This window comes from Microtus oregoni, unplaced genomic scaffold, assembly GCF_018167655.1.
Source record: "Microtus oregoni isolate MIOR12 unplaced genomic scaffold, Mior012 000007F_ref0000211, whole genome shotgun sequence".
NCBI classification, from domain to species: domain Eukaryota; kingdom Metazoa; phylum Chordata; class Mammalia; order Rodentia; family Cricetidae; genus Microtus; species Microtus oregoni.
In genome coordinates this window covers 20,836,900-21,125,257 of record NW_024543066.1, presented here as the reverse complement: position 1 = coordinate 21,125,257, position 288,358 = coordinate 20,836,900, and the positions used below count along the sequence as shown (strand labels likewise).

Genomic DNA, 288,358 nt, shown 5'->3' with positions numbered 1-288,358 from the left:
AGCTTTCACCAGTGTGTGAACTTGATACTATACCCTCCACTATATGAAAATGCTTCCCTATTAAAACTCAGCCATCAAATATGCAGCCATCAACACAAAGCAAGAACCATGAAAAACCATAAAAACTTGACACAATCCCCAAAAAACATAAATCTAGAAGGTGTATGACCAAAAATTTAAAATAAATGATAAGACATTAAACTAAGTTATAAGAGAACATAGACATGTTAATAAAATCAGGAAAACAATATACAAATAAAAATTTCTAAGATAGATTAAAATTATTAAAAGAAACCCAAAAGAAATTCTGGGCTTAAAAACAGAAATAATCAAGATTAAAAATGGAATAGCACTAGCAACAAATGTGACAGGCAGAAGAAACTCCCTGTGAGGCATTACCATCCCTGACTTCAAACTCTACTACAGAGCTACAGTATTGAAAACAGCTTGGTATTGGCATAAAAACAGAGAAGTCGACCAATGGAATCGAATAGAAGACCCTGACATTAACCCACAAACCTATGAACACCTGATTTTCGATAAAGGAGCTAAAAGTATACAATGGAAAAAAGAGAGCATCTTCAACAAATTGTGCTGGCAAAACTGGATGTCAACCTGTAGAAGAATGAAAATAGATCCATATCTATCACCATGCACAAAACTCAAGTCCAAATGGATTAAAGACCTCAATATCAGTCCGAACACACTGAACCTGATAGAAGAGAAAGTGGGAAATACCCTACAACAGATGGGCACAGGAGACCACTTCTTACATATAACCCCAGCAGCACAGACATTAAGGACCTCATTGAATAAATGGGACCTCCTGAGACTGAGAAGCTTCTGTAAAGCAAAGGACACTGTCGCTAAGACACAAAGGCAACCCACTAACTGGGAGAAGATCTTCACCAACCCCGCAACTGACAAAGGTCTGATCTCCAAAATATATAAAGATCTCAAGAAACTAGACTGTAAAAGGCTAACCAACCCAATTATAAAATGGGGCATTGATCTGAACAGAAAATTCTCAACAGAAGAACTTCAAATGGCCAAAAGACACTTAAGGTCATGCTCAACTTCCTTAGCGATCAGGGAAATGCAAATCAAGACAACTTTAAGATACCATCTTACACCTGTCAGAATGGCTAAAATAAAAAACACCAATGATAGCCTTTGTTGGAGAGGTTGTGGAGAAAGGGGTACACTCATCCATTGCTGGTGGGAATGCAAACTTGTGCAACCACTTTGGAAAGCAGTATGGCGGTTTCTCAGGAAATTCGGGATCAACTTATCCCTGGACCCAGCAATACCACTCTTGGGAATATACCCAAGAGAGGCCTTATCATACAACAAAAGTATATGCTCTACGATGTTCATAGCAGCATTGTTTGTGATAGCCAGAACCTGGAAACAACCTAGATGCCCTTCAATGGAAGAATGGATGAAGAAAGTATGGAATATATACATATTAGAGTACTACTCAGCAATAAAAAACAAGGACTTCTTGAATTTTGCATGCAAATGGATGGAAATAGAAAACACTATCCTGAGTGAGGTAAGCCAGACCCAAAAAGAGGAACATGGGATGTACTCACTCATATTTGGTTTCTAGCCATAAACCAAGGACATTGAGCCTATAATTAGTGATCCTAGAGAAGCTAAATAAGGAGAACCCAAAGAAAAACATATAGGCATCCTCCTGAATATTAACCTTCAGCAAGCGATGAAAGGAGACAGAGACAGAGACCCACATTGGAGCACAGGACTGAAATCTCAAGGTCCAAATCAGGAGCAGAAGGAGAGAGAGCACGAGCAAGGAACTCAGGACCGTGAGGGGTGCACCCACACACTGAGACAATGGGGATGTTCTATCGGGAACTCACCAAGGCCAGCTGGCCTAGGTCTGATAAAGCATGGGATAAAACCGGACTCTCTGAACATAGCGGACAATGAGGACTACTGAGAACCCAAGAACAATGGCAATGTGTTTCTGATCCTACTGCACGCACTGGCTTTGTGGGAGCCTAGGCAGTTTGGATGCTCAACTTACTAGACCTGGATGGAGGTGGGAGTTCCTTGGACTTCCCACAGGACAGGGAACCCTGATTGCTTTTCGGGATGAGGGGGTGGGGGGACTCAATTGGGGGAGGGGGGGGAAATGGGAGGCGGTGGCAGGGAAGAGACAGAAATCTTTAATAAATAAATAAATTTAAAAAAAAAGAAACTCCCTGTGAACTCCAAGACATGACGTTTAGAAATACTGCTAGAGAAGAAAAAAAGTGAGGAGGGACGGAGGACTACAGAGCCCTCAGCAGAGCTAATCTCACTCTGCAGGGGTAAAGAGAAGAGGCAAACACTTGAAGAAACACTGACTAAAACTCCCCACTTTCAGGGAAAATATAAACATCTAGATATGAACTTCAAAAGTCTTTTATCAAAACCAGGCATGATGTTACACATCAAAACTGCAATACCATCTCGCTTCTATAAGAATAGCTACCATTTTATTTATGTATTTTTTGTGTTTTTTTATTTCATGTTTTTAAACCCTTCCCTCCCAGTTCCTCCCCACCTTCATCCCTATTCACATCTACTCTCTTTCTGTCTCTCATTAAAAAAGAACAGACTTTAAGAGGTAGTATTAAAAATATGACCAAATTAAATAATGTGTGATAAAACAAAAACTGTCACATCAAAGCTGGTCAAGACAAACCAACAGAAGGAAAAGAGCCCCCCCAAAAGGCACAAAAATCATTTGCATTCAAGAATGCCATAAAAACACTAAACTGGAAGTCATAATATACACACAAAAGACAGCCCCATATTCAGGTGTGCCCAGACCTGCAGAGGTCCTGGCTCAGGCCTTCTCCCTCAGAGGAAATCCTAAAATTTGCAGGCAAACGGATGGAACTAGAAACATCATATTAAGTGAGATAACCCAGACCCAAAAAGAAAATTATCTTATGTACTCACTCATAAGTGGTTTTTAAACATAAAGCAATGAAAAAATAGCCTACAAATCATAATCCCAGAGAACCTAGACAACAATGAGGACCCTAAGAGAGACATATGTGGATCTAATCTACATGGGAAGTAGAAAGGGACAAGATCCCCTGAGTAAATTGGGAGCATGGGGACCATGGGAGAGAGATGAAAGGGAGGGGAGAGTCTCAGAAGAAGGAAACAGAGAAAAATGTTTAGCTCCATAAAATCAATTAAAAAAAAAAAAGACAGTCTCTGTTGCATTCACATGAGTTTTGCTTATGTTGATTTAGAGGGCCATGTTTTCTTGGTGTCCTCCATCCCCTCTGACTCTTATATTCTCTCCACCTCCTCTCCTTCATGGTTCCCTGAACTCTGAGGGGAGGGATTGATGGAGACATCCCATTTAGGGATGAGTGTTCCAAGGTCTCACTCTCTGCACAATGTCTGGCTGTGGGTTTCTATATTTGTACCCATCTGCTGCAGGGGGAAGTTTCGCTGAAGATGACTAAGCAAGGCATTGATCTATGAGTATAGTTTGTTAAAAGTGTTTCAAACACTGAAAGATACAGCTACCAAAATGATCTAGCAAAGCCACCATTGCGCAAATGCGCCTGAAGTATATTTATCTTTAACAGATATCTGCACTTCCATGTGAATGATACTATCAGTTGAAAAGACTGCCAAAACTATAAAATGCAGTAGTAAACCTCACGATAACCACAAAGAACCAACGTACAAAAGATAATGGGACTGAAGCCTCAGTATAGAAAATCAATGGCTCACAAAGACAAGAAAGAAACAGATAGCCATAAAAGAATCACCAAAGTGTCAACATAAAGTACTTACCTACTCACCATCAGCCAAGTATCATTTCACAATGTCTATGTATCAAAATATTACACTGTATTCTTTAAATATAATTTTAGCCAACAATTATTCTACAATAAAGCTTAAAAAGCCTTTGTAAAAATTTAAAACAGAACCACACAACAAAATAATAGCTGGTGTTAAAAATGAACTGCATATCAAATGTCAGTGAGGTATGTAACTACTGAAAAACTCAGCACTGCTGGAGTAAATGCACAGTACTACAGCCACACTGAAAAAGACTTCAGTGGTTTCCCTGAAAGGAAAATGTATCATATGGCTCAGCCATTTATTCCTAGATATTGATCCGAGAAATAAAAACATATATCCACACAAAGATTTATATAGGGAAGAGCTTAGTGGCTTTATTTATTATGGCCCCAAACTGGAAACAGTGCAACTGTCAATGTGTACACCCACACGATAGAATACAGCTCAGCAGTCAGAGTATAAATTACACACGACATGTGTAATACATAAAGAACAAACCTCAGAATAACTACACTGAGGGAAAGGAGCCTGATTAAACAACATATACAATACAATTTCATTGGTTTAAATTTTTAGAAAGTCCAAATACCTATATGCCTGAAATAAAATCAATTCATATAATCAGCAGAGTGTATGAAAATTACAGAAGGGCAAGAGGGAACTTAGAGTGCATAATAAGGGCAGAATCTTGATTGTAGTGATGGTTTTAAAGGTCAAATTTTTCAACCTTAACATATAAAATTTTAGTATATATGTTTCAGTTACACATCAATAAAAGTTCCCAAATAAGCATACATCCAAAAAAAAAAAATCCCCTAAAACTGCTAGGCAGGGTGCACACGCTGCCCTGCTGCCCTCTAGAAGCAGAGCAGAGCAAGATCCTGCACCACAGGAACAAAACACACCCACTATACCCCAGATTAACACACATCTCTCCATTAGAATACTACAAGACATAAAATGTTACCTAAGACAAATATTTTCTAGCAACACGGAAATCCTAGGTGATGAAATTAAAAAGGCCAGATGTAAACGGCCACAGGCTAGGCTCAGCTGCACAGGACACTTAAGTGCTACATACACACGGGCTGCTTTCTGGCTGGAAGCAGTTCTACACTAATCTTTTTCCATGGGTCATGGAGTTATAGATGATTTTTAACCTTTTTGTTACTGGTTTTTATTTTCTCAGGGTTTTTTTTTTATTGTTTTCTTGTTTTGGTATTATTTTCATGTAAGCTTAACAATAGTCTTAGAAGAAAGAAAAAGGTTTCCAAGGAAAAGGGAGTTTGAGTAAATGTCTGACTGACAAGTGGTTCCTACTCTGCACCACTGGCCCTGGGAAGATCAAGGAAAGACTCTGGGAACTCATATGTGGCCCAATTATTATCTGTTACTGGATAATATATTTCACAGTCACATCAATTAACATTTTTCATGTCTACAGAAAAAGAGAAATTCAACTCTACTGAAACTTGAGTAGCTTTGTTTCACATCAACAAATAGTAACGTAGAACCTCAAATGTAGAGGTGACTTCCTGCCTACACACTGCTTTAGTGGCCTCTGCCACTAGACCCGTGTGACGAAAGAGCTAATCAACTTCGTCCTGTGTTAGAACCATCCTTTCCCTAAGCTTTCCAGTCTGGGCTTTCATGAATTGTTCAGACCTGGGAACAGAATTTAAAGTTATATACCTGAAGTTAAATATCTCAGTTCTCAGAGGGCGATGGTGGCGCACGCCTTTAATCCCAGCACTCGGGAGGCAGAGGCAGGCGGATCTCTGTGAGTTCGAGACCAGCCTGGTCTACAGAGCTAGTTCCAGGACAGGCTCCAAAGCCAAAGAGAAATCCTGTCTCAAAAAACAAAAACAAACAAACAAAAAAAAATGTCTCAGTTCTCAGAAGGCTATATAAAAACTGCTTTATTAAACTTGATACATGTTGCAAATATAAGATTAAAATGAGTGTATGCGTGTTTCCTGGTTGAGTGATTTGGGGGACACTCATTACATTGCTGAGGTTTCTACAACTGCATCCTATCAGTCTTTTCATAAACTAGAAGTAACAGATAATTAAATTTCATTACGAAATGTGCTATAAAGCAGAGCAATTAAGTACAGCAAACTGTCAGTTGTTTAACACCAATGTAGCTTTTACCTCAAGGAATTATTCTCTGCTTTTTGTCTGCCAAGTTCACTTTCGGTATCCATTGCCTTTCTTGCTAATGATTTCATTTCTTTTTCCACAGTGGTTATGGTCTCCTTCATCAAAGTCATATTTGACATCTGTTCCATACGTTCATCATCAAGCTACACAAGTAGAATGACAAAGTTAACTCCTACCACTCCGTAGCTTTGTTGGTCTTAGCAGAGGAGACCCTCCTACAAACTGCAGTTTGTGAAAAAATTATTTACACAACGAGATGATCAACTGGAGCAGACCTGACACTGTAGAAGGTTTTATAAGGTGTTATATAATAGGATAAAAACAAGCCACTATATAGCTTTCTATAATGCCTACCTGTCTCAGTATTATCAGTCTACCTTTCTCAATCTGGTTCAATTTGACTATATACATACTGAATTTGTAAAAAACATTTATTTGTTATTCAAAATTAATACATTACATATACAGCAGGATTATAAAAATAAAATTCTTTTTCTCTTGTTTGTTTTTTACTTATTATAAGAAAATACCTCAAATGAATTTATCCATACATTCAGACCTTCACTGTTTATGTACCTGGAACACTGCTAACGTGTATCTGGCCAATGCTTGATATACTCATATTTGGCAATATTATCTTTAACAGAACACGGAGATGAGAAAAATTGAAATTTTAGATAAAGTGTAGTGGTACTATAATGCCAACACTCAGGAGGTGAAGCAGCAGAACCATGGGTTCAAAGCCGACCTGGGCTATATAGTAAGTCCTTGTAGTCCACTCCCTCCAAAAAAATAGTCTAATAATTTAAAATCCTGAGGCTACATCTTAACAATAAAAACAAAACTTCTTTTCAAACAAACAAACAAAAATAAAAAGCTGCACTCGTGTTTCCAGAGGAAATAATGAAGTGCAAAGGTAACATAGGATTATGAATAACACATCATATACACCACCTTAAGTATTTTAGGACTACAAACACAATCTTAGAAAAATAAAAGAATTCTTCCTAAGACAGAAAGAAGAGAAAAGGAGAAACTATGGGTAGAGCCAACGAGGTTTTGTTTTACGTTATGAACTGTACACTCCAGCTCCTCTATCCTTTGTTCCAAGTGAGCCTTCTCATTAAAAGCTGTCTCTTGAGCAATCTGTTCAAAACACAAAACACAACAAAGGACTTTCAGTGTCACCACACTTGTGTTATACCTATGGACAGACAAAACAACTGCACACCTTTAGCCTTTCTCTCAGACTGTCTCGCTCTGTGGTCATTCTCCGCAAATCAGTGAAGGCTACATCTCTTTCCGTCTCTACCCGACGAAGAATAGCATGTGCTGTGGTTGACTTAGGAGACTTACAGCTTTTCATCATTTCTCTTCGAAGTCGAGCAATTTCTTCCTGTGCCTATGATAAAAATACATAAAACTTAAAAAAGAAAACTTTAAATTATACATAAAGTGTCTTATAACCACTCAACTAAAATTGAAACCTGAAATAATATGCAAGCAGCAAGAAAATAAGGAAATGGATGAATTTTTATTTTTAAGAGTTTATAAATAAGTGCAAGCAAATATATAAGTATATATTTGTGGGGGTGTAGCTAAGAAAAAAGACTTTGTATATTCTATTTGAATTCGGCACAACTCAGGTGAAATACTTGTCTAATGAAAATTTCACAGTGCTTATCTTTATATTTGCTATATCTTTATATATGCTATTGTCTAGGGTATTTTTACCCTGACACAAAGTTCCACCAGTCCTTACAGCCCAACATGGTCTCTGAACACTTGTTAACCAGTCCTGAGGCCTCAGATCTGTTGCATATCTATAAATGATTTCATATCCACTTTGCTTCCTGACTCTAAGTTTTGATCATTATCTACACAGCTGGTCCCCAGTTTCAGAAAAAGATATAGTTTCTCAATATCTACAGATTAGCCTTCACCACATTTCTTAAAGAGTTTTCTAAAATCTTCCTAATTAATGATAATTATATCCTCTCACCTTGAGCAGTGCCTCTTCCTCTGGCTCTTCCCACCCTGGTTCCCAGCAAGCCCCCATCACCTTCATCATGTATTAGCTTGACAACCTATCATCTAATCCTACTGCCCCATCTACCATGCTGTGTCTTTTCTTACTTTGTAGGCTCTTCGTTTTTGTTTTTAGGCAGTCTCAGCCACCACCACTACAAAACCTGAGCTAAGAAGCCTGCCAACTGTGATGGATTTTTCGTAGTTCCCATTCCCCTTAATTTTCTGACAGCAACCATACTGGTTCAGGACCTTTCTTCCTAGACCCCCATTCTCCCTTTGTGGCTTTGGTTTCTTTATCTTTCAAATGTTCTTCCCTGCCTCTTGAAGATTCCATCTTGATTTTTCTGTTCTATTTAGTGCCTTCTCATTTATATAACTCATTCATTCTGAAGGCTCAAATAACATTTAAGATGATCTTTAAAGCTGCATAATCAGTGCCTGCCTCTCTTCCTAATTCGGTTCTAAATGTTCTAGGTAGCAGTTACTATCTGAATGTCTACCATCTTACTCCACCTTCCTAAACCAAATCCATAACTTTCCCTCAAACCATCAATGGCTTATTTCTCCTCTTTTTATTCCCCAATTCTCTGTCATTTAAGATAAAATTTCAAATGTTTCCATTTGTTTCTTCTCCCCCAAATCAAATCTTCTCAAATCTTTCTTAGTTTATCTGGCATCTGTTCCTATATTTATTTCCACTGATATCACCTTTGCTTCATGCACGGACCATGATAACATTTTTCTAAGGAATCCACAGTTTCTTCTTCCTCTAATTCTCTTGAAGGAAAAATTATTATGCTAATATAGAAGATCTATGAGATTTGCCGCAAGATAAAAATTGTTTTTCAAGAAAGACTACTTTGGTTATAATTTCCTGCCTTCAATAAATAATAAATTGTCCACTGCTTAAAAATCAAACGTGTAAATCCTAGTCAGGTTCACTGAGCCATCTGTAGTAGTTTGAAAGACAATGACCCCCAAAGGGAGTGGCCTTATTAGGAGTTGTGGCTTTGCTGGTGTGTGTGTGTGGCCTTGTTGAAGGAAGTGTGTCCCAGTGGTGGCAGGTTTTGAGGTCTCCTTTGGTCAAGTCACACTCACTACGGTACCCAGTTCACTTCCTGTTATCTGTAGATCAGGATGTAGAACCCTCAGCTCCTTCTCCAGCACCATGCCTCTGCACACCACCATGCTTCCCACCATGATGATAATGGACTAAACCTCTGAAATTTAAGCCAGTCCAATTAAATGTTTTCCTTTGGGTATACTGTGTGACTCACTGGGCCACTCTATAGCTTCCACACTGAAATTTTGTTTTGTTTTGTTGGTTTGTTTGTTTGTTTGTTTTGGTTTTGGGTTTTACTTTTAAATTTTGTATTGAGGGGGAGGTTGCAAGGTCACAGGGTGGAAGCGAGGGAATGGGGAGATGAATAGGATTGGAATGTATGATGTGAAATGCACAAAGAATCAATAAAAAGCTTTAAAATGTTTTACTTTATAAGAGTTGCCATGATCATGATGTCTCTTAACAGCAATAGAAACCCTAAGACACTATCCAAGGTCAAAAGTTAACTAACTATATAGCACTCATTCACAGGTTAAAACCAACCTCCTTTCTTGTTTTGTAGATCTATAAGCTAAGAATATTTTTCATATTTTTAAACGATCAGAGATAAAATCAGGACAATTTTTCATAATGATAAACAATATAACATTCAAATTTCAGAGTCCATGAAGTTTACTGTAATACACTCTATATGCATTGCCAGTGGCTGAGACAGAACTGAATAGCTGCCAAAGACCCCACAGTCTTCAAAGCTGAAGAAGCAAGAAGAACATTTATGGAATAGGGTGCAAACTCCTGCCTCAGTCCAATCTACTTTCCAAGCCTTCACTGCCCCTTGCTCCACTGACACATTCAGCCTACCCCAACCTAAAGTAGTCTATCTACCTCTGCTATTTCCTGCCTTCTTCCTTTGCCACACACTACTTCTTCAGGATAATCTTCCTTGTCCCTTTCAGAATAATAAAAGTCCCTATCGTAATTCAGGACTCAAATACCACATATTCTGGCAAAATTTCCTTGATCACCAGAATTAAAAAAAAAAGTGTTCTTCTTTTTATTTCTTACAATACACTCTAAAGGAGAAAGCTTATAGTCACAAAAACAGAGCTAGAGAAACGGCTCAATCATTAAAGGCAAAGTTCACAACCAAAATCACATCTACAAAAACTAAGACAATAAAAGACACTATTCTTTTCTCCTGAACTATACTATATACTAATGGAAACAGGGCCTGCTTTAATTCTTTTTTATCCCATAGAGAGTGTGAGAATGATTTCTTTTCACTTGAGAAAATTTGACATGCATCTAGGTATGTGAAATAAGTGCACCAATCAGATACTTCCTGATTATAAACCAGAAGTAAATGTATTCCAAAATAATTCTTTGGCATACATATAATTTATTAAATGGAAGCAAATTTGCATAGCAATGAAATGGGGGTCCTTGTTTATTTCTATATAAATAGTTAAACCTTTATACTTTAGGACACAGAACATCTTCAGTATTTAGCAGAGTTGGTTTGATTTATCAGTTATCATTATCAGTGCTTGGAATGATGCTTTTCATATATCATATATATGATAAAACTATATTTAGAGTGGCCTCAATCCCAAACTAAAACTAATATTTTTGGTGAAACTTAAGTCAACAACTCAAACAGAAATTTTTACTTTCTTTTTTTTTTTTTTTTATTTATTGAGACAGAGTTTCATTACCTGAAACTCATTCAGGCTGGTCTAGAACTAACTATGTAGACCAGGCTAGCCTCAAACTCACAGAGACCCATCTGCCTCTGACTCCCAAGTGCTGGGATTAAAGGCCTGTGTCACCACACACAGCTTCAAATAAAAGTTTTTAAAATCATTCTTATATAACACAATCCAAAAATATACAAATTTGATACCACATGCTAAGGAATGACAGTAGGAAAATATTGAAAGCATTTGTTTTCCAATCAAACCATTACATTTTTATAGAAGCAGAAAATTTGTGTGCAGTTAAAACACTGCAACTCACAACAGACAAATGTCAAATCTGAGCTGCAGTTTCAGGAAGCATCATCAGTGTTGCATTATATGATGGTATGTGGAGATCAAAGTGTGCATGCTGTGTGTTAGGAAGCAAGGCTGCAATGAAGTCGTACAATATAATATAGGTCCACGCCTCATATCTATAATGTGTTTGGCTTTGAGTTAATTTTTTGGCTGTATATTCAGACACTTTTCACTGTTGCAAAACCTTCATGCTCCCATAATCTGTGATGCATACGGGGTTGTGACCTATACAGTGTCTTAAAGTAGCAACTCTAGATATAGTAAGTATTTCTTCTTAAAATTGTAGTTGTTTATCAAAGAAATTACATTATGATAAATAGGATTTAATTCTTGTTGATTAAATATTTTATTAATAAAAGCTATACAGTTTTAAATAGAAAGTAAAGTTAAATTACAAAGTTATTTTAACCTCTAAATTTAAACAAGTTATGTGGCAGTTCCCAAAGTGATGTGATAGAACTTTTTAACCTTTCCCCCACCAAATTCTAAAGGTTTTACCTTGAACATATGACATCCTATCATTTGAGACTCTCATTTCTCTTTGTGTTTTTTCTCGCCGCTTTGTTTTGTTTTTATTGTTCTGTGATGTGTTAAGGATCAAAGCCTAGGGTCTATGCAAGCACTCCATCAGTGAGCCACAACTTCAGCCCTGTCTCCATTTTTCATTCCAAAAATCAAACATTTTATGCATGTATATAATCTCTTATGAGATATAAGAGTGACATAGATGTGTTCACACTTCTTATATTGGAAATATGATACCTTCATTAAGATTATCTTGACAACAGGGCTGTAGATGTAGCTTAGTTGTAGAGTACTTGCCTAGAATGCACAAAGTCCTGGGTTTGATCCCAGAACCAAAGAAAGAAAAGGAAAAAGGAATGTCTTAGGGAAAAACGTAATTTCCAAGTAGTAGAGTAATTTGACTGGCATGTTAAATTATGGTCATAAAACCTACGGAAAAACTGCAACCCTCTAGAAATGACTGCTATTACTAATACAATCTGTGTGCTTACATGCTTACCTGCTCATAAAGAAGGAAGGTCTTGTCTCTCTCAGATGTAAGAACCTTGACATTGCCCTGGATTTCTGCCAAATGACGTTCATATTTTTCCAGCATGCATTTCAGTTCTTCACGGTCTCTTGTTGTTGACTTCAAAAGTTCTACATCACAGTTTGCACCCTAAAATTATTATTTAAGATATCTGAAGTTCTTCCTCTTTTCTTTTCCTCTTTTTTTTTTTTTTGAGACAGCGTCTTATGTGGTCCAAGCTGGCCTTAAACTCACTATGAAGCGCCAGGGCCAGCCTTTAATTCCTGATCCTCCTGCCTCTGTCTCCCAAGTGCCAAAAATACAGGTGTGCACTAATGAAACACTACTGCGGGTGGCAGTGCACAATCTCTACTTAAGTGAACATGACCTCAGAATGAAAGAAAATAGTGAACAACAACAAAATTACTTCTTTCACAACTTTATCTCAAACTGCACTAAACTGGCCTCATTATCTCCCACCCACAACTTATCCTGGGAATAAAGAACTAACTTCGTTGTTCACTGTACCATCAAAGAGATCTATCTCCCAACCTCTTTGATACTATAATTTATATAAAACCAAATTATTTCCAAATAAGATAAATCAAAGAATAAAATTGAGTACTTAAGAAACAAACTAAAAGATTAAAAGATTTCCTCAAAACCTACCCGGGAAGTTGGAGATGGGCGTCTTGGACTTTTAGATCTATTTCTGATCATTTTTCTCAAATTCTGTGTTTCAGTCTTATAATAATCTCTGTCTGCTTCTAAAGTCTTGACAAAAGAATCAAGTCTAGAAGGACATTTATTTTGTGCTTTTTCAGTCTCTAAAATGATCTTTCAAGGAGGAAAAAAAATTAAGCAATTATTTCAAGCTAAATTATAGCATACTTTTCTAAATAAAAACACAAAGGAGTCTTCAAAATATGAAATTTGGCATTTTTAAAAATAGAACATCTAAAAATTTATTCATTAATTATTTTTAAAAAGTAATACACTATTTTAAGAGCAATTTTCACCATTTTGGTGTGTTTTATTTGAATAAAATACTATCTTTAGTTAAACATTTTGAGAAGAAAAGAGATGTGTGTATATGCGTGTGTATTTCAGAAACATCCATACCTGAAGCAAATCTTAGAAACAGACTGACTGACTTTGGAAATCTTTACATGCAACTTTAAAGGTAGTTCCAATGTCTACCTTTGTTCAATATTCGCTCAATGAATGGATATGCTAATGAGTTCTGACAGTCGACATATTCAGGTGCTTCCCATGAACTCCCATTCACATGGATATATTTAGAAACACTTCTCTTAAAATGTGTTTTTATACTTGTTTTATAAATACTGAGAAAAAGTAGACATGTCTCAGATGGTGTTTTAAGTATTTTAAATGAAATATTAAAATGTTTAAACAGAAAACTTTTCATTTCATATTATTAGAGAAACAAAACATCAACTGGTGCTAGTTACCAATTTATAACTTAAAAATATTCTGAAAGGCAGAAAATTTAAAATATAAAAAAATGTACCTCATATACTGAAAATTAAAAATGCGGGAGTCATCATTTTAAAACCTAGTAACAGCTAAAAACTCTTTGCTAAAATCAACCAAAAGTTATTCTCAACTCTAGGTCAGCAGTTCTCAACCTGTGGGTTACAATTTCTTTGGGGGCTGAATGACTCTCACAGGGGCCGCCTAAGACCATCAGAAAGCACAGATATTTACATTACAAGTCATAAGAGCAGCAAGATGACAGTTATGAAGTAGCAACGAGAACAATGTTACGGCTGGGGGTCAGCACAACATGAGGACTGTACTAAAGGTCCCTGCAGTAGGAAGGCGAAGCTGTGCTCTAGGACAAAGCACTGACAACAGGGAAGCAGGAAGGCATCCTCCTAAGGTGAGGGCACCCACAAACCTCTTAGTGGGTGTGAACTTTAGGAAAAAAATGCATTCATTGTTCTCAAAGGCATGAGTTAAAGGATATATTAAATTCTTTTAGTAGATTACTAAGTAAAAATGACTGCTTACCATGTATTTGTGAAAAATGTACTTACAGATTTAAGCCTTTTAATTGTATCTTCCAATACTGTTATATTATTTTGCTGGGAAATGAGTTCAATCTGAAAAATTAGAAATTCTATTATTTATACTAAAGATGGTTAAACTGATTTAATTGGAAAAAGTATTAAAAGGAAGTCAGTTAAAAATCAAATCATACAGACAATATTTCAAGCAGAGGGTAACCCGTCCTCATGCTTACCTACCTTCAATGGTAAAAGAACCCAGATGAAAAAAGTGGTTCCTTTACCCAATATTTTATAAAATATTAACTTACTGTATTGTACCAAATTATTCTCCATTAACTGGATCAAATGTTGAGATGAATTATAATTCTGAAAATTTTAACAGGAAAGCAATACAAAGACTGGAATAAAGTGTTATCAAACTGCCCATTCAGGCTTCTTTCTCTTCTGAACTATTTTACTGCCTTCATTCCACCTAAGCCACAAAATACTGTTCGCATCAATTTATAACACTGAACATATACTCAGTTTTACAGTACAGCTGTCATCTATAGCTATTTATGTGACACATCTACGTCATATGTTTAAAAACAGTGACTGTTTTTATGACAGATAAAGCTCTTTGCTAAAAAGTCAGCAAATAAGTTCAATGCATACATTTATAATTCATTAGCATTCTCTCATGATTCTGAGTTAAGATACATGTGCTATATTTTACATTTGAATTTCCTTTGCTAGGAACCAAGTCCAGGGTCTCATAAACACTAGTTAAGAGTAAAATTCAATACAACCCCTGTCCCATTTTTCTTAATTATCCTTCTAAGATTCTTTTAGAAGTCACAGTGAAGTTTAGAAAATATTGAGGGATTCTAATGTTTTTTTTTATTTTTTTTAAATATTTATTTATTTATTTATTATGTATACAATATTCTGTCTGTGTGTATGCCTGCAGGCCAGAAGAGGGCACCAGACCCCATACAGATGGTTGTGAGCCACCATGTGGTTGCTGGGAATTGAACTCAGGACCTTTGGAAGAGCAGGCAGTGCTCTTAACCTCTGAGCCATCTCTCCAGCCCCGATTCTAATGTTTTTAACATAACTTATAGTTGCATGAACTTATGTACAACTCTGAATCATTAATTTTCATTATCTTATTTTATGCTATTGTGATGGCTATTCTTGGTTATCAACTTGACTACATCTGGAATTAACTAAAACCCAAGCAGATGGACAACCCTGTGAGGGATTTTTCTTAATTAAATCATTCGAAGTGGGAAGACCTGCCCATCCAGATCCTTTGAGATGAGGAGATACAGCTTTAATCTGGTCACACCTTCAGATGGCAGCCTATATAAAGGACATGGAAGAGCAAGTGTTTGTTCTATAACTGCTTGGAAAGTTCATTCCTACTTCTTCAGGATTCTGGCATATACTGAAGACCAGCAGAGGCATCCAGCATCATGGACTGAAGAGCTACTGGATTCTTGGACTTTGCATTGAAAGATAGCCATTGATGGACTAACTGGACCAGAGCCCATAAACCACTCTAATAAACCCCCTTTCTCTATATAGATATATTCTATTGAGTCTTTTCCTCTAGAGAATCATGACTAATACAGCTACTATGCAGATACTAAAATGATACAAGCCTAGAATGAAAATGTGTAAAGATTTTTGTTCTTGAGTAAAAACAATATCCAGTGTGATACATCCTCCAAAAAAATGGATATACATACATATCCTAGATACAGATGAAACATTATCAATAGCTTATAAACTGAAGAAGAGTAAGTGAGCCTAGATACAAGTATAACAGTGGTGGATATTATTTCCTTCACTATAGTTTTCTAGGTGAACTGAAATCTTGTTTGTCGAAGAGGTAGGGGTGTTAGAGATTGAGCCTTTCTACACAAGCACTCTACCATTGAGCTATACCCATAAACTTAATTTTTTTAGAATATATATATATTCACACACACAACATTTATGGTGATAAAAGTGATAATCCTGCCCTGAAAAATAAGTGTAATTGTCCCAAAGGAACAAGTTTTAATCCAGTGCTTTTCACCTTCCTAACAACTGGTTAACTGATGCTTTATTGTGTGTCTGACAATGTGGTAAATATTCATTCTGGAAAACAAAGTGCATACGACAAAACACAATGCATATGATAAAACACAAATTTCTGCCCCAGAGAGTTTAAATCTAGTCAAAAAAAGAAAGAAAAGATAATCGTCAAAATATATATCAAATATGGCACTCAAAAATACACAATAACCACTTAAATTCTAAGACACTGATTTTTTTTTCCTTTAAGTGAACAAAATAGGTAAAGATTTCTGTCTTTAGGGACATAACATTCCAGCTAGGAGAGATGATTGTGGTGGCCTAAGAAGGAATAGCTTCTATAGGCTCATATATTTGAATGCTTAGTCACCAGGGAGTGGAACTGTTTGAAAACATTAGGAGACGTGGTTTTTTTGAAGCAAGTGTGTCACTGGAGGTGAGCTTTGAGGTTGCAAAAGCTCATATCATACCCAGTCAGTCTCCCTTCTCTCCTTCTGCACATAAAATGTAGCTCTCAACCACTTTTCCAGTACTATGCCTGCATCATGCTCCTCACCATGATAATGGACAGGACTAAGCCACTGAACTGTAAACAAGCTCCCAATTAAATGTTTTGTTCTTTAAGAGTTGACTTAGTCATGGTGTCTTTACACAGCAATAGAATAAGACAGACAAAAGTGACTAAGACAGATGCTTTTTTTTTTTCCGAGACAGGGTTTCTCCGTAGCTTTTAGGTTCCTGTCCTGGAACTAGCTCTTGTAGACCAGGCTGGCCTCGAACTCACAGAGATCCGCCTGCCTCTGCCTCCCGAGTGCTGGGATTAAAGGCGTGTGCCACCACTGCCCGGCGACAGATGCTTTTTTTAAAGTTAAAATTAGTTAAATAACAAGATGTATACCATACTGGCAAAGAAAAGCAGAGTTGCGGGTACTGCACTTATGAAAAACAAGACTGAAATTTGAAACAGAGCTATCAGGGAATCTCCATGGAAAGATTCTTTGAGCAAGGTTTAAAGAAGAGGACCCAAGGAAATCTGGGTGAATATTCTAGGAAAAAAAAACACCTCTTTCTGCAGATATCCAAGAGGCAAAAAAATGTCTACCTAGTTCCAAGGAATAGTAAAGTGGCCAATGTTGCTGAGGCAGAATGGAAGAGAAAGGACAGTGTAAAAAGACCCACCCTAAAAAATAAAGCAGAGGGCTGGAGAGATAGCTCAGCATGTAAAAGCATGTTTTGCTCTTATAGGACCTGGATTTAATTTCCTGCACCCACATGATGATTCATAACTATCTGTAACTCCAGTTCCAGGGGATCTGATGCCTTCGTCTAGCTTCCATGTGCATAAGGAACACACATTATACATAGACATACATTCATACAATTTATATACACATAAAATAAAATAATTTCAAAATATATATATTTTTTGAAAGCAGGCAAGGCAAGATCAAAAACACTGATGACAACTTATACTTGAGAGTTTGTGGGGAAAAGAGAACACTCCTGCATTGCTGGTGGGAGTGCAAGCTGGTACAGCCCCTTTGGAAATCAGTGTAGCGATTTCTCAGAAAATTAGAAAACAACCTTCCTCAAGACCCAGTAATACCACTTTTGGGTATATATCCAAAGGATGCTCAATTGTGCCACAAGGACATGTGCTCAGCTACGTTCACGGCAGCATTATTTTTCATGGCCAGAACCTGGAAATAACCTAAATGCCCCTCGACTGAAGAATGGATAAGGAAAATGTGGTACATTTACACAATGGAGTACTTCACAGCAGGAAAAAATAATGACAGCTTGAATTTTACATGAAAATGGATGGAGCTAGAAAACATCATTTTGAATGAGGTAACCCAAACCCAGAAAGGCAATTATCACATGTACTCACTCATGGGTGGTTTTAAACATAAAGCAAAGAAAACCAGCCCACAAATCACAATCCCAGAGAACTTAGACAACAATGAAGACACTAAGAGAGACTTATATAGATCTAATCCACATAGGAAGTAGAAAGTAGAAAAAGACAAGATCTCCTGAGTAAATTGGGAGCATGGGGACCTTGGGAGAGAGTTGAAGGGGAGGGGAAAAACAGGGAGGAGAGCAGAGAAAAATGTAGAGAGATCAATAAAAATCAATAAAATTAGAAAAAAAAGCAGGTTAGAAAGGGTATGCATATGGTGTGGGAGGTCCTTCTGTGTGTTGCTTTTATTGGTTAATGAATGAAGAACTGCTTTTAGTCTATGGCAGGGAAGAACAGAACTAGGCAGAGAAAGCTAGGCTGAATGCTGGGAGAAAGAAGGGTGGAGTCAGAGACGTCATGGAGCCACCAGAACTTTAGCTGGTAAGCCACAGCCACGTGGAGATACACAGATTAATAGAAATGAGTTAAATTAATATATAAGAGTTAGCCAATAAGAAGCTAGAGCTAATGGACCAAGCAGTGATTTAATTAATACAATTTCTGTGTGATTATTTCAGGTCTAAATGAGCTGGGTGGCCAGGAACCAACAAGCAGTCCTCCTTCTTACATGCATACCTACAAAAGGATTTTCCAAGCGTAATATTAAGTTTTACACAATGCTTTCTATATAGTGGATTCATCTATCTTGGCTGATTGAATCATATACAAAGGTAACAATACTTTAATCCCAGCACTCGGGAGGCAGAGGCAGGCGGATCTCTATGAGTTCGAGGCCAGCCTGGTCTACAAGAGCTAGTTCCTGGGCAGGCTCCAAAGCTATGGAGAAACCCTGTCTTGAAAAACCAAAAGAAAAAAAAAGAATATCTCGTATAGACTATATTAAATTTTAAACATGCTGGTGCCATCTTAGAAAATGTCTTTTAATTAAAGTCATAATTTGGTTGTGTTCAGTTTAATTGCAGATATCACTGAGCATAATAGCTAGATTTTTCAGTGAGTTATGGTTTACATTACTTTTCCTTAACATTACTATTGCTGGGTTTCAAAAAGATACACATAAATATAAAATAACATATATGATATAAAAAACTAACAATAGTGAAATTCCAATTCTGCTTTCACATTACAGAAAATCATGTTCAACTGCCTGGAAAATGCTGTATTGAAGTATAAATAGTAGCTTAAGACATGAAGACAAACAAAGGCAAAATTTGCAAATTTAATATGTGCTCAAATTATAATACTTCCTGCTTTAGAAGATACAGACCTCCCCTAAAATGTGGGTTCTTTGATTTTTCTCAAGACAGCCTTTCTATGCAATCCTGTCCTGCTCACAATCTTCTTATCTTAGCCTCTCCAGTGCTAAGATGATAGGTATATGCCACCATACCTGACTTAGTGAATCATTTTAAAAAGCAGAGACGCAACCGGTTCCCATTTCCCTCCCCCTCCCCCGGTCAAGTCCCCCTCCCTCATCTGCTCGAAGAGCAATCAGGGTTCCCTGACCTGTGGGAAGCCCAAGGACCGCCCCCCTCTATCCAGGTCTCCTAAGGTGAGCATCCAAACTCCTAGGCTCTCCCAAAGCCAGTACGTGCAGTAGGATCAAAAACCCACTGCGATTGTTCTTGAGTTCTCAGTATTCCTCATTGTCCGCTATGCTCAGCTAGTCCGGATTTATCCCATGCTTTTTCAGACCTAGGCCAGCTGGCCTTGGTGAGTTCCCGATAGAACATCCCCATTGTCTCAGTGTGTGGGTGCACCCCTCGTGGTCCTGAGTTCCTTGCTCGTGCCAGTTGCAGGGAGGAGGCAGAAATCCTTAATAAATAAATAAATTAAAAAATAAAAAATAAAAATAAAAATAAAAAAAATTCTATACAACAAAGTAATCAATAAATGAATATAACAGCAAAAAATTTAAAAAATAAAAATAAATAAAAAGCAGAGACGGTGGAAATGCTGGGATATAACTTACATTGGCTCATAATATACATTGCAGGGTTCTAGTTTATTATCACTCTTGGATCCCTGGCTCAGAGAGCAGAGGGCAACAGTCATTCATCTAGAATGTAGACAACCGGGCCTTGTACAGAAGGCTTGCTGACAGCCAAATCCATCTGCTGGAAGCCATCTTAAAAGCCAGTGTTCTAGTATCAGTTAGGGTATGGCTGCAATCTGACCATCACCTTTTTAACACTTTCCTGAGAAACTGAACCAGAACCACTCCCTAACCTGAAATATAAGTCAGTTTGCTGCTTGAAATCACTCAGTTTCAGGAGTAACTTATTAGATAACAGTAAAAAACACAATAGTAAATACTCAAAAACAGTTTCACAGACGAGGTTACTTTAGGAATATTTAAAAATATTGGGGCTGTAGATATGGCTCAGCGGTAAGCACTGACTGCCCTTCCAGAAGACCCGGGTTCAATTCCCAGCACCCACATGGCAGCCTACAACTGTCTGAAAATCCAGTCTAGCAGATCTGACACCTTCACACCAACGCACATAAAATAAAGTTAAATAAACCATAAGAAATATTTAAAAATATGACTAACCAAAAGTAAATCCTTCTCAGTAAATTTAATCCTATCAGACTCCACTTTTATATATTTAGAATATGTCAAAACACTGTAAGAACACAAGAATTCTTTTTCAGCAATCAAATAGATTTCTAGTTCTACCCCAAAACATAGACAAGAAATGTATCATTGGTAATTATAAGCCTACAGTGCCCACCTAATGCAAAGATTTTGACAACATGTCTTGGTGTCCACACCCCAAATTGGTCTTGCACCTCTCTGCCCTACAACATAACTAACACTGTTGCTTTCCTCATTTCAAGGCACTGATCCTAAGCAACCATTCCTCCTTTATTCTTGATTTACTAAGGTCTCCAGGTCTCCTCTCCCAACAGCAGCCAACCTCGTCCTCAGAAGCTCAGACAGCTTTCTAATTCTCCGTGTAACAGACATTCCACATCATATATGAATATCACTTTTTCTAGAAATATGTTTTTCTGAAAATTTCAATCTATGAAATTAGTACTTCTGGTTTTAGGCAAAACCTAGCTTATATAATTCAGATACTTTCCATTCCTGGAGTTCTTCCTTTTTTTTTTTCCTTTTTATCATTTTTCGAGGCAGGGTTTCTCAGTAGCTATGGAGCCAATCTTGGATCTCGCTCGGTAGACCAGGCTTGATGGACGAAGGTCATTGGCTAATAAAGGAACTGCCCTGGCCCATTTTATTGGTTAGAGGATAGGTGGGAGGAGAAAACAGGACAGAACACTGGGAGGAAGAGGAAGTGAGGTCAGAGACTCCACAGCTCTGCTCTCTCGGGAGCAGACGCCTCAGCAGAGACGCCATGCCCCGCTCCCTGCATGAAGCTCCGACCCAGGATGGACTAGGCTAGAATCTTCCCGGTAAGACCGGTTCTCACAGATTATTAGAGATGGGTTGATCGGGATGTGAGAATTAGCCTGTAAGTGCTAGAGCTAAAGGGCCAAGCAGTGCTTAAAAGAATACAGTGTCTGTGTAATTATTTTGGGGCATAAGCTAGCCATGTGGGCGGCCGGGTGTGGGGGACGCAGCCCTGCCGCCCCATATTACTACATATGGCGCCCCACGTGATGGACTAAATCCACTTAAAAAACCTGACAAGGCTTAAAAATAAGGGAGAGAGAGTTTAACACAGATTTTTGCTGTTTGTTGGTGGAGTGCTGTAGAGAGATTTCCTGATTCGGCAACAGTAGCAGAAAAAACGCTGTGTCATTTTAAAGCGCGACTTCCTGGGGCTGTGCCGCCATTGCGATCTCTGTCTGGCTCCTGCGGGAGACAGAGCTTTTAAATAGAGCATTTGGAGTAAAGTGCTACGATTTGTTTGATGGCAACTAGACTCGCTGTGTTCTCGGGTCTGCTCTGCTTGTTAGAGGCAAGCATGCACTTTCTTCTAAGAGAAGCTTCCTGACTCAGCTTTAGCTGCAAAGCCTGCAGCTCATTAAGAGGTCCTGCCACGAAACACTTAAATGGTGTTGACGAAAAGCTGAACGCATGCCTTTCGGTTTTCAGCCGTAGCAGGAAAAAAGCTGCGCTGTTTAAAAATGCCGGCTTTCTGGGCTGTCCTGCCAGGACAAACTCTGACTCTTTTACACAGGCGGTTTGCGCGGTTTGCAAGCAAAGGCTGCTGAAGCTCGCTTGCTGGCTACAGCCAGTACCTCAGTCATGAGGCTGGAAAGCTAAGGAATGGACTGGATCTAGCTGGCAAAGCCACGCCTTTAGTCCTACTGAGATTGCTTGGTAAATTAAAGATTCATGTGGTCAGAAAAAAAGAGATATACAGTAAAGAGAGATTCAAAGACAAAGAAAATTTTTAAATGGTTTAAAGTGTGTTAAAAATATATGTAGACTAAAAGTTGAAGTTCTTAAAGTAAAAAACATAAAAAAAAAGGAAGAGAGTTGTTGTGTGTGGTAACACACGCCTTTAATCCCAGTGCCTAGAAGGCAGAGACAAACAGATCTCTGTGAGTTCAAGGTGTAGTAGTGTACACCTTTAATCCCAAATGCCTGAGAGGCAGAGACAGGCGGATCTTTGAGAGTTCAAAGACAGCCTGGTCTACAGAGTTACTTCAGGTCAAAGATACAGAGAACCTGTCTCAAAAAGCAAAGAGTTAAAAGTAAAAATAAACAAAATAGAGGTTAAAACAAAGCTGCACAAAGATGGAAAATACACAGAGAATTTTGATACTGTATGCTATTATGCTCTCTTTGAATTATTTGAATGCTGAGAAAGGAGCAACAGCTGCTAAAAGATATTTATTTATAAATGCTGCTGAACTAATCCAACATAGATATTTTGAAAATGCCTTGACTTTGAAATTTGGATCTAAGGACATGATGCTTTGGAAAGGAGTTTTTTATTTTGTTTTCACAGAGGATGAGACACTGTTCATTTCTTCTATTCCGATTTGGTATGATGGACCACGTCCTCCTGAATGGTTCCTGTGCACGCCTTCAAAAAATTGCTTCGCTCAACTGCCAACTGAGATGAAACTAGCACACAGGTTATACCATGAAAGACCTAGTTAACGACGCCCCCATTCAGCAGGAAGCAGTTTGGAGAGAAAAAACTGCGCCCATGTTCCCAAATATGGTTTATAAACGTTCTTTTACTTTTAAAGGGGGGATATATGATATAGGTATGAATAATTTGCATTAGTGTAGATTTTGCTTTATTGATAGAGATTTAAGGTCAATTTTGTTATATATATATATAAGTGTTTCTGATTTTGATTAAGGTATTGTGATTGTGTAGTTCATTTAAATATGTACTGTATAATTAAGAAATATAGGTTGTTAATGGATAATCATCGATAATAGTAAAGCTTGTAGTTATGTTAGTTAGATTTTCTAGATATATAGAGATGTATTTCAGTTAGATAGACATTCTTCATGTCTTTCAAAGATTACAGAATAGGACATTTAATGTTTTAATAACTGAGGACTTTTCATGACAATGAGACACTCTGCTCCTGGCAGCACCAATCTACTTCAAGAGGAAGATGGGCATCGAAGAGGCTCGTTATGGAGTTTGATAGCCATTTGGGCAAGAAACTGCTCTTGCCTGGACTATTGCATAAACTGGACACAGAGAACCCGCAGAGAGAGGACTACTGAACTTGCCTAAAGGTGAGATGATCTTTCGGGGTTCCTGATTCATTTTGAAAGAGTCTGCGAGACATTCTGCAGGACACAACAGATAGAGACTGAACTGACTTTGAATTTTCCTGCTTTATGGAAATGTCTGCTGGATACCATGGGCCTGAAGGCTGAAGATGGATGCCCCAACGGTACAAAAGAACTTTGGGTGACTGTCCAGGCAGCGAGATGTCTCTGTCATTTCTAGAGTTTTAAAAGTTGCTTTTTTCTTGTTTGCTTAGGTAGTAGTGTATCTTTCTGGAGTCTTTGATGGAGTTAAGAATAGTTAGTTATAGTTATAGTTTTCCTTAGTTATGATAAAGATTATTGTAACTTTTACTTGATAACTGTTTTGTTATATGTAATTTTGCTATGTTAAAGTTAAAGCCTTTTTTTTTTTGTTTAAACCGAAAAAGGGGAAATGATGGACGAAGGTCATTGGCTAATAAAGGAACTGCCCTGGCCCATTTTATTGGTTAGAGGATAGGTGGGAGGAGAAAACAGGACAGAACACTGGGAGGAAGAGGAAGTGAGGTCAGAGACTCCACAGCTCTGCTCTCTCGGGAGCAGACGCCTCAGCAGAGACGCCATGCCCCGCTCCCGGCATGAAGCTCCGACCCAGGATGGACTAGGCTAGAATCTTCCCGGTAAGACCGGTTCTCACAGATTATTAGAGATGGGTTGATCGGGATGTGAGAATTAGCCTGTAAGTGCTAGAGCTAAAGGGCCAAGCGGTGTTTAAAAGAATACAGTGTCTGTGTAATTATTTCGGGGCATAAGCTAGCTGAGCAGGCGGCTGGGGTGCTGGGAACGCAGCCCCGCCGCCCCTTATTACCACACAGGCTGGCCTCAAAATCACAGAGATCCGCCTGCCTCTGCCTGCCTCTACTTCCCAAATGTTGGGATTAAAGGCATGTGCCACCACCGCCCAGCTGGAGTGCTTCCTTTTAATACCAGAGAATTCACCCTGACACCTACCTCCTCCCTGCTGCAATATGGTCAATAGGCCCTAAACAACTCCTTAAAATAGATGCTGTCTACCAAGGGCACACTCAGAGATGGAATTCAGCCAATCGTTTTTCCTCTTCAGTCTGGGAAGGAGATAGTTAATTTTTAATATGAAGAAAGAAGGACAGTAAAACTCTTCAATTTGACAATTTTCAGTCAAGATGAAGACTGTATGCAATTAACCACTAAAACCATGCATGAAAGGTTAGAGTAAACTGACAAGGTTATTGAGAAATACTAAAAACATAAGACCACTTTGAAGTGCCATTTAAATACTTCTGTAGCAACCATATGAAAGTAAGTTATTACAAGCTAAAAACGAGCCACTCTATCTACTTTCACTGGTAGTCCTAAGAACCTTTTCCAGGAAAGTACTTACAGATAAGTGTCCTCAAAGAAGTATTAAAAAATATAAAAGTAAATTTTAGAAGATATGTTTATGGCTCTTGATATGAGAACATCTTCCTAAACAAGAACCAAAACTCTTAAGTCAACAAAGATAACAAATTTAACAAGATAAAAAGTTTCTCATTTTGGTTCAAAATAGAAAATAAACCATTGTTTGTAATAAATAAATAAATAAATAAAAATTGAGGCAGGCATGGCACTTGTAATCCTGTCCTCAGAACACTGAGCAAGAAAAACCGCAATTCAAAATAAGCCTGGATCAGAGGACAAGACCCTTTCTAAAAAGGGGTAGGGAGTTTGTAGATATATGCAAAGAATAAAGGGAGTAGCAGAGCAATACTAAATTTACAGATTATTCTTGCTACTTTGAAATTTTCATAATAGGCTCATAAAATTTAGGAGAAAATATAAACAAAAAATTGTAAAGAAATAAAGTGAGAAAAAATACAATTTAATCCTTATAATAGACTTAAAATATACCAAATGAAAAAGCTTCCAAATGATATGAAAATTTCACTTTTCCAACTTAATTTTGTAATCACAATACAATTAAAATACTGTCAGTGATAAATTTAGTACCTTTGCTTCTTCAAGTTCCTTGTCAGCAGTGTCCACCACAAAATTTTTCTCTTTTTCTAATTGCTCTGCTAGTTGGTCGATTTTAATCAGTTCTTTACAAAGATGCTCATTGTGGTTGGTTAAATCGTCTACTTGACTGCTTACCACCTCCTTACTATCCAAGAGTTTCCTAACATATTCTTCCAAGTCATGATTTGTCTGTTTGAGATCTTCAATCTGTTATAATCAGAAAAGAAATAATCACATTAAAAGGGTCCCTTAGTTCGTAAGTAAATATTACCTGTAAAGGAGAACCATGCTACTACCCACAGACCCAGAGAAACTGATGCCCAGCCCAACTGTCATCAGAGAGGCTTCATCCAGCAACTGATGGAAACAGATGCAGACCACAGGCAAACATTAGGTGTATCTAGGAGAATCCTACAGAAGTGTGGGAGGTAGGATTGTAGGAACCAGTGGGGTCAAGGATACATAAGAAAACCTACAGAATCAACTAATCTGGGTTTACAAGAGCTCCCAGTGGAGGGAGAGAAAGAGTGGAGGAGAAATGGATGGGGGAGGGCTGGGAAGAAGGGAAAGAAAGGAAACTTTGATTGAGGTATAAAACATAAATAAATAGATAGACAGACAGATAAGGGTCCCTTAGCTCTCTTCTAAATTCTCTGCTCTCAAAGAATTTTGTTCCCTTGAAGAAGTTAATATGTTAAGCGCAATAATAGGGATACTTGTGAGTTAAACATATTTAACTAATTATCTATAGAGTACATTCAAGATATTATGCTGGTCCACGTCAGAAGATTAAGTCACCTTTATATAAAAAATACAATCAATCCTTACCACCCCAAAAAAACAGCCAGTCTAAGCCTCTAAAAAGTAGCTAAAATTACTAAATACCTGGTCTTAATTCTTAGTTAGTTAAGTCTTACCCTTGGTCAAGTAACTATACAGATAACTTCTCTCAAAATTGACAGTTATTTTAAAAACATAACGTGTCCTTTTATAAAAAATATCCTATAAGTCATGAGTTGGGGTTTTTGTTTTTGTTTTTTTTTTTTTTTGGTGTTGGTGTTGTTGTTTTGTGCAAACAACAAATGTGTTGTTTGTTTTTTTTTTTGTTTTTTTTTTGTTTTTTTGAGACATGATCTAACTGCATAGCCTTGGCTAGCCTGGAACTCCCTAGACCAAGCTGGCCTCAAACTCAGAGATCATCTGTCCTGTCTCTTGAATGCTGGGATTAAAGGTATGCATCACCGTACTCAACAATGAATTTTTTTGAGACAGGGTTTCTCTGTGTAGCTGTGGCTATCCTGGAACTTGCTCTGTAGACCAGGTTGGCACCAAACTCACATAGGTCTGCCTATCTCTGCCTTCTAAGTGCTGGGATTAAAGGTGTGCACCACTATTTCCCAGCTAACAATGAATTATTTTAACTAAATATGCTACAGTGCCATTTATTATTCTGAATAAATCATTTTAAGGAGAAAAAGAAGTCCTTATGGCAATTCGACCTTTGCTCTGGCACCTTGTAAGCATACTAACATGTAAGATATAAAATCTGAAATATCAAAATCAGGAAACAAAAAACAATGAATTTTTTTAAACAAAAGGAAGGGGGTCTATAAAGGTACAAAATATCTCCGTAGTTCAATCTTTTATCATAACTGGTCTGAATTTCTTAAGTATCTCCTATTCTTCCCTTTTGCCTACTACCATACACCAATTAAAGAAAGTTCTCTGAGCATCTATGAGTGCACATATAAAATTAGAATATATATAAAGTTGCTTTAAATTCGTGCTTATAAGCCAGGTGGTGGTGGTACAGGCCTTTAATCCCAGAACTTGGGAAGCAGAGGCAGGCGGATCTTTGTGAGTTCAAGGCCAGCCTGTTCTACAAAAGCTAGTTCCAGGACAGCCAAAGATACACAAAGAAATTGTGTCTCAAAAAACAAACAAAACAAAACAAAAAAAAAAACTACAACGAATAGTGCTTATAGCTATAAAAATCGAGTTATTTTAATTTCAAAAGAAATTCTTTGAAAATGTCACTGAGAATGTGATGTCAAGATGCCATTTGTGACCCTAACCCTTCTTGACTGTCCAGCCTGGTTTCCACGTCACTAGTGCATGCACTTAAGCTGCAGGCATAGTAGACTTGTCCCACACTGCTTCTAGAACATTTTAGGGAGTTGTTGCAGTGTTATAGTCTATGTGTCACAAAATCCTCCTTGGGAGACGTCTTGGGAAAACTCCTTAGGCCTCGACTATAAGAAAATGCACTTCTCCTTTGGTAAGCTGCTTTGCTCTTGGCCAACTAGCTAAAGAGTATTTCATCTTTTCTTTCTGCGTCCTTTGAAATAAATGTGCAGCCCACCTGCAGCAGCGTGAATAGAAGCCTTGTGCTAAACTATCTGTTCATCACTCTCATACCAGGCTTTCTGGTCATTGGCAAAAACCTGAGAGACACAACTGAAGGGTAAGAACATTATTTGAGACTACAACTTCTGAAGGTCTATGAAGAATGTGGCATTAAGGCCATCCCAAGAAGCAGAGCACTCAGATGGGTTTAGCCTTCAAGGCCAGCCCCCAGTCACTCGCTTTCAAAACTCAACCCCATCTCCCAAAGTTTCACAACTTCCCAAACAGGATCACAGTCAGGGACCAGATGCCTAAACACTCTCAGCCTGTGGAGGACATTTCATATCCACACTGTGATGCCAAATTTTTTTATTTTTCATACCCTTCTTATCTCCACTATATCAACAGTATGCCGTTTTTAAATAAATTGCAGGATTTAAATGATTCCAATTCATCTTTCTTCATAGTTGTGCTGTGTGGGTTTTCTGGTGTGTGTGGGGGGGGTTCACATGTATAGACTGACAGGGGTGGAAAGGTAAGTGTGCACATGAGTATGTGTGCCTGTAAAGGACAGGACAGACATTGATGGAGAGATAGAGTGTATTCTTTGATTGCCCTCCACCTACCTATTGAGGCAGGGTCCCTCAATTGAACTCAGTGCTCCCATATCTGCCTCATCTAGCTGGCCAACTGACTCTTGAGATCCTCTCTGTATTGCCTGAGTACCACAGCTACTGGAAGGCTGCCAGCCTACCCAGCATTTCATTTCTCACATTGGCATAGCAAACCCTCTACCTACTGAGCTATCCCCTCAGCAACTCTCCTTCATGCTTTGAATGTGTGGTATAAATGTGTTTTCATGTGTGTGCAGGCCAAAGACAACCTTAAGTGTCATTTCTTAGGCACTATACACTTTGGATTTGGGGGGGGGTCTTTAGTTTTTTGGGGACAGGGTTTCTCTGTGTAGCCCTGGGCATCTTGAACTCGCTCTGTAGACCAGGCTGGCCTCAAACTCACAGAGATTTGCCTGCCTCTGCCTCCTGAGTGCTGGGATTGAAGGCATGTGGCACCACCCAGAACCACTTTAGCTTTTTAAAGACAGGGTCTCTCAATGGCCAGCAAACCCCAGGATATGCTTGTGCCTACCTCCCCAGAGCTGAAATTAAAAGCAAAACCTATCATGTCTAGCTTCTTTTATACAGATTCTGTGGTTTAAACTCAGTTCTTTGTATAAACACTCTATTGACTGAGTTAACTTCTCTATAGTGATATTTTATTTGTGTTTTAATAAATAAAGCTTGACTGAAGATCAGAATGCAAAGCTAGCCACACTTTTAATCGGTCATACAAGCCAGGCAGTGGTGGCACACACTTTTAATCCCAGCAGCCACACTAGTTGGTCAGAGAGGCTAGATGGTGTGGTGCACACCTTTAATTCTAGCACTAGAGAGGAATATAAAACGAGAGAGACAGGAGCACAAGTCTGAGGTTTGGCGGAGAGCATTGCAGTCTGCAGTCACACTGAGGATAGGGGTAAGAACTCTAATGTTTTGGCTGCTTTGCTTTTCTGATCTTCAGCTTGAACCCCAGTATTGTCTCTGGGTTTTACTACTCGTTCTATAATTCTCAGACCTATCTTAGTATTTTATAAAATGCCTAAAAATCATTTACCTGTCCTTTCCATTGACTTCTGAGAGACATAAAAAAGTACTTTATGCATCATGAATTATGTGTTCTTTATATAATGATCAGCTGTTATGTGGGTATGTAAAACAAATGGATCATCAATAAATACATGAATACCCTCCTTGCCCGATAGGAAACCCTGCTTTTACTCAATTCATGATATAAGTACTTAAGAAGAAGCAGGTTAGAGTCTTTCATCCCTAGAATCTGGTATATGCATAACACGCTATAAGCTCCAATGGGCTTAGGCGGCTCTGACCTATGCCCTGATGCCTATAGTACACAAGCACTCTTTTTGTGCAAAATCGACGACGCTGCAGCTTTCCTCAGCAGAATCTCATGTTCTTCACATCTCCAACATCTTGGGTTCTCTACCACACTTGTATTTCACCCTGAAAGCTTCATGCAAAGTCCACTCCCTGCAGAGAATCTGATCCTGCTATACACTGCCTGGCTTCCCAGGCTTTTGTCAAAAATATTGGTGCAATTCTCCAAGATAACTAGAACTCCTTCATTCTGCAGGCATGCAAAATTAGTATTATGTAGATGATGCCATGTTCTGTTGCAAGCTCAAGAATTAGGATCAATGGACCACAGCTTGAGTAGCCTTTGAATATCTATGCACTGAAAATCCTTCCCTAGGTAGCCTTGTTTAAAAGGACACCCCTGAGACTCTGTTAAAGAAAATTCTCTCAAATAAGTTTCCAGTTTTACACCCTGAAGACTTTCATGAGTTGAATCTCACCCTCAAGGCACCTTTCCTTGTAGTGGTATTCTGTTTGTGTTTTAACAAATAAAGCTTGTCTGAAGACCTGAGTGCAGAGCTAAACCACTAGAGGTCAGGTGGTGGTTGCTCATACCTTTAATCCCAATACTTGGGAGTCCTACAGTTTTAATCCCAGCACTAGGGGAGGTGGAGATAAGAGTGATATGGCCGGATATAAGGTGGGAAGAGACAGGAGCTCAATGCAGTCTGAAGCAGTCAGTCAGAGGATGCAGTGTGAGGAGGCAGTCTGAGGACAGGATCACCCTTCTGGTCTGGGGATTCAGTAGAGGTAAAATGTCTCTCTAGTGGCTGGCTGCACTGCTCCTCTGATCTCTCAGCTTTCATCTCCACTAATATCTGACTCCGGGTTCTATTTACTAAGATCAATTAGAATTCATGCTACATTTCCTGTTGTTCCCATGCAAAGTAAATGGTTCTCTTCAAGCATACCCCTCTCTTTTATAGCCACTTGGTTCACACTTGCTTTTGCTGCAGTTTTAAACACACTGCATGCTCCCAAAATGCATGTTTCCTACATCTTTCTATTCTACTTCCTGTTCCTCTCTATAAAGCTGCCTGAATGCAGCTGGATGGTGGTGCCTTTAATCCGAACTCATTAGAGACAGAGGCAGGCAGATCTCTGTGAGTTGAGGCTAGCTGGTCTACAGAGAGAATTCCAGGGCAGTCAGGACCGTTACACAGAGAACAGAGAAACCCTGTCTCTAAAAACTAAAAGAAAAAAGAAAAAAAAAAGCTGTCGTCTGAAGACAGTAAGCAATAATCATGTCATAGCTTGCACATTATGCAGTCTTGAAATTTCCTCTTCCAACATCTGGAGCTATAGCTCAATGACTAGAGAGCTTGCCTAAAATGTACAAGGCCCTGGTTTGATTCCCACCACCACAAAAACAAGAACATTTGAAATTTCCTCCACTCAATAAATTAGTTCATTCCTTTTTAATTCAGCCTTACTCCAATGTTCTTGACACAGGCAGAATGGGCTGGTTCACATATTGGTGGACCAGGAAGCAGGTGCAAACTGGAACCATGGGTTGTTACAACCTTCAAAGACTAATCCCTAGTGAGATACTTTCACCAGCCAAGTCCCACCACCTAAAGGTTCCACCTCCTAAAACAGTACCACAAGCTGAAGACTCAAAAAGAGAGCCTGTGGGGGAACAATCTATTTTTAAATCATAAGAGAGGCCTTGTTAGGACATGTGAAGTCCTGACTCTGCTCTGACACCTCCCTAACAATTAGGTGCCTCTTTCTGTAGGGTAAGGGCAGTTGTCTGGGCACCCATTGTGGTCTCTCCTGACATCAGAAGACTGCGTACCTCCCTACTACCTGATAGGGATTAAAGTCTTGGTTCCCTACTCAGTTTTCTTTGATGCCACTCTTGCTAGGGGCAGAGGCAGGGAAATGAAATCGAGAAGAGGCACAGCTGAGGCTCCTTGACGCAGCCTGGCAAGGTTTATAGTCTAGACTCTATTTGGCCTATGCTGGCAGGGAAAGTCTGTAGTTTTCTTTTAATCTTCTTGTTTGGGAGCAGGCAGCTATTATCTTAAAGTCATCTGTCTTGTGCTTTTCTGGGATTTTTTTTTTTTTTTTTGGTTTTTCGAGACAGGGTTTCTCTGTGGTTTTGGAGCCTGTCCTGGAACTAGCTCTTGTAGACCAGGCTGGTCTTGAACTCACAGAGATCCGCCTGCCTCTGCCTCCCAAGTGCTGGGATTAAAGGCATGCGCCACCACCGCCCGGCTCTGGGATCTTTTTTTGCATGTTCTTATTGTCACTTCAAGTTGCTAGCCTACAAGTCTTCCTGGAATATACTGAGGAAAATAAAATAAAAGAACTATAACATGCTGTTCTTTCTGTGTTGAGGCTCCCTAACTAGTCTTTATTCTTATGTCCACATTTTACATATTTTCTTATATCTAGATATTAGCCATTGAACAAATAATAACTAAGCTATAATCCATAGACTCAGAGAGGACAGGCATAGAAGGGACTAGACAGGACACATGGATCCCCCTGGGAAGAAGAAATAGATTTTATGGAATGGAGCCAAGAAGAGGGATATGGGGGGAGTGTATGACACCAGGAGTATCAGGTAGGGAGGTAGAGGAGAGATGATATTAACGAAGGGAGAGAGGGAAGGAAGGAAGAGAGAGACAACTAGAATTTAAGGACATTTGAAGGGTGGTATGGAAACCTAGTGCAATGGTAAGTAACAATAAAATGGCTTCTAATGATATTCTGCTATACTCATAGATCGGTGCCTTATTTGGCCGTCATCAGAGAACAAATACAGAGACCCACAACCAGACATTACATAGAGAAACAGAGATCTTGGAACACACAACTCTAAACCAGATGTCTCTATCAAATCCCTCCCCTCAGAACTCAGGGAACCCAGAGGAAGAAGAATAAGAGAATGAGTAGGGAAGACAAAGGGAAAGAACTCACAGAGACTGAAGCAGCAATCACAGAGCCTACACTGGTCTGCACCAGCTTCCCTGCACATATGCTACAGCCTTTAGTTTAGTCCTTATGGGACTCCTGAATGTGTGAATGAGTGGGGCTCTGATTCTTGTGCCTGCTCTCAGGGCTCTTTTATTTTTCTGTTGGTTTGTCTTATCCAACAAGACAAAGATGGTATTTGTTTTATCTTACCATATTGCATTTTGTTATGTATTGTTGTTGCCTCTTAGAATCCTGTTCTTTTCTAATGAGACAGAAAGGGAATAAATCTGGATGGGAGAGGAGGTGTGGAGGCAATAAGAGGAGTAAAGAGAGGGGAAACTATATTTCAATTACATTGTATGAGAAAAGGATCTATGTTTAATAAAAGGAAAAAGTGGGGCGGCTGGATAGATGGCTCAGAGGATAAGAGCACTGGCTGCTCTTCCAGAGGTCCTGAGTTCAATTCCCAGCAACTACATGGTGGCTCACAGCCATCTATAATGAGATCTGGTGCCTTCTTCTGGCCCACAAGGATACATGCAGGCAGAATATTATATATATAATAAATCTTTTAAGAAGAAGGAAAAAGTGTTATGCTGTTTTATATATAATGTTCACAATCTGAAACTGTATTTAACAGAAGACAGGAAAGGCAATGGTAAGTCTTCTTTATCTTCCCCAAAGTCCCTGCTTCCTCCCCCGCCCCAGACAGATTCTTTTTTTTTTCCTTTTTTTTTTCTTTTTTCTTCTCCTTTTTACCTCTCCTCTATTCATCTTCTTTCCTTTTATCCCCTCTCCTTTCCTTTTCTGTCTTTTCCTTTTCTTTCTTTTTTTTTTTTTGGTTTTATTTGCTTTATTATTTTCAATGTTTTTCTTTTTTTTTTAATTTATTTATTTATTAAGGATTTCTGCCTCGTCCCCACAACCGCTTCCCATTTCCCTCCCCCTCCCCCGATCAAGTCCCCCCCCTCATCTGCTCGAAGAGCAATCAGGGTTCCCTGACCTGTGGGAAGCCCCAGGATTCTTATGTAGTCCTGGCTGGCCTCAAACTCACTGGGAAGCCTGAGGATTACCTTGAACATCTGATCCTCCTCTGTCTCTACCTCCTGTGAGATAGGATTACAAACATGTTCTACTATGCCCAGTTTACCTGATGCTAGGGGTCAAACCCAGGGCTCTGTGCATGCTAGGAAATACTCTCCCAATTGGGCTATATCTCCAGCCCCTAGAAGGTCTGTTTTAAGAACCTTTATTTTACGACGTGCCAGGTACCATCAGAACAGATGATTCCAAACCTGTAGTACAGAGCACTATTTTCAAATCCCTATTAACTTGAAAGTTCAGAGAACTCCTATTGGTCATTTGCTAGCTAGATGCCAAAATTATTTAACCACTGTTATTTTAGCAGCAATCTATATCAATGGAAATGACCACTATTTTACATGGTTGAAAATAGATAAGTAAGATGCTGCATTAAAAAACAGCTGATCTGCCTGGCATGGCCTCATTCCTGTAACCCCAGAATTTATGGGGTTGATACAAAGGGATTACTAAATTGGAAGCCAATCTGGTCTCCATAGCAAGATCCTGCCTTAAAACAAACAAAAAAATGATATCACATAGTTTTCTCAGTAACTCTGAACCTACCACATCAAAGTGGTTACAAAAACTGAATTTTAGAATCCTTAGATTTAAACAAGCTCTGAATTAATTATTTGTCCTTCATTTTCTTATTTTAAAATACATTTTAAACTACATTAATTTTAAAATTAAGAAAAGTATGTATTAATACATAAACTAAGACTAACCTGTAATTTCAGTGTCGAGATGAATCTATCTTGGGTTCTCACTTCTTGTTCTAGTTGGAGAGTATTCTGGTTTTTTCCAGCTTCAGAAACTGGAGCCCCGAGACCAAACTGATGTTCTTTGGTGGTAACCTAATAGAAAGAATAAAAGATAATGGAGAGGCATTCCATTTAAAACAGAGCTTTGACTTTTTACAGCAGTAAGTTTTGAAATTTATTAGCATTCTATTTAATTTATATTTTCTATTGTTTTACCTTTCCTATCAGTAGAGCATAGTTTACCAAGTATGCATTGTTAAGAATTTATAATATAAAACCTGGGACAAGTAAGATAGTTCAGTAGTCAAGAGTGCTTAATCAGAGGACTGAAACTCAGATCCCAGCAATCACATGGGGAGAGGAGAAGCTCACAAGGGACCTGATGTCTCCTTCTGCTGCTCTGTACCCATGCACACTTGTACTCATGCTCGAACTGACACACACACACACACACACACACACACACACGATGAGGGATTCCCCTTTGTGTGCTGCAAATACCATTGGTTAGAGAAACTGCCCTGGGCCTACGATACAGTAGAGTAGAGCTAGGTGGAGAAAACTAAACTGGATTATGGAAGAAAGGAGGCGGAGTCAGGGAGAAGTAATGGAGCCTCCTCCAGAGACAGACACACTGGAACCTTGCCAGTAGGCTATGAGCCTCATGGTAAAATGAAAAATAATGGAAATGGGTTAAATTGAGATATAAAAGCTAGCCAATAAGAAGTTAGAACTAATAGGTGAAGCAGTGATTTAATTAATGCAGTTTCTGTGTGGTTATTTCGGGAGTCTGGGCAGCCAGGAAACGAACAAGCATCTTCCTACAACACACACAAATCTTTAAAAACAAAACAAAGACCCATTCAACAAGAGAGATACCATGACTGGTACTGAAAACCTAGATAACTAATCAATGCAAGTGAAATCATGATTACTAGAGGAGAATCTACTAATTCTATTCATCTACTACTAACTTACTAAACCAACATAATCCCTAAAAACAATCTATAAATATCTGTCCTTACAGCTACAGATAAGTGTAATCCTTACCCCCACATCAAGGAAACTTCTCTTTACATCAGATGGAGACCACTACAGAAAACCACAACCAAGCAATGCAGAGTTGTGGAGCCCAGTACCGATGGATACAACTACAAAACACTCCCACACATTGCAGACAAGGGGGCAGAAAGATTATAAGAGCCAGATAATCAGGGAGTTTGCTGTGAGATGGTGTCTCCTAGTAAACATCCGAAGTCACACCCACAAAGTCTCACCAATGTGACCACCTAAGTGTGAGTTGAACAAGGACGACACTAACAAACATGCCAAATTGGACAGAGAAAAGCCAGTGAGGTGTCAACACGACACAGAACTACAGGCAACTGAGTAAAGTTGGGAGCAAGAGAGTGGTATTCCCTAGAGAACAGCCAACAATTGGTTGTCTGGTGCCAAACTGTCAGTGCTGAACACACATATACACAAGTAACATTATATGGACTCAACAGGTTACAATTTGAATATATATATATATATGTGTGTGTGTGTGTGTGTGTATGTACATATATTTATATTATGATTCATAACAGTAGCAAAATTACGTTATGAAGTAGCATATATATGTACATACACACACGTAATGGAAATTGATAATAAAAAGAAACTATGAATTTAAAGGAGAGCTGGGCAGGAAATATGGGAGACTTTGGAGGGAGGAAAGGGAAAGGGGAACTATTATAATTAAAATACAATCCCCAAAATTAAAAAAGGCAAAAAAATTAGCTGTTTTCCACATAAAACTATGATACTGAGTATGCTTTTTAAAAGACACATGCTCTAGCCTATCACTTTCCTAAAGAAACATGAGTTGGTAGCAAACAAAGAGTGTTACCTCCAAACCTCTGTCTGTCAAGTATGTTAGCCATTAGTTCCATGTTAGCTTTTGCCAGCCATCCATAAGTGGATACTTTATCTAAAACATTTACAATTTCTATAAATAAAAGGGCAAAAGAAATATCCTAGCAGAAAAATTGAAAAAAGAATATGAATATTTACATAAACATTCAACAATACCTTTAAGAACAGTGATTTTTCAACCTGTGGATCATGACCCCTTTAAGGGCCACATATCAGACATCCTGCATATCATATATTTACATTAGGATTCATAACAGTAGCAAAATTATGGTTATGAAGTAGCAACAAAATAGTTTTGTGGTTAGGGTCAATACAACATGAGGAACTGTACTAAAGGGTCGCAGCATTAGGAAGGTTGAGAATTACTGCTTTAGTAAGATGTGATATGAATTAAAATAATTCTGAAGACACCTTTTAGCCATCACCTTGACATGCTCGGGATTCAAACTCAAGTCCTCAGGATTACACAGCAAGCACTCTTATCCAATGAGCCATCTCCCCAGACTCAAATGTTAGAATATCTAACTTATCATACCTATAAATCATTTGTGGTAATATAAAATAATAGTTTGTGGAAATCAATTATGCAAATCTATTAACACTAGAAGTATACATATAGCTTCCATTCAAATAATTTCATCATTAGAAACTTACTGTACAGATGCACATCTACTGTACAAGTGTATACTAATTAGTGTACATCTAACTTAGAACAAATGCTCTAAGTTTTCCAGGTTAGCATAGTAGCCCCACTATGCCATAGCGTTTTACTTATCAGTATCTAAGAAATTACATCATTTAGAATAGTAATATTCTCTTTCTGGATCAAGTCATTCATTGTATTAAACTGAGAATTTTGGGGCTGAAGAAATGGCTCAGTGGTTAAGAGCACTGGCTGCTCTTCCAGAGGCCTTGAGTTCAATTCCCAGCAACCACGTGGTGGCTCACAAGCATCTGTAATGGATTTGATGCCCTCTTCTATCATTCAGGAATACATGCAAATAGGGCATTCATATACATAAAATACATATATAAATTTTTTTAAAAAGTGAGAATTGGGGCTGGAAAGATAGCTCAATGGTTAAGGCTCTAAATGCTCTTCCAGAGGACCAGGGTCCAATTCCCAGCACCCACATGGCAGCACACAGCTGTCTGTAACTCCAGTTCTACTTTCACACAGACATACACGCAGGCAAAACACCAATGCACATAAAATAAAAATAAGTAAAATTTTAAAAAAGTGAGAATTTTCTAAGAACATCTGAGACCTTTCCTTCAACACAACTGCCACATCACTCTTTGGAAATTATAAAATCAGCATATCCCCTCTGACTAGCTTGAGTAAACCCTGCGCAGTCTGGCACCCAAGCAGGTTGGCAGCTCTATTTCTTTCTTCTTCCCTAGATAAGATAGAAAATGCATTTCTATTCATCTCTAGCTACTGCCCACCTGGAACATCAGCATAAATCTCATAGACTACTTAAAGTTATGTCATTTAGTGAAGGAGCAGAACAAACTCCATTTTGAGAAAAAAAAAATTTTAGACAGGACCTAACTGGGGGGGGGGGGGGGGGTGAATGCAGCCCAGCAGAGTCATGAACATTCCCAAGAAACTGTGCCAGCCCTGATCAAAGTGACCCACCAGGGTGTCCAAACAACATCTGCTTGCTTCAAACGTCCTTGTAGGTATCTGATTAACCACTGTTTTGAAATTCTAGTCTGCTGACAGTCACTGTTTTAAAATTTCCCTATACTCAACCATCAAATTCAGAAGTTGTATACCTTTACCCAATCCCGAAATGCCAAGGTTTGTGGCACCCTGCTTGTAGTTTTCCCTTTAAAATTCCCTTACCCTGAAGCATCAAGGCCATTTTCCCCCACCCACTGTGTCGGTGTGTTGGATTACAGCCAAGTTAGCTAACTTGTAATCAATAAATCCCAGTGTGTTTGCATCGGATACCAGCTCTATGGTGGTTCTGTTTGGGGGTCTGTGACATGGGCACAACATTAGAACTTTATGAGCTATATAAAAATCCTACCATTTCTCACATAGTTTCTGTTGAAAAGTGTGCTCTTAGTTACAAACACTTGGCTCAGGAAACAGAATAAATAACTTCTCACTTTGGCAATTAATTTTTAAATTTTGATGAACATTATGAATCAACAGAAATATTATTTACATGCAGAATCTCATTCACAGTACACCTCAGATTCTACAATTGGAAAAGCTTCCCTTTATTGGCTTTCCACTACACTTTGAATTGCCAAGAGCTATTTTTATCCAACATGCAAAGTTCTTCATAATTTGTTTCCTTCAACTTTGAAAACTTTATCACCTGATTAACACCTCCAAGAACTATTCTCAATATTCTTAATACATACATATAGAAACACTCTTCTTCACTAACATTTTAAGGCTCAGTTTGAACTTTCAACACTTTTTTTGTTTTTATGCTATAAGATAATGATGATGTCATCAACAATATATATAATGATATAGATATATACATATACTGATGATAGAACAATTTAGGTGAATATTCATGTTTTCTACTTATGTCTTCCTTACACATTTACTTGAATCTTAAAAACAAGCAATGTTGCTGGGTGGTGGTAGCACACACCTTTAATCCCAGCACTCAGGAGGCAGAAGCAGGCAGATCTGAGTGAGTTAAAGGCCAGCCTAGTCTACAAAGTGATTTCCAGCACAGCCAGGACTATTAGACAGGAAAACCCTGTCTTGAAAAACACACACACACAAAGTCTAAAAATTGTTTCCCCCACCCCATATCCCGCCCCCTCTGTAGGACAGGGTCTATAGTCTGTTGCTGCACGTGACAGACTAACTGGCCTACAAGCTTCCAGGGTTTCTCTCCTGTCTCCACCTCCTATCTTCGCACAGAGGCCTTGAGTTCAATTCCCAGCAACCACGTGGTGGCTCACAAGCATCTGTAATGGATTTGATGCCCTCTTCTATCATTCAGGAATACATGCAAATAGGGCATTCATATACATAAAATACATATATAAATTTTTTTAAAAAGTGAGAATTGGGGCTGGAAAGATAGCTCAATGGTTAAGGCTCTAAATGCTCTTCCAGAGGACCAGGGTCCAATTCCCAGCACCCACATGGCAGCACACAGCTGTCTGTAACTCCAGTTCTACTTTCACACAGACATACACGCAGGCAAAACACCAATGCACATAAAATAAAAATAAGTAAAATTTTAAAAAAGTGAGAATTTTCTAAGAACATTCAAGACCTTTCCCACACCTGCAAGTTTCCTACTGGTCCTCCTGCTCCATAAAACTTATTCTTCACCCTAAAATCAAGTTAATCCTTTAGAATGTTGACAGGCTGATCAAAAAATACTCCAATGGCTTTCTATTGCAACTGGGATGAAATCCACACTTCTAAAGACCCTGTATGAGTTGGTCCCTGCCTTCTCTTTAAAGATCTAATACTTTCTCCTTCATTTATCAATCAGATTTACTGTTTATCTTTCTGTTCCTTTAATGTGTTGCTCTGATCTGAAAAACTGTAAGTCCCTCAAGTTCATATGATAAAATCCTAGCTCCCAGAACACATGCTTAGCATTCTTAAAGCCCTGGGTTTAATTCCTAGAACCAAAATAAACAAACGAGGCCATGATTAATTACCCTGATAGAAAAGGCTTCAGTCTTCTCTCCCACTTTGCGCCATGAGGAAACAGTAAGGAATCTATGAACCAGGAAACCGGCCCCCATCAGATAGGAAATCTTTTGCTGCCATGATCTTAAGAATTCCCAGGCTGCAGAACTGCTAGGATTAAATATCTGCTGTTTACAATCCACCCAGCATACAGTGTGTTGCTACAGCAGTGCAAAATGAACTAGAATGTGCTCCACTCCCATTGACTTCATGCTCTCTTCCCATTTTTCCCTACAGTCCCACAGAGAACGGTCTCTCCTTAGCCTTTTCCTGGCTGACATCTCAACCTCAGCTCGTTAGTTCAAATGTTAAAAAGTCTCTTCTTCCTTGACTTCCTAAAGTAGGTTCTCTCTTGACCACTCTCTACTTAGGCTATTTGCACTCGTCACTCTTGAAATCACACTATTTATTTGTTCACCTGTTTACTGTCTATTTCTTTCTATAAATTCCAAGATGTCACGGAGCGGTGGTGGCACACACCTTTTTTTTTTTTAACTTTTTTTTTATTGAGAAAAGGAGAAAAAAAAACAAATTTCCTCCTCCTCCCAGCCTCCCATTTCCCTCCCCCTCCTCCCACCCTTCTCCCCCTCCTCCCACCCTTCTCCTCCTCCCCCCCACTCCTCTCCCCCTCCCTCTCCAGCCCAAAGAGCAGTCAGGGTTCCCTGCCCTGTGGTAAGTCCTAGGTCCTCCCCCCTCCGTCCATTTCTAGGAAGGTGAACATCCAAACTGGCTAGGCTCCCACAAAGCCAGCACATTACATAGGTTCAAAACCCTGTGCCATTGTCCTTGGGTTCTCATCAGCCCATCAGCCCTCATTGTTCGCTGGCACACACCTTTAATCCCAGCACTTGGGAAGCAGAGGCAGGCAGATCTCTGTGAGTTTGAGGCCAGCCTCGTCTACAAAAGTGAGTTTCAAAGCTACAGAGAAACTCTGTCTCGAAAAAAACAAAAAAAAACAAATTCCAAGATGTCTAGGCTATTGTCTGGCTGCTATGTTTAAAAAATGTCCACCACAAAGTTGCTCTATGAAACATTTGTCTTTGCCAAATAAAATATTTAGAGTTAATAAAACATTTTCAAAATAATGAATTTTGATTAAACAAAGCCATTTCTGTTGTGAGGTGAAACCTGAAGACTAATAAATCAAAATATAAAATGTAAGCTTTTAATCAGCACAATCGCAAGAACCAAACAGACAGAATAAAAGTCAGAGGAAGACTAAGGTTGTGGTCGGTACACTGCCAAAAGAAGAAAAGCATGCTTCACTCTTTTCAAGAGACCCCTTTCAGAATCAAACACTGGGTCTCTTAAGAAAATGCAAATAATAGCTGAGCATCCTTAATCTGAAGTCAAAACTGAAATGCTTCCAATTCTAACTTACTGAGAAACATGATGCTACAAATGAAAAATTCCATACCTGACCTCATTAGAGTGGCCAAAGTCAAAAATATGGTGCATCAAAAGTGTTACATAAAGTTACCTACAGATGAATTTGTTGTTTAGATTTGGCCTCCATCCCTGGGAAGTATCACATCATAATATATCCTAAAGTCCCCAAACTCTTCTAATCTTAAGCCTCTCTCTCTCTCTCTCTCTCTCTCTCTCTCTCTCTCTCTCTCTCTCTTCAAAACAGGATTTTCTGTGTAGCTTTGGATCCTGTCCTGAAACTTGCTCTGTAGACCAGGCTGGCCTCGAACTCACAAAGATCTGCCGGTCTCTGATGGGATTAAAGGGGATTAAAGGCATGTGCCACCACCACTCAGCCAATCTTAAGCATTTCTGACAAGTGATATCTAACCTAATATACATAACCACTTCAATACTTGCCTAAAGCTAGGGCCAGTGAGATGACTTAATGGGTAAAGGCACTTGTGCCTGAGTTTGATCTCCAGGACCCATATAATGAAAGGATAGAACCAACTCTCACAAGCTGCCCTCTGACTTCCACATGTGCCCTGTTCCATGTGCATACTGTGGCAAGCAAGCAGCCAGGCATATACACACATACACAAACACACATATGACCTTTTTTTAAGAAAAGGAATTCCCTAAAGTCTATGCAAGTGGTGAAGACCTACAGCATAGAAACAAGACATAAATTACTGTTGAGTAGTAGAGGGGAAAGGGGATGAAGAAATGAGGAAATCCAGGTAAACAATGTGTTCTATACTGTGACACAGCATAAGAAGAACAGATAAGTTAATTTTAAACAAGGGGTAAAGTATCTGAGGACTTCCTATCTAGTGGGACTTTGAAGTTAAGATTTTATGTTTAAAAATATCAAAAGGGCCAGGTGGTGGTGGCACACGCGTTTAATCCTAGCACTCAGGAGACCGAGGAGGGTGGATCTCTGTGAGTTCAAGACCAGCCTGGTCTACAAGAGCTAGTTCCAGGACAGGCTCCAAAGCTACAGAGGAACCCTGTCTTGATTGGGGGGGGGGGGGGGGTTGGAAAGGTTGAGAAGGATAAGGAGGCATATAGGATCAAGATACAATGTATATGTATGAAATGCCATCATGAAACAGACTATTTGTATGTAACTTTTATAAATTCGTTAAAAATATATCACGTAAAAAGACTAAGCACAGCAATGGAATGTGCACCTGTAATCCTAGTACTGGAGAAGCAAGGGACTAGAGGACCACTGGGACTTGTTATGCAGCCAGAGTAGCTAAACTAAACAGCTCCAGGCTCAGTGAGAGACACTACCTCAAAAATCAGGTAGAGAGGGACTGAGGAAAAAAAGAAACTGGTATCAACTTGTGGCCTCCACATACATACATATATACGCGTGCATATAACACAAACACAAGCACACACATAACACATAAACAAACTGAAATACATATTATATATTTGGCAAATATCTATTATATTGATAGAATAATTGAAAATACTGGAATGTTTTCTATTCAATTCTGAAATCTGGTTCTGCAAAAGCTAAACTAGGTTAAGTTTTTGTTTTCTTTTAATTATGATTCTCTCCAAAAGTTTACGGTTTAAGAAAGAAAGAAAATCAAAACAACAAAACTTTCTAATGATTCCGATCCAAACTCCAAGCTCTTCTCCTTTCTATAATGCAGTCTCTACAGTAAAGAATCAACTTATCTCCTCAACGCAGCATGAAACAAAGACCTTTGGAGAGGTAGTGTGAATCAAGACCTCTCAGAAACACAAGAAAGGAGTTAGTTGTTTTCCTAAGGCCTTTCTGGATGAAAGGGATTTAGTAATTTAAGACTAAGACTAACAGTGGTAACTAAAAACAAAAAGAACCACCTTTCAAACTGCCTTCCTTCAAAACACGAGGTGGATATATTTTAATATACATAACCCTAGCAAAGAGTATCGCCAAAAACAATTTTAAAGTCCTAATATCCACAAACAGTAAATCATGGAATACTTTTACAATTGAACACCAACCAGCAAACTAACTAGAAGCAATCAGGATAATTTTTTTCCCTTTTTTTTTTTTTTTTTTTTTTTTTTTTTTAGTTTTTCGAGATAGGGTTTCACTGTTTAGCCCTGGCTGTCCTGGAACTCGCTTTGTAGACCAGGCTGGCCTCAAACTAACAGAGATCTACCTGCCTCTGCCTCCCAAGTGCTGGGATTAAAGGCATGCACCACCACCACCGCCCGACAAGGATAAATTCTTTAAGAGTTGAGTTAAAGTAGCTGTAGAATACCTGTTCCAACTCTTTAAAGTTCTGTAACAAGGCAGACTATAAGGTGTGTATTCACATAAAATGATGATCAAACTATTAAGGCAAGCAAGAAAATGGCTAACACTGCCAATCTGGGGAGTAAAGGGTTGTGACCCGTGAGGGAATTAATAACAACTGTTCTAGTGGCCTCCACTTGTGGAGGACTTTAAAATCGGATTGTTTTCTTTCTTTTTTTTTTCTTTTTTTTTTTTTTTTTTTTTTTGATTTTTCGAGACAGGGTTTCTCCGTAGCTTTTGGTTCCTGTCCTGGAACTAGCTCTGTAGACCAGGCTGGCCTCGAACTCACAGAGATCCGCCTGCCTCTGCCTCCCGAGTGCTGGGATTAAAGGCGTGCGCCACCACCGCCCGACTAAATTATTTTCAAACAAACTAGGCAGAAGGCAGATAACAGAACCCAGAGACTTTCTGTGCCTGTTTATATTCTGGGCTACAACCGTGATTCTTCTTTTGGAAAATAAGTAAAACATGTTTTTGAAAGTGTTATTAAATAATATCAAGGTTTAGAGTTTGAAAGAAATATTGATGTAGTATTTATCTTCTTATCTCTTTCTCAATAATTAAGATCGAAGGATTTAGTGCACTGCTCAATTAAAAAACTGTGCTTTGTTCTTGAAGCAGAGTCAAATGTGGTAACTGCCCTTTATAATAACAAATAACTTATTCTACTTTGAAATTACTGTGGCTTAATTTCCTGAAGTGGACAAAATGTACTCGAAATCCTGAAACCAGTAGAATAAGTTTAAATCAACGAATATCATGGGACACGCAAATCTGCAGGGAGGGGCGCGATAAGAAAACACAGAACACCGCCACTTGTGCAAACTTTCTTAAAGTCTAAATCCTCGACTGAAGGTTATATACAAACACATATATAATTATGTACATGTACTTCGGCATTTTTAGGTAATCAAGTGCACGACAGCCACCTGTTTGAGACGTAAATAACTTTTCCAATAAAAGCCAGTCTATCCTGCCTTTTCTCTATGCAAAACTCTAAGAGAAATTATGAGATTTTCATGCAAAATCTCAATCTCCGCCTTCACCTGTCTCCCAGTATATAAAGAAGAGACTGAGGGGACAAGGGGTCGGGAAAAGACAGGTTGAGCTTCCAAGAGCCTCAGCTTGACTCCACTGTCTCTAAGCAAAACGGTGTCTCCCAACACCCAGCTGAGGCAGGAAGCGAAGCGGTCACCATAGGAACTGGGCTCGATCCTTAACTCCCCAGAAAGGTTTGCTCCTGGAAGCCGTCGCCACCCCGCCCCCCACGGCCCACCCCGGGCCACCATCAGACCCCAACACTTCTCCCCACCCTCTTGCAGCCGCCCCGGAGGGGCTCTCCACTAGGCCGGTGCACCTCCTCGGCTTCTACCTGGAGCTCTGGAGCCCTCCCCCGGCCTCCCGAGCCATCGTGCTCCTCGGAGCTCATCCCGGCTACTGAAGGGCCTCCCGCCCTGCGGGAGATCTAAGCCAGCCCCTGACTCCTCCTTCCCACGCCATGGACCCCGCCCCGGCGGAGGCGGAGGCCCGGAGAGGCGCTGAAGGAAGAGGGCGGGAGCGGTTAGCTCCCGGCTGACCGACGCCCCGCCCTCACGCTCTGTACCTGAGGGGGGCTCTCCTTCCACCTCCCCGGCGCCTTCGCTCCGCTTCCGTCCGGCGCGCCCCCAGCCCCCGTGCGCACGCGTACCTGGCTCGACACGCCCTCTCGCGGGGACTACAAATCGTGCGTGCGCACCGGAGCACGTAGCGACGTGTACAGCCGCCGGCCCGCCTTTCTAGGGCTCCGACCAGAGGCCTTGTCCTGGCCCATCAGCGCCGCGCAGGCGCACGCCCACGCAGCGCCTAGATGGCCGACCCGTGCGTCCCGTCTCCTAGTAACCATCCTCTAGCCCGCGCCTTTGCGGAAGCTGCCGGAGCGCGCATGCGCGGTGGTCGTGGGCCCCTTGGCGCTAGCGTCGCTGGAGCCCGAGCGTTCCCGGCTGAGCAGAACGGTTACTCCCTAGAGCTGCTCCGCTGCGCAGCTCCTGACACCGTCAGGAAACTGTTTTGTGGGAGCCTGCAGGTGGGGTGCCCTTTTGCCTCCTCCCAGAGGGAGCTGGTCTGTCCTGGTGAGCTTGACAGCTGAGGGCCACCCCTCGGCCTGGGTCAGGTCTGCCCATCCAGGCACGATGGAACTGGGAAGTGCCAGACCCCGCAATAAACGCTCACTTTCCAAACTGGCATTTCTTCTCCACGTGCCAGCCCTCCTCCAAGTTCCCTCTCTAGGAAGACTGGCGATGGAAAAACAAGAAAAGATATAAAACCTCGCGAGATGTTAAATTCTGTATCCAGGTTTTTACCTTAAGTTTGGCTTCTAACAGGGAGCCGACTCCTGCCTTCTTTTAGCTTAACTGGTGTGGTAATTTTAACTATCCAGCTGCGTTAAAATTACATCTTGAAATGAAAAAGTGGAAAGAAATGAGCGCTGGTCTATGCTGCCGATTTTTAAAGTTTAGCTTGAAAAGATATTTTCCCTCAGTGCTTCTGGGCCCTTCACCTGTTCTATCCAGCTTACTCAGAAGCTTACTTTATTCCGTTTTTACTTATTTTTATTAGAATGCAAAGTAAATGGGTTGCATTGCGGCATTTGCAGTCATAATTTGTTTCTGTTGATCCTTCTGCCCTTTTTCTCATCTCCCTGCTTTTGTCTTTCTACTCCTCCCCCATCTGTTTCCACACTTTTTTGTCCCTCACCATGATCTATACCCACACTCACATCCTTCAATACCCCCTACTTATATAATTTTTTAAGATTTATTTATTTATTATGTATAGTGTCCTGCCTGCATGTGTGCCTGCAAGCCAGAAGAGGGCACCAGGTCTCAATATGGACGGTTGTGAGTCACCGTAAGTGGTTGGTGGGAATTCAACTCACAACCTCTAGAAGTCAGTGCTCTTAATGGCTGAGCCATCTTGCAAGCCCCCTACTTATATATTTAAAGATAGACTCTGCATGCGAGAAAGAACATGTAGTATTTGACTTAGTGAGTCTGGGTTATCTCACTTAAAATAATTTCCAAATCCGTCTGTTTTCCTGCAGATTTCATGACTTCGTTTTTCCTTATAGCGCAGTGAAATGACATTGCATGTGTGTAGTGTTTATTATTGATTCACCTCTTTGGGACATCCAGGCTGGATCCATTTCCTGGCTATTGTGCATAGAGCAGCAGTAAACATGGATGTGCTGGTGTCCCTGTGGGAGGATATGGAGATCTTTGGGCATGTGCTGGAAGCCGCATAGCTGAGTCCTAAGGTTCTATTTTTAGTTGAGACATCGTCACACTAATTTCCAAGGTGTTCATAACAGTTTGTACTCCCACCAACACTGTTCAAGGCTCCCCTTCTCCAGACCCTTTCAGCATTTCTTAATTGTTTTTCTTGATAATGACTATTCTGATTGGGGTGAGATAGAATGTCAAAGTAGTTTTAATTTCCATTCATCTGATGCTGGCGAATACTTTTTAAAACATTTGTTGGTCACGTATGTTTCTTCTTTTGAAAATATCCCATTTCATTAGCCCCTTTATTGGTTCACATTTTTATCTTTGGGGGGGGTAATTTTTTCAGGTCTTTGTAAAGTTTAGCTTTAATTTTTTTAAATTATTTTATGTGTACTGGTGATTTGTCTGCATGTATGCCTGTGTACCACGTGCGTGCCTGTCGCCCACAGAAGCCAGAAGAGGGAATTGGATTCCCTGGAACTGGAGTTACAGGTTGTTGCGAACCACCATGTGGGTGCTGGGAATTGAATAAAGAGTTCTCTGGAAGAGCAGCTACTGCTCCTTACCAATGAGCCATCTCTCCAGGCTTTAATTTTAGCTTTTAGCCTCCTGTCTGAAGTACAGCTAGCAAAGATCTCTCTCTCTCTCTCTCTCTCTCTCTCTCTCTCTCTCTCTCTCACACACACACACACACACACACACACATACATTGTGTGAACAAGCCTGTGTTCACTAGGCTGTTAATTTCCTTTCTTTACTGTTCAGAGGCTTTTTAAACTCACATACTGAATAAACTGTGATCACGTCTTCCTGGCTTTTTCTACAAGATTTTTTCAGCTGTCTTCTGATGCTACAGTTTAAACTGTGCATTCAGAAAGCAAGATCGTGTTTGAGGAGGCATAAGAATTCTTGTTTCTCCTGCATGAGTACTCACGTTTCTATAAGATATCACAAGCAAGAAGATGTGCTAATTTATAACTATCTTGTTCTTCAGGATCGTATTTTTTCATAAGGTATTTTTATCTTTATACCCTTTATTTTCATAAATTATATTCTTTGTAAGCATAACTAGATGTTATTATAATGGATTAAGTAAAATGCAGCAGACAGCGGGCCTTGAGACCAGGCTGCAGGTCCCCGAGCAGGGGCAGGGAGAGGGCAGCAGGTCCCAAGAGCAGCCAGTTCCAAGCAGGGAGAGCACAGTTCCCCAAGTAGCTGCAGTGGGCCACAAGTCCCATGAGGAGAGACAGATGGGCACGCCATGAGACCACACCACAGGTCTCTGAAGGCGGCTGTCGCCAGGCAGGGAGCCACGCGGTGGGTGAAAGACAGATAGGTACGCCATGCAGAGTGAGGTTAGATATTTATTTAGTGGGTTATGGAAGGGAAGAAGAAGGGAAAAGAGCAGAGAGAGACACACAGAGAGAAACAGAAGGGGGAAGGGGAGAAGTGGGGAGAGACAGAAGCTACCTCTTCAAGAGGGAGATGGAAAGGGAAAAGACTCAGGCTGGAAGCTGATGATCAGTTTGCCTTGGTGAACAGGGAGGAAGTGGGCGTGGCTTGTCTCTTAAAAGAACAGAACAGACCATTACAGTTAGCAAATTAATTTTAATGTCCAAATGCTTTTAGATAAAACAGACAGAAGACCCAGGGAGCGTGTTTCTTCTGAAATAATAGTAATTGATTAAAAAAAAGTAATAAAGAAGTATGGGCTCTTAAAGAATCCTGAAAAGTTGGGGGGAATAATATGTAATCTGTAAATTGAACTCAGGAATCTGGAGTAGGATTATTGAAAAAAATAAGAAAGAATGTACCAATTTCAAAACTTACCCATTGGGCTGGGAGTGCAGCTAGTGATAGAACACCCTCTTGGGGAAAACCTGCTTTGATCCTCCCATGAAAGCCACTCTTGGCTGGAGTTGAAGGAGCATAATCCCCACCATGTCCTAGTTTGCATTCTGTTGCTTTGATAAACACCATGGCCAAAATCAACTTGGGGAAGAAGGGGCTTATTTGTCTTAGACATCCTGATCACAGTCGATCATTAGGGGAAGTCAAGGCAGGAACCTTGACCACCTACGGGCTCAGCCATCTGCTTCCTTTATGTGCATTGGTGTGTTGCCTGTTTATATGTCTGTGTGAGGATGCCAGATCCCCTGGAACTGGAGTTACAGGCAGTTATAAACTGTCATGTGGGTTCTGGGAATTGAACCCTGGTCTTCTGGAAGAACAGTCAGTGCTCTTAACTGCTGAGCCATCTCTCCAGTCCCCCATCTGCTTTCTTTTTTTTTTTTTTTTGTTTTTTTTCGAGACAGGGTTTCTCTGTGGCTTTGGAGCCTGTAGACCAGGCTGGCCTCGAACTCACAGAGATCCGCCTGCCTCTGCCTCCCGAGTGCTGGGATTAAAGGTGTGCGCCACCACCGCCCGGCAAATAGCTCAAAACTGTCTGCCCAGAGGCAGCACTGAGCACAGCAGTCTGGCCCCTCCTACGTTCTTCTTTAATCAAGGAATTGTCCCACAGGCTCGCCTACAGGCCAGTCTGTTAGAGGCAATTCCACAATGAAGATGCCTTCTCCTCCCTTCCAGATGTGTTTAGCTTGTGTCAAGGTTACAAAAATTTAACCAACCCCTTAGAAAAAGAATTTTAAAACAGTTAAGCCCTTTGTGTCTATGTCCCCTAGGTGTTACTACAGATTCTTTAGAAAGAATGCAAGGAAAAGATCCCTCTTAAGGCCAAGAGTTTGTGAAGATTTTCTTTTGTTTTCCTATCAATGACTACTAGCTTTCTTCCCTAAACCAAGGAAGAGAATATCCTAGAAACCCAAAGAGTGGTGAGTGTTCCTCCCTGCCACACCTTAACCCTAGCCCTCCTCACTCTTCTGAGGTTTGCCTGAATCTAGGCTCAGTTTCCCTATCTTTCTCCATTTTAACAGTTTCATTGAAAAATCTTCTCTTTTGCCTTTTCTGTATCTCTCTCAAAAAAAAAAATGGGCCTCTTAGTGAACATATGTTAAGCTACTTGATACTGTCTGTCCCCACAACTTACTTTGCTGTTTTCTTTAAATTTGATATTTTCCATGGCTATGTTATATACATATGTATGTATGTATGCATGCATGCATGCAGATAGATACACGTGTGTGTGAGAGACAGTGTATGTTTGTGGAGAGAGAGGGAGGGAGAGGCAGAGACAGAAGGCAATTGGGCCTAAGACCTCCTGTGTGCCAGGCAAACCCTCTGCTAGCATTTTCCCCATTTCTGCAGAGTTTCCACTCTTTCCATTGGTCATGCTAACCTCAGCCACAGCTCTATGCAACTGAAAACTGTTTCTGGACTCAGGATTTGTATACATGTTTGTAATCTTAGCATTGAGGAGGTAGAAGCAGATGGATCAGGAATGAAAGCCAGTATCCCCTCCAGTGAGCTCAGGGCTAGCCTGGGTTATGTAATACCTACTTTCAAAAAAGGGTATGGAACTGGAAAGGATAGCCCAGTGGTTAAGAACACTGGCTGCTCTCCTAGAAGACCCAGGTTCAATTCTCACCATCCTCAAGGTGATTCATAACCATCTGAACTCTAGTTCAAAAGGATTTGATGCCTTCTTCTGGCCTCCACAGGTACGACATGCATATGGTACACACATAAATTCAGGCAGAACACCTAAATAACACATAAAATAAAAATAAATCTCTACAATAAAAATTAAAATTATATTTTTATTGCTGAAAGTTTGATTTTTTTAAAAGAAATCTTCCATTATAAAACACACCCTGTCTAAGCCAGACACTAGTGATGTATGCCTTTAATCCCAGTACTCAGGAAGCAGAGGCAGACAGATCTTCAAGTTCAAGGCCAGCCTGGTCTACAGAGTAAGTTCCAAGACATCCAGGGCTACATAGGAAACCCTCCCTCAAAAACTAAAAGTAAAGAGCTAGTTGTGAAGGCACATGCCTTTAATTCCAGCACTAGGGAGAAAGAGGCAGGCAGTTCTCTGTGAGTTCAAGGCCAGCCTGGCCTACAAAGGAGTTCCAGGACAACCAGGACTGTTACACAGAGAAACCCTGTCTCAAAAAAACAAACAGCAGCAACAAAATATCCGGTGCATGCTCTGCTTTACCTTTATCTTGGGAATACATAAAATAGTTTCAATAACTGTGTTAACGTACTCATGTGCTAAATTCTGTAATTCGTGACATTCCTAGATGTGTTCCTATCAGCTTCTCTGGTCTCTTGGTTACAGGTTATATAGTTTTTCCTGCTTGTTTCATGCTTGTTTTCAATTTTTAGATTAGTTAGAATGCAAAATAATGGGCTTATATAAAATTTGCATACATACATAGATAAAATTGCAAAGTCCCATTTTGCACTTCTCCTCACATTTGCCCCCACATGACACCCCACTTTTCCTTTCCTCCCTCCCCAGTACTCTCCCTTCTACTTTCATTGTTTTTTATTTTTTGCATGTATGTGTGGTTTACGTGTGCTTGTGTTTACATGTATATGGGAACACATTCACATATGTGTGTGTGCGTGGGTGTCCTGAAGTTGATGGTTGGTGCCCTCCTTGATAACGCTCTACTTTATTTATTGAGGCAGGATCTCTCCCAGGTCCTAGAGCCGTCTAATTCTAGCTAGTCTAACTAGCCAACCTGCCTGCAGGCTGCACTGTCTCTCAGGTACTGGGATGACCAGCAGCTGTCATGCCTGCCCGGTTTCTCTGTGGATGTAAACTCTAATCCTCATGCTTGATGGCACATGCTTTATACTCTGAGCCAGCTCCCTGGTCATATGTATATTCTTCAAAAGTCCACATTAGACATGTGAAAGAAGTGGTGTATTCGTCTATCTAAGCCTGGCTTATTTTGCTTATAATGTTCTATAGTTCCATCCGTTTTTCTGCATGAAGAAAACTCAGCTGTGGATGTGTGCCACTTTCCCGTTGTTGGGCATCCAAGCTGGGTCTGCATCTCAGCTGTTAATGAGTAGTGGAGAGATGTGCGAGTATCTCCCTGGAGTGACTTAGATCCCTCTGGGAACACACACAAGTGATACAGCTGGATCCTGTGGTGTTTCTATTTAGTTTCCTGAGGACCCTTCCTACTGATTTCCCTAATGGCTGCACCAGTTTCCATTCCAACCAGCAGTGAATAAGGATTCTTCCTTTCCTCTCCTCTTCAACCTCGTTTGTTGCTCTTTGACTCCTTGGCAGTAGACTGGGGCAAGATAGATCACAATGAAGTTTTAATTTGAATTTTCCTGGTAGCTAAGGATGTTTCGTGATTATTTATATAACACATTAATGAATTAAAAGTTTTTATTATTAAGAATGATAGATATGACAGAGAAATTGATTAGTTACATTATTTTTTTGGAAAGGAATAGATATAAAATCAAGAAAATCTCCCTCTTAATAACTTTCAGGGATTGGACTCAGCAGTTGAGAGCACTTGTTGCTCTTTTAGAGTACCTGGCTTTGGTTTTTAGCACCAACATGGTGGCTTACAAACATCTGTAGCTCCAGTTCCAGTTCCCTCTTCTGGCCTCCATGCACACTAGGTATGCACATGGTATACATATATACATGCAGGCAAAACATCACATACACACCAAAGAAAACAAATTGATTAATTTAAAATAATACTTTCAAGAAAGTTGACGAGATGGACAGTAGGTACAGGCACTTGTCACCTCGCCTGGTAACCTGAGTTCAGTCCCAGGACCCACATATTCGAGAGTGAGAATTGACTCTCACAAGTTTTCTAAGTTTTTCTTTGGCTTACACACACGGACGCACCCACAAAAATAAATAAATATAATTTTTAGAAGACCTTAAAAGAAGTCGATAGGCCCTACATAACTTCTCTAAAAGAAAATGTGAACAGGTGTAAATGGCGGCTGAAGAGATGAGTCAAGATGCACGAGAGTACTGCTCCCGCAGAGGATCCACATTCTCAGCATCCACACGGCTTACAATCTGTAACTAGCTTTAGGGACTTCAGCACACTGTTCTGGTCCAGAAACCTTCGGGGCGGGGGCCCAGAGGTCTTCAGGATCCCGGATGAGCCCACAAATGTTGTGCCTGAGTCCTAGGACCTCCAAGAAGACCACCACGGAGTCACACTTCCTAATGCAAAAGCAAGGTTTCATTTATTAAGTATGGATTAGCACTCCCTGGGCACTGCACCTACATGCATAAACCCACACATAGACACATTAATTAAAAATGAAATTAAAATATTTTCCTAAAAAAGAAAATGTAGGTTCTGGAAGGTAGAAGGTGGCTTTGTGTTTTCAGTCCCAGTAGAGCATTCCACTTAAAGAAACATTGCCGTGAAGTTGTCAATATTCCTATTGCATTTACTAATTATCTGGTTTTCTTTTCAGTAACCAAACTGAAAAAGCAGTTCCACTACTTAAAAGGGGCCCTCACGCTCACGCTCCCTTAATGGTTGACCAGCCGTCCCAATGGGATTTTTGCTGAGCAAAGCTGCCACTCAGACATCTGCTGTGCTTGTGGATTCGGAAGTGAATGATCACTTAGTGCAGGGAGCTGAGAAGAGTGGATTGGAACCAGTGACTCGGTTATTTCAGAACACCAACAAAATCAAGTTAGAAGATGCAAGCCAAGAAAACTGCATGAGAGGGGAAGGGACTGACACCGGGTGGAATTCCATGGGCTACGTGAAGGAAAACGATGGCCTGGTGGTGACAGATTTAGAATGAAGTCACCTGGACATGTTACCAAAGAAATTTGCTTTTGATTAGAGGATAAGTTCAATGTAGCTGAAGTCCATTAGGAAGCCTAACAAAATGGAGGAAGAGAGAAAGGCCCTACCAAATCCAAGGTAGATTTCTGCAGAATATACCATCCCTGTCAAACACCACAGCTATTTTTACTATCAGTGTTTGTATTAACACACTTTACTGTAATAATAATAATAAACATTTTTAGCAAGTAATATATAAGGGGATCTAAGCAAAGCACGACGATTTCACCTTTTCTGGCAAAGTACTTTCAAATGCTACACTTCCAGTTCAGGAGTTTGCTTTGGTGTCCTTTACCCTTCTGCGTGTTCAGGAAGTCTTTCTCTTCTGTGATAGAGCCCTGTGATTGGCTCCTTAGAAAAGAACAGTGAACCTCTCTCTTCAGAAGCAGTTCACACTCTTACATCTTTTTCGGCCATGCTACTTTCATTTCAGAGTGAGGGCAGCAGAGTTCTTTCCAAGTTGATTGTCTGTCTTGTAGTAACTACCATTTTATAACAATATCTCATATAATAAAAGCAAAAACTTATTTTGTATCTGTTGTTAATATATTTGTAGTGTGAAACAAAAGTACTGTCACAAACAGTGGCAGATGGAATGAAAACCCTTTTGTATCTAGATATATGGTGAATTGTAATGGTTTATATAATACATGGGTTTTTCTTGTTTGCTTGGTTGGTTTATTATTGTTTGGTTCTGGTTTGATGCTGGGGATTTAATCCAAGGTGTTGAACATGCTAGCATGCTACTGAGTTCCACCCCATGTTCCTGTAGGTTAATATTTACTGACTGTATCTATTGTCTAATTACATTATCTTCTTAATATTAGTTAAAAGATAGAGAAAAGGCATGTTGGTTTGGGAGAGGAACAATATTTTATGAGGCAGGCCAATTTTAAAGAAATGAATCTTGAACCTAACGTTAAAAACATAGTTAAATGGAATATACTTCTTTTTGTCCTTCACAAAACGTAATTAATTCTCCTTTTTCTTCTTTCTTTATTTTTAATTTTATTATATATGTAGATGTTTTGCCTGCATTTATACCTTTGGCTTATGTGGGTGCCTGATGCCCATTGAGGCCAGAAGAGGGCATCAGATCCTCTCAGACTGGAGTTACAGTTGTGGACTGCCATGTGGGTGCTGGGAATGGAACCTGGGTTCTCTGGAAGAGGTGCTCTTAACCACTAATCCACCTCTCAAGCACCCAGAATATAATTCTTCAGAGAAAAAACTTGCAGAAGTCATCTGTTGTTCACTGTGACAGCTAATATTGATAGGTCCCTTGGCAGGCTCAGCTTGATAGAATCACCAAGGAGACAATCCTGGGTGTGTCTCTAAGGGAGTTTCTAGGGAGGGTTAGTTGAAATGAGGTGGGAAGACCCCTTCTGAATGTGGGTGGCGTCATTCCGTGTGCTGGGATCCCAGACTGGATAAAGACTGTAAGAGGACTGCTAGCATTCATACCTTTGGTGGCACTGCTTTCTGCCTCCTGGCTGCTAGTACAGTGTGACCAGCTGCCTCACACTGTCATGCCTTATACCCTCAAACCATAAACCCCAGCAAACGGTTCCTTCTGAATTACGTTGCTTTTGCCAGATATTTTGTCGAAGCGACAAGTAAAGTAATGAATTCACCTACGTAGGCTCATTCTTGGTGCTGGGGCTATAGCAAAGTGGCCACTGCCTTCCTAGTATAGTGGTATGTTGGAGCATGCTCCAACAAAGTCAGTTGGGGTACCTGGAAGCGGGCACGAGGTTGAGGAATGGCAGATTGAAATTGAAACAGAAAACACAAGATAGATCTGGGAGGTCTGTTTGTGAATATCACCCAGCCCCGAGTTTATTTCAGAACATGCTTTTATACAGATTAAAGGCAGAAGGCAGAACAAAGAGCAGTACTATCAGCTGACCACCTCCCTGCACGGTCCTTGGAAGGAAGCACAAGCAGGTTCATTATTTCTCACATGAACCCTGCAAGCAGCAAGTAGTTTCTATTTCTATCTCAATGTTCCCAGGGTTTGGCATCAGCAGTATTCTTTCTACTAGATAGGGTGTTCTTTTCTCATGGGCAAAATGCTCTTTCCCATGGGCTTAATCAGAACTTTCTCACAGCCCTCAGAGCTGCAGGCACAGCCGGTGAGCTTGAACTCAAATGACTTTTAAGTCATAATTGACTCCAAATGGAAACCGAGTCACATGCGGGCTCCCACAGAGGTGCCAAGAGGGAAGCCACAACATTATACAGCAATTAAATACAAAATGTGCTGTGCCATGAAAAAGGCAAAGCATCAGAAAGCCACCACAGCTAGAACATAAAGCCGATTGCAGCAACTAGGAGGACTTCTCTGAGAGTGGCATAACTTATAGTTACATGGTTATCCAGATAGATGATGGCAGTGGTAACCCAGATGAAGTGTAGCAGGATATAGTGATGGGATGAAGTGAGATGTGACCAAGACAAAAGGTGGGAGCAGACGCAATGAGGCTTCATGGAGGAATAAGGGCTGTAGATTGGGGACAGATCAACTTTTCAAAGTGTGGAACTATGAGATGGAGCTATTTTATTTTTAATTTGGATGCTCTTGTGTCCTGCCCTGCATTTACATAATGCATTATACCGTATCATGTAAAACTGTGTTGTTGGGTTTTTTTCCCAAGACTGATTTGTCCTAAGAGACTCCATTTTACAAGCAGCTTTGACTTGTTTTTGAAGATGAAGGGTGACTCTGCTCTTGAGTGAATATATATTATATATATATTCACATATGTATGTATATATATATATAATTATCACCATCTGCCTCACACCCTCAAGTAGCACAGAATAATAAATGACTTATTCATGGGCATAGACAGGGACCCATCCCATAAATTTATGAAGGTGAATTAGTACTATAAGAGCATATTATTATCCATATTAAAGTTCTATCAGGACTGTCAGGTTGGCTCAGCAGATAAGACACATGCCACCAGAGCTGGGCCGTGGTGGCGCACACCTTTAATCCCAGCACTTGGGAGGCAGAGGCAGGCAGATCTCTGTGAGTTCGAGGCCAGCCTGGTCTACAAGAGCTAGTTCCAGGACAGGCACCAAAGCTACAGAGAAACCCTGTCTCGAAAAACCAAAAAAAAAAAAAAAAAAAAGACACATGCCACCAAGCCTGACAACTTGTGTTTGATTCCCAGAACCCATTTGGTGGAAGAAAGCATGTTGCCTTCATCATGTCCTCTGACCTCCATAGCATACACACATGCAGAATAAAACACAGGAAAGCTGTGCCCTAGAACTACTTAGCTCACAAGCCATGGAAACACAGCAACTCTCTCACTTGGACCTCACAAAGAGCAGAGACCTATAACTGTGATGGTGAAGGCCCTACTCACCTGTCATCTGACCTTCCAGTGTGTGTCTGTGTCAAAAGCCTGACCACTCCCAGCTCTCCCAGGGGCTTCAGCTCTGCTTTGTCCCAGATGTTGACAAAGGCTGCTCAAATTGCCCTCTGCCTGCCTGTCTGCTTGTCTGGACATGTTGTCTGTCTGTGCACCCATTTGCTCTACAGACCAGTTCCTGCCCTTTCACCACTGCCTGTTGGACCCCACTCCACAGCTCAACTCTGACCCCGACTCTGTAACAGCAGCCACACCCCTTTCCAAAGCTTTCATTGGTTTGGTGTCTGACAGCCGTAGACTCCTTTGCATTTCTGTCAGTTTCCGATTTGGCCCCTCAGGCCTCATTAAAATTACTTAAAACTCCGTATTTCTTTAACCCTTTGTAGTCATTCTGTAACCTACATATAGATTGATTGATTTGCTGTGTAATGTATGTAATCTCAGAGTTAATATAGAACATATTTAAATGAAAGAACCTGGGTTGAGCACTATGGCTAATGCCTTTAATCTCAGCGCTTGGGAGGCAGAGGGAGGAAGATCTCTGTGAGGCCATCCTGGTCTATGTAGTTAGTTCCAGGCAAGCCTGGTTTACAGGGTGAGACCCTATCTCACCAACAAAAAGAAGTTTTAAGAAGAACAGGCCGGGCAGTGGTAGCTCATGCTTTTAATCCCAGCATTTGGGGGGCAGAGACAGGCAGATCTCTATGAATTCAAGGCCAAAATGGTCTACAGAGAGAGTTCCAGGACAGGCTCCAAGCCAAAGAAATCCTGCCTCGAAAAACCAAAACCAAAAGAGAGAGAGAGAGAGAGAGAGAGAGAGAAGAAGAAGAAGAAGAAGAAGAAGAAAAGGAAGAAAGGAAGAAGGAAAGAAAGAAAAGAAAGAAGAAAGGAAGGGAAGAAGAAAGGAAGGAAGGAAGGAAGGAAGGGAGAGAGAGAGAGAAAGGAAGGAAGGAAGGAAGGAAGGAAGGAAAAGAATGCTCCTCTCTTCTCTTCACCCTTGACAGCCCTCATCTCTGCTGTCATTCAGAGGAACCCCATCTGTATTATATCTTTTGGTAGTTATTCGAAAGTGGCCTACGCCCTTTCCACAAAGATAGTTTTAAATTCGTTGACCTGCTGAGAAACACATTTTCTTAGCTGGCTGGGCTAGGAAATAAATATGAGCTCCGCCTTCAGGCTTGGCCACGCCCCTTCTAAGTCGGGGGGGGGGGGGTTATATGTAGGAGGCGGGTCTTCCCGGGGGCGGGACTGTGGGGCGTGTCCTCCTAGGAGTTGTCCCACGCAAAGGCAGGCGTCCATGGGCGTGGCTGGAGGGGAAGAATTGGAGCCTGCTAAGTGCTCCGGGTCCCTGGTGTGTTGATTGAGCTTTAGTTTGCAAAAACAAAAGCTGCGGGAGAGACCGGAAGTTGCAGGTGGGTGAAGCCGGAAGCAGATCTAGTGGATTTGTTGCTAGCTGTGGCGGCACGCACTGAGCGGGAGTGAGTGCTGCGTTTACCACGTGTCCCTTACTTGGGCCCCTCTGGCTAGTGCTCAAAGCTTTGCAGGTTACCCCGAACGTTGTAATTTTACTATTATGAACAGTTGATTTCTATTAGGGTGGAGGGTAAACTAAGCAAGGCACTGAATGCTAGTCGCGTGCCCCCTCAGGAAGAGTACAAATTGCTTTACGTCTGTAGTGAGATTCTGGGCTTGGATCGCATTGTCAGGGAGGTAGCAAATTAATAATTTTGTTAAGGCCTTGTGAGGAAGGTGGGCCGGTGGTTTGGTTTTACCTTGCTCTCTGTTCATGGAGAAAAGCATGTTTGGCAGTGCAAAGTATCTTCCAGAACATGGAAGTGCCTTCTGAAAAAAAATTATGACATAAATAATGAAGATGAAAACAGAGCTGGGGGTTGCTCGGCAGTATAACTCAGACCTACCTACATAGAGCAAGTTCCTGCGTTCAGTCCCTTGCACAGCTAAAGCGTTTAATTATACGAATGTAGATGAGTATACTAACCACACTCCAGTACAGGCCCCATGGCCAGGGGTAGCTGTCCAACACAAGATGAACTCCGAGGGCTTTTTCTGTGGACTTTTTGTTCCTTTTTTTCTGTCATTTTTTTTTGTCTTATTGGTCTTTGATTTATTTTTATTTTAGTTTTCGTGGGTTTATTTATTTATTTTAAAGAAAACGAGAACATAAAAAGTTGGGTGGGTAGGGAGGTGATGAGGTCTGGGGAAAGGAGGAGGGAAAAGAACATGATCAAAACACATGAAAAAATAATGACTAAAAAAGAGTATAGAGAGACAGAGTGACAGGATTCTGGAGTCTTTTACTTCTTTGTGCTAATCTATTTTTCTCAATGAGATCTATTGTAAATTCAAAGATAATTTATTTGGCATTGTACATTACTTAATATATTTACTCCTTACTATATGAAAATTGTCCACGTATTTCACTTTAGTTGACATTTTCTAAAGCTTATCTTCACTGATTTCCTTTGAACACTCTACTATGGAGCTGTTCAAGGCTAAGGGTAAAGCTGAAAGGCAAGAAAAGCAACTGGTCTGGACCCTAAAATGAGTTTAGAATAATTCACAAATAACTAAAGAACAGAATTTAGTTGTTTTCTCATTGAATTAATTTTTCTTCTTTTGTCTCTGAAGCATGCTAACCCCATTTCTGGTGAAGAATTGCTTCCGGTTACTCTGCCACCACAGGGTCCCAGCAGCTGGCTTTAGGACCCCAGCAACACATGGGCTCATTTTACAGTCAATCTCCAACGATGTGTATCAAAATCTGGCTGTAGAAGACTGGATCCATGACCACATCCATCTAGAAGGCAAGCCAATTCTTTTCCTTTGGAGAAATTCTCCCTGTGTTGTCATCGGCAGGCACCAGAATCCATGGCAGGAATGTAACCTCCATCTGATGAGACAGGGAGGTATCAAACTGGCTCGGAGAAGGAGCGGAGGAGGAACAGTGTACCATGATATGGGTAATATCAATCTGACCTTCTTTACCACCAAGACCAAGTATGATAGAATGGAAAATCTGAAGATAATCGTGAGAGCTCTGAATGCTGTCCAACCCTGCCTGGACGTGCAGCCTACCAAAAAATTCGACCTGTTACTCGATGGACAGTTTAAAATCTCAGGAACGGCATCAAAGATTGGCCGAGTGGCCGCATATCACCATTGCACCCTGTTATGCAGTACCGACAGGACAGCGTTGTCGTCTTTGCTGAAGAGCCCATACCAAGGGATAAAGAGCAATGCCACACCTAGCATCCCTTCCGTAGTCAAAAACCTTCTGGAAAAAGATTCCGCGCTGACCTGTGAAGTTCTGATGAATGCGATTGCTGCGGAGTACGCTGCTCATCATCAAATAGATAATCACATTAACCTAATAAACCCGGCAGATGAGACCCAGTTTCCTGGAATAAGCAGCAAAGCTAAAGAGCTGCAAAGCTGGGAGTGGATATACGGCTGGACTCCGAAGTTTAGTGTGAATACCACGTTTCATGTGCCCCACGAACAGGCACATTTGCCAATTCAGGTGTCCATAGATGTAAAGAAGGGACGAATTGAAACCTGTGATATAAAAGCACCTGACCATTGGTTGCCACTGGAAATCAGTAACAAATTAAACTCAAGTTTTATTGGCAGCAAATTCTGCCCCATTGAAGCCACCCTGCTAACAGATATATTACTGAGGACATGTCCCGATGACCAGCACTTACACAGCAAATGGAATATCCTGTGTGAAAAAATCAGGGGAATAATGTGACCCTGAGTAACTTCCTTTATACTGATGGTTTCAGTGATATTTGGAATGTGGTATTTGAACCAGGCTGGCCTCAAACTCAGAGATCTGCCTGCTTCTGACCCCTGAGTTCTAGGATTAAAGATGTATACCCCCATGACCAGTTGTATCTGGGCTTGTTGTTGTTGTTGCTATTTTGTTTTTGACACAGGGTTTCTCTGTGTGACAGTCCTGGCTGACCTGGACTTCGCTTTGTAGACCAGGCTGGCCTCGAACTCACTGAGATCTGCTTGCCTCTGCCTCCCAAGTGCTGGGACTGAAGGCGTGTGCCACCACCGCCTGGCCACTGGCTGCTTCTTAACTCTACAACTATCTCATCGCCACACTTTTGCTCCCATAGTACTGTGTATTTATCAGGTGCCCACTATATACCAAGCACTGTGTTAGCTGTTGTTCACAGTATGTGAAATACACGTCCTCTGACCTCAGGAACAGACACGGTTAGTAACGAGGTGTTTGAACATATCAGATTAAAATTAAAGAATAGTTTTTCCATGGCGCACACATCCATTTAGCTTTTATGCCGCAATGCTTTACAGAAAACGTCCACAGCTCAATCTGCAGCTCTCACGGTAGTCTGCTGCCTCCCTGTAATAAATCGCCTGAAGTTTGCTCACCTCAAGTAATAGCAGTTTTTGATGCTCTTTCCTGAGAATTCCTCCTGTGTAATCACTTCGGAAAAGAACACAGATTGACGTTTAGAACAGTAAGCGCTACGTTTGGATTTGTCCTGAGGCCTGACCTGGACTCCCACACATGCTAGGTTCATACGTTACTCACCTGCACCCCTGGGCTGCACTCAACTCTTGTATTTAAAAGGAAAGATGGAGATGTGGGCTTGAGGAAAACTGAATTTCAGGACAGGAGTGGCCAACTGGGTCCAACGTTTCTGAAACACCAAATAGTACAAAGCTCCCAAAGTGCCCCTTAGAAGAGGACAGGGATTAAGGATGAGAAAAGAGCAGAGAAGTGGGTATAATCTTGTGATACACGATATGAAAATGTCACAGTGAAACCCATTCTGTTGTATAACTAATAGATGCTGGTAACTTAAGCATAACTATTAAAGTGCCCATTAGGAGTTAGAATTGATAGCACATGAGTCTCAGCACTCAGGGGCCGGAGCAGGAAAGCCATCATTCTGAGGGCAACTTTTGCTACAGAGTGAAAAGCCAGTCCTAAGAAGGGAGGTGCCCATGCAGTAAGGTGGTGTCAAGGTCGCTCCTGACCTTAGTGACTGCACTGCAGTGCTCTGGACAGCAGCCAAGAGTGAATGAAGTGAGTGGAACAGCCGGTGAGGAAATGCACACACAACTCCTCCAAGAAATTTTGTTCAAGAAAAAAAAAATAGGATGTGTGTGTCACTGGCTCCTCACTGTCTAGGCTCCAGTCTGGTGGAGATGGGTGGGGTGGTGTTGACTGAGTTGTCAGAACTGTGTAAAGATTTATTCCTAGGTAACAAATTCCTTCTCTGGCTGGAACCACACCTCAAGTCTTACCTTCTCCCAGAATTAGATTCCTGAGGAAATGCCGATTTATTGGGGACCATTATTTCAGCAGTCTGATAGTCACAGGGAGGGGTACAGCAGTCTCTCTTTAGAGCATCTCTGAGCCCTGCCAGGACGGTTCCATGAAAATCACCAAACAGGTCAGGTTGACTGTACAAAGCTCTGCAATGCTGGACATCTGGGCGCCAGAGAACGTCTACCACAGGCTATCAGTTATTTCTTTGTGTTTGGAGGCAGAGTATCACGTAGTCCTGGTTGGCCGCAAGCTCTCTGTAGAGCCTAGAATGACCCTGAATTCTAGATCCACCAGCCTCCACCTCCCAGGTTCTGGATTACAGCCGTGCCCCATAAAGCCTGGCTGACAACCATCTTAACTGCTGGAAACGGAAGCCAGGAGTGGCCCACACTAGGTCTGTACTGTGCTCTAGGCTCCATCTTCAGCCACATGTACTTTGGTTCTCATTCCTAGGCCCTCAGCCCATCTGTCTCGTATGTGCACTATAACCTGTGGTTTTCGTTTTGGAACTCTGAACTCCTAGGAGCAGGATTAACATCCAGTTGTTCCTCACAGCAGCTGTGCGGTATCTGCTGACCTGGTCGCCAACCACCAGCCGGAAGCTGGTAAAATCTTTCTGTTAACTCTGTGACTTAGAAAGAAACTCTGCCCATCTACTGAACAACATATTTACAGATCCAGAAATTTGTAGAAATGTAAACATTTACTGTTAAATTTATACATTATAAAAATACATTCAAAGTTTAAAAAAAAGGAAAAAGGAAGCTCAGTATTTGATCGCTGTGGTTTGAATGTGTCCCCCAAAGTTCGTGAGTTCAGTCTTGGTCCTTAGTATAGCAGTGTTGAGAGGGAGACCTCAGGGATGGCTGGCTCTGCCTCACAAGCTTTGTCATCTTGTTGCATTATTCTATGTGGGATGCAGAGAGAAGATCCTCCTCAGATGCCAAAGCCTAAACCTCTATTCTTTATACGTTATCCAGTGTATGGTATTTGGTCATAGCAACGGAAAACAGGCCGAAAAAAACCTAATGCAGAAACCTACAGTTAGGTTAGTACATGTCATAGTTTTTTTGTGTGCTTGTTATGGAAAATGTCCACTGTTGTTTCATGACATGGTCTCAGATCCAAATCACAATATCCAAGGGAAAAACGACCCTATGAAGAAAAGAAGAATACTGTTAAAAATGACACACACAAAAAGCCACGCGTGATGTTCTGTCTATAGTGCCAGCCACTCTGGAGGCTAAGATCCCAGGAGTTTAGCAAAACAAACAAGAAAACAGTGCTCACAGTTAATCATAAAATCATATCCTTGAAGGGTAGGGAGGAAGAGTGTATCTGGGGGAAAGGAGATGTAGGAGGAGGGATTGGGAGGAGAGGAGGGAAGGGAAACTTCAGTCTGGATGTAATATATAAGAAGAAAAATAAATAAATAAAGGAAATCATATCCTACCTGTGGTCTCTTAAAATAATCAAGTCCCCTTCCAATTTTAAACATCCATCCACTGTTGAACCTATTGAAATTAGTGTAAAGTATTATATTCAAGACATATGAGTTCATTTTTAAAGCCAGAGGTGGTTAAGAATCATCATGATTTCCCCTATGTTTGACTCAGCTAATAAGCTCATTCTATAAGGAAAACAAAAGGAGCATTAAACACCATCAGCTAATCCGATTGGCTGAGAAAGAACTTAACCATTAAAGGGAAAGATACTTTTGAATTTAGCTTGCTTAAGCTCTTCTCTGTTAACATGTGGTTTGCAAAGGACGTTCAGGAAGAATGTGGTGACATTTCAAAGGTGCCTATGATGGCTATTCCAGTTTTCAACTTGACTATATCTGGAATTAACTAAAATCCCAATGGCTGTGTACATCTCTGAGAGATTTTTTTTCTTTAAGTAAAATATTTGAAGAGGGAGGAGCTGGGCATGGTGGTACATGACTTTAATACCAACACTCAGGAGGCAGAGGCAGGCATATCACTGTGAGTTCTAGGACAGCCAGGGATATTACATAGAGAAACCCTGACCCGAACAAACAAACAAACAAAAAGAAAAAACAAAAAAGAACTAGTGAAACAACAACATTAAAACTATTTGAAGTGAGAAGATCCAGATCTTTTGATGTGGGAAGGTCCTCCTTTAATCTGGGTCACACCTTCTTTGGGCAACCTTTATGAAGGTCATGGAAGGAAGCTTGCTTTCTTTGCCTGCTTGCTCTCATTGGCACGTCCATTCCTTCACTGGCATTAGAGCCTACTTCTTCAGGATTCTGGTGTACACTGAAGACCAGCTGAGACTTCCAGCCTCAGAGACTGAACAACTACTGGGTTCTCAGACCTTCCATTGGTAGACAGCCATTGTTGGACTAGCTAAACCACAGCCTGTGAACTGTTCTAAAAAATTCCCTTTGTGTGTGTGTGTGTGTGTGTGTGTGTATTCATTCTTTAATTTCTGTTCCACGAAGAACACTGCATAACACAGAGCCACTATGCAGAGATGGAGATGGCCAGCCCCTGACCTCTGCTTCAACAACAGCAGCACTGCCATCTATTTTGCATATTTAGCATCTGATTAACTCTGCATTAAAAACAAGAGCCTTTTTGCTGTATCATATGAAAGCCACTATGCTAAAGGAAAGGAAGGGTTCTTTTTTTTTTTTTTTTTTTTTTTTTTTTTTTTGGTTTTTCTAGACAGGGTTTCTCTGTGGCTTTGGAGCCTGTCCTGGAACTAGCTCTGTAGACCAGGCTGGTCTCGAACTCACAGAGATCCGCCTGCCTCTGCCTGGAAGGAAGGGTTCTTAGTGTGATCCCTAAGAAGCTGTATGTCCATTTCTTGATTAATACCACACTACTAGAACATTCCACTGAAGCCACACAAGGTAAATAGTAATTTCAGTAGGAAATGGATTATCTCCCTACCATAACACTGGCTATGATCTGCACAAAAGAGCTCCTTCCCACATGACACAGAACCATACATGTTATTTGATTAGGAATGAACTAAACTCACTATAGAGTGAGGTAAGCCAAGATTTCTTGTCCAAAGTGCAAAGTTACTTAAGTTTGAGCTTGATTTGAAGCTTTAATATTTAAATATGTGTATATAATTATATTACACTGGAATTCTTAAAATGTGTCCCAACTATGAAAAAATAAAATAGACACCTGATTTCTCGGTCGTGTATAGATGAAGAATAGTTTACTTCCAAGAGCACGCCATGACTCCTGAGGGATTGCTTTATTTCTTCCAGGCCACTACTTTGCTGCGCATTCCCAAACCCCTATTGAATGCATAAAACAGAATTTACTTCCTCGGTTATTAATAACTTAAATTATCCATGAGCTACACAATCAATACCATAGAGAGATTAAACTGAAAAGATTCTATATTGATTTCAACATTACCGTCTCAGGGAAGCAACCAAAGAATGGGTAATTCTTTTCTTTTTTACGTATTGTTTTTATACAAACAATTGCTTTCCTCATGTGAATACCATACGACTCCTTCCTGCGTCAGTCTCCCTGCTGATAGATGCACGGGCATGTGGCACCTGCCCAGCATCCTTTAATGTATTTTAGTGATGATAATTCAGTCATCCATGTGAGACTGCCTACTTCTTAGACTAATCTTAGAAATTAGAATTACTTGGATGCCCTTGTACTTAAAACACAGTCAAAAGAGACACAGCGACAATCCAACCCCAGATACATACAGCAAGGGGCAGAACTGTCACTAGTACAGACTGCATCATCACTGATGCCCGAGACTAAACTGACAAACTACTCAAACCCAACCAAATGGCCGAATACAATGTCAACACTCTCAAATCAATAGCCTTTTTGGGAAGATATGCTATGCTTGGTATTACAAGGTGAGTTATTGCCAAGGAACTATATCTAGCTAAAGTACTGGACCAGGTCACTTATGATTGAACGCGGTAAGTCAAGAAAAGATGAGGTTTCTCAGATACCTACTTCATCCGTAGCGGTGAGAAGGTGAATAGTTCTTACTTTGCATGGCTTCTTAATCAGCATCTCACAAAACCGAAGAAAGTTATACAGCTGAAAGACATCAGGATGGGTTAGTACTAGCTCACACAGTTTTTCCTCAGCAAGATCCTGTCCACAGATGCTTCCATCCATCAATGTATTTAGTTTTAAAAATGTATTTATTTATTATGTATATGGTGTTCAGCCTGCATGTATGCCTGCAGGCCAGAAGAGGGCACTAGATCTCATTACAGGTGGTTGTGAGCCACTATGTGGGTGCTGGCAATTGAACTTAGGGCCTCTGAAGAGCAGCCAATGCGGTTAACCTCTTAGTCATCTCTCCAGCCTCCCCATCCATTGTTTTAAATGATGCTCTATCAGCCCAGAACCTACACACACCATCCTGAGAACTTTAAATCATTTCTAAACTACCTATGCTACCCAACACAATGTAAACAATAAACGTCACCGTTACACTGTCATGCTTGTGTATGTTCGGTACAGATGGGAATTTTTAACAGTATTTTTTATCCTCCATCGAATCCATGGATAGGAAACCCATAAACACAGACAGCTAACTGCACATTTAAAGCTGCATTTCATTCTGTTTTCGTACATTCCACTTACCTGATGAGTCTGTCTAATATAAGGGTCTTCTATCCAGACTTCTGTAACTGTCTCATGAAGGTATTCTTTGAAAAGTGACTCATAACTGAAACCGGTGGCATTCTCTTCTATTTTAATTTGCTTATGATATTTTCCATCTACAAAACATAAGCTACTGTAATGTGACGAGTGACCACTTTCTGAAAATTACACCTTTATTCTTTTGTGTATTCATGGCATGTGCAAGGGGAAGAGCACAACTCATGGGAGTGGCTCTTCCCTTCTACCACGTGGGATTGAACTCAGGTCCGTGGGTTTGCTGGCAGGTGGCTTTACCCACTGAACCGCCTCACTGTGAACACTTTGGCTATACACAGCCGCTATGGTGCACACAGTGATTAATCGGGATAAGTTACAATCTTTTCAACTGATTTGCTCAGTAGCTATCACATGCTTTCTCTGTATTACGCAACTACAAATGTTTCCTACACATAGGGAAAGAAGACAAAACACTATTCCAGAGGCAGATTCCTGTCTTCACAGAGGGTAGGCAAAGGGGGCATCCAGATGTTTCCTTTTTAAAATTAAAAAAATAAATTATGTGTACTAATGTCTTGCCTGCCTGTATGCATTTGCGCCACATACATGCAGTGTCCTTTGAGGTCAGAACAGGGCCTTAGCGTCCCTAGAAGTAGAGTTAAAAATGGTTGTGAGCTGCTGTGTGGGTGCTGGGAACTGAACCTGGGGGTCCTGTGCAAGAGCAGCCCGGGCTCTGCCACGCCATCTCTCCAGCCCACAAGAGGTTACTTGAAAAGTGTTCCTTCGCTGTCTCTGAGGGACTGGGAAAGATTTATGAGACAGGACTGACTGCACACAGGTGTCACTAAGCCCTTGTCACCGTGGGCAGAACACAGGATGTACTTGGTTGTATCCTCTTTCTTTTCAGACTTGTCATTTCATATCTTGCAATCACATTGTAAAGTGAGTGCTGAAACATGTAACTGTACAGTTTTGGAGTCATGCTTAGCACTTTCTTTGAGTGTTTCTTTGAGGCTCTGTTTTCAGACAGGATCAAATGTATCCCAGCCTGGGCACAAACTCCTTACATAGCTAAGAGTGACCCTGAATTCCTTATCATTTTGCCTCTACCTCCCAAATGCTGGGACTATAAGTGTGTTACCACCACAGCCCGGCTGCATTTTTTTCTTCTTGTTTTAAGGGGTTTTGTTAGTTCATTTGTTTGTCTGCCTGCTTTTGGTACTGTGGATTGAATATAGGGTCTTGTGTATGCTAAGCATGCTACGATATATTTTAAGCAGACCTTTAATAGTTCATGCTATGAGGACTGACATTCTTATGAGACTGTAAAATGGAAAATGAAATGCATTTTCCTGCATTCTGGAGAGAGATGGAGGTGGATCTCTATGAGTTCAAGGCCAGCCTGGTCTACAAAGAGAGTTCCAGCCTGCCAGAGCTACACAGAAAGACCCCATCTGAAAAACAAACAAAGAAAAAAAATACAGCAACAACAAAAACCCAAACCAAAACAACTAAAAACCAAAAGAACAAAAAACGTGGCGGCTTTTTGAGCAGTCAAAAAAAAAAAAAAAGTCTGGACTATAGCCATAGTTTAGCAGTAGAATACTCACCGACAAGCATAAAACACTGAGTTTAATCCCCAGGACCACCAAAAACAAAACAAAACAAAAGCCCAAACATTTGCATAGAGATAACACGCAAACCATGCATCTAAGCCAAACTAGTCATATAGGCTAATCTAACTGTTCACTCAACCACCATAAACTGGGTGTAATTAGTATGAAACCCTAGGAAGAGGTGGGGAGAAGGCTGTAGTAAGGACAGCTAGGAAGAAGTGCTGAGGCCTGGGGATACCAGCATCTCTGGCTGTAAAAACACCAGTGTGCTTCAGGTGAGATGGCCACAGCGACTCACACAGAGGCTCATGAGCTGGGAACTCATAATAGATCCAGAGGCATACCTACCTCACCTCTTAATCTTCAGGAATATATAACTCATGAAATGCTTTGATTCACAGCAATGTTTGAGAGGCCCTTGGAGTTTCTTTAGCTATTCTAATGATTTTTCATCTTTTCATAAAAGAAAATACAAACACAGGATCCACATTCGGTATTCTTCTGCAGTATTCTTAAACTGAGGTCCACCCATATGCTTCGTAGCGATCTGCAAATGTCTTAAAAATGGCCAAGCTTTTGTCAGGTATTCAAAGGATGTCTGAATCCCCAGGGCCCAAACTGAAAACCAGACACTGTTAAGAATAACTTCTGGGGCTGGAGAGATGGCTCAGTGGTTAAGAGCACTTACTGCTCTTCCAGAGGACCCAGGTTCAATTCCTAGAACTGCATGGCAACTCACAGCTGCCTGGAAACAAACATCTGTAATTCCAGTTCCAGGGGACCCAGCACCCATGGCAAAACAACAATGCACATAAAATAAAAAATAAAAAAAGAACATTGAAACTCATTCTGAATTCTCTTTAAAAAGGAAGGAAGGAAGGAAGGAAGGAAGGAAGGAAGGAGGGAAGATCCCTGTATGGGGAGGAATAAAACAGAAAATTTGTTAAGGTCCCAGGCACAAGTGGCCCAGACCACACCACACTCCACAAGCAGGAGCTCTGAACCTAGGGCCTCAAGCTGCATCCTGCCTCTGAGCCCCAACCCCAGACATGTTCTCAAAAATAACCTTTTACCTTCTTTTTCTTGATCTAAGTATTTCTTTATGTTTTCTGCTCTATCCATGTAGTCAGAGATTTTCCGTCTGAAAGCACATCTCTTACTGGCATCTTTGGTGCCTACAAATTGAGAAAAAGAACAGGGGTTTTTGTCAAGTTTCCCACAAATTCCCTGCCATTTATCACTGTGCTCCAATCCAGTATGCTCAAGTGTCCTTCTGTAGTTCTGAACAGATACACATCTATCTCTTGGATATGACTGAAGTGTACCTCCTCCCTCCAAGGTTCAAGAATGGGAAGCTCAGTCCTGTGTAACAATGTTAAGTAGTGGAGTCTCCAAGTAGAAGAGCCTAGTAGGGGTGCTGCCCTTGCAAAGCATTAATGAGTTCCTTATGATGCCAGTTATTGCCCATAAAGAGTAGTTACATAAGACTGGGCAAGCAAGCAAGATGTTTCAGCAGGTAAATGTACTTGCCACTAAGTCTGAAATTCTAAATTCCATCCCTGGGACCCGAATGGTGAGAAATGAATGCCAATTGTTCTCTTACCTCCAGATGTACTTTGTGGCATTATCAAGCAGATGTTCTCTCTCTGTGTCTGTGTCTCTCTGTCTCTCAGTCTCTCTCTCTCTCTCTCTCTCTCTCTCTCTCTCACACACACACACACACACACACACACACACTCATAAATGTAAAAAAGACCGAGACAAGCCCTTCCCCACTCTGGCTTCTGGACTTGCAGGGTGACAGTGAGTGCTCTCACATGCCTCTTACCATTTTTATGTCCCTGTCCCCAGCCTGCTAGGCTGCTGTTAGCTCCCAAGACCTACAGAGCAGCTCACTGTTGGGACACACACAGACGTGAGCCTGTCCCACCTTGACTGAAGGCCAGAGAGTTTGAGTTTAACAAGTGTGGCTACACACCCTGACCTAGGGTGTAGTTACTTGTGTTTCGGACATTAAGGTGGCCATAGAGGTGGGTCCGCTCCACCCTGACCAAAGGTCAGAGAATTCGAGCCTACTTGTGCCCCTTCTTTTAAAATATGAGGTTTGACATAGGGAGTGGCTACCTACAGGATACTTGGTGCAGGGTGTGTTCACTGCATATTCCTGCCCCAAACATCGCGTACTTTACCCAGGAAATAATGGCTTGATGTCCCAAGTATTGAAGCAAGTAACTGTTCTGATTGTCCTTTGTGTCATGTTAAAGCAGTCTCTTGCCTTCTTCCCACCCCCCCACTGCCCCCCCCTTTTGTATTGGGGTATAAAAGCATATGAAAATTAAACACAGGCAAATTCAGTATTTAGTATCCACTCAAAGTCCCTTCCGATGCTGTTCTGTGTTTCTCTCTCTTAGTTCTCTCGTATCTCTGTTCCTTTTTCTCAATAATTCTAATCCTCACTCTCCTACCCTGGAACATATGAGTTTTGTTGAAACTGGTCTTCAACAGCTCACCAAGCATTGAACACTCAATAGCTTTTCTTGCATAAGGTTTCAAAGTCCTTCCACAACCCTCCCCAAAAAACATGGTCATGTCTGTCACCCACTATCCTGGTACCAACTTGTGGTTAGGGTTTCTACTGCTTCAACAAAACACCATGACCAAAAAGCAAGTAGGGGAGGAAAGGGTTTATTTGGCTTATACTTTGTGTGTATGTCTTTGTAGGCTGTCCTGGAACTCACTCAGTAGACCAGGCTGGTCTCAAGCTCATAGAGATTCGCCTGCTTCTGCCTCCCAAGTACTGGGATTAAAGGTGTGCACCACCACTGTGTCAGGCTTGGTTTACACTTCTTATGGTACTATGCATCAATGAGGGAAATCATGACAGGAACTCAAACAGGGCAAGAACCTTAGGTAACAGCTGATGCATAGGCCATGGAGGAGTACTCTTAGTGGCTTGCTCTTCCTGGCTTGCTCAGCCTGATTTCTTATAGAACCCAGGATCACCAGCCCAGGGATGTGATCATTCAAATGGGCTAGGTTCTACTTCATCAATCACTAATTAAGAAAATGCCCTACAGAGAAATCTTAAGGGAGCATTTTCTTAATTGAGGTTCCCTTCTTTCAGATAAATTTAGCTGTGTCAAGTTGACACAAAACCAGCCATAACACCTGGAGAGAGGACTTGGAGGACAGGGTTTGCCCAAATAACAATGTTGATATTTGCTATGTGTGCTGGATAGGTTTCTGTCAACCTGACACAAGCTAACGTCATTTGATAGGAGGGAAAGTCAATTAAGAAAATGCTTCCCTAGGCAGGATGGCCCACGCCTTTAATCCCAGTACTTGGGAGGCAAAGGCGGACAAACCTTTGAGTTTGAGGCCACCCTGGCCTGCAAAGGGAGTTCTAGGGCAGCCAGGGCTACACAGAGAAAGCCTGTCTGGGAGGTGGGGGTGAAGAGAAAATGCCTCCATAAATTTGGGCTCTAGGGCATTTTCTTTATTAGTGATTAGTGTGGAAGGCCCAGCCCACGGTGGGTGGTGCCATGCCTGGGCTGGTGGTCCAGCACGCAGAGCAAGCTGTGAGGAGGAAGCCTGGAAGCAGGAACCCTCCATGGCCTCTGCATTAGCTCCTTCCTTCAGGTCCCTGTTTTGCTTGAGTTCCTATCCTGACTTCCTTCAGTGATGGAGTGCAACAACATGGAAGTGTAAGCCAAATAAACCCTTTCCTCCCCAACTTGATTTTGGTCATAGTGTTTCATCACAGCAATAGTAACCCTAAATAGGACAGTCAACCAATCAAAAAAATTAATAAATAAATAAAGGTTTTAAAAGTTGTATCTCTACTGTTTATCTAGTGGATAGATAAAGCTGCTCCCAGAAACATGAGTCACTAACAGTAAATCCCAATGCTGGGAGTGGGCTACCTCCCAAGGTCTTGGTCAAGGAGGCCTGTGAGATCCCCAAAACAATATAGGAATTGCCACTGCTCTTGGATGCCCACCAAAACTAGCTGGTAAGACTCTTGCTGAACACACCACATGCCTTGGTCACAGGACAGAGAGACAATCAAGCTGGAACTGGGTTCGAAGCTTCCTCATTGGCTAGTTCTCATAGTGGTAGGTGCTACACAAAGCACAAAGGTGGTGGCGCACGCCTTTAATCCCAGCACTTGGGAGGCAGAGGCAGGCGGATCTCTGTGAGTTCGAGGCCAGCCTTGTGTACAAGAGCTAGTTCCAGGACAGGAACCAAAAGCTACAGAGAAACCCTACCTCGAAAATCAAAAAAAAAAAAAAAAAAAAAAAAAAAGGTGCTACACAAGCCGCTGGGGGAAGATTGTCTTATTCAGTCATACATTGTGTTAGAACCAACCAGCAGGGCCAAATAAGCCCATTGGTGCAATAGTGGCATGGTGTTATATGTTATGGAACATATGGCAAATGTTCTAGGGTACCAAACTGCTTTCTGACTGGATCTGATGCCTGCCTGACAGGAGAGAATTCACATCGGATTGAAAGTACAAAACCCTGGAGGTCATAGGTCCTGGGGGGGGGGGGGAGCTCTTCCTGTGGTTTTATTACCTTCATCCCCAGGCTAGGGGAACATCCAGAAGAAAGAGCAGAAGGAATAAGAGCCAGAGGAGGACTCAAGACTTTCTAGCATGTTGCTCTCTAACTCACAGCAGCTCTAATTACCTGTACAAGATCACCACAAACTTGGGCCTGTTAGCATTGTTATGAAAGAGGTAGAGGTTCAAGTCCGCCCCCCACCCCGCATCTTTATATATGTATATGTGTGTATTTGTTTATAAATTGTTGATGGGGAGAGACAGTCTATTCAGTGATGTAGTCACTGATAAGGTGCACATATTCCTGTAAACAAATTTCCACCCTAATGAAACCCACTGGGTAATAGTGGGGGTGGAAAGGAGAGACAGCGAGAGTAAGGGGGAGAAAAATCCAGTCGCAAACTGGCAACAACAAAATAAGATTCATTCAAACGCAAGACCTAACAAGGCTTATGTCTTCTATTTATGTCTCTTATGTTTCAGAATAAGCTCCTTCGTGATAACATCAGTCTATTATAAAGGCCACCACCTCCGTTGTCCAGCAGAATATCAGACTATAGCTCCTAAATTTGAATGCTTCCTAGTAGTTTGAAAGTTTCGTTTTCTTAAGTTTCACACTGTCCCAAATAGAGCGGAAACTGAAACTAGCTCACCTTTTAGAACCTGCAGGAGCATATCAATCCCCTCCTGGTAACACACCAGAGCCTGCTGGTACCGGGATTCCGCATCCAGCTCCACTGCCCGCTTTAGCACCGCCACCGCAGCGCTGCTGTCGGGATCCTGCCCCAGGCTGGACTTGGCCATCACAGAGAGAATTCCTGGGCTTCGCCAGGTCTTCCCAGGGAGAGTTCCCTACCCGAGGAAGCACACACGTGACACCGCTGCGCCTGCGCAGTCTTCTGTGGCGCTTTGTGAATGGGAGTCACTGGGCCAGAACGAAAAATAACCATTGCCGGAACCAAAGATCTGTGCGCCCCTTGACAGCAACGGCGCGGTGTGAGTGTTGCACTGAGTCCGCTTACCTCCGTTCCGCTTCTTCCGGCTGCACCGAGAGGTTGCGGGCGAGTCGAGTTGCAGGAGTTGTTGGCGTTGTGTGTTTTCACGTAGGCTTTCTCTGCAGGTGTTGACTTCCTTTTCCGATCCCAGCTGGAGGTCCCGGCGACGTTACTAGGTCTGTGTCCAGGACCGGTTTCTTGGGCGGTCGGATTGTCACTTTATTCGCGGGTTGCTTGGTCGCGCGTCTCTTTGAGAGTCTCATTCTTGTAGCTCTCGGTCCGAGACATCCAAGCCTGTCTGTTCGGGAATGTCGGTAGCTTTTCCAGTGTTCGTCTGGTTTAAACTAACTCTAGGATGCTCATTGAGCATCAGTGGGAAAAAATTCTAAAGGCAAAACTTAATTTTCAGTTACTGCGACTCCGAATACAGCTTTTTTGCTTGTTTGTTTTGTTTACAGTTGCTGTTTACTAAAGACAATGATTTTGCAAGCTGCTTTGATTGTCAACTCTCTAGCTCCTTCTCTTTTGGCCAAGAGGCAGTTAGGACGGCTGCCTACTATTTTTAGGCGCTGAAAATTCAACGAAGAGAGATAATTGTTAATTTCAGAGCCCTCGGTTGATTGGATGGGGATTTCTATGCTCTACATTTTCAGGAATGTTCACACCCCATTATAGATGTATACCTTGTTTCTTTAGAAAGAAAAAAAAAACCCTAACAACTTAAGAGCTGGTGTAGTTTGGGGTTAAAGAACTGTTTACCTTCAAAGTCATTGTAAAAAGCAACACAAGCAAACAGGAAAAACAACAAAACAAAAACTAAGAACAAAACTGAGACACTGGGGGTGAGGGAGAAGAAAAATGGTTTGGACAACCTTCAGATTTTTCTGTTTATACACATACATCCATATGTATAGAAATAGTTTATAGACCTCATGTGCTCCATGGTTTTTCCAGTTTGTTTTTATGTGTATGGGTGTTTTACTTGTTATGTCTGTGCACCACGTGCATACAGTGTCCAAGGAGACCAGAAGATTGTCAGAGGCCCTGAAACTAGAGTTACAAACACCTGTGAGCTGCCATGTGGGTGCTGGGAATCAAATCTTGGTCCTCTGGAAGAGCAGCCAGTGATCTTAACTGCTGCGCCATCATCTCTGCAGCCGTACGGAGGAAAGCTGATGTACGGCAGATGGCAGTATAGTTGCTCCAAGGTTCCAAAGTTACATGCCTAATAAGAGTAACCTGTCCTGAGAAGTTGGAGAGTACTTGTTTTCTATGTGCGAGGCTCTAGGTTTGGTCCTCAGTACCCACCCCACTCCCACCCCAGAAACAACAACAACAAAAGCAGTTAGTTTTGATGGTGACGCTGCTTATATCTGTAAGTTAAACTTCAGCAGAAAATCTTGAGTGCAGATGCTGCTCTGAGAGGCGCAAGTATTCCTTAAGGCAAGGGATTGAGAGTGCTAGCCGCAGTGTGGCTGAAGATATTAACCGGTTTAGTAGAGGTAGACCTTACTCCAGAGAAGTCATTTGCTGTAGTTCGTTGAAGTGATGAAGTTTTCTCTGCTTCCCCGGAGGGAAAGGAATCCATAAGAAACAGAATTCTTCTACAGGAAGCGTTATTTCTCTTTCCAGTTAATTTACCCATGTATATTTGTGTGAACGTTCCCACATTTGTTTTTTTGCTCCAATTATAAGCTGATGCTTGTCGCTCCAGTTGGGCCACTGGGAGTTCTTTCAGTGTGTCTGTCCCTTTAATACATCCCCATGGATTTGCCTTTCTGAGTACCTCCTTTCTGATGCTGCGGGGTGCAGCAGACCATCAGCTGCTTCTTGAAGCCCAGCTGAAAAGTTAAGCAGCACTGGATGAGTTGGATTTGCAGATAATGCTTAACTTGGAAGAAGTGTGAGAAAATAGCTTGGGATCAGTTCAGGTGCTGAGCAGTTTTTCCAGGGTCCAGCTCTTCTCAAGTGACATCTTAGACTTCCAGCTGTTACTTCGTTCACATCACAGAAGGTTATAGACCTCGTGAGCTAGAATCTGGTTGGGAAGTAGTACAGCACTTACCCTGTTTGGGGTACAGAGCTACTATTTCTAATGTTATATAAAATAGATAATTTGTAAGCTAGGTACTGTTTTCTTTAGAGGGGAAAACTATACACCAAGTATCTGTTCAAGTCATACATATAATTCATGAATCTCATCTTTCTGCTTTCGATTTGCATTAGGCTACACCTCTTTTATGCCTGTCTGAATAAATACAACTTTTTGAGGTTACAGAAACAATGCAGGGGGCTGGAGAGATAGTTCAGAGGTTAAGAGCATTGACTGCTCTTCCAGAGGTCCTGAGTTCAATTCCTAGCAACCACATAGTGGCTCACAACCATCTGTAATGAGATCTGGTGCCCTCTTCTGGTATGCAGGAAGAACACTGTATACATAATAAATAAATTCTTAACATCAAAAACAAGCAATGCAAAAGAATCATTTTTAAAAATACTAAATAGGCAAAAAGTGACCTGTTTTTGTGTGTATGCATTGTGTGCACATGTGTGTGAAGGTTAGAAATGTATACCTTAGACATTTGCCACCTTATTTTTGAGATGGGGTCTCACAACCTGGAGCTTTCCAGTTTCAGTAGGCTGGCTGGCCAGCACATTCCAGCTCCTCCAGCACTGGGGAGATAGATTCAGGCCACCATATCTAGCTTTTCCACAGCTGCTGGTTATTTGAATTCAAGTCCTCAGACTTGCACAAAAAAGTAACTTAAAAACTGGGCCGTCTTTTCAACCCCAAATTCCCATTTTTTTTTTTTTTGTAACAGAAAAGTGTAAGTGATCTAGTGAAAATATATTGAACTGCTAGCTAGAACTGGGTTGAGTACATTGCTTTTTTTTTCCTGTTTTGTTTGTTTGAGACTAGATCTTGCTGTGTAATCCAGGATGACCTGAAACTCAGGATCTTCCTGCCCCTGGCTCCCCAGGTGTCGGGTTATAGGCATGTGTCCCAGTGTCCATCTGTACATGCTCTCTTAATGGCTAGCTACCCTCGGGTAAATGCTAGCTTTCTGGAAGTGTTTTTTCTCGTATGTATAGTAAGAGGGTACTTGATTCTGACTTTAAGAGGTGGAATTTCTTCAGTCCTGTCTAGTTTCGTATATTCTGTGATTTCTCCAACCAAGAAAAAGGACCAAATATTCTTTATGTGTGCTGTGAAGAGTTTCAGGTGATAGAAACTCCCATTTCCCAGTTCCAGTGGGCATAGACTCTAAACTCACTAGATGGAAATAGGATTGCTTAGTGTATGATTACCTGTGGTTTTACCGCTACAGAAGGGTTGTAAATCTGTCCATTTGTAATGTGTTTGACTGGTAGTCTGTTTCCTGCTTTTCAGCCTCTGCAGGGAAGAATTACTACACTTATGGCTGGTATTTTGTGTTCAGTATTTCAGAGGCCTCCAGGCAGACTGCTGGTAAGTCTTCTCTGTGTTTCTCATTTAACTCAGGCAGACCTCAAACTCACTGTACAGCTGAGGATAACCTTGAACTTCTGCCTCCAGCATTGCAGTGCTGGAGATTCAACTCAAGAGCTTGTGCGTGGTAGGCGAGCACTCTGCCTATTGAGCTACATCCTTAGCCTAAGAGTTTGTTTGTTTTTTTCTCTCTTTTTGATTATAAAACACACAAGTGGCTTGGTGCTGCTGCCTCACGCCTTTACTCCCAGCACCTGGGAGGCAGAGGCAGGCAGATCTCTGTAAATTCAAGACCAGCCTGGTCTTAAAACAGCTAGTTCCAAAACAGCTAGGGTTGTTACAGAGAGAAAACCTGTCTCAAAAATCAAAAAAACAAAAACAGAAAACCACACAAGCAAGTTGTTCTTTTTAAAAGCTCTTTTTGATATAAATTAATTGGATTTAGTTTGTTCTATTTATCTAATGGTGACAAAGATGAAGCTGAGGGCCTTGTGAACACTGGGCAAATGCTATGGCTGAGACCAGGCTCACTCTGGCTGAGCTGTGCTCTGGCCCTTATTTATTTCTGTTTTATGTGCTATTCTCTATTTCCCTAAATATTTTCAGCCACAAAACATCTTTTCGTGTAGGTCAAAGCAGATAAAAAGTCTACTGCTGATTCCCCTTAATCTCTTTTAATCTTCAAGTTTTAAGAGAAACCCTTCAATTATGAAAAGTATACATTTTCAATCACAGAAAGTCAGATATACTTAGAAAAAGCAGAAGATAATCTCCCAAATGTTAGGAATGCATTAGCATTTCATTAGTATTTCCTTCCAGTATTTAGAGAGTGGGGTGGAATGGCTAGTGTCCACATGGAGACCAGACTGGGCGCAGACCACTACCAGTATTTAGAGAGTGGGGTGGAATGGCTAGTGCCCACATGGAGACCAGACTGGGCACAGACTGCTCCTGACAATAGGGAAGGAAGTGTTGGCTACTTCAGGTTAGCTTATGAATTCAGAGGATTTCCTTTCTGATACTTTCGAAACTGATCCCCTAGGAGGATGTGTGTTTTGAATCTTGAAGTTGTAAGCTGCAGAAGTAGAATTAGAAGCCTGGTATTTCTGGTATACAAAGGCCAGGTGTCCCCTTTCTTACCCCGTCTGGACTTACTCGCTGGTTGTTGGTGTCAGCTCTGAGGTTCAGGGGAGGCTAGAGGAGAGTGACTGTGTGAAAGGCTGCCGTGGATCTTGTTTCCAACTGCAAGAGTAAACTAGGATTGAGTAGTGCAGACGAGGCAGGGGTGGGCCTGGTGGAGGTGTTAGGGAAGGATTTGAATGTTGTTTTGAGACAATGTCTTAACCTATAGGCCGACCCCTAACTCAGCCTGCCACTATCCCTACCTCATCATTTATTTTTTTTAAATTTTAAAACAATCTTTTGTTTTGTTTTACATACCAATCCCCCATTCCCTCTCCCTCACCTCCTCCCGCCCCCACTTCCCCAACCCCACCCTCCATCCCCTCCTCAGAGAGGGTGAGGCCTCCCATGGGGAGTCAGCGAAGTCTGTCACATCACTCGAGGCAGGACCAGGGCCTCCTTCATGTATCCCTCCATAGGGAATGGACTCCAAAAAGCCAGTTCATGCACTAGGGATAAATCCTGGTTCCATAGCCGGCAACCCCACAAGCTGCCCAAGCCACACAACTGTCACCTACATTCAGAGGGCCCAGCTTGGTCCTATGCAGGTTCCCTAGCTGTCAGACCAGCGTCAGTGAACTTGGATTTCTTTTTCATGATTTTGTTGAAGGTAAATTATTACTTAGCGCCCAGCCTGAGAGTGGGTAAACTGGGGTTGCAAATTTAGCTCAGTGGTAGAGCACTTCCCAGCAAGCACAAGGCTCAGTCCTCAGCTCCAGAAAAAACAAAAACAAAAAGACCTCCTTCTCCACAAAAATAAGGTAACTAGCACACACACTTTAACTGGTTGTGGTGGTGCACACCTTTAATTATAGCATTTGGGAGGCAGAAACAGGAGGATCTCAGTGTTCAGGGGCAGCCTGGTCTACAGAGGAGTGAGTTCTAGGACAGTTAAGGCTACACAGAGAAATCCTGTCTCCAAACAAATGAACAACAAAGAGTTGGTGAATCGTGATCTCCAGAGCAAATTTGATGATCATCACTTATCTTAGAAAAATTATTTTGAAGCAGCTACTCCCATTTGTAGGAGGAGGCCGCTAGTTAGTTCCTGGCCACTTAGCCCCAAAATAATCACACAGAAACTATATTAATTAAATTACTGCTTGGCCCATTAGCTCTAGCTTCTTATTGGTTAACTTACATATTAATTTAACCCATCTCCATTAATCTTTGTATCACCACATGACTGGCTTACTGGCAAAGTTTCAGCACATCTGTCTCTGGCGGAGGCTCCATGGCTTCTCCTTGACTCCGCCTCCCTTCTCCCAGCATTCTGTTTAGTTTTCCTCGCCTAACTTTGTTCCCCTATAGCTCTGCTATAGGCCTAAAGCAGTTCCTTTATTAATCAATGATATTCACAGCATACAGAGGGGAATCCCACATCACCCATTTGTTTGCATAGCACCTGTTACTGCATTCAGTATTGAATACCAGTTACTGTATTGGTGGAGGCAGGTCTTGGCAGTAGAGACTGGGTAGGTAGCTCCAGAGATGGAAGTATTTGCCTCCACTCTTTGAGAGAAGGAAGTTACCAACTCGTGAACTGGAAGTTGATATATGTGTGCTTTTTGCTTTATCATCCCTTAGTGCTTAAATGACATGTATCCATGCATTTAACCATTAGCTAGTATAGATTACAATACATCAGACATTTGTTACCTAACACTGATAGGTATGGATTTTCACACTACACGGAGTTGTGAATAACAAGTATTTTCTGCTGCAGACTGTGAAGAAAGGTGTGGGATCTCTCATTGGTACAGATTGGATTCGGCACAAGTTTACCAGATCAAGGATTCCAGATAAAGTAAGACCTGTGTCTTTTAAAGAATATTTTCTTTTTTTTTTAAATATTTATTATGTATACAATATTCTGTCTGTGTGTATGTCTGCAGGCCGGAAGAGGGCACCAGACCCCATTACAGATGGTTGTGAGCCACCATGTGGTTGCTGGGAATTGAACTCAGGACCTTTGGAAGAGCAGGCAATGCTCTTAACCACTGAGCCATCTCTCCAGCCCTAAAGAATATTGAGTTCGAGGCCAGCCTGGTCTACAAGAGCTAGTTCCAGGACAGGCTCCAAAAACCACAGAGAAACCCTGTCTCGAAAAACCAAAAAAAAAAAAAAAAGAATATTTTCAAGAGTACCTATTTTATAAAATTTCACATTTAAAAAATTATTACATTGTGTGTGTTGTGTCTACGTTTTCTTCTGCACACGTGTGTGCGCACGCTCTGACTGTGTACTGTGTGGAGGTATAGAGAGGGTTCTGTGGAGTCAGTTCTCTCCTGCCATCATCTGGCTACTGGGGAGCGGAGCTCAGGCATGGCCCCCAGCGCATTCACCCTGGGCACAGCTCGCAGCCCGCTGGGGCTCGTTTGCTTTTGAGTTACTTGTACATTGAGATGTAGTAGTGTTTGGAGCACTGTAGGATGGTGACTGTTCTGCCCTGATGCCGCTGGTTTTCATAGGAACGGGCTCTTAATATTTCCCAGTCTGTGTGTTCCTGATCATGGTTTTCCCTTTGTATATTGTGGTTTTTATCACCACTGTCCTGAGAAAGCAGTGAGTCCCATTGAGACTATCATGTGTGACTTCCTATGTGAACTACTGCCGATTGACTCCGATCTTTCTTTTTTTTAAGTTTAGATAACACTGACTAAGCCCTCATTAATTTTTATTTTGTCTTGTTTTCATTTTGTTTGGGTTTTACTTGCTTTCTTGCTCTTTGATTAACTAAACTTTGTTTTGTAAGGTAGTTTAATTATATAGAAGAAAATGATCAGAAAATCACAAGGCTTCCTCTATGCTTCCTCTTTCCAACATATATTTTCCCCAATACTTAACATTTTATGTTGATATAGAGCAATTATTAAAATAGATGAAGTATGAAGGCCATCATTTATATTAGGGGTCACTCTTTATGCTGTGTATCCTGTGGATTTTGATAAGTATATAGTATCATGTATTCAGTATCCAAGTGTCACATAGAAACCATGCATTGTGCCACCTGTTAACTTCCACCCATGACTTCTAAACCCTAGCAACCCGTGATCTTTTTTTACCCATTTTGTGGTTTTTACCTTGCCCTGAATCTCACATTCTTAGGATTGTATAGCCTGTGCATAAGGTTTTGCCGGACCTTCTCATGGCTTAGTCATTTATTTCATCTTATGGCTGGATAGCAGTCCATGCCAAGGGTTTATAGTCTGCTTGTGTTCTCTCCTACGGAAGGACATCCTGCTTGCTTCCAGTAGGGCAAAAATGCAGCCGTGTGAGCACTTGTGTGCAGCTCTTGGGCTGGTTCTTAGTTTTTGGTGTTCAAATATGTTTTGTCTGCATATTTGAAGGCACAGTGGCATAATAAAGACCAGTTAGCCATAGCTTTATGTTTTCCCCTCTACTGGATATTTCTTTTTAGGTTTTTAAATTGTGTTTTATGTGTATAAGTGCTCTGGCTGCCTGTATGTGTGTGTACCATGTGAGTGCCTGGTGCCTGGGAAGGTCAGAAGACCTCAGCAGACTCTGGAACTAGAGTTAGTATGGCTGTGAGTGTCATATGGATGCTGGGAACTGAACCCGGTCCTCTGCAAAGGCAACAGTGCTCCTGACTGCTGAGCCACCTCTCCAGCACCGCCCCTTACTTTTTTTTTTATATGATAAAGTATAAAGGACAGAATTTATCACTTGCCCTCAGTTTCTGGTTGTGAGTTTTTTAGCTCTTGGGAGATTTGTTCACACTGGCTGCCCTGATTGGGCACTGGAGCCTGCACTGTTCTTCAGGTTCTTGCTGTCTAAATCCTTTCACATTATCTAGGGCTCTTGCTTCGTTCAGAGTTAAAAACCAAACCGAAACCTTTACCTGTGTGGTATTTTTCTTTTCTCCATCCCTCCTCTCCAGAAAGGGTTTCTCTGTGTAGCCTTGGCTTTACTGGAGCTCACTCTGTAGACTAGAGATCCACCTACCTCTGCCTCCCAAGTACTGGGATTAAAGGTGTGGGCCACCACCGCCCAGCTGCTATTTTTCTTGAAGTATGTGATTCTTAAACTTCATCTGAACTCTTCAGTTTGAGGTTGAATATTACATAAAGATTAGGGATGAGATCCTTATTCAGTTTTGTTCGTATGTTGGTGTGTGTTCATTTCTGAGAGAAGGAATAGGAAATGTATAAAAATTGTACTTCTCCCTTCCTAGGTGTTTCAGCCTAAACCTGAAGATCATGAAAAATATGGTGGGGACCCCCAGCACCCTCATAAACTACACATTGTTACAAGAATAAAAAGTACAAAAAGGCGTCCGTACTGGGAAAAGGATACAATCAAGATGCTTGGACTGCAGAAGGTATGAGCAGTCCTTACCGTCATGACAGTCTCAGTGTGCACAGTCTCATGGTGCTAAACCCACACTGCGTGTAATTGTTATTTCTTATGTTTAATGTGCTACTTAGTGTGACCTACTTATACGTTACCTTAGGAAGGATATGCCTTCAGTTTAATGTTTCACTGAAGTGGTACCACTGCCTGTTAAATTGATCTGTGCTATTGTTCCTCTTGTTCATAGGCACACACCCCTCAAATTCACAAGAACATCCCTTCAGTGAACGCAAAGTTGAAAGTAGTTAAACACTTGATACGTATCCAGCCCCTGAAGCTGCCACAAGGACTTCCCACAGAAGAGACCATGTCTAGCACGTGCCTCAAGAGCACTGGGGAATTGGTGGTACAGTGGCATCTGAAGCCTGTGGAGCAGGAAGCAAAGTCTTGATGTCACACGGCTGCAGATTACAAACTGCAGTTAGGAGGAAATGTTTCTCATTAAAGTGTATTTCAGTCTAGCCGTTTCCATGACGGAAGCTGTCGTGATTCTTCCTCAACATACAGACTTTAGGAGTTCTGATGTTACTTGGTTAAATTCTCTCCGTTTGTCCCCTAAAAATTTTACTCCATGGTGGGCAAGAATGGCATTGTTTGAACATCTAACTTTAGGCCCCTAACGCTTTAACTATCGTTATCTTTTTGTAGAAACTGCTTTCTTCCTTGATTGCTTTCTCGTTGAATCTACAGATGTTGGAGTCAGTCCTGTGTCGCTGTAACAAAGTCCCCAAGCTGGGTAGCCTGTCAAGCAAGGGGGTTTACTTTGGTCCTAAGCCCTGAAATATTCGAGCCAGGGCAGCATATCTCATGAGGAACTTCTGCAGGGTTCTAGTATGGTAGGTGACATCGCACAGTTGTTTTTTTTTTTAAATTCTATTATTCATTTTCATATAAATTAACATTCTAAAACATTGAAATAGAAACACTAAAATACAGTATTATACATAGCGATCTTTGTTAAATGCCCTGTTACTTCATTGAAGAGTGGTAATATACACATGGGAAGGACTGAGGGATAGGAGAATTGCAAAAGAACAACAGAAGAAAATAAAACACTACTGCTCCTCTGCATAAATACAAAGTAAAAGGAAAGAGGTCGTACTTTACATAAATACAAGTATAGCTGTTATTTAGAACATTATTTATCTCTTTAAGTTGCTGTTCACAATTGGTTTGCAGTAGCAATAAATTTTTCCCCCTTTCTACATCTATAACTTTCAACCAATATTATTAGCAGCAATTGAAAAGAATGACTATCACTGTTATTCAAAACCCTCTTAAAGTGTTATGAGTTTACTTCAAAATATGCTCGGAAAGAATGGGAAACTCACCTGTTTTCCCTGACAGCAGAGTGAGTAGAACCCTTCCCTGGAACCCTTTGGATGCAGGATGAATGCACCTTACCTCCCAGCTGTAAATCACCGGCTGTAACACACGGTCACAGCAATCATGCCAAAATACTCAGGCAGGCATTGCACTTCACAAGGTCCAGATAGATCTGATTCATCTATTTTTTATGATAGTTATCAAAAAATAAGTTTTACAATTTCATGAGTTTCACTTATTCAAATTTCTTGTGTGTGTGTGTGTGTGTGTGTGTGTGTGTGTGTGTATGTAGTATCATAATGTAAGATACAAAGGAATGTCTTTTGATTTCATTTACCTTTGCTCCAGACCAGTTTTTCAGGGGGTCTCAAGGGACATATTATAGAGAGCACTTCAGAGTGGGGACAGCATGACACACAGACACTACTTACTTCTCAATAGAAACTGTGTGAGAAGTGAAGTAGAGACAAAGACTTCAGCAGGAATAACATTCACCCACAAGTCCAGTCACAGCAATGTGGAGTTCTGGTTGTTAGTAGAAGGGAAGATGCTGTGACAAGGGAGAGAATCTCACCAAAGGAAACCATAAGTTAAGGTGTAGTGCGTTCAGAATTAGTGCTGCTGAGATGCAACTCACAGTTTTTATGTCAGTGGTAGAAGAGATCACAAGCAAGTTCGGAAGCAAGAGCCAGACGGGGTGCACACACCCTTAATCCTGGCACTTAGAAGGGAGCCAAATGGACCTCTTAGGAGTTCAAGGCAGCCTGGTCTATACACTGAGTTCTATGCCAACCGAGACTATGTAGTGGGACCCGTCTCAAAATAAAAGACTGAATGAGCAAAAGAGGAAGCAAGAGTGAAGGGAGGAGGCACACTCACGTTGTGACAGCCTGCTCTCTATGCTGGACGTTAATCACTTCTGCCTGTGATGGTTCCAAGATCCAGTCACCTTCCACTAAATCAACCCCATAAACATCCTACTACATGGCACACAGACAACACCGTGACAGGTTCTTCAAGTGAATTCCAAAGAACAAAGATCCCAGCAGAGGCAAGAAATGGGGCGTGGCTAGAGCAGCACTCTGTGCCTCTGTGCCTGGGACATGAACATAGATGGGTTCATCTCTAAAGTACAGAAGTTGATATGGGATGTCCTCTATATGTGTTGCTTTTATTTGTTCTGGAATTGCAGGTCTAATTTAGCTGGAACTGTATTATTGCACTCTGCCAAGATAAACCTTCACTTCTGTGTAAATTTTTCCTGTTGGAACAAGGGTATGTATGAAGTAAAGGTGGTTTAGCAGTTATTCACCAGGCCGTTCTGTTTTGTGTATTAAAATGGGTGGTGTTCGTACTTGTAAAAATCCTCTGTCAGTAATTCAGATTGCTTTTTAAAGAAAGAGAAGAGAGGAAAAAAAAAATAGCTCAGTAAAGTCTTATCCTGGGACCTGGGTATGCTCCAGAAAAATCCTGGTTAAAAAATAAATAAATAAAATGAAAACAAAACTAATCATACCAGGGCTTGCTCGTTAATCCCAGTGCTGAGAAGGGACAATCCATAGCTTAGCCTGCTAACCAAGTCCCAGGCCAGTGAGAGACCTGGGTGCTTGAGAAATGGCAAATAAGGTTGTTCTCTGGTCTTCATGAGCATATGCACCAGTAGACACGTACACATAAAGAATAGGAAGAGATGACTCGGCTTAAGAACACTGGCTGCTCTTCCAAAGGACCCAGGTTCAATTCCCAGCACCCACATGGCTATTCACAACTGCCTGTAACTCTAGTTCCAGAGGATCTGGCATCCTCACATAGACATACATGCAGGCAAAACCCCAACATATATGTACACACATACATAATAAATTAGAATAGGAAGAAATCTCAGTTTTTTAAATTTATTTATTATGTACACAATACTCATCCTGCCTGTATCCCTGCAGGCCAGAAGAGGGCACCAAATCTCATTACAGATGGCTGTGAGCCACCATGTGGTTGCTGGGAATTGAACTCAGGACCTTTGGAAGAACTGGCAATGCTCTTAACTGTTGAGCCATCTCTCCAGCCCAAGAAATCTCAGATTTTTTAAAAGATTTTTTAATTTATGTGTATGCAATGTTTATTTGGCCTCTTGTGTCTACCCTAGCCCACTGTGCCCTCATCTTAAATTCCTACATATGCAAAGACCCTATTTTTAAGAAACATTTAGTAACGTGTATGTGTGTGGGGATATGTACGTGAGTGTAGGTGTGTAAGGAGACCAGAGATGGCGTTGGACGCTCTGGGTCTGGGGTTACAGGTGCCTGGGAGCCACCTGTTGGGGGCGCTGAGCACCAAGTGTGTGACCTCTGGAGAACAGCATGAACTCTGAATTGCTGAGCTATCTCTCCAGCCCAGGAGAATCCTCTCGTTTTCTTGCTCAGATACCTGGAGAAGTAGGAAGTGCTAAGAATTCTAGGGGAGATTCAGTGAGAAGCCTGTAACAACTCGTTAGTGGAAAACCAGCACTCCAGTGGCCATGTATTTTCCTTTGCCCCTGTAGGGTTCAGCTCGGTACACCAGCGTATGCATGTTCATTTGTTAGTGTCCAGTCACAGATCTTAATGCTAAATACTGCATCAAGGCCAAAGTGTCACTTGGACAACAGGCACGAAACTGGATTTTATTTATGAATAAGCCCAAAGGCAATTGCAATTTTAATTCTACGATTATTGAATGACTGGTATGTATATGTCCTGGAGCCCAAAGACCACTTTAAAATGTCTAGTTGGAGGCCTGCCTGAATACCACAAGAAAACGTGTTCCTGCCTACAGTGGGTTTGAGAGCATCTGTATACATAGGAACCACTTTGTGTCCTCCCCCTGGTGTTAATGTTAATATGGAGATCAAGAGAAGCCACATTGATGTTTGGGGATTTGGGGTTTTTTTTGTTTGTTTGTTTGTTTGTTTGTTTTTGTTTAAAAAGTCACAGTTGGAGTAATAAATATTAAAATTAAATTCAACATCCTACAACTGGAAGGTTGTTGAGTTGAATATTTAGAAGTGAGAAGAAACAGTCCAGGGCATAGGAAGTGGGGCTCTGTTGTTGCACAAGTAAAGCTGCTTTTTTTTTTTTTTTTGTGAAGCTGCTTTTTAAGGCACTTGCTTTCTCTGAGTCAGAAGTGCGGTGATAGCAAAGCTGGGTAGACTGCTCAGAGCCGTGCTTCTCAGCCTTCCTAGTGCTGCAACCCTTAAACGCAGTTCCTCATGTCATGGCGACCCCCCAACCATAAAATTATTTTCGTTGCTACTTTCTAACTCTAATTTTGCTACTGTTATGAATTGCAATATAAAATCTGTGTTTTCTGATAGTCTTAGGCGACCCCTGTGAAAGCGTCTTTCCACCCTCAAAGGGGTCATGACCCACAGGTCCAGAACCACTGGCTTAGAGTCTCACAAAGCTGCAGTAAATAGTTCCTACTGATGTCGGGTTCTCAGCATTAAGATTGAGCAAGGCCCTGCTTCCAGTCTCTGAGATTACTGGCAGAATTCACTTCTGTGTGATTGTAGAACTGATGGAAAGCCACCTCTTCAAAACCAGCACTGGGGGGACTAGCAAAATGGATATTATTAAGTACATAAAGCATCTTGATCATGTTCTACTGGCCATAATCAAACCACAGGTCTTGTCCTGTCTCAAGGAAGAGAGGGGTTACATGTGTAACTTGCAGGAGTCTACCAGTTGAAACAGTCCATCTGTTGAGCACTGGCTGGCGTGTTCCTGTGTCAATTCCAAGTGTCCGTGCTTTGATATATGGCAAGGGGCAGTATACCCCAAGAGTTGATATATGGCAAGGGGCAGTATACCCCAAGAGTTGATATATGGCAAGGGGCAGTATACCCCAAGAGTTGATATATGGCGAGGGGCAGTATACCCCAAGAGTTAATATATGGCAAGGGGCAGTACACCCCAAGAGTTGTGTGGGTGGCAAGCTCTTCAGATTGAGGTTCCTCTGCTTCACGTGGTCGGTCTCAAGACCTTGTAAGGACTGGTTCCTTAGTCCTGACTTCATGTCTCTAAGGATTGCTTCATTTGGATTTATCTGCTTTGGTCTACATTTGTCTGGCCAGAGGTTTGGTCTGGCCTCTAGACCAAAATGGTCTGACCATTTCCAAAAATGAGTCAGATATAAAGTCGGGTGGTTGTGGTGCACGCCTTTAATCCCGGCATATGGGAGGAAGAGGCAGGCAGATCTCTGTGAGTTCAAGGGCAGCCTGGTCTGCAGATCTAGTGCCAAGACAGCCAGGGCTACACAAAGAAAGAAATCCTATCTTGAAAAACAAAACAGAGTCAGATATAAAACGCTGGTCCCTAAATAAAAAAGGTTACCCTTAAAATGGCATCTAGCAAACTGAGATCTGATCTGTGCGTTATTTCTGTCTACTTTTACTTTTGTCTACTTTTGTTTTGGTTTTCTTTGAAATTATTAAAATATGGAACAAGTAGTCTTAGGCACTAAGTAATTCTTCATATTCTCATTGCTAGCTTCCTTGTATGAAAAAATTGTTAGTCAGTAGAGGTAATTATACCAAGTGCAGTAATTACAGAGAAATGCAGGTGAGTATGTTTCTGTGTTCATATGATAGATATGACCAGGTATTATAGTGCATACCTGTAATCCTAATGTTGGTGAGATTGAGGCAAAAGATTTATGAGTCTGAGGCCAGCCTGGGCTACACAGCAAAGCCATTTCTCAGAAGCACTTATTATATCAGATGGTGCATCAAAGAAAATTCAAACAAACTTTATCAAAACAACACTGATGTGGGAGTGATTTCTTATTAATAAAGAAACTGCCTAGACCCATTTGATAGGCCAACCCTTAGGTAGGCAGAGTAAACAGAACAGAATACTGGGAGAAAGAAGCTGAGTCAGGGAGTCGCCATGGTTCTCCCACTCCAGACAGACGCAGGTTAAGATCATTCCTGGTAAGCCAGCTCGTGGGCTACATAGATTGATAGAAATGGGTTAGATCAATATGTAAAAGCTAGCCAATAAGAAACTGAAACTAATGGGTCAGGCAGTGTTTAAAAGAATACAGTTTCTGTGTAATTATTTCGGGTAAAGCTAGCCGGGTGGCAGGACACAGCCCGCTGCTCCGTATTTCAACAAAACACACGGTAGGGGATGTAGGAGGGAGAGCTGCTGAGCTCATAGCAGTTGAGAATGAATGGAAGGAAAAAGAGGGGCTGGGGCTTGATATCAGCTCCCAGGGTGTGTCCTCTGTGGCTAGAAGACCGCTTGAAAATGCTACCTCCTCCTGTTGATGCCAGGTTGGGGCCAAGCCTTTAACATGTGGGCTTTGGGGGGGGGGGCACTCTAGATCCAAATGATAGCAACTCCATTCACCCTCATTTGGAGAAAATTTTTAAAGTGAAAGTTCAACTTTCCAATGGAAAACCTGACCCATGATCATTATCTCCAAGAGGAGCACAGGCAGCAAAGCTGAAGAGGACTGAGGTGGGTGGAGACACAAGAAAATTTAATGGTGCCGTAGTGGGGGATTAACATCTTAAATTTCCGAGAATTCGCTATTGTGCTACAGATGGTGGCTGAGATAGTTCGATTGTGTCTCATCAGCCGTTCTAGGAGATTCTGCAGCAGCCTGGCACGGAAACCAGGAGGCATTATAGACTTGTGTTTTTCAGTCAGAGATGCAAACAGGAAGCCCTGGAAGGATGTTCCCTGCCTTGTGGAGCAGAGGCTGTCAGTACCTCTGTGTCCCCGAGCCTCTCAATGGAATTCTCGCTTGATCTGCCTGCTTGTGCCTGAAACTCTTGGTCTTGGAAGTTTGGACCAGTGCCCTCTATCTGTGCTTGTATAGAAGCCACACCCTCCCCAGACAGGAAGACACCGCCACCCAGTGGCTTTCAGAGACTCCAGTCCTGTGCATACAGTTAGTTAATTCTGAGGTGAATGTCCCGCACACTTCCACGTGGCTTTCCTGCAAGGTTGAGTCCCACTGCGCACTAGGGTGGTTGGTTTGGTGGCACCTTTCACTATTTTCTCTCTCTCTCCCTCTCTCTCTCTCTCTCTCTCTCTTTTTTTTTGGTTTTTTGAGACAGGGTTTCTCTGTAGCTTTGGAGCCTGTCCTGGAACTCCCTTTGTAGACCAGGCTGGCCTCGAACTCACAGAGATCCTCCTGCCTCTGCCTCCCAAGTGCTGGGATTAAAGGCGTGCGCCACCACCGCCCAGCCTTTCACTATTTTCTCATCCCTTATCACTGAACCACTTTAGAACTGTTTTCTGTGTCCCCTCCCCCACATAAACTATTTGCACCCACATTTTTGTCACAGGTCTGGTCCTGAGGGAACCAAACCAAGACGCCTTTAATATCTGGCCCTCTATAGGACTTCGAGGGACAGGCAGAAAATGTCCAAAAAGAACAAAAAACTGTCAGACAGTGGTGGCGCACGCCTTTAATCACAACACTCGGGAGGCAGAGACAGGCAGATCTCTGTGAGTTCGAGGCCAGCCTGGTCTACAGAGGGAGTTCCAGGACAGTCTCCAAGGCTACAGAGAGAAACCTGTCTCAAAGAGAGAGGGGGGGGGGGGGGTAAAAGAAAGGAAGGAAGGAAGAAAGAAAGAAAAAAGAAAGAAAGAAAAAAAAACAAAAGACCTAGGAGTCACTTGGCAGGGGTACCAAAGCTTCACAAGCCAACACATTATTGTGTCTTCTCTCGAAGGGGCAACCAAAATCCACAGCCAGCAGCCTTCATCTCCTCTCCATCTATTGCCCTCTGAGACAGACACATCTCATGAGCAGAGCCCTAGCAATTGGGACAAAAACAGAAACAGACAAAGGCTCACTTCTTATTAGTAATTCTGCTAGGCACAGTAGAGGTTCAAATCATGGTCTAAAATGAAGCCTGGCCAGAACAGGCACTTGCCATGTGCCATGATGTTCATATTGACAGCAATGAAATTGTACATATGTCTATGACTATTTCTTAGGAACCATATGTGGACTTAGGGTCTTTTCTTTCTTCTTTGTGATAAAGATGGAACCTGGAGCCTAGCACACGCTAGACAAGAGCTCAACAACTAAACTATATCCCCACCTCTCTTCCTTCTTTCCTTCCTTTCTTTTGCTTGCTTTTATTGAAAAGTTTAGCAATGAACTTCCTTTCATAATTCTAACTATCTCTTTGTTCCTATTGAGTGCAATGGGCTAATATTAAACTTTGAAAGAGGGGCCAGTTGAGTTCCACGTCAATGCGCCTCTGCCTAGAAGCCATGTCTTTTATAGAATTTGGCTCGGGCAATAAGATCATCAACTAAATCAACTTCTATGTCTTCAGGAGTAACAACGGTTTCCAGTCCTGACTTAAAAGCAGCCAGACCACCTGAAATGAAACACACAGGTTTAGATTCCAATATTAGCTGTCAGTAGACATAAAACATGAGCTCCCAGGATATTAACTCCCCACCCTCCACGCAAATATTCCAGAGTAACGAGGTTTCTGTCTCTCTTTACATAGCACAGATCTGATAGAACTAATACAAGATTGTAACATTTTCTCATTTAGTCAACAATTCACTTCTTCACTCATTCATGTTTGCTTTTTCATTATTATTATCTGTACAGTGTTCTGCCTGCGTGTATGCCTGCAAGTCAGAAGAGGGCACCAGATCTCATTACAGATGGTTGTGAGCTAACATGTAGTTGTTGGGAATTGAACCCAGGTCGTCCAAAAGAGCAGCCAGTGCTTTTAACCACTGAGCCATTTTTCCAGGTCCCTCATTTATAGGTTTTAAAGCACCCATTGAGTACCAGAAAAGGCTCCTCACTGAGTGCAAGATACCCACGATGTATTCATTCCTCGTGGGGGCCTCTGTACATGCATGCACTCTTTTACCCTAGAAGTTCGTTTTCAATCATCATTAGTATATTTAAAAGAATTGTACTTTATGCTCATATGCTCCTTCCTACCTTCAAGGACCTTGAGATAGAAAATTCTTTGCTCAGAGTTCAGACTGTTAAAGTGTGGAAAGAGAAAATAATGTGAATATACAAATCATGATCCTGTAAGAGAAACTGAGGAATTGGTGTGGCTGGATGGATAGAAAGAAAAAAACAAATGAGTCCCAGAAGAAAAATCATCATTTTTTTTCTGGCTGTGATGACTGGCTATAGCAGTGTCTCCAAATAAATAAATAAATAAAATGAAAGCAAAAGGAACATATGATGGCAGGGCTAGTGAGTCAATTACATCCGGGAGCTGCTGAACTTGAGGGGCTCTGAATTTAGCCAAACAGAAATTTTCACTTAGACTTCTTGGGGTAACTGAAGCTCTAACATTTCAGAGTAAAAGTTTATTCAAGCAATTTGGAGAATAGTTAATAGTGTTGGATCAGGGGGAAAAACTATGAGAAGGTAAACACTTTTTAAGTATTGTATTAATGCTTAAGGTGTCATTCAGTGGCTTACTAGTTGGCTAGAAGGACAATAAGAAACCCAACATCTTGTAGGAAGGGTAAGGATGTGAAGACATGCATGGCTCAGAGGATGCTAAGGCATTCTTTAAGATGGGCTTCCTCCTAGTCAACCCAGTGGGGATGCTTCTAGGGCACATTTGCTGTTAGGAGTCTCATTCACTGCTCATTTAGATAAAGCTCTAGACATAGAGCCTACCTTTGAGGTGCTGAGCTGAATTCCATGTGGGAAATTTTCTCTGGATTGCCTTAATCTTCTCTGCTAGGATCCCAACAGACTGCAGAAGGTGTTCTTTGCTGTCCCAAGAGCCAATAGGATGGTGCATTTTATCAAGCTGGAAAATCCAAACAGTTGTATTGGTATCTGGGCAAGGTGGCACAGTTTCCGTTGTTCCTAGGTCTCTCTCTTTGGATTTAAGTTCAAACACTGGGTTCAGCATCTTTGATTCCCCCCCCACCCCTTTGTATTCAAATTTAAATGCTGGCTTCAGCATCTTTCCTTTGATCCACAAAAGGCTATATACTCTAATGTATTGTCTTTCACAGGCGAGAGTCAAAGAAATACCAGTTTGGGAGAAGCTCACTTGGGGCTTTCTGATAAGCAAAAGAAGGAAGGAGGAGGAGGGTGAGAAGGAAAATATGTTTCAAAACGAATAGTAACTACTATCCAACCCCTAGACATTCACAATGAAAATAATTATGTAACCAAGTCAAATAAAACATTGTTTCTGCTAGGCTTGGAGATATAGGTAACTAAAGAGGAGGAGGCAGGAGGGCTACCACAAGCTCCAGGCCAGCGTGGGCTACTAAGCAAGTTTCAGTTTGGCCAGAGTTACAGAATGAGTTGTTGCTTGCCTCAAAACCAACAAACAAAAGACCTGGAAAGAAATATCTAGATAATAAGGCTCCCCTTCCTCCAGTTAATCTAAAGGAACAAAGGTAGCCGAAGAGGGGCTCAATTACAGGATTTCAATTCACGTTCATGAGTTTTACTTCTTCAGGAGCCCCGAGAAGACATTATTGTTATTGTTATTATTATTATTATTATTATTACTTAAGGGTTAATAAACTTATAAACTTTTCCCAATTGAAGTATAGTTCATGTGGTTTATAATATCTATAGATATAGGTATAGTTGATACATTGTAGTTATGAGGCACAGGAAACATTTTAAAGACATTCTAGTCCTTGAGTGAAACACCACAGATATGTCACAGAGCAAAGTGTACCGCATTCCCTAAGCCAGGCACTCGAGTGTTCATGTCCTGAAATGGACTTTGAGTTTGGGCTGAACTTCTGCAAGCAGAGACAGAGTCGGGCTGATAGAAAGTCTCTGGCTATCTACCTGCATCAAACCAAATTTCTGTCCCCTATGGTCCCAGCCATTTTGCAGGACAACTCCACCATGGCTTTCTCTGGAGATGATGGCGGCGATGATAGCTGGGTCGATGCAGTATCTCTGTCCCACTTCTTTGATGAGGATACGGTAAGGCTTGATGGCTTTCAAGTCCATCTCGGCAAACATTTCGGAACCGTGGACCCCTATGTCAAAAGAAAAGAAACCATTTCCTCTACTCCAGAAAAGGACGGGTTCTCAGAGTTTACTAATTCAGCCTCAGCTTCTGACCACACCCACAGCTCAGGATGATGATTCTAAGACCATTCTTAGGTCGGTCGGACCTCTAATTGCAGAAACCTAGGCAGGTCCACCAACTCCTGTTGGAGTCGCTGCGCTCGTCTCTCTGCTTCCTGCCATTACTAGAAGTCAGTGGAGCCACGTTTTACTCCGTCAGGCTCTGAGACCTGCCAGTTCTGTGCCAGAGGATGTGACTCCTTGCTGAGCCTCTGGTCCGTGCGTTGAAAACATGGGTTTAAACGTGGCCTTGCGTGGAGGAGATTTTGGAATGGAATTGCAAAGGAGGGATATGTCAAGAGCAAGAGACTCTGCTTGCCTTTAGAATACTGATGCTGCAGCACGGACTAAACGAAGTCAGAACTGAGCCTTTTATTTGAGGAACGGTTTTGCTATATCAAAATTCACACACCTTGACATTTGGGAAAAATCAGGAAGAAAACAAAAAGTGGTTAGGTTGGCTAGGGCGCTTTTGTTTTATTTTGTTTTGTTTGTTTGTTTTTGTTTTTAGACAGGGTTTTCCTGGTTGGCCTAGCACTCAAAATATAGAGTATAGCCTCAGATCCATTTCTTTCTGCCATGGGAGAGTTAAGTTTAAAGGTGTGCACCACCATATCCAGCGTACTTTTTTAACTTTTAATTTTGATTCATGATTGTTATTGTAATGTCGGCCCCTTTTCAAAACCAATTACCTCCTAAGGAAAACTCTGTAAATGATAGTGGGAATGATGGACAGGACCCTGTTCTCTTTGTACTTACCACAACTCATCAGATTATTAATGTCACAGGGGGCCCCAAAAGTCTCCATGGTCATGATGTCTCCATAGCAGCCATGGTAAAGTCGGGCATGCAGTTGAGGGTTCATGGAATGAGTGAGGGGATATGAGCCCCTGGAAGTGCCTGGAAGGCAGAATGATGATCTATGTAAATCCTGTGAGAAAACACTGCTGGACTTGGCTGACTACACACACACACACACACACACACACACACACACAGTTATGCAACAGTAGAGACCATAATTTATTCCTGCTCAACTCCTTTTTCTACCAATAATTCATCAGTCAGTCAAGGCAAAAATTTGATTCCAAACTTTGTTTTAACTTCTAGGCGTTATTCCAGAGCACAATGGAAATACATGTGAAAATCAGTGCATATAGGTTTTATAATGTCATGTATGTTTATATATATCAAGAAATATAGAATAGGTACTGTTTACATAGTATTCACTGTTGTAGAATATGTTTCCCCTGTGAAGTCGTGTCTTTGTTGAGGTGTCTTCTGATTGGTTTAATAAAGAGCTATATGGTCAATAGCTAGACAGGAAGAGGTTAGGCAGGACTTCCAGAGACGGAGAGGATTCTGGGAAGAAGAAAGGTAGAGACGCCAAGAGATACAGAGCAAGCAGGATGCACAGGAGGAAAGGTCACAGCCACAGTATGTACCAGAATGTAGGTTAACATAAATGGGTTATTTTAAGTTATAAGAGCTAGTTAGGAACAAGCCTAAGCTATAGGCCAAGTTTTCATAATTAAGTCTCCGTGTCATTATTTGGGAATTGCTGGGACATAGAAAGACTTCTATTCACATTGCATTAAATATTAAAAATCATATAAAGGGGCTGGAGAAATTGCTCAGCAGTTAAAAGCACTGGGTGCTCTTCCAGAGGTCCTGAGTTCAATTCCCAGCATCCACATGGTGGCCCACAACCATCTCTAGTGGGATCTGATACCCTCTTCTGTCATAAAGGCACACATGCAGATATATAAAATAAATCTTAAAAATTTAAATATCTTCTAAAGTTGATTTAAAATACAAGAGATGTGTGGGTTACTATGCAAATCATATTCCATTTTATTAGGATGGACCATTTAAAGGGATGAACCATTCTCAGATTTTCGTATTCACAGGAGTCATAAAACCACCACACTGATACTTAGGAACAACTGTACACCAGAGCAAAGGAATAATGGACTCCACACTACAGATGCACATAAAATCTAAGGTACCTGGTTTGGGAATGAGGCTACAGAATAAAGACATCTATGCAGAAGCTGACCCCTTCTTCCTGCTCCGCGACCACTATGGTCGAAACTGGAGCTACAGACAGTTGCGAGCCATCATGAGATACTGGGAATCAGGCCTGGGTCCTCTTGAAAAGCAGCCACTGCTCCTAACAGCTGAACCATCTCTCCAGCCCCAGACAAATGAGTTTGTTGTTATAAATTTGCTCTAAAAGACTCCAACCAAACATATGCATGTCACATACAGATATGTATGTGCATGAACACACATGCACGCGTGCATACACACACACACCAAACTTCAAAGCCAAGCAAAGTAGGCGGGGGGGGGGGGGGGGGGGGAGGGGGGGGGTGGAGGGCTTGATAAGAGAGGCAAAGGGTTGAAGCTGTAAAAGCTTGTTATGGGTTCGGGAAAGCTTACTATACAATTCTCTGTTTTGTAGGTTTGAAATTTTCTACAGCTAAAATAATTTAATCTATTTTATTTTAGCTAAAAGAATTTTTAGAGCTGGGCGGTGGTAGTGCAAGTGAGGGGGCGTGGTCTGCGTGAGAGGCGGGGCATGCGTGAGGGGCGTGGTCTGCGTGAGGGGGAGTGGTCTGCGTGAGGGGGCGGGGCCATATATCCCCGAAGTTTCGGCCTGCCGGCCGGCTGCTCTATAATACTACATCTCCCATGATTCCCCGGGGCGGCCATCTTGCCGGAAGCCAGGCACCAAGCACTGAGCATCAAGCACCAAGCACTGAGCACCAAGCACCAAGCACTGAGCACTGAGCACCGAGGACCGAGCACCGAGCACTGAGCACTGAGCACCGAGCACCGAGCACCGAGCACCGAGCACCGAGCACCGAGCACTGAGCACTGAGCACCAAGCTCTGTGCACCGAGCACCGAGCACTGAGCACTGAGCACCAAGCTCTGAGCATCGAGCACCGAGCACTGAGCACCAAGCCCCTCGGGAGGCAGAGGCAAGTGGATCTCTGCGAGTTTGAGACCAGCTTGGTTTACAAGAGCTAGTTCCAGGACAGCTAGGACTGTTACACAGAGAAACCCTGTCTCAAAAAACAAAACAAACAAAATTTAGGCCAGGTGGTGTGGCTCAGTACATACCAAGTAGAGCGCTGGCCTAACTTGTGTCAAGCTCTGCGTTTTATTGCCAACAAGACATGGAGGAGCAAACCCACAATCCCAACACGCAATAACACTAGGGGACCAGGAGTTAAAGGCCATCCTAGCCTACAAGGTGGTATTCAAAGCCGTAGCTACTGTGACACTACCTTTAAAAATGTTTTTAGAATATTCTTTCAAAAGTTACTTTATCAAAGGGAATGGGACTTATTGTAGGGATCGAATGTGTGTTCAGCATGAACAAAGTTTCAATCCTCAGTACCCCCAAAGTTGCTTTATCAGAGAGCTTTTTTTGTTCACCTATATTAAAAAGGTGAACAAAATCATCCTTACACTTCATTCTTGGCCCCCAATTCCTTACATTACTATAAATATATCAACAGGCTCACTATCTATTAACAGAGAGGAAGCCTTTGTCATGTTTACTGTGTATCCCGCATCCCACAGACATCAAAGCAACCTGGGATACTTATTAAAAATGTTTGCCCTGGGGCTCCTCAATACTATGCATATTGACTCAGAAATGTTGACCCCCCCAAGGCCAAGTAGCATTCTTAGTTAATATTTTATTTATTTGTTTGTTTGTTTGTTTGTTTGTTTTCAAGACAGGGTTTCTCTGTGTAGCTTTGGAGCCTGTACTAGCACTTGCTTTGCAGACCAGGCTGGCCTCGAACTCACAGAGATCCACCTGCCTCTGCCTCCCAAGTGCTGGGATTAAAGGCGTGCGCCACCACTACCCCTCAGGTGACTTTCATACATGCTTAAGAATCATTGCTTTATGCATACATTGGGGACTTAACAACACACCTGAAAGCTCTAGAAAAAAAAGAAGCAGACGCGCCCAGGAGAAGTAGAAGACTGGAAATAATAAAACTGAGGGCTGAAATCAACAAAATAGAAACAAAGAAAACAGTCCAAAGAATCAATGAAACAAAAAGCTGGTTCTTGGAGAAAATCAACAGGATCGACAAACCCCTATCCAAACTAATTAAACGACAGAGAGAGAACACGCAAATAAATAAGATCAGAAATGAAAAGGGGGACATAACCACAGACACAGAGGAAATTCAGAGAATCATTAGATCTTACTACAAAAGCCTGTATGCCACAAAACTGGAAAATATAAAAGAAATGGACATTTTTTTAAATAAGTATCATATACCAAAGCTAAACCAAGACCAGGTGAATGATCTAAATAGACCGGTTACTCGCGAAGAATTAGAAATGGTTATCAAAAATCTCCCTTCGAAAAAAAGCCCAGGACCAGATGGTTTCAATGCAGAATTCTACCAGAACTTCCAAGAAGAACTAATACCTATACTCCTTAATGTATTTCACAATATAGAAACAGAAGAGTCATTGCCAAATTCCTTTTATGAAGCTACAGTTACCCTGATACCAAAACCACAAAAAGACCCAACCAAGAAAGAGAATTACAGACCGATCTCACTCATGAACATCGACGCAAAAATTCTCAATAAAATACTGGCAAACCGAATCCAAGAACACATAAGAAAAATTATCCATTATGATCAAGTAGGCTTCATCCCAGAGATGCAGGGCTGGTTCAACATACGAAAATCTATCAATGTAATCCACCATATAAATAAACTGAAAGAAAAAAACCATATGATCATTTCATTAGATGTTGAAAAAGCATTCGACAAAATTCAACACCCCTTTATGATAAAGGTCTTGGAGAGAATAGGGATACAAGGGTCCTACCTAAATATAATAAAAGCTATTTACAGCAAGCCAACAGCTAACATTAAATTAAACGGAGAAAAACTCAAAGCCATCCCACTAAAATCAGGAACACGACAAGGATGTCCACTCTCTCCATACCTCTTCAACATAGTGCTTGAAATTCTAGCAATAGCAATAAGACAACATAAGGAGATCAAGGGGATTCGTATTGGAAAGGAAGAAGTTAAGCTTTCGTTATTTGCAGATGATATGATAGTGTACATAAGCGACGCCAAAAATTCTACCAAAGAACTCCTACAGCTGATAAACACCTTTAGTAATGTGGCAGGATACAAGATCAACTCCAAAAAATCAGTTGCCTTCCTAAACACTAAGGATAAGGAAGCAGAGAGGGAAATCAGAGAAGCATCACCTTTCACGATAGCCACAAACAGCATAAAATATCTTGGTGTAACTCTGACCAAGGAAGTGAAAGATCTACTTGACAAGAACTATAAGTCTTTGAAGAAAGAAATTGAAGAAGACACCAGAAAATGGAAAGACCTCCCTTGCTCTTGGATTGGGAGGATCAACATAGTAAAAATGGCAATTCTACCAAAAGCAATCTATAGATTCAATGCAATCTCCATCAAAATCCCAACAAAATTCTTCACAGATCTGGAGAAGACAATAATCAACTTTATATGGAAAAACAAAAAACCCAGGATAGCCAAAACAATCTTATACAATAAAGGATTGTCTGGAGGCATTACCATCCCTGACTTCAAACTCTATTACAGAGCTACAGTATTGAAAACAGCTTGGTATTGGCATAAAAACAGAGAAGTCGACCAATGGAATCGAATAGAAGACCCTGACATTAACCCACAAACCTATGAACACCTGATTTTCGATAAAGGAGCTAAAAGTATACAATGGAAAAAAGAGAGCATCTTCAACAAATTGTGCTGGCAAAACTGGATGTCAATCTGTAGAAGAATGAAAATAGATCCATATCTATCACCATGCACAAAACTCAAGTCCAAATGGATTAAAGACCTCAATATCAGTCCGAACACACTGAACCTGATAGAAGAGAAAGTGGGAAGTACTCTACAGCACATGGGCACAGGAGACCACTTCCTATGTATAACCCCAGCAGCACAGACACTAAGGGCATCATTGAATAAATGGGACTTCCTGAGGCTGAGAAGCTTCTGTAAAGCAAAGGACACTGTCACTAAGACAAAAAGGCAACCCACTAACTGGGAGAAGATCTTCACCAACCCCGCAACTGACAAAGGTTTGATCTCCAAAATATATAAAGAACTCAAGAAACTAGACCGCAAAAGGCTAATCAACCCAATTATAAAATGGGGCACTGATCTGAACAGAGAATTCTCAACAGAAGAACTTCAAATGGCCAAAAGACACTTAAGGTCATGCTCAACTTCCTTAGCGATCAGGGAAATGCAAATCAAGACAACTTTAAGATACCATCTTACACCTGTCAGAATGGCTAAAATAAAAAACACCATGATAGCCTTTGCTGGAGAGGTTGTGGAGAAAGGGGTACACTCACCCATTGCTGGTGGGAATGCAAACTTGTGCAACCACTCTGGAAAGCAGTGTGGCGGTTTCTCAGGAAATTCGGGATCAACCTACCCCTGGATCCAGCAATACCACTCTTGGGAATATACCCAAGAGAGGCCCTATCATACAACAAAAGTATATGCTCAACTATGTTCATGGCAGCATTGTTTGTAATAGCCAGAACCTGGAAACAACCTAGATGCCCTTCAACGGAAGAATGGATGAAGAAAGTATGGAATATATACATATTAGAGTATTACTCAGCAGTAAAAAACAAGGACTTCTTGAATTTTGCATACAAATGGATGGAAATAGAAAACACTATCCTGAGTGAGGTAAGCCAGACCCAAAAAGAGGAACATGGGATGTACTCACTCATATTTGGTTTCTAGCCATAAATAAAGGACATTGAGCTTATAATTCATGTTCCTAGAGAAGCTAAATAAGAAGGTGAATCCAAAGACAAACACATAGGCATCCTCATGAATATTAACCTTCATCAGGCGATGAAAGGAGACAGAGACAGAGACCAACATGGGAGCACCGGACAGAAATCTCAAGGTCCAAATCAGGAGCAGAAGGAGACGGAGCACAAGCAAGGAACTCAGGACCACGAGGGGTGCACCCACACACTAAGACAATGGGGATGTTCTATTGGGATCTCACCAAGGCCAGCTGGCCTAGGTCTGAAAAAGTATGGGATAAATCCGGACTAGCTGAACATAGCGGACAATGAGGAATACTGAGAATTCAAGAACAATTGCAGTGGGTTTTTGATCCTACTGCACGTACTGGCTTTGTGGGAGCCTAGGCAGTTTGGATGCTCACCTTATTAGACCTGGATAGAGGTGGGCAGTCCTTGGGCTTCCCACAGGTCAGGGAACCCTGATTGCTCTGCGAGCAGATGAGGGAGGGGGACTTGATCGGGGGAGGGGGAGGGAAATGGGAAGCGGTTGCGGGGACGAGGCAGAAATCCTTAATAAATAAATAAATTTAAATAAAAAAATAAAAAAATAAAAAAAAAAGAATCATTGCTTTAAGAGACCTGCAATATGATCGGGAGCTTGTGCTAACATCAACACACAGGTCTTTTTAAGATTGGTCATCCTTCACTTGTATACAGATCGTACGGTGGCTCATAATTAATTCACTGGCTATACAACTCTGCAATTAAAAATGAGTAAAAACTTTAAAAACATGTTGCTTTGCTTTTGACCAAAAGTAACTGCAAATTATTGCTCTTGGGTTGGGCTCTCGTTTCCAAATATAGAAGAAAAAACTTTCAAAGAACTTTCTTCTCAGTCAATCATAACAACGAAACACTGCATACAATTGGTCTTCATTTTTCTTAAACTACTGTTTTCATGTTTTCTTTCCTTATATCTGTCTGTCTGTCTATCCATCTATCTTTTGTTGAGACAAATTCTCACTCTATAGCCAAGGCTAGCCTATGGAGCCTGGGCTAATTTCAAACGTGTGGCACTTCTTTGGCATTAGCCTCCTGAGTGCTAGGGTTACAGGTATGAGACACCACACCTGGTTCATCTCTTCTTGTCCAAGGTCCCTTTCTGTCCCACTAACCTTCTTCAGGACCAGGATTCAAGTCCCAGCACCCACATAGTGGTTCATAGCTATCTACAATTACAGTTTTGGGGTATCCAATGCCCTCTTCTGTCCTACATAGGCATGAACATGGTGCACAGACATATACAGGCAGGCAAATCATTTATATATATGTATATATATTAAAATATATATAGCATAATAATATTTATATATAGTAAAATAATTGCAAAAGTTTGAATAAATCTTCTGTTCTGGCCTTACCCACTGGTTCACTTTATCACAAATACTTCATCTCGACACAGGGCATTTACTAAGTCATTGCTTCCATCCAGCAGCCTCTTCCCTTCTCATAGGGATCACCATGCATTCCTCACTCTTTCCATGGCCTCCCCCAAGGCTTTCAGGTCTGAACATCCTCGATCGATGTGAACTTTTCATTCTCAACTTCCACACTAACGAATTTTCCCTCTCCATATGCTCATCTAATAACTCATCGAGAATTTTCTCTTCATGTGCCATACTCCTCTTCATAAGAAACCCAGCCAAGTAGGTGCATTGCCAGAGAATACATAGAACAATTAGTATTTAATTATTTTAAATCCCCACTAATATCTCCTTTGTGCGCTTAGCAAACAGAAAACACTCCTAAGAATAAGCAGTTGGCCTAGGCTAGGGAGGTAGCTCAGTTGCTGTGTTTATTGGGCTATCTTGACAGCCAGCCTAGCCAAATCATAAACTCCAGGTTCTGTGAGAGGCCCGACCTGATCTCAAAAAAAAAAAAAAAAAAAGGTGGAGAATAATTGAGGAAAACACTTGATGTCGATTTTAACCTCTACTTCTGTGTGTGAGCATGTATGTGTATGCACGCACACACATGCGCACACACACACACCTGTACACATATTTATATGCATATATGAGTGGACACACACACAAAGAAAAGCAAAGACAAGAAATTAAGCAGTTGGTTAATGGCCAAGCAGGTCCAGGAGAGCCCATTCTTCTATTGCACGTAATCATTGTTCTTTCTGACTATGTTAGAAAACAGACACCCTGGAATAGGGAAAAATGCCGATCAGTTACTTACCAATGAGGGCAACCAGTCCCCAGAACACCGCCGAGGGTAGCATGGTGGCGACTCTTATCCTTTGGGGTCTGTTCTGCTTTGAAACAGAAACAGATTACTCTGAAAACATGAAGGTTTCTTAACAGAAAGTTCCTCTGATTTAAAAAGTAAATAAAAAAAAAAGCTTGGCATCGTTTCCAGTTCAATGCCCATTTTCCAGTTCTATGACAGCATTCCTGCAGCCGCAAGCCTGTACGTCGTTAGAGCATTCCCAGTTCATTTCAATCCAGTGCCATGCAGATATCACTTCTTACGTACGTCACCCCACATACACTTAGCAGAGGTTTGCTGCATTCTGTCTCCTCCCAAACAGGTTCTTCCCTTGGTTCCGTTTATAAAGCATCTTCTATGTTTCACAAGATACAAGAAAACTAGCGCTTACCTCTTTTGCAGCTTCCCAGAGAAAACTCTCCTGCCTTTGAAGAAGCCTTTAGTGGCAGCACCCTGCAGGTTAAGGTTTCACAGAGTGGTGGCCTTTACTGTACTATGTCCTATAACACAGCTATAACAGTTGGAGAACCCATCAGGCAGTGGCTCGCTGCCCCTCTGGCTTCATTCAGCTGAGCAGAGCTCAGTGTGATTCCACCACCAAGAAGGAAGCTTTTAAGCACAGGCACTTAGACTCACCTGCCTCGTCTGCTTTTGTCCTGTACCAATGATTGGCAGAGGAGTTTTATATATGATTTCAAGGCCTCCCTTTAAACCATCGGCCTCATTAGACCTTATTATAGTTGTACTTTGGATTTAAGTGGCTCCTTCCACAAAAGGACTTCAAAGTGTTTATTGACCACGATGACTTGATGAATCTAATGAACCCCCGGGTTGTACTGGAGGCCTCTATTTGGTGGACCATTTCTGGATACCTGGGATGACATTAGGCAGGCGTCTTCTAAATTTGAGAATAAGATGCCGATAATTGGCCTAGAAAGAAGAAATAAACAGGAAATGCTAGCTCGTTTCTGAATGGATAATTCACCTGAAATGCTGATTTCCACATTCTGGTGTCACAGGATTCCCGCACGAAGATGTCACACATCTTGTACCATTGTGTCCCTCGACTGTGACAGATGAACTTGGCTTCTCCAAACTCACCTCTAACAGGGTAGCTACCTGCCGTAGAAGAGCAACATAAAGGCAGGGAGTATCAATCTGGGTGCTCATTTGTCCCCACTGTTTTCTCTGTGTGCGCATGCATGTGTGTGTAGGGGTCACAGGTCAATATCAGATATCTTCCTCTTTCGATCTCCACATTTTTTTTGAGACAGGGTCTCTCACTGACCTGTCACTAATTAGGCAAGAATAGCTGGCCAGCTATTATTATATACTCTTATATTCTTATACTTATATTCTTATAAATACTTTTAAGTATATATACTTACACTTATATTCTTATACTCTTATACTCTTATATTCTTATAAACTCTTGTCTCTGTTTCCCAAACACTAGGAGCACCGTGCCCAGAACCTTGCATGGGTGGCAAGAATCTGAACTCAGGGATTCTTGTTTGCATGCTCAGCACTTGCTGACTGAGCCCCCTCTTTAGCTCTATAACTCCCAAACTTTCTAGTGAAGTAGGAGTATTTGCTGGTGGTAAATATATCTTCAAAGAGACAGTATCATTTTTTTCATGCTTATAAGAGATGAAAACACACACAGGAAATGGAAAGAACCTTCTTATACAAGGCAAAGCACATTTCCCAGACTTGAGGAGGAAGTCCAGCCTGGATCCCTCTGTACATCAGAGATGTTTCAAAGACTACCCACAATCCTTCCATCCACCAGAAGATGGAAGACAAAGGCGCTGAGCTAAACAACTCTTCAGTTTCCTAGGAAGACGGCAGAGCCTAGGAGAAGTTGCCTATATGGAACTGATCCGTATGTCTCAGGACACCCACTTCCGTCATGTGTGCTTTCCTGCAAAGCAGGGGCATTCAGGATGGCGAGGCTGGGATGTCTGAGCTGATGGGTGATCCCTGATCCCTGTCATGAGTCTCAGGGAAATGACTCAGAGAGGGCCTCCTCTATCTCCGCTGTCAACCCCGCAGTCAGGGCTGTTCGTTCACTAATAAGGAGTTTTGCACAAGACTAGTTGCCTTAAGGCAGCTTTTAGAAACATGGAAGTTATTACTGGCAACAATGCCATCTTTCAGGTCACACCAAGGCATTGTGTTTGTTGCCTGCCCAACTGCTGGCCAGGGATGATTTGGGCTATGGATAGGAGGCTTCCAGGATAAACACAAGAAAGCTCAGGAAAGGAGTAAGAAGGGATGGAGAAAGAATTTAAAGGTAAAACCAGGTGGAGGCTCCTGTTGTCCCTAGATGCTCCTAGAAAGAACCAGCAATCACAGAATACTGTTGATCGTGAGCATGCCCACTTCCTCCCCCCACTTTCAGAAGTGAGGCTGGGCGTCTTTCTAGGCAGAGAATCAGAATGTCCACACCCTCTGCAACTGGCGGCATTATTCTGCTTTGTTCGAGGGCGGGTGGTGGAAGAAAACTTATCTGACAGTCTTCAAATGCCAGACTCCTTTGTACTTTGTACACCAACCCCAAAGACTTGCACCATTATCTCTGTGGTGGTGCCGTGACTTCTAATGCATAGATTAATGTGAATGGACCGAATCCACAGTGTCCCATTGCCCCTGTAATGACTCAGTTAAAATGTATTGAACTTGAGCAGTAGGCTTGATGGAATGCTTGCAAAGGCATTGCAGAGGTGGCTGTACTCATAGAGACTTTAATGCCTATAACCTACTGACCCAGCAGATGGCTAAATTTGAACACATGAGGATTTTGTTGTTGTTTGAGATAGGGTTTCTTTGTGTGATAGCTCTGGCTGTCCTGGAACTCACTCTGTAGATCAGGCTGGCCTTTAACTCACAGGGATCCACCTGCCCCTGTCCTCCCTCTACACCAGTGCTGGGATTAAAGGACGTGCTATGCCCTCCTGGCCTGAGGATCTTGACAATATCTTGACATTTAAAAAGAAACCCACCAAATGGTTCTTCATCACTTTCCAAAGACAGGAAGGGCGACTATTTCCAGAAGGGTCTTGAGGGGACCTTGGCACCTGACACAATCTCCACCAGCCCCAAATAGGAATGGAAAATACACAAACAACATCCTTGCTCTGCAAACAAAACAGTCTGTGCCTAAGACCCTTTGGTGGAGCAATCTCTAGTAGCCTCTGCTGAATCTTGATATATTTGCATGCTGGCCTTAGGAGTGGGGATTCCAGTAGCCCCAGCATCTAACTACCTGCAGACATAGACTGAGGAACACACATGAAGTTTCCACAAAACTGTCTCATCAGAAGCAGGGATACAGCAAGAAGAGCCTGGTCCAGGCATCTCAGCTATGTTACACAGTAGCTACTGGTCCAGGCATAGTTTTCTTCTGTGTCTGGAGAGAAAAGGCTGGACAAGAGCAGATGCCCAATGAGCAAAACTCTGCCGGTCAAACCCACTCTGCCTACCAAAGAGGGATTCCAAACAAGAGCTATCTAGCAAGGGATACAGACTAGGTCTATGATTCAGCTTTTGTCATTGTTCGTGGAAACACGGGCTACTTTTTAGTTCTCACCCAAACCGTACGGACAGTTAAGTCACAGTGTGTTTTGAGGTGGCTTTCAAAGTGAATTTCCTCCTCTTTCTTGCAATTGATCAATAGTGGAGTCTTTTATAACATGGAAGCCCAGGATTTAAATGGAAGACCCCCACTTTTTTCTATTTTCATATGGAGAAGGATGTTATAGAGCAGTGGTTCTCAATCTGTGGGCCACGGCCCCCTTGGGGGGCTCGAATGACCCTTTTACAGAGGGTCAGTCATGTAAGGCCATTTGAAATATCAATATATTTACATTATAATTTATAACAGTATCAAAATTACAGTTATGAAGTAACAACAAAATAATTCTATGGTTGGGGGGTCTCCACAACATGAGGAACTGTATTGAAGGGTCACAGCATTAGTAAGGAATAGGGAGGGGGCTATTTGATGACTTGATTGCATCTCTGTCAGCTTTGCCTTGAGGCTCAGCTCCTAGTGCCCCCAGAGTGGCTCTTACAGGAGAGCTGCAATGGAAAAGCTTAGAGTCTATGGTCAGACCACTCTGAACATGTCCAATATCATCTGATCTCAGAACAAAGTACGTTCAGGTTTATTTAGTGCTGGTACTAGCCTGGTTAATATGAGATTAAGAAGTACAGCTACTCCAGGCTAGTGAACTCAGGGATCTTGAAGAAGAACTTACAACCACCACTTTACCAAGCCTACATAATCTCTAATTACTCTATAAATATTTGCCTCACTCCCCATCAAGGAAACTTCTCTTTGCGATACACAAAGGCCATTACAGAAAACCACAGCCAATGCAGAGCTGTGGAGCCCGGTCCCGATAGGTAGATAACACTCCCACACCTAAGGCTCAGGGAACATTGTGGAAGAGGGGGTGGAAAGATTACAAGAGCCAGAAGATGATGGAATTTACTGGGAGATTGTCTCCTAGTAACGTCAGAAGCTATGCCCATAAAGTCTTCACACATGACTTCATAAACACAAGCTGAACAAGGACAACAACAATAGACATACAAAAGTCGATGAGGGAAAGACTGGGGCCTCAGCCCTTAACAAAAAACCACAGGCAACAAAGGAACGCTGAGTGTAGGGGAAATGATGTTCTCCAGGGAAGAAAACACCAATTGGTTTTCCGATAACAAATGGTCAACCCTGAAAAAATACATACAAGTAACATTATTCAGACTGAGTAGATTATATTTAGGATTATACATGTATATACATCATATATGCATGTGACAATAATAACAACAAAAGGCCATGAATTTGGAAGAGAGTATGGAGGGATGTATGGGAGGGTTTAGAAGCTCAGGTAGTCTTGCACCCCTCCATGGTGGCACATGCCAGTAACTCTGAAATCTAACAAGTCAATGTAGAAGGATCAGAAATTCAAGAACATCTTTGGCTACAAAGAAAGTCTGAGGCCAAGCTGGGCTACATTAGACCTGAAAACAAACAAATCAAACAAAAAAGCATTGCCCTAACTAGACGCTTATAAGCAATGATGGAAGCAGGGTCACAATTCATGCTCCAGGGAGCATATTGGGAGAGCTTCCTTTGTGTCCTGGGCTGGCCTAGGTCAGTACTTTTCAGAGGTGTATGGAGTTCAGCATCTACATCTCCCATCATCCACTATCCTTCATCCCCGCCCAGGAGTCTACATCACTGTTTGTGTCATGTTGAATCCCAGCCACAGGCCTCCTTTCTCGGAAAGAACAGCCACCGATGATGACCACAAGTGCCTCCCCAAACCTGCCTGAGCCTTAATTTTCTTCCTCTGTAAAATGCGGATGATAATGATGCCTCCGGACTTTGTTTTGAAGATAAAAAAAAATTATACACACAGAAACATGTTATAAACCACAGGGCCTCCTACACATGCCAGTTATTATGATGAGTTGTTCTCAGGCTTAGCTTCTTGTTGATTTATTCATTTGTTTGTTGATTTATCCATGGACTCAGGAAAAAGAATTAAGGGCTGATTCACGAGGCAGGCAAAACCTCCCTTTAGAATCAAGGGAAACAGAGCAGGACACATTGTTGGGACTCTGCAGCCCGCCTGGTGGGACTGGAGGAAGGACAGTAGCAGAAACTGTCATCTGGGCAACGACAGCCAAGGCACCTGTTGCTCTGCTTAGACCCTGATGGGAGCGTGCTGTCCGAGACATATGACAGAAGGCAAGGTGAAAGGGGAACTCATCCATGAAAATCTCACCAGGAAATTCCATCCAAACCCTGGAAATGCCCGTTTCAAACTGCTGATTGCTTTTGAAACATGATTTGTCTCCAACAAGATTTTACATGAAAGGTGAGGTACTGTATCATCTAAAGAAGCGGGTTTACATCGTGGTTTTACTCATTTGTCAATCAAATACCAAACCAACATTTCAGGAAGAAAATACACAAAGATTTAAAAAAGCTGTAGGAAAAGTTTTATATATATATATATATGTGTGTGTGTGTGTGTGTGTGTGTGTACAGATATGAGCACATAAATACATACACACACATATGCCACACAAACAGGGAAATAAAAATTTAGTTATCTCCCACATTGGTAAAAATGTAGAGAACTCTCACAAACTATTGGGTAAAATGTATAAACATCTGGCTGCTTTGGAGAACTCTTTAGATGTTTCTAATAAAGGTAAAAATGCCAATGCCAGACACAGCTTTTTCCTGAGAGAGGGGGCTGCTTATTCTGAGTCAAATATAAGAGACTATGACCCAGGAACATGGATTCAGAATCCCCAGAGTGACATGCCCCACTGAAGAAGTGATTCTGTGTCTTCTCTGGTCACAGAACAAAAGACAATCATCAATCACTGAATTTCTCAAATACATTCTTGGGGCAGGCCAGCAGACGGCAGGCAGGCAGGGAAATTGCTACTGGTCCTACACGCCATGACAATCTTAACTTTGGGATTTGTGGAAGCCAGTGGTCTTCTAAATTAGAACACTTTCAAAGTTTATCTAGAAACTGAAAGGATACTAGGTCAGATGTAGATGGTAGGCAGTAATGGCTATGTAAGGGACTAAATCAATCCAAGATAATTTTGGCTCTCAGCAAAATTTCAATGTCCCACAATTATAAAAATTCTAATCAGGTCCGTTTTGGAGGAGTCTTTAAAACCAGTGAAGAATATTTTCCCCAGAACTTACATGAACAAACTGTTCCTGCCAGTAAGGTAAACCGTTCATGCAAAACACAGCTCTCATCTCAAAAGGTATATGATTTTGTTCTGGAACAAGTATGAATATCCATGGCTCAAGAACACAGATCTTAGATGCCCTGAGTAACATATTTTACCACGGAAGTGGTGACATGAACTTTTGCAGTCATAGAACAAAAGGCAGTATAAATCAACGCATCTCCCAAGTATATTCATGGGGCAGAGGACCGGCAGCTTATAGCAAAGCAAGGGAGACTCTACTGTAGTTTCCAGATGTCATCTGAGGACATTTGTAGCTTTGGGGTTAGAGGAAGCTAGTGCTCTGCCAAATGAATACATTGCAAAGGCTTTCCTGGTAATTGAAAGGATGCTAAACTGGATGCAGAAGGTGGACAGTAAGGGGATGTTAAAGGGACTGAAGGTATCTCAAGATAATTTGCGCTTTGGATCTACAATGCTCTTGCTCTCCACAACTGCACAATTCTAGTAAATAAGTCAACCTTTGCTCTGTACAGGCCGAGGAATGATCTACAATAGCCATACTTTTAATTTTAAATGAGCAAGTTTATTAAACATATAGGAAGTAAAAAATGCATAGCAAAATAAGTAGGTAAATAGAGCAGCTAACCAAACACCATCAAATCGGGAGTTCAAACATTCAGTTCTAACGACTGCAGTGATCCATTTGAAAGAGCAAACAGAAGGTAACATTGGGGTTTATAAACATCCAGCAGAAACAGATTGGGAAGCCTCATTGAGGTGGTCAGCTGGATTTCCCAACTGAGAGAGTTTTGGGGAGAGCAGAGTGTCCCACCAAATAAAAGAACAAATAACAGCAGAAAAATAGATACCACCATTACATTGGGTGCTGATGCTCATCCAGCAAGAACTGAGTGGGATTGCTGGAACTGCTGATTGGTCCATCCTGGGCAGTGGATCCTCTCCCTCCTCCCCATGCATGAGCCTCCCAAGGCTGACATGGCTTCCCCTTGCCTTTTTATACCACGGGACAAAGAATCATAATGCCTATTGGAAAGAGTTTGCTTTCCAGATGCTTCTAGGAGCACCATGTTTTTCATTCCCTAAGCTTCTTTGTTGTTCTTCCTTTACCTGTTACAGAGCACAGGTGGGGTGAGGATGGGGATGAGGGCACAGTCTGATCCAGGAAAGGATATTTTGGAGCCCACCTGACATTAATACGTTTGGGTCTGCCTAGGCAATAGTGGAGAGGGCGCCTTAACTGGCATTGCCCTGTATTCAGACTAATGATTATCTTAAATATCACCATAGAACCTTCATCCAGCAACAGATGGAAACAGAGCAGACTCCAACATTAGAGCTCTGGATTGAGCTCCCAAGGTCCAATTGAAGAGTGGAAGGAGTGAGAATATGAGCAAAGAGGTCAAGATCATGTGGGGTTCATCCACTGAAGCAGTTTGCCTGAGCTAATGGGAGCTCACCAACTCCAGCGGGACTGGGAAGGAACAAGCATTGAACCAAGATAGTTCCTCTGAATGTGGTTGACAGTTGTATGGCTGGGGCAGACTGAGGGATCACTGCCAGTGTCACTGGGATTTGTCTCTGCTGCATGTACTGGCTTTTTGGGATCCTATTCTCTTTGTATGTATACCTTGCTTAGCCTGGATGTAGCTGGGAGGGCCTTGGACCTTCCACAGGGCAGGGTACCTTGCTCTCTCTTAGGAGGAAGGGGTGGGGTAGGAGGGTGTGTGGAGGGCATGGGAGGAGGTGAGGGAGTGAGAATTTGGATTGGTATTTTTTAAAAAAATCGAATAAAAAATGTTTGGGTCTGAAGTGGAAAACAACTTTCTTCCAAAGTTAACTCCTTAGCAAATTCAAACAGCATGTAACAGCTTAATAATATAATATAATATAAATCACAACCTTGTAGAATGTTTAACATTAAGTGTTACTTTTTCTTGGAATTTTAGTTCACACCTGTAATGCAGGAATTCCACTCTTAGCCATTTATCCAAGAGGAATGAAAAGAAAGGTCTTCCAAAAGGCTGACAAAAGATTGTTTATGCCATGGTGTAGGAGGTTCTTCTGGTTATGTGTTGCTTTCATTGACTAATGAATAAAGTAACTGCTTTGGGCCTGATAGGTCAGAACTTAGGTAGGCGGAGAAGACAGAACTGAATCCACAAATGCAGTGAGGACTAGACTTTTTCTATATGAAAATAAGAAAGAAACACACACTTTATAATGGTAATCTTCTCTTTTACTTCATCTTTAAAAAAATCTCTCTTTCTTGACAATCTCTCTCCACAGCTACCTCTTCTTACACACAGTTATGTAACACTTCTCTCTCTATCTCTCATACTTCTCTTCCTCCAGTAAAGCCTCTGGACAAATATGAATCACAGTTTCAGGGTCACACAGCACTTCCTGTGTGATAACAACAGAGACATACTGATCACACAGTTTCTCTGAGGCTAGGGACGTCACATTGATTGGCCAGTGAGCAACACTTGGCCATGCACGTAGCTCTAAGTGGTCAGGGTTTCCAGACATTCAGATTTTTTTTTTTTACTTTGGATTCTTTATATAGGATGTTTCCAGTGACAATATTTTCAGAATGGTCTATTATTCTTTTATTCAAACAATTTATATCACAATGCTTAAAGTCTTCAAGATAAAGTACATCAGTTTAGATATGGTTCATGATTGAGTTTCATATTATCCATGGAAATTCAGGATTTAAACAATAAACAGTTAGCTGACTGAACCTTGAGGTCACGAATACATGCAGTACATTACTGCAAGGGGTTATGGCTACTGAAGTTGCTTCATGCCTGAGCTTAATTCAGCAATAAACACCTAGGAACGTGTTCTTGTATATTCATCTCCAGGGGCAACCAATTTCCTTTGAATTTGTTCTGAATTATAAAATTAACTGTTTTTGTCCTAGTATCTCTCTCTTGGTCTCCTTTCTGAATTTAGACTATACCCATTCTTCCACAATTCATTTCCAAATTTGCTTCCATCTAACAAAAGTTAAAACTAAAATCCATCATTTCTTCCTCAAGTCTGGTAAAGCTGTCCTTCTGGGTGTTCAACAACGAAACATTGAAAGACTAAACAATGACAAAAGGAGCAAAAAGGACAGCCAGTATTTAGCCTATGCCCTCCCTGGTTAGCCAGAGCCCAAGGAACAACATAACCCCTCAAAAAAGCCCCTACATTAGAGAGGCCATGGAGACGCCAGGGTTTGAACTCTAACAAGTTCACATTTTTCAGCGAAGAGGTGTGTGTGAGTGGTGTGTGTGTGTGTGTTGTGTGTGTGTGTGTGTGTGTGTGTGTGTGTGTTGTCTCCTATACTTCCAAAAAAACCTACATGGTCAGAATTCTGGGCCATTCTGGCTGACAGAACAATTAGCAGAGAAAAAAGATTAAATGAGCAAAGGAGCCCTTCGTGAGTCCCCAAGACTATCTCTGAAGAGAGTAGCCTCCTGGCCTCATTCAGCCCAGTTCAAGCCATTTTAAAAGGGATATTGCCAGCTCTTGAGCAAATCTATGGATCCTGCTGTTGGAATTACCAAGTGAGAGAGAGATGCCCCATAACACTCTCATCCTTATTGTACCCCACTAAGCAATTCCTTTCTTATTGTTCTAACATCTTTTCAAAATGTTCTACTGCCAAAGCTAATTTGTCTGGCTTTGAGTACATGAAATATCAACTCTCTGTGTAAGGTCAAGCCTCCATCAGAGCTGGGTCTGTCAGCGTCAACCTCAGGTTCGACCTGAACTACCTAATGTGACTCAGCTCTGGAACATATCCCTGAGGAGCTGGAGAGATGATTCAGCAGTTAAGAGCTCTGGCTGCTCTTGAAGAAGACCTGGGTCTGGGTCCCAGAACCATATGGCAGTTCACAGCTGTCTGTAACTCTAGTTCCAGGGGATCTGGTACTGTCTCCTGACCTCCACGAGGACCAGGCACGCATGTGGTACATATACATAGATGCAGGCACTTAATAAAAAGAAAGCCCCTCCCTAAAGTGCTCCTATGAGCCTCAAACCTCGGAAGATGCACTCCTCCTTGTAACTTCTGGCATCACCATCTTCTGTCTTGATTCTATCCTGCCTTATATGTGCATCTAGGGGAAAAGCTAAGATAAATCCTCTGCCTCCATGACACAGTGGATTTTTCCTTCCTGCATTCTTCACTTAGGATACCGTTCCTTAATCCCAGACTTGGGATGCTGTTCTGTGCTCTATCCCCATTGCCAGTTTTGCCAGTTGTTTTTTTTTTTAAAGCATTGTTTGGATAGACATAGTGAAGGGTTGCCCCCTTACCCATCTAGTAATATCCCTTATTCTTCCCTGTATTTTCAGCCCTTCCCTCCTTCAGCGGCTAATCACATTTGTTTCTTCCAGAATTCAGCAGACGTCCCAGTTGGACACCCTGGTAACATCTCCAGATGGGTTTCAACTCCTTTCTTCTTTCAGTTCTGGTTGGTGATTTCAGCCCTTGCTTATGTATGGTATAATTCGTATCTTTCAGATTTCCTGGCCCTGGAGCTACAGAAGCACTTATCTTAGATACCGTCCTTTACCATCAACACCTATCTCTAAGTGATGTCATGGTCTGTCCTTTCTGACCTCTTGCAATAGCCACTTCCTCTTCCCAAACTTAAGTCTTATGGCCCTACAACCTATAGCAGATCTGTACTGCCAATTAGGGCCCTCTGGGGCTCCTGCCTTCCTAGGCCAAAGTAGCTTCAAAAGACAGATTTTCCTCCCTTATACTCAATTTGACCTTACTGAGGAAATGCAGAGACAAAATTTGACAGAAGTCAAAACAAAATTCCTATGCTTTCTTCAGCCTCAAACATTTGGAGCTGGATTCATGTCTTATGTAGACATTTGGATCTTAATCCCTGATGACCCCTAATGCCCTACACAAAAATGACCAAGTCTCAAGAAAAACACCCGTATTAAAAATTTTACTACTTACCAAGACAATGAAATGTCCATTTGTCCCATCAGATCGGAGCCCAAACGAGTTTCAAGAAAATAAGTCCAAATAACTACTTCCTACAGCACTATGGATATGACATGTAAAATGAGAAAAGATAGGGTCTTTTTGTTGTTGTTTTTTGTTTTTTTCAAGATAAGGTTTCTCTGTAGCTTTGGAGCCTGTCCTGGAACTAGCTCTTGTAGACCTGAGTTCGAGGCCAGCCTGGTCTACAAGAGCTAGTTCCAGGACAGGTTCCAAAGCTACAGAGAAACCCTGTCTTGAGAAAAAAAAAGTTCTATGAATGTTGGATAAACAGAAAAAGTGAACAAAATCTGAAGCATTCAGAGATGAAATGTAAATTTTTCAAGCATATGAAAAGATGCTCATCCTCATTCATAACACACAGTCACACACAGATACAGAAACACACATAAATGCACGCATCTACACACAGACACACACCCCAAACCACAAATACGTACAAGCACACAGGAGCGTGTAAATGCACAAAGACACAAACACTCACAGAGTAACTCACATGTAAATGCACACTTATACACAAACACAAATATACATAAACACAAATGCACACATACAAACATGTGCATACACATACATACACACATCCTAATTAGTTTTTTCCTTTATATTTTCTTTTTTATGAAATGGGTTCTCACTGTGTAGCCCTGGTTTGCCTGAAATGAGTATGTGGCCAGGCCCAGAACTCACAGAGATCCATTTTCCTCTGACTTTCAAGTGCTAGGATTAATGGCATTTGCCACCACGCCACCATACTGACTTAGTTAGATTTCTATTACTGTGATAAAACACTAACTGAAAAAAGTTCACGGGGAAAGGAGTTTAATTGGCTTACACACCCAGGTCATAGTCCTACAGGGCAGTCAAGGTAGGAACTCAAGCAACGCAGGAACCTAGAAGCAGGAACTGAAGTGGAGACCCTGAAAAAATGCTGTTTACTTGCTTGCTCATTTGATTTTTTTTAATTAAAAATGAATTTTATTGTTTTTAAATATGTATAGATCTTTTATATGCATGTAAGTCTATTTACCACCTGCATGCCTGGTGCCCATGGAGACCAGAAAAGACATGGGATCCCCTGGAACTGGAATTACTGGTAGCTGTAAGCCACTATGTTGTTGCTGGAAACCATTGTGAGTCATGTGACCTGGAGAAAAGGTGTCAGATTAAGAAAAAAAAACTTTCCAGGAATGACTGGAAAGATGGGTCAGTGGCAGAGAGTGTTCACTTAATGAGAGAACCAGGGTTCTGTTCCAGGTTCAGACAGCTCATAACCACTTGTTATTCCAACTCCAGGAGAACTGATTTCCCTTTGGACTTCTACAGGCGACTGCACACACACAAACACACACACACACACACACACACACACACACAGAGAGAGAGAGAGAGAGAGAGAGAGAGAGAGAGAGAGAGAGAGAAATCTTAGAAAACAAAAAGACAGAAAGAGTAGAAAAGCTCTGGAGAGTCACAAAAGGAGTGACAGGGCCTGAAACCAGCTTCTTCATACATAGCTGCTCCCCAGGAGCAGGGGAAGCAGAAGTCTCATCCAAGGAGTATTCCAGACAACTCCAGGCAAGAGACCGGCAATCCAAAAAGCAGGAGAAGCTCACAGCCATTGACAGCAAACTTCCAATGCAACTGTGGGTCTCCTGAGACAGTGCTTCTCTGGCAGAACAGGGCAGCAGTGAAGAAGGGTTTCCTCAGCCCAGAGCAGTGGTTCTCAACCTGTGGGCCATAACCCCTTTGCCAAACCTTGATCTCCAAAATATTCACATCCCGATTCATAGCAGGAGCATAGTTACAGTTATGGAGTAGCAACAAAAATAATACTATGGTTGGGGGTCGCCACACATGAGGAACTGTATTGAAGGTCGTAGCATTAGGAAGGGTGAGAACCACTGGGCTAGAGGCTTGTGGGTTCGAAGCATAGAGAACAGGAATCTAAACTACTTTGGAGGCCTGAGAACAGGATCAAGTCACCGAGCCCGAGTTCAACCCAGTGAAATGCTTTTCAAATCAAAATTGGTTTAAAGGTATGGAACGTCAATCATTGTCCTAACAGCACACTCTGTCTATGGGATGTCATTCATTGTCAGAACAGCACGCTGTGTCTATGGGACGTCAGTCATTGTCAGAACAGCACACTGTGTCTATGGGGGGTGTTCTATTCGATGGAATGAGTTCCCCACATCCAATGTAGAAAATGAGTAATTTGAATCATAATGGAGAAGTAAAATCAGACAGGTGCACCATTTAACCTTTTAATTAGACCATGGGAATGCTGAGATACTTTGCGTCTCAGCACTGAGAAACACAATGACCTGACTTGGGATGCTGAAAAGCAACTCACATTAAGCAAATATGACATGAAAAGCAGAACTTTTTATTGGCTTTTTAAAATTGCTTTTGTTGAGCTATATGTTTTTCTCTGCTTCCCTCCTTCCTTCCCCATCCCCTTTGACCCTCTCTCATGATCCCCACGCTCCCAATTTACTCAGAAGATCGTGTCTTTTCCTACTTCCCATAGATTAGATCTATGTATGTCTCTCTTAGGGTTCTCTTTGTTGTCTAAGTTCTCTGGGGTTGTGAATTGTAGGCTGCTTTTTCTTTGGAAAAGCAGAATTTTGTATTGATGGTTTCCGTGAATTGAGCACTCTTCTCTTTAGGTTGGAGAAAAGGACACTCCTTACTCAATGCCTTGGAATCGACCCTAATTCTTTACTTTGGATGAAGGAAGAAGGGGAAAGACTTGTCCTATTGCTCTGAGCCCCATTCTGGGGGAACCCCAGATGCCCTGGGGCCCCTGGAACTGTGTTCCTCATTCTCTTTTTGTAGCACTCCTAGGTCAGAACCCAGGAAGGGTAGATAGACAAGGTCCCAGAAAGTAGGTCACGGGCTGGGCCCAAGGGTTGGAATCATGAAGTGTTCACTCGACTGGAGAACTGGTAGCAAAGACCATCAAGCCTGTGCTGCCATGATGACTTTCTTCCTCACCCCAACCAGTTCTTCCAGAAACTTCCATGACACCACGTACAAGCATTCGTGGTTCCCTCTGATTACCACACAACACAAATGTCACAAACCCCGCCCACTACAGGTATACAGGTACTTCCCTTCATCTCCCCTGGTCAACAGAATCTCTTCTCTCTCTCTCTCTCTCTCTCTCTCTCTCTCTCTCTCTCTCTCTCCTATAGACGGGTTCTTCCCACCCAGGATGAGATGTCCCCAGATGGAGAGGCATTCAGGAAGTGACTAGATTTCCATCTTTACAAACTGAGAGAGCACATGGCCCTACGACCAAGCCATGCTTTCTGCATCTTTCCTACAGCACTGAAACGGACTGTCTGATTTCCCTTAGCTAGGTAGAAAATGTCATGTTCAGGGACCAGAAATGTTCAGGAACCTGGAATATCAGCTGCCCTTGCAGGAACATTCAGATTTCTTCCCTCAACAGAAACCACATTCTCAGCATTTCTGGTCTCAGGAATGCATGTGAGGGGGGACAGGGAATCTCCTGAAAGAACTGGGGAAAGAGCTTAGGTACAAAAAGAATGTTCATAGCCTCACAAAAACACGCCCCTTCTCCTAGTTTCCTTCTGATGCTGTGATAAATGCCATGACTGAAATTGATCCGGAGGAAAAAAAGGGTGTGTTTCGTCTTACAGTTTAAAGTCCGTTATCAAGGGAAAGTGGGCTAGGAACACAAACAAGGCAGAAGGCCAGAACAGCATGAGCTTGAAGTGGAAACCATGCAGGTACACGGCTTACTGGCTTGCTCTCAGGTTCACACTCAGCTCACTACCTTTCTTGCACATCCCAGGACCCACAGCTGGCTGGGCCTCCCACGTGGATCGTTAGTCTGCTGGGCTGAGTCTCCCACATCTTTTTCAGCCGAAGCTTCCTCTTCTAGGTGTATTAAGCAGATATCTCAAGGGCTTTATGGAAAGGTCCTTTAGAAAAACAGCCCTGCTCAGGCTCAAAGGCTGACCCTGGAACATTACAATGGATTTTGCTGATTTTCCAGGAAAGGTAGATACTTCCTGTTGGAAACCCAAGAGGAAAGACAGAGCTTCCATTGCAATAGGAGAGTTACCCCATTTCCATGCATGGAACTAGGTATCTGCATTGAGCATGCACCAGTTATTTAACAACACAAAATCACTTTCTGGTGCCCAATGCAGTCAGAGACGCAAAGCCATTATTTTCAGTTGTTCAGAGCAAAAAATGACAATGGACTTCTTGTATGGATAAACAAGGTAGTCCATTCACAAACAGAGTGCAGAGTGACTCAGATTTTCATGGCCCACTTTGTCCAGGTGTCAAGACGTACTCTATATTTAAAAGCTGAAGCATCCTGGGGTGTGCTCAAGGAGTGTCCATTTGTTACAGATGACTCATTTGCTAGTAGCCCGACCACTCCCCACACTCAAAGTCATTTTGAAAATTTCAGTCAAGGTAAGTACGATGCCCTGGTATCAATCGCAATATCTACTATGACAATGTCGTCCCGATATAAAGAGCTAAAAAGGAAAGGCAGCAAGGGCCACCCTTGGAAAGACAACCAGAGCACTCTTCAGGGGCTAGCTAATATTCCTCACGGCCTCTATCAGGACATCTTCTTCTACCTGACTTTTCCCTACTGGGCATTCTGTAAGTCCCAAAGCATTGTATCGGCTTGTGATGGATAAAGACCATTTCTTCCTCAGCTCTGAATAATTGGGGACTGGAAATAGAAATAAGGATCTTCGACATTTATAGCCCTTCGCCAGGAAGTTCCAATCCTTTTCTATGAATGCCATGGATCTTCACCTTAACCTTGAAAGATAGCAAGCCACGTCCTTGGGGCCCTCCAGCTAGTCTGCAAATGTGCTGTATCAGCACCCTGGTGTCTGAGAGATGAGCGTGGCCCTGCCTCATCATGACCTATTCAATTCTGGAAGAATTGTGACCTGGGCTAGGCAGCAACATTAGACATGGTCTCTTACTATATGCTTGGTCATTGCCCTTGCTTTGTTACTAAGCCACCACTCCATCTGCCTTCTCCAGATGGGCAGATGGGCCCCCCCAGCAGTATCCTTTCCCACTCTTTCTCCTCCCAATGTTCTGCTCTTCTTCTCACTTCTAATCATTGGTAAAGACCCACTGCCTTGCAGACTGGTTTACCTCAATGGTCCTTACATTAATGACGTTAAATGACAGTAACAATGATAGTCATAAACATAAAATGCTTCTGCCACCAGGGTTGCATTCCTAGAGAAATCTACTTTTTAGAGCACAATATAAGGTGGCAACATTACAGATCTTTGCTTGCTTGTGTTTTGAGATCAGGTTTCATAGCCTGGCCTAGAACTTGCCATATAGCCCAGGCTTGCTTCACATCTACAGGGTTCTACCTCTGCCTACTGAGGACAGAAATTACAGCTGTGAGCTTCTATGTCCAGCTTGATTTTATGATATAGGGTCTTGCCTTGTAACCCAGGCTCAGCTGGGACTGGACCTCCTCTTGCTTCGTCTTCCTAGTGCTGGGATTGCAAGTGCGTGCCCATGTATGGTTTTTTTTTTTTTTTTTTTTTTTTTTTTTTGGTTTTTCGAGACAGGGTTTCTCTGTGGTTTTGGAGCCTGTCCTGGAACTAGCTCTTGTAGACCAGGCTGGTCTCGAACTCACAGAGATCCGCCTGCCTCTGCCTCCCGAGTGCTGGGATTAAAGGCATGCGCCACCACGCCCATGTATGTTTTAACCTGTTCCTGTTCACAGACTGTATTTTTTCAGGGTCTACAATCACATGCACTTGCTAAGCTTGGGTTATGAGCTGTGAGCACCAGCCAGGAGAACTTAGAAGGTCTGAGAAAGTCTCTTCCATCCTTGTTGGCAGATCCGTACGCTTCTTTTTCTGTGGAGACTGTCTGAAAGGGCGTCTTCTACCTGTGGACCTCTGGTCTTGCTGGTTCTTATTTTGCCACAGTTAAGAAAGAAGATGGAAAGACCATCAACCTTGCATGAGTTCAGGACTATCCCTTCTGAACCAATATCTAATCAAAAAGATCCTGGTTTCCTCCATCATAGACTCAGCCCATTTCCGTCTTTTAACTCTGATATCCAAGACTTAAACTGTTAGACCAACAGCTCTCAACTGTGCATCACTACCCCTTTGGGGGCTTGTCAAATGACCCTTTCCCAGGGATCGCCTAAGACTATCAGGAAACACAGATACTTGTATTACAATTATAACAGTAGCAAAAATTACAGTTATGAAGTAGTAATGAAAACAATTTTATGGTTGGGGATCACCACAACATGAGGAACAGCATTAGGAAAGTTGAGATCCACTGTGTTAGATACACTGACCTTAGCTATTTCACAGTTTCCAGAAAAAGCAGGACCATGCCCACCCTCCACATACTTGTGATGTCTGGGTCAATGTTTCATCAGCAAGACTGAGCATGAAAGAAGAGAGGCTTACCATCTGACAAGGTACCAACACTTTAGTTCTTTGGTTTCAAAAGAACAAAAGAGACATTCATTCTTTTTGGTCTATTGTCAGCAGAGAGAAGACAGACACATGGCTCTGCAGTCTCACCGACAGACATGGAATTCTGCAATCTCTCTCATTCTCAGTAGCCCAAGGAGGTCCTTTAATCTCTTAAGGATCTCATCTCAGGAAAACCCAAGATTCATGGCTGCAACATAGACAAGAATTTTAGGACTAAGCAACATGGCATAGAGTTGCTGATTTTACTGGAAATATTTTAATATAAGGCTCTAAGAAAATGTGTTAGGGGAGAGTAGCACTCCAGAAGAAAATAAGACATAACTAAGTGTGGATGTTGGCTTCCCACAAGAGAATAGCATAAATTAAGACACAGGTGGACTATGGTGGAAAATGCCTTTAATCCCAGCATTTGGGAGGCAGAGGCAGGCAGATCTCTGTGAGTTCAAGGCCAGCCTGGTCTACAGAGCGAGTTCAAGGATAGTAAAGGCTCCACAGAGAAATCCTGTCTTGAAAAACAAAACAGAAAACAAAACAGAATTAAGACATATAGTTGCCAGTAAGTGTCTTAGGGTTAGCAATATATGCCATTTTGTTGGCTCTCAACTTAAAAAGTCAGAAGGCAGTTAGCAATCCCTCCTTTTCTCTTCTGATAAATGAGATTATAAGGCAGCTCTGGAGATGCCTTGAATGGAATATAATCTGATGAGGTGAATAAAGGAGCAGCTAGGATTACCTAAGGCATTCAGTACATCTTTCCCTATAAGTGGGTTTCTAGTGAAAATTGTGGGTTTAGAGTTGGTCAGGGAGCAAAGCCATTGGCTCTGCTGGAGTTCTTGCTTCTCTGCTGATGAGAGAACTCTACCAGGCCCCAAAGTGAAGGGCTCCTTTTCCTATCATTGGCCCATAATTTTCGCCATTTCTCTACACGGCCCCACTATTATTGTCAGTGTTTAAATGAACATACATATCTGTCCTCCTGTTCTTGTGCATGTGCACACATCCAAAGAAATATGGAAAGAAATATACATCTGTATAACGACTGCAATGAGTAGGAAAGAAATATACATTCATTTCATGTTTCTAAAACTCGGGTTTTTCTTGCAAGGCCCTTAGGTTTCATTTGATTCAGTCTTATTTACTCAGAATCAGAGACACAATCATTATCAATCAATTAACATATCCTGGAGTTTTCATTCTAAATAAGCTCGGAACAAGTCCAGGGATGTTTCGCACTCACCTGCCTTCAGTCAGCTCTTCTTTCCGGAGTTGGCGAGCACATGGCGCCTTATATAGGGTCTCTTCTTGCTTCCTCTTTTGAAAAGTGTTGACCTCATCTTATTATAAGATTTACAGCTAAATCTCATAAATTACAGTAATAATCATAATAATTACAAATACTTTGAACTCATATAAGGATTTGTTCAAGAATGTCCTGGCATTCTGCGCACATCAACCAATTAGTTCTTTTACCACACCTTAGAGGACAAATCCTAATTGCAGGTTCCTGATGGCCCATTCAGGTCCAACATCTGTCTTTATTCACACCCATTTATTGGTATGGTGTCAGGTGAGGAAGCAAGAAAGGAAGAGATGGAGAAAGAGACAGATGAGGGACATGAAGGAAGGAGAAGACAGAAGAGGAAGAGAAAGCTGGAAGGAGGAAGAAAGGAAGGAAGGGATGAAGGGAAGGAGGGAAGGAAGGAAGAAGGAAGGGAGGAAAGAAAGAGGCAGAAGATTTGAATTTTCATGAACTCCTAGTCTGTGCCAGAGCTTCTTGCTAAGGAGTTTACAACTCAGTGTCCCCAGCTCAGATTTTGAGAACTCCCTGTCCATGGCTGAGACAGTTGAGGTCTAAGCTCAAACAACAGGAAAAGAGGCGGGCCACAGGAGGCTGAGAGATTGAAGAGAAGAATGTGAGGAAGTGTAGGTAGATAGGATGTCCTTTATCCACCAGCACACAGGCTGTGAAGCAGGCACAGCAGCAAACACCTAGACACACATCAACATGTGGTCAAACACATAGGCGTATATCAACATGTAGTCTAGCACACAGGCACATATCACCGTGTAGTCTAGTGCACAACCACACATCAATGTATAGTCTAGCACACAGGCACACACCAACATGTAGTCTAGCACACAGACCTACAGATGGACGAAAATAGGCAGACTGGTGAAGGTGAAGGAGAAGGTCTCTGATCTCAAGGCCATTTCTTTTTCTTTCTCTTTTCTTTTGTTTTGGTGTTTCAAGATAGAGTTTCTTTGTTCAACAGTCCTGGCTGTACTGGAACTCGCTCTGTAGACCAGGCTGGCCTCAGACTCACAGAGATCCACCTGCCTCCGCCTCCCAAGTTTTGTGTGCCACCACACCCAGCTCAGGCCATTTTTATACAGATTCACACAAAATAGGCATTCTCCCAGAAATAGTTACACGACAGGCTATATTACTGTTTACTCTGGGTTCCCCGGACATCTGGTGTCCGCCTTTTCTTTTTCTAACTCATGCCTCCCCATATTCCGTGTTAGCCATCTTGGTCCATGCCAGATATCCATATCAGTGCCATGTTTTCTAAACATAAATTGGCCATTATGGCCCTGGTCCCTATATTCTACCTGCTTTAGACAGTTGCTTTGTTAGAGCAGGCCCAAAGGGTTATCATCTGGGCCCATAATCCACAGTAACAGTAAAGAGGACTTTTTAAATGGTCTGTAGGATCTCAGAGCCTCACATTTCCCAGGCCTTCTTTCTATCGTTGTGAAAACAACAACAACAACAACAACAAAAAAAAACCCATTCTGGCCAAAAGCTGAACAAAAGAGATAGAAGATGGAGCAGGAATGAAAACAGAAACTGCAGAGGGACAATGGTTACTGGCTAGATCTCCGACCTGTCCCCCAACCTATGCTCAGCGACCTTTCTTAGGTAGCCCACCTGCCTAGGGATGGCCCTGCCCACAGTGGGCTAGGTCTTGGGCCCTCTCACAGTAAATATCAATCAACATAATCCCTCACAGATATAGCCACAAACCGATTTCATCTGGATAATCCCTCAACTGAGATTCTCTCAGATTACTCTAGGCGATGTCAGGTTAACAGACAAAGCTATTGGGGACAGATGGCAAGGTCACAGACTGGGGCACTGTGAGAAAAGTTATAGACATTCCTGAAAGTTATAGGCATTCCTGAAATCTTAAATCTGAGAAGGATGTATGAGAATACATGGTTATGCCTTGTTATTGCCAAACTTGGGACCAAAAACGGTGGAGCGGGGGGGGGGGGGGATCACTATTTCACTGAAACCCTGCCTTCCCAAATTGGACTCAGGGCCCTTTCTCTATTTTGTTCAGAAGTATCAACCAGGACACACAAGCAATTAAAGTTTTTATTACAGTGTGGGGAAATTTAGAAATTCCCTGGTCCCATCTACAAAGTCACCACATTGTCCTCACCAAGGGCATGCTGGCGTCCTGGAAACGTGTCCCTGGTCAGCAGCCAGCATGTTGCCTGGCAACAGTGCCACAGAAATGATGCCCGTCTGTATCCTCAGGTTTGTTCAGTTCTTGGCTAGTTCTTTGTGTAGAACCCTCCTTTCAAAGGTCTAGTTTACGATAAGAACTTCTGTCCCTAGACAAAGGGAGGTGTCCACTGTGTGAAAGTGGGTGTAGAAAAGAAGATGTAGCTGGACTTAGTGACCTGCACTGTAGTCCCTGTTACTGGAAAGAAGACAACGGGAGTTTGGCTTGGACCCAGATGTTCAAAGGCAGCCTGGGAACGTATTGGGGCCTTATCTCAAAAGTGAATGAGAAGGAGGGGGCAGAGTAGAGTGGAGGAGCAGAGAGGAGAGGACAGGAGAGGAAAGGTGAGGAGAGAGAAGAAAAGGCAGGGTAAGGTAGAAAAAGGAATGGATAGATGTGGTAGCACATGGGAAGGGAAGGGAAGGGTAGGGGAGGGTAGGGGAGGGGAGGGGAGAAAAAGGGGGAGAAAAAGAAATGGCTCAATGTGGTAGCAAATAGGAAGGGGAGGGGAGGGAAAGGAAGGGGAGAGGAGGGAAGAGAAGAGAAAGAAAAGCAGGAAAAAAGAAATGGCTCCATGTGGTAGCACATACCTATAATCCCAACACTTGGGAGGCAGAAGTAAGAGGATTACACATTTTGGCTAACGTGAGCTACACATCAAGAAACTACCTTAAACATAGCTTGAAAGAAGCATGCTGCACCTGGACTTAGGTGAGAGAACCAGAAACAGCTCCAGAAGTCTCTGTCTCAGCCCAGAACCATATTGGGCTGGGGGGCGGGCTCCCCACGGGCTCCCTACCCACCTTCTCGGTGCTTGTCTTACTTCATGAACCCAGTATCTTCAGTGAGAGTTTGTGACTCAGAGGAATTGGGTCTTCTTGCTCTCGCCTTGGCTAGGTTCTGCACTAGCCCACAGCCTCCCACAATAAACACAAAGTTTTCCAGAATATTACTTTGAGGAACTCCCAAAACAGAATTGTTCTACCTATCACAACAAACAAAAACAAACATCAAAAAAGACAAAACAAAACAAAAAAAAAAAACAAAAACCTTCCTGAAGGAGCTTTGCTTCTCTGTCTCTCCAAAGCATCAGAAAGTGTCTGCTCCTACTCATTCATGTTTTCTCCTCTGTGGTATCTCCGTGGCCTCCTCCTCATAGCCTCCTCCCAAACCCTTGGCGTCGCTATGACTCCAGTAAAGGAACGCACACCACACAGGTCTGCTGTATGCAGATGGAAAGCATCTATTGCCTATACTATCTTCAACAAATAAACAAATACATTCATTTCTCTTTGGGGGGTTGTGTACAGGGTTTCTCTATGTAGCTCTGGCTAGCCTGGCGTTCACCATGTAGACCAGGCTGGGCCTCAAACTCCCAGAGGTACTCCTGTCTCTGCATCCCAAGTACTGGGATCAAAAGCCTGTGTTCCCACACCCAGCAATAGCCCCTCTGTTACTGTACATTTACTCCTCTAAGGTGATGGGTGAGGAAAATGCATTCCTGGGAATGCAAGGGCTAAGCTTGGGACTTGGATGTGGCTGCCATCAGAGGTTCTTCTCCCATGGATGCCCAGAGGCATTTGACTCTCATGTTCTAAAAAATCCCTTTTAGCCAGGTGACTCCTGGACTCTTCTGTTTTTAGTCTGCACTCTGATCCTCCATCTAACTTTAGTTCTGAGTAGAATTGTCACCCAACTCTAAGAGAAATTCCTTTTTAAGAACTCTGTTTCCCAGCCATGACTTCCAATTCTTTGCCCACTATACCTGGTTTCCTTAATCCCAAGACTCCCAGTGACCTGGTGTGGACACTCTGGACAGCCTGCCAGTACTCTTCAGAAAAACAGCAGTCATGTCCAGTTTTTACAGAGGTATCTGGCTGCTAGCTTATTTGAGATGGGCAAGAGAGAAGAAATTAGCTGCAGGCCTTACAGAAGGTCAGGTGAGATGGACTGGGAAAATAAGACACAGAGTAGACAGACATCCATTTTAAAAGTGAAATTGATGGGATTTAGAGCTGTGGGACTAAGGTTGGTTTGGTGGCACACAACTTTAATCCCAGCACTCAGAGGCAGATGCGGACAGATCTCTGAGAGTTTGAGGCCAGCATGGTCTACAAAGTGAGACCATGCCTTCAAAATAGATAGATAGATAGATAGATAGATAGATAGATAGATAATTTAAAGAGGGGTAGGACTAGATGCCAAGGATGAAAGGAAGAGGCCAGGAACACATGAAAGAATGGTGCCTATTCCAGAATTTTGTAGGTAGAGCAGATCTGTGGAAGATTAAGGAATGAACTTTAAAGACTGGAGCTTTGCTGCGTGTTTTGGTCTCTAGGTTTGCTCTCTGTTTTGAAGCTTCCTGCAGTATACTCTTGTGAGTGCCGCATGATCTTGACTACCTGGTCCTGGCTTCACTCATCAAGAATAAGATAATGATCTGAGCCATAGAGACAGCACAGTGACAGTTGAGGAATAGACATATGGGTCTTATATCTACCGGTGGTGGTGAACAGAGATTAGCAACCTGTGGCCCCCAGGCTCCTACCCGTTTGTAAATAAAATTTCATTGTACTTCTGCCAGGGCTGTTTACATTGCCTGTGTCTGTTGTCTGCTTTGATGCCACAACAGTGCAGCTAAGACCAGTTACAGCAGATGAACAACTGCCCTCCAGCCCCACAAAACTTCATGGCCTTGAAGTCCAACCATGTTCCCAGCCTCATGCTCCTTTGAGACAAATCAATTGCCTTCTACTAAATTTCTATTAGGGCAATGTTATTTGAGATTAAAGGACACATGTATTTACTATTTTTGCTTGTTTGTTTGTTTGTTTTTTAAGACAGGGTTTTTCATTAGCTATGGAGCCAGTCCTGGGACTCGCTCTGTAGACCAGGTGACCTCGATCGAACTCACAGAGATCCGCCTGCCTCTGCCTCCCTAGTACTGGGATTAAAGGCATGTGCCACCACCGCCTGGCTATTTACTCTTATTTATTATGTTTATTACTTACCCATTATTAAGGTATACTTCATTTACTCATTCAGAAATTTCATGGATGGCTTACTTTGTATCAGGAGTGATGCCGGAGATGGGTGATAGAGCAGGGAACAAGACAGTCGTGGTCCATTGTTGTTTAAGCTAACATGCCAATATAATGAATTAGGTTTGCAGCTTTGTGAGAGACATCTAAGTAAGGACATTACTATGGCAGTCACAGCTCAGAAATGAGGTTTAGACTAGAAACTATATATTTGAAAGTTATTGCTATGTAAAGGGATTTAAAGCCAGGGAAATAGAATGCATTGCCTAGGGATGTCTAGTGAGAAGTAAAGTGTGTTGTGACCAGCCCCTGCAGAACTCCAGCATTTCAGGATTTGCTAAAGGATTTAGTGAAGGATATTGAATAAAGGAGAACACGAAGGAGAAACCCCAGAGAGTAGAAAATCAAGCAAGTCAACCTAAGAGACTGAAGGAGTAAAATGTGTATTTGTCAAGTGCTGATGAGCAGGGAAGGCATTGAAAAGAGACCATTGTATTCAGCGAGGGGGAGGTCACTCTTGATCAGGCAAGAACAAGTCTGAAACAGGAACATCCGGACTTGTTTTGTTAGAAGAAACAGAGAGCTTGACTTACTCGACTTCAATACTAAGGAAGATTTCTTGGGCTGGCAAGTTGTCTTCTGATCCCTCTGTGTATGCTGTGTCGTGTGCCTGTACTAACACATACAGACACACAACAAATAAATAATTCAAAAGATTTCTTAACTCAGCCAACAGGAAGTCAGAGGTGGGATGAGTTTCAGGGACAATTTGGCTCCGTCATTCAACAATGTCATCAGGGACCTGGAATCTTGTCTCTCCACTGCTTTCTTGAATGTCAGCTTCATGCCAAGGTGCTCCCTTCCCCAACTCACCACCCGGGACAGCTATCTATGAGCGACTTCTGGGTTCACACTTCCTCATTTCAATCTAACAGAGAAAGAAATGATCATTTTAGAAATTCTCAGAAAAAAAATGAATATGTGTATTTCCCACAGGGAGTCAGCAAACCCTTTCTCATGGCAAATTGGCTCCAATTGAATCAGATATCCCTCCCTTATTGGCTACAAACAACCAATATAACTAACTAGGAAATGTGATATTGTGATTAGATGAGACCGGGGTGTACAGCCTAGACAAGAAAAGAGTCTAAAATGAAATCAGATACCCCCCAAAATACCTGCGCTGTATGTCAGGTGCTTTTGGACAAGCCAAAGAGCCAGCAGAAACAGATGGGAGAAGGTGAAATCCTTAAGGGGGGTGAAGTACCTTTGAGGAGCCATAGTTGGCTCAGAAGCAGACGGGTGGTTGGTAACAGAGACAGGAGAGGCAAGCATTTTAGCGTTTATTTTTACGAGATCATCATCTCTGAACACTAAAAGAAGGAACCCGCCCATCAGCCAAGGTTAAAACACACCAAGGACCCAAGTAAAAGAGCAAATTGTCTGTGAATGCAAGAAGCTTGAGAGAGTTGACTTTTCTTGGGAAAAGGTGCAGAGCACTGAATCTGAAGTCTGAGGGGTTGGGTGGCCATGGGCGGTTTCATGTATTTGAAACAGAGATGCTCTTATCTCAGGGGACACCAGAAGAATTAAACAAGAGAATGTCTGTAAACAACTCAATGATACTTTCTTTTATATGGCTTCCTTTACACAGTCTCTTTTTTTCTCCCAACTCAGATCAACTTCATTAACTTCTTTTAAGCCAGTGGCAACATCTGGGTAAATGTTTGGAGGGGTGTTGGGGTTGGTGGGACACTGCAGGCAAGGAACAGGGACAGAGGAGGGGAGGTGATTTGCAAAGCATTTGTCATTCAAGAAGCTCCAGATTCCTTACCAGTAAAAAAAAAAAAATCAACAAAGTCCTCGGAGGTGGCAATTAAAGCCAACCTGCTGACAGGGACACTGACTATCTAGAAAAGAACACTGTGGGTGGCGTCCTTCCCAGATAAAGGAAGGGCCAAGGTGTCATTACTCGACAGTCATTTCTAGCTTTACTAGCTGCTGAACCGTTCTGACCACAGATGCCAGCAAGAAAATTGAAGGCTAGGAACCAGGAAGGAGAAACGGAGACTTCATCGTCAGCACCACCTCTGGACACCACAAACTCGCTTCGCCTTTTTGGGGGAAACCATTGAACTTCTCATGTATTTACTCTTCCTTTTGATGGAACAAGAACAAGCCACTAATTATACAAAGCAAGTGGGAGCAGAGACCACTCCTACACAGCACACCAGACTGAGCTGAAGAGCTCTCGGGAAGGGTGCTTTGAGTGTTATAGGGTCTTCAACTGTTGTGGCTTTTGCGTGTGTTGCTGCTATGAATACTTTTTCAAGATTTATTTTTATTTTTAATTATTTGTTCACATACGTATTCATGTCTGGGTACCCGCCTGAGTGCAAGCAGAGGTCAGGAGGCAACAGATTCCCTGGTGTCGGAGTTACAGGTTACAGGGTGGTTCTGAGCAGCCTGATGTGGGTTCTGGAAACTGAGCTTGGGTCTTTGCAAGAGCAGTCCCTCCAGCCCTCAGTAGGATTTCTTGAGATGCGCAGTTGACTGCTCTGTAGGAAGCTTCAGCAGCTCCAGCTCTGTGTGGCCTTTTGTATTAGACACATCCCAGTCCAGGAATGTTCCTGGTGGCATTTATACAAGCTGCTGCTTGGAACAGAAGTGGTGGTGTGCTCTAGTAACATCTCCTGGGTGGGGGAAGTGTGCCCTATCTCCTTGCCCGCACCCAAGGCAGATTCTAGACACAGGTTCTAGTTCACAGTTTACAGCTTGTACCAGGTTCTGTTGAGCATGGTTCACACTGGCTTGCAGCAAGCAGTGAGTGCTTTTAATAGACAGTCTGGGGGCTTTCCTGCTCTCATACCTTAGAAAGATCTATCAGTGTTTTCTAAGAACAAAGGAAGGAACCATTCTGACATATTTATCCTTTGGACCTATTGGAAAGGACTCGATGGCCACATAGCCTTACCACGATTTTCTGAAACATCAGGAATGATACAGTCTACAGTTTCCCCACACCTCAAATACAGAAGTTATGGATTGGTTTTATGTATGTGCATGTGTATGTAATATGTGTGTACATGTAGTGTGTATGTGTGTAGTGTGTGTGTGTGTAGTGTGTGTGTGTATGTGGTGTGTAACACAAATAATAAAAACCCAGAGACAGGTACTAGGATTCAACCTGAAGAAAAGCAAAGCGGCCAATCCACTAGACAGTTTTTACCTATAAGAAATCTTCAGGCTGAAAGAGAAGTGATTTCCTGTCTCATCGCACTTTATAATCCTCCCTAGTGCTGGGATTAAAGGCGTGCACCATCAGCTCCCGGCCTCTATAGCTATCTAGTGTGGTTGCTGGGATTAAAGGTGTGTGCAACCACTCTCTGGCCTGTTTGGCTGAATAGTGTTTTGTACTGACCTTCGGGAAAGCTTTATTTATTAAAATACAAATGAAATATTACTACATGTGTGTATGTAGTATGTCTGTGTCTATGTGTGTGTAGTGTGTGTCTGTGTATGTAGTGTGTATAGTGTTGTGTTGTGAGTGTAGTGTGTATATGAAGTATGTGTGTGTAGTGGGTGTGTCTGCATGTGTGTGTGTGTGTGTGTGTGTGTATGTGCACATGGATGCCACTGTGCACACATGTAGGTCAGAGGAAAACTAGTAGCAGCCATCTCTCTTCTTCCACCATATTGGTCCCAGGGACTCAATTCCAGTCATCGAACTTGGTAGCAGGAACATTTCCCTGCTGAGGCTTCCCACTAGCCCAAATTTATCGACTTTTTTTCTTACTCTTTTTACACAAAAATCTAAATGCGACCAGGGATTCTCATCGAAAAATACCCCATTTCTTCCTTTTAATTAAAATCAATAAAAGAAGCTGTAACCAAAATCTTAAATTCTCTCTGATAACTGAAAATTGTCACGCTGAAGCAGGGTGTGTCTCAGTTTTCCACAGGTTACTGGGAAGGTAGTCAGAATTTTGCTTCTTTTCTTGTGAGCAGCTTCGCGGAAAGAAACAAAGCAGCTGCTGTGTGCAGGAAAGCCTCCTGATGAACCCTGTTGCTTCCTTCATAATCAAACCTTAGTTCATTAACTGGCTGTCCAGTATTTTTTGTTTCGTTTTTACTCCTCTGCTGGCAACATTTTTCTCTATATTTCTAGTTTTCCTTTATGTTTGAGTCAGGGTCTCACTGTGTAGTTCAGGCTAGCCTCAAATGCCCCATCTTTCTGCTTCAGCTCTCCAAGTGCAGTGTTTACAAGTCTGAGCTACATGGTCTGGCTGTATTTCAGAGTCTAGGCATCTTCTCTACAGTGTGCAGAACCATATACTGAGTACTCACACGGGTCCAGGCCTACAGTGACCTGCTGCTGGCTTCTTTCGCATACCTAACGAATTCTCCAAGGGAGAATATGGACTTGAACCTTTCTTTATTTACCTGGAATCATCATGGAAAATGCCTGGTCTTGTACTTTGTCTTAGATGTCTTCTAGTTGTAAACTAGAAGGTTTACATGAAGACTAGAATAACAGGTTGAGCAATTGAATGATCTAGATCCGATACTATGTGTCTGTCTTCATTTTATAGTCATAGGCTATCAGGTACATATATTTGTGTGCTAATAAATGAAAGGAAATGCTGAACCAATAGGATCAAAATATGACAAAACTGAGACAAATAGGACATGGCAGCACTGTTGCCCACATACACTGCAGTGGCTGCACACACAAGGCATGAGCTCAAGCCAGCCAAGATCCCAGCCTGGGGAGGGCAGAGTCTCCTGAAGTTCCACACATAGCTGAAGCTATTGGCACCTGCTGGCTGCCAGGGAAGGAAGAGTCAGTTTTCTTCTGGGACACAGCCCTTGAGAGATTACCCATGCTCTAGTTGATCGATGGTCCTACAGCCACGCACATAGCGCAGCACTAAGGAGACTCAATAGGCTTTCTAAAAAAAAACAGTTACATGAAGTTGGGAGGGAAGTTGGTGAGAGGGCAGGGGAGAAATTGGAGGGGAGAGAATGGGGGCGGATTTTTATCAAAATGCATTGTATGTATTCATGAAAATGTTGAATATTAGAAAGAGATTATAGGGGGGGCTGGAGAGATGGCTCAGTGGTTAAGAGCATTGCCTGCTCTTCCAAAGGTCCTGAGTTCAATTCCCAGCAACCACATGGTGGCTCACAACCATCTGTAAAGAGGTCTGGCGCCCTCTTCTGGCCTTCAGGAATACAGACAGAATATTGCATACATAATAAATAAATAAATAAATAAATAAATAAATAAATAAATATTTAAAAAAAAAGAAAGAGATTATAGGGTAGAACAAGGCGAATAGTGAGCAGAGTTTAAACTGCCTATGGAAAACAGTTGCAGAAAGCAAGACGACAACTTTATCTCTCCCATGTATTTCCTTCTGTTTATCGATAATGGTTGACTTAGTACCCACCATGTGCCAAGCCTGAGCTCATACAGCAGGCATACCTGTCAAACAAGACATAGTTTCTGTTTTCAAGAAATCCAGGGCCAGATAGCAAATGGGCATTTATAACATTTCCCAATTTTATGTTGGATTAAGTCAGGTTAAGTCACAGGTTCTCACTAGAGCCAAGGTCAAACCTTCATTGCAGATCATAAAACTCCTCAGGATCTGGCTCGCAACAAGACCTGATGAGGAAACACTCTGTGAGACTCTTCCTTGTCCACAGACATGGAAGTGTGAGATATGCCAAGCAACCAATAAAGCTGTCGTTGATGCTGTGACTCAGGTGGTTCGTCTAAAATACCTCAGGCCTGGGAACCTGTTCTGGGATTGCCCCATCGTTCCTCACAGTGCTTGCCTGTTTCCCAGGCTACAGAGCACTTTCACCTCTTCTGTTGTAAGCTCATGATGAGTGTAAGGCACACAGAGTAAATGCTCGTACAGATGACTAAACTATGATATTCACTAATAGAATGGCTTTTCCAATTTAACAGCATGTAGCCAATGAATGGGTGGGCTGGGTAGGGTGGACCTGTTTGCCTTCAATCATACGTCCTGTAATACCTCAGAAAACATAGAAAGCTCTTTCCCTACATCTATGGGGGAAACATCATGATTTGGGAACTATTATCAACCAAAGTCATAAAACATGGTTATTATGTGGGAGCCAGTGTCCTATATAGCTATATGGGGTGATTGTCCTCAAATGATGTGGGGCATTCCATGTGCATAAAAATGCCAACACCCAGTGGAGTCAGGACAAAGCTGGGAGTTGCTTCAAGAGTGTCGGGAGCATGGATACCACACACTGTTTTTTTTTTTTTTTTTTTATTTTGTTTGCTTTTAAATCTATAATAGTTACCAGTCCCCACATTTGATGTCTGTCTGCTTTGCAATTAGACTGAAGTTTTGTGTTGTCTTGTAACCTTTAGAAAGGACCAAGGTAGAGTAATTGGTCCATCTTTCATGTGTTTGCTCCGTAGGGCATCATGGGTGTTTTCCCTATATATTTGAAGGTTGGGATCTTTGTTGTGTCTGGGCATAGGGAAGGGCAGAAGTAGAATCATCTAAAGGTTGTTAGTAGTCAAGTTCTCCAGATAAACAGAACCTGTAGGGTATGTGTATGGAAAGAAATCTTTATTTTAATATCATTGAAACAATTTAATTTTTGGTCTAGTTGTTTCTTCTTTTCTTTCTTTTAAAATTAACTCTTACTGTGTTGGCCAGGTTGTCCTTGAACTCATAACCCTCATGTCTTAGACTCCCAGGTAGCTGGAATTTCAGACATGCATTCAGAGCAGACATTTATTTTAATAATTTGCTCACAATTTATGGAGGCTAGCAAGTTTAAAATTTACAAACCAGAGACCATGAAAAGCTAACACTGATGTTCAAGTTTATCACTTCCTGTTGGTAGAACTGCTTCTTGCTCAGTGAAGGACCAAGAGTCTCTGCTAGTAGGGCCTGAACTCATAAGATGACACTCTCCCCACAAATCTACCATGGTAAATTGTGGTAAAAGTCATTTCCCTGAGCCCAGCTCCATCATAACAGGCTGAAGCTGAGACACGAGTCAGTATGAGACACACAGATATGTTCAGATCAAAACACTCGGCACAGGTGCACTTTGTGGAGTTACTCTCTTCTGGTGCTTAAAGTTTTCAGTATTGCTTTATTTAAACCCATGCTCTTTGGGAGGTTCTTTGGGAATGATCAAATCCAGTGCAATGCTGCCCAGTTCACAATATTCTGCAGAAACATCCACACTCTATACAGAAGTTCATTCTCAGCGAGGCAGTCAGGAGTAGGAGACAAAAGCTCTCCAAGGAGCGTGGCCACATTCTAGATTCTGCTGTCCACAAAGCTAGTCTGTGATCCCTCTGCAGAAACAGATGGAGTCCCACTCTTGATGAATAGGTGGACTGTAGAGGTTGATGACGTCACTGGCAGAGAATTGTTGAGAAAGTCTGTTACACAAGAGTTTCCTGAGAACAGAGTGGGCACAGGCGTGTATAGGCTGGCTAGTGTGGACAGAAAAATTGCCCTGAGCCTTTGCAGTGGCTGAAGTAGGAGGAGTAGAGAAAGTTCTCACATGGTAGCTGGGAGTCTATGAGCTTTGGATTTTTAGCTAGTACCAAATTTTCACTAACTGAAAATGAAGACAGTGAGATAACAGAAATCCCAGAAAATTAACTTGAATTCCTGCATTTAAAAATGTTTGACTTCTGCTCGATAGTGGTGGCTCTCACACCTTTAATCCCAACACTCAGGAGGCAAAGTCAGATGGATCTCTGTGAGTTGGAGACCAGCCTGGTCTATACAGAGAAACCCTGTCTTGAAAAACCAAGCATAAAAAAGATGTTGACTTCATGGTACTGTAAGCCTGAGTAACAGTCCAGGCCTGGAGAAGTAGTAGGCATATGCCCATCAGTGGGCATATTTTTGATAATTAACTAAACTGGCATAGCAGCTTCTAAATACCTGTATGTCTACCATAGACAAAAGGGGCTCCCAGTGGTCGGAGATGCCTCTTCTTACAATGGGCAGTGAATGCTGAACTTCATGTCTGCCCAGCATGCAGAGCATAAGCAACAGGTATAAACCCAGCTGTAAACAATCACTTAACCACCCTCTGTAAGGCTCAGGGAACATTATAGAAGAAGGAGCAGGAAGGATATAGGAGCTAGAAGATAAAGAGCTATGATAGTTTATTCTCTAGACCCAGTACAACCATTGCAATCACTAACTGTAGGTACTTGTACTGGGCACTCACAAGATCAGCCCTATCTATGGTCAGAGAAGATGAAGAGAAAATAGCTTAGGGGCTCTACCCTTCACTTTGAACTGTTGGAAACTGAGAAATTCTCGGAAAAGAGGAATGAATCGTTGTCTTTAGTTGAGCACCCACTGCTGAGCCCACCAGGCTCCAATGGATCGCTCCAAACCTACAGTTACACAGCAGGCCCTGGCTAATCTCAGTGGGTCACAAAACAGCATGAACATGAGAGAGAGAGTAGTGGGAAAGGGGAGGGAGGATAGTAGGGGTAGTAGGGGGATGGGATGAGATTGGTTAGTATGCACAGCATACATGTATAAAATTGTGTATGTATACAATAATTGATTTCTCATCTCCATCTGCCGCAGAAAGAGGCTTCTTGGTCAATGAGTTAGAAGTAGTTACACTGACCTGTGAATATAAGAATGAGTTTTAGAAATGAAATTGAGACTTATACTGGCTTAGGAAAATGGCAGCAGAAGGTTCTCTAGGACCCATGACATCACCAGCCACAGGTAGTTGGCAAGGTTTATAGTGCTGGGCATGAAGTCCCTCCTATTGAGGGAGCCTTGAGTACAGTTAGAGAGTTGTTGGTTGTCACACAATAAAGGGCCACTGTTGCACTCTTGGGAATACCTTCATCGGCTGGCCATTCTTGTGGTTCATAGGATTTAGAGATGGGCAGGACTATCAGTTGCTTTTCTCCTTGGGCAGCTGGCATAGCAGAGAATTAGTCCCCATTGAGGAGGCTTCCAGGTCAATTTCAGCTCAACTCCTCTAAGTCCTCTGTCTAAAATGGAAAGTGTATGTAAAATACAAAGATGTAGATTATTGCCATGACCTCAAGGCTATATAGAAAGCCAAGATTAAACTCCTTTTAACTGAAACATATAGAAAGCTATTGTTTTGAACTAGTCAACTGGTCTCCAGTAGGGCAAACCACAGTGAGTTGTGAATGCTAGAAACACTAAGTAGTAAGGGACAGGAAAATTACCAAACATAGCAGTTTTCTACAGAGACTAGTAGCGACTTGTCAGAAAAAGCCCCTTAGCTTTAGTGACAAGAAGTCCTCTGCTTTAACCCTTAAAAGGAAAGTAATCTGGTGTTTAACCAATCTGTTTCTCCCGTTCTATTTTCTTGTTCTTGCTTTAGCTACCTTGTAAAACCTCCAAATCGGGCCAGAGAGATCACTCGGCAGGTAAAGGAACTTGCCTTAGCCTGATGACCTGGGTTCAAGTTAGGTCTTCAGAACCCACATGGAGGAGGGAGAGAAAACTGATTCCTGCAAGTTGTCCACTGTGTGCTGTGCTCTCCCATCACCCAAACAAATACGGTTATAACAAATAAATTAAAAATCAAAGAAAGCAAATGAAATCATAACAAAATTGTGCTAGCAAACTTGTGGATTTGCTCATTCATTAGTTTACTTATTTATTGTACTTTTGTGTGCAGTGCACATGTGTGTGCATGTTTGCATGTGTGGATATGCATGTATATGTGTGTAATATGTGTGAAGGCCTGAGATTGAAGTCAAATACCTTCCTATTATTAGTTTGCTTTCTATTGATCTGATAAACACCATGACCAAAAGCAACTTGGTAAGGAGAAGGTTTAGTTTATTTTCTCTTAGAGTTTATTTTCTGTCAGGAAGGAAAGTCAGGGCAGGACCTCATGGAAGAAACATGGAGGCAAGAACTGAAGCAGAGACCATGCAGGAGGGCTGCTTCCTGACTGTCTCTCTGTGGATCACCCAGGTTGTTTCTTATACAAGTCAGGACTGCCTGCCCAGTGGTGGCACTGCCAATAACATGCTGGGCCCTTCCACAGCAATAATTAATTAATTAATTAATTAATAATTAACTTGTCTATAGCTCAGTCTGATAGAATCATTTTCTCTATTTAGGTTCTCTCTTTTCAGATGATGCCGTTTGTATTAAGGTGACAGAAATCTAACCAGTGCAGATCATGAATGATATTTCAATACTTTATGATGATTTAGCATCACAATTTGTTTATCCATACATCCATTGGTGGAAGTTGGGCTTGTACAACATCAATCCTGGCAGTTTTATTTGAATTTTCAGTAAAATTCAGGGCACTGAGGGATGGGTCATCGCAGTTACTTCTACTGGCAAGTACCATCAGTCTTAGTTTTATACATAAATCCAGTAAATGATTTCTCTAGTTATGTCCTATTTGAGCATGTTGTTTAGTATGCTATTAAAATTTTCCTAACTGAACATGTTCAGATATAGCAGTGCCCACCTATGACCCAGCACTTTGGGGTTGGAGACAAGAGAACACATAGTGCAAGGTTAACTACAGTGTGAGTTAAAGGGTCATCTGAGACGCAAGAGACCACGCAAACAAACAAAACCGTGCACGTTCATGTCATTAAGGTTTGTACTGGAGTGAAAGGCAACGCTGGGAACTGGTCCCAGGGTTACGTGCATTCACTCTAACACGGAGTGAGCTCCTAACCATAGGTATTTTTTTGCATATAGGTCATTTGGCTGAATATTAAATTATGGATTCACAAATGATTTCTGCATATTAAATATGGCATGCTACTGCCTTTCAGAATGATGTATGGTGTATACAATTTCAGTGCTAACTCAATTTTCTTCCCCTTCAAATGATCTGGCATTTCAAAGTCTCCCTTGGTTACTTTTTTAAGGTCATAGATGTGGAAGAATCCTTCTCAATTTGATTTTTGTAGTGGCTCAATTTCACCAAATACATGGAAGTGCCCTTCTGCTATGTACGTTCAAGAGTTTTATCTCAGTAGAACTTTATTGAGTTACCATTTTGGTATTTGCTCTTCCTTGGCTTTCTTCCCTGGGGACTCATGCAGTACTTCCTTGGTTTCTATGCTTTAAAACGTTCCCTTTTTACAAAAGATTCCCTTAATTTCTTCCTATTGTACCTACCTCTCCTGCTGTTGGACCTTATTTATTCTTAAAAAAAATTTTTTCAAGATAGGATTTCTCTGTGTAGCTCTGACTGTCCTGGAACTCACTCTGTAGACCAAACTGGCCTAATACTCACCGAGATACGCCTGCCTCTGCCTCCCAAGTGCAGGGATTAAAGGTGTGTGCCACCACCTCCAGGTTTTGTTTTTAAAATAAAAAAATTCTTAATGATGACCATTTTGACTGAGATGAGGTGAAATCTCTAATTAGTTTTAGTGTGCATTTCAATGAAAAAACAAGTCTTACAAGGATAAATACAAATGGCTAAAGTATTTGAAAAAGTCTTCAACATCTTTAGTCATCACTGAAATGCTTCCGTCTCTTCATCACATATTGGTTCTTCATTTGGAGCTGTGGTGTGTCAAGCAGTATATAGAACCTTCTGCCCAAATAGCTCGACTTGCAAATGTTCATAGCAATGCGTTGTTGGTCTGGTTCAAGGCCTCGTGTTTCTGGTACACCATCAATACTGTACCCTCTCTGAAACTCCTCTCCTTTATCCCTCGGCTTCCCCAAATCATGGAGATCCTGCGACTGTGGTTTCACACGTACCTGTCCCTGCACATGCTCCAGCAGGTCATTGGTGGAGTAGATGTTGGAGGGGGCCATCTTGTGGGCCTGGGTGGTAGCTGAGTTAGTCAGCCTGGGCTTCCTCCATGCCCCCACCACTCCAGACATGGGGCAGGGCCAACTCAGCAGGGCCCTTGGACATCAACATGACTTTAGATGGCAGTCCAGACCACCCGCATCAGAATGGTTTCTGATAGTAACACAGGCCACCCATCAACGAAGATCCCGGCAGCAGTAGGGCCACTGACTCAGACATGGCCCTGGGTGCAGCTCAGGTCCGGATGTCCCCATGGCCTCAGGTGGGAGCACAGGCTACTCAAATATGTATGGCCAACGTCAGCATCATGGCCCTCGGATATCAACATGGCCTCAGGTAGCAGCTGAGACCATGGCCTTTGGTGGTGACACAGGCCAAGGACCCGGACATGCCCGTCAGCAGCAGCACTAACCAGAACATCACATGGCCTCAGGCGGCAGCTCAGGCCACTTACATCAGCCTGTTTCACACCACGTCTCCAGCTCCTCCTGTCTGCGCAGTACATGAACCATGCCCACTTCTCTCTCTCTCCCAGTTCTCCACCACAGATTTGCTTATTGGAGTGGCACCCGGCTGTTGGGAGACTTCTGGCTGCTGCCTTATGGCCGCCCACCCCACACTGCCGTAGATGGGCCTCTTCCTTGTTTTACTTTTCTCCCACCTCTTTGGGGAAGATTTTTATGAATGGGTTTTTATACTGATTTTATTTTCTGTGAACTTTTATCTGGTAGATAGAAAGGCTGCTGGGTTTTGTATGTTGGCTTTGTACCTTTTTACTTTTCTAAGAGCATTTGCAAGTTCTAAGAGTCTCTTTAGCATCAGATCATGTCTTCCAACAAGGGGAACTTCACTCCTTCGTTTTCCCATTTGTCTCCCTTTTATTTCTTTTCTTATCACTAGCTAAAATTCAAGCACCATATTGAATAAGTGAGAACAGCAACACTTGTCTCATTCCTGGTTTTAGAGAAAACACTTTCATTTTTTCCCCATTTAGTATAACATTGGTTATAAGTTTTTCATATACCACTTTTATTATGTTCTTATGTTCCTTCTCTTCCTAGCTTCTTTGGAGGGTTTGGCTTTTTGTTTTTTTATTTTTTATCAGGAAAGGATGCTGAACTTTGTCAAAGGCCCTTCTTGTGCTTATGGAGATGATTACGTGATTTCTGTCTTTTAGTTTATGTGTGGGCTAGCAATTTTTTTTTTTGATTTTTCGAGACAGGGTTTCTCCGTAGCTTTTGGTTCCTGTCCTGGAACTAGCTCTTGTAGACCAGGCTGGCCTCGAACTCACAGAGATTCACCTGCCTCTGCCTCCCGAGTGCTGGGATTAAAGGCGTGCGCCACCACCGCCCAGCTTGGGCTAGCAATTTTTAAATTTTCAGTATTTATGTGTACATATGCAAGACTGTGTGAATTTATGCACATTATATACAAAACATGCAGGCATCCTCCGAGTTCCAGAAGGTGTCACATCCTCTGTAATTAGAGGTATAGGTGGTTGTTGTATAAGTCACCTGATGTGGGTGCTGGGAGCCAAAGAAGGGTCCTCTGCAAGAGCTATATACACTCTGAACCACTGAACCATTTCTTTAGGCCCATGGGGTACAACACTTGATTTTAATGTTTAAACTACCTTTCAACCCTGAGATGACAGCAACATAGCCATGTTCTGTTATCTTAATATTGTTATCTTAATATGCTCTTGAACATGATTTGCACTTTTTTTTTTTTTTGGTTTTTTCGAGACAGGGTTTCTCTGTGGTTTTGGAGCCTGTCCTGGAACTAGCTCTTGTAGACCAGGCTGGTCTCGAGCTCACAGAGATCCGCCTGCCTCTGCCTCCCGAGTGCTGGGATTAAAGGCGGGCGCCACCACCACCCGGCTAAGCAACCCATTCTTAAGAATACTACCCAGTACGGAGATAACAAACTATTATAATAACAACAGTACCAAATATAGAAATGAACCTAAAGTCCATTAATATATCATATGTGACCATTAAACAGAATGGGGAAAAGAAACATAGAAGGTTATGAAGTTAACAATTATTTAGGGTAAATGTGTGTAGACAGAGACTTCTTGTTCACTTCCTGGTCACCCAGACGAGATAAGGTTTTGGTGTCTGACTCTTTCGGCAGCTACATGACATTTCTCTGACTCTGCCTACTCTCTATATCTCATCCAGTTTGGCTATAATCTGCCTTGCTATAGGCTGAAGCATCTTCTTTATTAACCGATGGTAATGAAACATATTCACAGCATGCAGAAGAGAATCCCACATCAAATGTGGCAATAGCAAATGAATGAGATAAAGGAAGGAGGCAGGGAAGAGGGGAAATAGAGAAGTAATATTAAATGAATGGAAAGCACAAGAAGAAAAACAGAAGAATGTTGAAGGGGAAAAGATTAGAAGAGAAAAAAATCAAAATAAAAGCCCAGATTTTGTAATATGATAGTTAAAAAACAAAATTAGACAAATGTTAAGGATTCCAGAGGGCATGGCGGCAGCATGTTTTGTTTCAGTATTCTGGAAGCAGATCTCAGAGTTCGAGGCCAGCCTGGTCTACATACGGCTATATAGAATGAACCTGTCCCAACCTTCCCCCTCAAAAGAAGGGAGTACAAAATAAAACCATGAGTTTTTAAAACAACAAACTAAAGAGTATCCCCAGCAAGACAAAATTAACATACTGCTGAAAGTGTGGTTGAGAGGAACAAATGAAGAAAGGAAACAAGAAAAGAAAAAAGAATACCTATTAGTGAAAAATGCATAATAAAAACTGATGATTCCATGAAGAACTAAAGAACAAAAAAATCCCAAAATATTAAAACAAAATATTAAAAAATAGGATAAAGAAAAAGAACTGCTTTGAGTATAAGAACAAGTAAATGCAAGGGAAGGCCTGGGGCTCAAAGAAAGGATAAAGAACCAAGGAAGCTTCTTTCAATGCCTAAGTACCAGAGGGCTCCTTTCTATGGCTAAGTCCTGCTGGGCAAGTGTCTGATCTCCACAGGACCTGTCTACTTCAGTAGCTTCCCTTCTCCGTGTAGTAGCGTCCTCTACTGGCCACACTCAGCTTTGCAGTCTGTGGGCTGGGTAGCGTTTCATCACTTTCTGGTCCCAGATTCCTTCTTCAGGACTGGGGCTATCTCCCAAGTGCACTGGAGTGTGGGAGCAACCAAGATAACATGTTCTTGGACTCTGTACTTCCACTGTCTGGCTGGACGGGTGCTGTTGGAGGGAGCTTGAGTCTCCAGGCTCTGCAGTGGTACTGCTACCTCGATAGCATCAGGCTTCACCTGCTGATCACAGGCGCAGGGCTACAGAACTCAATTGATGGGATCTGCTTCCTGGCAACCAGGGCAGGACTTTGTTCCTGTTCGCTGTACGCGGCTGTCAGCATGGTGCCTTCCCATTCTACACAGCCACCTCCCTTGGTTGTCTGTCATTACTGAACCTTGGTTAACTAAACTTAGGCTCGCTGTTGTGTGGTTTGTTCTCCATTCTCGGGCTTCAGCGTAGCTCAGTTCCCTCTCAAGGTGGTGCCTGGACCCTGCCAGTCAGTCACAGGGTTAACAGAAATGGGCGTCCCCTTTCCCGCAGACCCAACAGCCACAAGTGGGTTTGAGAGCTGTGAGTTTGCCCGAAGGCAGGGCTGCAGGTCTCTTCACCAGGACAGCCCGGGTCACACAACATAACCCCTTGCCTGAGTCACGCGTGTGCTGGGGTTCTTTTTTTTTTTTTTTTAAAGATTTATTATGCATACACTCACCAGAAGATGGCACCAGATCTCATTATAGATAGTGCGAGTCACAGTGTGGTTGCTGGGATTTGAACTCAGGAAGAGCAGCCAGGGCTCTTAACCTCTGAGCCATCTCTCCAGCCCTCAGGTTGACTTCTTTGTAAGGCACTAGATCTTTCCTCCATGCTTGCACACTACCTTTGCGGATTTCCGAATCGCCCCCCCCCCCCATCTCTCTCTTTAGCATACAGACTACTCTGGTAAGAGTCACAAAGGCAGCTTTGAGTCTACCAAACGACTCTGTTGTCAACTGTCTCTGACTTTGCTTGGGTCTGCTCTGTCAGGGTAGCCATTCCCATTTGCTTCCCGACTGTAGCTACAGGATGAAATTACACTGATTAAAAAAAAATTGTGCTAGGTGGTAGTGGCACAGGCCTTTAATCTCAGCACTGGATTGGTAGAGGCCAGCCCAGTCTACCAACTTAGTTCCAGGACAGCCAGGACTACATAAACAAACCCTGTCTAAAGAAAAAAAAAAAAAAAACCACCCCCGCCCAAGATTCTGCTTATTAGGACTTCAATTATGTATATTTATGTCTGTATTTGGGTATATGCATGTGTGAGTATGATCTTAAGATATAATCTTGTTTTCTTATATTACTGGGCTTTAGTTAGCTTTTTTGTGTGCTCAGGAAAATTATTGGTCTGTAACTTTATGATGTTGCAGTATGGCTTTAGTGTTAGCTTAATACTAGTCTAAGAGATAGAGTTACTAGCAGCAGGAGAGTTATCCCTCATGTTTGATGTGTAAAAGTTTGTGAAAACTGATGTCATTCTTTAAAAATGTTTTTGTTGAATTTATGAGTATAGTCATTTGGTGTTGTACTTTTCCATTAGAAATGCTATTTACAGAGATTAGTTCTGCCCAAATTTAGGCTTCCCTTTATGTATGTGAGTCTGCACTTAGGTGAGCAGGTGCCCGAAGATGGCATTATACCCTTGGAGCTTGAGCTACCGCTGACATGGGTGCTGGGAACTGAACCTAGGTTCTCTGCAAGAGCGCACTCTTAACCACTGAGCCATCTCTTTAGAGCCCTGCTCATATTTTTTTTTTATTTTTTCTTCTATTTTAATTGGTCTTTCTAGGATTCTCTTTTCCTTGTTTATTGGTATAAAGATGTTCATAGTTGGCCACTTTAATTTTTCCTTGAATCTTTTCTGCTATACCTTTCCTCACCTGCTCAGAACAGGTTTGTTGCCTTCAAAGAACTAGATTTTTATTTCTTTTAAAAATAGATTCGCCTTAGTTTATGTGTATGTATCCTGCCTGAATGTACGTATGTGCACATTTGCGTGGTGCCCATGGAGGTCAGAAGGCAGCATCAGGTTCACCCAGAACTGAGCTAGTGCATGGCTGTGAATCACCATGTGGGGGCTAGGAATCGAACCCAAGTGCTCTTAACTGCTGAGCCACCTCCCCAGCCTCTTTATGTCATCTTTAATTTATTAATATGTTTGTCCTACACGTCCCCTCTTCTTTCCCGCTTTAGATTGCTTCCAAATCCCAAATCGCCTTTCAAATTCAATATTTGCATTTACTGATTATGTTACATAATTTGTATTTACTGTATTACATGTTCCATGACAATTTGTATTTACTGTATTACGTGTTACATGACAATTTGTATTTATTGCATTGTGTGTTACATGACAATTTGTATTTACTATATTGTGTTACACGATAATTTGTATTTACTGTATTATGTGTGTACTCCACGACAATTTGTATTTACTGTATTGTGTTACCTTACAATTTGTATCTACTGTATTATGTGTGTACTCCACGACAATTTGTATTTACTGTATTGTGTTACCTTAAAATTTGTATCTACTGTATTATGTGTGTGTGCTCCATGACAATTTGTATTTACTGTATTATGTGTTACCTGACAATTTGTATTTACTGTATTATGTGTTACCTGATAATTTGTATCTACTGTATTAGGTGTGTGTGCTCCATGACAATTTGTATTTATTGTATTATGTGTGTTACCTGACAATTTGTATTTACTATATTATGTGTGTTACACGATAATTTGTATTTACTGCATTACGTGTGTTACATGACAATTTGTATCTACTGTATTATGTGTGTGTGAGCGCTCCATGACAATTTGCAGGAACTGTTTCTCTCCTTCCAAGTGGGTCCTGGGAATTGAACTCAGGTCCTCAAGTTTTGTGGCAAGTGCCTCCCTACACTGAGCCATCTCATTAGATGGCGCCACACTATTCTAAAACTGTTGTACCAGCAGCCATTGGAGTTCCATATGCGGCCACTCAGAAACTGTTTCTTAACTATTTCTTAATGCATGTCTCAGCACGTAAGCAATGTGGATCCTTTAAGTCAGGCAATGAGCTGCTGACCTGACTGTCCCGCTGCTCTCAGCAGTCACCATGCTGCACCCTGAATACACGGGCAAGTCTTTAATAGTTCCTGAAACACATTCCATTAAGCGAGGACTCACTGACAGGTATTTGTGGGACACCAGGAAATGCTCCCACACCATTTGTATAGACAGCACTCATTAAGTCCTTAAGAGTTGCTGAATTTCTATTGCTAACTCCGCAGATTAAAAACACAAGTGTGAGTGGTATAAAGATAGAAGAATTACGTTATGATAAAAACAATCACAAAAATAGAGAATCCAGACCCTTTCCAGGTAATTTAAGATATCTGTTTCTCTCAAGCTACACACGATGGCCACAGACAAATAGTAATGGTGTCCTTCCATGTGGTGAAGCAGTGTAAACTCTGGGATACGAGGACCAGATGGTCAATGGGCCGAAATCAAGGACTTCAGAAAGACACTTAACTCTGACGTAAACAAAGAGATGCTTTACAAATACAGCAGTCTAGTCATCATCAGAATCAGAATCGTATTTCTTTCCTCGGATAGTTTTCTTTTCCAGCTTTGTGAAGTTTGTCCCAAATTTCTTTTGGCTCTGAAATGGTGGCTCCATTAAATTTCCACTAAAAGTGAAACAAAGTTTAAGAGCATTTTATTTTTTATGATTTAATACACTTGGGATGCTAGAATGTAAAAAGCATTAATACTAACAGTTAATAGTGTCACACCTTACCTAACTGTATTAGATCAACGTTTGAGCCTCTTGTTTATCATAATCATTATCATAAACATTTTTGGGCTAATGGAGATGGGGCCCTGGCTCTCTGCACGCTAGGCATTAATGTTCCGAAGCAGACACAACACAGCTGTGCTTGAGCTCTTGCTGTGACTTTTCCTGGGCAGCACCCCAGTGTTTACATTTCTACACACATTAGCAAACTCACTCACAGAATGCACTATTGTCAGCCCGGGATTGGCACAAAACTTAGAAAAATAAAACACAAATTTTTTTAAAAAACTTTTCAATAATGCTAGGGAAATAAATGATAAGGCAGTTTTGTGTATGTGTCCTGGCATCCAGATGTTAGTTTTGGAACATCATTTGCTAGGCAGGAACTGTGGCACATGCCTATAATTCCAGTTGCCAGGAGGCTGAGCTAGGACTATGCATTTGAGGACCATTTAGACTATACAGTGAGAACCTGTCCTAAACAAACAGTAAATAAAGTAATCAATAAATGAAAAAGGAGAAAAAAACTATCATTTGCACTGAAAGGAAGCACAACTTCTTAGAAACACAGCTAATTTTACAGACAGAATACAACATAAGCTTTCCTAAAGCATCTTGCTTGGGCCACAAGGGTCAAAGGATAATGAAGCTTTATCGACTATAACCTGCAGAATAAAATCATTTGCAGCCCAGGCTAATCACTAAATGGACAAGGAAATAAACACAAGTGATACAAAAGTTCCTCATAAATCATCACCTGGCATGATAGTGTCCAAACCAATGCTGGACCACTACCATCAGATGATGCACTGAGAATGAAGGCACCCACACCCTCCTGCAGCAAACAGCCCTGACCTGAGATCTGAGTCTGAGATGCACACATAGGTCCGAGCTGGGGAACACTGAGAAATTAACTAGCTTATACTTTTTAAAAACAATTACTATAGAAATTGTTACAGAAGCTAAATGCAATAACTAAACGTGACACAATTTTCAGACAAGGAAAACGATACAAGGATGGTGGTACATTCGAGTAGGTTCTATAAACTATATCACTGCTATTTTATTAACTGCACTGGAAGTATACAAGAAAATGTACTTATTCTTAGGAAAAACACATTTAGAAATAAAGAAGTATACTCAAATGGTTCTGAAAACAATGTTATGTATCTGGCATATACATTTAAAATGTGGGAATATGGTAGATTATGCAAGACTTCCTTTTGCTAGTTTGCAACATAACTAAAATTCAAAATCAAGTTGGGCATGGTGGATCCCACCTGTAATCCCAGCACTTGGGAGGCTGAGGCAGGAGGATTAACATTACTGGACTGTAGAGTAAGACCTTGTCTTAAAACACAAAAACCTAAAGAAAAAGCTAGATATAATTTCAAAATATAGTGTTCTGTTGAACAAATGTTAATGTATGCTCATGTTAACAAAAGCAAAAATGGACTTCTACAGTACAGGGATAATTCATCCATGTTTAGTGGAGACTCAGAGAAGTGAGGGGAAGTGGGGGAGACACTGTACGTGTGACATATGAACGCCTACAGTAAAAGCCTATTCAGGGCTAGGGATTGCTGTTGTGTGTGGTGCGGCACAGCTAGTACATGTAAGGTCCTGGCTGTCACTCAGTACTACAAGCATGAAATCACAAAAGCACAATGACCTTTTTGGCAGTTGTGTTTGACATTTTAATTTTATCACAAAGAATCACTTAAGTCAGCTATAAATTGTGGAGTTAAGGCTTAGGGTATAACTTAGTGACAGAAGACTTGTCTAGCATGTATAAGTCTCTGAGTTGATTCTCTAAACATCGTAAAAAACAACCCTCCTGCACACACCCAAAGGCAATCTATTCGGGAATGTCACTTTGGGTTTCCAAAATTAGTTTCAATGACATTTCTTACGTTGAAAACGTCTAGGCTGCCTTCAAGGCTCAGTTTTTATCTGTAAATTTGGTTTTGCTATAAGTTCACATTACTCTATGCTTTAAGAAATGGGCTTTTCCTAAGCTGAATACAACAGGATTTAATTTCATAAAACATAAAATAAATAAATAAACAAATAAAAAAATCTAAAAAAAAAATGACCAACTATCTATTTTTTGGTTCATCTTTGCTAAAGGTTACCTGTAATTGATAACGTCAGAACAACCAAGTCTCCACTCTAAAGTTTCCGTGGTGAAGTCATCTGTGTTTCCTAGGTCAGTGAATCCGACAACATAATCTTGTGTCTTGCCATCTCTCAGGAGAGCTAGTGTGGGGATGACTTTGATCCGCAGTCTCTCACAGAGGAATGGCGCTTTTTCCACATTCAGCTTCAAAAACTTGGTTTCAAGATGTTTTTTGGCCAGTGTTGCCAAATGTCTGTCTAGTATTTTACACCTGTAAGACAAGAGCAGACAGGCGAACGCTAAAGGAAGCATTACTGTGCAGCGCATTTTATATGTTTTTTTTTGAATCTCAATTTTATGAGTTGCCATACTTAGGATAAAAAAAAGGTTCCCTTATACATGAATGTTTCCTGGTGTCTTCATAAGGATGAAGGGGGATAGACTGAAGCTGACAGAACTCATAAAAGGCAAAAATTCAGCCGGTGCCACATCTGGAATTTACGATTAAAAACTGGAGTAAAAAAGCCGGGCGATGGTGGCGCACGCCTTTAATCCCAGCACTCAGGAGGCAGAGGCAGGCGGATCTCTGTGAGTTCAAGACCAGCCTGGTCTGCAGAGCTAGTTCCAGGATAGGCTCCAAAGCCACAGAGAAACCCTGTCTCGAAAAAAAAAAAAAAAAAAGAAAAAACTAAAAACTGGAGTCACCAGAGCTGGGCAGCGGCAGCACATACCTTTAATCCAGCACTCAGGAATCAAAGGCAGGCTGATCTTTGAGCTGGAGGCCAGCCTGGTCTACAGTGAATTTTAGGACAGAACCAGGGCTACACAGAGAAACACTGTCGTGAAAAACTAAAATCCAAAAATGGAAACAAAACAACAACAATGAAAAAAACCAAAAACTAGAGCCACCAAGAACTCCCTGAAACACGTAACTCTGTCAGGGAAGCTTATCTATTAAAGGTTACCAGTGCTGTTTAAATATGGCTAGTGTGACCCTTAAGAAATGAATGGTATCAGTGTGACTCCACCCCCAAATCCCCAGTGCTAAAGAATGAACCCAATAAACTGCACTTTCAGCTCTGTCGTGATTTTTATTAAACCATCTGCTGAAAAGGAAGTGACATTTTCTTTATATTAAAATCTATTTTAAACAAACCAAGCTCCTAGTTTCAAAAGAAACAGACTGCCAATCTTTTTGGCTCTTAAGCACAGGTGTTCATTATAACTGAGTTTTACTTACTTATTATTTTGTTTTCCGAGACAGGGTTTCTCTGTCCTGTTCTTCTCAGTCCTGGCTGTACTGGAACTCACTCCATAGACCAGGCTGGCCTCGAATCATATTCGCTGGCCTCTGCCTCCCAAGTGCTGGGATTAAGGGCGAGCACCACCACAGCCAGCTAAGAGTTGATTACTTTTAAAACATAGAGGCAAGTCAAAGTTCTCGCATATAATGGGGAAGTACACAGGTGATTCTTGAGTACCCGCTGTTGCTCCAGAACTAGTCTAGGCTCAGGAAGTTTCTTATAACCTTGATGCCCAATCTTGTTACTGGCTGGGTCTTTTCTCCCAGGTAGTTCAATAAGATTTCAGAGCTAAGACAGGGTGATGGTGACACACACCTTTAATCCCAGGAATTGGGAGGTAAACGAAGGCAGATCTCTGAGTTCCAGGACAGCTAGGACTACATAGAGACCCTGTCTTGAAAAACCAAAAGAGCAAACAAAGCAAGGTTTTAGAAATAAATGGTAAGGTAACAAATATCGGGTTTTAAATGATGCTCTAAACAAATAAATCTGTATGTAAGAAATCTGTAACATAAATCTACACCATATTTTAACTCGAGAAGGAACCTAATTTAATTCAGTCTATGCACACCATTTGTTCACTAACATATTTTGCTGTTGTTCTAAGATCTTACTATGTAGCCCAGGCTGACCTCAAAATTGTAATCCTACCTGCAGTCTCAAAAGCAATGAAATTACAGCTGTAGACCACCATGCCTGGGACCAACCCATGTTGTGGAATATTAATTTAAGATGAACTACACTTGTTTATGCTGTGGAACGTTTGTTTAATGATGCAAAGATGTGTTGCATTCTTTTACGTTACATGTTTGAAGCTATTACTATATTTGTCTAAAACACCTGTGAAGCTGTTACGGTGCCTTGTCTAAAAACCTGCACAGCCAATAGCTAGGCAGGAGAGAGAAATAGGTGGGGCTGGCAGTCTGAGGAAATAAATAGAAGAACATCAGAGGAGGAAGAAGCAAAAGAAATCAAAAGGTAAGAGCAAGAAAAGAGGCCAGCCGGCAAGGAGTGAGAGCAAGAAAAGAAGAGGCCAGCCGACAAGGAGTGAGAGCAAGAAAAGAGGCCAGCCGGCAAGGAGTGAGAGCAAGAAAAGAAGAGGCCAGCCGGCAAGGAGTGAGAGCAAGAAAAGAGGCCAGCCGGCAAGGAGTGAGAGCAAGAAAAGAAGAGGCCAGCCGGCAAGGAGTGAGAGCAAGAAAAGAGGCCAGCCGGCAAGGAGTGAGAGCGAAAGATCACACAAGAAGAGGAAAAAGCCCAGAGGCAAAAGGTAGAAGGGACAATTTTTAAAAAGCTGGCTAGAAATAAGCCAAGCTAGGGCTGTGCATTTATAAGAAACAAGCCTCCATGTCATGATTTGAAAGCTTGGTGGTGAGCCTGCAGAAGAGTAAATAAGTCAAGAATAAAAACAACCAACAACATTTTAGCCTACCAACATGGGTCCGAATGTCCATTGTATGGCCTGAGAAGGTTGGAAAAAAAAGGAAGAAAAAAAGACACTGCTCCTTTCAGAGGCCCCGCTCTGCTGTTCAGCTGTCAGCGTTAAATAGAAATGCAAGCTAAGAGCCAGGTTGAGGTGGTACGTGCCTTTAATCCCAGCACTCGGAGGCAGAGGCAGGCCCATCTCTCCATCTCTGTGAGTTCAAGGCTAGCCTGGTCTACAAGAGCTAGTTTCAGGACAGGCTCCCAAGCTACAGAGAAACTTTGTCTCAAAAAGTTCAAAAAAAAAATAAATAAATAAATAAAAAAGCAAGCTAAGTAAGAACCGCTTGTGGCAGCAGCACAGGTACCGGCTTCCTATAGATAGGAGGTAAATGTAGTACCTGGTCAGACACTTCTGACCAGGCCACACTAGAGGTGGGCAGAATCAGCCAGGAGAGTCTCACAGAGGACCCAGGTGTAGCTTAGCAGTTTAAAATTTGCTCGTGTGGATTCCTCGGCAGTCCTGTCCAGACACAGAAGAAGCAAGATGTGACTACGCTGCTGAAAAAGGTACTGAGCCATGTGGCTAACACAGATAAGAATAATGGGCTAATGTAAGTTATGAGAGTAAATAAGAAGCCTGAGCTAATGGGCCAATCAGTTTATGATTAATGTAAAAAAAAAAAATTTGCTCATGTGGTCAAAAAAGCCTAAAAGATACACAGAAGAAGAGGTCCAGATGGAAAAAAAAAAACTCTGAACATATTCCAATGTGTTGTACAATGTGTGCAGGCAGGAAAGAAAAGGGGTATGGACAGTTATAGAAAGAAATAGTTTAAAAGTCAAGTAAAGTCTTTAAAGAGACAGTAAAAGTAAAATAAAAGAAAAAGCAGGGGCTGGAGAGGTGACTCAGTGGTTAAGAGCACTGGTTGCTCATCCAGAGGACCAGGGTTCAATTCCCAGCATCCACATGGGCGTTCACAACTGTTTGTATCTCCAGTTTCAGAGAATCTGGTACCCACACACAGACATACAGGCAGTCAAAACACCAATGCACATAAAATAAAAACAAATCATTAAAAAAGTTTTTTAAAAAAGGAAATAAGCCACAAAAGATGGGAAATACACAGTATAATATTGTGCTGATTTTGAATATTTTGATTGTTGATGGGTAAGAGACAGCTGCTGGTAAACACGGAATTGTGAGCAGGATTGCACCAAGCTAGATACTTTAGGGTTATCTTTTTTTTTTTTTTTTTTTTTTTTTTTTGGTTTTTCGAGACAGGGTTTCTCTGTGGTTTTGGAGCCTGTCCTGGAACTAGCTCTTGTAGACCAGGTTGGTCTCGAACTCACAGAGATCCGCCTGCCTCTGCCTCCCGAGTGCTGGGATTAAAGGCTGCGCCACCACCGCCCGGCTCTTTAGGGTTATCTTTATTTATTTTGGGGGGTTATCTTAACTTTCAAATGGAAATCAGGGTTATCTTTATTTATTTTGGGGGGTTATCTTAACTTTCAAATGGAAATCAAAAATGTTTTAGACAAGAGTTTTTTTTTTTTTTTAACTTTATTTTATGTGCATTGGTGTGAAGGTGTCAGATCCCCTGCAACTGGATCTTCAGACAGTTGTGAGCTGCCATGTGGGTGCTGGGAATTGAACCCGGGTCCTCTGGAAGAGCAGTCAGTGCTCTTAACCGCTGAGCCATCTCTCCAGCCCCTAGACAAGAGTTTTTGTTTTTGTTCCCACAGGAGATAAGCCTGGCAGTTCCATCTATGGTTCCAAGGAAAGGCTTGGTCAAGTCACTCACTATCTCCTTATCAAGGGGACAGAGCGGGTGGATAAACACTGATCACGAAATCTGTTGCCCTCCAATTCCCAGTGAACACAGCACAGTGAAAAAACAACCAAATTATTATTTTGGTAAGAATTGTAAGAATCTACTTTAAGACATATTTAGAGTTACACAGTGGAAAAATATTTGAGGAACAATAAACCATTCTCATAGGAATACTGACTTCCAAGGGTGGGGGGAAGCAAAGTTACCTGAATGTGGTGTCTCTGTAGAAATGGCAAACCACTTTTTCACTCTCCTTGACTTCTTGAAAAAAGTCTCTCTCGCTGGCAACTTCTCTGTACTCCCCATGACCTTTAGAAAGCCATTCCTAATTTCAAGAGAAGCACACCATCCAGCTGAAATGTCTTTTGGTGACACTCGGGATTTTAAGTGTCTCAATCACTGTATTATTTTGTAAAGAAACCAATTCTATCCTATAGCGAAAAGACAAACCAAACAAACCACCCCATGAAATAAAACCTATCAGTTTGGGGGGACAGTGTGGTTACTACAGCTCAGAAGCTTAGAAACCCACCTGTCTGCTTCTGATAATCTCAAACAGGCAAGGCTTTCTAGACTAGCCATCAGTGAGCAGAGTCCTCAGAAGGAAAAGTATTCTACTCATGTGGTGTCCAGAACCAAGGAAAACCTGACATGTAATTCAGCTCACAAGCCAAGGCACTGGAGCCAAGCCTGAGAATGCTCAGCCCCTTCCACTTTTCCTGCGGCAGAAAGCTTGTTACCTCAACTATACGCTCACTATGCCTTTCAGCCAGATAGTTTAAAAGAAAGAAAAAAGAAACAAGGCAAAAGTTTCAATGCCCTTCCCATCATTTACTGAACTAGAATTTTAGTGACCTTTCTGAGCCTTTGAGTTAACAAGACAGAACCGGGTGTGGGGACACAGGCCTTCAGTTCCAGTGCTTCTGGAGCCAGAAGCAGGTCAATTGTGGCTGCACAGGGAGATCCTGCCTCCTAACCCCAGCCAATTTAATAAAAATGCACACATGCTTTAAAAACCTCTTCTCAGGGCTGGAGAGATGGCTCAGAGGTTAAGAGCATTGCCTGCTCTTCCAAAGGTCCTGAGTTCAATTCCCAGCAACCACATGGTGGCTCACGACCATCTGTAATGGGGTCTGGTGCCCTCTTCTGGCCTGCAGGCATACACACATAGACAGAATATTGTATACGTAATAAATAAATAAATATTTTTTAAAAAACCTCTTCTCACACGGAACTATTGTATGTCTTTAGTTTTGATATATGCACCCTAAGCTCGGTCTGAGAAAAGTTTTAATCTCTCTTCTACATTTCAGCTTCTCAATTAAATGCTACATCTCGCCTAAGTCTTCCCTTTTGTTTGATTCCTGGGAAAATATCTAAGTGACAGAGAAGTTTGAATTCAGAACATCCTGAAAGTGAGGAAGGTCACATGACTGCACACGTAGTCAGGAGCATAGTGCTAAGGTGATTTCAGAGAGTAGGCGGGAGAGGTTACTTGTTTCTGCTGTTGGGCCTTCCTGAGTGCCGCCAGTCTCTTCTCTTTGAGGAGTTCGAGCTCATCTTCACCGATCTGATCCAGCTTCTGAATTTCTGAGTCCAAGTGACTTTCCACGAGCTTAGCAGCCTGGAGGAACTGGTTCTCTAGGACTTCTGAGAACATGTCGATGGATCCATTACCTTCCATTCTTCTAAGCAGTCTTGGTGCTGGGAGGGTCACAAAGAAACAAGCATTAAATTTATACTTTTGGTTTTTTTGTTTTGTTTTGTTTTTTTTTTTTTTTAAAGACATGGTCTTGGTTACAGGGCTCGAGACCTTAACACAGCAGATGCCATGTTAGAGATAGCATTTTGACTTTAGAACCTTGCAGGTAGGCCCCAACACCTGCTAAAACAGGAGCAAAGATCTAGGCCATCAAAAACATGGTCTATAGTTCCAGGATTGTCCCTGATGGTACTAACTTGCTTTATGGCTTCTAGAAAAGCCATTTATTAATGGACACTGCCATAAAGAGTTTCATTTCTATACCCTCTCAGAGATGTCCTAACAAAGACAGCTTTACCTGTGCTTAATCTCCCCTCTACACTTAACTCAGGATTCAAATTCAGGGCACAGAACGGTGCTGCACAAATGGGCAGGTCTCCTTGCTTTATTTAAGCAATCGAGATAATCCCCACTCCCCCCAGCCACAGGGCATCCTGATCTTGCCAATCTCTCCCTAAGTCCTCCTTCTCAGGCGAGTCTTGATTGTGTCAAGTTGACAGCTAAAACCAAACACTTCCCAAACGAAGTTAGCCTGGGCATGGTGGTTCATGACGATAATCTCAGTTCTCAAAGGCAGAAGCCTAAGCATCAGAGATTTGAGATCATCCTTGGATACACAAAGAGCAACAGAGGCCAGCCTGGGCTACATAAATCCTAAACAACCCTCTAAACCCCAACTGTCAACGACTCATAAGTACTATATATGATTGAAAAGAAGCTGTATTGCTATGATTCCCTACTCCCGGAAGAGAAATGTGAGATTAAGACTCTCCACTCGGGTCGGGTGGTGTCAGTGCACGCTTTTAATCCCAGCACTCGGCAGGAAGAGGCTGGCGGATCTCTGTAAATTCGGGGCCAGCATGTTTTACGGAGCGAGTTCCAGGACAGGCTCCAAAGCTACAGAGAAACCATGTCACGAAAACCATAAACAACACCACCAACAACAAAGACTGCATTCGGGGCTAAATGAGGGGATCCGAGACAAGCTCATCAGAATCTGACGTTATTTGGGCATAGCATTCGCTTACTCCTGTGGCTTTTTACAGGATGCCTTCACATTTAAATTCGGAGCCTCATGAGAACACAGGCCACAAGAGCTGTGCTAGGTTAGGCCATGGTAGTCACTGCCTTTAGATGTGGGGGCGGGGAGGGGGAGTAAGGAAATAGCTTAGTGGGCCCCCTAACTTTCTATTTATTGAACCAACTCGAATATTCTTACAGATGAACTGAAAGGCTGATACCTATTTAACTAACCTACCAACTGCTGATCGAAATGCTAATCCCTGTACCTGTCGGAAGATTCTTTGCCACTCTCTGCGCTCCAGGGACAGGCGGAGGAATTCCGGGGGAAGCGATTTCGCACTACCTGGGGCGTGCGCCACAGCCTCAGCAGCCTCTCGGTCAAGGCTGTCCCAGCTACGCCCTCCTCACCACCCCCACCCCCCGGCCGCGCCCGACCCGGCCGGACGTGTAGCCCTGATCTGTCCGTCCTTCAACAACGGAACGCGGTGGCAGGATCTGTCACAGCATCCTCTGCCGTACCTGGCCTATTGGTGGTGCCGACGAAGAGAGGACGCTGCAGATCAAGAACACCGATCGGGTTCACGCAGGATTCAGCCTCGCAGCAGTTGTTAAGGGCGGCGAAGGTTCTGTCCACTCTTCCTTTCCATTGGCTAAAGTCCTCTCGCGAGACAATGTGAGAGATCCGCGGAAGGGGCGGCGAGGGGGTGACGAAAGCCTCGGAGAGTGCGTCTCTTCTCCGCCACCCAAGATTCCGACCCTATACTTGTGGGCTGATGACCGGAGGGATGGGCGCTAAGGACGCTGGGAATTGTAGTTTTTCTTGTGCACAGGCTGTGCGTCAGCCCTGGCTGTGCTACATCGAAATGAGCCTGATGTTGTTCCTGTCCGTGGGGCTTTAAGTTTAGTCTTTTCTAAAGTTGAAGTATAACTTATAGTGCACTATTATTAATCGGTAGCTCGCACTAATAACATCGCCCCCAAACATTTTCGCCATTCCAGAATCTTCCCTCCTGACTTCCTTAAACACACGGATATTTAGAACTTGCTCATATGAAGATTCATATTAGGGGATTAGTCTCTGTACCCGTGTGTCTTTTCTCCCTAATAAATGTTCACAGTGTTACTGTTATACATGACTGTTCCTGAGGGGGATGGATCCATTCATTATTTTGTTCTGGGTGTATGTCCCTGGGGAACTCCGGAGGGCTCATTATTGGCTCCTTGTGGTCCCGTAATGAATGAATTTCCTGCAGCTGAGGAGATGTAGACATGAGGGAATTTTCAGCACCACTCCTGGGTCGAACGCCAGCCCCCGGGAGGGTGCTGACGTGAGAAACGAAAAGCCTCATTGTGGTCCTCTAGGTTCTAGAATCCGGGAGCGGCCGGGCGCCGGTGTGCGGCAGTCCCTTGCGGCTAGGGGGCGCTCGGGTTCCCACCTGGCCGGCGGGTCAACTGAAGACGCTCTAGCCGAAGCGCCGCTCTCGATGAGCCGCGCCCTGCGTCCCCACGCCGAGGCGGCGGGGCGATGCGCTTGCGTACTGAGGGCTTACACCATATGTGCCCTGTCCCAGTGCGCGGGTCTGTGGAGAGCCGGGTGCGAGAGGCGGCGGCGCGAGGTGGACGGAGCCGAGCGGGCATTGGCGTCAGCGGGGAGACAGTGGGTGTGTGAGACACCGAACCGAGAGGCCGGGTCCGCCGACGCCGCTGACAAGCGATGGGGAAGAAACAGAAAAATAAGAGCGAAGACAGGTAGACAGCGGGGCTCGGGCCGGGGGTCCGCCGGGAGTCGCGCGGGGCCCGGGGCCCTGAGTGGGCGGCCTTCGGCGGGACGCGTCCCGCGGCTGGGGTTCGGGCCGTCGCCCGCGTCTCCGGGGCTGCGGGGCTCGGCAGTCGTTTGAGCCGTCCGGGCGGTGAAGGGCCGGGGCTCGGGCGCTGCTGCCCCAGGCCTACGGCCCAGCTGGGTGCGAGCCGGGCCCTCGGAGCTCGGCTAGGGCGGCCCGGGAGCTGCTCTCGCTCCCGCCGGCCCTGTGACCGCCTCCCGGAGCTGCCCGGAACTCCGGAGTTGCCGAGAGGGAGCCCAGCGGCTCACTCCTCTTGTAGGCCAACTTGGAAACTCTTCTGGGGTTATTTAAAGTGCCGGTTGCAGCGACTCCATGCTTTCTGGCTTTCCATCTTCCGCCCTGTCTTCTGGCTTGTTTCTTGACTTTCTAGCACTTCCCTTAAGAAAGGAGGAGGGGTAGAAACCAGTCGGGGTCGCTGCTTTCTAAAGACTTAAAAAAGCCTTTCCAGGGGAGGGAGTGTGTGTTTATGAGTTACTTAGGCGGAGATTTGGGGAGCAAGCCTGTGTGTTACGTTTGATTCCGTCTTTTCACCCTTTTCTGTTGAGTTTACTTTCTTGCAGTCAGCAACCATCTGTTTCTTTTCACCTTTACGCAGTAGCCGTTCAACTTACTTTAAAACCCCTGGGGGTTTTAAGTACTGAAAACAAAACCACGTCTGTGGCAGTTCATCGTCGTGGCTCACACAGGCTTGGTTTTGAAATGAAAATTATTAATGGTGAAGTTAGAATGTTAAGATTACCTCGCAGTTGGCTAGCTGACGAGCCGAATGAAAAGACGAGCTTTGTGTTTGGGTTGTAGGTCTGTCGGGAAACGTACCCTGGTTTGGAGGATAGGAGTTGGGTTCCTTGTGGCAGAGTTGGTGTTTGTGAAGAACGGGTTTTATTATAGATTTCTGTACCGGCGTTAAGATTGGCAGAGCAGAGAGGGAGCTGGAGAGCAGAGAAGCTGTCCTTCCTCTCGAATGTGGGTAGGCGCTTCTCAAAGGAGTTGCCAAAAAGTCACTGTTAATCAGATCAAGAGACTAGAAAAAAAAGTAGAATTCTCGGCGTAGTGGAACACAATTTCTGAATCTTTAATAGGCTTTTTGGATACATGAATTACTTTTTTTTTCCTAAGAAAAATTTTGAGTTCTGTCTGTTTTAAAGCCTCGCATATCCTTTACCTGTCTGCAAACGTTATCATCTTATGGCCAGTTCGATGGCTCCCACTTGTTGGATCCTCTGAACCAAACCTAAGAGGCCTTTTCTTTGTAAACCCATCAGGTGTAGCTGAAAGATAAACACTAGGGCTGGGGCACCACAGAAATGTAACAGAATACAGCCACAGCTCCGTCTGCACTAGTAACAGGAGCTGATTTCTCACCAATGTCCAGCAGGTTTTCTTTTTTTTAAGTTGTTAAACAGTGTCTCACATAGCTTAGTCTGGCCTCCAGCTCTGTGTGGCCACAGGCTACCTTGACCCTCCAGAGTCTCCTTCATTTCTTAAGCTCTGGAATTGCGGGCAGGGGCTATCTACTAGGACCAGTTCCTTTTTTCTTTTTCAAGAAAAAGTTGAGCCTAGCGTTGGCGCACAACTTTAATCCAAACACTCTGGAGGCAGAGGCAGGTGTATCTCTTTGAGTTCAAGGCCAACCTGGTCCACTGGAGTTAGTTCCAGGACAGGCTTCAAAAGCTACAGAGAAACCCTGTCTCGAAAAGACAAAACAAAAAAGATTTTTTTTCTCAGTTTGGTTCAGGATTTTGCAAGCTTGGATTTTAAAATACGTATTTATATCATTCAATTTCCAATTTTTACTTACTTTCCAGCCTCTTTAACAATGGAGAAAAGCCAGCAGGAGGGGAGAATGCTAATTTTTGTTTTATGGTTTTACAGAAGAGTGATTTCTTTTTCTTTTTTTAAATATTTATTTATTATTTATACAGTATTCTATCTGCTTGTATGCCTGCAGGCCAGAAGAGGGCACCAGACCTCATTACAGATGGTTGTGAGCCACCATGTGGTTGCTGGGAATTGAACTCAGGACCTTTGGAAGAGCAGGCAGTGCTCTTAACCGCTGAGCCATTTCTCCAGCCCCGGAAGAGTGATTTCTAAGAGATTTCCACAGGTGGTGTAAAGAGCCTGTTGTCAGATGACTAGTTTGTTAGTAACAAAGAGTGGAGCTGGATCTCCCTCCCCTTTCCAGGAACCCGCGCTTGACTTTTGGCTCATCTTGCAGGGAAATGATAGCAGTGTGGTTTGAAAACCTTCCTTTCTCCCGTTCCAGTGTGGAGTTTATTCTGCATGTCTACCGCTTTACCAAGGCTTAGCTTAGGTGCTTTTCAGCTTGTGCTGAGAAATCTGGTGCTTTGCTCTTAGGACTAGAATCACTCGGCTTTTAAAAGACTTATGTCTCACATGAGGTGTTAGGCTTGGGGAAGGGAGTTCCGCAGCTTGTGAGGTTGCTTTTTTCTTTCTGCCTATTTAAATCATACTTTCATTTTAAAAGGTTTTTTTAAAGGGACAGGAATGAAGACTAGGAAGAAAGTCTAAAAAGAAAATCTTCCATTTTGGGATTAATACTCTTTTATAAGGTAACCTCTATCTGGTCTTAGGTTTCTGTCATCACACCTGAGACTTCTCCCAGGGCCTGCTAAACCAGCCTGTTTCTGTCCAGGTAGAAGTAGGTGAGAAGGAGCAGCTGCTCACTTACTTGATTGCTCTTGTCCATGGCCTTGCTTAATTCCTATTTTAACTTTTTAGCCATTAGTATTGGGTTTCAATTAATCTTATTTATCTGATTATTACATGTGTGACATACGTTTTATTATATTAGCAGCCGAAATGGTAATTTATCTGTCTTTGAATTCTGGGATTCTGTTTGAGCTTGTATAATTCTAAGAATGAGCTTTCCTATAGGGTGTTTAGCTAGTCTCCTTGGTTCTTTTTCATTGACCGAGGAAATGTGGTGAGACAAAAGGTAGGATTCTATATTCACCAGTGAAACAGAAGATGAGGCAGCATTTCCATTTATTCCTATGACCGTCCCTGTCATCCAGTTTTCATGTAGATAGTGTATAGGATGGTGCATGCTTTAATGATAGCCTGATTTCTGTGTACAGTTCAGTGGATGATCTGTTACTGATGATATGCTAAGGGGAACAAGGATCCAGATTATCTGCTTTTTGTTTTTTAAACTATTAGTTCTTCACCCCCCTCCAATCTATTTAAAGGTAATAACTAAGTATTGTGTATCTTTCAGTTTAGAAGGAATCTTGTCTGTTTACCTTAATTAATGGAATCAAAACAACTTCTTCCCAAGTTCCCTAGTTACACCCCCTTCCCAAATACAAAGGGAAAGAAAAAAAATTTTTCTCATTTATCCGGAAATCAACTATCATGGAAGTCTGGGAAATCAGAATGTTATTTAGGAAATAGGCATTTGGGAGCCAGTGTGTTAAAAAGCCATCCTTTGCTTTTAACTACCAGTGTTGCTCTGTAATTAGAGACAGATTCCTTCCTTGTGGGTGTTCTGCCTATCCTATACAACACCTGACCTTAGATGATGCTTTAGTGCCAGGCATTCATCCAGCAAGGCATAATCAGGTTAACAGGATGTCTGTGATAGAAATTGTGATTTGTGGAGCTGGAGAAGATGGCTCAGTGGTTAAGAACACAGAGAAGCCGGGCGGTGGTGGTGCACACCTTTAATCCAGTACTCCAGGCCAGTCTTTGACTTGGAGGCCATCCTGGTGTACAGAGTGGGTTCCAGGACAGCCAGAGCTACACAGAGAAACAAAGAACAATGACAACAACAGAAAGAGGGGGTGGGAATAGTGTTCTGGCAGACAGCCTGAGTTCAGTTCCCAGCACCCTTGACAGGTGGCCTACACTCACTGCCTTAACTCCAGCTCCTGGGGGATTCGATCCTCTTTTGACCTGGGGCACTGCACCGCACTCCACTCAAGTGCATACTCCCCTCCCACCTACATAAAGCTAAAGTAGAAAATGTGAGCTGCTTAAGAAAATTGTTCCAGAAAGATCTGTGGTTGTGGGGCATTATTAGTACAAAGCCTTTCGTAAAAGAAGCTGAACATCTTTAAATGGTAAAAGTTTGAAATCCCAGGTACTTCAAAATCCAAAAAATTCTCAGTACCAGCATACCACAAGTAGAAAGTTCCATACTTGATCTCATGTCATGTGTTATAGTCGAAATGAAGGTGTGCCCAAAACAATGTATAACTTGCCTTCATACTGATATATATGAAACATATGTGAGTTTAGTGTTCAGATTTGTGTTGCATCTCCTTTTGTATGTATTCAGGTACTGTAAAACTTGAAATCTAAAATTTTTGGTTACTAGCCTTTGGATAAGGAGACATCCTGTAGTTCCCATAGTATGATAGAAATTGCATATATTTGAACCGTCTTTTTAAAAAAATAATTTATATTTGTTTAGATGGTAATAAAAAGGAAAACATGTGTAATGTAATAATTTTCATGACTTACCCTTTTAAAATTTTGTTTGCAATTTTATTTATGGGTGTATGAGTGAGAATGTGCACCATAGTGCATCCGATTTGCTAACGATGGAGTTACAGGTGCTTGTGAAGCTGCCTTACATTGATGCCAGGAATTGTGTCTGGTCCTCTGTAAGAGCAGCAAGCTCTTTAAACCCCAAGCTACCTCTCTAGCCTCTAAAGTGACCTGCAAATGACTTGTGCCTTGCAGCAGATAGGCTCTGTTAAGAGAGTACAGTAAAAATGTCTGGCATGGTGGCTCATGCCTTGAGTCCTAGCACTGAAGAGGAAGAGACAAGCTGATTTCTGTGATTCCAAGCCAGTCAGAACTACACAGTGAGACTCTGTCTAAAAAAACAAATAGTAAGCTGCAGTGACTCGTGCCTAAATCCTAGCACTGGGGAGGCAGAGGCAGGTGGATCTCTGTGAGTTCGAGGCCAGCCTGGTCTACAGAGCTAGTTCCAGGACAGCCAGGACTACACAGAGAAACCCTGTCTCGAAAAACAAAACAAAAATAAAAAACCAAGAATAGTAAATAAAAATAATTAAAAAAAAAAGGAGATGGGCTGTGGTGGCGCACACCTTTAATCTCAGCACTCAGGAGGCAGAGGCAGGTGGATCTTTGTGAGTTTGAGGCCAGCCTGGTCTACAAGAGCTAGTTCCAGGACAGGCTCCAAAGCTACAGAGAAACCCTGTCTCAAAAAACCAAAATAAAATAAAAAATAAAAAGGGATTATAGTTAAAAAAATATACTGGATTTTTATTAAGCAGTGTTTATTGAAATTATCACTTACGCTGTTTGCCTTAGTAGTTACCAGAGTATAATTTTAAGTAAAACACTCAATATAGAACCTATGGTGTAACTAGTTTGTGATCTGGGAGGAAGAGATAAGTGACTAAAAGAACTATCCTATCATCGGTTACCCCCTTTTGTTGTTTGGGGCTTGAGCCTAGGACCTGACCCATACCCATACCCTTAGCTCTATTTTCTTGATAATATCCTTTGTAACACTGAAGTTTCATGTGTTTGTCTTTTATGCATGTGGTAGTTTATGGTTTTTCTCTTTTTGGTATGCTGAATTAGTTTTGCAATTATGAGATAGAATAATCTTACTTGGTCATGGTTGGTAGAATTTGGTTGATGGAGCATTACTGATTGTCTTAGTAACTTTTCTATTGTTATGAAGAGGCACCGTGACCACGGTAACATATAAAAGGAAGCATTTGATCAGGGTCTTGCTTACAATTTTAGAGGATAAGTTGAGAGCATGGTGGCAGGCAGGCATTGTGCTATAGTAGCTGAGAGCTTACATGTTAAGGCAACTATAGGCAGAGAGAGAGAGAGACAGAGACAGACAAGGCCTGGTATGAAGCCTCAAAGTTCATTTCTAGTGATACACCTTCTCCTTCTCACAACAGTTCTGCCAACTAGGGACCAAGCATTCAAATTTATGAGCTCATGGGGGCCGTTATTTTTTTTCTTTTTTTTCCATGGGGGCCATTCTTACTCAAACCACCACACTGATGAACATATCTTTTACTTTTATATAGTTGTTTTAAGTCTCTCATTTGGTAAATAAAATTGGGTAAAAAATAATTTTGACATGTCTCTTTGGTTGTTATTGTTTGTTTTGAGACAGGATCTTGCTATGTAGGGCTAGGTATGTAGCTCAAGCTTGACTCTAATTTGCAGCATCTTCCTGCCTCAACTGTATCATCTGTATCATCACATGTAGCCGATAACGTGCAACTCTAGAGTCACTTAATATTGCTTGTGGTTGATGATACAAAGTCACGATTCCTTCTACATTTTGACCAGTAGTATGTTTACTGTGTAGTAATATGAGCGGCAGGACTGTGTTCCCGGCACCCGGCCGCCTGCATGGCTAACTTATGCCCTGAAATAATTACATGGAAACTGTATTCTTTTAAACATTGTCTGGCCCATTAGTTCCAGCCTCTTACTGGCTAGCTCTTACATATTGATCTAACCCATTTTTAATAATCTGTGTAGCCCATGAGATGGCTTACCAGGGAAGATCTTAACCTGCGTCTGTCTGGAGTGGGTAAATCATGGCGACTGTCTGACTCGGCTTTTTTTTGCCCCAGCATTTTGTTTTGTCTACTTCGCCTACCTAATTTTTTGTCCTATTAGAGCCAAGCAGTTTCTTTATTAATTAACCAATAAAAACAACAGATAAATAAAGACCCACCTCCATCATTACTGAATATGTAACTGTGGTCCTTTAAGACTGCAATGGAACAGAGTTCTTTTATCTCAAGGGCTTGTAGTGTGGTACCAGTGCTTGTTTGTCAATATCACTGGTATAAACTAGAGTCATACAAAAGTAGAGCTGTACAGTTCTGTACGTGTATGATATTGCATGATAAATGCAGGCTGCTGGCTTACGTATTTATGTATCATAGGTTTTACTACTTTAACACGTATTTCCCCATCCCTAGTCTAGACCACTTACTTTTATTAAGGTTGGATGTTACCTTCCTTAAAAGGTTTTTGTTAGGACTGAACTTAGATACAGGCATAGCCGGGCAGTGGTGGCACATGCCTTTAATCCCAGCACTTGGGAGGCAGAGGCAGGCGGATCTCTGTGAGTTTGAAGACAGCCTGGTCTACAAGAGCTAGTTCCAGGACAGGCCACAAAGCTACAGAGAAACCCCATCTCAAAAAACAAAACAAATCAAAAAACCAAAAGCAAACAAACAAAAATACAGGCATATATAGATGAATTTTCTATTGTTCTCTTAGAACTTGTTTGCTCTCATGTAAATATAATTATGTTAAGTGAGCTCCTCTTTTAGAGTGTTAACACCAATGAAAGTTGTAAAATGAGTTATTAGGACTCCATTATCTCCTCAAGCTCTAGAAATTGAGTAAAATGTGTTAGTCCAGTGTTCTTGTTTCAGAAGGATTTATTCTCAGTGCTGGAGACTGAACCCTAGGCTTTACACTGGCTCGGCAAGTGTGCTACCACTGAGCTACATCCCTAGCTCTCAACTCACAGCTTTTCAAAAATGAAAATTTAGGGCTCGATTGTAAAAATTATTCAAGCGCATAGAAAAGTAGGGGGTGGTGTAATAAACTCCCTGTACAAGGTTTCATTCTTTAGCTCTGACTGAACTTGCACTCACAACAGTCTACCTATCTCAGCTTCACTAATGCTTTCCTATATAAGAGTACACTCACCCTGTCCGGTACAGTGATCACAGGTTCTCTAAATGCTAACATCATTCCATAGTCAGAATTCCAGTTCAGCTTGAGAATAGCTTTTCATTTTTGTTTGAACATGTAAATGAATTATGCTGTGTTCCTTTTGTAGCTTATAACTTTAAAAGTTACCTTAAAATTATAACCAGCTGACTAAAATTATTGCTGTTTTTTTATTGCATGAATCTTTTCTCTAGTTTTTTGAACTCAGAATTTTTTTAAAAGCTTGCTTACCTCAGCCTGTTATAGTGGGGGAGGGAAAGAAGCTCCCCAGTGTCGGTTGTGCTCTGCACTCCTTCTCTGTGCAGACCTGTAAGCTCACTAGTCAGAATGATGAAGAAACTGTGCAATCAGTTTTGTGGCTATGCTTGAGATGAAGTTCACTTAGCATAGAAGTATCAGTCTTAAATGTGTAGTTGGTAGCATTTAATATATCCCCAGGATTGTGTAATCATCTTCAGTGTAGATCCAAAACAGTCACCCTGAAAAGAGATCCTCTGCCCAATACACAAACATTCCCTCTTCTCTCCATTTATTTCTATCCTTTGCTTATGTATTCTGCATATTTCATATTTATGGAATCATATCTCATATTGTGACCTTTTGTATCTCAGTTTTTTTTAACTTGGTGTAGTATTTTGGGTGATCAAGGTTGTAGATTGCATCAGTGCCTCATTTATGGCTGAATAATATTCCATTGCTCTGTGTATATATGGATCCCATCCATTTGTGGGCATTCCTTTGGTAAATGTACGTGATGTTGATATGAACATTTGTCTATAGATGTTTGTCTGAACACCTGTTTTGTTTTCAGGTTGATTATGTATTTAGGCATGACCTGTACCATCATCAGCTACGTAAAGAACTCCAGTTTCTTATATATACTTGCCAACAGCTTTGTAGCCTCCCTCCCTCCCTCCCTCCCTCCCTCCCTCCCTCCCTCCCTCCTTCCCCTGCTTCCTCCTTTCTCTTTAAATAGCCAACTTAGTGGCTGTGTGTAGTGGTGGCAGTGGAGTTTGGTTAGTAAATTGTGGTTTTTATTTGCAACAGGGTATAGTTTAGGACTTAGGACCCCAGGTTCTCTTGCCTCAGCTTCCTGAATTCTGGGATTACAGGTGTTCATCACCATGCCCAGCTTCCACTGTGGATATGTTTCTCATTCTCTAGTTATATGTTCTTTTGACCCTTTTAAATCTTTGACTGCATGTCTCTGGGAGTGATTTGTCCAGTTCTCAATCGGCTATCTTTTTATTGTCAAATCGTAAGAATTCTTAATATAATTGGGATAATATAATCATGTGTGCTTGGTTTCATTTATACTCGTGTGTGTTGTCATTTACATTATCATATACAGTTAAGATAAAGAGAGTATCGCTGCTGGGATTGGTTATATTCTCCATGTTACACAGCATACCCTACCTATGCTAAACCACAGATCTGTTTTATATTTCTAAAATTTTGTTCTTTAAAGAATGTTGTATAAATGGAGCGGTGAATGGATGGGTTTAATATTTGGGTGGAGGGATTGTTTCTTTCAACTCATCCTTATTGTCTTGAAATCCATCTAACTTGTTGCACGTATCATAGTTTGTTTTATTTTATTGCTGACTAGTGTTTTATATATGTATTAATAAGCCATAGTTTGTTTAACCATTCACCTACTAAAGGACATATACATTATTTGCATTTTATACACACACACACACAACGGATGGACTTTTTTTCAGAGTGGCCATGGCATTCTGCCACCTGTGTCTAAACCTCCCAGTTCTATTTCTACCAGCATTGTTACCACTTTGGAAGTGTGGCATTCTGATTGGTGTACATGAGTTTAACTTTCATTTCCCAAATCAACTAATGTAGAGTGCCTTTAATTTGCCACCTGTATATCCTCTTAAATAGAATGTCCTTTTATATCTTTTATTTTACTTTCCAGTTGGATTATTTGGGTTTTTGCTATTGTTTTTGAGGGTTTCTGAAAAACATTCTAGAATTAGTTCTTTTTCAGATTATGTGCTTTGCAATCACCCCGCCCCACCCAAATCTGGAGCTCATGTTCTTCATCCCACTTTTATGATCTTTCCAACTACCAACTACAAAAGTTTTTAATTGCCGGGCGGTGGTGGTGCACGCCTTTAATCCCAGCACTCAGGAGGCAGAGCAGGCAGATCTCTGTGAGTTTGAGGCCAGCCTGGTCTAGAAGAGCTAATTCCAGGACAGGAACCAAAAAGCTACAGAGAAACCCTGTCTCGAAAATCCAAAAAAAAAAAAAAAAAGGTTTTGATTTTGTTTTTTCCCCTGTATTTTCCCCAGAGGTTCTGTATTTTAAATTTGCAGTGTGCTTACTCATACAAATCCTGAGACTGCAGTTCTTTTTGCACCAGCTCTTGTGTGGGGAAGGTTAGCCTCACTTTAAATGGCTTTGCACTTTGTACATAGAGGGTAGCTATACTTCTGTGGAGGCCACTTCTGTGGCTATTTTTGGTTTTTCTCTTCTCTTCCAGTGATCTGTGTTTTATCAGTATATCAGTGTAGTTTTGGTTATTTTAGCTACATTGTAAGCCCTGAAATTTGGTAGAATGATGCTTCCCACCTTATTTTCTTACAAATGAAAAAATTTTTCTTAGCTATTCTAAGTTGTTTGCCTTCACGTATAAATTTTATAGTTTACTCTACTGGCTGTGTCTTAAAAACTCTTGCTGGGGTTTTCATTAACCCTGTATGTAATTTTGGAGAGAATTTTCCTGTATTGTTGAGTCTTCAATCAATGAATATGATTTTTATTTATCTCTCTTCATATTTCTTTCATCATCATTTTTTAGTTTTTAACATACAAGTTGTGTGCACATTTTGCTAAATTTAACATTTTCATTTGCTTTGAAGTTGATATAAATGACATGGTGGCTTTCACCTCTTCAGGTGAGTTTTTAAAAGTTAACTTTGAGCTGGAGAGATGACTCAGGAGTTAAGAGTGTTTACTGTATAAACACCTATAGCTCCAGCTATAAGGGATCTAGTGCTCTCCTGGTCTCTGTTAGTACCTACATATATATGCACTACCTGCACACACGTGTATGTGTGTGCGCATACATCCACACAATTAAAAATAAAAATCTTAAGATAACTTTAGAATTAAAGAAAAGTTGGTAATGATAGTGCAGAATCTCTGTATATTGACTTTTTCCCATGTATTACTTACTTCTCTGTTGCTGTTGTTAAAACACCATGACCAAGGCAACTTAAAAAAGATCATTTAATTGGGCTTATGGTGTCAGAGGATTAGAGTCCATGACAGTGAAGCAAACTGATGGCAGTAGGAACAATTCAAAGCTCACAGGAGACAGAGAGAACTAATTTAAAATGCTGCAAGTCTTGTGAACTCTAAAAGCCTGCTCCCACTGACACCCCCCCCCCCCTCTGTAAGGCCTAATCTTTCCCAAACAGTTCCACTAACTGGGGACCAAGTATTCAAAGATGCCTATGGGGGCACATCTCATTAAAATCACCACAGCCTATTAGCATGGTGTACTTTTACAATTAAGAAACTACTGCGAATTAACTGTAATGCTGAATTTGCTTTGATTTCTTTTGATTTTACGGACTTTATTAAATTTGTACCACATGTTTTGTGGCAAATTTTCTTGAGGCTCATTCATCTATGATAGTTGAACAGATTTCAGTATCTTGTTGATGTTGGTAATTTGACCAAGCTAGTATTTGTCAGTTTCTACTCTGAAAAATCTTTCTTTTCTTTCCATATTTAGTCTGTGGAAGGAAGTCATTGTGCACGAACCACAGTATTAAGAGTGGACAATTATGTTCTTCCTCCTGGAATGTGAAGTTTTATGTAGCTTGTTTAACAAAGTTGTTTCTTACTCTTTTACCCATTTGTTTATTGCTTAGCATGAACTAGTGGCTATTATTTTACTTTTTTCATGTAAGTCAGATTTCTTTGCTGGTTTGTAGTCCTGGGGATCAAATCTCAGGTCTCACAGGTGTATGCTTTTGCAACCAATGAGCTATTCCACCAGCCCTTGACTTTTAATACTGTGCTTAATTTGTTGCTCCAGTTGAACTAATTTGCTGTTTTCATTGGTCGTTGGGGGCTCTTTGAGTTGTTCATATTTTTGGTGTCACATGCCCAGAATTCTGTGTGTTTATGTGTTGAATTTTGTCAGTTTTGTTTAGTCTATTTCTTACTTTCTGGTGCTCCAAGGTGCTTAGCTTAATTTTTTTTTTCTTTTTAAGATTTTATTTATTATGTATACAGTATTCTGTTTGCATGTGTGTCTGCAGGCCAGAAGAGGGCGCCAGATCCCATTATAGATGGTTGTGAGCCATCATGTGGTTGCTGGGAATTGAACTCAGGACCTCTGGAAGAGCAGACAGTGCTCTTAACTTCTGAGCCATCTCTCCAGCCTCCTATCTGTGTCTTTTTTAAAAAAAAATATTTATTTATTTATTATGTATACAATATTCTGTCTGTGTGTATGTCTGCAGACCAGAAGAGGGCACCAGACCTCATTACAGATGGTTGTGAGCCACCATGTGGTTTATGGGAATTGAACTCAGGACCTTTGGAAGAGCAGGCAATGCTCTTAACCACTGAGCCATCTCTCCAGCCCCTGTGTCTTATATCAGCCAGAGAATCAACCATTTTTGTGTTTTTGTCAGCAACTGTTACTCTTCAGTTACTTGCATTTTAGCCTTTGGAATAGGTGTAGAATGCCATCTCCTTGTTTTAATTAGATTTTTCCTTTATTGAGGTTTTTTTTTTTTTTTTTTTTTTTTTTGGTTTTTCGAGATAGGGTTTCTCTGTGGTTTTGGAGCCTGTCCTGGAACTAGCTCTTGTAGACCAGGCTGGTCTCGAACTTACAGAGATCCGCCTGCCTCTGCCTCCCGAGTGCTGGGATAAAAGGCGTGCGCCACCACCGCCCGGCTGAGCTCTTGTTTTTATTTACATCTTTTGCAGTGTTTCTTTTTGGCAGCATAATTTCTTATCTTTTGCCCATATTTAGTTGGGTGCTCTTAAGAGTTCTTTGTATATTTTAGATACAATTATTAACAACGTAGCATTTTGCAAATATTGTTCCCATTTGTGTTTTCAATTTTTAATAGTATCTTCTTCAGAAGTGTTTGATTTTAATAAAGTCTTGTTATTTTTCTTTCATGACTTACGCCTTTTGTGTTTTGTCTAAAATCTCGTTGCCAAGCCTCAGGGTCAACAAATTTTGTGTTTTGTGTTTAGGTAATGAATTCTCCAGCTTTGCTCGTCAGTATCTATTGACTGTTCTAAGGTGTATGGTGTTCCATGTATACATTGACTGAGTGTAGTAATGTCATATTATGATCTACTTAGAAGGCTGAGACAGAATCACAGGTTTGAGGCCAGCCTGAACTAGACACAGTAAATCCAAAGTTTTAAAAATACAAATAGGACTGAAGCTACATGGCATCATGTTCAATTCCTATTATATATTGAAAGAATGCTTTGGAAGTGTTCAGGGTAAGACTTAATCATATTGTACTTGATGGATATAGCTGTGTTTGAGTTTACTGAAAAATCAGAAGCTAAATTACTTCCTCTTTTTTTTTCTTTTAAGGAAAACAGTAGTTTGAGCTTGTGACGGGGTGGGGGGCAAGGTGTGCTTTGTAATTATGTGGCCTTCCTGCTTATCATATTTACGCTTCACTTCATAAAATGCTAGTAGTATTAAGAGAGAATGTCTAATATGTGTGGCATTTGGTTATCACAATGCTTGATGTTTGGTAAGCATTCAGAAACTATTAATCTTTTATTATTAGCCAGAAGAAGTCTTTTAGACTTGATACCATACAAAGGTAGTTATATGTACTATACTGTAGGAATATTTTTTGATGAATATTCTGGAATGATAGTGAAACAAAGAAAATCCCTCATGGTCTTTAGATGGGGCAAATATAGTTCATGTGAGGGCTGGCAATATTTTGCAGGTGAAGAGCCAACCATCAATCTTCCTTTTCTCTTAGTTTCCAGAAACTGTTGTAATGTGAAATATTGGCATAGGTTCCTTTAGGGCAACTCTTGGTTGCCCTGGGGCTATCCTTAGATTCTTATTATCTGACATGACCTGAACGTAGTCTTTTATATTTCCATACTGCTTTTTGTATACATCTAGTTTTAAGTGTTACCAATTCCGTCCACTTTATGTTTATAAGACTTGAATCTTGCTTGCATTGATACAAGTCAGGTGCCCATTATGTTCTTACTATAGTTACTTACCCAAGCTCCCTCACTGGGTCTCTTACTTCCTAGTAGTTGGGCTGTGCCTGCTGTACCATCCTCTAACGTCTTTCTCTACTATGTTGCTTGTTTTCAAACTGCTTTACCAGGGTCTGACTTCCCCATTTTAGATGTGCAAACTGTTCAGAGTCAAGTGTCCAGTGGGACATTTTAATTCTGTTCAGCTATTCATACAAACATTGAATTCCTTTATTTCTTGATTTACAGTTTGCTATCCACTCTAGTAAGTTTCTTGAAGTTAAATTCTGTATTGTTAATATTTTGTTATATAGTCTTTTCATTGTATAGGAAGTTTATTTTTCTTCAAAAGTTCTCTTTAGGGGCTGGAGAGATGGCTCAGTGGTTAAGAGTATTGCCTGCTCTTCCAAAGGTCCTGAGTTCAATTCCCAGCAACCACATGGTGGCTCACAACCATCTGTAATAAGGTCTGGTGCCCTCTTCTGGCCTGTAGGCATACACACAGATAGAATATTGTATACATAACAAATAAATAAATATTTAAAAAAAAAGTTCTCTTTAACAGATTAAACAATAAAGGTGTTCCTCTGTTTAATATCTTCTTTAAAAATCGTACTTTATTTTATGTGTATAAGTATTTTGCCTGCATGTATGTTTGTACACCCCATGAGTCCCTAGTATTGGAGGAGGCCAGAAGAGGAAATTGGATCATTTGGAATTGGAGTTATAGGTGGGTGTTAGGAATTGAACCCAGGACCTCTGGAAGAGCAGCCAGTGTTCTTACTGCTGAGCCATCTCTCCAGTTCTCATCTGTTGCAGTCTTAATGTGTCATTCAGATGAATTTAACATACTGTTTTATACTTGTACATTTCAGAATGACTGACCTTGGTTTTCTGTAGATTTGAACTTGGTGGGGACTTTGGTTACTCCAAATAAGATAGGTGAGGACGTAGACTGGAGTCAAAAATGTGAAAGAGTGGAGCTTAGAGCTTAAGAGCACTGGCTGCTCTTCCAGAGGTCCTGAGCTCAATTCCCAGCAGCCACATGGTGGCTCACAACCATCTATAATAGGATCAGGTACCCTCTTCTGGCCTGCAAACATACATGCAGGCAGAATAGTATATATCCCATATACTGTATATACATATATATACTATTCTGCCTGCATGTATGTATATACGTATACATACATGTATTTATGTATGTATATTTATATATATAAAATCTTTAACAAATGTGAAAGATTGAAAGTAGCTTTGGTTCTGGATTGGGCACGTGTGTGTCTGAGTGTGTATACGTGTGTGTGCTGTTTTATTTAGTATCCATACTTATGTAAATTTGTATGTGCCGTCATGGTTTCCTTAAGGCATTCGGATCTTTGTGCATTCCAATGTTGTCCACTAGTAAAATTGGATAATAGACTAGTTGGTTTTCTCAGGTTCTTCTGAACTTTCTAATTTTTGCTGTTTTAAGTGAAAAATGTAAAAGTGTTCAAACATTTAGGTGTTGTAACTAATAGCCAAAGAATAAGGCCTGTTTTATACTTTGGTTCTTTGGTATTTTATAAAAGTAACTGCATTTAGGTGTGTGCGCATAGACAGACACACACGTTTATTATCTATGGAAGTTACTTATTTTCCTTCATTGCCTAGGGTGTTTGCTTATGTGTTTTAGGGTTAGGGCTCTTATTCATACCTTCTGGTTTTGGCATACTGACCTTTATGGAGGAAGACAGAGTTTGGTAAGTATGTAACCATATTGTTATGAGAGGACTTGAAGAGTCTTTTTCTGTGTTACTAATATGTATAGGGTGCAAAAATACCAAGGAAGTGTCTGTGTAAGAGAACTGATAGATTATTTACTGTTGAGTAACATTTAACATTTTGTGTTTATTTTCATTTAGTACCAAGGATGATACTGATTTTGGCGCCTTGGCTGCAGAAATAGAAGGAGCTGGTGCTGCCAAGGAACAGGAGCCTCAGAAATCAAAAGGAAAGAAGAAAAAGGAGAAAAAGAAGCAAGACTTTGAGTATGTTTTAAAAAGCATTCATTTTTTTATATCTTGAGTATTGGAGTCATCTAACGATTCCAGTGCTTCAAAATGTATTTTACTCCTTTTCTAGTGAGAATGATATTCTGAGAGAACTTGAAGAATTGTCTCTGGAAGCCCAAGGCATCAGAACTGACAGAGAAGCTGCTCCAGTCAAGGTGAAAGATGTTACCATTTGTGCCTCCTGCTCAGTGTTTTCTTCCTACTGATGTTTGGGAGCTGCATGGAGAATCCTGTGATTGTAGATATGTTAATAGTTTCTATAAAACAGGTCAAAGGGAGGAACCAAGTTGTCTGAAAGAAGCAATATTTTTTTTTTAAAACCTTTGACAGATATAAATAACACTTTTTGGGAATGTAGAGGTACTTAATGTTGTATTGCCTCTTGATAAAACTTGTACATTTGGGGACAGTGATGACATTGCCCTCCTCCACCTTCAATTTTCTATGTATTTTTCATTATTGTTTTAGGGCACGTGGATTTTGAGATGTATGGTGAATGTGAATTGTATAACAGGCCTACACTAGTGTCTATTGTGTGGTTGAATTTTTTTTTTTTAGATTTATTTATTTTATTTGTATGAGTGTTTTGCCTGCATATGTGTATGTGCACCGTGTATGTGCCTGGTGCTCACAAAGGTCAGAAGAGAGGGCATCAGATCCTTGGAGCTGGAGTTACAGATGGTTGTAAGCTGACATGTGGATGTGGGGACCAAACCTGGATCCTGTGCAAGAGCAACAATTGCTCTTAACTGCTTAGCTGTCTCTCCAACCCCATACTTCTTTATATTTTATAAAACAATACAAAAATAATCATGCTTCCATAAAATGTATTAAAAGTGTGTCATGAGGGAAGCACTTTATTCTGAGGGGGTCCCGGTTATTTTTAAGGGTTGACAATCTGTTTATATTTCTAATATGGGAAACTTTTTTAGATTACAGAAAACAATGAAGAGGAATCTGCCTCAAAACAAGATAAAAAGAAGAAAGGACAGAAGGGCAAAAAAACAAGTTTTGATGATAATGATAGTGAAGAATTGGAAGATAAGGATTCAAAATCAAAAAAGTCTGCAAAACCTAAAGTGGAAATATTCTCTGGAAGTGATGATGATGATGATTCTAATAAACTTTCTAAAAAAGCTAAAAAAGCTCAAAAATCAAATAAAAAATGGGATGGGTCAGAGGAGGATGAAGATAATAGTAAAAGAAGTAAAGAACGTTCTAGAGTAAACTCTTCTGGTGAAAGTGGTGGTGAGTCAGATGAATTTTTACAGTCCAAAAAAGGACAGAAAAAAAATCAGAAAAACAAGCCCCTTCCTAACGTAGAGAGTGGGAATGAAGATGATGACTCCTTCAAAATTAAGACAGTGGCCCAGAAGAAGGCAGAAAAGAAAGAGCGCGAGAAAAAAAAGAGAGATGAAGAAAAAGCAAAATTACGGAAGCTGAAAGAAAAAGAAGAGCTAGAAAAAGGTAAAAAGGACCAGAGTAAACAGAAAGAACCTCAGAAGAGATCTGAAGACGAAGGTTTGAAATCAAAAGTGGCTCTTGATGCAGGAGCTGCCTCTGAGGAGAAAGGAGACATTCCTGCGGCTATGGAAGGTTGGTAAATATCCACAAAAGCCTTTGGCTCATATCTAATCTAAACTGTGATCATTGTACTGTACATTATTTTGTGACATGCGTGTGTGGGGATACACTCTCGTGTGCATTCAGATATGGAAACCAGAGGTGATTTTAGGTCTCTACCATTATCACTCTCCATCCTACATTTTAAGAAAATTCTTTTTTAGTTTTTTGAGATTATAATATTACATCATTTCTCTTCTCTTTCTTCCTTCCAAACCTTTCCATATACCTCTCTTTGCTCTCTTTCAAATTCATGGCCTCTCTTTTTCATTAATTGCGGTGAGATTGTCTCTCCCAGGAGTGTCAGAAACTATACTCATAAAGTCTCACCAACACGATTGCCTAAGTATGTGTTGAATAGGGACAGCAACAGATAGGCATGCTATGAGGGACAGGACAAGCCCATGCCTCAACAATAATCAAGGAACTACAAGCAGCTAAGAAATGCTGAAATCATGATAGATAATCTACCATCTTTTCACTCAACATAGAGTTAGTTTTTCAACCAGGCTGGCTGGTCAGCGAGCCTCAGGGTCCTTGCCTTTCTCTCCCTTCCCATGGATTAGATTTACAAATGTATGCTGCCATGCCTGCTTTTTATGTGGTTGCTGGGGATATGATCTGAATTCCTCGTGCTTGCATGGCAAGCACTTTGCTCATTAAACCATTTCTCCAAGCTATTTATTTATATACTAATAATTTAGTAACATTTTATTGTGATTGTTCTTGCTGTTAATGATGACTAAAGTGGTCAATGAAAAAATTTCCTCCCCAAAACTCATGTCAGATGATAGCTCTAAATTCTTTCCTTTAAAGAAAACCCAGTTTAACCTGTAAAATAGAAAAATAAACAGTAAATCAAGAAACTTAAATTATTTAAATCACTTAAGTGACAGTAAACATTTTTGTTTCTCTTTTAAAAACAAATTTATTTCATTTATTTGCTTTTATGTGTGGTTGTACACAAGCCATATTGTACGTGCAGAGGTCAGGGTACAACTTTTAGAAGTCACCTCTTCATTTACCATGTTAGTTCCAGGCATCAAACGTAGGTTGTCAGGCTTGACACCAATCACCTTTACCTACTGAGCCATGTTACTGGCCTCGCTTTTGTCTTTTTTTGTTTTGTTTTGTTTTTGGTAATTGAAATAAACTGATCAGTAATTGAAATCTACTTTAGTCATCATTAACAGCAAGAACAGTCACAATAAAATGTTACTAAATTATTAGTATATAAATAAATAGCTTGGAGAAATGGTTTAATGAGCAAAGTGCTTGCCATGCAAACACGAGGAATGCTAGCTGATTGCTTTCCCTTAGAATAAATATATATATTAGGTGGTTTAGATTTTTAAAAATCGTCATTTTTCCTTAGACTAGAAAGCTTTTAGTCAAAAGAAAGTGACCTGTTTTTATCCATGAAATTTTTATTTTCTGAATTTTGAGGAGAAACACTATCACAGGAATATTACCCATTTTATTTCTTTAGATTTTTATATTTTGTTCCAATATCCCCATGTTCCAGGTATCATTTTTATCATTCTTACCTAACAGAAGTGAAATGGCTATAGCATATAAATGGGCATAAGCTAATTTGATTTTTTAGAATTTCAGACATGTGTTGTGACTGAGAGATACCTGAAATGTAGTGTCTGTCTCCTTTTTACTGCTGATAATCTCTGTGTGTCGTCTTGGTTCATCTGGATGTCTCAGACCAACACTAACATTACAGGTGCCCCAGTGGGACAGCTGTGATACCTGATGTACTTGGTACTGATAAACTGAGGCACCCCATCTTAGGGCTCCACTATGCACTGCTGTCAGAAGCCTTGTCTCATGGTGGTCCCTGAATCCTGGCTAGCTTTTATTCATCGACAGAGGAAACAACTTGAGTGCTTTGCCTGTATTCTTTTTTGTAGATGACAATGAAGGGGACAAAAAGAAAAAAGATAAGAAGAAAAAGAGAACAGAAAAAGATGAGAAAGAGAAAGAGAAAGAGAAGAAGAAAGGCCCTAGCAAGTCCACTGTTAAAGCTATACAAGAAGCTTTGGCTAAGCTTAAAGAGGAGGAGGAGAGACAAAAGAGAGAAGAGGAAGAACGGATTAAGCGGCTTGAAGAACTAGAAGCCAAACGAAAAGAAGAGGTATGTTTTTCATGAAGTTGAAAAAACTGATAGTTTTACTTGAAATCTGTTCTAATGTACATTTAAAAAATTCATAGTTGTATGGACATTTTAGTTATACCAACTGCTCTGATATAAGTATAATTAAGATGAAAGAGGTACAAGTAAATCTTACCTTTATTTTCCCATGTACAGACTGAATTGCATGTGTTTTATGGTTAATGATATACCCTGGTGTTATTTAAGTACAACATTTAAGTATCTTCATTCATAAGTCTCCTAAAATAATATTTTGCATGAATTTCAAGAGCTTTAAAGTTTGTGTTGCTTGTTTTAAATTTTATGGTTTATTCAGCTAATAGAATTTTTATATGCCATGTACTTTTGCTTAGGAACGATTAGAGCAAGAAAAAAGAGAAAGGAAAAAGCAAAAAGAAAAAGAAAGAAAAGAACGCTTAAAAAAAGAAGGGAAACTTTTAACTAAGTCACAAAGAGAAGCCAGAGCCAGAGCTGAAGCGACCCTTCAACACCTCAAGGCTCAGGGTAAGTAATGCTCTTAACAGCTTCTTTCACCCGGTAGATCCCTGATACAGGAGCTTTAGTTCAGGGGCGTGGAACTGAAGCTATGGAAAAGCTAAGTAAAAATGTTTAAGAATAGATATGTAGTGTCGTTGTTGAGGAGAATGATTTCCACTATGATGAAAATTTGTGTGCAAGCGATGAATTTACATGAAATTTGCCCTCCCTCCAAGAAACAAATGAAAGTGAGACCTTTTGGGCTGGAAAGATGGCACTGCTCTTCCAGAAGTCCTGAGTTCAATTCCCAGCAACCACATGGTGGCTCACAACCACCTGTGATGGGATCTGGTGCCCTCTTCTGGCCTGCAAGCGTGCGTGTAGGCAGAAAACTGCATAATAAACAAACAAAAAGAGAAAAAAAAGAAAGTGAGACCTTTTAACCAGTTCCACCAATTATCAACCTTTCTTTGTTTCTGTTTTATACCCCTTCTGAGCATGGTTTTTAGTTTGTCTTTTTTAATGGGGTTATGTAGAGTGAGTCATAGATATTTATTTTATATTTTTCTCCCATATTATTTGTATATGTACCAAATAAGTATTTTATTTAGCATAATAAGAATATATATTATTACTAACAATTCTTTTCAAAAGTTTTTTGTAGGTCCATGAGTGTGTGTGCTCATGGAGGTAAGAGGTTGACACTGTCTCAGTTTCTTATCCACCTTGTTTTTGGACAGGGTCTTTGGCTGAACCTGGAGCTTATCAGTTGATTAGAGTGGGTGGCCAGTGAGCTCCAGAGCCTGCCTGCCTATGGCCTCCAAGTGCTGTGGTTATAGGTGTTATGTGATGTTTTTTGCTTTTTGAGGGGATTACCACCCAGCTCCCAAATAAATCACACACAAATGCTTATTCTTAGTTATGAATGCCTGGCCTTAGCTTGGCTTGTTTCTTGACAGCTTTTATCTTTCTATATACGTTTCTTTACTTCTTTCTCTGTGGTTTGATGTATAACTGGGAGGCTGGCCCCTCATGTCTTCCTCTTCTTGTTTTCTTGCTCCTCCCCTTCTGCCTTTGTCCTTCTATTTGTACTGTCTGCCTACTAGCCCTGTTATTTTTGCTTCTGCCTTGCTATTGGCCATTCAGCTTTTTATTAGGCCATCAGGTGTTTTAGACAGGCAAAGAATCACAGCCTCACAGAGTTAAACAAATATATCATAAACAAAAGCAACACACCTTAAAATAATATTCCCTAATATACAGCTGTGCACTACTGTGCCTGAAGTTTTTGTTTGAGTGTTCTTTAGTGTAAATGCTGGGGTTCTGAACTCACATCCTTATGATTGCTCTGTAAGCAAGTCACATAAGGGACGTCGTTAGAATTATATCAGTAGCTTGTTTATTGTGTATCTCGTAACTGATACTATGGTGATCTTTGACATTGCTTTTCCCTCAGAAATCTTAGCATTTAAATTCTATCATACATAGGAAATGGTGATGTATTGAGCTTAAGCAGTTTGTTCAACATTCAGAGCTGAAATTTAAATTGTTTTTTTTCCCTTAGTGATGAATTCTTTATTATGTTTATAGTTAAATTTCAGAAAATTTATTTTTATTTGGGGATATAGCTTTAAAACCAGTGGTGTTAGAGGGTACATTTGTATATAGCTAATACCCAATCATCAGATTTGACTGGCGACTATCTAGAAAGCTTAAGGCCCTTAGAAGATATTTGATGGAACAGAAAGAGAATAATTTTCCAGGCTAAGAAATGTTATTTTTTGGAGTAGCTACAGATGTAATTAGATGGAAATTAAGGACCAGTCTTTAGGACCTTCTTGGGAAAGATAGTTTCTCAAGAGGTACCTCAGACCCTGATCTCTTTTCTTAGTCTTCATAATGCTCCTGACAACTTTTGGTTCCCTGCTGTCTAGAAATAGAAAGTTTTCATTCCTTAAGTTGATATGAAAGGCCCTCTGCAGTCTACTCCTGTGAATCATCTCAATAAAAGATCTAGTGTTGACTCACTGTGCCTTTGAAAGGCAGCTTATTAAGTAGAAATAAGTTACCACATCCATTCCCTCGCTTATTCGGTCCAGAATGGGTTCTTGGATGTCTGCAGGCCTTTCTAATCATCTCTGTGAAAATCACTGCAGGTTTTCAGTCAGCTGCTAAGTTCATTGTGGGAAAGAGCTCTTGGAGGACTTGAATGTGATTTCAAAAGAAAAGCCAACTGCTGGTGTTGATCACGTGTGTAGTATTTCAAGAATCCCTGTCTGGAAGAACAGTCAGTTGAGTAAATCTGGGGTGGTATCTAGCCTGCAGTTTCCTCATTTGACTTAAGCTTTTTACCTGGTGGTTATGCGCTACAAGGAAGGGAAGCTGTACTGTCTACTTTATTAAGCCAAAGAAAGAGGCTATGTATTTCTCTCATCAGAGTTTTAACACTGATCTTTGCATTCTAAGCTTTATAAGTACCTACGTGTATATACACATATTTATATTTTAAAGTTAAAAACATCATTCTCAGTTTTATTTTTGACTTTGTTCAAAATCCACACCATATAATTCCTGCTGTTGCCCGAATCATAAAACTTCTGACAAGATTGAATGCCTGTGTTAGCTAAAAGGAGTTCTGAGTGTCTTTTGGGTGTATTATAGTAATAGAGAAGAGTTATAGTATGGACCCATTCACTTGTAGGTCTGTACCAGTCCCTGACTGCCTCGCCATTCTCCCTTCTGGCTGCCTTGGTGTTCCTCGCCCCACTACCTCCCCAATCTGCCTTGATGTCCCCTGCAATAACCTTGCTGTTCCCAATTATACCTGTGTCCTCCTACCCCAAATTGTAAACTGAGAAGAGTATATGTCCTTCATACTTAGTAATGTTACAAATTAAATTTGACTGGTTTGCTCTACTCTCCCAATTTAACAATACCTCTAACTTCCTTTATTTGGAAGAAAACATTAAAATAATGAAAATGGTAACCATGAACTCAAACAAAAATAGATTAATGAATTTTGCTTTGTATAAGTCTCTTTATTCAATCTTACTTGCATTGCTTTTTAAAAATATAATACAGCAAAGTATTACACAATCATGAATGTTGACAAGAAAATAAAAGCCCAGTAGATAAATTATACCTCAATGAAGAGGAGGCATAATCAGGAAACATGTAATTTTCAAATATGATAAAAGGAAAATATGTAAAGATAACAATGAGAATTTCTTGGTAGTTCACACTGTTCAAAGAGAGATTTGGACATTTACCCATTATTTCTTGCAGTGTTGGTTTCTACAAATTTTGGAGAACTGTAGTAAGGAAGGCCACTTATTTGTTTCCCAGTCACCCAGACTCCTGAAATAATCACACAGAAACTAGATTATTTAAATCACTACTTGGCCCATTAGCTCTAGCTTCTTATTTGCTAACTCTTACATTTTTGTTTAACCTATCTCCATTAATTTGAGCATCACCACGAGGTCCTGGCCTACGAGCAAAGTTTCAGCATGTCTGTTTCTGGCAGTGGCTCCATGGTTTCTCTTTTTAACTCCACCTCCTTTCTCTCAGCATTCAGTTTAGTTTTTCCCCACCTACCTCTATTCCCTGCGCAGGCCCAATACAGTTTTTTTTTTTAATTACTAATGATATTCACAGCATACAGAGGGGAATCCCACACCACTTCCCCCTTTCTGTTTAGATAAAAAGGAAGGTTTTAACTTTAACATTGTAAAATTCCATATAACAAAACAGGTATCAAATAATAATTACAGTTACAATATTTATATCTACTTTATCTTATCATAACTAAGGAAAACTATAATTATAACCATTTTCCAACTCAATCAAAGTTACCAGAAGGATATAATATTACCTAAGTTAACAGGAAGTGCATTTTAAGCAACCTCCAAAATTCTAGAATTGACAGTGACATCTTGCTGCCTGGACAGTCACCCAAAGTTCTTCTGTAACGTTGGAACATCTATCTTCAACCTACAGGTCCATAAAATCCATCAGACCTTCCCATGAAGCAGGGAATTTCAAAGACAATTCCACCTATATAGGCAGTTTCTCAGTCACTTTCTTCTGTATCCTGCAGAATGTCTTATAGACTCTTTGATGAAACAGGGACCCTGAAGGATGGTCTCATCTTTAGGCAAGTTCAGCAGTCATTTTTCTGTGGGTCCTGCATATCTAGTTAAGCAGTCTAGGCAAAAGCAGTTTCTTGCCCAAATGGCTAGCAAACTCCACAAGGAGCCTCTTTGATGCCCATCTTCTTCTTGAAGTAATTGGTACAGATGTGTCTCACTGTCATGAAATGTCCTAAGTCCTTAAAACATTTTAAATGCCATATTCTGTTAGCCTTTGAAAGGTTTATAAAGAATAACTATCCATCTGAAATATATCTCTGTATATCCAAAAATCTAACATGACTACAAGTTTGACTATTATAGATAGGCTTCTTCCTTCCCAAGATTCTCCTTTTCTCCTTGATCTGCCTCTACTTCCTGTCTGGTCATCCCGCCTGTACTTCCTGCCTGGCTACTGACCAATCAGTATTTATTTAAAACATAATTGGCAGAATATAGAATTGTCCCATACCACATTTATCTGAAATATGCTTCAGAAATGTAAACTTTTCAACAAACAGAGGCATGAACAATATAAAACACTGTGCTCTTGTTGAAGGAGTTGCGGGCTGCATTCCTGCCACCCAGCTCCCGGCCGCCTGGCTAGCTTATGCCCCAAAATAACAACACACAAACTGTATTCTTTTAAACACTGCTTGGCCCATTAGCTCTAGCCCTTACTGGCTAATTCTCATATCCCAATCAACCCATCTCTAATAAACTGTGTAGCACCGGTCTTACCGGGAAAGATTCAGCATGTCTGACCTGGCAGCTTGCTTCATCGCGTCTGCCCTGGAGAGGAACTGCATGGCATCTGTCTGAGGCATCTTACCTCACTTCCTCTTCCTCCCAGCATTCTGTTCTGTTTACTCCACCCACCTATGTTCTAATCTATCAGGGCCAAGCAGTTTCTTTATTAATTAACCAATGACCTTCCTCCATCATGCTCTCTTGTATTATATTAAAAAAAAAAAAAAGACAGTCCTGTGCCTGTGGACAACTAACTTCAAACTTCATGACAAATTCATGCCAAGGTAGACTGCTTTTTTGAACCATAAAACAAATTTCAGGTTCTTCTTTTTTTTTTTTTAATTTATGTACATGTGTGTTTTACTGTCCCCAAAACAGAATTAAGTTAGAAATTGATAATGAAAGTCTATTGGGATCTTGGCATAGTGGCACAGACTTGTCACTGGGAGGCGGAACAGTTTGGGTCCAGCGTGGTCTACCATAGCAAGTTCTAGGTCAGTTGAACTAAATTACAGGACATTATCCGGGAAAAAAAGCCCAAAAAGCAAAAAACCTACCCCCAAAATAAATATATCTGGGGAGAAATCTACAAGTTTTGAAAACTAAACAGTGCGTTTCTCCTTACCCTATTCAAAGAGGAATGCTTACTGTAGATGAAGAACATTTGATAAAGGGCAGTATGTGTGTTTGTGTGTGTGTGTGAGTGTGTGCATGCACACACAACTACTCACTTTGTGACTTAAGAGCTAGTTCCTGGAGATGATCAATAACATTTAAAACCAATGTGGGTAGTGAAATGGAAGGTATTGCTGTGAACAATTATATGCCTGTATATTCAAAAATGTAGATGCAGTAGAACAACTTTAAAAAGGTACAAACTAACTAAACCCATAAACACAAAACCCTCAGTTTTGTGGTCTATTTAAATCTTACTAAGTTAATTTTAACAAAGAAAACAAAGTAAGTTCCCAGGGACTTTGAAAGATAATTAAGTAGTATATTAGATCAGTTATGCATTCTATATTCCAGAAATAGCTTGTATGTTTTTTGAGAACACTTTACATACTGAGTCAAAGGCATTTCAAGAGAGGTTATGCAGACTATATATAGTTGCAGTCTGGTCTGAAACTCCCTTCAATCCTTCTGTCCTAATATCTTGAGTATGAGCTATACAATACTGACCATTTAGAAACTTAAATAAAAAAGCTCTCAATTAAAGTTTAGCAAAGTAACACACACACACACACATATTCTCTCTCTCTCTCTTTCTCTCTCTTTCTCTCTCTCTCCCCAGATACATAGATAGATATGTGGATACATAGCTACCTACTTAAAGTATATATTTATATGGGTATTTACATATATGTATACATGAGGATAATCTCATAAATTCGGTATTATCCTGAGAATACAAAGCTGACTCAATATTTGAAAATCAACCACTATGTTTTCTCATATCAGCAATCTCTAAAATATAAAAATTACATGATATATACCAGAGAATTCAGAAAAACCATTTGACAGAATTGTCATTCAGTATATTTACTAACAGTTTTGGTGAACTTCCTAACTTGACCTTTTAAGGCATCAATATCCTCCTGCTATCCCTTCCCCACAAAAAGGGCACAGCTGTTATATTAGTGTTAAAAAGTTTGAAAAGAAACCTTAACAGTGGGCTGAAAAGATGGCTTGGTGGGTAAAGACAATTTGCTGCCAAGTCTGACAACCTGAGTTTGCTCCCTGAGGCCCAACCACATCATAGAAGGAAAAGAATGGATTCTCGTAAATTGTTCTTTGACTGACTTCCAGATATATATGGTGTGGTGTGTGCCTATATGTAAACACACAAAACTAATGTTTTTTTGTTTTGTTTTTCTTTTGGTTTTTCGAGATAGGATTCTTTGTATAGCTTTGGAGCCTGCCCTGGAACTTGATCTGTTGACCAGGCTGGCCTTGAACTCACAGATATCCACCTGTCTCGGCCTCCCAAGTACTGGGATTAATGGGCGTGTGCCACCACTACCTGGAACACAAAACTAATGTAATTTTAAGAATCAATAGAAAGAAACCCCAACTAACATATTGGAAAAGGCAGGGCAATCTTTGCTCACTATGATTATTCAGCATTGTGCTGTAATGTCCTGACCTATGAAATTAGGCTAAATAAATGAATGGCAGGCAGACTGGATAGAGACAGTGCAACTGGCTGTGCAGGTTATGATTATCAACATAGAAAAATGCTTGAAGGCATCTCCTTAAAGACAACTGTAGAACTGGGGACGAGGTTAGCAAGGCTGTAAAGTGGCAGAGCAATATGTAATTGTTGTTGTATTTTCATGCTAGCAACTAGCTGCTGAAAAAAAAATTTGAGCAGTAACATTTACTGAACCAATCTAAAAAGAAAAGTGAAAGAATTATAAACCTATTATAGTATCTAAACCTGAGAACTACTAAATAGCAGTGAGTAAATCAAAGTAAGACTTTATATCATTAACCATAAGACTCAAAACTATGAATGAAGCTTTTCAAAATTAGTCTGTAGATTGAGTTGGAATGTCAAATCACAGAATGATTTTATGGTGGTTTGTTACCTATTTCTAAATGTAAATGTGATAAGATGGAGTTAGGATAGCCAAAAAGACTTTCCTTAAAACTTTTTTTCTGTTTATTTAAGCTGGGCATAGTGGTGGACATTTTTAATTGCTGCACTTTGGGAGGTAGAGGCAGGGGATCTCTTGAGTTCAAGGCCAATCCGCTCTACACGGTGAGTTCCAGGACATAGACCTGCCTCGAAAAATACCACACACATAAACAAACAAATAAATAGGTTTATTTATTATGTATATAAGTATTGTTGATGGCATATATGTATATGGACATGTGTTGTGCCTGGTGCCCACAGAGGTCTGGAGAAGGCATTGATTGGATCCTTCAAGACTAAGGTTATGGATGGTTATGTGCCGCTATATGGGTGCTGGGAACCAGACCCTAGTCCTCTGTAAGAACAAGTGCTCATAACACAATGAGTATCTTTCCAACCCTACCAAAAATGCTTCTTGAAAAAGGAGAGTAATTTATTCTTTGTTTTTTTTGTGTGCTTATTTAATTTTTAGCTATATATTTTTCACCGTTCCCCTCCCCTCCCCTTCTATTCACGCTCCTGATTTTCTCAGGAGATTTTGTATTTTTCTACTTCCCATGTAGAGCAGATCCATAATTGTCTCTCTTAGGGTCCTCTTTGTTGTCTAGGTTCTCTGGGATTGTAAATTGTAGGCTGGTTTTTCTTTGCTTTATGTCTAAAAGCCACTTAGAAGTGAATACATATTATATTTGTCTTTCTGGATCTGAGTTATCTCACTCAATATGTTTTCTGTATGCATCCATTTGCCTGCAAATTTCAAGGTGTCATTTTTTTCCACTGTGTGATACTCCATTGTGTCAATGTACTATATCTTCTTTATCCATTTAGGTTGTTTCCAGGTTATGGCTATGACAAATAATGCTGCTGTGAACATAGTTGAACACATGTTCTTTTGGTATGATTCAGCATTCTTTGGGTATTTACCAAAAAGTGGTATTTCTGGGTCTTGAGATAGTTTCCTAATTTTCTGAGAAATTGCCATACTAATTTCCAAAGCAGTTGTACCAGTTTTCATTCTCACCATCAGTGGAGGAGTGTTCCCTTTACCCCACATCTTCTCCAGTATAAGCTGTCATCAGTGTTTTTGATCATTCTTACAACATAGAATTTCAGAGTTGTTTTGTATTTCTCTGATGGCTAAGGATGTCGAGCATTTCCTTAAGTGTCTTTCAGCCATTTTAGATTACTCTGTTGAGAGTTCTCTGTTTAGGTCTTTTTTTTTTTATTGGATTATTCTTTTGATGACCAATTTCTTGAGTTCTTTGTATATTTTGGAAATCAGCCCGCTGTCCGATATGGGAATGGTGAAGGTATTTTCCCTTTCTGTAGGCTGTCATTTTGTCTTTTTGACTGTGTCCTTTACTTTCCTTTACAGAGGCTTCTCAGTTTCAGGAGGTCCCATTTATTAATTGTGTCTGTGCTACTGGGGCTATATTTAGTAAGTTATCTCCAGTGCCATTCATTCAAGTGTACTTCTTACTTTCTCTTCTATGAGGTTCAGTGTGGTTGGTTTTATGTTGAAGTCTTCTATATATTGAACATGGCGATAGATGTGGATCTATTTTCATTCTTCTAGATGTTGATATCCAGTTATGCCAACAACATTTGTTGAATATGCTTTCTTTTTTCCATTTTATATATTTTTTCTTCTTTTTCAAAAATCAGGTGTTTGTAGGTGTGTGAATTGATATCCCGGTCTTCGATTTGGTTCCATTGGTCCAAGGAGAGTAATTTAGAAGTCTCAAAATATGCAATTTGAAGATTAACTCTAAATAAATTAAAAAAAAATACTCTAATGCCCCAAGAGTCAGTATAGTGTTATTGGCAAAAGGGCAGACAAGCAGATTAATAGAATAGCATCTGCATATGACAGTGATGCTATTTTCCCTGGTGTTGGGAAATTCAGTGAATGAAATATATGTAGTATATTTGTGTGTGTGTTTGTAAAACAAATGTACTTAAACAATTGAATGTCTATATGCAGAAACTTGCCTTTATCCCCATTTTATCTAAATATTAATTCAAAATGGATCATAGTTGTAAATATTATAAACCAAAAGCTTTTAGAGAGAAATAGGAGAAAATGTATTAGGCAAAGAGTTTTAAGATAACTTAATTTAAAAGCATAATTCAGGGTCTGGGAATATGGCTCAGTGAGTAAAAGTACCTGTCACCGAATCTGATGGCCTAAGTCCAACTATGTGTTCTTTGGCGTTGTGGACACCTACATCCATATGAATATAAAATGAAAGTAACCCATAAAAGGAAGAAGAGTTCACAAACTTCTTCTTATTGTCTACTAATAAATACTACCGAAGGTATATAAAACTTCATCCTTCAGTAGTTGGACAACCAGTACCTCCATATAAAAGCATACACAAGATTTGAAGAGCCTCTTTAAATAGTAACCGTAAACATAAAAAGAATGTTCAATATCAGTCTACTTTGAAGAACAACTGACAGTTTTGAACAAAACTAACCATATATTTAACTTCTGCCTCTTTCAAGAGAATTAACTCATGAAGTAATCTGTGTGAAAATATTCACATCTGCTTTCATAAATACTATAGATTAAAAGTGATCAGAAGCCCTTCAGCTATTAAATGGATAATGACCTGGTGTAATACAATAATTCAGCAATTAAAAGATGAAGTACTGGGCCAGACATGGTGGGCTTATTTTTAACCCCAGCACTCTGGAGGCAGTGGTCGTCGAATCTTTGTGAGTTCAAGGATAGCCTGGTCTGCATGGTGAGTTTCAAGCTAGCCAGGGTGCACAATGTGACTGTTCAAAATAAAACAAATGAAAAAGATGAAGTACTATGAAGTACTATATGATTTACATATCCATTATGATGGCAAAAGCCAGACTGGAGAGGCTGCTTGTTGGACATTTTGGGAAAAGCTAAATAGTATGGTTAGAGAACAGGTGAGTCAGCTCAGATAAAGGAGGCTTGGCTGCTTGAGACAGTGCTTGGTAACAGAGTTGCTCTACTTCTCCATGGTAGTGGTGTTTGCAAGACCTATGCACTTGCTAGCTCTCTGTGTTTAAATGTTAATATACAGACACCCTGTGCAGAAGCCATAGGTTTCTCTCTGAATGCTCTTATATTTTAGGTTATGTATCTTTGAATTGAATAAAATGTTGTCCTTTTTTGGTTTCTTGAGATAGGGCTTTTCTTTGTATAGCCCTGGCTGTCCCGGCATTGTCCTCAAACTCATGGACATCCACCTGCCTCTGCCTCCCAAGTGTTGGGATTAAAGGTATGCACCACTACTGCCTGACTTAAAGTATTGTTCTTAAAAATACTTTACTTTTTTAGAAGTGTTCAGATGAATCAGGGACTCACATGTAGCCCACATGGACCTTGAATCTAATAGGATGATGATCCTCCTGCCTTACCCTCCCATGTGTTATGATTACGAGTATGTTACCATGCCTCATATTTTAAATACTTTCACTCAAGTAAACCATATAAAAATATAAGCCTTAAATTTTCCTCCCCCGCCCCCACCAGGCGTTGGAGTGCCATCAAAAGATTCGTTGCCAAAGAAAAGGCCTATTTATGAAGATAAAAAGAAGAAGAAAACACCACAACAGCCAGAAAATAAAGAAGGTTTGTATATAAAGTAGCCTTTTTTTAGAAAGGATTGTGTGTTTTTCTCACAGCTTTCAACAGAAAGTATGGTACTATAAACATACATACATGTATGTGGGATTTTGAGGACTGAGCCCAGGACCCTACCCAGCCAAAGGGATTTTATTACTTGGCTATATCCCCAGCTCCAGCACTGTGTTTTCTTCTTTGTTGTTTCTTACCATTTTAATCATTCTCACCTGGTTCAAGTGAGCGCAAAAGGGAAAGTACTTTAGGGGTTGGAAAAGAGCACTAAGTAGCTAAGACTGCTTGCTTGTTCAACCAGTGAAGACCAGAATTAGGATCCTAGCACTCAGGTAACAAATTGCGCCTCCCACAGATGCCTGGAACTCCAGCTCTCTGGGATCCAGTGCCTTTTCTGTCCTACACACAGTTGCACGTATATTCACACACAAAAGATAAACCTTCAAAAAATACTTCGGATTATTATATGAATAGTATTTGTTAAGTCCAAAAAACAATAATTTCATTTATAAGTATCAGATGTTTCCGAGACTTAGGAAGACATGTGTTCTTACATCAAGGATTCTTATTCTGTGCTGAGTAGGATATTTGAAGAGAAATTATAGACAACAAAATGTGGCTAACACATTTCCTGTTCCCTTTTAGTATCTGAAGCTTTGGAAATAAGTGTTCCTGTGGAAGTTGTGGAGCAAGGAATACCAGAAAAAGAAGAGACACCCCCTTCTGTTGAACCAGGCCAGTAACATCAGGTTTTCATTTATTCCTGTTACATAGTGTTCATGATTTGTAAGCTATCATCAGTAAGTAGTTTGGAGCCAAATAAATTACTAGCTTAGATGGTTTTCTTCATCATTCATTTCTTTAACCCATCTCTTTTCATTTCTACTTTGAGAAAATATCCAAGTGATATTTGAATGAATCAGTTTTATTTCTCTTTAGTAATGTCAGTACAATGTCTGTTAGAGACACTGAAGGGTTTTGGAATGAATTTCTTTTATTTATGGGTCAAAAATCTCTAAGCCGAAGTTTTACCTTATGGTGTGAAAGCAAATTGGGAACCTCTTTAGTTAGAACCATAAAACGTATATTCTGAAACCTTAGAGATTAGCTCCTGCTTACTAATCCAAATAAGTGCAGCTTAGCATACTCATTTGTGTGTGTGTGTGTGTGTGTGTGTGTGTGTGTACGTGTGTGTGTACATACAGCTTGCAAGCATTGGCAATTTTGATTTTTATTCACAACATTGTTCTGAAAGATAAGTCTGATAAGAGCAAAATAAAAATCCTGTGTATAATGTGTGAGTTGAAAGTTTTAAAGAACTGAGTTAGTTCATACATGTTTAAAATCTAAACATTTTGTTTAGGTTTCTAATTTAGTTTATTTAAATAGAAAATCTACTTTAAATTTAATAATAGCATATTGAAACCATATTAAGAAATTGTGAAACATAGAGTCATAGTAAATTACAGCATGCTAGATGTATTGAAAGATAATTCCAAAGAAAACAGTTGCATAAGTATTTTTTCATGATTGAAGTGTGTCTTTTTCTATGCCCAGGCATAATTTAACACTTATGAAAGCAGCCTCTTACTCTCAAGTACTTTTTGTCATAAATAGCAACTTGTACTTACAGAGGAAGAAGAAGAAACTGAGGATGCTGGGTTAGATGACTGGGAAGCTATGGCCAGTGATGAGGAGAGAGAACAAGGTAATCGTGAGTACATATTGATAACGCCATTGATCTCGTATCACTTGTATTCCTAAATCCAAAGTAATGTATTTTCAGAAGGTCATCTTTAAGGTGATAGCTGCCTAGAATGCACTTGTCCAGACAGTGTGGTGTGAGTAGCTTGTCTAAAGCTCACCTACACAAAACCTAGCAGCATAAAGCAAAGATTGGTATACTTTTGCTCACTGAATGAGATGTAAATGTTTGTCTTTTGGTCATTACATTTGCCTTTTATGACTGAAATCCCTTTCTTTGAATCTAATTTCTTATTGTTTTCTTTTCCTGTATTCTTGAGAATATTTGGCTGTTTGGTTTTTGAGATTCCCCCTCCTTTTTTTTTTAAATTAAAATTTTTAGTTAACCAAGGGTTTCACCAAATTTGTAAGTTTTGATGTTAATTTTTCAGTTTTATATATTTCATCTAATTTATTTAGTGTGCTTATTAACCTACAGAATTTGGGGACCAGAGAATACCCATGATTCTGTGTATGTGTACGTCTGTTTGTGTGTGCTAGGCTTTGAACCCAGGGCTTTGCATTTATCAGTAGGAGTCTACCACTGAAGTTATTTCTCAGTTCTTTGGTTCTCTTTATAGAAGTCTGGTTGTGGGTCTTGCCGTACAAGACAGTGTATGCCCAGATATTTTGTTTTCAAATGTGAATTGAAGCTAGTTTTTAGAAGTTGTCTTGGGTTTTTGTATTGAGACCAAATACTGGTTATTTTGTTCAAGACTTTATTATTCTGAGAGTTTGTGTGTTCACACATGAGCACACATATATGTGCACATTCTCCTACTAATCTGTGTATTGAAAAGATCTTTCACTGTGATTATAGATAGTCTATTTTCAGAGTTCTGTTAATTTTTGCTTTATATATTTTGATTCTGTATTGTCAGGTGAATACAGTCTTAGATTTTTCTGATGAATTGGGCATTCTATTATAGTTCTGTTTCCGAGTAGTGGCTATTAGCATATTAAGTATCTCATATTGAGCTAAACTACCCTTGACTTCATTATTGTTTTCTCTCTGTGGTATTCTCCTTAATCATTTAAATGACTTTGTATCAGTACATTATTACTGACATAATCAAACACCAATTGTGTGTCTTATCAAAAATAGTGATGTGTTTCCTCGATTTGGAATCTAATGTCAAAGTACTGGCACTGGTAGATAGCAGGCAAGGGCTTCTCTCTGTTTCAGGGAGACACTTTATTGCTGCCCCTTTCAGAGGGAAGGAGCACTATTCTCACTTGGTTCTTGAAGCAATAATGGCCTCAGGAGTACAAAGCACTAATGACTTTGCTTTGCGTAAGCCCTATGTCTGTTTTTGTTTTGTTTGTTGTTGAGACAGGGTTTCCTTTGTAACAGCTTTGGCTGTCCTGGAACTTGCTTCGAACTCGCAGAGATCTGCCTACCTCTGCCTCTGGAGTGCTGGGATTAAAGGAATGCACCACTACTTCTTAATAGCACCATGGTAGAGGAGACAGTGCACTCAGACTATAGCAAGCGCAGTTTGTCAGTACAGTTTACCTGCAGTACTCACAACAGCATTGACACCTGATGTAATTAGGAACACACTTTCTCTTTTATGCTTTTCATTTTTATTCCTAAGTCTGTTTTGATGTTTCCTTTTTTCCCTCTCTTTTATAACTATCTTTTGTTTGTTGGATTTTGTTATTATTAGTTCCTTTCCCCAGCCCTCTTGTTTTTTCTAATTCTGTTTTACATAGTTTCTGAGATAGGGTTTTATTATCCTGTTCATGCTGTCCTAGGATTTGCTGTGAACCAAGGTCTTTATGTGTCTACTGAAGTGATAGAATTAATTCCTTCCTTCCTTCCTTCCTTCCTCCCTCCTTCCCTCCCTCCCCTTCCTTGTTTCCTTCCTTCCTTCCTTCCTTCCTTCCTTCCTTTTTCTTTCTTTATCTAAGTTCCTAGTCTGGCTTCAAATGTGTGGTCTTCATGCCTTGGCTTCTGAATTATTATTGAATATATTATTCCATAGTATTATTGGAATGGGTATTGTTGGAATGAGTATTATCTGAAGTATTATTGGAATGAGCCTCCCTGATCAGCTTAATTTTTAACATGATGCTGTTAGAGATTTCTAACTAGTACATTTCAACTAGTGCCACCTTCTTTCCAGACAGTTTTACAGTACTGGAGCATTTTCTCCAACTCGCAATTTGTATGCCATCGCTTTTTTTCTTTTCAAATTCTGTTTTTGTTGTTGTTTTTGCTTATATTTTGGTCTTTGAAGACAGGGTTTTTCTCTAGCTTTGGAGCTCAGATTCTGTTTCTTAACCTCCATCCTCCATTGTTGTTCTTCCTCTTTTTTTTTATATGGTAAATTGTTTCATTGGATGGAAGAATATTTTGACATCTTTTGCTTCATTTTTATTTTAACTTCTTCATATTTAATTTGATACCTTTTTTCTTATTTGACACAGAGTTTTAGTATCTATAGTTTGTTTTGAACTAGAGACATTTAAGGCCTTATGTCTAAAGAGGGAAAAAATTGACATTATTTTTTGAGAATATCAGATTTGGGGATTTTTTTAAAATTAAGGGTTCTCAGTCTATACACTAGCATTTTGAATAACAAATGCATGAACTCATTTAATTTTAGATGATGATACAGTAGACAGTCTGTTCATTTCTCATCTACTGTTTCTTCTAGGGTATATGATACAGGATTTTATCCCACAGTAACAGCATTATAACCCAGTGATTGCCCACTCATCCCTTCTTTTCCCTCTCTTCTCTAGTCTTGTTAGGTTTGAGTTCCTAATATCTGGCTGTTAGCCCTGAGGCAGCTTCAGATTTAACTACTGCTTCCAGAATCATCGAAGCACCCCAAGGGGAAAGCAGTACTCAGCATTATACTCAGCTGTCCGTGTTGTCCTGCCACGAGTCCTGGCATAGTAATGTGGCCACAACTCTTACTGCTAGACGGTAGTCTTCACTGTAACAGGTGTTTGGCATTTGTGATGTATAAAGTTAAAGCGACTGCTGTAATTAGTGCATTTTAACAATTGGTCCCTTTATAGTCTAATCTTTTGATATAAATCTGTGATGTTGGCTTTCATTCATTCATTCATCCATTTATTTATTTATTTATTTATTTAGTTGTTCGAGACAGGGTTTCTATGTAGCTTTGGAGCCTGTCCTGGCACCAGCTCTTGTAGACCAGGCTGGCCTCGAACTCAGGCTTTTATTTATTTTAAAATAATTATTTTCTTCAAAGAAGGAAATACGATTCACATAGAAGTACAAGAAAAACCTGAAGAAGAGGAGGAGGAGGAAGATGAAGAGGACGATGAAGAGGAAGAGGAGAGTGAAGATGAGGAAGAGGAAGGAGAAAGCGAAGGCAGTGAAGGTGATGAGGAAGATGAAAAGATGTCAGATGAGAAAGAGTCAGGGAAAACATTAGATAAAAAGCCAAGCAAAGATGTTAGCTCAGACTCTGAATATGACTCCGATGACGACCGTACTAAAGAAGAGCGGGCTTACGACAAAGCAAAACGGAGAATTGAGGTATTTGTTTTCCTGTTGTCTTTCTTCTCTTCCTCTTCAGTCTTTTGTGGTCTTTAGAGTACATGGCTAAAGGTTTTGAGTCAGTGCTTTAAGAAGGTATTACCGCCAGGTGGTGGTGACACATGCCTTTGATCCCCGCACTTAGGAGGCAGATCTGTGAGGAGGCCAGCTTGGTCTATAGTGTGAGGTCCAGGACAATCAGGGCTACACAGAGAAACCCTGTCTCAAAAAACAAAACAACAAAAAAAAAAAAAACAAGGTTTATCATGACTAGTATCTCTCCAGCTTTTGTTGGACCATGGTATGTTTTTGACATTGGTCTAAAGCAGGAGCCCACCCACCCCCTTTAACCTGAGTCAAAATGGAGCATAGATAGGACTTGAAGCAGTACTTAATTTGTCTTAATTTGAAATTTTTTTTAACTCCACTTCTAGAAACGGCGACTTGAACATAGTAAAAATGTAAATACAGAAAAGTTAAGAGCCCCTATCATCTGTGTGCTTGGACATGTAGACACAGGAAAAACAAAAATTTTAGATAAGGTAAGAAAATATGTGCATAATACTACTTGAAAAATGAGTAGTACCTTTGAAAAGCTTTAATATTATACAGCATAGCAGGCCCATGAATCTGCTGCTTCTGTTTCCGAGTATTTCAAAGAACTTAGGAAATAGAAATTTGTGAAGGAAAATGGGTTATAGGTTTTTTACAGGTTGGCCAAATGGGATCATGGGGAGAAAAGTGGAGCCTGTTTTTTGAAAGATTTGCAAAGTGTCCCAGGGGTTTTGTGTGATGTTGTAATTCCCACCTTTCCCAGCCTTGAAGAATTCTTTGTTCTTAGCCTCTTCCTTTGTTAGGTGTAGTGTGGGAAGCTTTTTGTTCTTTTTCGCAGGGCAGCGTCACGGTCAGGATTCCAGAGTACACAGTAATTTTTTAATGAATAAAGGTGACAGCCTGATAGTTGAAGAAGGGGCACAAATGTCTCCCTTTCTTGGAGCTTTAGTCTGGGGTCACTGTTATGTATGCAGTCTGTACAAAAAGTGAGTTGCCAGTTTCTTACTGATTGTGTTTTTATCTTCTTTCATGCCAAAATACCAATCTCAATTTGTTGCCTTCTCATAGCTCCGTCACACGCATGTCCAAGATGGGGAAGCAGGCGGTATTACACAGCAGATTGGTGCCACAAATGTTCCTCTTGAAGCTATTAATGAACAAACTAAGATGATTAAAAATGTAAGTTACATTTTGTTAATTGTTTTGTTGACAATAAACAAAAGACATGAGATAGTTTATTTTAAAGCAAGTTATTAATGAGCCTGGCTCAGGAACAGACTCGCAGGAACCAACATGGTAGCAATTTTATGAAGTTTTTATAATAATAGAACAAAGGCAGACATAAATCAGTGTGTTTCTCAAGTTTGCTGGTGGAAATACTAGGTGAGAAACTTATCCTTTAAGCCTCAATTCCTTTCTGACGGCATTGGAAGCTTTGGGTACATTCCCAAGGGATAGAGGTATGTTCAGACCCTTCTGTCTACCACAAGAGATTAAAGTCTTTGTTGTTTTGCTCTAGATTCTATGCCATTTCCCCCTTTTTTCAAGGATTTTATTGTTCTGACGTTACTTTATTGCATATTTTTACTACCATTACCCAGGATCTTTATATTTAAAAGTTGATCTCAGGTTTGAGGCCTAAGAGGGAGCTGCTGAGGTCAATTATTAGAAGAATTGTGGCTACGTATTAGAAACCAAGGCTGCTTAGTAAGGGAGTGTTCGCTACCTTGTACAAGGCCCTGGTTTTAGTTACCCAAGGCTCAAAACAAACAAAACAAAACAAAACAAAAGACCCAAAAACAAATAAAACAGAAAACTGAGGGCACAGTGGCAGAAGTTTATAATTCCATCATTTTGATGTCTGAGGGCAGGATTAATGAGCTGCACAGCAAAACTTAAAAAAAACAAAATAAATAAATAAGCTAACTCACTGAATGTTTTGTCTACATGTATCCAAGGTTTTAATGTTAAATATAATAAAGTAAATGTAAAGCTTAATGGAGTGGCCGTGTTAGGAACCTTGTAGTTATCTGAGCTGTGTAGAAACTTCTTAGTTCACTTTTTTTTAAAACACACTTAAATGTGACTAAAAGTTTACCTTTCTTCTTGCATGATTATAAATTTGATCATGAGGCATGTGACCATTTTGTATCTTGGTATTGGTTTCTCTGGCCAGTTTTCCAGTTTCTTAAATTAATATTGTATGTTAATTTTGCAATGTATTGTTTTCAGTGTTTATTTTATGGCTTTTCCTGTAGTCCAGGTTGGACTTGAACTTGGCCAGCCTGACCCTGCCTTTCTGTTACTGGGATTACAGACACAAAGCACCAAGCCTCACATAACTGTATTTGTATATGAGCTGCCTGTTTCCATCTCCCAAGCTCTGGGATCATATTCACATGCCAGCACACCAGGCTTAGGGCATCATAATCAGGTCCTAATACTTGACAGCAGGTTCTTTACTAAGAATTTTTATAGCTCCATTGTCCTGGTTCAGTGCATTTTAAATAGTAGTTCCTTTGAATTAAAGAAAAAGGCACAATAAATTCTATATGTGTGTTCCTAATATGTGTGTATTCCTTGTTGGCCTGTGTACCATGTTTGTGCATGTACCCATAAATGCCAGAAGAGGCAGTTGGATCATTTGGAACTGTAGTTACAAATGGTTGTTAACCACCCAGTCTTGGTGCTGGGGCCTAAACCTGGGTGCTGTAAGAGAACAGCCAGTGTTGATGACTACTGAGCCATCTTTCCAGTACCCTTCAGTAGTATTTGTGTGTGTTACTCATTGGAGGGTTCCTCATAGTTTACTTTCAAGCTGGCAAAACTTGAAATCTTCTGATTTTGGTACATAAAGATCAAACTCAGTATTAGGCCTGTACTGTAGCTCTCAGCACAGCTAGTATATTTGTGATTTACTCTTTGTATTGAAGACACTGAAATGGGAAAAAAAATATGATTCCCAGTAAAATGTTCATTTAAGGCAAAAATGTAGATTTCAATGATAGTGATATTGATATAGAGAGGAGATGACATTTTGAAAAATGAAGAGTAGGAAAATGCACAACACCATAAAAATCTTATTTGTGAGACCCTTGTTTATTGTTATGTCAGAATTATTGGGCATGTGATGTGTGCTGGGTATGATGGTGCATGTTTTTAATGTCATCACTTGATAATTTGAGACGGGGCATTGCACATTGGAGGCCAGCCTGAACTCCATAGTAAGACTCTGGAAAGGAGCCCCAGTGGCCAGGTACTTGCATCATTGCTAGATTGGTGTCTAGAACCCTGGGTTGGAGTCACCACCCATCACTTTAGAATGAGTAAGTGAATTTGTATTCAAGAACTTTGTCCAGGTAATCAAATGCTTATATTTAAGTCAGATATGCATTTATTCTTTAAAAAGTTTGGCTCATCTGATGAGTATTTTTAAAATATTCTTTTAAAATCACTTTGGTACTTTAGATTTGTTTAAAATTGAACCAGATATATTTTTATGCTCTTACTTATTGTTGTCAGTGTGCATATGAGCACATGCTTTGGTGGAGACAACTTTCAGGAGATTACTCTGCTGAGATCTGGTGATCAAACTCAGTAGTTCTGTAAAACTTTTTTTTTTTTTTGGTTTTTCGAGACAGGGTTTCTCTGTAGCTTTGGTGCCTGTCCTGGAACTAGCTCTCCTAGACCAGGCTGGCCTTGAACTCCCAGAGATCTGCCTCTGCCTCCCAAGTGCTGGGATTAAAGGTGTGCGCCACCACCACCCAGCTGTAAAACTTATTTGTATGCATATGCATCTGTGTTTGTGTGGGTGTCCCATGGGAGACCAAGAGAAGTTATTGGTTCCTCTGGAGCTGGTGTTAAGTTAGTTCTGTTACTTGATGTGGCTGCTAGGAAATCACACTTGGATCGTACATGTCTAGCCCCTGTGAAACTTCCTTTGATATGGAAGAGAATATTAACCTTGTGCTATATGACTCTGCTTTAAGATCATTCATTTGAAAAAGGAAGTAATGATGTTTTCAAGCTTGTGGTAAATTGTTTTGTAATGAAGTTTTCATTGTTTGAGTCCCCTTGAAAGTCTTCATTTTTCTCTACCATTTCTAGTTTGACAGAGAGAATGTCCGGATTCCAGGAATGCTGATTATTGATACCCCCGGACATGAGTCTTTCAGGTAAGACCAAGCCTCTTGTCATCAAGGAAATTACTAACGCAAGTAAGCCTAATCATTGGGATTTAGTATTTAACTTTGAATAGTTCTTTCATATCTTCAGTGTCATAATCTTTTGATCATCATTGCGTTTGTAGTGTTTCACATGTTTTCTTGGCTTTTATAGAAGAAAGTCTTTTATAATTGGAAAGAAAATCCTTACTGTGAAAGGCAGAGTGGTTCCTCATAAATTTCTGCAGTCCCATTTCAAAGGGAATACTGTTTTCATTTCATTCTTGTACATAGACATATGCGCGTGCGAGCACACACATACACACACACACACAAACACAACTCAGAGGAACTTTTAGCATTAACTTACCCCATCAGACTCAGTTTTTGTATCTGCCAAATGGGTGGTAAGTTAAGGGGCGAACACCTTAAAGCATACACAGCTCATCTGCCTCTTTTACGTGCTCCACTTCTCCAGGATGAACAGTTGAGGTTCCAGAATAGCTGAGGTAGAGTGTGTCATGCCAGCTGTGTCCAGACTCTCCCCTTCTTGTTTCTCTCAACAGTGTAGTGTCTAACAGCTCACAGAGCACCCAAACTGCTGGTGTCCAGTTGGGTCCACTTACCTGATGTGCCTAACAAAGGACATGGTTCACATTTCCATGCACTTTCCAGACATTCTAAAAGTTTGAAATTCAAAATGCCCCCAAATCTGAAACTTAACAGTGAGCATTATATCTGTTTCTAGACGGTTTGGGATTTTGGAGTTTTGCATCAGAGATAGCTATCCTGTGTATGTAACCCAGAGGTATCACTGTGTATTTAAGAGGATTGTATGGTTTGCATGTAAATACTATCCTATTTTATGAGACTAGTTCATGAATTTGGTATTTGTGAGATGATCTCCACCAGTAAATCCTTGAGACCCAGAGACTATGCTTGTTTTCTTCTGTTTATTTAGGCATTATAAAGAAAGTAAACATTTAAATTTAAGAGAAATACTGAGATTTCCATTCACATGGTTCTTTTCTTCTCTGACAGTAACCTGAGAAATAGAGGAAGCTCTCTTTGTGACATTGCCATTTTAGTTGTTGACATTATGCATGGTTTAGAGCCCCAGACAATTGAATCTATCAACCTCCTCAAATCTAAAAAATGTCCCTTCATTGTTGCACTTAATAAGGTAAGCCCTCATCTGAAAATATTTTTATGACTTATTTTTGACTGAAGTGTGTATCCGTGTGTGCATTTGAACATATGTGAATGCTGGTTTCCAAGGGGTCCAGAAGAGAGTGACTCTGTGCATGGAGCTCAACTTATAGGTGCTTGTGAACTTCCTGTCAGGGGTCCTGGGAGCTGAACTAAACTCTTCTTACAACATAGTGCAAATGCGAGCTTTCAGCTGCTGAGCTATCTCTCTACCCTGTGTTCTGATTAGGACGAATGCACCTTATTTTTTTTTTTGTGATTTTAAAATATATTTCATATTATGTACCTGCCCAGTCGTGTTACTATCACAGAACTATTTTTAGTTAAATTAGGGATTCACCCTACATACCCACCAGTGGATGAGTGGATAAGAAAAACATGCCGTATGTGCAAAATGAAATTCTCCGTAATAAGGAAGAATGAACTGGGAATGTAGCTCAGTGGTGCAATGCGTGCATAATATACACAAAGTTGAGTCTCCAGGACAGTCAATCAGTCAATGATAAGAATGAAAAGATGTCATTTTCAAAAAAAAAAAAAACAGATCATGTTAGTAAGCTAGACTCATAGAAATGCTCCTTTTTTCTTTTCCTCTCATAGATTCTAGATTTAATTTTTAAAAAGCAAAAACAGAAGAGGAACTATTTAGGAAGAAGAATGGAATCAAGAGAGAGGAGAGACAAAAACGAAATAGGGAGTCAATTTGTTTATATTATACACATGTATGAAAATGGGATACTAATTTCATACAGTTAATGTGCATATTTTTAAAACAAGATACAAATCTAGTGTAAGAAACTGCTTGAGAATACTTGTACTACTTAATGAACTTTGTCAAATCCGTACATCTGTTTGCAGCCATCACTGTCCAAAGTGTAGACAATCTTTCATTCTCAGAGGGCTCCCTCACTTCTGTGAAGCCAGTCTTGCGCCTCTAGCCCCAGGAAAATCCCTGATCTTTAAAATTTTTTTATTTAATCTCTGTACTAGTTTTGATAGGGCTCTGGGGTATGTGGTCTTTTCAGTTGTCATTTTGTTGTTCCTGTTAATACAGCTTTTTTTTTTTTCATGTTGATAGGTGGGTTGTAACTTTCTTTTTAACTTAGAATAATATTTCATTACCAGGTAATACCATACTTGATCAGTTTCTACTCTATGATGTATGGCTTCTATACTCTAGTTACTTATTAGTAAGGCAGCTGTGGGCATTTGTGTATAGTCCTTTATTTTTGTTTGTTTTGAGAAAATATTTAGGAATAGAATTGTATCATCATATGCATGTATGGATGTTCAGTCCTATTAAGAGACAAATTTTTCTGAAGAGTATCATTTTGCATTTTTTTCAAGATTGATTTATTAAGTATACAGTGGTCTGCCTGCATGTGTGTCTGCAAGCTAGAAGAGGGCACCAGATCTCATTACAGGTGGTTGTGAGCCACCATGCGGTTGTTGGGAATTGAACTCAGGACCTCTGGAAGAGCAGCCAGTGCTCTTAACCTCTGAGCCATCTCTCCAGCCCTCATTTTGCATTTTTAATAGGATTGTGTCTGCGTTTTGTGTAACCTGAGCAGCATTATTTTATTGTTTTGCAATGTGATGTCACTGTGAAGTACAGATGGACTTGAACTTGTGATTTTCGTGCCCCAGCCTCTGTGTGTACAGTCACACCCGCTGTCAGCTTGTCCATTTGTGTCTTTAAAAGAACTATGTTTTTGTTGCATTGTTATTTTTTAACACCCCCTCCACCTTTAAAGATTTATTTTACACAAGTACATGAGTGCACGTGTTGGAAGAATCCGAAGACATTAGATACCATGGAGCTGGAGTTACTGCAGTTTGAGCCAGGAGCTGAACTCAGATCTCTGCAAGAGCAGCAGATGCTCTTGACTCCCGAGATAACAACACCCACCCGTTTTTTGTGTTTTTGGTTTTTTATTTTATTTTTTGTAGGACAAAGTACCCCTCCGGATCTTGAACTGACTTTGATCCTCCTGCCTTTTCTTACAAGTACCACTATGCCTAGCTTCCACTTTAAGCATTGCTTAGACATTGTTTCTCTTTTCAGTTGGGAAAAAAATACGTTATTTATCTTGTGTTTATCCTTGATCTATTCATTCTTCAGAAGAATGTTAATGTGTAAGTGTATGGGAATTTTCCCAGATACTGTTGAATTGCTTTGTGACCAAAGGACTCACACTTTAGGAGTTATTATGTGGTCGTCTGTGACCAGCCTTGATGTCTAACATTTCATCTGAATATCTGTGCTGCTGATATTCAGCTGAGTGTTACGGTTGGTTACTGATGCTTGTGACTGTTTGGTAAACTATTGCAGATGGCCATTGATTCCTGGCTGCACTTTTTACATTTTGTCTCCTTAAAGTTCTGTGAATTTTATTAAATGTATTTTGAAGGCATGTAATTAATTGTATGTACACATACAATTAAGATTGAGTCTTCTTTATACATTGCTTTTATGTCGTTACCAAGTTTTTACCTTCAAGTCTTCTGTGATAGTATGACTATTTCCCTTTCTTAGGGTTGTGTGCATGGCATCTTTACTGCCTTCTTCCTTGTTGGTTTTTTTTTTTTTTTTTTGCTGGGTTTTTTTGTAGCAAGCATGCTTTTTCTTTTTTTATTCTTTTTTTTTTAACTATTTATTTATTATGTGTACAACATTCCTTCCACGTGTGCCCGCAAGCCAGAAGGGGGTGCCAGGTCTCATTATAGATGCTGTGAGCCACCATGTGGTTGCTGGGAATTGAACTCAGGACCTCTGGAAGAGCAGTCAGTGCTCTTAACCACTGAGCCATCTCTCCAGCCCCCAGCATGCTTTTTCTTATTTGTACAAAGCACTAACTAATCTTCCACCTTGAGGTACTGCATCTCTATCATTTGCATCGACTGCCCCTCTTGGCACAGTGGCTTTAGTTGTTTAGTATCTCACATGAACTTGTTTTCAATCTTCCCCATTTCCCTCCCCTATGCAGCATTTGGCTATTTCTTAAGAGTTACATTCTTATTTTCAACACTGGGATATGAATGCTTTGTGTGTCTATTGCCCCAGGTTGCCTTAGGTTTACAGTCTGTATTTTTAACTTGACTTCTGTTATACATCTCTTTTGAGGTTTAAAAGCCTTAACAGTGCGCCACTGTTCGTTTTCTCCTCTCCATTTTCCTGTTGCTCCTTTTTTTCTTAGTTTATTATAAATCCTCTTTTATTATTTTTCTCTTTAAATGCTCAGTTCTATCTTTAAGGCAAAATAGCAAATTAGGGGCTGGAGAAATGGCTCAGTGTGGTTGGTTCTCTTGCAAGGAACCTGGGTTCAGTTTGAAGCACCTGTGTCGGGTGACTCTCAGCATCCTGTAATTCCCACTCAGGGGGTCCCAGGAAGCCTCTACATACCCCAGACCCTTGCATTCATGTGCATAGCCCCACACAGACAGATACACAATAAGAATAAATATTGAAATATAAAACGACAGACTCAGTCTTGGTGTTTTTTTCCCCACATTTACCATTAGGGACTTTTCGTATCTTCCTACTGTTTAACCTGTTGTTTAAACCAATCTGTTTATTGCCAGCATCATTTTTGGCTCATCCTTTAAAAGTCTATTGAGCTTTAAGAGTGTAACCCAACTGATAACAAGTCATGTTACCTTTTTATGAAAAAAAAAAGTGTTATTTCAAATCCTCCATTCTTGAAAATATTTCACTTTGTGAAAAGTCCTACTTTATTTTGTTTTTCCTTTTTTGTTGCTTTCTGCTTTCATCTTCTTTGTTCCTCCGTATGCATGTTTTATGTTGCTTACTTTTAAGACTTTTTTCTTTTTGCACATTTATCAGTGTGATTACATAATAGTTTAATTTTCATCATGCTTGGGTTTTATTGATTTTATTATGTTAAATTTATAGCTTCAATTAATCTGTCATATTTGGTGATTATTCAGCTATTTTCTGCTAAATAGTCTCATTCTGTTTCTTTAGCTATTTGGTAGAATTGTAGGATAGTCCTGCCATTCCAACTAATTTTCTTAATCTTTTCACATGAAAGCCAAGTAAAGTGTTGGAGTATTTTTTCTCCCCCCCATCATATTTTCCTGTGTGCTTCAATCTTGCTAGCTTTTAGTGCCCCATTTTCAAGATCACTAATTTTTTCTCTTTTTCTAGTAAGTTTGGGTTTTAAGTTCATCCTGTGGCTTTCTCTTCAACTCTACAAATATTAGGTCTTTCTTTTGGGGGCTTTTTTTCGAGGTTAGAACTTTATATTGAGTTTACTTTTAGAAATTATTTTAAAGACCTCAAGCAGTTATTTGATTCTGCTGGTCATCTTAGGTCTTTTCCTCCTTAACTGGGTTTTCTTAGTAACAGACGAATCTGCCTCTTTACATTGTGAGCATAGGCTGAGCTCAAATGTCACACATTGTCATTGTTTTGGTGATTAATTCCCTCTTATTCTCACTCCTCATGGGAGAGATACAGTTTATAAAAAATTAGTGTCTTGTAAATTATATTTTTGGTTCAGTATATTTCAGTCACCTGAAACATCCCACAGCTGACAGCTGAGGGAAAAGTCAGTTCTCTTGTAAATAACCAGCTTTCCTCCTAATTTGAGCAGTGAAGCAATTGTTAAGTAACCTTCCTGACAGTGTCACTTGTTAGAATTAGTTCTTGTTCCTGTCTGCTGATTTACCAGCTCATTCTGAACTTTGAAAACAGTACATGTTAATGTTCACAGGATAATTCTAGGACCTTCCATTTTGCAAAGAACAGTTTTCCATGAACTTAATGGAGGCTAAAATGGACAGCATGTCACCTCAGCAATTTCTTATTCAAGAGGTTCAATTGCAGCCTCTGAAAAGGCCTTTTGTGCAATAAAATGTCTGAGTTCTTTACACTGTGTGTGTGTGAGAGAGAGGGGGGGGGGGAATATTAGGAATTTTCTGGAGCTTACACCCTTTAATTTTGTAGATTTTGAAGTATTTCTGATAAATGTTTCCAGATTGACAGGTTATATGACTGGAAGAAGAGCCCTGATTCGGATGTGGCTGCTACTTTAAAAAAGCAGAAAAAGAATACAAAGGATGAATTTGAGGAGCGTGCAAAGGCTATTATTGTAGAGTTTGCACAGCAGGTAGGAGAATTTCTTTCTGAAGAACCTATCAGAATGTTTGTTTCTTTTGTTGTCTATTTAGTGAAGTCGCCATTTTCATTAATTCAGATCTGTTCTCCTATGAGTTGGGTATTTTTGTTGTTGTTGTTTTCATTTTGGTATTTTGTTGTTATTGCTGTTTCTTCTGAGGTAGGATTTTGCTGTTTCCGGGACGATACAAAACTTGAGAGTTCCTGACTTTCCTTTCCTCGACCTTCTGTATAACTGAGTAGTGTGTGTGTAATTCTGTGCTTGCTTCCTTTTTAACATCAGAAATTGGTAAACTGCACTGACTTAGAAGCTACTTTTTTCTTTTCCTCTGAACATCTATATGATTATTTCTAGATTGTGTTTGTTCATAGGTTTTTTTGTTTTGTTTTTAGTGCTGGGCATGGAAGACAGGGTCTTGTACATCCTTAGATAAGCACTTTACCACTGACCTACAGTGCCTCAGTTGTCTAGGTCTTTGTGGAGTTTCAGAATATCAGTCATTTGTTCATCTCCCTTCTCTTTAGCCATCCTCTTCTACATGCCTCTACTCAACCAGTGTTTTTGGACTGATTTTTGATTCTAGGGTTTAAATGCTGCTTTGTTTTATGAGAATAAAGATCCCCGTACTTTTGTGTCCTTGGTACCTACCTCTGCACATACTGGTGATGGCATGGGAAGTCTCATCTACCTTCTTGTGGAATTAACTCAAACCATGCTGAGCAAGAGGCTTGCACACTGTGAAGAGCTGAGAGCACAAGTCATGGAGGTACTCAATTATCAGGTTTCCTTTCCTGCCCTACTCCCTTTTAATAGTTCCTTGAGTAATGGATATGTGCTGCTTATCATATATGATTTGTTTCCTTTCAAAACATGTCTGTTAGGTCAAAGCTCTCCCAGGGATGGGGACCACAATAGATGTTATATTGATCAATGGACGGTTGAAGGAAGGGGATACAATCATTGTCCCTGGAGTAGAAGGGCCCATTGTCACTCAGATTCGAGGCCTCCTTTTACCTCCTCCTATGAAGGAACTACGTGTGAAGGTAAGCCAAAATGGTAAGCATTGGCAGGGGACTTCACAATGTTTGTTTGACACCATTCGCTTTGAATTGAAGGCTGCTTGGCTTAATACACAGTACACATTTGTCCCTGTCCTTGTTTTATTGCAGAAGTATGCATAAGTGACAGGATCCATTTATTAGATTCACATAAGGATGGACAGCCTGGATTGTTGCATGAATAGTACTGGATAACCAAATTTTAGGGGATGACCAAATCAAAGAGCAGTGTTGGAATCCAGAAGCTGTGCATGCTTTTTCCTGATTGTAGTCTTGGCCTTTTCACTAATAGTTAACCATAGCAGTGTTTTTCTGATAGTAAACCACAGCCTTGATTTTCTTTGTAGTATCAGTTTCTGGGCATGTCTTGCTAAAAATGTATCTATGCATAGTGTAAAAGTGGAGACATTCTTGATGCTTGCTGTTACACCTGGCCCTTCTGAACTGAAAAACAATTTCAGATTAATATTCCACTTTGTGACTTTGTTTTGCTGTCTATTGTTCTGGGCATGGAATGAATATGCTTGCGTGCTGTACCATGGACTTCCTTTTTGCACCTTCTGTTGAACTTGTGCTCATTTTCCCAGGGTGTGTGGGACCCAGCTTACTGCTGCCTGAGCAGGAGTTACAAGTCACACTTGCATTGCAGCTCTTCACTCTTTCATACCTCTGCCTGCTTTGTGACACCATCACTTTCAAAACTGTCATTAGTTGGATTACATTTACCTGTCAGTATTAGCCACTGCTTTGTGTTTATTAGCTGTTTATCCCTCTACTTTCATTGTCCTGTTTTTCACAGATTTTACAGTTCAGATTGGTTGTCTGTTTTTACTTTCTATATGTAGCATTATCTTCTGTTCTGACTTGTCTTAAATTGAGTTTATCATTTGGTTATGTTGTAGGTGTTTCTTGTACAGAGCCTGAGAACACCTTCCTCTTTCCAAGGTCACAAAATAGAGTAGTGCTGCCACCATTCAGATTATTCAATAAAAACTATTTTTGTCTGTAGAACCAGTATGAAAAGCATAAAGAAGTGGAAGCAGCTCAAGGAGTGAAGATTCTTGGGAAAGACCTTGAGAAAACACTTGCTGGTTTACCTCTCCTCGTTGCTTATAAAGACGATGAAATCCCAGTTCTGAAAGTGAGTTCATTAATTGTGATTTTTTTTTCTTCCAATGCTATTTACCCAGTTTCCCTCCCAGTGTCCTAGACTAACTTTGAATTCATGATCTTCCTGCTTCAGCTTTACATCTCTTTTTTATTCGCTATATTTTAATCAAAATATAATTACGTAACTTTTTCCTTTTCTCCAGCTCCTTCCGTATTCATCCCTCCTTACCCCTCCTATATAGTTCTCTTTATTCTCTCTGAAATTGATGGCCTGTTTTTTTTGTTTCGCACACACGCACACACACTTGAATTCACTTAATGTTGCGTGTGTGTGTGTGTGTGTGTGTGTGTGTGTATGTGATTTCAGGTGTGATCACTTTGTATTGCATGACCAATTTGGGATTTGTCTCTGGAAGAGTAATTCCCCTTTTTCAACAGTCATTAGTCTGTAGTTCACTGTCTAGGGGTCAGACCCCTAATATTGCCCCCTTTCTTGTTATCGAGTCTATTGGTATTGGATTTGTGATTGTTTGAGTTTTTAGGCAGCCATTCTGTTGAGGTATCATGGCTGTACCTTCCCTATTATGTATAGGAGAAACAGTCTCACAGCACACTGCTTGATCCTTCTGATCCTTGAGCCTTTCCATCCCCTCTTCCATGATGTTCCCAGAGCTTGGGTACAAAAGTTATGTATCTGTTGAGCTGGGCTTTCCATGGTCCAGTGATCTTTGAATTATGACTTTGTCTTTTTAATGGTTTATGTTTGCTATAAAGAGAAGCTTCTTTAATGTGGGGTGAGAGCTATACTTAACTTTGAATATATGGATAACCTCTAGAATGCTGTTGGGAATCATGTTGATCTAGTTAGTATAAGGTCCATGTCCTCACTAGCACTAGGGAGTTGGCTAGGTTTCTAGTATAAGGCATGAGTTCCCTACTGGTGAGTGAGCCTTAAGTCCACCTGACAGCTTTTGCTTACCACCAAATAATGAATGTCACTATTGTAAACCTTTAGGGACATCTTGTTATGTTGGTCATTGTTGTGGCTCATAGGCATCAATGCTGGACAGGACTTCCATTTGCTTCAAATCCCCCCACGCCTTTGCATTGTACCTTCTGGTACAATGGAAGCTAGAACTCAGGGAGGCTTTCTAACCAGATCCAGTTCGACTTTTTCCATGTCCTGTGTTTTAAGTATGTGGCACCTTCTGCAATAAGGGTTTACCTTCAACCTCTGGGAGACAACCAAGGGCAGAAATGACAGCCTGTATTGTTTGAGAAGTCCCTGTACTGTCTTGACCAACTCATGCCTGGGACTAGAGTTTGTGATAGCCTGTTGCTCTCGTGGGGAGCATTGTCAGCCCATGGGGCATAATTTCATCTGTGTGCACATATATACGTATTTATATGGCTTTATTGTTTAGGTCCTGTTTAGGCAACCATACTGTTGAGGTATTCTAAGTTTAACTTCTGTGTTACATTGTTATCATGAGCATGACCGGATTCTACCACTAAAAGTGGCCTACAGGCTTGTATGAATGATAGTTTATTGATTAAAAGTACTTTACTCTTTCTTGCAGAGGAATTAGTTTTGATTTCTAGCACCCAAGTAATTGCTCACAACCATCTATAACTCTAGTTTCAGGATATCTGACATCTCTTTTGACCTTGATGAGCAGTAGGCATGCATGTGATGTACATGCATGCAGGCAAAGCATTCACATTCATTAAATAAATCTAATTTTTAAAAAAAAGATACATATGAACATATATATACTTACATAATTTTAGGTTAATATAAAATATTCCTTAAGATTTATCAGTTATCCTCCTGCTCTTTCTTTCTGTATTGACCTCCCCCATCTCTAATTACAGCCTTTTCTTCATATTACCCGTATCCTGCTGTTTCCTTACTTCTTGAGTTTTTTTGTGTGATATGTTAGGGATGCTCACTAAAATGGGTACCTTGTAAAGCATAGCTACTGTTCTTTTTCACAAACTTTTTTTCAAATTGTTTATAATCATATGAAGTTGCATACATTTATATGCCTGATTCTAAACATGCATTTTATCCTAATTAAAAAAAATAAGGCAACGACTGGTGGTGCTCAGTTGTTAGCATGCTTGCACACGGGAAGGCCTGGGTTTGAGCTCAGCACTGCATGAAAACTAGCAGAGTGGTGCATGAATGAACCTGGCAGGTGGAGGAAGTTAGGTCAGAAGCTCATGGCTGTCATTGTTTGCACCAGTATTTCAAGGTGACCCTGGACTTCATAACCCTATTTCAAAAATGGGTGTGTGTGTGGGGGGGGGGGGGGGGCGACACCAAAGTCCTTTAAAAATAAAATGTCCTGAGGAGGTGGTTGAGTAGTTAGGAGCATATTGATTGCATCTGAGAACCTACCTGGAAGCTCTAGGCGATCCACTGCCTCTGGCAGTAAAGTGAAACAGCACTTACGTGTATGTATCCACATATAAGCATACAAATACATTTTTTCTTTTTTAAAGCCAGATGGTGTCTTTTGTTGTTGTTTGTTTCAGTTTTTTTTTTTTCGTTAATAAGTCTTGCTATGTAGCTCAGGCCGGCCTCAAACTCAATGTTGTTTAAGCTGGTCTTGAATTTGAGATTTTTTTTGCTTCAGTCTTCTATGTGCTAGGGATGTGCTGCTGGCTGTTTTTAATTTAGGTACTGTAGTACATGGATCTTAAAGGGAATCTTCATTTCATACCAGTAGTCATTTTAAAGCCTGTTTGTCTTTGGAAAGATCACTTGGCCCATAGCCAATGAAAAGCAGGCTGTAGTCATAGCTTAATTGCTTGCCAAAAAGAATATAGCATATAGCTGCTAGGGACACAGTCATGAAGGCCTCCTTTAATATTTAGGCAGAATCAGGTCACAGCATAAGATAATTAGTGAAGTAATGAGTTAGGAGATTTCACAGTTGAAACAATTGAACTTTGGGGCTGCCTCTCATCTGTGTGGTCCACAAAAAGGATGACACTCTACCCAGTCATTTGCTTTTTTTTTTTCCTATAACAGACTGTCGTGCCTTAATTCCATGTTTTCAGATGTCTTTAACCAGTGGGAAACAGTTCAATTCTAGGCTGCTGAAGATTGAGATATAATTTGTCATGTTTGATTTCTTTTCAAGGATGAATTGATCCATGAGTTAAAGCAGACACTAAATGCTATCAAATTAGAAGAAAAAGGAGTTTATGTCCAGGCGTCTACACTGGGCTCTTTGGAAGCTCTTCTTGAATTTCTGAAAACATCAGAGGTGCCAGTAAGTAACTGCCCAGCTTTCTAAGCATATGATATTTATGACGTGTTGTTCCATTACCTGCTACATGCAGATAAACCTGAAAACTCTCCTTTTACAGTATGCAGGAATTAACATTGGCCCAGTCCATAAAAAAGACGTTATGAAGGCTTCGGTCATGTTGGAACATGATCCGCAGTAAGTATTCTTTGCTTCTGATCATCTTCAGAGTGTTTGGTGTGACTCACTAATTCTCATTCAGTGATCTTTAATGTTTCCATGTTTCAGGTATGCAGTGATTTTGGCCTTTGATGTAAGAATTGAACGGGATGCACAAGAGATGGCGGATAGTTTGGGAGTTAGAATCTTTAGTGCAGAAATTATTTATCATTTATTTGATGCCTTTACAAAATACAGACAAGACTACAAGAAACAGAAACAGGAAGAATTCAAGTAAGTTAGTGTTTTTGTTTACTTCGAATCTTTTTTAAATGCAGCTGGTGGAGAAGTTCCAAATACTGACAAGAAATGCAGACAAGAAAAGAATAGCATTTATTAATGTCTCAGATGCTGCATCCCAAAGTGGTGTGTTATAGTCCGGGGCAAATATTCCTCTGTGTTTTCAGATCTTCTCTGGGCCTTTCAGTTTATTAATTTTCAATTTGGTGGGCTTAGGTATCCTCTGTGTGAAATGGAAAATAATCCAAAAGATTCTAAGGGAGACAAAGCCATGACTCCACAGACCTTCCAGGTTCATTGTATCCATGCTTCTTGAATACAGGGGCCAGAGTTCGGCTTCCTAGTCCTGGGCCTTTGAGGGTATCTGTAATTGACAGAGGCAATCGATCTGGAAGTGTACAAGTAGAGATGAGTGCTGTAAAGCAGATTCACAGAATGGGCTGTGATTGGGGACGGCATCTCCTCATGTTCTCTTATTGGGAGTAACAGTCAGAAGCAGAACAAGTAGTCAAGAGTGTAGTCTGTGCAGGCAGAACAACACTTAAGACAACCAAGCCATACTGGCAAAGTATACTTCAGAGAATGTGGCAATTAGCAAGTTAGAGAAGGAACAGGGTTTGCAAGTTACAGGGGCAATCTCGTAGGTCATGGAAAAGATTGAACTTTTTATTGCTAAATTGTGTAGTCATGATCACATTGAGGGCTACTTTAGCTACATGGATCTGGGTGGTTAGGGAGTCAGTGGCAGTTACCTTGTGTGTGTGTGGGCGCTTCCATTGTCTAGGAAAGAGATTACCAGAGTAACCCAGGGACAGTAGCCCAGGACTGAAACTGGCTGAATGTGCTTCCAGCATGTGATTGACAAGGACAGTTACCTCATGGCAACTTTTTGGAAAACTTGGGGAACATGATGGAGAAAATCATACAGATGGATGACTATACCTCTTTCTAAAGTAGACATTAACAAACGTGTCAGCAAGGTCTGCCCGTGTTCTAAACTCCAGAATATGACTGGCAAAAACATTCATCCTCTGGGGCCAGGCTCCATCCTTGATGTAGCTTTGAGAGAATGAGAACATAGGCTGCAGAAAGTGCATTCATATAACAAACTTCACGTTCATTATATTTGCTTTCTGTTTAATAATTTTGAGCTTGAGATATTTTGCTTTCTTTTTACTTTCAGGCACATAGCAGTATTTCCCTGCAAGATGAAAATCCTCCCTCAGTACATTTTCAATTCTCGAGACCCAATAGTAATAGGAGTTACTGTGGAAGCTGGCCAAGTGAAACAAGGAACACCTATGTGCGTTCCAAGCAAAAATGTAAGTTCCAGGCCTATATCAATGTTAACATAGAAAAAAAAATAATGGAACAAAATTTTCCATTAAAGTATCCAATCTTAGGAAACTGTTGATTCTGAGACCTGGTTCTCAGTGTCTTTCCCAGGTAGCTTGTCTATTGTAATGCCTTATTTGCAGTCGTCATTCATCCTCTTGTGCTTGCTCCATTCCTCCATTCACAGTTCAGAGTACGCCTGCTTTGTGAAGAGTCCAGCTCAAATGTGTTGTAGATTGTACTCACTTGGATTTAGACTTACTGAAAAGGAAACCTCCAAGGGGGCACTTGCACTATGCAGGTCCTGTAAACATTACTTCTTGGTGACTTTTGCCCCAGTGAATATTGTTATAGTATCCATTACAGTCTTTGAATTATGTAAATAGATACAAACTTGTGTTCTCCTTCCACTCCTTGGTTTTGCAGAGTTCTCACTGGCCTTGAAAGGATGTCATAGTACTCACTATGCTAATGCTTAGCGCCCAGTCTGGTCAATGGGTACTGGTCGTGGTGTTACTTGATACACAGCCTTTGAAGTCTTCATTTGGGGATAGTGATATGTGGCTCTGTAAATCAAACGCTTTTTCACTTAAGATGCTCCCTCGCCCTATCCCTTGTCCACAAAGCAGCCACCCTTCCATACCTTTTTTTGTTTAAAGATTTTCCAGCTGCACAACCACCTTTCTGAGTTGGTGTATGCTGTTCCCTTCTTTTACAGCCCATGAGTTTATAGCAGGACCACAAAATGACACCAGATGTTTTTGTCATCTCATGAGGTCTTGCTAAGTTCTACTGTGGAGACTGTAGAGTTTAGCTGTCATGAGGCCTATGGAGATCTTCAATCTGACCTGACACTGATCTTTCTGTTTTTGTAGTTCGTTGACATTGGGATAGTAACAAGTATTGAAATAAACCACAAGCAAGTGGATGTTGCAAAAAAAGGACAAGAGGTCTGTGTCAAAATAGAACCCATCCCTGGGGAATCTCCCAAAATGTTTGGGAGACATTTCGAAGCTACGGACATTCTTGTGAGCAAGGTAAGTATTTTAGCCTTATCTTCACACTGAAATTTTATGGTTTGGGGAACATCAAGTGTTACTTCTGATAAGAGGGTAGTGCAACTGACAGTTCATGGACCCCAGAGCCTCTCAGCTCACAGATGTGGGTTTGGCCCCTGAAGCAGACTGGAAAACACTGCATCTCTCTTTGCTTAACCACATCTAGGACCACTGGCTTTCATTGGCATACTTTACTTACCTTTGGCTCACCATGTTTGTGCCTGGGCTATTGCAGATCAGCCGGCAGTCCATCGATGCACTCAAAGACTGGTTCAGAGACGAAATGCAGAAGAGTGACTGGCAGCTTATTGTGGAGCTGAAGAAAGTATTTGAAATCATCTAATTTTCCCACATGGGACAGAATTTGGAGTAAATGTAATATTATGCTGTGATATTACCAACAGAACAGACACTTGGACGCTGATGGACTTAGGTGTATAAAGATGTTTTCCATGAGAAACCAAGCAACTTACACTGGTTTGACAGTGGTCAGTTCCCTACCCCACAGTCCAGCGTGCCTGCACTCACCTCCCTCAAGACTTGGCTGCTGTTTTAAAGTTTGCCCTTCCTTAAATTTGGATTTTTATTACAAATCTAAATCTCTTTCAAATTTTATACTGATTAAATCAGTCCTGCAGTATTTGATTAACCAAGTTTCTACAGATTTTGTGATTCTTGGAACCTTTTTGATGTAAGAAATATCTTTATGGGTATTAGCCGGGCGGTGGTGGCGCACGCCTTTAATCCCAGCACTCGGGAGGCAGAGGCAGGCGGATCTCTGTGAGTTCGAGACCAGCCTGGTCTACAAGAGCTAGTTCCAGGACAGGCTCCAAAACCACAGAGAAACCCTGTCTCGAAAAACCCAAAAAAAAAAAAAAAAAAAAACAGCTATGGGTATTCTCTCTACAGTGACACCCCTCTCTCCAGCGGTTTTCTGCCATATGCCTGTAGGGATTTTTCTAAAAAGATTTAGGCAGTCTGCAGCCATGAAGTAAAGGATAGCTGACTGCTTTTTTCTGCCTGTACTGGTCATCGGAAGTCACTGTAATCATCACAATTCCCAATTGCCAATAAAGACAGTAGCTAGGCTTCCATGTTAGTGTAGCTTTCACTCTCAGCACCCACTAAAATGCCCGAGGAGGGGCACTTTTGTAGGTTAGTTTTGGTCTGTTTTATTTAGTACACATTCCACTGTCTTCTGTTAAAAAGAAGTGGCAGTAGTTACTGGAGGTCAGTGCTTCAGTATTGTTAGACCTCATGACTATACCTAGATGTGGTTATTCCTGGGGCATGGGCATGGGGGAGAGGGTACTAAATGAGCCACCAAAATCCTTTCCTTCTGTTAAGTATTCACTACAATGGAATTTATAAAGTGTCATAAAATACAAATATAACAAGAGGGAGAGAAGAGAGGAAGGTTATGTATGTGAAAATTTATTTTAGGTATTGAATATTCTCAACACTTCCTAGGGACATAAATCTTGTGGACACAAGTCCAGATATTAAAAACTTTATTTTGCACAGAGCCTGCAGCCAGCTGGCCTGGAGATTTTTCAGCCTTTTAAGTATAACAAATTGTTGCTGGTTCCCAGAGTTGAAATTTTTTTTAGAGATTCACAAAAAAAAAAGCCTGTACAAAATATACATACAGTTCTTTATTTAAACAACTGTAAACACTTCACTGTAAAAATCCATAAAACTTTATAAACAAACGTTTTGTAAATAGAATCTATGCTACAAGTAAAAGAATTAACACAATTATTTACATGCAATACTGACAAATTTGGCACTTTCTGAAAAGAAATGTACAAAACACTTGCTTAAAAAGAAATTTAAAATTATAAAAAACTCAGAGCATCACTATCATGCACTTTGCAAATACCTCACGTCATCACTGCTGGTACAGCTAGCAGAGAGCACCAGGCTCTCTGGAACATTTAGGTAACCTTCAGTGTGCTTCCGTAAGTCTGTTGTAAAACCACCTGAACATTGTCAAGAATAAAGTCGAACGCCATGTTCCAAACTGACTCCACCGACTGCTGCATCAGCCTAGAGGGGAGAAGACAACTATCATTAAAAAGAAAAAACTTCAATACACATTTTCTTTTCCTCCAAACCTAGCTTTATGCTTGGCTTTCTTTTTAATGTATTTTAAATTTTGGACTAGCCAGTGTGGCTCACTCCTATAATCTCAGCACTAACAAAGACTGAGGTAGGAGAGCTAGGTACGGCACTCATGTTCAACTTGTGCATTGAATATAACCTTGGGAGTGATTACTACATTTTTAAGTTACTAAGCTATCAACATATAGCATTTTTCCTTCTATAGTTAATTACAAGATCAACTTGTTGTAGATCCTCAAACAGCTTTTTAGCTTTTAATTATTTAACAAATTACCTTTTCATGTATTTTATAACTAGATCTAATTTTTCCAAATCTTTTTCCTCTATAAGGTCAGTACAGTATTTCACAACTTGCAGGATATCTTCTTCCATTGGATCTAGGAAAGAGGAAGACCTCAATGTATTTTTAGAGAAAATTAGAAATCTGCAGTTAACTATAACCCCCTCTTCACCACACACACAATTTCAAAGCAAGTCTTACAACTTTGGTTCATGTTCTTGAATCAGGATACTACCAGCTACTAGATGGGCCACACCAACCTGAGATAGTAGTTATCCATTCTTTGAGCAAGGTCTTCACATCACCGAACTCAACAGCTCCAGCTAAGTTGGGTGCTGCAGGTCTAACACAGTTGGTCTGGTTGGGCTGCAAATTAGATGAGTTCTGCACACCAGAGGTGGAAACTAAGAATTCTTCCTATTGAAAGAAAGAAAATGCCGTGAGACAGTGTCAACTACATTACAATCTAATAAAAGTTAGTCTTTAGTTTTTCCAGTTACCAGGGGTTTCTCGGCAGCTATTCCTTCATGTTTTAGAAAACCATCCATTAACTTCTGGGGGCTCCCACAGGCCCCTGGCAGAGATTTTACAGGACTGCTAAGCAGCTTATTTTTCAAAGGACTCTGAATCTTTCTGGGAGAAGCACTGGGGTTCTTCTTCTTGTTTCGCTTGTCTTTCCCTGATGGTGGCTTTAGCTGAAGTAAAGGATTCTTCGGCACTAAAAGAAAAAGTATGAGATCCTCATAAGGAATCTAGATAATACCATGGGGTTCTCCATCCTTCCAATACACCCTACTACCAAGAGGCCAGAATGTAGCTACTTAAAGCCAGGCCCTACGATTCCTTCCAGTTGTACAAATTAGTACCCTAACCTCAGGTATGTGCAGTGGATTGGTCCTGAAGGCTAAGAGAAAAATTCAACAAGTACTCAGGCTTAAATGTTCAGGGATTCGCATCCGGAAGTTGAGATTTCATGTTTTCAAACTACACTGTTTCAAATAATTAGTCTCAAAGTACAACTAGCTTGTCTTGTATCCCAAATATGTCCATCAGAGAGTCTCTAGGATGAAGTTAGAACTTACATGATGATACCATCACTCTAGTCTTTCTTATGACTCATCAGCTGTCTTACCAGGTGTAATTGCTGTCTGTTGATGAGCGGTGTCCTCTCCCTGCCTTTGTATTTGATCATATGCTGCTTTCAGCTCTTTTTGAAGCTCAGCTGGAAGAGCAGCAAAGACATCAGGGTCCACCTGGAAAGAAAGATAATTCTGGATGGTAGCTAGACTGTTTAGAAATCACTCTTAATAGAAGAGCGTAGAAAATGAGGAAAAGTTTATGTGCTAACTTATCAGAACTCAGCCTGTGTTACTCTCCTTTATGCATCTCTACCCTATTCATGTGATCTATTGATCTTCATGGGCCAGTCAATAAAGGAGAGAAAGAATGTGTTTGTTTCTTCCAGATACTTTAGGCAACTGCATACCCATGCCACACCACCAACTTCTCTTCTCTCTGGTGCTAACTTGCCTACTTTTTAGAAAAGGGTCAAGTGGCCACCAGTGTTGAAGATGTATATACCTGGTAGTACGTACAATGCAAGCTTCCCAGGAATCACACAGATAAAGAAGAGAAGAAAGTAAAAACTGAGCTAAAGATAGGTGAGAAAACTATGATAGAGGGTATCTAACATTAATTTACTTGAGAAAATGCTGGAAGGGCTATGACGTTGATTCCGGTGTTACTATTAGATTCTTGAGACTCTGGTATTTGTAACAGAACTGTGCCAACAGGATGTGGCAACACTCCTGAACTGCAACCATTTACTGGTTCTTTCTTCTTAGTACTACGTGGCTCTCCTTGTTGAGCAGCATAAACTTGTTGTATTTGTTCCCGGAGATCAGGTGGTAGTGCTTCTAAAACAGACTGATCAATCTGTAAAATACCAAATGAGAACCTGATGTGCAGAAATGAAATGAAATTTGAGAAAGAAAGTGAAGACCATCAGCCTTCAAAAAGCTAGCCCCTGCCTAGGCTATCTTCACAGACACCGCTGCTGAAGCCTGAGGTGAAACAGAGCCTGAAACTGAGTGTACTTTAGAAGCTGGTAGCACACGCAAGGAAATCCACATCTACTCACAGAATACCTTGTGGTGAGAACTCACCCATGGAAAGGGACCCCCCCCCCCACACCACCAAAAAAAACCCCAGACTTTTCAGCAAGGAGATTTTCCCCAAATAGAAGTAGTTATACTTAAAGCAGTAAGATGGAAAAGTGTTTATAGCAAAATCCCTTGCTCTTTTGGCCAGTCCTTCCTTTCTTCTCACTATCAAGGGGGATCTAATGCAAGCATGAGAGCTGCACCTTTCACTAGACCCAGAGGCAGTATTTGTATCTGTCTCCTCTATGTGAACAGAAGCAGAAAAGGTAGTAGGATACCCGTGACAAAGCACAAGGCAGGACTCACTACCAGACAAGGGCACCTGCAGAAATGGGAGGGGAATGACAGAACAGTATAGCAACACACGAAGATGACTGTATGCCAACCTACAAAATAAAGAATACTGTTTTCTAAACATACCTGGGATGGTGATGGAACCTCTATACTCAGATTAAGTCTCGACTGTCCACTGACAGGAGAATGCAGGCCATTCCATTTCCTTGAACACTCGCCTCTGTTAGTGTCAGTACTGACAGTGGCTGCCAGATGTGTAGAAAAGGGTGACAACAAAGTACAAGCTCTAGAAGCAGAGGATACTTCCAGATCCACAGCAGCCAGAAATACTGCAATTTTAGGAATAAAAATAAAAATTAAATACGCTCTTTAGCTCATCTGAGGTAAAAACAAGCCCCTCTCACATTTAAAGTAAAATCACATTCTAAAGAAGGCAGAGACCTATGCTGATTTAAAATGTGACTACTTACTCCCAAAGAAGTTTGGGGGAAAAAAATGAGCAGCTGCACATTAATGGCTACTCACCTTCCTTATGTTCCTCTTCTGTGGATTTCTTAGCTTTCTGAACTTGGAAGAGATCATGGACAGAATGTGATAGACCAGGGAAGAGGCTTGACTGAACTGATGGGCGACTTGAACATGTGGAAGAATTTGGATTAGTAGGGACCAACTGATTCACTTGAATACCAACCTAGAAAAGAGAAATATTTTGTTAAAATCCAACTAGGCAAAATTCTCAGTTAATCAGTAATGCCATCTAGATCCTGTTTCTAGAATAAAGGAGTAGATGAAACTGTGCAAACAGCTTATTCGTGAGTCACCCCACAGACGACTGGTGGGTGAGTGACTTAGCAGCTTTCCCTTACCTGAGAGTATCTGATTCTACGCCACACGGAAAGATCCCACAAGTGCATTTCAGTACTCCATGGGTTTTTTTGGTAGCTAAGGCTTTATTTATTCGAGGGGAGAGGTTGGTATAGTGTGAAGTGGAGAGCACAGAACAACCTGGGCTTGGGGACAAAGTGCCTTTATCTGCTGAGGTATTTCGGCAGCCCCAGCTGGGGTTTTAAATAGGATCTGTCTACAGCTGGTAGACATGCACTTACTTAGCACAATCAGGGCATGAGGTTCAATCTCTCCCTACAGTAATAACTTTGTAAAGCTGGGGCAGTAGCTCAGATAAGGGTGCTTGCCCATTGCTGGGGATGGAGAGGGTAGGAGGGAAGAAAAAAAATACAGGATTTGAATAATACTCAAACTTAAAATGACCAGGCTTGATGGGAAGTTCTGTCTCCCTTCTTGGACGGCACATAAGAAGCTAAAGACCTGCACACATGCTTGCACTGCACCATGCCCAAGCTCAGCTGAAGTTCAGGCTTTACGCTACAGGAAGAAAGCTTAAGTGATACTCACCCCTCTCATATCTGATATATTTAGCTTCATCGTATGAAACATGTTGAGAATAGCCTTTCCAATTACTTTTGCACTATCTGTTGCCTGGTCCAGAGTTACAGTCCTGTAAGTATTAGAATTACTTTCCTAAGCAAATAAATGTACATTCCATATATAGTCAGTAAAATGTTATAGACACACTGCTAAGAATTAGTAGGTTTATAAAAATGATCGCCCTTATGATAAGCCAGTAACACCACCCACAAGCATAGAAGACATTATAGAACACAGATACTGAAAACAAGACATGATCAACCAAAATTTGATTTAGGAAAAAAATTTTAGATAATATACATTAATATAAAGTATTGTAATTAAAAGACTTCATGGTAAGTAGCCAGAATAGTTGGATTCCAAGCAAAATTTACTTTAAAAAATTAAACTAAGGCACAAGTAATATTCACAGGAGAAATCAATAAGCTGTTTTGCTTTTAAAGACCTTGCAGGGGAGGGCTGAAGAAATGGCTCAGTGGTTAAGAGCACTTGCTTTTATAAAGGACTAGAGTTCAGTTCCCATCACCTAGATTAGTCAATTCAGTGACCTCAAACTCCAGATTCAGTGAACCTCACACCCTCTTCTGTCACAGCACCTGTATGCATATACACATTATATACATAATTTTTAAAAAGATGTATTCGTAACTACTGAACCATCTCTCAAACCTCTGGTTTTTGACTCTCCATTATATTTAAAGGAAAGCCACTGAATATTTTCAACATTTAAATATCTTCTACTTTTCTCTCAGAGCTTTTATAAATGTGTAAGAAAAAGTATGTAGCTCTTATGTGAAATACTGTTAGAGCTTATCATAAAGAAAATATATGTAGCTACTACGTCAAATACTGTTATAGCCTGGCATAAAAGAAATAGAATGGAAAACTCTAGATCTGTAAGGAACCTTGAAGGACCTGTTATGTGGTAGCAATGGTTTCAACTCATCCTAATATCTTTAATACCAATGGGGATTCTTTTGCATGAGCACACATCAGTCCCAGTTCCTCCAGAAACACTGTAAACTGGACCTGTTATTGCATCCCTCTTGCCTGCCAACAAAAACCAATGCTTAAGAACCAATTTCAGACAGACATGTTCCATTATCATTGCATTTAATTTCCATGTGAAATACATTTACATTATATTTAAACATTTTATATGTAATGTTGTTTGACTTTGCCTGTTTCCACAGTATATGTGGAAATTTGAGATTTTACAAGATCACAATACAATAAGCAACTTATGTTTGGTATGAGCTAATCTTTACTGAAAACCTTTAATGTAATACATAATAATGTAACCCTTAAATACGGTTTCATTGTTAAAGATTTTACCACTTGGTTTGTCAGATGAACTGCAGTATGCTGAATAGAAGATCCACTCTAAAAAGTGATTTCATGTTGGTCATAGACCTCACATGAACTCTAGCATTAAGACACACATCAGAAGTCAGGGTGTTAAAGCTTTCCGCAAGTTTTTAGAGAGAATGCTCATTTCACATAGAGATGCTAGTTCTCTGATTTACTCATGGAAATCTGGGATATCTGCAATCTTTCACACACTACATCAGTCCCTCCTTGGCTCACTAATGGGCAGCCCTTTCCTACCTACACTCAAGTTAACAGCATGGAGACTAAAAGGAGTCACAGGCTGCCAGCTGGCTGGACTCAAGTGTGGTTGTGGTCTGTTAGGTCATGCTGGAAACGTGACACTCAGTATGATGACAGTGATTTAGAGGACCTAAAGAGACAAGGACAGGAGCTCATTAAATCATTGCTCTAGGAAATAAATGATGTCATGAACACTTAGTTGAGAAGGTTGTTATACAGAGCAAACCTCGCCGTTGAGACCTGTCTAGCTTGCTGTCTCGCATTTTGACTGCTGTGTGGCCTATATTCCAGCCACTGTGATGTCATTGGCCAACAGAGAGTTCAAAATAGTGCCAGCCTCTTGAATCGCCAAAAACTGAACTAGATCTTTTCTTTAAAAAGTACCCATCCCTCAGCTTTTAGTATTTTGCCATAGGGTATTAAAGCTAAGTCAAGTGACCATGGGCTGGCCTCAGGCTCTACAGTATATTTAACAACATCAGGATTGGTAAGTTTAAAACTAATTTTATTTTATTTGACATACTTTGCACAGAATATAACTACCAACTTTTTTTTTTTGTTGTTATTGTTGTTTTAAAGAAAAGAAAAAGGTTACCTGGCAATGTTATCACAAATTCCATGGCCTCCAAATTTTGCAGTCTCTACAGGGGCCCCTGGCTTCCGTACCATGATTTTCAAAGTAAGACGTTTGCCCTTCATGCCAGCAGCTTCAAGTCGTCTTTGAATTTCTTCTGAAAGACTCAGAAGGAAAGCTTCTGCTTCTTTTGGCTACCCAAAGACAAAGGGGAAAAAAGCCACTTCCATATTATTTTACTTAACCCAATAGTTCTTCTCAATTATCTTAGCTCTGAATCTTAAATATCTTATTTCCCTCTTGTATTTGTTTAAAAGAAACACTGTGTATACACCTTGAAATGTGTGTTAATATAAATGCTCATGTTTTCAGTGTACGGAGTACTCCTAAGGCAGTTCCTTTCTTGCTTTTTTTTATACTATTACTGACCTCTTGCAGTTCTTAAATTCCCTGATAAAATGTGAAATCCAACACTATGTCAGATTCCTAAATGATAGTTCACAAGACCCAGTGCTTGTCAGATTTCAAATCTTGATATGCCGTGTTTACAGAGCTGAATTCCAGAGATATACCTAAATCCAAATATGTATTCTTAAGGAAAGCAAACCAGTCCATCTGTACTACCACCATCTACACAGTGGTTCTCAACCTGTGGGGTCATGACCCCTTTGAGGGCTAAACAACCCTTTCACAGGGGTCTCCTAAAACCACTGGAAAACACAAATATTTACACATTACAATTCTTTAGAGTAGCAAAATTACAGTTATGAAGTAGCAACAAAAAATAATTTTATAGTTGGGGGGGTCACAGTATGAGGAACTAACTATTAAAATGTCTCAGCATAAGGAACGTTGAGAACTACTGCACTAGGGGGATGGAAAATGAGGTAAAGGAGATCTATTTATAACTATAATTTTAAAACTCAAAATATTTGTCTGGCCCTTTCCTCTTAATTGGTAATGAGAATATTTACAGTTCAAATCACTTTTGACCCCAAACAAAGTATTTTGTATCTTTCCTTAAGACCTGGATTATTTTTTTTCCCCTCAAGGTTCCTTGCCTATCATGGAACTCGCTTTGTAGAGTAGGCTGGCCTGGAATTCATGGAGATCCACTTGCCTTTGAAGTGCTGGGATTAAAAGCATGTGCCACTACCACCGAAGACTCGATTTCTCTCTCTTTTTTTTTTTTTTTTTGGTTTTTTGGGGCAGGGTTTCTCTGTGGCTTTGGAGCCTGTCCTGGAACTAGCTCTTGTAGACCAGGCTGGTCTCGAACTCACAGAGATCCGCCTGCCTCTGCCTCCCAAGTGCTGGGATTAAAGGCGTGCGCCACCACCGCTGGGCAAAGACTCGATTTCTTAACTGGAGATCTACCTTACAAGTCTCCAAGGTTTTGAGTCCACCAATCATCAAGAGCTTTAGAGGTTAAAAGAGGAGCATGTAAAGACATGTTACCTGGGTGAATCTTATTCCGTAGTTGATCTCAGCTGACACAGACTTCCTTTCCTTCTCAGTTCTGACAGGCCTATCATCCAGACCACGGCAGAACCTATATAGCATCTGACCTGTTTTGGGGCCAAATTCTTTCTGGAGTTTTGCCATAGCCATACACTGCAAATCTCCACAAGTTTTAATTCCCAAAGATGCTAGCTTAGATTCCATTGAACGTCCAACTCCTAAGAAAAGGAAAACAAAGACAGTTGTTGACAATTTTGGTCATTTACTTATTTACACATGCATGAAACAAAACTTAAATTTTATATAAAAAGAATTCTGTGAATAATTCCAAGATTACAGACTCTTGTTTAAGAATGTATGGTCTGAGTCTATAGCACAGACACAAATACTACTGAGCACAGAATAAGAACTGTACTGTGATGACTGCAAATATTCATGATGGTTTCACAGCATTTTCTCTGGACTGGAACTAGGGGAAATGACGATACAGGCCCATATCTCACAAGGAACAAAAGTGGAACCAGTGACATGAGGACTAAGGCTCCTAAGCAAAGAATGGTGGTATAGTAAGGGAGGAAAACCCATTTCTCTTATCAAAAGCTAACTGATCACCTTAAAGAGGTGACATTAATTCTTCCTACAGCTGGGCCAGGGTACATGGCCTCATACAATGTACACAATGTTTCAGTGCTACCCAGGACACTCAGGAGCTCTGCTGCCCTACACCACATCAAACATATGCTACCATGCCCAAGGGCCCTTTTCTCTTCTGAATTTTTTTTTTAAAGCAGTACTAGGTGGGGCTATAGAGACATCACAAAGGTTAAAAAAAACAACAACAACAACAACAAAAAACCACAATTATTGCTCTTGCCAAGCACCCGAGTTTGATTCCCAATGCCCAAGGGATGTAGCTCATAATTACCAAGGAGATCTAAGACCTATGGCCTCCATGATCAACTTCATGTACACATCCCCACACAGAACAAAATCAATCTTTAAGTGCTGGGAATTAAAGCCAAGGCATGCATCTCTCTCTCTCTCTCTCTCTCTCTCTGACACACACACACACACACACACACACACACACACACACACACACTACTGTACTCCAACTGCATTTCAGAAGCATAATCTCACAGAACAGATAAATGCATTTCTAAACCTTTGTTTTCATTTTAGAAATATACTATTTGGATTATGGGTTTAAATGATAAAAGTTGGCCAGGCAGTGGTGGTACATCTCTGTGAGTTCGAGGCCAGCCTGGTCTGTAAGAGCTAGTTCCAGGATAGGTTCTAAAATTACAGTGAAACCTTGTCTCAATAAAAGAAAAATAAAGGGGGAGGGGGGAAGCTGGGCTGGTGAGAGGATGGTTCACTGGGAAAAGGCCCTTGCCTGACACACTTGATGTAATCCCTAGAACCCATAGTTGGAGAGAACCGTTTCCCCAAAGTTGTCTTCTTATCTCCATATGCCAAGGCATGTTCATGAGCAAACATAGACATGATAAAATAAATGGTTTTAAAAGACTAAGTTAACTTTATATTTTCTCTAAAACTATTTCTCAGAATCATTGATGTTGTTACTTAAGAAATTCTTTACAAGACACTGGACTTTGGTCTCCCAGCTTCCACCCCTGGAATGCCTGGATTATGGGTCTCTGGGCAAACAGCTTGCTTTTATGAATGTGGAGCTGGGGGTGGAATCCGGGGCCTATAGCATGGTAGGGTGGCCACCTACCAACTGTAAAGGAGAATCCACTAAGCGAAAAGATAAAATATGTAATAAATCAATTGATAGGTGTTCAATGTAGTACTTTGTTTTCTTTTTCATGACCGTTAACAATTTATTAAAAAGAGACAGGAAAGACATGCATGTCATTCCAGCACTTGAATCCTGAGGGAGGATGATCCAGAGAGCCTGAGGAAACCACAGTGAAAAAATAGCCCCACAATAACTAAAACGATGGCATGAAAAGTACATATAGATGTCTGTGATCTCTCACAGGCAAATGCTTAGTAAAAGACTTGTACTTACCTGGTAGGTTAGTAACGAGCTGACCTCTGATGAAATCATCTACTTCGTCTGGTTGCAGGTGGTACTGCCCATCTGGCTTTGCTTTTCTAGTTGCCATTCTAGCAAGAAGTATATTAGAACCTACGAAATTGAAAGAGGAAAAAGTACTCAAGAAATAACCAAAATTATTTCTTAAAATTTCATAAAGAGGGACACATAAAAAGACAAATATAAAATTTCATAAAAAGATTGTCATTCACCCATCTTAAAATGATGAAAACTAATTCAGTTTTGATAAATTTAAACAAGGTATATATCCCAGGATTTGGCCAATAGGTTGCTGAACAGAGGTTTTCCTTTATTTTAAAGCAAGTATTTCAATGTTTATTCCTCATGCAGACCAGAGAAAACAGCCCTGATCTTACAGGAGAAGGGCTAGGCTGGGTGTAGTGACTCATGTAAATAATTTTAATACTCTGGAGGCTTAAGTAATCCACTGGTTATGAATCTGAAGCCAGCATGGGCTACAGTGAGGCTACCCTGTCTCAAATCCCCTCCCACTCAGAAGTGTGGCAGACTTAAGAGAAAAACTAAAGCTAAAATAAAATCCAGTTAAATCTCCAATCCCTGGAGGAAACAGGTTAACACACAATGGAAACAAAACTCCCAAAGCAAACATCGAAATAAGAGAAGGCTTTTAAAGTCTTCAAAGTGGAGGTGAAAGCCAGAAATGAAAACTGTGATAGAAACATGGCCCACGGACATCAATATGGCTTAATATGGTGTGGCACAGACCATGGGTGTCCTCATAAACAACTGCATGGCCCTCGATGGTAACATGGGAAACATCTACACAGTCCCAGGCCATGTCGATGTGGGTGGCCTTGGAGGCTGCCTGAGGTCATGTTGATGTCTGTAGTCTGTGCTGCCTATGAGAACTCTGGGATCGTTCGTGGTTCTGCAGCAGCTGGGGACCATGTTGAAGTCCAGACCTGTGTTGCCACTGGAGGCTATTCGGGTATCTGTGGTCTGTGCTGCTGCCACCATCAGCACCATATTGGTGTACTTGGCCCGTGCTGCCCTGAAGGCCATGTTGCTGCAGAAGGCTATGATGGTATCCGTGATCTGTACAGTTGAGTCAATGGCAAGTGCTGACGCCAGAAGCCCATGATCTGTACCCCTGCTGAATGCAAAGGACAAGGGAGCTACTTGTGCAGTGGCATCTATGACCAAAGACTCAAACAGTCGAGAAACAGGGACAACCCCTACCCGCACCTCACCACTCCAAAGTGACGGCCTAGAAAGGAAACCATCAAAGAACTCTTCAATAAAATTGTGATAAGGATGTTGAAGTGTAGCTCTCCATAACTGAGGGAATCTGGCAGGGGTTATACAGGGCAAGCCTGACTTCCTTAAAGGGCTGGCTACTGGGAGACTGACCATGTTCCAGTGGATATACAGGCAACACAACACAAACCAGAGGAGGACCTGAGGATTAGAAGTGAGTGTTATCTGGTACAGGATGTGAAATCCCTCAAATAATCTATGTTAGGGAAAAAAAGAAAATGATGGCAGAGATATAGTCAGGCACCATAAACAGCAGAGGGCATGGGTCTATAGAAGGGCTGTTGGAGGCTCAAGTTTGACTGACTAGATGTACAGTCTCAGGTAAGCTTTTCCATGAGTGAAACACCAAGATACCAGGGAAGTCCTGCATTAACAACATAGGAAAGAATCATGTAATAACATATTTTCCTAGGCTATATATATACTGGCTCTTGTAAGTGTAGTAATACGAGCGGCAGGCTGCGTCCCCGGCCGGGTCCACTCCCACGGCTAGTTTTACCCGAAATAATTACACGGAAACTGTATTCTTTTAAACACCGCTTGGCCCATTTCTATCTAGCCTCTTCTAGGCTAGCTCTCGCACCTGGACTAGCCCATTTCTAATAATCTGTGTAGCCCACGAGCTGGCTTACCAGGAATGATCTTAACCTACGTCTGCCTGGAGTGGGAGAATCATGGCGACTCCTGATTCAGCTTCTTTCTCCCAGCATTCTGTTCTGTTTACTCCGCCTACCTAAGGGTTGGCCTATCAAATGGGTCTAGGCAGTTTCTTTATTAATAAGAAATCACTCCCACATCATGTAAGAAAGTTCAAGTTTCGGAAAGTCATACCAAAATGCTCAAAGTGGTAAATTTAGGGTGAGAGAGACAAAGACAGGAGTGAATTAACAAATGGCATTTTAGTTTGAATTCCATTCTTGAACTGAAAATATATTACACAATCACTTGTAGATTAGAAATATGATTAAAAACAAGGAATTACAACTGTGTCTGACACTGAAGTACAGAGGATGGTAGAAGAAAGGCTGATAGGGACTTGTAGGTCAACAGTAGGGAGTCTGGGAGGCCAGACAGTACCTGTATGAATAATGGCAATGTATTCATCTGTTTTAACTTTCAGTATTCTGTGATGTTTCACATCTTAAAAATATTGCTGGAAGATGTACTCGCTTGGTGCAATACTGGGAATGAATGCTATAGGGGTCAAACACTGCTCTCTGATTACATGTGATACCTGCTCCACAGGACAGGATTCTAAATCTTTATACATCCCATAGCTGGGCAGGCCACAGACCAGGTGGATATGAGACTATACACACCCAATATTCTTTCGCTAAATGGGCATATTGTCAAACTACTTGTCAAAATATTTATGTTTACACACATAAATTATTTTTTGCTACTCTCAAGCTTGGTCAAAGAAGTTTCTTTCTATAGTGGGCAGTGGTAAATAAAGAGACTTACTTGGTTGGAAGTACCAAGTATAAGTGGCTGCTGAGTGCTCAGCCCAGTTTTACAAAGTTGTTCTTTCTTCTGCTTTGTGACACCCTAGTAGTTCCTAGTGCTTCAGCAGCATGTTTGTCACCTCCATCTCTAAACGTAAATCACTGGTCCTTTCTCTCACAAACCCCCATCTTGAGACATGGTCTCACCATGATTTCAGGTTGGTCTATATTCTCCCCTGCCTCAAATTAATGTAGCATTAACCTATCTATGATGTCACTGAGTTCCCAATCTAAATCCTATTGATTCAAAAGACAAGGGCTTAAGGGAAAAGAGTTTATGAATGAGAATGCTGGAATCAGCTGGAAACAGCAGCATGCTTAGAAAGCTTTATTAATTATTTTTCAAGTCTGCAGGACAGAGTGTGAAGCGTTCCACCTGAGAGCATGGTAAGACAGGGTTTCCTGGTAGACAGTTTGGAACAGGCTTAGATAAGTAGAAAAAGTGGCACAGAAAGCCTACGCATTTCAATTCTAAATGGTACAGCATAAAGTCAACATAAGGATGACAGGTGTGGGCAACAGCTGAATAAATGAAAGGCAGAATGGAGAGAGGAGGAAGTAGAGTCTACAACTGCAGAGGACATGTGAGGTGCCCGGAAAGCAAAGGAAGAGAAGACTAAAGCTGAGCTTCAAGTTCTAAGCTATGAACCTGTTTTTAAGGTATAGTTTCTGTTCAAAGTTGAGGAAAACAAGAATTGAAAGTTAATCTAACTCTCCTTTCTTGAGAACCAAGAATGATTCTAACTCCCTTAATGAAAAAATATTCTACTACTAACACTTTACTTCCATTTCCAACAATTTTAAGTTATTGCACATCTGTAAGCAATGCTAAAAGGTCAAAAAAAAAAACCCACTTCTGCAACACGAAGTAAGTTATTAAAATTACTTTAAGTTAAGGGATAGTAAAGGATTCCAAACTGAGTAAAAACAAGTACATAACAAGTCAGATACTAACCAATTCCAACAGAGGCAGCACATTTAGTCTTGTCTTTGATTTCCATTCGGAGGGCAGTTGCAAATTCATCAGGAGTAAGTTTAGTCTCTGCAAGGATGTCAGTAATGTCCAGTAAGGCTTCATCACAACTGACAGCTTCAATGCTGTGTGTGTAGCTATCAATACAAAGCAAAGACAATGAATACCTAAGGTCTGCTCTGGGAGACATTAAATGTTACAAAAAAAGACAAGGCGTTTTTATTGAAAATCAACAAAAACATACTTTTAATCTTTAATAACGCATCCAAAGGGCCATTATTTAGTTATCTAACTTTTAACTACAAAGTTAATTAGTATTCCAATTTCATACTAAAACTATAACAGCTGAAATGACTTACTAAAAATTCTCTTGTATATACAAATAGCTACAAAGTGGTAAATGGATCACAGGTACCAAAATATCTAAGAAAATTTCAAACATGGCTTATCAGAAACCTTTATGAACAGAAGTTTACACACATCAGTTCAAGAACTACTGTTTAGCTAAAAGCAAAATACCACCTCAGCAATAAACCCTGAGGATTATAATAGTTATTAGATATTTAATAGGACAAAGGAACCATGGAACAGAATCAGACCAGAGATAGCTGAAGAGGTCTCAAAATCACTGTCTCAATCCACTTGATACACACCTTTTGGTAGGTTATAAATCATATTTACTCATCCAATAAACAAATGCTACTCAGACTAAAAATTTAACAAAGGTTTTAGTGTTCTTTTGTTTTTATTTTTAAAATAAAGACAATGAGTTTTTCTGAGAACAGAAACATCCAACTAAAGTGTTCACACACTGAAAGTAGAACTGGCCCTAGCTCTCTCTCAATTATTTAGTCCCCAGGCACAACCTACTCCACTAGTGTAACCGAGAAAACAGCAGCCCCTCTATTAGCCTATTCCCAGCCCTCCTTTAGATGCTATCAATGCCCTCAGCTTTTAAACAGCATTTCAACACATTTAAAACATGGTAACGCCCAAAGTACTGCACTTGCATTAAGAATAGTTGTGACTGGGGCTGGAGAGATGGCTCAGTGATTAAGAGCATTGCCTGCTCTTCCAAAGGTCCTGAATTCAATTCCCAGCAACCACATGGTGGCTCACAACCATCTGTAATGAGGTTTGATGCCTTCTTCTGGCCTGCAGACACACACAGAGACAGAATATTGTATACATAATAAAATAAATAAATATAAAAAAAATTAAAAAAAAAAAGAATAGTTGTGACTGATAGGTAACTGAAATCTTTCCTTATACATTTTTTTTTTCCATTATTAAAACAGCTTCCACAAAAGCAGGGACTGGAATTTTTTCTTTTGGTGAGACTAGCAGAAACAAGCAGCTACATGAACACACTGGTTAAGAGTGTTCAGAATAAAGTTTAACAAACAAACAAAAACAAAAAGGCAGGCCTACATGGGTGGGTCTGCACCAGGACCTCTGCATATATATTAAAGTTTTCAGTTTAGAATTTTTATAGGACTCCGATCCTCATGCATGCTCTTGGGCTCTTTTCCTACTGTTGGTTTGCCTTATCCAATTTCGACGGAATGGTTTTTGCTTGCCTTATTATATTTTATTTTGCTATGTTTGTTATCTACTAGAAGCCTATACTTTTCTAATGAGAGACGGAAGGGGAACGGATCCAGAGAAGTGGACTGAAGAGGAATGGGGCGTCTAGAGGGAGGGGAAACAGTAAACAGGATATATAGTATGAGAAACAGTCTACTTTCAATTGGGGGGCGGGCAGTCAGAAGTGAAGTCAGAGGCAGGTATGTGCTCACTCTTGTGTCTTAAGGGTGTTGGCAGGGTTCTTGGACCAATGTCCTTACATTTTCACCAGAGCAGGCCTGAGTTGGGGATTTACATCACTTAAGACTTTTTCAATTTACAGAATTAAGTACTTGTGAGAAAGACCTCTTCTAGCCCTTTACACAGAAACTACATGACTGACTTTAGAGCATGTACATACTACTACATTATTTTTATTCTTTTTAATACTGCCTTAGTATCTTAAAAGCCTATACCAAAAAAGAAATCCTTTTTTCCTCAAGCTAACTAACCAACCATTGTAAAACAATTACCAGAGACTTAGTTTTATAAAAAATATTTTTGATATGCTTAAAACTTTTAAGATGAACCATGCACAAAACTCAAGTCCAAATGGATCAAAGACCTCAACATAATGCCAGCCACACTAAACCTCATAGAAGAGAAAGTGGGAAGCACACTTGAACGCATTGGCACAGGAGACCAATTCCTAAATATAACCCCAGTAGCACAGACACTGAGAAAAACAGTAAATGGGACCTCCTGAGACTGAAAAGCTTCTGTAAAGCAAAGGACACAGTCAATAAGACAAAATGACAGCCTACAGAATGGGAAAAGATCTTCACTAACACCACATCAGACAGAGGTCTGATCTCCAAAACATACAAAGAACAAGAAATTGGTCATCAAAAGAACAAATAATCCAATAAAAAAAAATGGAGTACAGACTTAAACAGAGAATTCTCAACAGAGGCATCTAAAAAAGCTGAAAGGCACTTAGGGAAATGCTCAACATCTTTAGTCATCAGAGAAATGCAAATCAAAACAACTCTGAGATTTCATCTTACACCTGTAAGAATGGCCAAGATCAAAAACACTGATGACAACTTTTGCTGGAGAGGTTGTGGGGAAAAGGGAACACTCCTGCATTGCTGATGGGATGCTGGTACAACCCCTTTAGACGTCAATTTAGCGATTTGTCAGAAAATTAGGAAACAACCGTCCTCAAGACCCATAATACCACTTTTGAGTATATATCCAAAGGATGCTCAATCGTGCCACAAGTACATGTGCTCAACTATGTTCATAACAGCATTGTTTGTCATAGCCAGAACCTAGAAACAACCTAAATGCTCCTCGACCAACCGAAGAATGGATAAGGAAAATGTGGTACATTTACACAATGGAGTACTATACAGCAGAAAAAAAGGGACATCTTGAATTTTGCAGGCAAATGGATGGAGCTAGAAAACATTATTTTGAGTGAGATAACCCAGACCCAGAAAGATAATTATCACATGTACTCACTCATACGTGCTTTTTAAACATAAAGCAAAGAAAACCAGCCCACAAATCACAAATCCCATGAGGACCCTAAGAGAGACATACATGGATCTAATCTACATGGGAAGTAAAAAAAGAAAAGATCTCCTGAGTAAATTGGGAGCATGGGGGATTTGGGAGAAGGTTAAAGGGGAGGGGAGAGTCAGGAAGGGGAGCAGAGAAAATGTAGAGCTCAATAAAAATCAATAAAAAAGAAAGAAAAGACAAAAATTTAAGATGAAAAAAGATTTTTAAATGCTTCTCTGTCATTGGCTCATTAGTTTTAAATTTATTCAGTTACAATTCAGGGGCTTTCCTCCATTAACCTTGCTGGTATTAAAATTCTGGGATACAGTGCACCCTATTATACCTTATTCTGTGAATTCTAATTTTAAACAAATTATAATTCAAATGTAATTAAAAAGAACCAAGTGAAACAAAAACAACAAAATACCCAAATTCTTCGTCTATCTGGTTTCATGGGAGAGAAAATCACGTCCATACACAGATTTCACCTCACTTCAGAAGAAAATCACATCCATACACAGATTTCACCTCACTTCAGAAGAAAATCACGTCCATACACAGATTTCACCTCACTTCAGAAGAAAATCACATCCATACACAGATTTCACCTCACTTCAGAAGAAAATCACGTCCATACACAGATTTCACCTCACTTCAGAAGAAAATCACGTCCATACACAGATTTCACCTCACTTCAGAAGTACTGGAACACTGATGGAATGCAAATTTTCCCTTGAGACTAAACTCCCAATACTGAAGCTTCATAAAGAAAGGCAGTTATCAAATTAGCAGATGGAGAAAAAGGATCACAGGAAAGACAAAACCCACTGACTCTCAAAATGCTAAAGAAAACTGGACTCTCTTAGGAGTCAATCAAAGGAGAATGAACATGAGAGTATTATACACAATACCTTGCCAATGTTTCATACATTGCTTGGGCAACTTCCTTGTATGCATGAAAATCATATGGAACAGCTTGCAGATTAGGACATAACTGTTTAGCATGCCCAAAAAACATTCCGTTCTTAATGCCAAATTGTCTAAAAAAAAAAAAAAGAAAAGAAAATAAAGTAGAGATTACATCAGGAAGTCTTAAGCTGACAACCAAATAGCAGGTATGTTCGATTTCCCCATGCCACTAATATACAATTTCCATGTAACTCCCCCTCTCGTTAGGGGTTAACAATAGGCATTAGGATAATTTACAAGTCTGCTGTCCCCCCAACAGAAAACAATATAATTGTCTTACTACAGTAAATGACATCTCTTTTGTCTATAGATAAACACTTCTAAAACTTGACCTCTGGCCCCTTTGCAGAGATGCCAGCATGCCATATGCTGGTGATATCACAACCACCACAGAGCAGGAATGTGCTGTCAAAATGCTTTTCTTCTTCTAACACATGGCACAGTTTAGCCAGGGCTCATCCCCCAAAGACAAAGAATATGAACGAAAGAACTACACAAAACAGTGCTATGTGACAAACAGACAAAATGTACTCATCCTATTACCACCCAATTCCCAATTGACCAATTCCAATGCTCCTCAAGTGGCTCCGCAGTGGTTGAGATGCCAACAGCATTGTATGGTAGGACATCACTCTGGGCAGGAGCCAGGGTTCCAGAACTTTGAGGGACCTAATTGAAAATGGTAAATTTTAAATCTACTGTGTGTCTCAATGCCCCACATTACCTTTGATATTTGGAGCATTCAGCATAAAACTACAATTATGGAATTATACATAATTAGTAAAATTCCATTTTATCACTCTGTAAAGAATCAAGAAAAAATATCACAGTAAAAACACAAGCAAAAAAAAGCAATGTTTCACCAGATTACACAATATTACATAGAATGATCACGGTTATTCCATACATCCATTCAGTAATATTCACCAAGTATGGACTTAATTGGAGGTATGATTGCTTAAGAAACAGATACAATTATCTCTTGGCCTCTTGCCTATGATCAAGTGAATAAGCAGTCTTCTATTACTACTCTAACCTTGAGATCGCCACTGAGAACTACAAAGAATTAAGAAACCTCAAGTTAATTGAGAGGCAAATACAAAGCTACAAGCACTTTTTCATGTAAACAAAAGTAATGAACTATTTCAGTATCAAGTGTCAAATGGGCAGAGTATCTAGTAAGAAGCAAACAATGTTAGGAAAGGAAGCCATGACGTGACAATAAAGGCAGCTGAAAAAGCTAGCTACATGCAGTTACATCATCAAGCATTCTGTAAGGTGCTAGGTGTGTCCCACAAACAGACCTCAAGATACTTTGTCAGCATGTCCTTACATCTACTCAGAATGACCTGAGTAGGCCTTAATAAACCAATGCTTATCCATACATGGAGAAGTACCAATACAATAGTTTAGATAAGTATATGGGAACATTAGAAATTTTTTTTCCCTAAAATTTAGCTTTGAAAAAGGGTAAAATTTTGGTAAAATAGTTATAAAATATGTAAGTTCAATATTCAAATTAAAAAAACTCAGTCTTAAAGGCACATGTTACAATGATCCTACAAATGTTCTTTTTCCTTTTTAAAAATTCAATATATAAAAAAATTTCAAAGATGTTACTTAGAAAAATATGCTATTTCTACTTAGGTACTCAAGCAACTTTCACAAAGGAAATATTCTATGCGTTGCTGAGGATGGAAATTCTGATCCGCTTGCTTCCATCTTTCAAGTGTTGGACAAGTGCAGGTGCTGCCACCACACCCAGGTTTTGCTATGTTTAAGGATCTGACCCAGGGCCTTGCGCATGCTGGGCAAGCATTCTGCCAACTGAGCTACATCTCCCATCACAGCAGAGAGTCTAAGGCCATTGGACACCATAAAGAAGTTCTGAACAAAAGAAACAAACCCAGGAAGTCTTCCCATAACTAAGGGAAAAATACATTTTCCGTAAGTAGATGTATGTTCAGAAAATTAGGATTTATTTCACAGAAAATAAACCAATAAGGACAATCACAAAAGAAGTCCGCCAGGTGTCATAATGCACAGTGAAACTGCAGCGCCTACGTGGTGGCAGAAGCAAGAGGATTCTGAGGGCAAGCTGGGACACAGAAAAGTTCTAGACCAGTTGAGCTATATAATGATACTCTATCATAAAACAAACAAACCCTGAAGTGGTTTGATTTTAACAGAATGATTCATGTGTTCCTCCTAACTAAAATCCATACAGAGTGAGTTATCAAAGCTGTATTTTTAAATATGTGCTACGAAATAGAATTAATGTCCCATTTTAAAGTACACAGTACACATTTTTACTGCAATATGCTTCACTAAGATAAAACTTTTTTTTTTCTTTTTGTTTTTCGAGATAGGGTTTTTCTGTGTAGCTCTGGTGCCTGCCAAGCTCTTGTAAACAGACTGGCCTCCAACTGACAGAGATCTGACTGCCTGTGCCTTCCAAATGCGTGAGCCACCACCACCCGGCATAGACAAAACTCTTTAGGGTGGGATTAAACAATATAAAAAGAAAAAAGCACCAAGTCACTATTGATGTTCATTCAATATACTACATATCATAAATCTATTATCATTAAATAACAGTAAAAGGTTCTTATAAAAGCATATTAAAAAATTCTTTTTCACTTTAGAGGGGTATATTTGAGATAAGGCCTTGAATGTGGAGAATGTACACCCTTGAATCAACAGGATGTACATCCTTGAATGTAGCAGAAAATGACACTGAACTCTTTTTCCTGCCTCTGATTCCCACGTGTGAGAATTACCATCTCTTACCACCGTATCTGTGGCTTAAGAATAAAAATTTCATTTTCTTCACCACAACTATCTTCTCATCACGTATAACATGTGCTCTCTATAGTGTGTCCAGTAATCTCTATGGACACACCCAGTGTCGAGAGATGTCCACCACCTAGTCACATTTCTTTCTTTGTAACTTCACTACTGTCTATGTCAAGTTCATCACTGCATACAACTAGAACATCTCCATACTCTATAACTCTAATCTCAAACATTTCTGATAAAATTAGTAAATTTGGTTAGAAAAGGGGTAAGAAATTGTTTTGAAGACATGCATTGTAAAAAGCATTCTAGAAAATAGAAAATGACAAAAAAGGTGATTGTACAGACATGGGTTTACTTGGCTTTGGTTCTCAAGCTCATTTTTATCTTTTTACTCAAATCTGAAATAAAATGTACTATTTAACTAGCACTTATGTATCTTGCCACAAACTACTTCGTGCTAATCTACTGTAACCCCTATTATTTTGATCTTCAGCACAGTAGTCGCCACCTGTGGGTCAATACAAATATACCATCAAACAGAGACCAGTAAGTTCAGAGAACTACCAGAATTGAGACCACACACCTAGTTGGGACAAAACCTTGGGACTTCCATCCAGCATTCATCTTTGAAGTAGCTGGTGTTTGTTGACAAAGACCCTAAAAAGGCCCAAGTTCTCCCTTTATCAACTTGCAAGGACGCACTTCTGGGCACTGTAACAACTGTCTACCTATTAGTTGCCAGGTTCATTTAATACACTCTAAACACTAAGCTCTGAACTACCTATGTTAAGAACACTGCCAACAATCCTAATTCATCTCTATTTCACTTTACTACTTTAGAAAGGTAAGTTTCATATTTTTGGCCACATTATCAATTGACAATAGTAAAACAGTTTTTGTTTATGATAAAAGTAAACTTAGTGAGTTTACATTTGACATAGCATAAAATAGGTAAGAATAGAACATGCTTTATATTTATGCATGTTTGAATAATTTATTTTAGTAAAATAGCATTTTAATAAAATTACAAGAATTTTAAAAAACTACTAACTACACTATGTTGAGCTCAAATATTTTATGTTCAGATCAGACTTCCTGAAGTACCCCCAAACTTAAAAATACTGAAAAATTTAAATAATTTAACACCTTTCCCCACAATTATTGAATTCTAATATATATCATAGATACATGAGTGCTCACTAAATTATAAAGGTGAAAGTGTCTGAGTTCAATTACTGAAAAAGAAAAAAAGATTCCTCTAATGAGTAGTTATTTTACTCCTATTTTTATAACTATTATTTTTAAATTTTCATTCATTACAATTATGTAGATGATGTGTATATGTAGGGATACAAGCCTTGGAATGCCTGTGGATGCTGGAGGACAATTCTGAGGAGCCAATTTCTCTTCTTTACATGAATTTCTAAAGATTGAATTTAGGCCATCATACTTGCGGGCCCCTTAACCACTACGCTGTCTCATTGGCCCTTACATAATGTTCTGACATGTAAGTAGCACAAGTGTACTCCTCTCATTAAAAAGGCAGATCTAATTATGGTTTCAGACTGAGAGATAATTGCCTACACAAAAGTTAGTGGTAACAAATTTACACATTCTTACTAAGTTGAAGTGAGAATGTCTGATAGAAGGAAATTTATGATTTAAAAGGCAATCAAGTTTCCACTTAATTTTATTTTCGTGTGTTTTCTTGAATGTATGCCTGTGCACCCCATGTGCGCCTTGTGTTCACAAGGACCAGAAGAACTGGATTTCCTGGAACTGGAGTTATGAACAGGTGTGAACTACCATGTGGGTGTCAGAAATTGAACCTTAGTCTTCTCCAAGAACAACTGCTCTGAACTGCAGAGCCATCTCTCCCAGCAATTACTGGTTTTAAAACGTAAGAAATTTTTCTTACGTGTAACAAGGAAAGACTGAATTACTAAGGTCTGTCAACACCAGTTAAAAAAAAAAAAATCTAACTTTTATTTTTATGCCTGAAAGACAATAAAAATGACAATGCCTAATTTCTTTTTGTTTCCATTGCAGGATCTATCATGAGGAACTATTACATTATTTAAAATTATTATCATGGTAATGTAAATGAAGGGACTCGCTAAAAATATTTCTTTTCATAATACATATCTAATATGTTGAAATCATAGGCTTGACTTACAAGAAAAAGTATATAAGAATAATTAACTATTCATTCAGAACTAGAACTCATTTAGCTTCTACATACCTGGCTTCATAACTACAAGAAGCAATTTCAGCTTTTGATAAAACAGAATCAATTCCATTTGTTTGTGTAGATTCTGGATTCTCCCATACTGATGAATCTGGTATATCTGCTTTAAAATAAAATTATTACATTAAAAATTTATTTTTCTTAATGTTTATTAAAGAAATGTTTTCTATTATTTTAAGATGCCAAGTGTTTAAAAAGTTCCAAACACCTATTTGAATTGGTATTATTTCTATATTTAGTACAAAACTATTAAATTTTTTGCATTATATTCTTCAGCAACAGCCAGATAAAACATAAAATAAATTCAAAGTATTCTGTTTTAATAAATGTAAAATATTCTGTTATCCTGTAAAACACAGTCGTTCAGGGTAGATAAGGATGAAAGTGATCAGGGAAATAAACTCCCAACCCTGCTTTTGGAGAATTTTGTACCTCACTGTAATGGAAAAGGTTAACAGACAATACAAGATTCTTGGAATGATTTTGTTATTTCCTAAGAGAAACTAATTTTGTCAAAGAGAAATCAAATTTCTGCCAGCCATGTGATTAAACAATAACTTAGTAATCCTTTTTAGAAACTTTGGTTTCTTGTTCCTCAAATTTAGAAATTAAGCCAGTGTAACCGGATGATCTTATCTATATATGACATACATATAGACATACACGTGCACAAATAATATGTATATATTATGTAAATATATCTCCATATACTATAAAGATGGTTCATATTAAACTTCAAGGTTTTTCTTTTAAACACATCAGGTAAAAACAGCCTCAAGCATTATTTTCTACTTTTAACAATTGTAATTTCAATTTAAAAAACAAACTTGAGCTCAATTATAATCAATAGTAACTGCTTTACAGAATTAGGTAATTCTTGCCGCAACAGAACAACAGTTCACCAACATTTCTAATATCCAAATCAACTTTGCAATTTCACCAAGCATATAAAAGTACATGCCCTAGAGAGCCTACTGACTATAGGACACCTGAAACATAATGAGATTTACTAATAATTGAGAAGTAGATGAGTAAAGTTTTGGTCATACATCTTTGGATAATACTATTAGGTTAAAGATAAAGTTTGCTTTTACTGAACTTAATAAAAAAAAACCCTCAACATTCTTAAAACACAATCTCAGCCATGTCTCTACTCTATAAATAACATAGTTAGTAAAGCAAGACCTAAACCTATCAATAGCTAATTCCAAAAAACCATATACCATAATAAGACAAAGCTAACAAACTCAGTACCTCTTTTCCATTCATTTGAGAGTCTCAATGCTCCATGAAAAAACAGCCAACCTATTGTACCACCAGGAAAACACAACACAGTATTTGGCTTTATAGGCTACAATAACTCGTCCTTATCTGACTAACTACCATGAACATTTTCACCCAATATGCAACCCAAACAATTATTTCCAGATTCTAGCACCTATACACGAACACCATGAATACAAGACAAACTCAGAACTGGTATCTTGGTGGGAGTTAAATGCTACTTGCATCTAAAAATAAAAACAAGAATATGCAAAGCAAGCTATGATTTCTGGTCAAATGTAAGTAATATAGGCCACTCTCTTACAAACTCAAGACAGAAAGTGAGTAGATTATTCAGTGCTTCTGCAACAGTTCATTATCTAATCTGTAAGAGTTTAAGGATTGTCAGTAACAGACCAACAGAGGTGCCACTAACCAAAGACCACAGCCACAGTCTGCTTTCTTTCCAAGTTATAACCACGAATTATGCTTTGAAAGGAAGTTACATGACCCTTATTTTGAAGGACTACTTAGCCTAAGCGTCTCATTTGGAAATTACAGATAGCTCATGTTTGAAGTGAGAACAGAGTGTGGTCCATGCGCCCCCAATGCCCTGGCCTGAGAGGCAGCACCGTGGTGTTCCTCTTCACTGGGCTGGCTGACCTGTTCCACAGTGCAGCAGAGTGCGTGGGTCTCTCCAACAGCGGAGTGAGTTGCTTCATGTGAGATTCAGGGAAATGCAGGGACACACTGTCCTCACTGGAGGGCAAAGTAGAGAACTGCTGATCAAAACTTGACAAACTAGACGGGCACATGGAGAATGTGGAGGAACGGTTGGAGAGATCAGAGGCCAGGACACAAGTCTGTGAAAAAGAAATCGCTGAGAATAAATCTATGACTAATACGATTTTTTCAACTGTTGCTCTTTAGAATGAAAACTGAAGCTGTTGAAGGGATAGAAAACATCTGCATCCTGGGAGTCCAGGAAGGGGTAAAAGGCCCCTACCATGAAGTGCAGAGCTTAAATGATTCTGAATGAAATCATCAATGAGATGATTCAGGAAACAGCTCACAAAGGAAGTCACAGACGGATGAAATGCCCTGGTTACACTGACTTAGTTTCTGAATATAAGGAACAAGAAATCAGTTTCCAAAAGACTAAGATGCTTCTTTTTGTTGTAGTATCTGCCTAACCTAACCACACAAGTCAAAATATTAGAACTGATTTTTACAAAGCTAGTACGTAAACGTCAAAGAGTCTAGCTTCTAAACTGATCTTTAGTACTTTTATTTTTGGTACTATGTCTAATAATGACCCGGAGAAAGAGAGATCAGGAAAAGTGGAACAAAGGCATTGGAAAACAAGTTCTTCTGGGCACAGGTCTGGCTATAATCTTAATAAAAAGACAATTCTTTTATGTTCAGAAAATATTTTTATAAGCTCCAAATGAGTCAAAGGGCTTAAGAAAAAAAAAAGAGTATCATCAAGTTAAAATAAGAGTATCAAGGTAATATAGTCACTTTTTCTAAGGAGAGGAAAATCTGTTTTGTCAATTTTCAATGCCAAGTGGAACTTAAACATTTCCTCTAATACTTGGCTTCTGGAGTAACACCCATAGAAGTGAAGGAGATACGAATTTTAAAAAGCTGCTAAAATCTGGTGGCTACAAAGATGAAGATAATTAAGTAACCAAAGAAAATATTCTGCTGCAAAATCATGTATGACCAGACAGTGATGGAAGGCAAGACAAAAGAAGACAAGCTCCCTGTTACTTTTAAAGAACAAGCGCCTGCCAAGGTCAAAATCTAGATGCAGACTGCTTAAATAAGCAGCAGGCTTAGATTCTACCCAACAGAATCTGAGCACAATGGAAGTTAGAAACGCCACCAAATATACTCATCTGGGATATTTTTGTTTTGATAGTTGTTCGCTAAGTATTCAATGTGACAAGGACTGTGATTTCCTTCAGCTACGTATTTCTTGGTTTCTAGAACTCAAAGTTTTATCTTTTTAATAATACCACAAAGAAAATACAGAAAGAAAATAAAACCTTTTATAAAACTTCACTTAAGAAACTAACCACAGACCATGAAGCGAAGCCTCAACAAGTGCAGTAAGTTACCCCACGATCTACTGACACAAAACACGAGAATCTCAAAAATATCTGAGAACATTTAGCAACTAATAAAAGCCATAGGAAACCTGAGAAATGGGAACATCTAAAAAGTAAATGTCTACCATTACCCTTTCCAATGACCACTGTGTAAACAGATGATCACAATCAACAAAAAGACTAATTCCAGAAAAGAAATCCAGACATCCAGACTACTCTTGCTTCGTTAGCATCGTATGTCCAATGTTTTCTATCTGACAATCAGGGAACTGAAGTGACTGGGATAAACCAAACTAGATCCTTCCTACTGAGCTCTAGGTTTCTCTTCTGGTTAATGTTTTCCTAAGACAAATTTTTTCTATTGTGTTTTCACAAGATATTCCACAAGGAAACCAATCAATGTGAAAGACTTTTCTTTTTTTTTACTCTTTGGAACTTTAAGGCAGGGACAATCTAAAAATAAAAAAAGATCTTATTATGACGAGAATAATTTTCCAAGATAGCTATGAAAATGTTTCTTTTAATAAACAAATTTAATCAAATAAGGAAGTCTGGCTGGCCTTTAAATTATGTTTCTAATAGAGGTCTGTCTTCTTTCTTAATTCAGGGTTTCCCTGCTCTCTAGGCTTCCCTTGAAAGCATCAGTTGTCCACTACCATCTACCAAATGCTGGTATTAGATACACTGTGCCTAGCTTTAAATTCTAACAACACTGAAGAAGACAAAGTTCAGGGTCTTCACTGTAACATAAGCCAAATGGCTAATACTTCAAGTCCAGATGAAAGTTTCTATAAAACAATCATGACTTTCATTCCCAATCTAGCAGATTTAATCACTGTTTTAAAATTCACACCTGACTGAGTTCCAGGAACACCACCATCCAGTTTCAGAAAACCAAACAATAAACCATTTAGATTCAGGTTTTGGTTTGATTCAAGTTGTCACTAGCATCCTTAAAACCTTCAAACTCGTAAAGAGCTAATTATTCTAATTCTGCTGTTACTTCTAAAACACCAATACCAACAGTAATATCCAGAAGTCATCCATAGGAGCATTATGGCTTCAAAGAACTCATTTGTACCTGCTTTTCCTTTCATGATTTTATTCTGGTAATATTGCCACTCCAGCTGGGGGTTAGCACCAGGACGTAAAGGCGCCCTTCCTGTGCCTCTGTTACTGGTAACAGCCACTGGTTTTCCTGTGAGAAAAAGATTGTTTTCTAAGTTCAAAAGAATGTTAAGAACATGGAATAAAAGTTTTTCACGGGATTTTAATTACATTAATTTTTTTCCTTTAATTACTTAGGTATTATATCTTGAAGAAGCTGTAATATACCCACGACCATCTAGTATCATCTAAGGTTTTCACAGTTAGCCCCCAAAAGGGATAATTTCAGTGACTTTTTTTTAAAAGACAAAGTCTCTCTAAGTAGTTCTGAAATCCTCTATGTAGACCAGGCTGGCCATGAACTCACAAAGATCCACCTGCCTCTGAAAGGCTGGGATTAAAGGCTTGTGCCACCAAGCCTGGCCCTAGTGACATTTTTAATAAACTGACTCAACCTAAAAGCAACAATCAGTTATTCATGACTTTTGATTTCTTACAATGAAAACAGGCAACTCAGATCCCAGGTTCAGATTGTAGGGGTGGACAATGGAAGGCAAACTATAAACAGAATTTTATAGTTCTGGCATAAATAGGATCAACATCTGTACTTGTTTTAATTTAATTTAATTTATTTATTTATTTTGGTTTTTCCAGACAGGGTTTCTCTGTGGTTTTGGAGCCTGTTCTGGAACTAGCTCTTGTAGACCAGGCTGGCCTCAAACTCACAGAGATCCGCCTGCCTCTGCCTCCCAAGTGCTGGGATTAAAAGGAGTGCGCCACCACCGCCCAGCTTGTTTTAATTTTAATGCAAAAGAAATAAATAAAAGATTCATGCATAGCTATCAAAATATTATAAATAACCAAATGTGAATTTTCAGTTCCCAGCTTTAGATGTTTACTTCCATCAAGGAGGAGTTATTTGAACAGAAGAAATAACTCAAAGTCTAAAGAATACCACAAAATTCCAGGTAACAATAAAAAAAAGGGGGGGAATATCCAGAGATCCCCCCATCTATGCAAGATAAAAGAGTCTTAGTTTAAGATATTCTTCTTTGCAGATTTCAACTTCTATCAAACAGAGGTTTTCTAATTTCCCTATACCTGATAATGGAGTTCTGACAATTTGAAGGAACTGATCTAAACAAGGAAAATCAAAAAAATATTTTTCAAAGAGCACTTTGTTATCAATTAATACATATATCAATATATATTCATAACAATGTATCAATTTTCTTAAAACAAACAGGAATACAGACCTTTGAGATCTGGTCTATTTCGTATACCCACTGACACAAAGAAGCAATCCATATCAACATGCATTACACAGCTCTGATGTCTGGGTGAGCTCAATACTGACATATTGCCTAGAAGGAAAAAGAGAACATTCAAACCCAAAACTATTATCATTAAAAACAAGTCTAGTTAATTGTAAAAATCCTATTTAAGAAGAATGGCATCTTAAGACAACACAGAATACACCATGGAACACCTCTGTACCATCTCAATAGACAAATTTCAATTCCTCTAGTTTTCTAACCTAATTTTAAATCAAGTCTAACAATACCATGGTATCATTCTACTTTGTAATAGTCTTATCTTAAAATCATGATTTATTAGATACATCTATAATTATTTGAACCATTTTGGTGCCTACAGTTACTTAGTTACATGGAGCCAAGTAGCCTTTGACGAGCTCCAATTCCCACATTCTACAAACATATTTAATGGAACAACAATTATAGCGGCTACTACTACCTAGTGCTCTTCATAGGTGTGAGGATATAAAAGGTTTACAGGGGTTAATCTAAATACTCAAAGCATTATGGGTAGAAATTCCTGTCACACCGACCTTTTACAGATTACTAATTAAGTCTCACAACCAGAGAGCACCCAAGCTAGGATTTAAACCCAGTATGATTTCCCAAATTCTTAGATTATCATGCTGCACTTCTAAATAGATGTGCTGCAAATAGTCATCTACAAAACAAAAACCTACATACAAAAAGAATTTTCTTACACCATTAGATGTTACTAGTACGGCAGCATTTTATTACTTTATGGAGATGAAAATAAATATTATCTCATAAGGATGATTAATAGCTTTGAATAACCTAAAATGCATTTGTTAAGGGTTATTATAACCCAATTATTAGGATAGTATTACTTTAAATAACATCATTACTATTGCTCATCCTGGTACTCCAAAATGGAAGAGTGCCTAAATCTAAGAACGGCAGGCTTGCAAACAGTTCTGATCTCAGAGAATATTCTTGATTATCAGCTTTATGATAGTTTTTTTAAAAACTTACTCCTTGGCAATTGTGCTACTTCACATATTAACTCATCATTATGTGCAAGGCACTGAATCTTCATATTGTCTTTAAGCAGACAACTCAGAAGTTGGACATCACTGATTCCTATCATTCCTCTTGCAAAGAGGAAACAGACAAGAAAAGCAAATATCAATGCATGTTCCTGCTGCAGAAATTAGCAGAGTAAGGATTTAGATTTGGGCTAAGTGATATAATTCAAATCCTTGCTCTTCCTTGCTATCCTCTATGCTACATTCAGAAAGATTTATCAAGTAGGTTTTCATAAGCACAATCTTTCTTTACCAGTTCGAGGTATCAAATTTAGGGCCTTGCACATGTTAGGCAAACAACAATCACAATTCTACAGTATAAAAATATCATGAGCATAAGGTAAGCAACCAAAAACAATATTAAATAGTCAAGAGATACAGAATGTATAAACCAAATACCTACCAAATGTTTTCTTACAACGTAAGTTTATGAATTTATTCCCATTAATGGACCTAATTCATAAAGGTATTTTAAAGCTTTCAAAATAAAGTGACCTTCAGGTTATAAGGATCAAGACATACATAATCTAATACCTATAACATTCTGAAATATTTTAGAAATAATGAAAAATCATTTTGACTAAAAACATGTTGGAATATATCGAACAATTAAATATAACAGCAATGAAAACTCACATGGCTCTAAAACACCATTAGCATCTTTCTCTTTATGCCTCCCTTTCAACAGTTATAAAAGATTATCATCACATAATCTTGGAACTTTCTTTGTTCCACGCCCACAAAAGAAAAAAGTCAAACCTTTTGTCAAAAACAACTAAAACTCCAAACCAGGTCTAAACTAGACTCTAGCTTAGTAATGCCTGTCACAGAACAGCTTCCTATCGGAGCTGGAGACAATTTTTAAGCACACACACAAATTATAAACAGTCTACGTAGATGTGAGAACAATCTCACTACGTTTACCACTCTAGTACAACGGTTATGTCACTGTTTAATTTTTTAAAATGTATTATGAAGTAAGCTTTGAGAAATTCATAATTATCCCTACCAAACAACTTCATTCTCACAGATTAGGCATGGAATATAAAATGTTATATTCATACAGTTCAAAACTTAAACAATATATTGTCTACATGAGGAAGGAATACTTAGAATCCCAGTTCTGACAGCATCCCAGTTCTGATAACATTTTCAGTTATCCACAATTCAATCTAATATAAGTTTTCTGTCATACTTACTGTAACTTACATAACCTGACATTTTTTATATTAAAAATTTTGTAATGATTAGAATACCAATGAAAACATCAGAATAAAATCATCAAATATAACTGTTTTGAAGAAAACAATTTTAGTATCTACCTGTGTCAGTTACAACAAGGGAAGACCTGCCTGTTTTCATTTTTTTTAACTTTTCCCTTCCTGGAAAGGTACCACTACTTTGTCTTTGTAGGGTATTGACAAACTCAGTCAATTCACACTTCCATGTTGAGATGTGATGCAGTCTTGAACGAGAATAGAAATCTGAGATAAAATTGCAGTCTGATGGTTTCGATGGCACTGAAGGCGCTACCTTACTAAGAGTCAGAACAGAAGAAGTGCTTTTTGTGCTTGAAGGCCCCTGAACAGTGGAGTGGTGAGCACCATTGACTTTAGTGTTACTGTGCAAAGAAGGTGAGAGGGAATTAGTTCTGTGTGGACTCCGCAAAGCATCTGTATTTCTGGTGCTCTGCTGCAACTGCTGTACTGTACAGTCTCTGAAGTCGGTGCTGTTCTTCTCTGCCCTCTTCTCCTCCTGGGCAGAATCTAAAGAAAGCCTGCTAGCAACACTATTGCCCACAGGCACCAAGCTATCCTGTGTCTTTAAGGCACCATTAGAGCTATGAGCATGTCCATTAAAAATGGCAGAGGTGTCTCTGGGATGCGATATTCCATTTTGTTTCCTTCCTGAAAATGTCTGTTCCAGATCCACAAAACTAAAACCATCATCTGCATCTTCTTCATTCCAACTGTTCAGTCCATTTGCTTTCACTTCATTTTCTGTCTCAATCTTCTTAATTATGTGATTTCTAAAGTATAAGAATAATTAAGTTAATATATGACTCGAAAGCTTAAAATACAAATTCTTTGTGATTTACTGTTTCCCCCTTAAATACTAAAAAGTTAAACCATTAAACATTATATTTTTGTTTGAACAAAGGATAATTCCTGGCCAAACTAAAGAATCAAGATTTTCTTTCTTTCTTCTCTTTTTTGTTACTCAACATTTTTTTGAAAATAGGGTCTAAGACCCCCATTACTTAAACGCCTTTGACTAAAGTTTATCAAGTACTGACATTACAGGCACACACAGGCATGTCCACTGGTTCTGTGACTTTTCCCACAGAAACTAACCAGAACCCATCACCTCTGAATCCCAAAACACGGCAGCTGTCATTTATAAACTATGTGAACAACACCTACTTTTCATAAAATGAACAAAAGTTTAACCTGAGTTTCTACTCCTAGTTTTACATTGTTTTCATGTAAGCCATGAAAACATTTTACTCTAACACAGTAAAGCCAACATCAGAACATGGGATTAAAGTCCTGACCCTAGTCAGCTTCAGTCAGCGTGAGAGCTGATATGACCATATGCAACCACAAACTGGTTTGTGTAAGAAACAAGTGTGTGGTAGTAACTCAGTACAATTTTTAACAAGAAAAATGGCAACACTTTAAAAATTGACCAAAAAAAGTCTATTTAGATGCCACAGATCTCCAATGGCAATCTAGATCAAATATATTGTCACAGGCTTAACAAATGCAGGATCTATGACATACATTATATTAAATTCATATCCTAGCTACTCTGCATTTTTAAAATAATGTCAATGAAGACAAACATCTAAGTAACAAAACCCAAGACTGGATTTCATCAGTGATGCATCCTTTCAAATGTCTACAGCATTACTCCAATTAGTGTGGACTCCAAGTAATGGGGTAACACACACAACACCATACTAAGGGTCAGATTACCAGTACCACCAGATGTCTTAAGGTCTTCACCCTAATGTCACTTTGACTTATTAGTAATGATGGTCTGGCTATATGGAAAAAATCACACAAGTTGGATGCAAAAACAGATAAATCCCCATCCATTTCTACTTGTCTCAGGCTCTGGCTGTATCTGTATCGTTCATGGTCTATGATACCCAATTCTGAGTATATCCAACTCTCATAAAAGGTCAGTGAAAGAAGAACACAAACTGGAAACGAAAGAAAAGCTTTTTTAGAGGAAGCCTGCCCCTTAACATGAGGATAGAGCAGGAAGTGAAGAACCGCCTAAATTTATCTAAAATGCAAACTATAGGTAGCCCTTACCAAACTCTGAGAAGTTAACTAAAGTAATATAAGTAAAACAAAACAAAAACTGACGGCTAGATTTTCTGCATCAAAACATCATGACTCTTTACATGCACAATAGTAGTGTATCCAACAAAAAAATGCATATACTACTGGCAAGAAAATATACTGTTAATAACACAAATTCTTTTTGTGCTGATAACCCAGAAAAATGCACATTTAGAAAACAGTTGTGTAAGAGATAGTGAAACATATATTTAAGCAACTAAAATTATCTGTACTTGTATTAAGAAGCCAGATCTTAAAGGTAAATTCTAAAACTGTCAACAGAAATAAATTTTAAAAGAAATCTATTTTCTACTTGTATTGAGGGTAAGGAAAAACAAGATGTGGATTTTCATCATGTTATTGGTGTATTTTCTGAAAGTATTTTGAAGATTCACAGTTTAAAGTGTATTTAAAAAAAATTGGAGTAGAGTTCTAAATGAATATTAAATAACAAGTGACAAGAACAACAACAAAATTGACAGAAGGCAGTAATAATGGATCCTCCCAGGTTAGACTCCTTTTCTTTTAGAAAAACTTATATCCATCTCCCCAAGCAAGCAATTTAATAGCAAAGGAGAAGACTAGAGATAATGAACCACTTGATGTACAAGTTAGGGCAATACAACACTTTAACTGTGGAACCAATTAACTCAAGATTACTGCAATTAAAAAAATCATTATTTTTAAAAACAAATAATAAAGTCTAGATTCACTCTACAGCTATAACAGAATCGATAGCTAATATATTTATATACTTAAAATAACAAATTTTTAATTTTTCAAAAGTAATCTGCAAATGTAAGCATTTTCATTATTTTGCTATGCACACAGAACATAAGTTGGTAGAGTTAATTGTTTTTTGGGGAAAGTTAACAATACACAAAAAATTGCTTATGAGGAAATATTTTCATAAAAAAATCAAAAAATGAGATGTACTAAGAGAATCTAGTATAACTGTAAAAACTTGCAATGTACCTCTGAAACTTTATTACAAAACTAGATAATTTATAGGAAAGACAGCTCTGCACGTATTTTAAGACGATTATTAAAATTGAATTCCCAGCTTTTATAATATTTACTCACTGCTAAATTCGTTTTTTGTTGGTTTTCATATCTACACAAACTTACACCCTGTTGTTGAGATGTTTGGCTATATTGCTTGGACCCGGCACTGGTTCCTCAGGCTTGCAAACAGAACTGAAGTTGAGACTCTTTTGTGCACTGGATGGCTTGCTGTATAGCTGATATGGAATGTAGGACAAGAGTCTCCCAGCCTTGATGCTGAAACAAAAAGGCAAACCAATCAGTTTCACAATAGGTGAAAATGAACATCAAGAAGTCAGTGAGTTAAGGGTTTCATGTTTCCTATTTTACTTCTCCTATTTCAGTGGTTTTAATATATATTAGATACATTAGGAGGGCTGACTGAGAAGCCAAGGACAAAGGCACTGGGTTTTGATCCTACTGCATGTACTGGCTTTGTGGGAGCCTAGTCTGTTTGGATGCTCACCTTCCTGGATGGAGGGGGGGAGGACCTTAGACTTCCCACAGGGCAGGGAACCCTGACTGCTCTTTGGACTGGAGAGGGAGGGGGAAGAGGGAGAGGGGAGGGGGAGGGAAATGGGAAGAGGTGGAAATTTTTAAGTAAAAATAAAAAAAAATTTAAAAAAAGCAAAAATTAAAATAATTTCAGGACAAAATGAAGAATTTGAATATCAAAATAATGAATAATTTATATTTTGTGTGTGTGTGTGTATACCAGAGTTGTAAGAGACAAATTATTTGATATGATCTTTAGGAGGGCAGAAACATGTTTCTACAGCTCAAACACAGTGACTACAATGTTAAGTGAAATCTAGTACTCTAGAGCTGTAGAAACAGCTTGAGAGAAAGAAGCAAACTTTGTGGGAAATAACTAAACTGTGTCAACCAATTTTTAAAATTGACCCAACAACTAAAACACAGGAAATATATCACCCTTATGAGACACTCTACAAATCAAACTAAGTATCTGTACAGCCTATGCCTTTGTGTAATTATAATGGGATATATTTAATAATCCTACTGAATGTACTGCAGATTATATCCAAAATGTTGAAACTACTAAATCACAACAGTAAAGGACATACAACTATAACATATTTTAAGTTTCATTGAACTATATGGATTATCAAACTATATAAAAATTGCAAGTTAAAAAAACAATACCAGAACCAAAAATTCTGAAGTTAGACATTTATTACTTTACTCTTTTTTTTTCCAGGTTTTTTGAGACAGGGTTTCTCTGTGTAAAAGTCCTGGTTGCCCTGGAACTCACTTTGTAGAGCAGGCTGGCCTCAAATTCAGAGATCAGCCTGCATCTGCCGCCCAAGTGTTGGGATTAAAGGTGTGCACCACCACCACATGGCTATTATTTTATTCTTTATCAAATCAATTTTCCCTTTTATAATTTATGGTCTTAATTGCCAAACTATGGATTTACCCACTTATAGTTTTCTTTATGAACACTCACCTACTCCCGCATTCTCAGGCACAGGTACTCTAATGGAATCCTTACAACCCTCTACCCTTTTCATCATGGGTGATGAGAAAGGGATAGCACAAAATCACACCCATGTATACGAGTAGGGAGTGGGGTCAGTCTTAAGTGCTGGCCACATGAGTATGAGGACTTACTTGAGTTTGGATCTCAAGCACTCACATAAAAAGTCCACTGTATAATCCTGGCTCTAGGAAGGCAGAGGCAGGAGGATTTCTGAATCTTTTATCAGCCAGTCTAGCTGAAATGGCACCCAGGTTCAATGAGAGACTCTGTCTTTAAAATATAAAAAAAAACAAAACAAACAAAAATAAGGGAGCGCGGGGCTGGAGAAATGGCTCAGTGGTTAAGAGCACTGCATGCTCTTCCAAAGGTCCTGAGTTCAATTCCCGGCAACCACATGGTGGCCCAGAACCATCTGTAATGAGATCTGATGCCCTCTTCTGGCCTGCAGGCATACATGCACACAGAATATTGTATACATAATAAATAAATAAACAAATGTTTAAAAAAAAAAGGACGCCTTTCTTCTAATGTTTCTGACCTAACATCAACTTTTCAGCCTTTTACACACGCACAAACATATATGAACATGTACATTTATAGGCAACACAATATTTTTCATATTTTTCTCAAAGATTAATCAATTAATCTAATATTTACTGTTTTCTGCTTCACTTAAACACAAGGAACTCTATATTATAAACTATTCTTACCAAAAGAAAAAAGGGAGGAGATTCTAAATATTAAGATCAGACAAGAGGTTATGTACTCTTCACTTTAACAGAAAATGCTACTACATGTTTCCTTACAACAGTGTTTTCCATGTCATTTGACAGTAAATTCTGGTCCTCAGTGAAACAAACCTGACCATTCCTGATCTCCATGTTCAGGAGTGTTAGCTTTTTTTTCCTACTTAGCACAGACTAGCCTAGAACTCAAAGCCATCCTGCCTCTCTGAGTGCTGGAATTTTAAGTACAAGATATCAGGTCCACCTTTAATGAGCCTTGATTCCTGTTTTACCTTCCATGTAGTCTAGGTAAAATTTTTTCTCAAAGTAAACTTTTTGTCTCAAGCTTTCTGAATCATTTTGTGTGTGTGTGTGTGTGTGTGTGTGTGTGTGTGTGTTTCAAGTCAGGGTTTCTCTGTGTATCATTGGAGCCTGGTCACTCTGTAGACCAGGCTGGCCTCAAACTCACAGAGATCCACCTGCCTCTGCTTCCTGAGTTCTGGGATTCTAGACGTGCACCACCACCGCCTGGCTCATATCCTTATCAACTGCCAATAATTTAAAATAAGCCGTTACAAGCAAATTTGAAAATTTTTTCAAAAATTAAAATAAAAAATATTCCCTGCATCTGTAACAGTGCTTTATTTGCATGCAAGAATTCTACAAATCAAATGTTGTATAGATCTAGTCAATGTTTGTAGTCATTCTCTATCAGAAAACTATCAATGAACACCTGCAAAGTCATTCAGGTATGAACATTCCTTTTTCAAAAGGAGACTTCAGATAACAAAGGGTCTAAGTATGTGCCAAGAAAATAACTACTCATTACCTGACCATTAAGCAATCTCTCTCTCTCTCTCTCCCTCTTTAAATGAGAGAAGATTTCTCTGTGTAGCTCTGTAGACCAGGCTGGCCGCAAACTCACACAGATACACCTGTCACTGAAGAACTGGGATTAAAGGCATGCGCCGCCACCACCTGGCTCATTAAGAGTTCTTATATATCCAAAACTGAAATCCAGTGCTGTAGGATAATGCTCTTGTACACTGTTAAGATTTGTCATTCTTATTGATTTAATAAAACGCTGACTGGCAAGTAGCCAGTCAGGAAGTATAGGCAGGACAACCAGAACAGGAGAATTCTAGGAAGAGGAAAGGCACCAGACAGATGCAAAGGAAGCAAGAAAAGATACTAAGCCACAGTTAAAAATTATGGGCTAATTTCAGTTGTAAGAGCTAGTTAGGAATAATCATGAGCAACAGGCCAAACAGTTTATAATTAATATAAACCTGTATGTTTATTTGGGCTGGGGGACTGGGCAGGACAGAAACTTCTGTCTACAATCCACTTTGCAAACCCTCAATTACCTAAACTTTCCAGTTACACATCAAGATATCACAAGCTTTGAAAAGAATATAGGTACAGTTTCTTGCTCTTTGTCCTATATATAGTACACATTGTTTTCTTCATTCTTTATGCTATGAAGAGAACATATATCTTACTTATTTATTTATTCACATTTTATGTATATGAATGCTCTGCCTGCATGTATCTGCATTGTATGTATTCTTGGTACTCATGGAGGCCAGAAGAGCATGCCAAATGCCTAGAACTGGAATTACAGTTATGAGAGCAGCCAGTACCCTTACAGTTGACCCTCCAGCCCAAGAGCATAATTTCTAATAGGGTACCACCTAGAAATGGTTGATAGACACCCTGAAACTCTGGTGTTAATCTAGCAAAAATAATCTCAGAATAATGTTGTAGTGATGCAAAATAATGTACATCAAGATTAAATGTGGAATATACACTTAGATTTATATTGACTACAGTTACAAGCCCAAGTTTTAATCCATGTCAAGTATAAAATCTACATTATGATTATAAGTACATAATAAAAAAGTTAATATAGTACTGCTTGAGGATTTAGGAGGAAAAAAGGATAAACCTTGGGACTCAGTCTTGCTAACAAACTGCAGTGAGTTGGCATAAACTTCAAATAAAACAACACTTTCATCTATCCCCATTCAGACAGAAACAAACAATGTATGAACTTAACCACAGGAGACTGATTCCCATGGTAGAAAATAGAATACGGAGATTCTAGCATAGAGAACCAAAATCAATCAGTAAAACACAGGACAAACTTTTTTAATTGTGCTCCCATGCACATGTCAGGGTAGATGGACCAGTAGGATATGTCATAAAAACATCTCTAAACTACGTTTCAAAGTTCACATTAAGTTTGTCTCATGGAAAACAGCAAGACAAATATTTCAGTGAAAAATCGAATACTTTAATGTACACAGACTTCTCATTAAAGGACTCCCCTGTCTCTTGGAAGTCAAGGCATTATAATCACGTCTGTATTAGCTCAGGTTTAATGACACACTTAGGGGATTCTAATGAAAGCAACACTCGAAACACTTTTAAAACTGCTCAAAGTTAAAGAGAAAATCCAACTATAGAAATAACATGTACCAGCCATTAAATGACAAATATATGTAACAAAAAATCTCATTTATATGCTGCTGAGATCAACATGTCTACAAGTAGTGTACAAAAACAAAAGTTCTATATAATTTAACCAAATCTATTTCATGCTATGATGACATACATTTGGGATTTACTGTACATAGTAAGATTGATGCACCCACACATAAGATACATGTAAAAAATAATCGAGTTACACCGGAGTCTACTCTTCTATTCCAAGCCCAGATAAATATGGTGTAGATTAGACACACACAGGAGTCAGAAAATCTGATTTCTAAATCTAGCTCTTTCTTGGGTTACTGATTTTACCTTCTTATCCAAAAATGAGACCAACAGGCCATCTAGGTTACTTATAGTCATTTAAAAAGATGATTGAAGCCGGGCGGTGGTGGCGCATGCCTTTAATCCCAGCACTCAGGAGGCAGAGGCAGGCGGATTTCTGTGAGTTTGAGGCCAGCCTGGTCTACAAGAGCTAGTGCCAGAACAGGCTCCAAAGCTACAGAGAAACCCTGTCTCGAAAAACTAAAAAAAAAAAAAAAAAAAAAAAAAAGATGATTGAGCACTAATTCCGAACCTTAATAAAACCCTGTTTTAAAATGTGTAACATCCCAGCCGCTTTACCTATTGTGCTATCTTCTTAGCTGTATTCAGCAAGGGCTAATGAAAAGAAAATAACTATAATAATGAAAAATATCACTGTAAGCAGAAAAAGCCCCACTCAGCAAGAGCTCTCTCATCCCTGTTTCTCTTACTGTCAAGTTTCCCTCCATCTTTTGAAATGAAAGTGTTACAAACTCAGATTCAAAATCTAGCCAGGGAGGAAAATCAGAACTGCCTGTGACAACTCATTTCTTCTCTGGAGTGAGGCTAATTTCTTACTCTGATTTAGTACTATAAGGAGACACTATAATGGCTAAAAGTTACGATTTTCAATCCCACATAATAGGACACAAAACAAGAAGGAATGAGTGGGATGGTCTAGGGATAGGCCTTCATATTTAATTTCCCCAAAATTTTCAGACCTCTTAATCTGCTAGATATGGCTCACTTTCTAGAAGTAAGTGTTTTTGAACTTTTATAATTTAAATACTGGTATAACAGGTTACAGAATATAGGTTAATGACAGTAGCTTCACATAACCACAACAGATACATATATAACATCAGGTTTTTTATATGTTTGTTAGAGAGTTAAGTGTGTGTGTGTGTGTACATGTGTGTAGTTATAAGTGTGTATCTGTGTGTCAAAGAACAACTTGCAGGAGTCAGTTCTTGCCTTCTACCACGTGAATCCATTGGGACCAAACTTAGATGCTCGGCCTTTATCTGCTGAGCCAACTCTTTGGCACCCACATTCTTTTACAAAAGAGGAAGCAAAGGTTTCAAATAAATGTATAAAGTTTCTAAATCCAGATTATATGGATAGAGAATTATTACATTTAAAAATGAACAGAAACTTATGCCCAGAGGCCAAGGATAGCTTTTTCTACTATCAAGGTGCCTCCCTCTCTCTCCTTTCTCTCTCTCTCTCTTTCTGCTTTTCAAAACAGGGTTTCTTTGTGTTGTAATAGTACTATATACTACTTAGTTTGCTTTCTATTGCTGTTAGAAACACCATAACCAAAAGCAATTTGGGGAGGAGGGAGTTATTTCACCTTATTTCCATCATGAAGTGAAGTCAGGGCAGGAATTCAAGACAGAAACTGGAGGCAGGAATTGAAGCAGAGGCCATGCAAAAACGTTTCTTGCTTTGTTACATATGCCAGGACCACTTCCCAGGAACTGCACAGTTCACACTAGACTACGTTCCATTTGCCTATTGCCAATCTGATGGGGAAAATATCTGAACTGAGGTTCCCTGTTCCCAAATGTCTAGCCTGTGTAAAGTTAACAAAAATTAAGCGACATAAACACACAATAAAAAAAGATACTCTGTATGAAACTGACTGTAAAGTCTCTCCTAATAGAAAGAAAGCTTCATGAGGGAGTGAAGGATTTTTGTTAACTAGTACTTCCCAGGTACAAAGAATTCTGCCTTAACACCTAAGTACATAAATATTTGTTGAACAGAACAAGTCTTGCTCATAGTTGCTTCCTGAGGCTTGTTTGTATTATCTCCCCTGCTTTGACTTCTGATGCTGCAACACATGAGGCTACATTTTTGTATCTGAAATGCCCTCCAAGAATTATCTTGTGTTTAGACTTAGTCAGCAGATACATGTTATTCAAAGGTAGAACCTTTAACAGGTAGGGCCAGTTTTCCAACAGAAATAATAAGCACTATAATTTTTAAGGAACTGAATTGACTAAACTAAAATTTAACCAACAATTAAACTTACCTTTCCACAATCCATTCTGGTCGAATTACTTTTTCCCCCTTTAATTCTTTAATTTTGGCATTAGGAAGGTTTGTAGCAATAATGTGTGTTGTTTTGGATCTAGAATAATATACATGGTATTGACCTCCATGCAACATCATTAGATTTCTCAATTCCTCAGCAGAAGGATCTGTTAAAAAAAGAATTAAGTATTAAAATACATTAATACTTTAATGTACAAGGCGGCAGAATGTTAGGTTGAATAATCCCTTAAACAGGACAGCTTATAGAACATAACTAGTTCACTTTCTCCTTGGCTATGCTGGGAGATAAAATAACAGAATGATTGATAAAGCTATGCTGCCTTGTACATTATTTTCTCCTGCCTGCAAGAGACACCAAAACAAAAACATCTACTCTTAAGAGACATCCAGAAGAGCAAGCAAGTGCCTCAAACAAGAATCAAATACTAATAAGGCAAATGTTTAAAACATTTTAGAACATTTAACAGTTTTTATACTGAGATTTCATGTTTTTAGCACCACCACTCTCTGTCTTCTCTACCCTGGGGGCAGCTCTCCTGCCTTGACCCTCCAAACTGAAGTCTCTGATACTGTGAGTTAAAATACCTTTTCCCTATCTCTTTAAGTTGTTTTTATCATGACTCTGTTGTATAAGCCCAAGAAATTCGAAGAAGCCAACTCAAGCCTGAGCTCTACATGAAGTCAGATGAACAAGCTTAAGTCTGGTACAATACGTGTAATAAACACAGGTAAAGCTGGAATAGGGCTCAGCAGCCGGAAGGCAGTCAGAGAAGGACTCCTTAAGGAATAACACTTTGAAGGGATGAGCACATCAAGAGAGAAAGTGAAAGGAACAGAAACCCAAAGGTTCCAGGGTGCTCTCTAGTCTACCAATTCACAAAATGGGCTTTCCTGAAGGAAAAGATATGAAACTCAGGTTTCAAACAAAGTATTTCTAGCAGTAAGAACGTATACTTAAATACCAAAGAGTGGCTTAGAGAAAGGAAAACTGATTTAACCTAGGTCTTTATGGAAACTCCCAAAACCAATTAAAAGAAAAGGGAGTGAAGGAAATTTTCAGAGGCTAAGAACAAAAACAAAACTTTACAAATACAAAGACAGATTTCATAAAAGCTGAGTCAGATTTATCAAAATAATGACAAAGATTATAAAATTTAATAGCAAGAATCCAAGTAAGACTACCACACCTTTAATCATCACTCAAAGGCTTCCTATGGCATTTTCCCTTTGTTCACACCTAACTCACAGATCATCTGTTGCAAAACCCAACCATCTTTCCAAACATATTTCCTAGTATTCAAAGAGAGTCTAAAGTTATTTTTTTCAATCAACTAAAATAAAGTGAATTGGGGGAGAAGATTCACTGGCTAGAAAACACAGAGAAGACGTCAATTCTACCAACTCATCTACAGGTCTAACAATGGTTATTATCCTAGCCCTAGCAAGGTATTTTGTACACATTAAATTCTGTTTGGCATCAAGCCTGACAATCTGAATCTGACTACAGAGGTGCATGCGATAAACTGAAGAACAACTGATTTCTAAAAATTGTCCTCTGACCTCTACAAGCAACCTCCAAACAACAAGTAAACATAAATTTAGAAAAAAGCAATTTTTTTTTTTTTTTGGTTTTTCGAGACAGGTTTTCTCTGTGCTGCTTTGCCTGTCCTAGAAAACTAGCTATTGTAGACCAGGCTAGTCTTGAACTCACAAGAGATCCTCCTGCCTCTGCCTCCCGAGTACGGGAATTAAAGGCGTGCGCCACCACCGTCTGGCTTAGAAGTTTTTCTAAGAAAAGTTAAAAAAAGTGGCTAAATTCAAATTTACTATTAAAATTATATTGACCCAGCAAAACAATGTCAAGATGAAAAACAAAAAACCCTGAGAAATTAGCAAACCACAAGCACAACAGTAAGACCTAGAATATGTTTTCAAAAATCAAAAACACCATGGAGGGGGAAGCTCTTTTAAAAAAATGAAAAAATGTGCTGGGCATGATGATGCACAACTTTAATCCCACCACTCAGGAAGCTGAGCAGGCAGAACTCTATGAGTTCAAGGCCAGCCCGATCTGCAGAGTAAGTTACAGGACAATCAGAGCTTTGGAGAAACCCTGTTTCAAAATACAGCAACAATAACAAAAAAAAAAAAAAAAGGAAATGCTGCTACTCCAAAATTGACATGAAGATGGTTTAGGAAAGATAAAAAAAAAAAAAATAGTGAACTAATAAAAGACTGACCAATACTGGTAAACTACATAGTCTGAATATGAAATGTACTCCCCGAAGAGCCGTGCACTAGGAACTCGGTAGCTAGTTGGTAGGACTACTTATGGAGACTGGAAACTTTATGAGATAAGAGAGTATTCTGGGACGTAGTATAGTCACTGGGGAAAGGCATCATGTCCTTCCTATTTCTTCTTTGTTTCCTGAACTCCACAGGGAACAGCTTTTCTCTCCCAAGCCATCCTACTGTCATGTTTCTCCCCAAACTTCTAAGTCCATGAACCAACAAACATCTTTCCTCCTTAAAACTGTTCCTTTCTGGAATTAAGTCTTATCCATGAAAGTCTAACACAATAACCACAAAGAGAATGCAAATTAAAACCACAATGAGAGCTACAACGACAGTTCAGTTTAATAATGTACTTGCAATGAAAAGGATCTACGTAAGTTCCATTTCCGGAACCCATAGGGAAAAAAAAGGCAGCCAGTCCAGGTGGCATGCATTTATAACTCAAGCACTAGGGAGACAGCTTGGGCTCTTTGGCCAACCAGCCTTGTTATTTAGCTAGCAAATTAGAGAGTAAGACAATTCCTTAAAAAGCTCTTATGGAATAGCTGAGATTGTCTTCTGGCCATGATATACCAGAACACATCTTGAAAAACATATCAAATTAATAAAAACCAAGGACAGTAAGGATTTGAACAACTGGAATATAAACTCTGGGTTAACACTTTATCAATAAAACTTACAATTACAACCAGCATGCTCTGCCCTCACTAAGCCAAGCAAGCATGTCAACTAATTAATACTTAATTTTAACTCAGCAAACTTCTCCTGAAATGGTTAGGTTCAGTCACCACTTTGGCAACAGTACAATACAATAGTTAGGAAAATTTAGCTGTTACTTTTATATAACAGTGAACTATGCTAAGGTTTAATGAGTGCTAATATTCAGATACATTAAGAGCCATAACCCCAGAGGAACAATGTGAAATCATCTAAATCAGTATGAAGACAATCAGACAATTGATGTGGGATTTCCCTCTGTATGCTGTGATTACCGTTAATGAATAAAGAACTGCTTTGAGCCTATGGCAGGGAAGAACAGAACTTAGTTAGGTGGGAAAAACTAAGCTGAATGCTGGGAGGAAGAAGGGCAGAGTCAGATAGACACCATGGAGTCAACAGTAGAAATAGACATGCTGAAACTCTGCTGGTAGGCCACGACCTCATGGTGATGCACAGATTAATGGAGATGGGTTAAATTAAGATGTGAGAGTTAGCCAATAAGAAGCTAGAGCTAATGGGCCAAGCAGTGATTTGGCAGTTTCTGTGTGATTATTTCAAGTCTAAGCTAGCTGGGCAGCCGGGACGAACAAGCAGGCTCTCCTCAGACAGACAATCAAACAAAAGTGATGTATAAACAGAGACCTTCAACTATAAACAGGTATCATGCAGCTGATCAGCAGGTTAAAAAAATAATACTGACATAAATATTAAGAACTATTCACTGCAAGAGGAAAAACATACACAAAAAATGACCATAAAAAGACTCAGAGAATTAAGAAAATTTGGGGGAGAATAACCAATGACAAAGGACAAGTGCTAACTGATCAAATACCTAGGTTGGATAAATGAAACCATAGGAGGAGGTTACTTCATGTCAAAAGAAAGGAAAATAAAATAATTAATTTGGGGAAAAAAAAAAAACAAAACTTGATGAGACAGATATACTACATGTCCAAAAGTGGGTGCATAGCTAAGTCTTGAAATGGGAAGTTCACAGCTAAAACTGTATAAAAAGTAACTAGAATTTCAAGTCATCTTCTCCAAATTACAAACAAGAAACTACTCATCCATTCCAGACATTAGATTCAGTAAGAGCAAATACAGCTGGTAGAAGAGACAGCAACAACAACGAAAGGGTAAGTGAATATCATTTCTAAACTGAGAATTATGGCCTTTTCCTTACCTTCTTTGCCAACTAAAATGTTCTGTTACGTGTATACCCTTTTACAGACAAATAAGAACATCAGATTCTTTCTCTGGGAAATCACATACACACACCCTAAAGGACTTCAGGGCCAACACTGATCTTGAGACCCTGCATGAAAGCCCCTAGAGGCCATTTCATCAAACTATATAAATATGAAGCCTAGGTTGCAGTCAGTCTAAGGTGTTGGAGGTCCCAAAGCTGTGAGATATCTACCAGGGAGAGTTACATACAAGGAGTGGAACCAGGCTATGAGAGAGATATTTTACAGAAGAAAAAGCTGGAGGGTGGATTCATCTAAGTCTTTTGATATCAAATATGAAGCTAGAGTAGTTGTTTTCAACCTTCCTAATGCTGTGACCCTTTAATACAGTTCCTCAGGTTGTGGTGACGCCCAATCATAAAGTTAATTTCGTTGCTACTTTGTAACTAATTTTGATACTGTTATGAAACGTAGTGTAAATATCTGCTTTCTGATGGTCATAGGTGACCCTGTAAAAGGGTCTTGACCCACAGGATGGGAACTGCCAAGGCAGAGGTTTGGTGTTTATCCTACTGTGTCAGTCTTGTTTGGTGCAGCATTTCTTTACTATGCTCCCATTCCTCTTTGTAGGAATATTCTGTGCCACTGTATGTTGAAAGTGATCTGCTTTTAGAATTCATGGGGTATTACTGAGTCTGTGGAACACTATAGAAGCTTTCAAAGTTGGATTAAATGAACTTTGCATTACTATAGTGACCACTAATCTTTGATGGACAGGAATGGAATACAGTGGTTTGCATGAGAAAATCTCCCATAGGCTCAAATACCTGAACACTTGTGGTTAGGTTACAGAGTACACCTTGCTGAGGGCAGGCTCTCAGAGTATGCAGACTAGTCCTAATTCTAGTTCAAGCTCTTTGCTTCATGTGTGAGGTTGAAAATGTGATCTCTCAGCTTCTTGCTTCTGCTATTGTGCCTCAACCCTCTGGAAACAAGCAAAAATAAACTTTCTTCCATAAGTAGCTTTGGTCATGGTATTTTACTAGAACAGAAGAAAAATAAACATACATATGATAAATAATTGAATAGAAGTTAAAAAAAAAATCTCAATCCTTAAAGGTTCATGATAAAACTGGGTACCAAAAAAGTAAAAATAACTCAACCTGTGTATCCATTGACATAGATGGCAACTCCACTAAATATTGCAGATGGTGTCCCATCCTTCTTCTGCTTAGCAGCATCTGACCGGAACTGTTCCTCCAGCTTCTGGACTTTGGCAGCCATGTACCCACCCTACAATTCAAGAAAAGGCACACCAGTCAACAACAGTTACACCTCCCTCCCACAAACTTCTAACTTAAAAAAAAAAATGCACCATGACATGTTTATGAACACAGTCTCATTTTTTTAACCTTAAAATAATTTGCTTGACTGTTCTGATTATGTCTTTAAAGTAAAGCTATAGGTGACAGTTTATAGTGGTACAGTTTGTCCAAACTGCAAATGACTTGTTTTTACTGTTTATTAAAATTGTACATGCTCACTATAATTGTTTTTCAGAAAATAAATATAAAAAGAAAATTAAAACTATTGTAACCCCATTTACTAATATTTTGGAAGGCTAATCTCAAGCCTTCTTTCTATGTCTCATAACACTAAATTAGAATCATATGCAATATTCCTTTATTACCCTCTAATTCAATCAAGGCTATCATCCCAGGTTAAAACATACAAAGCTAAGAAATAACTACAGTGTTTTACTATATACAGATGATTAATTGACAACACCCTACTTACTGGATACTTATATATTTTTCCTGTTTCTCAGTATTATTAGCATTAATGAGATAAACTGTAATAAATTGCTGTGTGCAAGAATATTTACTTCCTAAGGTCAAAATTCTTGACAGTAAAATGAAGTTTAAATGTTAGAGTTTATCAACAGTGTTAAGGTTTTCAATACACTATAGAAAACAAGAGTTGGTATAAAGTCACAAGTTATACTGTAAGCCATATAATAAACTAAAAGGAACAAAAATTATCTAGACATTTAAATATTTTTAAACACACCCATTTTTCCCAGCCATCATTTTCAGCTCGCTTCCTCCATCCACCTCGCCTCATGGTGGAGCTTCTGTATTGGGGAGAAAAAAAAAGTTAATTTTATTCCGTAATGTACTCTTCATTGGTATTTTATCAAGGAAAATAGGAAATTTAAAAATTTGAATGTCTAATTAGTGCAAGACAAAAGTATAACGAATGCCAAGTAAGCTTTTTCAAAATCATTTTCAGATTGCTAAGTGAAATTTGCCCATAAAACATCCCCCTTACACGTTTAAACACTTTTCCACTGTGTGTGAAGGGTAGTTGGGGGAAAGATCTAGGCACACTCAATACAACTAACACAACTCCACTTACTTGTTACCACTAATTAGTTCAACAAGCTACTAAAGTATTTCCTCTTTCATCTGTCCTATAATGGCACTTAAGTTGTGTCATACTAGACATTCAAGAATGCATACACAGCTTAACAAATCTGTCCTACAAAATGCCCCCAAGAAGTTCATTAAAAGAAAACATCATAGGGGAATGATTATCCTGAAAACAAATTAAAATAATTCATTTTATGTCCACTGGTGTTTTGCTTGCATATATAACTGTGGGAGGGTGTCACCAGCCCTGAACAGTTACAGACAGGTGCAAGCTCACATGTGGGTACTGGGAATTGAACCCTGGTTCCCTAGAAGAGCAGACAATACTCTCAACCACTAAGCCATCTCTGCAAGCCCCCAATCTGGTATTCTCAAGGCAGCACTTAGTCACCCGTACCATAAACCACCAAGATTATCAAATGATGTCTTGTCCCGAGCTTCAGGACAGTTAAGCCATTCTTAAGTCAAAAGAGGCACTAAATGAATCCTTATTAAGTCAAATTCTTCTAGTTACAAGTTGGGCTATAGTCAGGCAGTGGGAGGCAGAGGCAGGTGTATTTCTGTGAGTTTGAGGCCAACCTGCTCTACAGAGCTACTTTCAAGACAGCCAAGGCTGTTATACTCTGTCTCAAAAAATCAGAAAAACCAAACCAAAAACCAAGTTGGGTTATCACTGTATTTTATTTTTCATAAATTAATACTTATGATCTTTTCTTTAATTACAAAAATTATTATGTGAAGCCATATGTACACTATCAAAGTCAAATTAGTTTTTGTGTGATTTATAAGAATCACTGACACCTAAAACATATTTTAGCCACACAGATTAGCAAATACTTTGTTTCAAATACTCCTAGTTCTTGAAACATCCTATGATTTGGTTTCTTTTGCGGACATTTTTATTAATAACATATTGTACACATAAAAAATGACTAAAAGATATCCAGAAATTGTCAGCTGAGTTCGAGTAGTGAGATAAACAATTTAAATGTTTCAGGAGCATATGCAAAGTGCCCTGAGAATAAATCACTAATTCTGCAGACAGAAGAATTTTGCTTTTAAAGTTTAAGCTCTAGGTTGGTGCATGGGTGTTCAATGATGTATTCATTACCAAGCCCAGAAATGCCATCTTTCTCTTAAATGTTAACTCCCCGTAAGTAGCTGACTTTGCCAGTCCTAAAGATTTCACCACTTAAGAGTCAAAAAAAGTAATACAAAATTCCTGGTGTCAAATTCTGAATCAATACATGTGTTTTTATAAGCAAATAACTTGGGAATTCTGGCTACTATATGCTAACATGTATAGTCACAATAATTAAATGTGCCTACTTGCAATCACCTGAAAGAGTATAGCCCATATGCTAGATATTTGAACACTTAGTCCCCAGCTGGTGTTGCTATTTGGGAGGGCTAAACAGGTGTGGCCTTGCTGGAGGAAGTATTTCTCTAGAGGTAAGTTTTGTGAGGTTAAAGACTGTAGGAAAACAATTGAGAAAAAGTCAAATTTACAGTTTGCTTTCTCTGCCTCATGCTTTGTGGTTCAAGATGTGAGTTCTCAGCATGCTGCTCCAGCTGCCATTCTTCCAATCACGATGGACATAATAATTATCCTTCTGGAATTCTAAGCCCAAATAAAGTCTTTTGTAAATTGTCTTGGTCATGGTGTTTTATCACAACAGAAAAGTAACTAATGCACTACTTCCCTGCTAAATGAAAGTAAACCAAATAATAAATATATCTTTAAATTTCAAGCCAGGTGTGGTGGTACACACTTATAATTTCAGGAACTGGGAGGTGAAAAGAGGAGGATCAGGAGCTCAAGGTCACCACGTCTGGCAGCTCACAACCACCTCTAACTCCAACTTCAAGAGATCTGACTCTTTCTGCATGCCACCAGCACCTGTGTTCACATTTGCACATGCCACACACATACAAATACATGTTAACTGAAATAAAAACATGAATCTTTAACAAAAAATTCTGAAAACTCACAAATTCTGTAATAATAGTTTAACAAATAGTATTACCATAAAAATCTCCTCTCCTGCCGGGCAGTGGTGGCGCACGCCTTTAATCCCAGCACTCGAGAGGCAGAGGCAGGCGGATCTCTGTGAGTTCGAGGCCAGCCTGGTCTACAAGAGCTAGTTCCAGGACAGGAACCAAAAAAGAACTATGGAGAAACCCTGTCTCGAAAAATCAAAAAAAAAAAAATCAAAAAAAAAATTTCTCCTAAGATGGGTACAGACAAAACTGGCAATTGGACCACATTTGAGACCAACTAGAACCACATAGTAGATGGGAATTAACTACAAATCACTTACAGGATTGGTAAGATGTTCTTAAACAAGGAAGATGCTAAGGAAATATATTCTTATAAGTTATAATGTGTCATGATATAAAAGCATAAATTTCTGCTAATCTGTAAAGATCAAATAAGTTGTTTATCAATGTCTCTGCATGTTTATCTATAGAAAGCTTCTCCACTCAAAAAAACTGGCTTTTTTAAGCAAATAAGACTCTCTAAAGAGAGGAGAACAATAGATCAGGATAGTAATAACCTAATATAATAGTCCTCAAAAAAAAAAAAAAGGTTGTTTTTACCCTCTGTTCCAAGCAACATTCTGAGTTACGGCATGTTCTCTTTGCTATGCCTATCCATAAAGAAGAATGCCCTACACTGACAAGTCATCAATTATCAAGTTAGACTTGTAAATGAAAACCACCTTGTTTTCAGGTGAAACTCTTGCAGATTGGGGTTTCCAAGCTAATTCCACAGTGTGTGATGATCTTGGGTAAAGTGCAAAAGTTCCTAAAACTTAATATACAAACTAAAATAGTTGTAGACTATTTTATCTCTGTATCCTGCGACACTAACACAGAAAAGCTATCAATAAGGGCATCAAAAAATTAAATTAAAAAATGAATAAGGTATAAACTCATGAATATAAAATACCCTTATTCCCAGCATTTGGGGTATGTGCTCAATAAAACTTTTAAGAGTTATTACAGTACTCTACACCCTTCCAGTTCAGAGTGAAAATCAAATTAGAATATACTTAGAAACCTTTGAAAACTACATAGTGCTAATAATACATAAAATGAGCAGCCAACCTCTACAACACAATGGAAAGGACTTAGTAATGACAGCTATGCTAAAGTCCGGTCAGGGACTGCTGCCTAGTTATGATACAGGGTGAGCAAAAAGCACTAATTCTGACATTCTTCACCTACAAAAGAGGAATGTGAGACTGACTAGAACTCAAATTCCCTTATGGGGCCATATATGGACATAAAGTAGAGATGTAACCATAGTAAAGAAAGATGGAGGTAAAAAGGGCAAGCAAGGGAGGTTCACACTTTAAACCCACCTTTAGCTGGCCTCTTTTTTAAATTTTGGATTTAGGCTCTGAATAAGGAGTTTTCTCAAAGATAAAAAGTAAAAATAAATGCCTTTTGGAATAGACTGGCTAGATTTAAACTAATCAACTAAAAATCTCAGTTCTTGCTTCTTTTTTCCATGAGACCCTACAAAAGGGAGCCATAAATGCCAACCACTGAAAGGTTCTGCAAACTAAAACTTTAAGGAAATATGCAGGTAAAAAAATTTAAAGAACAGCCAAATTAGTGACTATCAAATATAGCCATGTCAGCATGCAGCAACTTACCCACGTGTGGCAAACAGAAGCAAAATGCCTAGTAGCTGGGATTTGAAATGTTTACAGAAGAAGGCTTCCTGATTTACCCTGTTCTCACGAGAGCCTGCTTGCTTAATCTGTATGGAACAGGATTATGTAAACTTACATTCTTCTAGCTGGCACACCAGTAACAGCTCATTCTATATTTCAATGTGCGTGTCAAGAGCCTGTTCACACCCCAACAAAAAACTTCATTTTATTTGCTTCCCATGGTTATTGCTAAATTTTATTTATTTTTATTTCTTGTTTCTCTTACACAGGGTGCATTTAGCCCATGATGGCATGAAACTCACAGCTATCCTCCTAACTCAGCCTAAGTTCTGACATTAGTCACATTTAATTCTTTTTCTTTGTTTTTTTGTTCTTTTTTGAGACACAGTTTCGCTTTGGAGCCTGTCCTGGAACTAGCTCTTGTAGACCAGGCTTGGTTGGCCTCAAACTCACAGAGATCCGCCTGCCTCTGCCTCCTAAGTGCTGGAAGTAAAGGCATGCATCACCACTGCCTGGCCACATTTGATTCTTAATATCAGTATTTACCAAAAGAATTATCTTCATCAAGAATAATAATTTTCATGCAGAGTGGTATTTCTTTTTATCTATTTATAAAAAAAATATACTAACACCATAACAGTTCATCACACCCTGGCAAAAAAAAAATCTCCCAAATACATATGGTTACATAGTCATAACTCTAAATATGTGAGCAATTAATTAATGGAACTGAAGTGTGATAGTACACATCTGTAGTTTCTACACTCGGAAGACCGCGGCTGAAGGATAGCCAGTTTAGGTTACCGAGTAGCAGTAACAGCAGTGGGGTGGGGAGAGAAAGGGAAAAAAGGCAAGCAAGCCAAGTGTGGTCATCATACCTGCAGTCACAACACTCAGGAAGCTAAGGCAGGAGGATTTTGAGTTCAAGCCAACAGAAGCTTGCTATGTAGCCAGATCATGTCCCAAACAAACCAATAACCAAAGTAAATGCAATTGCCTTTGAGTGACTTTTATTACGTCTCATTACTACAGTCATATTCAGATGTGAAGTGCTATCTTACCTTTATTTAATGGTCATAAGAGATATTTGCTGACTAAATCAAATATATAATGAATTAATGAATGTACACATTTCAGTAATATGACATAATTCATAATGTGATACAAATACAAAGAAAGTCACCTGTGGCCACTCTATTTATAGGAAAGGCTAAAATAAACTTAACTTGGTTTGGGCTCACTCCCATCTCTCTACTCAATACCTTTCTTTTTTCCTTACCTTAGCCATCACTTTTCTACTTAGGCATTTGCTTACAACTGAAGACCTATTTAACAGCTCAAAGTATAGAGGAACCCAGGGGTATCTGTATTTAAAAAGACTTCCCCATAAGAAATCAATGGGGAAAGGACCTTTTAAATGAAATAGTGTTACTGAAACTGGAATATCATGTGCAAAAGAATGAATTTTTACTATATGTAAAAATTCATTCAAAATAGATTTAAAAATGGATTTCAAGAACAAAAAAATTTAAACTCTAGAAAGAAAAATAGGTGAACATTTGACAGCTGATTGTTACATCCAGATCGTGGGGTCCCCCCAAAACCACTACAGAGTCTGCACTCATATATAAAAGAAAAAGGCTTTATTCAAGCTTAAATTTGGACTCTCTGTATGTTCAACGTAGCCGCTGAGAACGGAGAGGGATGGGATATATATGTGTGTGTGTATGTATATATACACACATACATATAAGTAATATCACATATAAAAAATATGACACATATAATATCATATATATCTCATAGTAGAAGTTGGGGTGAGTGGATTTTCAGGGTTCAGGATCTTCACTAGCTGACATTTGTCTAGGGGTCTTGGCAAAAGGGGAGTAGGTGAGTCCTGGGTTCAGGAACATCTGGTGATCTTATCTAATGGTTGGAATGTCAGGTACTTCCCTTTAAATGCTGACCCTCCCTGGAACCCTGTGCTGCCTGCAATGGCAGTTGTGCAGGCACAACTGGCCCCATGTGCGGGCAGGCTGCCCTGGGTTCCACAGATTGGCAATGATTTCTTGGATACAATACAAAAAGCACAGCAAAGTAGAAGAACTGGACAATATTCAGATTTAATACTATGAAAGCAGAAGGAGAACTACAACAGAAGATCAACTAGAGCAAAGGAGGAGGAGCTGGGGGGTGACATGAACAAATGATATATACATTATAAAAATTCTATAATAAAACCATTATATGCTAACTACAAAAAGTAAAAACTGGGGCAGAAGAAATGGCTTAACATTTAAAAACACTTGCACAGAAAAAAACAAAAAACAAAAACAAACAAGCAAAAAGCTTGCACAGGACCCAGGTTCAGTTCCCAGCACCCACATGGCAACTTAGAACCATCTGTAACCCCAGTTCCAGGGGATAACAACCTCTTCTGGTCTCTACAGGGACCAGGTACACACATTGTACAAATACATACACTTAGCCAAATACTCATACACATAAATCTGTTTTATGATAAAACTGTCAAAAAACACAGTAGTGAAAAGACAACCTATAAAATAAGAATATCTGAAATCATATATTCAATAAAATATAGACTATTTAAAACTAATTTATCATTAATGACAAAGCAATCTAATTAAACCTAGGTGCAGATTTGATGTAGAGATGGCCAATAGCATATGAAGACAAGTTCACATTTACCAATCATACAAAACCCTCAAGGAGATGCCTTCTCACATTCAAAGGGAGAGGGTGCAGAGGAGATTCTGATTGAATCCAGAGCCTTGTGTACCCCAGGCAAGCACTCTGCCACTTAGCAACATTCTCAACCCTTGGTTTTATGAATCAGAGTCTATGTAGCCCAGATAGTCAAGAACCCCTGATCCTTTTGCTTTCATCTAACAAGAAAGAAAATAAATGTTGAAACCGGGAAGATACTAGAACCCCTTGTGCGCTACAGGCGAGAATGTAAAACGATGTTTCTGCTGTGGGAAAAAGTGGCAGGAATTCAAAGCATTATAGCAGAATCATATTATCTCTATGTGCACTTCTGAGTAGGGTAACAAACAGATTTATCTATACACCCATATTCACAGCAGCAGCGTTCACAGTAGGGAAGATGGAAACAACCCCAAAAGTGCCTTGGCCTAAAATGACATAAACAAAAAGTGGCATATACACATACAAAATAATAATAAATAAATAATAATATTTAGACTTAGGAAATTTAACACATGATACAAGTCATAAAATATAATGCTAAGCAAAAGCAGCCATTTGTAAAATTAATGAAGATAACATAGTATTTAAAAAGCAAAGCAGAAAAGTTAAAGAAAAAAGGTAAATACTCCCATTTATACCAGATACTTCAAGTAGTTAAATTTAGAGACTGAAAGTAGAATGGTGTTTTGAGGGTGAGGGTACTAACAGGAAGCACTTTCAAGATGAAAGGGAACAAGAGATGAATGCACTAATGTTGCTGAACTTCACATTTAAAAATGGTTGGGTCTGAAGAGATGACTGAGTAGCCAAGAACACTGGCTGCTCTTTCAGAGAACTGTGGTGGGCTCCATTGCCAGCACCCACACGGTGGATCACAAATGTCTTTAACTCCAGTCCCAGGGGTTATCCTCTTCTAGACTGAAGCTACCAGACACAAATGCAAAACAACTTTACTCATAAAATTTTTAAAATTAAAAAACTTCAACAAAAATGTTCAGTTTTTATGTTTTAAGTATTTTACCATAATTTTAGAAACTTTTTTTCAAAGCAGGAAGTTAGAAGCACGCCACAGGAACAGAGACTCAAATAGGAAGGTGGAGAGCACAGAGCTAGGCTAAGAGTCACCCTCTCCAAGTATGTGCAACAGTGCCTAGGACTTTTTTCCTGGAATCAGGGGCAGTGGGAGATCAAACACAGGCAATTTACAAAGACCATGTACTGCTCTCAGGAGTGGCTAAATAAATGGAATACAAACCCACAGGCCTAGAAGAGTTTTCAGAGTGCCTGTACTAATATACTCTTATTTTTTTTCATACAGAGTGGAGGTTTTAACACCAGATCAATGACCTTCTGAGATGAATTTGAGTACAAATATTTATACAGCTGCCTTTCTAGGGCTTTTTTAGACTCAACCACAAAGACTATCAATGTCTCAGGGTTATGGTTCTCAAATTCCTAAATTTTAAGAGCAGTACATTCTTCGATTCCATACCTCATGAAGCATTGCAAATCTAACCTATATATTAATGTTAGGTTAATTTGAAGGAATATACATCAAGCTATTTAAAGTGAAAACAAAAGCTACGCACCCAAGTGAAAGGCCCTAGTAACTATTTCCATAAAAGCACAAATACTAGCTTTCATTTCTAGACTTGTCTTTAGGGATTCTAAACCAAGATAGCATGTATTCTAAGATGAGTGTGTTATGTGTAAGATCCCCTTTAGGAAAATGTAAGTAGTACAATGTCGGAATGCTTTAGTCAAGTTTTATACTGACTACCTCTCCCATTCTTTAATTATGAGTTCCCCCTCCCCTGCCACATTTAGTATTCTGTGATTTTTCCCCCTACTAAAATATAGCAATTCCTATACTAGATGAAATACCTTTTTTCTTTTAGGTTTTAGGTTAGGGTCTCCTGATACCTACCCCAGTTTCCAAACAGCTGGGACTCAGACAAGTGCCTCCACACCCAATTAAGGCACATCTTGATCAACAGCAGGTGAGGACTTTTATCAATTAGAATGGCTACAAGCACTCTACAAACCAAAACTAAACCAAGAGAACGGGATTTGGCCTTGCTCAAATCCTTTTCTGAAAGTGAGCCTGATATATCCTTTCTTGGGAATGATGTAGAAAGTCTTTCTGTATATACGTTGCTTTTATTGGTTAACGAATAAAGAAACTATCTTGGCATGTAATGGGGCAGAATAGAGCTGGGGGGTAGGAACTAAAGTGAATGCTGGGAGGAAGAAGGCAGAGTCAGGAACACCATGTAGCCGCCACCAGGAACAGACTTTACCAAGTAAGCCACATCTTTGTGGCAATACACAGATTAATGGAGATGGGTTAATTTAAGATATGAGTTAGTTAGAAATACGCTTTAAGCAATTGGCCAAACAGTATTGCATGGTTTCTGTTTGATTATTTTGGGGCTGAGCAGCGGGGAAACGAACAAGTGGCCTCCCTACAACATTTGGAGTATTGTTAGACTCCTCCCATTATTGTCTGGTGTTCATGAAGTACACTATCATGTTGACAAAATATTCAGTCCTATGTATTATTAAAAACAATTTCCCCTCTTTTATTTGTATTAAAGCATACTTTGTAATAAAAATTAGAAAAATAGTAACAGTAAATTACCCATGTTTCTACCTTATAAAAAATTAAAACTTTGTAGTTTCTTCCTTTCAGTATTTCTTAACTTATTAGCATTTAAGTTCTTTACACCAAGGTATATTTTATTTCAATACCTTTTTCTAAGGAGGGATTCTGTATCTATAACTGACCTTTACTAACTGCCTTCTAAGACAGAGAAGCTAGAATACTGAAGAAGTTAACTGACAGTTTATGATATAAAATCATACTTTTGTTTTTAGAAATGGGATCTCAGTGACCTGGAAAATTCCCAGGTAACAAAGATGCCCTAAACTTCAGAGATCCACAGGCCTCTACTTCCTAAATGCTGGATTAAAGGTGCGAAACCACACCCAGTATGGGAGCCAAAAGAAATGGGTCTGTTCACCTTGACCGAATGTCAGAGAATTCAAGTCTATTCCTGCTCCTTCAAGGGGAGGAGATTTGATCCAGGGAGTGACTGCCTACAGGATACTTAGCCTAAGGTGTGGTCCTTGCACGCCCTGCCTCAACAACAGAATGTTCAACTCAGGATTTAGTTGCTTGACATTTCAGGTGCGGAAGTAGGTAATTGCTCTGTTTGTCCTTTACGTCACGGTGAATCAGTCTTTTGCCTCCTACCCCCTCTTTTGGATTTGCGCGGGTATTCACTGGATTCCCTCCCAGTTCTATTCTGAGTCTCTGTTCCTTTTCTTTCATTATCTCTGTTCCTCCTGCCTAATATTTTTAATCCTCACACACCTCTACCCTGGAAGGTGCAAACCCCGACAGCACAGTTTTATTTTCTTAAAAACTAATGTTCCCATATTTTTCAAAGGAGAAACTAACAAAGGTATTAACATGAATTGCTATAGAGGACCACTTCTACCAAATTAAACTAGTTTAGTACAACTCAATAAAAACAGATACTCAGGAAACAGAGAGATGGTTCAGCAAGTAAACATGCCTATTCTGATAACCTGAGTCCTACTCCCGTGGCGGAGGTCAAAGAACCCTTTCACAGGGGCCACCTAAGACCATCAGAAAACACAGATATTTACATTATGACTCATAACACTACCAAAACGACAGTTATGAAGTAGCAACAAGAATAATTTTATTGTGGGGAGTCACCACAACATGGGGACTGTACTAAAGGGCCACAGCATTAAGGCTGAGCCACTGCTGCAGAGGCAAAGATCGGACTTCCACAGGTTGTTCTCTAAGCTCCATACACCACACACACAAATTAGGGATAACTTTTTTTTTTTAAAGGAAAAAACAGACGCTTTTCTACCAGGGAATTTAGTACCTATTTGTGGTAGACACATTAGTAGTCATATTTTTTAATAGGACTAAGGAAGAAAACAGGCCCTAAATATAAGGCCTTCCTAGACTAACTCCAACTAGTCCATATGTATGAAAAGTAGAAGAACAACTTGGTCCTGAGTCACTGACTTAAAATCAGTCAGCTAAATCTTAGTCCTTTAATATGGACAGAGTTGACTGGACCAATTCTTCAGTCTTCTGCAGTGTTTAAACTACCATATTATATACTTGCTTATTTAAAATACCAAACAAACAAGCAAATAAAGCCTTCACAGGGCTGGAGAAATGGCCCAGTGGCTCTACAGCTTAGAATACTGAGGGCTATTTTAGAGGGCTAAGGTTCAATTCCCAGAAATTATATGGAGGCTCACAACCACCTACTACAGTTCTAGTGGATCAGATGCCCTCTTCTGGCTTCCACAGGCATCAGTGATACAAGCAGTACAGACGTACATGCAGGCAAAACATCCATATAAATAAAACTAATTTTACAACTCCATTAACAGATATACCATTCTAATGTATAGAGAAATTTAACAAAAAAACTTTTAAGACATAAATAAGCATATTATGAAACCTTTTCTATGCTTTCAAAAAATAAGAGATGTGCCTGTCCTTAACAAGGCTACACATTAAAAACTAACTTTATCCAAAGGGGCCTTAGTTCTTGAACATGTTCTACACATCCTTGAGATTTGCTATTAAACCATCCTTTTGGGGGGAGGAGGGAGTGATGGAGGAAGGTCATTGGTTAAATAAAAAGAAACTGCTTGGCCCTCATTGGTTAGAAGATAGGTGGGAGGAGTAAACAGAACAGAACGCTGGGAGGAAGAGGAAGTGAGCTCAGACTCCACAGCTCTCCTCTCGGGAGCAGAGGCCTCAGAGAGACGCCATGCTCCCAGCTCCCGGGCAGACGCACGCGATGAAGCAAGCCGCCAGGTTAGACATGCTGAATCTTTCCCGGTAAGACCGGTGCTCACAGATTATTAGAGATGGGTTGATCGGGATGTGAGAATTAGCCTGTAAGGGCTAGAGCTAAAGGGCCAAGCAGTGTTTAAATGAATACAGTTTGTGTGTTGTTATTTCGGGGCATAAGCTAGCCAGGCGGCTGGGGTGCCAGGGACGCAGCCCCGCCGCCCCTATTACTACAAGGGAGGAAGACTTCAAATAGTTTAATAATCTGGTCTGTTGTAGTAACTTTGGGCCCTGTATTTTCAACCTCCTGAAGGGCTGGAAAATAAAGGTCAATCACACCAGCTGCTATTATATCTAAAGAGTTCAAGTTCCAATAAATTCTCTGGATAATAAAGCTTCATGAGTTTCCTTTAGTCCTGCATATCACTGTCGTAACTCTACCCAGAAAAGACAAACAAAATCCTATGGAGCTCTTCTATGTGCTCCTTGGCTAATTTTCATCTGTATTTTTCACTACAACAAATCCAAGCTCAAGAGCTTTCATGTGTTCTGAGCTCATCCACAGACTTACTGAACCAGAGTAGTACAGACAATTCCCAAACATGCAGTTGGCATTAGAAATGAAGACAACTCAATCCACCTCCTTCCTGACCAAAAAACAAGGTTATCTAGACCCCCCCAAAAAAAGTAATAAAATTAAAAAGGCATTATTTTCTAATTTTCAATCTTCCTTTCATGTTTCCTACATCTTTAGTGGGATATAATTGGCAACTGTAAATTACATTTCCTAAAGTCAAGAGTATGCATGCTACTAAGCTCTGGGCAGTAAAATATGAACAGAGCAGAGGCAAAATCTGCCATATTCATGTTACCCTCCTTAGTATTGGGGCATCAAATGTCCTATATTCTTTAAGAAAACTGCTTAATTAATGCACTTGTGAAGTAGCACAGTTTCAACTGTGATCCTTACAGCTAAGCCTGAGTGGGCAACAGACCAAGACAAAGAATCCAAAGGAGTAAAATACCACTAACCATGATGGAAGAGCATCAAAGAATTATCTGTAGGAAACTTCAAGGTTGCAGTAAATCATAGTAAACTTTGAAACCACAGGATTTCAAAGGTCATATGCAAGTCTAAAGGTAGAGACAAACAGGTGAGGAACAGAAGTAATATCAAAGAAGGTGTAAAACTCTGGAGCAGTGGTTCTCATACCCGAGCATCAAAATCATAAAGCAGGCCTAGGAAACAAAAGAGACCACTGAATTCCAACTTAAATGATCGGGACTTAGAAACTACAGGTGTTTGGCTGGGTAGGGCTGGGAATTTATATTTTTAAAAGTTCCCAAGTAATTTAGAAGCTGTTGGTCATGGGCTGATTCTGCTGATATTTAAAGTGTATGCAGTGGGGAAGTGGAGTTAGAGACTAGGGCAGGAGCACAGGTAAAAAGTGTATGAGGAAAAGAGAAAATGCTGGCACACAGTCAGTGCCCAGCCTGGAAAAATTCTGTAGGAGTATATTACAGGTGACAGTCTCTCACTCCTCCTCCCTTCAAATCCAGATCAGATTAACAGTCTCCTTCGAATTCACTGTCATTTGCCATTTTCAAGGTAAGTAATGTAAGTATAAACCACAATGAAAGGTTTATCAAAGATAAAAGACTTACATAAAACTAAATACTAGATTCTACATTAGACACTGACAGAATGCAATCAAGCAGAGAAAGCAATAAAAATCAGGTTGAAGAAGAAAACCGACAAAATAACATGTAAAAGGAGATATAAGCTTTAGGCAATAATGAAATAATGAATGTGCTTTTAAAGGTAGAAGGGAACAGGGAAGGAGAGAGGAAGCAGTGATGTTAGAAAGAAAAATTCTTAAGACTACAAAAAAAAAATACAGAGCTAAGGTAACATTCTAGATGTAATAGATGAACAGAGATAGCTGAGGAATGTCACAGAAAGTCTTGAAGCTTAAATTTTACTTTAAGGAAATAATACAGAATGTTCGCAGAAATCTTCATCTTGTGTATTCCATCTACACATTTTACTATCTTTCTAAAACTCACAAGGTAAATTAACACCAATGATACGTAACTAAAAATCCCATGGAACAAGTGAAGTTCAAAAATATGTTCTACCTTGTTATTAGGGAGATGGCTCAGTAGTAAAATGACTGCCCTTCAAGCACGATGCCCTGAGCTGGGGTCACCAGCACCCATATAGAAAAGCCATGATAGGGGCTGGAGAGATGGCTCAGTGGTTGAGGGCATTGCCTGCTCTTCCAGGGGTCCTGGGTTCAATTCCCGGCAACCACATGGTGGCTCACAACCATCTGTAAAGACGTCTGGCACCCTCATCTGGCCTGCAGGCATACAGACAGGGTGTTGTATACATAATGAATAAATATTTAAAAAAAAAAAAAAAAGCCATGATAGCATGTACCTTTAATCCCAGAACTGTGAAGTGAATCTCTGGAGTTCACCGGGTATCTGCCTAGCCTAGCTGAATGGATGAGCTACAGGTTCAGTGTGAGTGCCTATTTCAAAAATTAAGGTAGCTGAGGAGGACAACAAACACTGACCTCTAGCCTTCACATGTACACAACCATACATACATACCTATACACTTTACACACACAAAGTCTATTTATGTATATACACAAGTATATATATGTGTGTGTGTGTGTGTGTGTGTATGTATACTTTCCTATCTGTTCCATTTTCTGCAAGTCTCTTTTCTCACTAATCTTTAAATTTAATGTAATTGCAAATGAACATAAAAAGAAAATTTAAATTGTCAAAACTTCTGGACTCTTCCCGTGCCTTCATGCTGTGAAGTTCCCATATTAGAAAGAAAATCACTACATTCTTCAAGATCCTGAAACTGTAATTCAATTTAAGTTTAGTACACGATGCTTGTTTTGGAGGTTTTTTTTTTTTTTTTTGGCTTTGAGGCTGGTTCTCATGTAGCCCAGACAGGGGCCCCAAATTCACTAGGTAGCTTAGGATGACCTTGATCGTCATCCTCCTACCTCTACCTCCCGAGTACTAGGATAATGTGCACAACAGTCACAGTGTACTATACCTTAGCTAACATTCTAAGGAAAGTTAATTTCAAGAGAATTTAAAATGCTCTCTGAATGACAATTAGAAGTAAGATTCCCTAAAGGCATAAAGGACATGCAGAAGAATATTAGCCTCCACTATCACAAGTAGTGAACGTGCCAGTGTCAGTACTCCCTCTTACGCACGAAAATTCCAAATGGCAATCTTCAGAATTTTCTAAGTCTAACAGATTAACAACACATCCACCTCAATCACAAAAAAACTCAGTTTTTTCACTCAGCAGCAGTAAACTACCTAGATCAAAATATGTGATTCAAAGGAATTCCAAATACCAATATTTTCAGACAACTGAGCTTTTTAAAAACAGAAGTATTGGGGCTGGAGAGATGGCTCAGAGGTTAAGAGCATTGCCTGCCCTTCCAAAGGTCCTGAGTTCAATTCCCAGCACCCACATGGTGGCTCAAAACCATCTGTAATGGGGTCTTCTGGCCTGCAGGAATACACACAGACAGAATATTGTATACATAATAAATAAATATTTAAAAAAAACAGAAGTATTTATAAACACAACTTACAATACAAACTATATAAATAAAACGTTTTGACTGAGGGGCTGGAGAGATGGCTCAGAGGTTAAAAGCACTGACTGTTCTTCCAGAGGTCCCAGGTTCAATTCCTATCACCCTTGGTAACTCCAGTTCCAAGGGACCTGACACCCCATAGCAAAAACACCAATGCACATAAAATTGAAAAAAATAAGAAAAAAGAACAAAGGTTTTTTAAAAATTGACTGAAATGATCATCATCCCACGTTTAAGAGTCTACTGCATCAACAGAAATGTTAGAATCCTCAACAGACAGCAATCCTTTCAGATTACAGGAGGCGGGGACAGCAATTTCCTCTGAACTCAAACAGTCCCTTTTGGAGAGAGAAGAGGCCCTTGAAACTCAGGAAGTAAAGCTGAAACTTGGAAGTTTCAGAGGACCTTTCCCCAAGGTTGCACAAGCAATTAATGTTGCCTATCAGTCTGCTTAATAAAAAATTTAATTTCCAGCATGACAGAGAGATCCTGAGCCCAAAGAATCAAAATCAAAATCTCAACTTCATAATTCAGTCTAGTGCCTAAAAGATAAAAATGATTAAGACCATTCTTAGTAATCTCAGAGGTAAGAATGATGGAGTTTAGAAAATATACAACCCCTGTCTTATGACTAAACCTTCTAGAAGTTTCTCCTAAACCTTCAGTGTGATCAAAAAAGCAATATTCTGGTTTATTTTCTAACATCAGACTTTTTGTCCACCCCTGCTCACATGTAAAGTCACGGGGTCAGATGGTAAACTTCAGTTCAAACACCAGAACCCACATTTAAAATAACAATAATAGGCACTGGGCCTGGTGTTCGACTCCGGCTGGGGCTGCGGAAGGCGACAGTGATCATGGCTATGTTTGAGCAGATGAGAGCGAACGTGGGCAAGTTGCTCAAGGGTATCGACAGGTACAATCCTGAGAACTTGGCGACCCTGGAACGGTATGTGGAGACACAGGCCAAGGAGAATGCCTATGATCTGGAGGCCAACCTGGCTGTCCTGAAATTGTACCAGTTCAACCCGGCCTTCTTTCAGATCACGGTCACTGCCCCGATTCTGCTGAAAGCCCTCACCAACCTGCCCCACACCGACTTCACCCTGTGTAAATGTATGATCGACCAGGCACATCAAGAAGAGCGGCCCATCCGACAGATCTTGTACCTTGGGGACCTGCTGCCCTGGACGAGAACATGGACCTCTTGGAAGGCATAACTGGCTTTGAAGACTCTGTCCGAAAATTTATCTGCCATGTGGTGGGCATCACGTACCAGCACATCGACCGCTGGCTGTTTGCTGAGATGCTTGGAGATCTGACTGACAACCAGCTTAAGGTATGGATGAGCAAGTATGGCTGGAGCGCCGACGAGTCGGGGCAGATCTTCATCTGCAGCCAGGAAGAGAGCATTAAGCCCAAGAACATCATGGAGAAGATCGACTTTGACAGTGTGTCCAGCATCATGGCCTCCTCCCAGTAACTGTGTGTGCCTTTAATAAAGACTTGTTCACTCCAAAAAAAAAAAAAAAACAATAATAAAACCTAGTTTGGTGACACCCACTTGTGTTGGAGAGGGCAGAGGGTTCCATGTCCTCTAGTCAGCCAGCCTAGCCTATTTGTCCAATTCCAATCCAGTGAAAATCTGTTTTATAAAAACGGTGGATGGATCGCTTCTCGGCCTTTTGGCTAAGATCAAGTGTAGTATCTGTTCTTATCAGTTTAATATCTGATACATCCTCTATCTGAGGACAATATATTAAATGTATTTTTGTAATTAGGAGTTGGAATAGGAGCTTGCTCCGTCCACTCCACGCATCGACCTGGTATTGCAGTATCTCCAGGAACGGTGCACCCCTCGGGGAATAAAGTTGGTTCATTGAAAGAAAAAAAAAAAAAAAAAAAAAACGGTGGATGGTACCTGAAGAACAACACTCAACGTTGTCCTCTGGCTTCCACAGATGCAAGCACATATGCAGAGCCATGGAGCCAAACTGGCTTTAAAAAGGATTTCCATGAACCAGTGAGACAGCTCAGTGGACCATGATTCTTGCAGCCAAGCCTAATGAAATGAGTTCAATACCTGGGAGCTACCCAGGAGAAACCTGAGTCCTACCAGCTGGCCCCCAGACATACAAACAGATGTAAATTGTTAGAGGGAAGAAGGGAGACAGTTAGTGGGTAAAGCACTTGTCATCAAGCATGAGGATCCAAGTCTGATGCACATTCAAACACCAGAGCCCACATGGTAGGAGGACCAATTCCCCCACAAATTGTCCTCTGAGTTCCTTATATGTACACTCACACATATAGACACATGCACACAAATTCAATGAGTGTAATTTTAAAAAATAAAAGGTTTCTTAAACCATCTCTACCTGGACAGATAAGAAAGCACTAAATTTAACAACATTGTATGACAAAATTTTTAACTACTTCCTATTTTCTAAGGAAGTGCCAATTTTCTAAGACTACAATTCTCAGAGGAATGCAACTTTAAAAGCCACAAAATTATATCCATATAACTGTTAAGACATTTAATGCTGACACTCTTAAGAGGCCCAGACTAACTTCTGTCTTATGTTCACCAAGCTCATTTGCAAGTTTGCCCGCCCTCTCTCGACATCTCCCTCATGCCTATTATGACTATGTGATCCCCCTCCCTTAATGTCCACGTTTAAATCTGTACTTATAAACTACAGTTCTGGGGCTAGAGAGATGCTCTGTGGTTAAAAGAACTTGTTGTGCAATCATGAGGCCTGTTGTCCAAATCCAAGCATCCTGTAACTACAGTTTCAAACAGACACCCTCTTATTAGGTAGAAATAATGGAAAAAACTGCCAGTAATTCGGAAAAACATAAACTTACAAATGCAAACCTTTGTCCTTTTTAAATGTAGCTCACAAAAGAGTTAGGACCCTGGGTCATGAATCAGAAGTAGGTAAAAATCCTGGATTCTTTTGTACCATGAGACTCAGCCAAGTAATATCATTTCTGCAAATCTGTTTCTTCACAACTGAGCCTACTGTATATGGTACTTTTGAATATTAAATGAGAAACCACTTAGCAAAGAGTCCTGGAACATAGTCCATACTCAATAATTTACCAATTATTAAATTTTAGAATAAGTGTTAAACAGACAAGTAGTATTTAATATTCTTTTAAGTTTCAGCCACAAAGCTTAGAATCCTATGACTTATAGTTGAGATGAGATACAAAACAAACTACAAAAAGCCATTTTGCTAAGGATAACTACTAAGTGAAAATTGTATTATACAAGAGTAATTGTCATAGGCAGAATCTTAAGTTTAGAAAAATAACTCAATATGCATTAGCTCAAGTATCTATTATTACAAAGCCATGGTCTTATTTATTTCTCTAACCACTAAAGAAAAAACCAATACATTAAAAAAAGTCAAAGGCAGGCATGTAGAATGTTACTAGACTGTTTTAAGCTCTAATTTACGAACCAAAATACACCATGTAGGGAAAACTGTGTGAAAGATGGCAGAAAACCATCACATGAAAGATGATAAAACACCTCTCTTTCCTAAACACTACAAAAATCAGATTTCCATGAGATCTTCAGACTTTCCTGTCAGAAGACAAAAAGTCCCTAGCAAGATCTTCATTGCCACAATCATATTTCCAGTAGAACGAACCTCAAAGCAAAACCGATGAAAACCACTCTGATCGGTGGCTGTTGGGATAATCACTCTTAGCCATCTTCTTCAGACTGGAAAATAAAATACCTGACATACATATTAAGACTAAGCAGCGGCCACCCATTCTCAGTAGCTTATTTTTTATCTTATTCTAGACAGAGAAACTATTTAAAAAGTCAAATTCTGGCAGGCAAAAAACTTTATTCAAAAAATATAAAAACTAATTCAAGTTTATCTCATGCCAACAATAAAAAATACCATCAGTATGCGAAGCAAAATTTTTAAAGGTTTTTTTTTTTTTTTTTTTTAAGGCAGGGGAGAAGGCACACAGAAGTTTGCAATCATGAAGACCTGAGTTCAGATCTTTAGCCATGCAAAATGTGACTAAGGATGGGTGCAGCGGTGCACATTTTTAACTCCAGTGCTTTGGGGTGATAACAGACAGATCCTAGGAGCTAGCCAGTCTAGTCAAAATGGCAAGCAAGCCCCAGGTTCAGTGAGAGATCGTGACTCAGAAGCTAAGAGAGAGCAACTGAAAGACACTGGACATAGACGTGTGGTCTCCATACAAAGTGCAAGAAATTCAGACTACTGTACTTACACGCATTCACTCAATTACTCACTACAGGTAGGTGATACTACAGTTATCATATGTAGATGATTAAAATGAGGCACCTGAAGTCACTAACCTGTCCAGGGTCAATCAGTAATGGTAGAAGGCAGGATCTTGACTGAAGTTGTCAAACATTCAAATCAACTACAACATTCATTCAACAACTTTTACTAAGAGCTTATTAGGTACTAGGCACAGTTCTAAATACTGACGATAAAATTACGAATAAATCTAGTAAGATCTCTAACTTGTAGTTAGGAAGAGCCAACAAGTCTAATGGGAAAAAACTAACAAGTGAAAATGTATATGATAATAAATACAATAGAGAAAAAGAACAAAATCAAAAATAAAACAATTTAAAAAAGCAAACAAAATAGTCAAACAACAGGAAGAGAGAGACTTGCTTCTATTTCAGGGATGTGAAGATCCCCTGAAGTAAAGAGTCAACTGACATCCCCAGAAGAGGTGTGCATCCTGAGGCCAAGCCGTAAAGAGTAATGGATATTGGCAGCTATCAAATCATTTGATGCCTTGAGGGTGGGGATAAGGGACTTAGATTCAATTCTGTATGTAACCCAGAGCTTTTGGAGGATTTTAAGCAAGAAAAGATCAATCCAAGTTCTTTTTCAAAAGATCATTCTGATACTTATGTGAGAACAACCGAAATAAGGACGCCAGCACCAATCCCACAATCCAAGGAGAGCAACTCAAACACTTAAGGCCTAAATCTGTGTGTAGTTTACAAGTAGATGAGATATTAAAAGAATCTGTGACTTGTCTCTAAAGACTTGAATTATCATACTCTCATACTGTGTTCAAAAGGTAAATTTGTAAAACATCCACTAACATCCACATTAATGTTTCAGTTGGCACCATTATTTCTTGTAAAAGAAAAATACACCGTAGGTCTTTTTTTTTTTTTCTCCATTTTTCAATATTCTGTTTAACCTGCCCTGTGATTTATTTTGGTTTCTGTTTGAGGTGGAATCTAGTGAGATTCTACAGCCCCTAACTGGTCTGAACTTCACTATGTAGACAAGATTGACCTCAAATTCTCAAGAGATCCATCTCTGTCTCCCTAGTAGTGCTGGGATTAAAGGTGTGTACCACCAAACCTGGCTTTTCTGATTTACAATCCCTTACATTCTAACAAAGCAAAAAGAATCACACCAACAACCTTCAGTATCTGCTCACTGGGAGACAACAGGTTAGTTTTCTTCTCGTGCTCTATCTCTAGCATAGCAGGCCCTGCTATGGTACACTGTGAAGAGTGTACCAGGAAACACTGAGTACACATCGTCTCGATAAGTGCCTTTCATTTAAGAACTAACTTACCAGTCAGCTACCCAAGCTGGAAAATAAGGTCTTCAAACTTAAGAGTGAAAAACTTGCCCAAGGTCATACAACTGTCAGAGACAAAACTCCAAACCCCTATCTAAATTCTTTGATTTTTTTCCATTTCAGAAGCCATTAAAGACTGTATGTATAACTTCAGTAAAGGCAGTATGTAGTCACTGGAACTCACTAACAGTGACTGGTTGTTGACAGATCTTTTTTTTTTTTTCTTATTTGAATCTTAGTTTTCAAAGGGGTTGAAAAGCAAATTAACTTTGAAAATTATTATTTTTCTACTTGAGACGACATAGAACTCAATCCTAAAAATGATTCCCATTATTTTAAAAAGTGAATAATCTTAGAATAATCTTAAAGGTGACCCCCATATTTTAAAGTGACATACAATCATTATTTACCATAAAAAGGAGTAAAGTTTCATGACAAGATACACGAATTGGTACCGACTGACCTCAAAGGACCTAAAAGACACAAACAAGAAATCACAGCAATTCAAGAAAAATGGCAAATAACTAGCCTAAGCAGGTAACCAAGTGCGTGTTTATAGACTGTCCAGCTGGATGGAGAGCTTAAGGGAAGCTTCCAGCACAGGTACTAATGGGAGGGAGGGAGGGGCATTCTAGCAGCATTTGCCTGGGCAAAGCCCTGCCAATGTGAGAAAGCGGACTCCTAAGTTTTAAAGCCCATGGAGGGCAACGTTTAGGCTGAGCTAATGTACACTCCACAGGAACAAGGCAGGTCTCACTCTACCTAAAGGAGGAACTGGTGTGCTCGGAAGACTAGAGAAGCCAGAGACCAGTCAAGATATTCAAGAGTTGTTACACAGCCCTTAACAGTTACAAATCCTTTTTATGATGTGTTTCTATCTCTGTCTATATGTCATTTCTACTCTACGCATGCATGGCCCGAGAGAAAAAAAAACTGGAGTAAAATTCTAATTAAGGTGTATCACCTGTCATGTTTCTTAAACAATTAAGGAACGCTGTTATAGGAAGGTCGGCGCTTTCCAAACCGGGGACAGGAAAGGAAGAGCCCCCAAACACAGACAAGTGGCCTCTCCATCGACCCCTCGGCTGTTATTTTAACGGCACATCCAAGAGTGTAGGGAGCGCCTGTGGGGACACACTTGGGACAGGTGTCCTGAAAACGAGGAAGACAGATAAATAACAAGGAAAAGGGGAGTGAGAAAAACACTGCATCGGGCATGCCTGCGAGCAAGGGAGCGGGAGAAGCCGGGGTACAGGGACCGAGCGGTGAGTCCAGGCCGGAGGACCGCGACGCCGCGCCCGGGCGCCCGTGCCACGTTCTGCGATCGCTGGGGGAGCGAACACTCGAACGCGCGAGTGAATGAATGGCCGGCGAGGCGCCGGCGCAGCAAAGAGTGAGTTGCGGAGCCAGCGGCGGGACGGGAGAAGCAGGGCCGTGGGCGCCCGGGGTCGCCTGGCGACGGAGCGCGGGAGGCAGCGCCGGGGTGGCCGCGCCACGGCCGAGAGGGAACGGGAGGTCACGCGTTACATAACCCGGCGGCCCGGGGCGCAAGGACCGCGCGACAGGCAGCAGGCCTCGGAGCTGCGCCGCGGGCTCCGGGCCTCCGTCCCCCCCCCCTCCCCCAGCGCCTCAGGCCGCGCAGGCAGCAGCGGCTCGGCGCCCCTCCCCCACCCGCCGGCCCGGGGGTCGCTCACCTTCCGCGCCACCCCAGGCCACCATGCCCGGGCCCAGCCGCTTCTTCGGGCCTCTCGCGGGGGCCGACGCCGCCGCCGCCACACACTGCCCTCGCCGCGGCCGGGACAAACGTCGGGGAAGGCAGCCGGTCGCAGAGCCGCACAGCGCCGCGGCCCACGCTCCCGCAGTCACGGCGCCCGCCTCGCGCCTCCCGCCCCTCCCCCTCCGCCCTGCTAGCCAGCTACAGCGCGCGCCCGGCCGGCTTCCCCCTCCCGTCCCTGCTGCGGCCCGCTGCCCGGGATCCGCTCGCACTCACCGGGCGCGGCGCACGCGCGCTGCTCGCGCCCGGCCCGAGGCGACCCCGGCCCCGCCCTCCTTTCGCGCCGGCGCCCGCAAGGGGCAGCGCCTCGGCGGCACGTGACTGTGTCGCGGGCTGGGCGGGGGAAGGCGGTCCGGGACCTGCCGCACCACCACGCTGCCTCCGCCGCCTCCCGCCGGGGTCGCGGCGCCCTGGCCAGCTGGCCCCGCCCGGCCCCGCCCGGGCTTCCCAGCCGCCGAGGCGCGGGGGCCGGGACTAACCCGGTTTACGGACGCTCGGGGTCTATGGAGGCGCCAAACGCGCCGCTGTACCGCACCGCACCAGCGATTGATTTGCAGCGCCACCTAGCGGCAGCCAGGACGCACGCAGCCTGGCACATGCTCCGTCCCGGAGCGGAGAACCGCGGCCCACGCCGTTGAGCGGGGATGCGCGCCGCACCACGGGGTCGCTTGCTGGCAACCAGCTCTGGCAGAGCCCAGAAACGACCCTACCTCATCTTTCCACGGCCGGTTCGGCATTCCCCCTGCAACCAGTAGCCTTTCCCATAAGCAACATACGGACCAGAAGAAAATCGTTTTTCCGTGTCGTGTTAAAAACACCCACGTACACACAACACGCATTTAACAATTCCATTTTCTAGCAAAAAACAATCGTCTCATAAGGATCATTTGGCCCGCCTCTGCGGTGTCTGTTCAATGACAGACTGTATGGTTATTCTGATAGTCTTTATTGTGGGAATGCTCACACATGAAGCCAACCAACCTTGCCAAGGTTCAACACTTTCCGTTCCTCCACCTTAGACATCTGAAGACTTTGTAAGCACTTAGAAAACAGTCTTGAAACTTGCCTTTGCAAGCCTGAGGTTCGATTCCCAGAAAAGAAAGGAATTATTTAAATAAAATCGATCTCTCTTTTTCAAATCGAGTTCCTAGCTGCAACACCAGCAGGTCGTGTACTAAAATGCCACACGAAAACAACAAAACAATGAGACATAGGAAATTTTTTTGTCTCTACATGGCAGTTATTTCACTAAGGAAAAATGGCAAAACTTGGTTTTTGAAATTGAAAATTAACCTGTGAA

General features: G+C 40.3%; 9 protein-coding genes, 1 long non-coding RNA gene, 1 other non-coding gene and 1 pseudogene across 27 annotated transcripts in view; 6 read left to right on the top strand and 6 right to left on the bottom strand.

Moving 5' to 3' along the window:
• The window catches only part of Tsga10 (testis specific 10), a 103,861-nt gene extending 57,853 nt beyond the window's left edge, over window positions 1-46,008 (bottom strand). For 2 of the 5 annotated variants that reach the window (XM_041655736.1, XM_041655737.1), the window contains exons 1-9: window positions 45,709-45,926; window positions 34,975-35,103; window positions 25,896-26,111; window positions 14,248-14,313; window positions 12,857-13,024; window positions 12,179-12,337; window positions 7,238-7,408; window positions 7,075-7,152; window positions 5,998-6,149 (exon numbers count right to left, since the gene is read on the bottom strand). In XM_041655736.1, coding sequence (XP_041511670.1) covers window positions 5,998-6,149; window positions 7,075-7,152; window positions 7,238-7,408; window positions 12,179-12,337; window positions 12,857-13,024; window positions 14,248-14,313; window positions 25,896-26,111; window positions 34,975-35,103; window positions 45,709-45,765 — 1,196 coding nt within the window. In that variant the 5' untranslated portion in view covers window positions 45,766-45,926. The other 3 variants (XM_041655740.1, XM_041655738.1, XM_041655739.1) reach the window with 3 other exon arrangements.
• Window positions 46,009-46,278: 270 nt separating this feature from the next.
• Window positions 46,279-54,854, top strand: CUNH2orf15 (chromosome unknown C2orf15 homolog). The gene is made up of 2 exons (XM_041656583.1): window positions 46,279-46,398; window positions 53,981-54,854. Exon 2 carries the CDS (start codon window positions 54,062-54,064, stop codon window positions 54,317-54,319), a length of 258 nt encoding a protein of 85 aa, XP_041512517.1. The 5' UTR covers window positions 46,279-46,398; window positions 53,981-54,061; the 3' UTR covers window positions 54,320-54,854.
• Window positions 54,855-59,029: 4,175 nt separating this feature from the next.
• On the top strand, window positions 59,030-61,795 carry Lipt1 (lipoyltransferase 1). 2 transcript variants are annotated; one of them, XM_041656194.1, is made up of 2 exons: window positions 59,030-59,161; window positions 60,399-61,795. In XM_041656194.1, the coding sequence occupies exon 2, from the start codon at window positions 60,400-60,402 to the stop codon at window positions 61,519-61,521; it is 1,122 nt and encodes a 373-aa protein (XP_041512128.1). In that variant the 5' UTR covers window positions 59,030-59,161; window position 60,399; the 3' UTR covers window positions 61,522-61,795. The 2 variants fall into 2 exon arrangements, with proteins under 2 accessions (XP_041512128.1, XP_041512127.1); XM_041656193.1 differs by lacking the exon at window positions 59,030-59,161 and adding an exon at window positions 59,322-59,459.
• Window positions 60,536-62,415, bottom strand: LOC121450854. Its single transcript, XR_005974644.1, has 3 exons — window positions 62,338-62,415; window positions 62,175-62,229; window positions 60,536-60,660 (listed from the first exon to the last, which is right to left on the bottom strand). It is a non-coding gene; the product is annotated as an uncharacterized LOC121450854 (long non-coding RNA).
• Window positions 62,416-63,475: 1,060 nt separating this feature from the next.
• Window positions 63,476-74,816, bottom strand: Mitd1 (microtubule interacting and trafficking domain containing 1). Of its 3 annotated transcripts, none has more exons than XM_041656288.1 (7): window positions 70,938-70,985; window positions 70,408-70,509; window positions 67,701-67,837; window positions 67,059-67,145; window positions 66,249-66,364; window positions 64,535-64,595; window positions 63,478-64,236 (listed from the first exon to the last, which is right to left on the bottom strand). In XM_041656288.1, the coding sequence occupies exons 1-7, from the start codon at window positions 70,957-70,959 to the stop codon at window positions 64,141-64,143; spliced, it is 621 nt and encodes a 206-aa protein (XP_041512222.1). In that variant the 5' UTR covers window positions 70,960-70,985; the 3' UTR covers window positions 63,478-64,140. The 3 variants fall into 3 exon arrangements, with proteins under 3 accessions (XP_041512221.1, XP_041512222.1, XP_041512220.1); XM_041656286.1 differs by lacking the exon at window positions 70,938-70,985 and adding an exon at window positions 74,552-74,816 and having other exon boundaries at window positions 63,481-64,236; XM_041656287.1 differs by lacking the exons at window positions 64,535-64,595; window positions 70,938-70,985 and adding an exon at window positions 74,552-74,816 and having other exon boundaries at window positions 63,476-64,104; window positions 66,248-66,364.
• Window positions 74,817-74,917: 101 nt separating this feature from the next.
• Window positions 74,918-84,379, top strand: Mrpl30 (mitochondrial ribosomal protein L30). Its single transcript, XM_041656289.1, has 5 exons — window positions 74,918-75,069; window positions 78,285-78,362; window positions 81,271-81,351; window positions 83,740-83,886; window positions 84,106-84,379. The coding sequence occupies exons 2-5, from the start codon at window positions 78,312-78,314 to the stop codon at window positions 84,307-84,309; spliced, it is 483 nt and encodes a 160-aa protein (XP_041512223.1). The 5' UTR covers window positions 74,918-75,069; window positions 78,285-78,311; the 3' UTR covers window positions 84,310-84,379.
• Window positions 84,380-92,509: 8,130 nt separating this feature from the next.
• On the bottom strand, window positions 92,510-104,475 carry Lyg2 (lysozyme g2). Its single transcript, XM_041655254.1, has 5 exons — window positions 104,433-104,475; window positions 96,111-96,251; window positions 95,064-95,260; window positions 93,918-94,053; window positions 92,510-92,628 (listed from the first exon to the last, which is right to left on the bottom strand). Exons 1-5 carry the CDS (start codon window positions 104,473-104,475, stop codon window positions 92,510-92,512), a joined length of 636 nt encoding a protein of 211 aa, XP_041511188.1.
• A 42,444-nt stretch (window positions 104,476-146,919) lies between these two features.
• On the bottom strand, window positions 146,920-158,181 carry Txndc9 (thioredoxin domain containing 9). Its single transcript, XM_041656306.1, has 5 exons — window positions 157,990-158,181; window positions 156,181-156,389; window positions 154,892-155,010; window positions 150,144-150,398; window positions 146,920-147,901 (listed from the first exon to the last, which is right to left on the bottom strand). The coding sequence occupies exons 2-5, from the start codon at window positions 156,367-156,369 to the stop codon at window positions 147,784-147,786; spliced, it is 681 nt and encodes a 226-aa protein (XP_041512240.1). The 5' UTR covers window positions 156,370-156,389; window positions 157,990-158,181; the 3' UTR covers window positions 146,920-147,783.
• An 815-nt stretch (window positions 158,182-158,996) lies between these two features.
• Window positions 158,997-215,630, top strand: Eif5b (eukaryotic translation initiation factor 5B). Of its 2 annotated transcripts, none has more exons than XM_041655538.1 (24): window positions 158,997-159,219; window positions 175,179-175,304; window positions 175,399-175,483; window positions 176,261-176,924; window positions 178,871-179,094; window positions 179,466-179,616; window positions 190,628-190,726; window positions 191,378-191,467; window positions 192,366-192,440; window positions 195,709-195,995; window positions 196,430-196,537; window positions 197,118-197,228; window positions 200,157-200,224; window positions 201,254-201,395; window positions 206,422-206,553; window positions 207,146-207,328; window positions 207,444-207,605; window positions 208,630-208,761; window positions 211,883-212,014; window positions 212,112-212,188; window positions 212,279-212,443; window positions 213,633-213,771; window positions 214,660-214,821; window positions 215,078-215,630. In XM_041655538.1, the coding sequence occupies exons 1-24, from the start codon at window positions 159,185-159,187 to the stop codon at window positions 215,183-215,185; spliced, it is 3,657 nt and encodes a 1,218-aa protein (XP_041511472.1). In that variant the 5' UTR covers window positions 158,997-159,184; the 3' UTR covers window positions 215,186-215,630. The 2 variants fall into 2 exon arrangements, with proteins under 2 accessions (XP_041511472.1, XP_041511471.1); XM_041655537.1 differs by having other exon boundaries at window positions 158,998-159,219; window positions 195,706-195,995; window positions 215,078-215,629.
• Window positions 215,631-216,479: 849 nt separating this feature from the next.
• Rev1 (REV1 DNA directed polymerase) lies at window positions 216,480-287,539 on the bottom strand. Of its 9 annotated transcripts, none has more exons than XM_041655528.1 (24): window positions 286,979-287,268; window positions 285,695-285,757; window positions 264,383-264,446; window positions 263,476-263,605; window positions 258,088-258,256; window positions 251,112-251,264; window positions 247,953-248,659; window positions 245,525-245,632; window positions 244,243-244,359; window positions 239,779-239,887; window positions 234,680-234,808; window positions 230,616-230,770; window positions 226,830-226,949; window positions 224,789-225,009; window positions 223,355-223,527; window positions 221,116-221,218; window positions 220,228-220,393; window positions 219,829-220,031; window positions 218,948-219,181; window positions 218,379-218,499; window positions 217,747-217,964; window positions 217,507-217,663; window positions 217,241-217,343; window positions 216,480-216,891 (listed from the first exon to the last, which is right to left on the bottom strand). In XM_041655528.1, the coding sequence occupies exons 3-24, from the start codon at window positions 264,434-264,436 to the stop codon at window positions 216,780-216,782; spliced, it is 3,762 nt and encodes a 1,253-aa protein (XP_041511462.1). In that variant the 5' UTR covers window positions 264,437-264,446; window positions 285,695-285,757; window positions 286,979-287,268; the 3' UTR covers window positions 216,480-216,779. The 9 variants fall into 9 exon arrangements, with proteins under 9 accessions (XP_041511462.1, XP_041511463.1, XP_041511464.1 ...); XM_041655529.1 differs by lacking the exon at window positions 286,979-287,268 and adding an exon at window positions 286,249-286,337; XM_041655530.1 differs by lacking the exons at window positions 285,695-285,757; window positions 286,979-287,268 and adding an exon at window positions 287,275-287,539.
• Window positions 280,478-281,198, top strand: LOC121450542 (annotated as a pseudogene).
• LOC121451178 lies at window positions 281,335-281,525 on the top strand. The gene has a single exon (XR_005974703.1). It is a non-coding gene; the product is annotated as a U2 spliceosomal RNA (small nuclear RNA).
• Window positions 287,540-288,358: the final 819 nt, after the last annotated feature.

Excerpts from the sequence above, each read along its gene's own strand:
- Txndc9 (XM_041656306.1), bottom strand. The coding sequence starts at position 156,369 with ATGGAAGGTAATGGATCCATCGACATGTTCTCAGAAGTCCTAGAGAAC. Across the intron at positions 155,011-156,180 it reads AGGCCCAACAGCAGAAACAA|GAATGGCTTTCTAAAGGTCA; the intron begins GTAACCTCTCCC and ends TCTTGAAATTAG. Across the intron at positions 147,902-150,143 it reads TCTGACGTTATCAATTACAG|TGGAAATTTAATGGAGCCAC; the intron begins GTAACCTTTAGC and ends TTTCACTTTTAG.
- Eif5b (XM_041655537.1), top strand. The coding sequence starts at position 159,185 with ATGGGGAAGAAACAGAAAAATAAGAGCGAAGACAG. Across the intron at positions 201,396-206,421 it reads TCATTGTTGCACTTAATAAG|ATTGACAGGTTATATGACTG; the intron begins GTAAGCCCTCAT and ends AAATGTTTCCAG. Across the intron at positions 212,015-212,111 it reads TGAAAACATCAGAGGTGCCA|TATGCAGGAATTAACATTGG; the intron begins GTAAGTAACTGC and ends CTCCTTTTACAG.
- Lipt1 (XM_041656193.1), top strand. The coding sequence starts at position 59,374 with ATGCTAGTCGCGTGCCCCCTCAGGAAGAGTACAAATTGCTTTACGTCT. Across the intron at positions 59,460-60,398 it reads TGGATCGCATTGTCAGGGAG|CATGCTAACCCCATTTCTGG; the intron begins GTAGCAAATTAA and ends TTGTCTCTGAAG.
- Lyg2 (XM_041655254.1), bottom strand. The coding sequence starts at position 104,475 with ATGCTACCCTCGGCGGTGTTCTGGGGACTGGTTGCCCTCATTG. Across the intron at positions 96,252-104,432 it reads GGGACTGGTTGCCCTCATTG|GCACTTCCAGGGGCTCATAT; the intron begins GTAAGTAACTGA and ends TCTGCCTTCCAG. Across the intron at positions 94,054-95,063 it reads AGAAATTTGGTTTGATGCAG|CTTGATAAAATGCACCATCC; the intron begins GTAGATAGCCAG and ends TGGATTTTCCAG.
- CUNH2orf15 (XM_041656583.1), top strand. The coding sequence starts at position 54,062 with ATGGGATTTTTGCTGAGCAAAGCTGCCACTCAGACATCTGCTGTGCTT.
- Rev1 (XM_041655530.1), bottom strand. The coding sequence starts at position 264,436 with ATGAGGCGAGGTGGATGGAGGAAGCGAGCTGAAAATGATGGCTGGGAA. Across the intron at positions 217,965-218,378 it reads ACAGACAGCAATTACACCTG|TGCCGAAGAATCCTTTACTT; the intron begins GTAAGACAGCTG and ends TTTTTCTTTTAG. Across the intron at positions 216,892-217,240 it reads GTTATAAAATACATGAAAAG|GCTGATGCAGCAGTCGGTGG; the intron begins GTAATTTGTTAA and ends TCTCCCCTCTAG.
- Mitd1 (XM_041656286.1), bottom strand. The coding sequence starts at position 74,702 with ATGGCCAAGTCCAGCCTGGGGCAGGATCCCGACAGCAGCGCTGCGGTG. Across the intron at positions 66,365-67,058 it reads TTCTCACCGCTACGGATGAA|GGGTTTGGGAATGCGCAGCA; the intron begins GTAGGTATCTGA and ends TGCATTCAATAG. Across the intron at positions 64,237-64,534 it reads ATTATTTTAAGAGACCACAG|GGTCGTTTTTCCCTTGGATA; the intron begins GTAGGATATGAT and ends TTTTCTTCATAG.
- Mrpl30 (XM_041656289.1), top strand. The coding sequence starts at position 78,312 with ATGGCTGGTATTTTGTGTTCAGTATTTCAGAGGCCTCCAGGCAGACTG. Across the intron at positions 81,352-83,739 it reads GATCAAGGATTCCAGATAAA|GTGTTTCAGCCTAAACCTGA; the intron begins GTAAGACCTGTG and ends CTCCCTTCCTAG. Across the intron at positions 83,887-84,105 it reads AGATGCTTGGACTGCAGAAG|GCACACACCCCTCAAATTCA; the intron begins GTATGAGCAGTC and ends TCTTGTTCATAG.